The sequence below is a fragment of the Mesocricetus auratus genome, unplaced genomic scaffold, assembly GCF_017639785.1.
Source record: "Mesocricetus auratus isolate SY011 unplaced genomic scaffold, BCM_Maur_2.0 Super-Scaffold_100014, whole genome shotgun sequence".
Taxonomy (NCBI): domain Eukaryota; kingdom Metazoa; phylum Chordata; class Mammalia; order Rodentia; family Cricetidae; genus Mesocricetus; species Mesocricetus auratus.
The window spans coordinates 16,563,159-16,794,871 of NW_024429197.1; the positions used below are offsets into that span (position 1 = coordinate 16,563,159).

Consider the following 231,713-nt stretch of genomic DNA (forward strand, 5'->3'; position numbering starts at 1 on the left):
TCAGCACAGAGGAGACTTATTTGCCTGGGATGGACAAAGGACTGGGAATAAGAGACAAAGGCAGAAGATAGAGGACTAGGGAGAAGGGGAAATGAACGAGAGGTGGAAGGGGTATTTGTCCCTAGGAAGGACAAATGACTGCCTCTGGATAGAGAGGAGACAGATGTGACCCATATATGAATGGTATTTTATAAAGGTAAATGGGAAATACCCTCCTCCCCGTGTTAAATTGAGGTGTTTAATTTTGATTGACAGGTTAATTAGGTAGGCCAAAGGGGGCTTTTGATTGCTGGACTTCAATACCTTGATAACTGGACCTTGGTAGTCAGCCTCAGGAGGAGCAAGTGGCCAAATAAGGGAATGGACTTTGGTGACTAGCTTTAGAAATGTAACCTACTGGATTTTAGCAAGGCATGCCGGAAGCATGTTTGCCATGCTTGGGCTGACTTGAGTCCTTTGGGTCCCTTCACACCCAAAATGAACCAGAGATCACCACCTAAGAGGAAGCTAGAGTAAACAATCAGGACAGGAAGTGAATAAAACTTTTGAACTATTGTAAAGATCCTTGTAAACAAAAGAAAGTATTACATTTCATAAAACAAGTGTATGAAACTGTAAAAGAGCACATGAAAGTTATTGATATGGACTAGGGGGTTGGCTCAGTCAGAAGAGTGCATTCCTGGTATGCATATGGACCTAGAATCAATCCCCAGAACCCATGTAAGATGCTGGGCACAGTGATGAATTTATAATTCCAGAGTTGAGGAGGTGGAGATGGAAGGATCCCTGACCAGCCCATCTAGCTGAACTGAGAGCTTGAGGTCAATGACTCTGTTTCAAAATTATAGATAGATAGATAGATAGATAGATAGATAGATAAATGTAAATTGTTAAAGAAATCCTATCTAACTTGAGACTTCTTTAGGAAAGAGTGAGGTTGCCGTGGACTAGGAGCAGGTGGTGCAGCATTCCATTGAGATGACTCTTGGAGAGCTGGTTTAGTGTTCAGTGCTTGTCCAAGTCTGGTTTCCTGTTGCTTAGATAAACATTGTGACCAAGAGTTACTAGGGGCGGGGATGATAGATGAGCGTACTTGGCTCCTACATCCTGATCACAGTTGATCACTGAGAAAATCAGTACAGGTACAGAGGCAGGAACCATAAGAGGAAAGCTGCTTACTGGCTTGGTCTCCATGGCTTTGTCATACGGTCCAGGATCACCTGCCCATAGGTGGCACTGCCCACAGTGGCTAGGCCCTTCCACATCAATCAATAACTAAGAAAACACCCATGACATGCCCACAGGCCGATCTGTTAGGGGCATTTTCTTAATTGAGGCTCCCTCTTCCCAGGCAACTCGAGTTTGCATCCAATTGACAAAAACTAGCCAGTACAGTGTGGTTCCCTGTCCATTGGAATGGATCCACTTTCATTTCTACTTAAGTTTCTTATGTATTTGTTTGAAAGCAGGACATGGTGGTTCATGTCTACAATCCTATCACTCTGGAGGCTGAAGCCAGGCCAGCCTGGGCAATAGAGAGAGACTTTGTCTCGAAAAACAAACTAAATTAACTTGTTTGAGCTGAGAGGTCCCCCAGCTAAAGAACAGCAAGAGTCCTCCCTTCTGCAGTTTACCAACTGCAAAGAAGTTCCCTCAGGATGTGTAAGCAGTGGGCTTTCAGAGATGCTTGCAGAAGGGATGTTATGGAGTCAGTACCAACAGATCAGAGGCAGACACAAGGGTGGAGAGTCCTCCACTCGTGAGAATCCCTTTGGCGTAGCCTCTGGGATGGCACTGACAAGGTTAAATAGTTCAGTTTCTTTCATTAGCCTTAACTGAGCACTGTACCTAGCTCTCTCCTCCAGATGGGTGAGCCAAGTACCTCTGAGTGGCCCAGGTACAGAATGTGTAAACATGTTTAGTCCCTGAGGGCTCTGTTCTCCTCTCTTACAGTGAGCTGAGATCTTGAGAGTGTTATCTCAAGGGACAATCCCAGCAGCTCAACAGAGAGCCTGCATTATGGGTTTTGGCTGAGGAAGGATGAGGAACAGGAAGTAACAATTATTTGGCACATGCTCACTCAATTCTAGACATACAAGAGCACACACTGGGTTTAGAGGATTCAGCTTGCTCTGTGGTGATATATTACTTATGATTTATTAAAGCTTGCCTGAGGATTCAGAAAGCAAAACCGGCCTCAAGCTATAGAGATCAGGAGGTGATGGTACACACCTTAAGACCCAGAATTCAGGAGAAAGGCAGATGGATCTCTGAGTCCAAGACCATACTGGGCTACCAGAGAGAGCATCACAGCTCACACCTTTAATCCCAGGATTTGAAAGGTATAAAAGGTAGAAGCATTCAATCTCAGGATTACTCCTAGCTACATTGAGGAGAGTATTGCAGTCTGAGTGAATCTGAGGAGTAGTGAAGATGGGAATAGTTTGAGGATGGTCCCTTTGGTCTGTGCATAGGTAGGGGCAAGAGCTAGTGGCTGGCTGCTTTGCTTTTCTTATCTTCAGCTTGAAGCTTGAGCCCCAATATCTGTCTCTGGGTCTTTTATTTATTATGCTACATTGTTCTTTGAGATAGCCTTGCACAGGTGAGGGGACATGCCCAAGGTACTTAAAGTTAGTAAGTTATAGAATGGGAACTAGAGGCCAGACCCATCTGATTTTTTTAAAAAATCTGTACCCAGAGAATCTGGCACTTTGCTCAGAGAGTTTCATCGAGATTCTGACTCCAACACTATGCCATTTCTAGCTCCCACCCTTTATACATTCTCTCTTTCACTCATTCCTTCATCCCATAAGCTCCACTCCTAAAGGCATTTGGTACCTGGAAGGTTAAGAAACAGAGACACAGATCTGAATACCTGAATAAAGTCTAAGGCTGCCCTCAAGAATTTATAGAGCAGTGGGGTGCCCGACCTGGAGATGAGTTGATTGCATCATCAAAGGAGGCCCTAGAGTGGTGATCAGGGGACAGGAGAACTTAATAGGAAAAAAAATTCAAGTGTTGGCAATAGAGGCACATTCTTTACTCATTCCCTTCCTGAAAGTGTGTGAGGTATGGGGTGGGGGTGGGGGTGAGCAGTCACTGGCAGAGAGATCTGAAGGGGAAGTGATATTGAGGCATGGTTTCTCAGCTACAGCAGGAAGCAGAGGGTAGGCTTCCTGAACTGAGGCCCAGGAGTATTTACTGACTACAGAACTTCGGTAGGAAGGTTACTAGGAAGAGGGTAAAGGGTGCCTCAGAGGGAGTGAGTCTGAGGATGGAATGGAGATCATTGAGTAACAGGGTTGGGCTATTTGAGGGGGTGCAATCTGCAGTCCTGACTGGAACTGCACATTTAATGCTCCAGTTTCTGAGTTAATGATAACACTTTTTTTTGTTTGTTTGTTTTTTTCGAGACAGGGTTTCTCTGTGGCTTTGGAGGCTGTCCTGGAACTCACTTGGTAGTCCAGGCTGGTCTCGAACTTACAGAGATCCGCCTGCCTCTGCCTCCCGAGTGCTGGGATTAAAGGCGTGCGCCACCAACGCCTGACAATAACACTATTTTTTAATTGCAGAGAACAAGCTATAGTCAGAGTGCCTAGAGAATGGGAGATTTTGTTAGGAGGTAGGGCTGGGAAAGTCGGCCTCAAACCAGGCCAGCATTGTTTAAATAGTTTTGTTTTGAAACAGGGTCTCATGTAGCTGAGACTAGCCTTTTACTCACTGTGCAGGTGAGGATGAATTTGAATTTCTAATCCTCCTGCCTCCACCTCCTAAGTGCTAGGATTTCAGGCATATTCCACCATGCAGTGCTGGGGATTGAACCCAGGGCTTCTTCCTGCATGCTAGACAAGGACTCTCCAACTAAGCTTCAACCCCAGCTCCACCAAGAGTGCTTAAATTGTATGAGGAAATGTGTGAGGTGGGGGAGGTCAGCTGTCAGGTTTGCTAGAGATGATTCAAGCTTTAAGAGTGCATATTAGCTGGGTGGCTAATATTAGCTCAGGGGACAGAAAAGATGGATCTCCGAGTTTGAGACCAGCCTGATCCACAGAGTGATTTCCAGGATAACCAAAGTTACACAGAGAAACCCTGTCTTGAAAAAGAAAAAAAAAAAGGATACTATTCTTTTGGAGGACCAAGGTTCAGTTCCCAGCACTGGTGTTTATCAATTAACTCTCGTGTAGTTGGAATTTTTTTGGGAGACTTATTATTAATTATGAATACTCGTCCTTAGTGTAGGCTTGTCCCACTAGCTCTTTTAACCTGTTTCTATTCATCTATGTTTTGCCTCCAGGGCTTTTTACCTATCTTTCCTATGTCCTACTACTTTCCTGCTTCTCCAGTGTCTAGCTGACCCTTGTTGTTTCCCTGGCATCTCTTTTTCTTTCTTTCCCTTTTCAAACCTAAACTTCTCCTCCTACTTACTCTCTCTCCCTGGAAGTCCCACTTATACCTCCTCCCTCCCTATTGGCTGATAAGCTTTTTATTAGACCAGCCAGGTACCTTAGGCAGGCAAAGTAAACCAACAATGCATTTTACATAGTTAAACAGATGCAATACATTGTTGCATAGTTAACTAAATATGCCACAACACTCTAGCTCAACAGAACCAGGGGCACTTTTCTGGTCTCTGTATGCCCTACAGTCACATATACAAACCCACACTCAAACACATACACATAATTAAAAACAAAAGTCTTTTTTTAAAAACAATAAAACTTGAGCCAGGTGTTGGTGGCTCACGCCTTAATCCCAGCATTTGGAAGGCAGAGGCAGGCGGATCTCTGTGAGTTCGAGGCCAGCCTGGTCTACAGGGTGAGTTCCAGGACAGCCTCCAAAACAATAACAGAGAAACCCTGTCTCTAAAAACCAAAAAATTAAAATAAAACTTGAGCTTCATGATAGCATGCTGAAAAATGCCTGTAACATCAGCACTTGAGAATTGGAGGCAGAAGGATCAGTAGTTTGAAGTCATCCTCTGTGACACAGCAAGTTCTAGGTCAGCCTATATTTAAAACATTTACTTATCTATCTATCTATCTATCTATCTATCTATCTATCTATCTATATGGGGGTGTATCCATGACGCTCATGTGGAAGTCAAAAGACAACTTTCAAAAGTCAGTTATCTCCTTCCACAATGCCGGCCTTGGGAATCCAACTCAGATTGTCAGGTTCTAAAGTGCCTTTACCCACTGAGTCATCTTCCTCATAAGAAGAGGTTAGGGGTTGTAGAGATAGCTTAGTGGTTCAGGGTGCTTGTTACTCTTGCAGATCCCCCAGGTTCGATTCCTATATCTGTAACTCCAATTCCAGGGGATCCGATGTGACCTTCTAGTTTCCCAAGGCACAAACACACGCAGGCAAAACACATATACACATAAAATAAAAATAAATCTAAAAATAAATGATAAAAAGGGAAGGTCGTGTGATAACACAGGAAGACAAACATCTACAACCAAAGGAGAAAAATCTCAGAAGAAACCCCCCACACCCGGTGCCTTGATCCTATCAGAATTTCAGTCTCCAGAACTGAGAGAAAATGCAATTCCATTGTATTACGCTACAGTCTGTGGTATTCGGTGGCGGTTCTAGCAAACTAGATCAAGGATGTTGTGCCTTTCACACTAGTCGACCTCCGTTGCCCTATTCAATGACTAGACACCCTATGGTCCCGTCTCAACTGGAAGCCCTGACTGGAAAGTTTCAGGACACTGGGGCTACCTGCTGGGGTACAGGCTGCCTAGGAGTGGGCTGCTGAGAAGACTTGGTGACAGGCTGACCAGTCCTGGGACTCAGAACAGAACTGCTTTCCCTGCACAGGTGCCTGGACGTGTATGTGGTGTTGGGTGAAGGAATGAATGAAGGGCGGCTATGCCTGAGGTATCCAGGGGTGAGAGCGAAGAGGCCATCTGTGGTGGAGCGCAGGGAGGTGCCTGAGGTGAGACTCAGGACGAAGAAGAGGAATGTTGCCTGAGGGTCAGCAAGAACTAGCATCCAGTGGCTCTGAGGAACGTCGCAGCCTGAGGAGGATCCGCCGCGCGGCGGGCGGGCGGGCGCGCGCCCGAGGCGTCTTCTGGGCTCGGCTCTCAGGGCGCGCGCCCGTCCCCGCCGCACCCCGCCCCCTGCCCCCGGCCGGCAATCTGGACCCCGTGCGTTGCGGGGCCGCGCACGCCCCCTTCTCCTGCCGGCCGGGACCCCGGGTGCGCGCGCCCGGCGCCCCCTCCCCGCCCGCCCGGCGGGCGCGCGCCGCCTCCCGCTCCCGCTGCAGCTGGCGGCGGCGGCGGCGGGGATTGTTTTTGTTGTCGCTGAGGCCGGAAGAGCCGTGAGAGAGCCGGGTCCCTGTGTCCCCGCCGGGTGCCGCCGCCGCCCCCTGCCCAGCGCCCGCGTCTTCGCGGCGCCGCTTCAGCGCCAATATTCCGGAGAGCAAGCGTTACGCGGCGGCGGCGGCGGCGGCGGGGCCCGGAGCGGGAGGCGCCGGGGACCGGAGCGAGGCGACCCCCGTCGCCGCCATGGAGGCGCTGGGACCCGGTGAGGAGCGCGCTCAGGCCGGGGCCGGCCCCGGGGCTCGGGAGGGCGAACGGACCGGCGGAAGGGACTGTCGCTGTCCCGCCGCCGCTCGCGCGGACCCGGATGCGGGTTGCCAGGCCCCGGGAAGGAAGGGGCCCCGTGCCCTCGTCCCAGGGGGGCGGGGACCGCGCCCCAGCTGAAGACTCTGGGTCTCTTCTAGACCCCTCTCGAGGAGGTCTTAGGGAGGGAGGCTCAGGAGGTGACCCGAGTCCCCTGAGGTAGGGCCGACCCGACCCGACCCGACCCGATCTCAGGAGAGCTCTGTCCACGGTCGCCGTGAGGTTAGCTGGGGCCTCAAAAGGGACCGTGTGTCTGGTGCACGCGGGGGCCTGGCCCAAACCTGGGAGGCCTCCTACCTTCTATCAAGGGTGTTCTTGGTGTGGGGCCGGATCCCCCCCCGGTTTTTTACACTGGCATCTGGTTCCTCGGATGAGGAAGAGAGACCCACTCACCCCCAATCCCTGAAAGCCAAGCCAAAGGGGGAAATGCCCATTATTTTTCCAAGGCCCTGAAGTTTGGTATCTGTCAGTTTGTCAGTGTTGTGGACTAGACCTTGAACGACGACAGGGGAATTGCCAGCCAGGACTCCCCAACACAGACATCAGTGTCCTGCATTCTCTTTTCATTGGGTTATGAGTGTTTTTGAGGATCAAAGGAGAAAGAGGTTTTAAAGCTGTGACTCGTTGCTGGTATGGATGGCCCCTGGTTATCTTCCTTTCTGCCCCAACCCAAGGAAGCATTCCAGACTAGTATGAATGCTATGCAATTGGAGCCTGGTGCGCCTGTCTCAAGCTCCAACAGGTTGCTACTGACTTGGCTAAGTAGGGCAAGGTTTAGGGGCAGTGATGGCATTAATTTTCATATTCAAACTTTGTCCGTATAGTGGGACTTCGTTGTATGCTTTTTAAGGGCATAGAAAATTAGTTTTTTTAATTTGAATTTGGAAACTCTGCAGGCTTGTCTACTTCGAATGTGTTTACAAAACTGAGTAAACTCTATTTTCAGTTGCCGGGTTTTTTTGTTTGTTTTTGTTTGTTTGTTTTTTTGAGACAGGGTTTCTCTGTGGCTTTGGAGGCTGTCCTGGAACTCGCTTGGTAGACCAGGCTGGTCTCAAACTCACAGAGATCCATCTGTCTCTGCCTCCCTAGTGCTGGGATTAAAGTCGTGAGCCACCAATGCCTGGCTTTCAGTTGCTGTTTAAAGTTTAAAAAAATTAAAGGTCTGCATATTCAAATTTCATAGGCCTTTTGAAAATGAATTGATTACCTGGGCATGGTGGCATATAGTCCTAACTGTTGGGAGGTGGAGCAGGAAAATCAGGAGTTCAAGGCTAGCCTCAGTTACACAGTAAGTTTGAGGTTAGCCTTAGCTACTTGAGACCCTGACTATAAACAAACAGATTTGAGCCTGCTGTGGTGTTGCATACTCTTATGTCGGCATTTGGGAGGCTGAGGAAAAGAAGAGCAAGAGTTGGAAGGCAGCTTGGATTGGAAAGAAAATGTGGCATTGGTTAGTTATATTATTATATCTGATAAACCTCAACATGTTATCCTTAGTTACTTCAAATCTGTTCCTCTAGATAAAAGCATGCTCATGACTTTAGGACTATATAAAAATTCCATTCAAATCTAATACAGTAATTTCATACTTGTATTGTCCCCACTGCCCCACAACTTAATTCCATTGAATTTCAATTTCTTCTTCTATAAAACAAAGCTAATGTGTTCTGTAAGACTGATGTGAGAATGAAAGGAGACGTTTGTGGGAAGTCTCCTTGTTAAGACTAGTACAGATGTTCAACAAATGTTTCTCTCTTCCTTCCCATGAGTAACTTATAATAGAAGCAACTGTTGCAGTTATTAGCTGACATAGAGACTATGTAACTATGTGTACAAGCTCAGTGTCATGAAAAGAATCAACATGGTGGATGTAAGGAACTGCCCAGGAAACCAGCTACCCACCCTCTTTGGTTTGATTTTAGTTTTTGCAGGTCCAAGGACTTGGCAGTTTTCTTAGAACTGCTCAGTTTGTAGAGAACAAATGTTCATTAATCCTACGTAAAAGACATCAATGATTAAGTAAAAATTTTAAATAGCTCTTTTTTGCTGAGTAAATTTTCCTGTCTTCTGTATAGCAGACTCTTGTTTTGGTGCCTGACTACCTTGGAAACCTAGTTAATAACGAGTAATAACAATTGCTTGTTGAACATGGACTCAGAAGAGAAGGAGCCAATAGGCATTGTGGGATGCTGCTTCCAGGATGTTCTAGAACTTAATAAGTACTTTTACTTACATTAGAGCATGCCTGGGTCTAGTGTGTTGAATCTGTTTTTTTTGTTTTGTTTTTAAGGGGGCGTTTCGAGACAGGGTTAATCTGTATAACAGCTCTGGCTGTTCTAGAACTCACTCTGTAGACCAGGCTGGCCTGGAATTCACAGAGATCCCCCCTGCCTCTGTCTCCCAAGTGCTGGGATTAAAGGTGTGCACCCCCACCCCCACCCCCACCACCCCCACCACCACCACCACCACCACCACCACCACCCAGCTGTGTGTTTTGATCTTCTACACTTGAACAATCCCTGGAGGCCTCTTAGTCCTGCTTACCTGTCTGTCACTACCCAGATTCATCTTCTGTCAGTAACTTAGAAAATTAAATGACCTTTATCATTCATTTTTGTTATAGTGATTATAGCCTTAATTTTTTGCATATTTTTGTATTTGCTTGCTTGTTTTCTTTTTTATTTGCTTGTTTTTGCTGTGCTTGGGATGGAACCCAGGGCCCTGTGAATGATAGACAACTACCCTACCACTGAACTTCAGTCCCCCAGCCCTTTGAAGTGCTTTATAACTTGTAAAATACTTTTGTTTGGGCTGGGTTAAGGGTACCGGGTACTCTTCCAGAGGACCAGGGTTCTATTCCCAGCACACACATGGTGGCTTGAAAGTGTAACTCCGGTTCCAGGATACCCGACACCCTCTTCTAGCCACTGTGGGCAGTGCAGGTCTGTGGTACAAAGACATACATGCAGGAAAAACACTCACACATAAAAATAAATAATTTTTTTAAAAGAAAATACTTTAGTAATTATGAGTTCATTTGAGCCAGACCAGGTGGCTTATAATTGTAATCCCAGCACTTGGAAGGCTGAAGTAGGGGGATTGCTGTGATTCCAAAACCTAGGCTACTAAGACCCTATAAAAACAAAAATAACAACAACAACAAAAAACCCTCACAACTCAACCAATCAATCAAACAAACAAATAAAGCCTTATTAGCACAGTTGATCCTTTGGGAAGTAGACTAGATAGGAATCTATCCTCATTTTACAGATGAAAAAAATGAGGTTCAAAGAGGGTGAATGACTTCTTCAAGACTCGGAGCTCCTTGGGGAAATGAGGACTAGAGTGTGGGGTGTGTCATTCCTACTTTAATACCTCTTTTTTTAAGGATGGTCTCATCCATACCGAGTTAAATCATGAATGTTTTGTTTTCATAAAATATAATTTTTTGGACTGTCAAAAAGTTGCAGGAATGACACCAATATAATACCAGAATATCTGGGCATTAACTATAACCTTTATGCAGGTGTCATTATAATAGCTAACACTTATTGGATACATAACTGTTACAAAACACTTTGTTAAGCCTTTTGCAGACATCATCATCTGGAATCTTCACTATAGTATCGGGAGACAGATGGTATTGCCATGAACCCGTGTTGTATAGAAGAGGAAGCTGAGATAGAGAGAGAGAGAGGTTAAGCAATATAGTTAGGAAGTGGTAAAACCAGAAACAAACCCAAACCCAGGTATTTTGGTTCCTGATGCTTAGCCACTATGCTTTATTGTTTTACTAAATAGTTTACCCAACTATTATTATATTACCCAATTATATTTAAAGTATAATTTCTGAGTGAATCTAAGCTTATTAAAAGAAGTAGTCACTCATGTAGTGATATGTATGATTTATAAAAGTTTGACTGAGGACTCAGAAAAACAAAGTCAGCTTCAAGCTATAGAGATCAGGCAGTGGCAATACACACATTTAATCCTAGCAGCCAGAAGCTAGGAGGTAGTGGTGCACACCTTTAATCCTAGGACTCGGGAATAAGAGGTAGACAGATCTCTATAAATCCAAGGCTACCCAGATCTACACAACACTGAGTCGGTCTAAAAGAGAATTATAGCTCACACCTTTAATCCTAACATTAGGGAAGTACATAAGACAGAAGCCAGTTCCCAATATGAGACACTCACTCTCCAGTCATATTGAGGAGAGGCAGCAGATTGAGACTTGGTGAAGAGCTCTTGTGTGGATCAGCCCTTTCAGCCTGAGCTAACTCGTGTCTGGCTGCTTTGCTTCCCTGATCTTTAGGTTGAACCCCAATATCAGTCTCGGTTTTTTTTTTATTATTCATGTTACACACTTACCTAACCTTTCTCTTGTCAAAACAAAAAACAAACAGAAAAAAAAAAACAAGTGACATGGGCCAAAGAGATAGCTCAGTGGTGAAGAGCACTGACTACTCTTCCAGAGGATCTGGGTTCAATATCCAGCACCCACATACCCACATGAGAGCTAACAATAGTCTCTAACCCTATTTCCAAGGAGATCTGATGCCCTGTGCTGGAAAAACATTCATATATATATATATATATATATGATAAAAATCTCAAAAAAAGAAAAGGGGGCATAAAATATTTTATTCTTTTTTTTTTTTTTTTGATACTAAGAATCAGGCCAGGGCTCATCTTCTACTACCTGTAGGGACATCCTGAACCAATGAACTTAATCCCTGTCTTTGACTGAATCTCTTTTACTTCAGTCTCTCTGCCTATCCCTTTACCATTAAGTACTTTAGAGAAATACAGATAACCAAAATCCTGTGAAATCTGGAGAAGAAATGGGAGGCCTTGATCCAGTCATTATTAAAAATCAGATTCGGCCGGGCGTTGGTGGCGCATGCCTTTAATCCCAGCACTTGGGAGGCAGAGGCAGGTGGATCTCTGTGAGTTCGAGACCAGCCTGGTCTACAGAGTGAGTTCCAGGACAGCCTCCAAAGCCACAGAGAAACCCTGTCTCAAAAACAAAACAAAACAAAACAAAAATCAGATTCATAGGCAACATATTTGATCAAAGTTTCTGCTTCCAAATTTATCTTATAAAAACAGATTCCTTCTAATTTTATGCTGATTGTATAAGTGTATTTTTTGCAAGGCTGATTTGTCTATATGATTTAATTTGGTTGATTGGTAATTGCCTTATCACACCCAGAATAGACCTATGTGCATCACAATAATACTTGTCATATGTTATGTGCTTTTGCTTTATTGAAAAATAGTTGTCACATTTTGCATATTGAAGTTTAGGTTTCTGTTTTGCTTTTACCTGGAACTAATGATGCTCTTCCATGCTTACTGAATTCATACAGCTTGCTAGGTGATGAGTTAGGTGTTGTGGGAACAGGAATTCTAGTTCTTTTAAGAATTTATGAGTCTACTATAGAAGACAGGACAATTTAACAACTTACTCCTTTTTAAAATTGTGTGTGTGTGTGTGTGTGTGTGCACGCGTGCGCATGTGCTAGCACACACATGAATTAGGTCATCACACTTTTCACCATGTGGTCTTAGGGATCAACTCAAGTCGGGCAGTGCCTTTACCTCCTGTGCCATGTTGCTAGTCCACAAGTGATTTCTTATACTTGAGCTAAGTCCTACCCTGCACACAAGGTCTTGTGTATATAGGGGATGGATATTTCTCAGAAAATTGCATCTTGAAGTTTTGAATTTAAGAGAATGAACAATTAATTGAATAATATGAAGAGATTTTCAGTACTTTATTATATTAGTATATGATGATTTGTCAATACAAATTTCATGAAGATATTTGCTTAAGTGACGTTAGAACAGAGCAGACAAGTATTTCAAAGCTTTTCCTTTTAAGTGAATTGTCTGTTTTCAATGAAATGTCACTTCAGTAAGAGAACTTGTAACTTTCCATTGTAACCACAACCTACTTTGCTCAGTGCCTATTCATAATAGAAAAGATGCTTATTTCTTAGGCCAGTGTCCACTTGATATTCTCATTAGAGGGAGATTGGTTAGATAAGTGTCTGCTGCCAATGTCTACAAAATCCTTTCCCGATGAAGGTTAATAGATGTTCTGTTTTGAGAGGGGGACTAGGACTCAAGAGGGAGAAGGAAGAAAGAAGAAAGGGAGAGAGGAAGGGGAAAGGAGACAGAGTTGTGGCAAAATGAGTTGAGTAAATGATGACTTATTTTGTTTATTCATTCCATAACTTTATAGAGAATTAAGTATGGTAATATATTTTGTGGGGCTGGCGAGATGGTTTAGTGGGCAGTGCAGCTTGAGCCCCTGAGTTTGGGTTCCCAGCACCTATGTGAAAAGCACATGGCAGAGGCTGAAGGAGCAGTACTGTTGGCTATCCAGTAAGTAAGATGGGGGAGCTAGAGAGATGGCTCTGTGGTTAAGAGAACTTGTTGCCATTGTAGAGGACCCAGCTTGGTTTCCAGCACACACATGGTAGCTCACAACTATCTGTAACTCTAGTTCCAAAGGGTCTGATGGCCATTTCTGATGTCCATAGGCATCGGGCAGGCATGTGGTATACATACACACATGCAGGCAAAATACTCATACACATAAAAATTTTTTAAAAAGCCATATCTTTAAAAAGTAAGGTGGAGATTATAGATGAAAATACCTGATGTTGACCTCTGGTCTCCATGCTTGCTCACATGGGCATGTAACATATAACACATGCACATGTGCACACACACACACACACACACGTGTGTGTGTGCGTATGTGTATATATATGTTTATATAATATATATATATGTATATATATAATTTTTTGAGACAGGGTCTTCTACATAGAATAGACTGTCCTCAAATCTTCAACCTTCCTGCTTCTTCCTGAGTAATGGGAATACAGGCATGCAATCTTGTGAGTCATGACTGGAGAGCTTTTCAACCTGGGTACTATTGGTATTTTGAACTGGATGAGTCCTGTTCATAGATGTTAGTAGCACCCCTGGTTGTGGCAGACTACAGTGTCTCTAATAGCTGCCTAATGTTCAGGTCAAGAACCACTGATTTTGAGGGCTGGGGCTCCAATATTGAGTGCATAATGTTGATTAGGTACAGAACAAATGAATCAGATTCTTTTGTTTTTTGTTTTTGTTTTTGTTTTTTTGAGACAGGGTTTCTCCGTTTAGCCCTGACTGTCCCTGAAACTTTCTCTGTAGACCAGGCTGACCTCAAACTCAGAGATCCTCCTGCCTCTGCCTCCTGAGTGCTGGGATTAAAGGTGTGTGCCACCACTGTCTGGCTATCAATCACGTTCTTGTTTGTTTTCACATTTTAGTGATCTATTTATTATTTTATGCGCATTGGTGTTTTGCCTGCATATATGTCTGTGTGAGGGTGCCCGATTCCTTGGAACTGGAGTTACAGACAGTTGTGAGCTGCCATATAGATGTTGAGACTTGAACACGGGTCCTGTCAAAAAGCAGCCAGTGCCCTTAACTACTGAGCTATCTTTCCAGACCTTGTTTCGGTTTTTAATTTTTATTTTGAGAGGCCACTCTGGAGCCCAGACATGGCTGGTACTCACTCTCTACCCTCGAATTTATGACAGTCCTGCCTTATTCTCTTGAGTGTTAGGATTATAGATGTGTGTCCCACACCTAGCTAGGTTGTCATATTTCCAAGAATATCAGATATAAATTAGAAGGTATATCATAGTTGGTATTGTTTCAGTTTGATCCTTTAAAAAAGTGAATTGATAAATGTAGCTGCTGTTTAATCTCCCGATTGTATGGCATATAACAATACAGGGCTATTTGTAGGGAATTAATGACTGTTCTCCAACTTCAAGGACCCTTAATGGTACTAGAGCTTAGAGATTGTTTCTATTTATTTTATGTGGTGGTAGGGGTTGAACTTGAGCCTTCTACAACTAATCAGTACATCACTGAGTTACATCTCTAGTTTTTGTTTGTTTGTTTTGTTTAAACCCAGTGCTCTACCACTGAGCCACATAATGGTTTCCTGTCTATTTTTGTTTAATTTGTTTATTTCTTGAGACAGAGCCTCACTGTGTAGCTCTGGCTGGCCTAGAACTCACTATGTAGACCAGGCTGTCCTGAAACTCACAGAGATCCTTCTGCCTCTAAGTGCTGCCTCTGGCCTGCTAAGTGCCAGAATTAAAGGTGTGCACCATCTCCTGGTTTTATTTTTTTATTATTGTTATTTTTAAAATTTTATTAATTTTATTTTATTTGTATAAGTGTCTTGCCTCCGTGTATGTCTGTGCACCATGTGCATGCCTGGTGCCCACACTGGCCAGAAGAGGGCATCAGATCACCTTGAATTAGAGTTACAGATGTTTGTGAGCTGCCATGTGAATTCTGGGAATCAAATCTAAGTGCCCTAGAAGAGCAGTCAATGCTCTTAATGGCTATGCTATCTCTCCAGCTCCCTAATTGTTTTTTTAAAAGATTTATTTATTATGTATATAGTGTTCTACCTACCTGTATGCCTGCACACCAGAAGAGGGCACCAGATCTCTTTATAGATGGTTGTGAGCCACCATGTGGTTGCTGGAAATTGAATTCAGGACCTCTATTATGCAAATAGAGTTAGTTCCTTCTTTTGACCATGTTGGTCCTAGGTATCAAAACAAAGTTGTCAAGCTTGGCAGCAGAATCTTTATTTACTGAGCTGTCTCACTGGCACCTATGATTATTTTTTGAGACAGGGCTCTGCCTTTGAGCTCTTAATTTTCTTCCTTTAGCATTTTGGGTGCTAGGATTATAGGTGTGTAGCACCATGTGACCATGCCTGGCCACATGTTATTTTTGAAATGTGTATAAGTTTGTAAACCTCTGTATGAGATGAATAAATCATAACTGTTTAACTTTGATGTCACTTTTATTAAAAATAATAGCAATATGGCTAACTACCTAGAATCTAGATAAGTTTAGTATATTCAATACCTTGACTTAAAGAAAATTATGTGTGTGAGTGTTTTACCTGCAGGTTTGTACCATATGTGTGTTTGGTGCCCATGAAGCCCTGAAGAGGGCATTGTATTCTCTATAACTGCAGTTACAAATTGCTGGGAACTGCCATGTAGGTGCTGGGAACTGAACCCAAATCCTCTGGAAGAGCAGCCAGTGCTCTTAACCTCTGAGCCATCTCTCCAGCCCCAGAGATCCCAGATTTTTGTATCAGAACATGTTCAGTGATGAATAGGATCTCAATAATTGTAACTGCCATTATGATGAAGAGAATATTCTCCTCATTACCAAATAACACAGTATATGTCTTTCAATCTCTTAGGACCTCCAGTCAGCCTTTTCCAGCCACCTCGGCGTCCTGGCCTTGGAACTGTTGGGAAGCCAATTCGACTGTTAGCCAATCATTTTCAGGTTCAGATCCCTAAAATTGATGTGTATCACTATGATGTGGATATTAAACCAGAAAAACGGCCTCGTAGAGTCAACAGGTAAGGATTAGGAAGAGTAGATATCTGTTTATTTAAGTATATAAAATTCACATAATTTATCATGTATCATTGCTTTCTGAAATATGTCAGCAGGTAGGCATTATTTTACCCTAGTAGTAAGTGTATGATGGGATCCTCTGGTTGTTTTGGCAACACTGCTGGATATATCATTGATCTATTAATAAGTACATATTGTTTGATAAAGTGAATATGTCATTGGTCATCATCTATCAAAGGCACCACAAGTTTGTAACACTAGATGGTGTTAGTATATGGGAAGCAGAACTATCGAGAGATTCAGATTTTATCCTTTGTACATGAGAGTGTAATGATGTAAGAATTACCTCATACTCAATATTTGTTTGTTCTTTGTGACAGGGTCTTGATATATAGTCCAGACTAGCATTTGTTTACAGTGTCTTTGAATTCAGATCTTCCAACCTTAGCTCTCTGAGGACAAATGTTTTAAATATCTCTGTGTGTGTGTGTGTGTGTGTGTGTGTGTGTGTGTGTGTGTGTGTGTGTGTGTGTGTTTATCCAGGAAGACCAGAAAAAGGTGTCAGATTCCTTTGATGTTAGCTATATGGGGAGTTGTGAGCTGCCCAATATGGGTGCTGGGAACCAAATCTTTACTCTTAACTGCTTAGTCACCTTTTCAGTCCCAGGATATGCTAAACATGCTAAGGTCATGACATTTATTAGATGTAAGAATATGTGAAATTGGATTCAGGGGAGGTGTGAGCTGGAAATAAGCATTTGAGTCATGAGTATTGCTGGTAAAGCTGTGATGCTGAATGAGATCCATATAGTAAGTGAGCATACCACTCCTTGAGGACTGGGGTTGTAGGTGTAGGCCACCATACCTGGTTCAACACAAACTGGTTTGAGTGTTCACTGTGTAACAGGTATTATTCTGTGAGGTTCTGTAGCAGAGAATTCTTGCCTTTCAGCTGGAATTACAATCTTTCAATAACTTAGCAGAATGATGAACACAAAGGGAAAGAGGAATGGCATGCCATTTCTAGGTCTTTTAGAAAACATAGAGTTGTTCCGAGTTGTTCCTTTGGCCATATATGAATGAATACATAGGAAAGGTGAAATTGTTGGCATCAGGGGAATGGGTGCTGTCCAAAAACAAACACAAGTATTACCATCCGTGCAAGTCAAAAAAGTCTCCGCTGTTACCCAGAATGCTCTTGACGTTGCTGGGTAACAGAATGCAAACAAATGAAGGACAAGATTCTTTCCAAGAGAATGAGCTTACTGAACATATTAAGTTCCCGAAAAATCATGAAATAATACAATTAAAAAAAGAAGGAAGTCGGCCGGGTGGTGGTGGCGCATGCCTTTAATCCCAGCACTCAGGTGGCAGAGGCAAGCGGATCTCTGTGAGTTCGAGGCCAGCCTGGTCTACAGAGCGAGTTCCAGGACAGCCTCCAAAGCCACAGAGAAACCCTGTCTCAAAAAACCAAAAAAACAAAACAAAACAAAACAAAACAAAAGGACGTCAAAGAGAAAGTGTCTGTGTTCAGCTGACATTGCACTGCCTCCACACAGAGGTGCACACTGAGAACTGATGCACAGGAGCACACTGCTGGAGTCTTCCCGTGACTTCATAACAAAATAGGTGCAGGAGAGGGAAGGACCCTCTAGACTGGGGAGGAGATGCTTGTGTCTTTGGGACGTTTACATATTCTAATGATCAAAACTTGGTAAGTCAGCAAATAAAACATCATTTATTAGATGGTAATAAGTGCAATGAAAATAAAGCACGGATGGGGGCCAGAACTGTAGCTCAGTAGTAGAATGCCTACCACAATCCACAAAGCCCTAGGATTGATCTCCAAGACTATGTAAACCAGGTATGGTGGTGTAGATTTGTCATCTCCGTACTTAATATCAGGAGTTCAAAACCAGTCTAGCCTACATGAGACCCTGTTTCAAAGAAAATAATAAAAAACAATAATAATAAAAGGAAAAACTTGTCCTTTTCTAATATGGAAATAATATATAATTCTCAAATTAGCTTTGTTTGTTTTTTCTTTTTCAAGATTTATTTATTATGCATATGGTATGCCTTCGGGCCAGAAGAGGGCACCAGATCATTACAGACAGCTGTGAGTCACCAGCATGTGCTTGCTGGGAATTGACCTCAGGACCTCTAGAAGAGCAGCACTTTCAGGACCTCTGGAAGTGCTCTTAACCTCTGAGCCATCTCTCCAGCCCCCGTTTGCTTGTTTTTTCGAGACAGGGTTTCTCTGTTTTGCTTTTGGAGCCTGTCCTGGAACTAGCTTTTGTAGACCAGGCTGGTCTCAAACTCACAGAGATCCGCCTGCCTCTACCTCCCAAGTGCTGGGATTAAAGGTGTGTGCCACCACTGCCCAGCATAGATTATTCTTATAAAGCTATAGTTAATTTATTTCTATATGGTTTTCTTCTGCCATGCAGGTTCTAGGATTGGTAGCAGGCACCTTTAATCTGCTGAACCATTTCATTGGTCCACCTTTATTTTTTTATTTTTTTGGAGACCAGGTATCATGCAGTTCAAGCTGGTCTCAAACACAGTATTTAGCCAAGGATGACTCTGAACTCTGAATCTCCTACCTGCGCCTTCCAGTGTTGGTCACAGTATGTCCTATGTGCTCACTTGTTTTTGCTTACATTATTTTTTTTCATTACTTGAGTCAGCTTTGTGACTTTAACCTTTTTGTAGTGGCCCCTCACAGAGTTTAGATGAAGGAATGGTGACACTTTGCTTTCTGCTGCTGATGACTTCTCAAAGCTAACTGCCACTGTCTCCATTACTATTAAGGGAGGTGGTAGACACTATGGTACGACACTTCAAGATGCAAATATTTGGGGATCGGCAGCCTGGCTATGATGGCAAAAGAAACATGTACACAGCACATCCACTGCCAATTGGACGGGATAGAGTAAGTGTTAACAGCAAGGAACTATAGGTTATGTAATAGTAACTGCAGATGACTGAATACTTTGCTTTCTGGTCACTCATCAGTTCTTTTATTGCTTTAGTAATTGATTGTATGGAAGCATGTGCATGCCACAGTGCGTGTGAGTTGGTTCTTTCCATCTCCCATGTGGCTTTCAAGAGACTGAATTCCAGTTGTCAGGCTTGTCTGAGCCATTTGCCAGCTTCCTCCTCCTCCTGTTCTTCCTCTTCTTCTGAGACCTGAACTGGGGGCTTCACACGCAGCTTGATCTCCAGCTGCTGGGTGGTTGCTCTAACGCTGAGCAACACTCACAGCCTCCTTCACTCAGTTCTTAGAGTTTTTTCATTGTGATGATGGATTGATTGCACTTTCCACATTATTGCCTCTTAGTTAAATTGATTAAAGATGAGAGGAGTACTAGGCTTACACTGATTTTTGTCATCTTTACAGATAGTCCACATTTTTCACATTAACCAAGTACTTTAACAAAGTTCTGCCTAAATATAACAGTGGGATTTTTATGACTTCATTTATGAAAATAATACCACAGTACTTTCTTAAACATTTATTTTAATATTCAAAAAAGTGCCAAATATGGTGTTACATATTTTTTGTTTTGATTTTTGTTTTTACGAGACAGGGTTTCTCTGTATTGTTTTGGAGGCTGTAGGTCCAGCCTGGCCTCGAACTCACAGAGATCCGCCTGCCTCTGCCTCCCGAGTGCTGGGATTAAAGGCGTGCGCCACCACCGCCCGGCTGGTGTTACACATTTTTAATCCTAGCACTCAGGAGACAAAGGCAGGTATAGCTCTGTGAATTCCAAGCTAGTGTGGTCTACCTAGCAAGTTCCAGGCCAGCCAGGGCTGCATAGCGTCTCTTAGTTAAAAACAAACAAACCAAAAATAAAGAGGGGAAAAAAAAGTATTTTTAAAAATGGTATGCTTTTCTAGGTGGTGGCGGCACACACTTTTAATTTCAGCACTTGGGAGACAGAGGCAGGTGAATCTCTGTGAGTTCGAGGCCAGCCTGGTCTATAAAATGAGTTCCAGGACAGCAAGGGCTGTTATACAGAGAAACTCTGTCTCAAATATATATATAATTTTTATTACATTTATGTGCATGGCAGTATGGAAGCTTGTGCACATGTACATGTGGTGTCCACAGAAGTCAGAAGAGGGCATCAACTTTCCTGGAGCTAGAGTTATAGGATATTGTAAGCTCTAGTATTTTAATATTAGAGGTGCTGGAATGGCTTGGTGGGTGTAATTTAAGCCAGATAACCTGGATTCAGTCCCAGGGAACTATAGGGTGGAAGGAGAGAACAGCCTTCCACAGGTTGTCCTCTAACCTCCACACATGTGCCATACCACATACTAACCTACAAACATGTACACACATAAACGAATGAGTAAATAGACATGATAAAACATTTGTAAGAGGTACTGAAGAGATGGCTCAGCAGTTAAGAGCATTTACTGCTATTTCTAAGGTTTAAGGTTGGTTCCCAGGATTAACACCAAGCAGCACAGCTGCTGTTAATTCAGCTCCAGGAAGTCTATCTTTCTTTTTGGCTTCCATGGGAACATGTACTTATACACAAAAATAGACAAGGAAGTAAATATTCTAAAAATTGGCTTTTAAAAGTAGCTTTAAATTTAAAAAGGTAAGGTTGGAGAGCTGGCTCAGTAGTTAAGAACACTTGTTGCTTTTGCAACGAATCCAGGTTCAATTCCAAGCACCTATGTGCTGCTGGCTCATAACCATTTGTAATTCCAGTTCCAGGAAAACCAATACCTTCTTCCTATTTCCTTGGGCATCAGGCATGTATGTGCTACATATACGTATGTCCAGGCAAAACACCATACACATAAAATAAAATTCTAAAAGGTGGAATGACACTCACCTAACATCCACAAGGCTCTGAACTTAATTCTTAGAACCACAAACATTTTCATTTATTTAAGTCAAATTTATAAGTAATATATGAATGCATGTACCTTTTAGACTTATTAGGCAATCCACAAAAACTATGACTTTTTGATGTTCCTGCGGTTTGTACCTTTCAATTCCATTTTCCTTGTTAAGGTCCCATATTGCTATGTGTCACTTTAAATATTTTGTGGGTGTTATCTTCTTACATATATGTTTATGTAAATGCTTATTTTTTGCATATCACCCTGTGATTTCTTTCTTTCTTTTCTTTTTTTAATTTTTTTTGGTTTTTCGAGACAGGGTTTCTCTATATTGCTTTGGAGGCTGTCCTGGAACTCACTCTGTAGACCAGGCTGGCCTCAAACTCCCAGAGATCCACCTGCCTCTGCCTCCCGAGTACTGGGATTAAAGGCGTGCACCACCAACGCCTGACACTTTTTTTTAAACAGTATGTCTAGGTGTTGTTTCCATTTATATACAATTAAATATACCTTACTATATTTTCTAACTCAAGACAAAACTTTTTTGAGATATGGCTCAGTCTTGTCTATAGTCCTCCCACATCAGCCTCCTGAGTGCTGGCTTTATAGGCATGAATAACAACCCATTTTTTAAAGGGCATTTACGTTGTTGTGCATCTGTCACCTTGTCTTTCTATGTCATACTTGTTCTTCCATGTCAAGTTTATTTCACTTAGCATAATGTTTGCAAGTTTCACCCACATTGTAGTATCTTCCTTATTTATTTTTAAATTTTCATTTATTTACTTATTTGTGTGCATGTATGCATGGGTGTATGGTGAGTCCATGCCTGCTGTGGTGTGCATATGGAGGTTAGAAGACAACTTGTAGGAGTTGGGTCTCTCCTTCTACCATATGGGGCCCCAAAATCAAACTCAGGTTTTTAGGCTTGGTGGTAACAGTATTTACCTACTACTCCATCCCTATGGTCCCTTATTTTTAATTATTGTATAATATTTTTTATTACATTATTCTTTTATAGACAATTACATTGCTCCCAATGGTATACAATTATAAAAAGTGTTAAGATATTCATTATGCATAAGCCATAATGGAATATTCCTGGGGTTTTTCCCACAACCTTTATAAACATGTTTCTATGTATTTTTCCCTAGGTTGACATGGAGGTGACCCTCCCAGGTGAGGGTAAAGACCAAACTTTCAAAGTGTCTGTGCAATGGGTGTCAGTTGTGAGCCTTCAGTTGCTTTTAGAAGCTTTAGCTGGGCACCTGAATGAAGTCCCAGATGACTCAGTACAAGCACTTGATGTTATTACAAGGCATCTCCCCTCTATGAGGTTAGTACCTTTCTTTGGATCCCTTTCCACAAATGTCAGGCTTTTTGACAGATTGCACTTAGTTATACAAAGGTTCTGACATAAGTCACAGTTCAAACTTGACTGACCTCAAAATGCTTTGCATGAAGTATTCAAACCCTTGTCTCTTCAGGTATACTCCGGTGGGCCGTTCTTTTTTCTCACCTCCTGAAGGCTATTACCACCCTCTGGGAGGCGGCAGAGAGGTCTGGTTCGGCTTCCATCAGTCTGTGCGACCTGCCATGTGGAATATGATGCTCAACATTGATGGTGAGTTAGAACTCTGTTTGATTGATTTGGACCCTCTTCTTTTCCTTGATGCTAAGTATCCTTTTCTGTGTTGGTTAGTATCCGCAACTGCTTTCTACCGGGCCCAGCCTATCATTGAGTTCATGTGTGAGGTTTTAGACATTCAGAACATCAATGAACAGACGAAACCTCTAACAGACTCCCAGCGTGTCAAGTTTACCAAAGAAATTAGAGGTAGGTATTTATGCTAATGTCATCTTGGAGTGAGTGCAACACAGCGCAAGTGATCTGAGCTTGAGCGAGGCACACCTGGGTTCTCTTCCTAGCTGTGGGTCTTTGGATAAGTTTTTTTTTTTTTTTAATGGTTTTTCAAGACAGGGTTTCTCTGTGTAACATCCCCCTGGCTGTCCTGGAACTTGCTCTGTAGTCCAGGCTGGCCTTGAACTCACAGAGATCCACCTGCCTCTGCCTCCTGAAGGCTGAGATTAAAGACAAGTGCCACTCAGCCCAGTTTTGGGTAAGTTCTTTAGCCATGTTAGCCACAGAATCTCAGTATACATTTAGACTTGAAAAAAGACAGCAGAACATACTGATGCTTATAAATATTTATTGAATGAACTAATAAATCCAGTTATATAGTCAGGCATGGCATTGCATGCCTGTAATCTCAGCAGTCAGGAAACTGTGGCAGTAAGATTACAATTTCAAGGGGCTGGAGAGATGGCTCACCAAAGGTCCTAAGTTCAATTCCCAGCAACCACATGGTGGCTCACAACCATCTGTAATGAGATCTGGTGCCCTCTTCTGTCCTACAGACATGCAGAGCATGCATAATAAATAAATCTTTAAAAAATTACAATTTCAAGACTAATTTGGCTGGGTGTTGGTGGCGCATGCCTTTAATTCCAGCACTCAGGAGGCAGAGGCAGGCGGATCTCTGGGAGTTCCAGGCCAGCTTGGTCTACAGAGCGAGTTCCAGGACAGCCTCCAAAACAATACAGAGAAACCCTTTTTCAAAAAACCAAAAAAAGAAAAAGAAAAAGACTATTCTGAACTATGTAGAGAGACTCTGTCTCAAAAGCAAAAATTGGTTGAATATCATACATCTTTTTGCCTTTATATGATAAAATTGTCTCCACATTCTTGCAGTTTTTACCCTGTATTAAGTTACTGACTTTGTGTGTATGTGGAGAAATCTTTGTTATCTGCAGTAGGTAAAGAGAGAATGAGAATTCTTTCCAAAGTAATGTGCTCCTTGCCTTTTTGTTTGCTTTTTTGAAACAGAGTCTCACTTTGTTGCTCTGCCTGGCCTAGAACTCACTCTATAGATCAGGCTGACCTCTAACTCAGAGATCTGCCAGCCTCTGCCTCCTGACTTTTTGAGGACAAACATTTGAATTTGATTTTGTCACTATGATTTTGATTAAAACTGGTATTCTAGCTATTTTTTTTATTCTTCAGGTCTCAAAGTTGAAGTGACTCATTGTGGACAGATGAAACGAAAATACCGAGTTTGTAATGTGACAAGACGACCAGCCAGCCATCAAACGTATGCTGTTCACATCTAAAATAATATGGTAGCCATAAATGATGGTTTGTACCTGTAATCTCAGTACTTGGGAGATTGAGGCAGGAGAATTGCTGTGAGTTCAAGGCCAGCCTGAGCCATCCCAAGAGACCCTGTCTCAAAAAGTGAAAAATCTCAAAATCACAGAAAAAACATCAGAAGAAATCCAAGATAACAATAAAATATGGTAGCAATTTGATACTTGAGGAAGCTACTGAATGTCACTTGCAAAGACTACACAGTAGTGTGGTTGGGGAATCACAGGAATTGTCACTTACCACAAAAGCCTTAAAATATTTTAGATATTTGTTGAACAGTTGTTTGGTTTACCTTTTGAACCAAGTATATTAAACATAGACCAACCTGCATTTAATCACCAGAGGCTGGGGAGATGGTCAATGCTTACAGTACCTACAGTATAGGTATGAATACCTGAGTTTGGATCTCTATTGCCTACATAAAAGCATGGCATGGTTGTGAACATCTGTCATCCCAGTGCCCGTGGAGAGAGATGGAAGATCTCCAGAACTTTCTGGTCAGTCAGCCTAATCAGTAGGTGCAATTTAGGTTCAGTGAGAGACTCTGTCTCAAAAGAGTAAGAATGATAGAAGATACTTGATGTTGATCCCTGATATCCATGCACACACACATGTACACACACACTGCATACATGTATATACAAACAAAACAGAATTTTTAAAAGAATACAATTGTCATTTATTACAATTAGCATAAATTATTATACTGTTATAATTCTCAGTACTTGATGACTCAGTCTAGCCATCATACAGACTCCTGTGGGAAGACAAATACTGCTTTGCATATTTGTGCAGTTGTCTCTTATTTTATAGCTTGATGTTACTCCCAATTATTGTGTGTCCTGTCTCCAGTCTGTTTGGAAGTGCCTATAAAATTACTATATATGGCAGATTCATTCTTGTAATCAGGATCATTAAACTTGTCTCTCTCTCTCTCTCTCTCTCTCTCTCTCTCTCTCTCTCACACACACACACACACACACCAGTATGCCATAGTATATGTGTGAAAGTTAGAGGAAACTTTTAAGAGTTTGTTCTCTATTTCTACTGTATGATCTCAGGGTTGAACTCATGATATTTGGCTTCTAAAGTGAGGTTTTCATACTGTTTCACCCATCTCCCCAATTTGTATGTGTAGTCTTGTCACCTCCAAACTGCATAATTTGCCCTGGCTTAGGGATCTGAAAACTTGGAGGTCTAAAAATAACTATACTCTGGTCATTTAGAAAAAGTTTGTCTTAGCCAGGCGTTGGTGGTGCATGCCTTTAATCCCAGCACTCAGGAGGCAGAGGCAGGTGGATCTCTGTGAGTTCGAGGCCAGCCTGGTCTACAAAGCAAGTTCCAGGACAGCCTCCAAAACAATACAGAGAAACCTTGTCTCGGAAAAAAAGAAAGAAAAGAAAGAAAAGAAAAAGTTTGTCTTAAGCAAAGAAAAGTATATGGATGACTCCACGTGCTTATTTGAATTTACTCATCTCAGTAGCCAGCAAGATGGGCTGTAGAGTAGGCCCAGTGCTTAGAACTTGTTATTATGGCAGAAGATCTGGATACACTTCCAAGCATACACATGGCAGCTCACAGCTGTCCATAACTCTAGTTCCAAGGGATCAGTGACCCTCTACTGACCTCTGAGGCACCAGGTGTGCACATGGTGGACATATATATATCCAGTCTGGCCTCAAACTTGAAGTGGTTCTCCTTCCTCACACTCTTGAGTACTAGGTTTCAGGTGTGAGCCACTACACCTAGATCTTCTTTTGTGGAAAAATAAATAAATTTTGTATTAGCATTTTTTTTGCTCAGCTTCAACAAACATTGAAATTTCTATGTTTTGGTACATTGCTAAAATGACTTAATTGAAAATAATCAGACCTTTTTTTTTCTTTTTTTTTTTTTTTTTTTTGGTGGTGGTGAGGATTGAATGAAAGGCTTTATGCATTCTGCACATTCACTGTACCCCAGCCCTGACCGTTGTTCCTTTTTTTTTTTTTTCCAAGACAGGGTTTCTCTGTGGCTTTGGAGGCTGTCCTGGAACTCGCTCTTGTAGACCAGGCTGGTCTCAGACTCACAGAGATCCACCTGCCTCTGCCTCCTGAGTGCTAGGATTAAAGGCATGTGCCCCTTGTTCATTTTTTTTTTTTTTTACAGTTTATTTACTGTAAAGGGAAGCCTTCCCGCCAGCCTGGTTCCAGAGCCGCATCAGTCCCAAATAAACATACAGGAGGCTATATTAATTATGAAGCTGTTGGCCTTGCTTGTTTCTTACTGGCTAGCTCTGACTTAAGTAATTACCCCATAATTGTTAATCTAAGTATTTCTCTTACTGGAGAATAGTTCCGGGTTTCCTACCCCATGGCGTTACATCTTGACTTCCTCCGTTTCTCCTTCCCAGAGTCCTCCTGGACTCCTAGTCCCACCTTTCTTGGTTTCCTATTGGCCAACAGTGCTTTATTGACATATACACAGGACTTCCCCCATCAATTTACTTATTCTTGTGTGCATGCATTCTCTCTCTCTCTCTCTCTCTCTCTCTCTCTCTCTCTCTCTCTCTCTCTCTCTCTCTCTGTGTGTGTGTGTGTGTGTGTGTGTGTGTGTGTGTGTCTCCTCATGTGAAAGTCAGGGAACAGTTTACTGGAGTTCTTCCGTCACATAGGTCTCAGGAATTGAACTAGGTTGTCAGACTTGGTAGCAAGTATCTTGACCTAATGAGCCATCCATCTTGCTGCCTCTCCCAACTCCTTTTTGAGAATCTTATATAGCCCAGGCTGGCCTCAAACTTCCTATGTATATGAGGATGACCTTGAACTCCTGATTCTCCTTCCTCCATCTCCTAAATGATGGAATTATTATTATTTTTTTTAATGTAGTACTGGAAATCAGACAAGTTTTCTGCCCACTGAGCTACATCCTCAGCCTTTGTTTCTTAAGTGACTAATCAACACAGAAGATGTTTGCTTGCTTGTTAAAAATAAAGTAAAAGCTCTTAATAAACTTTCTTTCCTCTAGCTTTCCTTTACAGCTAGAAAATGGTCAAGCTATGGAATGTACAGTAGCTCAGTATTTTAAGCAAAAGTACAGTCTGCAGCTGAAGTACCCCCATCTTCCCTGTCTTCAAGTGGGACAAGAGCAAAAGCATACATACTTGCCACTTGAGGTAAGCAAAATGAGCCAATCTCCTGAATTAATTTTTCTTTAAAAAAAAAAGTGTTCATGCCTTTAATCGTAGCACTGGGGAGGCAGAGGCAGGAGTTTGAGATCAACTTGGTCTACAAAGTGAGTTCCAGGATGACTAGGGCTACATAGAACCTGTCTTGAAAAACAAACAAAAAGTGTTTTAAACTAGAGGTAGAATTTAGTCTTTTTGAAGTATTTTGTGTATAGAACTTTATAACTATTTTTCCCCTGGAAATAGGCAAAGACTTCGGGTATAGAAGTCCATTTCTATAAAACCTAGCTTCTCTTTGTCTCCTTGCAGGTCTGTAATATAGTGGCAGGACAGAGATGTATAAAGAAGCTCACAGACAATCAGACATCCACAATGATAAAAGCCACAGCAAGATCTGCTCCTGATAGACAGGAAGAAATCAGTAGACTGGTCAGTAAGATGTGGTCTTCAGAATCAACAATCCTGAGGGCACAGTTCTTGTTTGGTTTTATATGCAGGTTTTCCCATTCCTTAGGTGAAGAGTAACAGCATGGTGGGTGGGCCTGACCCATACCTGAAGGAATTTGGGATTGTTGTCCATAATGAGATGACGGAGCTCACAGGCAGGGTGCTTCCAGCTCCGATGCTGCAGTACGGAGGCCGGGTAAGCTTCTTCCATGCCATTCAAAACAAGGAAAAAGGAAAAAAAAAAAAAGACACAAATCACAAATTTGAATTTACCCGAAGTTGTGCTCATTATAATCTTCTGTATTCTGACTGTACCAAATAAAGTTTTGTTTGTTCCCTCTTCAGTATAAAAATGGTCTTAGATTGTAATATCTTTTCTCTTTTCTTTTGTTTCTTTTTTGTTTTTTTAAAGAATAAAACAGTAGCCACACCCAACCAGGGTGTCTGGGACATGCGAGGAAAGCAGTTTTATGCTGGCATTGAAATTAAAGTTTGGGCAGTGGCTTGTTTTGCGCCTCAGAAACAATGTAGGGAAGATTTACTAAAGTGAGTATCCCATTCTCAGCTCAGTAATAACCCTTCTAGATATAAAATACCATCTCTATGTGAATGTGCTGGGTACCCTGGCACTGACGCCCATGGTGATGCCATCTGACTCTACAGAAGAGACCCTGTGCTCTATGGCAAACTCTAGAATTCTTTGAGAATCTGACTCAGTAGAAATTTGTGTGTGACAAATGGCTGAAGCAATGCTATTTGGAAAATTCTTCAATTCTTAGGAGTTTCCATTGGTATTTCTGGTTAAAAAAAAAAAAAGGCTTGCAGCCGGGCGTTGGTGGCACACGCCTTTAATCCCAGCACTCGGGAGGCAGAGGCAGGCGGATCTCTGTGAGTTCGAGGCCAGCCTGGTCTACACAGTGAGTTCCAGGACAGCCTCCAAAACAATACAGAGAAACCCTGTCTTGAAAAACCAAAAAAAAAAAAAAAAGGCTAGTTCATTTTTGGCAATTATAACTTAGTAGTGAGCTTGTTTTGCTCCAGGAAAACTGTCAAAGAGTATCGTGTCACCTCTTACAGATTCACCTTCTGGGTAATGAAATCAATGAGAAGTGTAAAGAAAACCAAGAAAGTAGAACTGGGGTGAAAAAAAAGGAATCCTGCAAGATTTTGGCAAATATACAAAATAAATTATGTTGCAGCTAGGTATAGTGGCACACATCTTTAATCCTAGCACTGGGAAGGCAGAGGCAGGTGGAACTCTTGAGTTTAAGGCTAACCTGATCTACCCAGCAAATTGCAGACCAGCTAGAGCTAAATTGTGAGACCCTGATTTAGGCATAGATTGAAATACTTTCTTAAATTCAAAATTTAAAACTTCAAAATGAAAAAAAATTAATGTTGATTTCTTGAATCAAACCTGTTACAAGTTTGTTTCTAATTCTAAACTTAAAAACTTGAGGATAGCATATTCACATGTTCTCAGTTGAATACAAGTTCACCTCTTTTCCTTTACCAGCCTTCGCAAAATATGTGTTACCTAAAACTATGACCCTCTGTTTTTTCAGTTCTGAATTACTTTGCGAGGGGAGTGGGCAGGAAAAGGAGTAGGAGGGAGAACTGTGTTGGAATGCAAAATGAAATTTAAAAAATTAACTTAAAAAATAATAAATGCTATTCTAGTCCCTAAGTCTCAGCTGAACCATCATAGACTGCTTGCTTAGCATATTTAAGGCTCTGGGCTTAATTTCCAGTACTACAAAAAATAGTAATAAAAATTCAGATTGATGATTTGGTAGCTTGCTAATACAAATTGTTCTGTTATGATTACAGTGGTCCAACTACCAATCTAATTTTGGCAACTGCTGAAAGATTTTTTTGTTTGCTTGTTTACGTATGAAAATGAAAGCACTGGTTCTATCTTAACAGGAGTTTCACTGACCAACTTCGTAAAATCTCCAAGGATGCCGGAATGCCCATCCAGGGTCAGCCATGTTTCTGCAAGTATGCACAAGGTGCAGACAGTGTGGAGCCCATGTTTAAACATCTGAAAATGACGTATGTGGGCCTGCAGCTAATAGTGGTTATCTTGCCTGGAAAAACACCAGTATATGGTATGAACCTTTTTAATGTTGAATGAGGGATGATTTTAAGTCCTAGGTTTGACAGGATAAGTTAGTGATGCCACAGCCCCAGCTCTCCATTCTCAGTGGTCTAAGCCACAGAGACTGTTGGTGTGTGTGTGGAGGGGACAGCTCAGTGCTAGAGTTCTTTGATCAGGGGGACATGACACGGCAACACTTTCTTCCTTTTCTTCCACCTCTCCCTTCCTGCCCTCTTTCTCTTTCTTGTTGAGCAAGATCTTATGTAGGTTAGGCTGGTCTTGAACTCATTCTGTGGTAGAGAATGACCTTGAACTTTGAACCGTACCTCCACCTCCCAATCCTAGGATTCTAGGAATGAACCTCTACACCTGATTTATGAGGTACTGGTGCTGAACCTAGGGTTTTGTACATGGTAGGGAAGTACTCTATCACCTGAACTACATCCAGGCCAAGATTTATTACCCTTTCCTGTTTTGTGTCTATTCATGATAGACAGTGGGCTCTGCTCCATATAAGGGCATCCTCCCTATTCCAAGACCCAACTTCATAAAGCAGACACTTTACAAGGTTGGTAACCACCATGTTTTTCTCTCTGCAGCTGGATACAACCAGCTTTAAGACCTTACCCAGCCTGCAGGGAGAAGGTGACTAGATAGGAAAAGCTGTGTGGGCCTTCTATAATTCAGGGAACTGGAAGAAGTAGAATATTCTGTCAGAAAGAATACTAGAGTGGGGAGAAGAGAGAGCAGTTGGGGTGGGGGAGGCACTGCTTCTAGAAGAGGATGTGCTTAGCTTGCATCTGCTGCTAAGAGTGGCACTGGGCTCTTCTCTTTGTTACCCTCCGTATAAAGCCTATAAGGACTGCAGGCCAGCCCTTAAGCTTTGTCAAACATCTGTGACCCTCTATTTGCTTCTTTTGTAACCTCCTATTTATCTGTAATGTTTCGAGAAAGAGAAAAGTAAAATTCAAAGGGCTGGTGTGTGCTCTGAGGAAGGAGGAGCCAGGAGATTAATTCTTTTACCAGACCAGTTCTGAGGGAGAAGAAACCTCAAGGGACCAAGCAAGTGGTGGCAGGGAGCACCGGAAGAATAAAGGAAGAGGGCTGGCTTCCAGAGTTGCCCTCAAGGCAGGACAGGGGAGGCTGCTTGGAGGGTGTTAGTAGATAAAGGTGCTGGCACTGAGATCTGCACCTAGCACTGTGTAGTCTGTGAGTGTTAATGTTTAGGACTTTTCCTTTACTCATGTTAGGTGACTAAGCATTTTAAAGGGAATTAATTTATTAACTTATTTTATAGCGGAAGTGAAACGTGTTGGAGATACCCTTTTAGGTATGGCCACACAGTGTGTCCAGGTCAAAAATGTTGTGAAGACCTCACCCCAAACCCTTTCCAACCTTTGCCTGAAGATAAACGCAAAGCTTGGAGGAATTAACAATGTACTTGTACCTCATCAAAGGTAAGGTCATGACTTGTTTTTCCTACTTTTATTTAAAATCTAAATTACGTGATTTATGATAAAGGACACACCTTCTAGCCAGATATGGTGGCACACACTATTACTTGGGGAAAATAAGGCAGGAGGATTGTGAAGTCCATGCCAGTCTAGGCCATATAGTGAGACCTTGTCTCAAAACAAAACAAAAAGGGATTTAGCTGGGTATGGTAGTGCATACTTTAATTCCAGCACTCAGGAGTCTGAAACAGGCCAATTGGTGTCTATGAGTTCCAGGCCAGCCTGATCTACATAGTGAGCTCCAAACCAGCCAAAGCTATACATTGAGACCCTGTCTCAAAAACAAAACAAAACCAAGGTCTGAGATGTACCTGAGTGGTAGAGCACTTGCCTAGTAGTGTATGCAAGGCCCTGGGTTCCATTCCCACCAGTGCAAAACTAATAAACCAAACACCTCAAATATGCATCTCAATGACTGCTTCTTATGAAGTGTGTATAAACCCATGTAGCCAACACCAGTAAGATTCTTCTTAGGTTTTCTCTCCCTACTTCAAATAGGTAACTCCCAGGGCCAGGACTATAGCTTACTGGCATAGTGCTTTCTGTTATGTGAAACCCCTAGTTATCTACAAACAGATAACCTGAAAAGAAACTGCTCTTCTGCCCTGCCAGTATAGATATAAATGGAATCACTGGTACAGTAAACTCTATTCATTCTCTCTCTCTCTCTCTTTCTCACCTACCCCCCCCATCTACCTGCCTCTACCTCCTGAATACTGGATTAAAGGTATGGGTCACTACACCTGGCTTATCTAACTTTTCTTAACATTGTATCTATGCGATTCACTTACATTGTTGCATTTAATTAATTTTTATTGCTATGGATTTTTTTTTGGTTTTTTGAGACAGGGTTTCTCTGTAGCTTTGGAGGCTGTCCTGGAACTCACTTTGTAGACCAGGCTGGCCTCGAACTCACAGAGATCCGCCTGCCTCTGCCTCTGGAGTGCTGGGATTAAAGGCGTGTGCCACCAACGCCCGGCTGCTATGGATTATTTTATTATGTAGATAAAAGCACATAATTCTGTCCTATGGTGGACATTATATATTCATTGTACAGTTCTACAGTATTGATGGATGTAAGCATTGTTTCTCTTGTGTGGGACTCCAGGTGGAATTGCTAGAAAATAGAGTTATAGAGAATACAGAGAATACATACATTTAGCCTTAATAGATGCAGTCAGGTATTTTTCCAACCTGTCTGTACCAATTTATATTTCCTCTGAAAGGTCTAGTCATCCCACATCTTTGCCAATACTTGGCAAGTTTTTTTTTTTTTTTTTTTTTTTTTTGGTTTTTGAGACAGCGTTTCTCTGTGTAGCTTTGGATCGGAGCCTATCCTGGCACTTGTTCTGTAGACCAGGCTGGCCTCGAATTCACAGAGATCTGCCTGCCTCTGCCTCCCAAGTACTGGGATTAAAGGCGTGCACCACTTGACAGTATTTTTAATTTTATACATTTTTATTAGAAGAAATAGTATCTTATTATTATTTCAATTTGCTTTCCTCTGATTGATGATGATAAATGTGTTCTAGCATAATTTGGGGGCATCTTTTGTAAGGAGCCAATTCAGTCCTTTTATCTAAAAGTCTGTCTGTCTTTGTTGTCTGTCTGTCTCTCTGTTGTGGGTCTTTTCTTTTTGTTTTGTTTGGTCTAGAAATAATTATCTGAAGATGACCTTAAGCCTCTACCTCCTGATTTGTTACTTATTTATATATCTATTTAAGACAGGCTCTGTATTGTCTAGATTCATTTTAAAGTGGAGGACTTTGGCTCAGTAGTTTGGAGAGATGGCTCAGTAGTTAAGATCTCTTACTGTTCCTGCAAAGGAATCGAGTTCAGTTCCAGGCACCTACATTAGGAAGCTCAAAACTGTCTGCAGCTCTAGTTCCATGAATCTGAAGCCTCTGAGGTTTAACTACACACATGTGGCACCTGTGAACTTATGCAGACAAACACACATCCAATTAAATGAATCTTGCCAGCCATGGTTGAGCACACCTTTAGTTGGAGGACTTGGGAGGCAGAAGACCTGTATAAATTCAAGGCCAGCCTGGTCTACATAGCGAGTTCCAGGATAGCCAGGGCTACATAGTGAGACCCTGCTTAAGTGATCTTGCTTCATAAGTAGCTGAGATTACAGGCATGCGCTACTATATCTACATCTAGAGAGATGGGGAGTGAGGGGGACTGAGATTCTGTAGCTCAGTGATAAGCACTTGATGCACATACACAAGGACAAGGTCTCCAGCACTCAAAAGGGAAAGGAAAGGGGGAGGGAGGAAGAGAAGGAAGGCAAGAAGGGGCTGGAAGGAGGAGTTTCTGTCTTTTGATCAGACTAATCCTGAATTTCTGGCTTAAGCAGTCCTCACATTTTAACCTCCTGAGTCTAGAACTACAGACACCACTTTACATGACTTCTTTGTCCATTTTTATATTGGGTTGCAAGTACTTTTCATTGAATTGCAGTCACAATTTTATGTGGTTTCTGATTATATAAGTCCTTGATAAATGGATATTGTAGCCCTGTTTTCTATTCTGTGTTTTACTCTGATAAATAATGGCTTTGTTATTTTGTTGTTGTTGTTATTATTATTGAGACAGGGTCTTACTATGTAGCCCTATCTGGTCTGAAACTCACTGCACTGACTCAGGCTGGCCTCAAACTTGTAGTAATTCTCCTGCCTCTGCTTCCGGAGTGCTGGAATCACCATGTAGAGCTCTAAATAGAGGCTTTTGAGGAATATTTTGTTGTGTTGCTACTGTGGGTTATCAAACAAGCTACTTCAGCCCTCTACCCCTGAGCCACATCCCCAGGCCTCAGAGACTCATAATGAGACTGAGTTCCTACTTTTCTCCTTTTCTTCCTTCCTTCCTTCCTTCCTTCCTTCCTTCCTTCCTTCCTTCCCTTTCTTTTTTGTTCTTTTGAGACAGGGTTTCTCTGTGACTTTGGAGCCTATCCTGGAACTCACTCTGTAGACCAGGCTGGTCTTGAACTCACAGAGATCCTCTGGCCTCTGCAGAGATTAAAGGCGTGTGCCATCACTGCCTGTCGAGACTTAGTTCTCTACTCCAACTGATAGGCTTTGTTTAAAATTGGACTTGTCAGATTGGCTCTGGAGTAACCAAACACTAAGAAAATAGTGCTATTGTCAGCAGAGTCCTGATGAGGATTGAAAGATTTGGGTATTGCTGCCCATGTGAAATTTTAAGATATCTAGTCCTCAGTTCCTTGTCAATGAAGATAATAACATATGCCTTTTCAACTCCAAAAAACTGTTTTTACATGGAATGTTAGATGTGAAAGTTATTTGAAAAGTTATACTAAGGGCTATAGTCTGTAGCCTTGGTTATTCGTGTATTGGACAGAAGCTGAATGCCTTCCACACAATTTTCATCTTTGTCTTTGAGTGGAAGTTCTGTCTAGGTAATGAAATTCTTCCTGAAACATTGGTAGTGAGGCATGTAGTTCACAGGTGAATTTAACCTAAAGTCTGGACTCGATTGAAATAATATGATGACCTGGAGACTTAGTACCTGTGATTTGATATCAGCTTATTTTTCTTATATATTTTTAAGTTATGTACACATGTGTGCAGAGGGTGTCATCATATGTACATGAAGGCACCAGTACAGGTGCTCACAGAGGCTAGAGATGTCAGATCCCCTTGGAACTGGGCTTATGGGTGCTGTGAGATGCCCTGTGTGGATGCTAGGAAATAAACTCAGATGCTTTGGAAGAACATCTACTATCTTAACCCCTGAGCCATGCCATCTCTCCAGCCCCTGGGACACATTCTTAGGCTTGGACTTTGACCTTGTACATTCTTTATTCTCATGTCTTTTTAAAACATTTGTTTATGTGTTCAGACAAGGTCTTTTTATGTAGACCAGGTTGGCCTAGAACTCAACATCTGCATGCCTAAGTAAGTATTAGGAACTGTGGGTATATGCCATCATATCTGGATTATGTCCTTTTTTTGTGATTGGGTTTCATGTATCTAGAGCTAAAGATGATCTTCAACTCCTTATCCTCCTGCTTCTACCTCCTGTGTTGAGTGTTGAGTTATAGACACCACCATACAAGGGTTTTGTTTTTCTAGCTTTTACCAGAAAAGCACTTATATTTTTCTTTGATTCCTTAGATAGAGGAATCAATCAGTGACACTGGATGAATTTGTATTTTCAACAAATATTTACCAAGTGCCAAGTATGAGCTAAGGAATGTTCAAGGTACTGATAATGACTAAGATATAACAAAATTCCTACTCTTGTAAGGATTATATTTGTATAGGTCTGTGTGTGCAAATAAAAATAAATAAGCAAAATATATGGTATAAGTGATAGATATTATGTATAAAAACAAACCAGAAGCCAAGTGGTGGTAGTACACACCTTTAACTCCAGCACTTGGGAGGCAGAGGTTGATAAATCCCTGTGAGTTCAAGTCCAGCCTGATCTCCAGAATGAGTTCCAGTCAGCCAGTGCTACACAGAGAAACCCTGTCTCAAAAAACCAAAACAGAAAAATAATAAAATAAAACAAAAAAAATGAACTTGATTCTCTTCTTTAAATTTTACAACTTACAGAGAGTTGGGTTTTGGAAGGTTAGTGTTCTTTCCTAATGGGTGTGGTCCTCTTTTCTAAGGTTGCAGTTATCTTGGTGATATACTTTTCTAAACTCTCAGATTTGTACCCATAAGTTTTGAGTGACACTGTCTTCTTAAATTTGGACAGGCCCTCAGTGTTCCAGCAGCCTGTCATCTTCCTCGGAGCAGATGTCACTCATCCACCTGCTGGGGACGGGAAGAAGCCGTCTATTGCAGCCGTGGTGGGCAGCATGGACGGCCATCCCAGCCGGTACTGTGCCACAGTGCGGGTGCAGACATCTCGGCAAGAGATTGCCCAGGAGCTCCTCTACAGTCAGGAGGTCGTGCAGGACCTGACAAGCATGGCTCGGGAGCTACTGATTCAATTCTACAAGTCCACACGCTTCAAGCCCACTCGAATCATCTACTACCGTGGAGGGGTGTCCGAGGGACAGATGAAACAGGTGCTCCCATCAGTCCATTGCCATCCTCCCAGGACTCTACAAGCACCCTCCAGCCTGCCTCTTGAGAACTGAAACTTCCATGAACAAAATTCCCCTTCTGTCTCCTAGGTAGCTTGGCCGGAGCTAATAGCAATTCGAAAGGCATGCATAAGCTTGGAAGAAGACTATCGGCCAGGAATAACCTACATTGTGGTGCAAAAGAGACATCACACACGACTCTTCTGTGCAGACAAAACAGAAAGGGTAAGAAGTCCTGCTGTAAGCTTCCTCATCTGACTGTGCAACAATGTCGTGGTTTTGAGTAGATGTATACAGTATTCCTCTAAAACTGGCTGTGTAATGATACTCTAATAACTATAGTAACTGCAGTTGAAGTTAGATGGTGACTTCTGGATAACAGGAGTTTGTTTGTTTGTTTGTTTTTTGTTTTGTTTTTGGGTTTTATGAGACAGGGTTTCTCTGTATTGTTTTGGAGGCTGTCGGTCCAGCCCGGCCTCGAACTCACAGAGACCCGCCTGCCTCTGCCTCCTGAGTGCTGGGATTAAAGGCGTGCGCCGCCACCGCCACCACCACCCGGCAATAACAGGAGTTTTAAGAATGAATGTTTCTTTCTGGGTGGGGGTGGTATAATCCTTTGATCCCAGCACTCGGGTGGCAGAGGCAGGCCAATCTCTGAGTTTGAAGCCAGCCTGATCTACAGAGTTCATTTCAGGACAACCAGGGCTACACAGAAAAACTCTGTCTCAAAAACAAAAACATGACAGAGAGAGAGAGAGAGAGAGAGAGAGAGAGAGAGAGAGAGAGAGAGAGAGAGAGAGAGAGAGAGAGAGAGAGAGAATATGTTTCTCTTATGTGACAGAATTGCTGCTGAGTTTTGGAGAGTGGGGCTTAGGAAATTGTATGTTAGTTACTTTTCTTTTTTTTTTTTCCTTTTTTCTTATGACGATAAGAAAATACACGACAGAAACTTCGCTGTGGCTCACACTTGGAAGGTACAGTCTATTATGACAGGAAGTCACAGTGGCAGGAGCTTGAGTCAGCTGTCACATGACATTTGTGGTCAACAATCAAGAAATGCTCAGTTCACTTTCTTTGTTTCAGTCTATTTGGGATCCAGCCAGTGGAATGGTTGCTACCCACAGTCAGGGTGGGTCTTCCCACACCAGTTAACCTGATCTGGAAGCCCAACATGGTGGCACACACCTTTACCAGGACTTGGGAGATAGAGGCTGGTGAATTTCTATGAGTTTGAGACCAGCCTGGTCTATGGAGAGAGTTCCAGGGTAGCCAGGGCTATACGAGAAGACCTTGTCTCAAAAAAACAAAAACAAAAAAGCCAAAATTTAAGCTAATTTAGAGACTCCCACACTCATGCCCAGAGATGTGTCTCCTAGGTGATTCTAGATCCTGTCAGTTGTCAGTTAGCACTGGCCATCACAAGCTGTTTGTGTAGTGTTGAGGGGTGCTGGTCAGAAACGTGTCAGTGTACGTTACACTGGGATGGTGTGTGTGTGTGTCTGTTCCTGGACATCAAACCCAGGGCTTCACAGGTGTTTTTTCTGCTTTTTACTGCTGATGCATAAGTGATAGTTTTAGCGTGTGAAACAGAATGTCCTCAGTGATTTTATATCACTGGGGTATCTATTTGGAATGATTATGAAGTCATACTTATTAACCACAGACAAGAGACTTCACTTTTCAAAGCCACAATGAAAACATATGATGGTTTGACTTATGAATGTGTTTGCTTATTTATCTATTTATTTATTTATGTGTCTGAGTGTATGTGCATGTGAATGTGTGTAGTTGTATGCATGCAGAGGCCAGAAGAGGGCATCGGGTGTTCCCCTGTACTAGTCTCTGCTGACTCTTGTGAAACAGGCAGGGACTGTCCCTGAACCTAGGGCTTGCATTTTCTTGGCTAGAAGTTGGTGAGCCCCAGCATTTTTCCTTTCTCTGGCACCCATCAGACCTGGTGTCACAGGCATTTACTTGTTTGTGATATGGGTGCTGGGATCCAAACTCCAGTCCTCAGGATTGTGAAGCATGTGCTTCACCACTGAGCCATCTCTCAAGCTCCAGATTGTGGAATTGCCGGTTTTATGTTATTGTGAAATCAGTCTGCATTCTGTAGTAACTGTGCTTTAAATTTTGAATTTGGTTATGTCCTGGAGCAGTGATAGGCAGTATTCTCTCATAATGTAGTCACCATCATATGAGTAAACAGTCGATAGTCTACAGTGTGCTATACTGCTGAACTGTAATATTCAGAAGGTTATATGGATTGCATGAATTTTTCTTTCTTTCTTTTTTTTTTTTCGAGACAGGGTTTCTCTGTATTGTTTTGGAGGCTGTCCTGGAGCTTGCTCTGTAGACCAGACTATTCTTGAACTCACCGAGATCCAGCTGCCTCTGCCTCCCGAATCCTGGGATTAAAGGTGTGCACCATCAATGCCAGGCTGCATGAATTTTTTTATTCATGAAAATTTAAATTTACAATGATCTTATTGGATATATAAACTGAAGGACACTTGTATTCTTTTTTTTTTTTTTTTTTTTTTTTTTTTTTTACGAGACAGGGTTTCTCTGTATTGTTTTGGAGGCTGTCGGTCCAGCTCGGCCTTGAACTCACAGAGATCTGCCTGCCTCTGCCTCCCGAGTGCTGGGATTAAAGGCGTGCGCCACCACCGCCTGGCGACACTTGTATTCTTACAAAATGTGATGATGAACAACATCTAGGGATGGTGGTTACACAGCCGTAGTTCCAGCATTTGGGAGGGTGAAGTGGAAGATCATGAGTTGTAGGCTAGCCTGAGTCATCCTGTCCCAAAGAAAAAGCTAGCACACTCAAAGCCCTGCATTCAGTTCCCAGTACATACCCTCAGTGATATAGCATGTCCAAGGTCTATTTAGGCCACATGAGAACCTGTGTAAGAAACCAAACACAACAAAAAAGAATAGAGTAAATTAATAGTGTTAATTTGAGGTATAATTCCCAACACTTGGTAAAAAAACATTTTTCATTTATTTTACTTACGATTGATATTTATGCTTCAAGTGGGTGAGTTACAAGAATATTATATTGGATGAGTGCTTTTTGGATGTTTTTCATGATACTATTTCATTTCATATAGTCCTACTCTGTTCCAGGCCTAGGAAGGACCAGATCTTTTCTGTTGCTTAGTCGTATAAGCTTGCTGCTTCTCCAGTTATTTTCTAGGACAAAACTGTCTCTTTCCAAGGATGAGATGTTTGTTTTTGTTTTGTGAATCACTGGAAACCCTTGTTCTTTTCCCTTGCAGTCCCCAGATCTACTAGTCAATTTGTATTAAATCTTTGTCCTCTGATTGTCATAACTCTGACTCAGTAATAATTCTTAGATTTTGATAATACAGATTATCTGAATGCTTGCCTGCATTGAAGCAGAAAATATCTTGTCACCATCTTTTATTGTCATGATTTCCTCTCCGCTCCACTGTAAACTTGCTATCTGTGCAATTTGCTGTGGAGTGGAAAGGAAATCTAGGACCTGGATTATCTTTCTGCTACCTCCAGTGCTGGGAATGGAACTCGGGGCCTTAAATATGGTAGAAAGTAGATTACCACTGAGCTGTCTCTAGACCCTGAGTTACCTTTCTCTCCTATAGCTCTCTTCTTTTTTTAAATTTAAGTTTCATTTTACATTCCAACCTCTCTTTCTCCCATCTCCCTCTCCCCTCCCCTTTCCTCTCCCCGGCTCCCAATCCAATTAGGAGATCTCTTCCCATAACCCTTCTCTGGGTTACCATGCATATTTCTCTTAGGGTCCTCCCTGCTTCTTAGACTCGCTGGCGGTGGGATTGTAGGCTAGCAATCCCCTGCTCCATGTCTAAAAATCCATATATGAGTGAGTACATACCATGTTTGTCTTTTTGTGACTGGGTTACCTCAGTCAAGATGGTTTCTTCTAATGCCATCCATTTGCCAGCAAATTTCAAGATTCCACTTTTTTTCTGCTGAGTAGTACTCCACTGTGTACCACATTTTCTCTATCCACTCTTCAGCTGAGGGGTACCTAGGTTGCTTCCAGGTTCTGGCTATTACAAATAATGGTGCTATGAACATAGTTAAGCAGATGTCCTTATTGTATGAGTGTACATCATTTGGGTATTTGCCTAAGAGTAGAGTTGCTGAATCTTATGTTATGCTGACTTCCATTTTCCTGAGGAAATCTCCATACCGATCTCCACAGTGGCTGGGCAAGTTGACATTCCTACCACCCTCTCTCCACATCCTCTCCAACATAAACTGTCATTAGTGGTTTTGATTTTAGCCATTCTGACAGGAGAGAGATGGTATCTCAGAATTGTTTTGATTTGCAATTCCCTGATGGCTAAGGATGCTGAGCATTTTCTCAAGTGTCTCTCAGCCATTTTAGACTCCTCTATTGAGAATTCTCTATTTAGTTCTGTACCCCACTTTTTAATTGGATCCTTTGGTATTTTGGAAACTTTCTTCTTGAGTTCTTTGTAAATTTTTTAGATCAGCCCTCTGTCAAATGTGGGGTTGGTGAATATCTTTTCCCATTCTATGGGCTGTCATTTCATCTTATTGACTGTATCCTTTGACTTTCTCAGTTTCAGGAGTTCCCATTTATTAATTGTCAATCTCAGAGTCTGTGCTACTGGTGTTATGTTCAGGAAGCGGTCTCCTGTACTAATTCGTTTAAGGGTACTTCCCACCTTCTCTTCCAAGACGTTCAGTGTGGCTGGATTGATGTTGAGGTCATTGATCTATTTGGACTTAAGTTTTGTGCATGGTGATAGATATGGATCTATCTGCTGTCTTTTTACATGCCAGCATCCAGTTACTCCAGCACCATTTGTTGAAGATGCTTTCTTTTTTCCATTGTATAGTTTTAGCTTCTTTGTCAAAGATCAGGTGTTCAAAGGTGTGTGGGTTGATATCAGTGTCTTTGATTTGATTCCATTGGTCTACCTGTCTGTTTTGTGCCAATACCAAGCTGTTTTCAGGACTATAGCTCTATTATACAGTTTGAAGTCAGGGATGGTGATGCCTCTGGAAGTTCCTTTATTGTACAGGGTTGTTTTGGCTATCCTGGATCTTTTGTTTTTCCATATAAAGTTGAGAATTGTCTGTAGAGTGTTGCCTTCCCTGCCATCCACTTGGGCCCTGCCACAGTTGCAGTCCCCAAATAACACACAGGACACTAGATTAATTATGAAGCTGTTGGCCTGTTTCTTACTAGCTAGCTCTGACTTAAGTATTTAACCCATAATTGTTAATCTAAGTATTTCTCTTATCGGAGAAAAGGGTCTGGACCTCTTACTCCTCTGGTGGGCTACATGGTGTCTCCCTCTCTCTGTCCCAGAATCCTCCTTGACTCCTAGTCCCACCTATCTTGCTTCCCTATTGGCCAACAGTGCTTTATTCAACAACCAATAAGAGACAGATTTACAGAATGACATCTCCCATCATCTCTTCTGTCTAAATAAAAAAAGGTTTTAACTTCAACATAGTCAAATTATATATAACAGAACAAGTTATCAAGCAAGAACTATAGTTACAATAGTTAGTCCATTAACATTTAGTAAGTTTTAATGAAAATATCGTCTAGCCTATCTTTGTGACTCTAAAGTCTTATATTTAGCTTATCTTTTATCAAAACTAAAGAAAACTATAACTACAGCTATCTGTCTTCAACTCAGTCAAAGACCACAGAAGGATAATATATAAACACTAGAATTGACAGAGACATCTCGCTACCTGGACAGTCACCAGAAGTTCCTCTGTAACGTTGGGGCATCCAGGAAGAGCTGTCCATACCATGGGGATCATGACAAAACTCAGAAACCTGGCCAAAGTCCTTGTGTTTGTAGCTCATAAGGCTGCATCATCTCAGCAGTTTTAGATGTCCTTCTTGATTCCTAGTCCCACCTATCTTGCTTCCCTATTGGCCAACAGTGCTTTATTCAAACCATTAAGAGACAGATTTACAGAATGACATCTCCCATCAATTGTCCTTTCGAGGTGTGTGAAAAAGTATGCTGGTATTTTGATAGGGATTGTATTGAATCTGTAGATTGCTTTTGGTAAGATTGCCATTTTTACTATGTTGTTCCTACATATCCAGAGCATGGGATATCTTTCCATTTTCTGGTATCTTCTATAATTTCTTTTTGTTTTGTTTTGTTTTTTGTTTTTTCGAGACAGGGTTTCTCTGTATTGTTTTGGAGCCTGTCCTGGAACTCACTCAGTAGACCAGGCTTGGTCTCAAACTCACAGAGATCCCCTGCCTCTGCCTCCTGAGTGCTGGGACTAAAGGCATGCACCACCACCGCCCGACTATAATTTCTTTCTTAGAGACTCAAAGTTCTTGTTATACAGGTCTTCCACTTGTTTGGTTAGCGTTATTCCCAGATATTTAATGTTGTTTGGGGCTATTGTAAAGGGTGATGTTTCTTTGATTTCTTTCTCCGCCCATTTATCGTCTGTATATAATAGGGCTACTGATTTTTTTTAGTTAACCTTGTATCCTGCCACTTTGCTGAAGGTGTTTATCAGCTGTAGGAGTTTCCTAGTAGAGTTTTTCGGATCACCTATGTAAACTATCATCTGCAAATAGTGAAAGTTTGACTTCTTCCTTTCCAATTTGTATCCCCTTGATCTCCTTTGATGTCTTATTGCTCTAGCTAGAAGAACGTCAAGTACAATATTGAAGAGATATAGAGATTGGACAGCCTTGTCTTGTTCCTGATTTTAGAGTAATTGCGTTGAGTTTCTCTCCATTTAGTTGGACATTAGCTGTTGGTTTACTGTAAATTGCTTGTATTATGTTCAGGTATGTTCCTGTTATCCCTGATCTCTCTAGGACCTTTATCATGAAGGGGTGTTGGATTTTTGTCAAAGGCTTTTTCAGCATCTAGTGAGATGATCATGTGGTTTTTCCTTTGCAGTTTGTTTATATGGTGAATTACATTGATAGATTTTCATATGTTGAACCATTCCTGCATCCCTGGGATGAAGCCTACTTGATCATGGTGGATGATTTTTCGGATGTGTCCTTGGATTCGATTTGCTAGTATTTTATTGAGTATTTTTGAATCAATGTTCATAAGGGAAACTGGTCTGTAATTCTCTTTCTTAGTTGTGTCTTTGTGTGGCTTGGGTACCAAGGAGGCAGAGGCAGGTGGATCTCTGTGAGTTCGAGGCTGGGCTGGACCGACAGCCTCCAAAACAATACAGAGAAACCCTGTCTCGTAAAAACCAAACCAAAAAAAAAAAAAGAGTTTGGCAGTGAACCTCCTGCTTCTATTGTGTGGAACACTTTGAGGAGTATTGGAATTAACTTTTCTTTGAATTTCTGTTAGAATTCTGCACTGAAGCCATCTGGGCCTGGGCTTTTTTTGGTTGGGAGGTTTTTGATGACAGCCTCTATTTCATTAGGGGTTATAGGTATGTTAAGATTGCTTATCAGTTCTTGATTTAATTTTGGCAAGTGATATCCATCCAGAAAATTATCCATTTCCTTTAAATTTTATAATTTTGTGGAGTACAGGTTTTCAAAGGATGTCCTAATGATTCTCTGGATTTCCTCAGTGTCTGTTAGGTCCCCCTTTTCTTTTCTGATTTTGTTAATTAGCATGCTCTCTCTCTGCCTTTTGGTTAGTTTGGATAAAGGTTTGTCTATCTTGTTGATTTTCTCAAAGAACCAACTCTTCGTTTCATTGATTCTTTGAAATGTTTTCCTGGTTTCTACTTTGTTGATTTTCAGCCCTCAATTTGATTATTTCCTTGCATCTACTCCTCCTGGGTGAGTTTGCTTCTGTTTGTTCTAGAGCTTTCAGTTGTGCTATTAATTCTCCAGTGTGACTATTCTCCAGTTTCTTCATGTGGGCACTTAGTGCTATGAACTTTCCTCTCAGCACTGTTTTCAAAGTGTCCCATAAGTTTGGGTAAGTTGTGTCTTCATTCTCATTGAATTCCAGGAAGTCTTTACTTTCTTTTTTTATTTCTTCCTTGACCCAGGGATGGTGCAATTGTGCATTGTTCAGTTTCCATGAATTTTTAGGGTTTCTGTGATTTGTGTTGTTGAATTCTAATTTTAAAGCATGGTGGTCTGATAAGATACAGGGGGTTATTTCGATTTTTTTTGTATCTATGGAGGTTTGCTATGTTTCTGATTATGTGGTCCATTTTAGAGAAGGTTCCATGTGGCGCTGAGAAGAAGGTATATTCTTTTGTGTTTGGATGGAATGTTCTATAGATGTCTGTTAAACCCAATTGGGTCATAACTTCTGTTAGTTCTTTTGTTTCTTTGTTAAGTTTCTGTCCGGAAGTCCTGTTTAGTGGTGAAAGTGGAGTGTTGAAGTCTTTCCTACTACTAGTGTGTGAGATTTTATGTGCGATTTGAGCTTTAGTAATGTTTCTTTCACGAATGTAGGTGCCTTTGTATTTGAGACATAGATGTTCAGAATACAGACTTCATCTTTATGGACTTTTCCTGTGATGAATATGAAATGTCCTTCATCTCTTTTGATTGATTTTAATTTGAAGTCTAATTTTTTTAGATACTAGGATTGTTACACCAGCTTGTTTCTTGGGTCCGTTTGATTGGAAAATCTTTTCCCAACCCTTTACTCTGAAGTAATGTCTGTCTTTGACATTAAGATGTGTTTCCTGTATGCAGCAGAAGGATGGGTTCTGTCTTCATATTCATTGTTAGTCTGTGTTTTTTTTTATGTGCAAGTTGAGATTGAGGGATATTAATGACAACTGATTCTTGTTTGTATTTATTGGTGGTGGTGTTATTGTGTATGGGTTTCTGTTGGGGAAGTCTTATGCTAATAAAGCACTGTCTGGCCAATAGGAATCTAGATAGGTGGGGCTAGGAATCCAGGAGGATTCTGGGTAGGAGAAACACAGGAGAGTCAACATGTAACCGCCATGGGGGTAGGAGCCCAGAACTATTCTCCGGTAAGAGACATACTTAGATTAACAATTATGGGGTAATTACTTAAAGCAGAGCTAGCCAGTAAGAGACAAGCAAGGCCAACAGCTTCATAATGAATATAGCCTCTTGTGTGTTTATTTGGGATTGAAGCGGCTCTGGAACCAGGCTGGCGGGAAGGCTCCTCTCAAGGAAAGCTTCTCTTAACATAATGGTGATCAGGAGTGGGATCATGAATTTCCACGCAGAATGACAAAAGCTTTAAAGGAATTTTAGAAACAGAAGAACGGAGAGAAGCACAGATTTTTGGTAGCAGCATTTTTCTCAGGTGTGCTCTGTTTTGCTAGCGACAAGCCGAGATTCACGCGGCTCACTTACTGGAGTCTTCCTGACTCGGCATAAAAAGAAAAAGAAAAAAAAAAAACCCAACAAGGTTGTTTTAAGAGACTCTGCTAACGATTGAAAGGTGTGTACGTACAGCTGGAAGTGGCAGCTTTTGCTGGATGTCAGCATGGACTGAGGCGGTAAGCTGAAGTCACGCTTACGCCCGCCATCTTGACGGAAAAACCGGCAGTTTAAAACAGCCGCGGTTTTACAGATAAGACACGTGGCCAGAAAAACAAAGATTTACAGTAAAGTCAGACTTGGATGAACAAAACCTCTAAAGGTTTACAGTGTGTTTAAAAATATACGTGAGATTGAGAGAGAAAATGAAATGGCAAAGTGGTAAATAAATGCAAAAGCCGGCTGTGGTGGCGCACGCCGGTAGGAATTGCCCCAGAGGCAGAGGCAGGCAGGTTTCCGAAGAGAAACCCTGTCTCAGAGAAAAATAAACAAAAGTGAAAGAAATAGAGTAATAATAATAATAGATAAATAAATAAGCCACACAAAGATGGAAAATACACAGTCTGGATACTGTACACTATTGTGTTTTTCAGTTTTATAATTGCTCAGGAAGGAACAGCTGCTAAAGTACACTTGATTATAAATGCTGCTAAATTAATTCAACTTATATCTTTTGAATATGCCTTGACTTCAAAATTTAAGTATAAGGATATGTTACTTGGAAAAGGAGATTTTATTTATGTTTCTACAGAAAATGAAAAGCTGAGAATTCCTTCCAGGCTTCTGTGGTTTCACGAACCAAGACCCCCGGAAGCAGTGGACCAGGTGTTTCAACGACTGAGACAGCTAAGATGATACAGCTCTACAGACCATAAAAATAAGGACTTATACAGGCTTCTGGGTTTTGTCATGATCCCCATGGTATAAACAGCGCCCCCTTCCAGCAGGAAGCAGTTTGGAATGAGCGACGTCCCAATTCCCATCTTGTTTATAAATCTTTGTTTTCATTTAAATGGGATTGTTTATAATTGGCTAGTGATCACAGCCAATCTTTTTTAATGGTAAAAAAGGGGAATTATGGTATGGGTATTGTTTTTCATTTATTGATACAAATTCAAGGTCAATTTTGTGATGTGTATATTTCTCCTCTTGATTAAGTATTGTGCTTATACTGATCTTTTAAAACGTAATGCATAATTGAATACAGACTATAGATAGTTACTTATAATAGAATTTATAGTTAGGTAAGTTAGGTTTTCTAGATATACAGAAATATATTTGAGGTAGATAAACAGTCTTCAAACCTCTCAAAGACCTTCAGAAAATGGCATTTAATATGGTTTAGGGTTTTTCTTGACAATGAGAAATGTCTGCTCCTGGCAGCACCAATTACGTCTGAGAGGAAGATGGGCATCGAAGAAACTTGTTATGGAGTTTGCTTTCAACATGGCAAGATTAGGCATTTGGGCAAGAAACTGCTCTTGCCTAGACTGTTTGACTGTTGCTGTATAAACTGGACAGGCAGGACCCACAGGAAAGTGACTACTGAACTCAGTCTTACAGGGTTCCTGCTTCATGAAAGAGTCTACGAGACTTTCTACAGGACAAAGAAAAGTGAATAACAGACTGCCAATGCAGATGGACAGTTTGAAATTTCCTGCTTTGCTGAGAAGTGTTCCAGACACACTGTGGCCTATGGGCTGAGATGGATGCCCAGAGGAACTTCGGGTGACTGTTCAGATAGCAAGATGTCTCTGTCAATCCTAGTGTTTATATATTATCCTTCTGTGGTCTTTGATGGAGTTGAAGACAGATAGTTATAGTTTTCCTTAGTTATGATAAAAGATAAGTTACATATAGAACTTTGAACTCACAAGGATGGTATGGATGATATTTTCTTTAAATCTTGCTAAAATATTGTAACTATGTTCTTATTTGATAACTGTTCTGTTATATACAATTTGACTGTGTTAAAGTTAAGACCTTTCTTTTTGTTTAAACAGAAAAGAGGAGATGTTGGGGAAGTCTTATGCTAATAAAGCACTGTCTGGCCAATAGGAATCTAGATAGGTGGGGCTAGGAATCCAGGAGGATTCTGGGTAGGAGAAACACAGGAGAGTCAACATGTAACCGCCATGGGGGTAGGAGCCCAGAACTATTCTCCGGTAAGAGACATACTTAGATTAACAATTATGGGGTAATTACTTAAAGCAGAGCTAGCCAGTAAGAGACAAGCAAGGCCAACAGCTTCATAATGAATATAGCCTCTTGTGTGTTTATTTGGGATTGAAGCGGCTCTGGAACCAGGCTGGCGGGAAGGCTCCTCTCAAGGAAAGCTTCTCTTAACAGGTTTCCCTCCCTTTTCTTTTGGTGTTTGGTAAAGTGAGATTATCTATTACCTATGTCTTTGTCAGTGTAGTTATCTTCGTTGAAGTTTTCCTTCCAGTAATTTCTGTAGGGTTGGGTTTGTGGATATGTATTGTTTAAATTTGGTTTTGTTGTGGAATATCTTGTTTTCTCCATCTATGGTAAATACAAGCTTTGCTGGGTACGGTAGTCTGGGCTGTCATCCTTGTTCCCTTAGTGTTTTAGGACATCTGACCAGGATCTTCTGGCTTTCATAGTTTCCAGATCAGGTGTAATTCGGATAGGTCTGCCTTTATATGTTACTTGGCCTTTTTCTTTAGCTGCTCTTAATATTTTCTCTTTATTCTGTAGGTTTGATGCTTTGATTATTATGTGATGAGGGTACTTGTTTTTCTGGTCCAGTCTATTTGGTGTTCTGTAAGATTCTTGTATTTTCATAGGCATATCCTTCTTTAGTTTAGGTAAGCTTTCTTCTATGATTTTGTTGAATATGTTTTCTGTACCTTTGAGCTATATTTCTTCACCTTCTTCTATACCTATTATTCTCAGGTTTGGCCTCTTCACAGTGTCCCATATTTCCTGGATATTTTGTGTTAGGGATTTGTTGGACTTGAGATTTTGTTTGGTCGATGACTGTATATCCTCTAATGAGTCTTCAACACCTAAGATTCTTTCTTCCATCTCTTGTATTCTATTGGTTTTACTTATACCTGTAGTTACTGATTGTTTACCCAGCTTTTCTATTTCCAGCATCCCCTCATTCTGTGTTTTCCTTATTGATTCTATTTCAGTTTTTAAGGCTTGGACTGCTTGGGTTGTTTCCTTCACTTGTTTGTTTTTTCTTGACTCTCTTTAGATTCTTTAAGAAATTTGTTTATTTCTTCAATTTTTTGGTTTGTTTTTTCTTCTATTTCTTAAGGGATTTCCTCGTTTCCTCTTTGAGGGTCTCTATCATCTTCATAAAATAATTTTTAAGGTCTGTCTCTTCTGCTTCATCTATGTTGTGCTTTTCAGGTCTTGCTGGTGTGGAGTCTCTTGATTCTAGTGGAGTCATATTGGTCTTTCTATTGCTGAGTGTGTTCTTATACTGTCATCTTCCCATCCCTTCTTTGAGTTGGGTGCAGGTGGGGTCTCTCTTGTCTCCGCTGGTCTCACTGAAGCTGGGTGCACAGGTGTGGGGAGAGCCTGGAGTGGGGTCTGGGTCTTTCCTGTGTGGGCAGGTCCTCTCGATGGCAGGAGTGGCCTGGAAGATGGAGGGAGTGGGTGATGGGTGGGGAGGGGGTCCCTAGGAGGACCCAAGCTCACCTGAAGCCTGGTCACAGGTGTGGGGAGAGCATCCCTGATGTCTTTATGCTAACATAGGTTTTATTTTCTGCACTGTCTGTACAGTGGCAAGCACAGCTGCTTTCTGAATCCTACTTTCTACTTTTTTGGAAGATGGGGCTTAGAAGGCATGGATTTTCTCAGTTACCTACCCTCTTCTTTCAAATGTGAATTTGTGCTTTTGTTTGTTTCTTGTTTTTGTTTTTGTTTTCAAGACAGGGTTTCTCTGTGACTTTGGAGGCTGTCCTGGAATTAGCTCTCATGACCAGACTGGTCTCTGAATCCACAGAGATCCACCTGCCTCTGCCTCCTGTGCCGGGATGAAAGGTGTGTGCAACCACTGCCCAGCTGATTTGTGCTTTTTTAAACCTCTTTCCTCAAATCTCAGACTAATCTCCCCATCTGTACTTTTAGTTCTCTCTGCCTTCTCTAGAGCCTCACTTCATAATGACTTTTTTTTAAGTTTAGATTTCCTTGTTCTTTTACAAATGTAAATTGTATTTAATTAGTTGTGTGTGTGTGTGTGTGTGTGTGTGTGTGTGTGTGTGTGTGTGTGTGTAGGTCAGAGGACAACTTATACCTAGGTTTCAAAGATGGAAAGCAGGTCATCAGCCACTGAGCCAACCCTCATCTTTCTTATTTCATGGCTGCCTTCTCATGTTATAAAGTTGTTCGATTCTTCCTCAATTCCCCCAATAACTCTGCTTCTTCTCCCTCTCCATTGCCACTTTATCCTTTTTTTTGGTTTTTCGAGACAGGGTTTCTCTGTGGCTTTGGAGGCTGTCCTGGAACTCGCTTGGTAGTCCAGGCTGGTCTCGAACTCACAGAGATCCGCCTGCCTCTGCCTCCTGAGTGCTGGGATTAAAGGCGTGTGCCACCAACGCCCGGCTCCTTATTTTCTTTTGCGAATTTCATTTTAGAAGAATAATCACTTGACTTGCTGTCAAGTGTACCCTCACATCAAACTTCATACTTTGATTCTCAGAAAGTAGGGAGTTCAAGAGAGAATGGAAGTTTTACCTCCATGCCTTTATCTCCAACCAGGTTTTATTCCCACATTGACCTCTTAGCCACACTTATGACAACACAGCTTTCTCTGGCCTTAACAATATGACTTCCAAGGCTTCTTACTCACCTCTGCAATCAGATTATCTTTACTTAAGACAATTAGACTTATTTGTCTTATTTTATGTGTATGAGTATTTTGCTTCATTTGTGAATGTGCACCACAGAGGTCAGAAGAGAGGTGAGATTCCTGGGACTGGTGTTATAGATGGGTGTGAGGAGTGTGGTTGCTGGGAAACAAGCCCAGGTCTTCTAAAAGAGCAGCAAGTGCTCTTAACTACTGAGCCATCTCTCCAGTCCCCCATTGACCCTTCTTCCTGTCCTCAATAACTCTGTCTTTAGCATTGTTCACTTTTCTAGGCTCACTTGCTTATCAACCAAATCCATATTTCTACCCTCAATTGCTCTATTAGACTCCTGTTTGTACTTTGAATTATCTACCAGCCATGTTCACTCAGATGCTCTGTGCTCGTTACATCAGTTTCCACAACCCAAGCTGTGTGGTGGTGAGAGCAACAAGAACCCATCCTTGCTGGGCGGTGGTGGTGCACGCCTTTAATCCCAGCACTCGGGAGGCAGAGGCAGGCGGATCTCTGTGAGTTCGAGGCCAGCCTGGTCTACAAAGTGAGTTCCAGGACAGCATCCAAAGCCACAGAGAAACCCTGTCTCGAAAAACCAAAAAAAAAAAAAAAAAAAAAAAAAAAAAAAGAACCCATCCTTGTGGCTGACAAAAGATTCATTTCTTGCTCACAATACACAGTCACTGTAACCCTGCTGCAGCTGTGACCCAGTTGTCCTTTCTTTGGAACCTAGGTTGACAGAGTCCATCTGGAACTTTGCCGGTCACTGTGACAGAAGGGAAAAAAGATACAAGACAGGCCATATGCTGGCCTTAAAGCCTCTGCCCAGAAGTGTCATATATTGTCATCAAAGCAATTCACATGGCCACTCCTGTAATAGCGGGGTGGAACTGTATAATCCTTCCCCAGGGAAGGGCACAGAAATATTTGGCACCAGTGATACAGTCTACATAGGCATGTCAAGCAAAACACGTCCAAACTTCCCACATATTGTTTAATCCCCATCCAAAACCTCGCCTAGTTCTCCTTAGATTCTGTTACTTAGCGTCACTGTGTTTTATGTTAGCCAAGCTGGAAACTTCAGGGTCATTTTTAAATTCTTCTCCTGCCGCCGGGTGTTGGTTGTGCACGCCTTTAATCCCAGCACGTGGGAGGCAGAGGCAGGTGGATCTCTGTGAGTTCGAGGTCAGCCTGGTCTACAAGAGCTAGTTCCAGGACAGCCTCCAAAACCACAGAGAAACCCTGTCTCGAAAAACCAAAAAAAAAAAAAATTCTTCTCCTGCCTTATTTTCCCTGCCATGTCCAGTTTGTCAAATGGTCCCCTGTGTTCTGCCCCCAAATCTCTCTCACCTCAAGTTCATGTGTTTCTACTACCCTAGGCAGAACTTGTCAGTCATGCCAGGATTCCCAAGCAGTCTTTTCATTGCCATTTCTCCTCCATCCTGCTATCAGGGGTTGGCTTCTAAAGCACATCCCACTGCTCAAAAGTCTTCACATTCTCTCCATTGCTTACAAAACACCTTCCTTTGCTCCTTCAAGTTTTCCCAGGGGATCCAGAATAGTATTCATTTCTTCTTCAACTGTAACTTCATTATGTCTCCCATTTCCCACTGCATTCTCCTCTCTGGAATGAGCACATCCACCCCAAGCCTTTTTATTGTTTATAAGGTATACTACAGATATGGTAAAGTTCAACCTTTTTAGAATATAGTTGTACTTGATGATTGAGACAAATGCATGTAATTCTGTTTATACCAAATCTTTGTTGTTGTTGTTGTTTGAGACAGGATTTCTCCATGTAGCTTTGTAGACTAGGTTGACCTCGAACTTACGGTGATCCATCTGCCTCTGCCTCCTGAGTGCTGGGACTAAAGGCATGTGCCACCACCACCCAGCACCAAATCTTTTTTTTTTAAATGATGTTGAACATTGAATCTGGGGCCTCACACATATAAGCAAGTGCTCTGTAACTCAACCATATCCCTTGCCCCGCTTTTACCTTTTATTTTGAGACAGGGTTTCACCAAATTGCCTAGGTTGATCTTAAAGTCACTCTGTAGCCTGGGAAAGCCTTAAATTGGAAATCTCCTGCTTCCATCTCCCGAGAGGGCAGGCTTACAGGTCTGCGTCACTGAAAAGTCTTTTGTACTTAACCTTTGCTCTAACATTTGGCAAAATTGATAGGAATTTCCAGCTTATAATTTTATCTTTTCCAGAGTGTCATATATATATTAATAGAAACATGTAGCTTTTGAGTTTGGCTTCTCTTATTTAGATATTAGAGTATCACCCTTGTCATGTGTATTAGTAACATTTCTTTTTTATTGCTGAGTTCAGATGTGTTAATATGGATGGGCTACAGTTTACTCATATGTTTCTGGATTTAGGGTACTTACAGTGTTTTCAGTCACTATGCCATTTTATTTACTCATTTATTTAGAGACAAAGCTTTCCTGTGACTTAAGATGGCCTCAGACTTGCACCCTTCTCTCATAAGCCTCCTGAGTGCTGAGAGGACTGATGTGTGCCACCATACCAGGCTTCACCTTCCTTTTCAACTCCTACGTAACCTATAAGACATAATGTAATTATCCATCCCTACCAGCTTTTCCAGTGCCTTCCATCTACCTGTATCACATTGCACTAAAATGCTTGCATTGTGGAAAGAAATTCATTCATTCTTTCTGCCTCTGCCTCTTTTTTTTTTTTTTTTTTTTTTTTGGTTTTTTGAGACAGGGTTTCTCTGTGGCTTTGGAGGCTGTCCTGGAACTCGTTTGGTAGTCCAGGCTGGTCTCGAACTCACAGAGATCCGCCTGCCTCTGCCTCCCGAGTGCTGGGATTAAAGGCGTGCGCCACCAACGCCCGGCTTCTGCCTCTGCCTCTTAGACTCAACATTTACTGCAAAGCCTAGCTTGGGTGCTCAAGCAGTAATTGTTGAGTTCAGTGTGTCTGGTTTTTATTTCCTCCAGGCATCATATATAGCTTTAGGCTTTCATCCGTAGAATCCTAGAGTTGGTTTTTTTTCTGGGGGGGGGAGTTGTTGTTTGGTTGGTTTGGTTTTTCAAGACAGGGTTTCTCTGTGTATCCCTGGCTGTCCTGAAACTCACTCTGTAGACCAGGCTGGCCTCAATATCAGAGATCCCCCTGCATTTGCCTCCCAAGTGCTGGGATTAAAGGCGTGCATCACCAGTCAACATCCTTAATGATATTTTAAAAAAGAGGGTTCTGTGGTTACATAAGATTGGAAATGCCCTCTCTTCTTATTATCTTCTTAAAGATTATACTTGATTAAATAGTTGTTTTGAGAAATTACACATTAGAAAAGTGTGTATGTATTTGTATATGTGTGCGTTACTGGACTTTGAACCCACAGTCTCACACAGAGCAGGCAAATGCTATACCATTGAGCTAGATTTCACCCTCTAAAAAAAAGCCGTAAAAACTGGTTTATTGCAGCATTCTTCAAATCTGACAGAAAACATTTAAGCACACTTTAAAAACTAATATTCTTAAATAACATACTTTTAGGAAAGATGCTAGACTATTATGTACTTGTTCCTCTTATTCATGAAGGATCTAAGACTCCCTTTTGGATGCCTGGAAAACACACACACACACACACACACACACACAATTTTTTTTCTAAACGTGTATGCCTGTGATAACATTTAAACTATAACTTAGGAATACTAAGAGGTTAATAATAATAAAAGAGTCATAAGCTATAATAAAAGTTATGTGAACCAGACATGCTGTCTCAAACCTGTAATCTCAGCACTTAGACTGACTACTGTGAGTTGAAGAGTAGCCTGGTCTACAAACTAAGTTGCAGGATATCCTAAGCTACATAACAGATCCTTTCTCAAAAACAAACAAACAAACAAACAAACACAGAGATAACAAAAAGCTATGTGAACATTGTCACTCTCAAAATACCTCCATTTCCCATTGTGCTGTGGTAATATTTTGGACCTTGATTAACTACAAGTAACTGAAGCCAAAACTTGAGATAAACAGGAGCTACTGTGACTTGGTTATACTTTCTCTAGCTTGGCTAGATACCCAAGGTTAATATGAATTTTGAGGAAAAATTCTCCATACTCCAAGTTTTATGGGATCCGTAGCTGGAAGGAATAGTTAGAAAGGAGTCAAATAAGTCTCATGGGAATATATGTCTCTTGCTAATTAAACTTTCTCATATTAAATTCTACTGAACAGCTGAAGACACAGACTGAGTAACAAGATTTGATTCTGTTGCTGTTCAGTGCATTTCCAGAGACCCCCTCTGTGCCTTCCTAAAAGTTTGATTTTAGTGTTTTGGTTGTGGAAGAAATACAAAAATTTATCACCAGATATTATAGATGATTAGACTGAAGCACAAAGATATTCAGCTCTGTTCAAAGTGTGTGGCTGTGAGGACTGGCCTGTGTCTGAGCTTTCTTCTCAGTGTCCATCTCAGTAGGAAATCCTCTGCTGGGAACTTCTGTGACTGACCCCATGAGGGTATGAGCTTTGCAGAGCCTGGTTAACCAGTTAGATTTTCATCTTATCTTCTAGTGAAAGCTGTGTGTGGTGGCTGTGGTTATTTTTTGTCTCAAGTGAGGAATGAAAATCCTTTCTTCTGGGGAAGTTTATCTTGTATTTTTTTCTTTGTTGCAGTGCTGGGGATTGAACCCAGGGTCTTACTCATGTTCATGCTAAGCAAGTACTCTACAACTGAGCTACATTCCCATTCCTTAAGTGTTTTCCCCGTCTCTGCATACAGAGTGTTATCTATAAATATGTGGCAATAATGCTGTACAAAACTATAAATAAAGTCATTATTTGGATTCCTCAAAAGAGGTTCTGGAGACGTGCTTGAGAAAATGCTTTAGGATGGAAGGCTGGGCTTAGGAAAATTAATAATGGGATCCAAGTTGGGTTTTTTTGAGGCAGGGTCTCACAGTCTCAAGCCCAAGCTGACCTTGCAGATCTTGAATTTACAACAATCATGCTGCCTCAACCTCCCAAATGCTGAGGTTACAGGTATGAATCACCATGTCTGACTTAACACCTTGAATTAATCTAGTTTTGAGAGTAGCAGTTTGCTAACTTGTTACTAATTAATGCATCAAAGGAAAAAATGACCTTAAACCATCTTGTTACTCAGATGATTAATTGTATTTTTTTTAAATTACGTATCTTTTTAACAGGTGGGGAAAAGTGGCAATGTCCCAGCAGGCACTACGGTCGATAGTACCATCACACATCCATCCGAGTTTGACTTTTACCTCTGTAGTCATGCAGGAATTCAGGTAATTTGGAAGCTGGTTCAGATCTTTGGCCTGATAGGGAGGTATTTGTCAGTTCAGCAGCTAGCTTGAGGAAGCTTGTCATTAAACAGAATACTTGCTTTGTTAATTGCTTTGCTCCAGAAATCTGCTTTTAAGTGTGTGAGACAGCGATACTGTTGAGCTTAATAATTAGATTTCAGTTCCTCTTTTCTCCTAGCTGGCCAAGTCCTACTTGAAATACATTGATTCTAAAACTCTCCCTTCAGGGAACCAGCCGTCCTTCACATTACCAGGTCTTGTGGGATGACAACTGTTTCACTGCAGATGAACTTCAGCTGCTAACTTACCAGCTCTGTCACACCTACGTGAGGTGCACACGCTCAGTCTCCATTCCTGCCCCTGCTTATTATGCCCGGCTGGTAGCATTTCGGGCAAGGTATCATTTGGTGGATAAAGATCATGACAGGCAAGTTCTTCAATAAAAATATCTTCCTGTTGTGGAAGCATGTTTAAAAAAAAAAGCAAGCTATACAGAAAACTTTAAAAGATTAAAACACCCTTTTACAGTTTAACCTGCAAGGAACAGTCAGAACCGCACAAGAGCTTTTAAATGTGACTTTTGGTCCAAGAAGAGTTCAGGCGTGTTTAAACTTGTATCTCTAATGGAGTCTCATTTGGAGTTGCCTGTGTTTTTCACATAGAGCTAACTGAATTTCAGTTCTGCTGAAGTCCCAGGCAGCCTCAAAAGGTGGCCAGCATAGCACCCTGGCTCAAGTCAGAGTAGTCTTAGCCTATGGATTTCAGTTTATGCATGAGAGAGGCCCACCTAGTTCATTTTGCTTCCAGTACAATCCAGAGATGACCAGAGTGAGCCAGGGCTTATTGGGAAACAGAAAGGGTGACTATCCTCATTCCAAGATAGGGATCTCAAGGAACTCAAACATTTTGACCTGTTAATGAGCTACCAATAAATGGCTAAAGGATCTCTTTCCATTATTTTCTTTCCCAAGTGGCCATCTGTGAAGTGTAGCAGTTTCTGGGCTCTTCCCCAAGTCTCAATTCAGTTGCTAAATAGTAGACATTCCACTACAAGTCTATTTCTATAAGGGATTGAAAAATACACTATTAGCCGGGCATTGGTGGCGCACGCCTTTAATCCCAGCCCTCAGGAGGCAGAGGCAGGCGGATCTCTGTGAGTTTGAGGTCAGCCTGGTCTTCAGAGCTAGTTCCAGGACAGTCTCCAAAGCTCCATAGAGAAACCTTGTCTTGAAAAACCAAAAAAAAAAAAAAAAAGTGATTAGGATAATAGTCAGCATTTAAAAAGTGGTCAGAGGCCAAAGTGTGGCTCAGGGGTGAGTGTTGTGCTTGTCATACATGAAGCCCTAGATTGCATCCTCAGCACTGAAAAGGGGGATGGTTTGCCAAAGCCTATGTTACATGATACCCAAAAATGGATGTTTAGAGTTATGAGCACTCTGCTAGGCCCATAGACTCATTAGTTTAGGAAACTAGTATTGTTAGCAAGTAAAAACAAAGTTAAGCCACACATGGAGGTATATGCAGAGGCAGGTGGATCTCTGTGAGTTTGAGGCCAGTGAAGCCTTCATAATAATAGCCTGTCTCAGAAGAGGAAGAAAAGGAGGAGGAAGAGGGGAAGAGGAGAAGGATGCTCTTTTCTTAGAGATTTCATTCCAGTGGAGAAAAAATACCCAGTAATACCTAGTAGTGTCCCAATTAACAATTTCAGTTGGTTACAGTACTAGTACTATAAAAGGAAACCACAATAGTCTATGAGAACATATTCTAGGTGACCCTGACTTGAACTTGTGAGTCAGGGAAGATTTCTAAGAGGGAAATGACTTGTAATTGAAGCCTGAAGGATGAGTAGGAACTGACCAGACAGAAGGGACAGTAGAAGTCCTAATGTAGGTGCTATCTAACACTTGGTCTTTGTGAATATTATTTTAATTATTGCAGCTGTCTATTACATAAGTTGTACTGTATTTTTCAGTTGACCAAACATGTATAACATAAATTGGTTTGAGCCCAAGATGTTCATGAATCCAGTACTATTTGTCCTACCTGAAACACTGAAGTTGTTTCTTAACACGTTTTTGTTTTGTTTTGTTCTCATTATAGTGCAGAAGGCAGTCATGTGTCAGGACAGAGCAACGGCCGGGACCCTCAGGCCTTGGCTAAGGCTGTGCAGATCCACCATGATACCCAGCACACTATGTATTTTGCCTGAGAGTCTTGGAAAAGAACTCAACCAATTTGGCATCCCACGCATCCTCAAATGTTTCAGATGCCTACTGTCTCTAGATAGTGCCACATTAACTTCAGGTGGTCCCCTACCAGCAGCTCGGAATAGTTAGTTGCACTGAATCTATATTTTGCAGCCCTGACTGATGCATCAACAAAATCGAGCCATTTTAAAAAAAAAGTAGAAACTCATAGATTATGTTTTCTGATGCACTGGACAAAATTTTTACCTCAATGTGCAAAGGCCGATGAGCCTTGACTTTCTAAAGGACTTACTTTCCAAGAAGGATTTCTATGGGCTATTTTGCTAGCTGTGGTATTCACCGCATCTAGTCTTATAAGAGGAGTATTTCCTTTTTCCTGTGTTCATTGAACGAGGTGTATGCAGAAGTGGGAGAGAAGAACCAAACGACCTGTTTCATTTCCATGCAACTTTTTAATTGGATAGGTTCATAGACTTTCTAATGGAGATTTCTGACTTTGCCGCTGTAAATGCCTTTAAGGTGCATTAATTTTTGAAAGTTTTACATATTGCTTTCACTGCTTTATCTTACTGATCTCTTCAGGCCTATGCTGTGGAGTGCAAACTGCCCGGCAATTGCACTATATTTGGCTGCAGATTCAAACAGGGCAGTTCTCTTACGTGGCTGGCTTTTGTGAATATGTGACATAAACAGATGTGATTTGTGTCATAGGGACAAATAACACTGCCATGGTAAAAAGTTCTCCCTATTTGGAAAAAAATTAGCTTTTAGTACTTTTCCAAGTTTTCAAAAGTGCCCATTTTATGCTGCTGTGTGGTTTGTTAAATGTAAATGATTTTTAAACTTCTCTCATAGAAAATTAACTTTGGCAATAAGCATTTTTTAAAGGCCCCTCCCCTTTTTCCCCCAATGAGGTAGTTTTCTAGATGAAATTTTAATATGGTTTTTATCAACTATTTCTTAATATAACATAACCTGGACATTCTGAAACCAGTCGATAAAGACATATATTTCCATGCCCTTTTAAGTAATTGTTTGAGTTTTTTTAAACCTATTTTATGGTCATAGTCAGTGTCCTGTCACTTTTTTTTTCTTTTAAAATAAGCTGGAACCAGGATGTTTCCTGATTGGCCAAGCTTTGCCAATATATAAGGCATATTGAGCGATGCTGCACTTGAAAAAAAAAAGTACCAGCATGTAAAAAGCTTGTTTTCCCTGGGAATCAAGGCTGTACACACAGCTGCTTGCAGTACAGATTTGTTTGCTCTTCTTTTAGCCTGAAATGTGCTTGGTTTTGCCTTCCTCTTTTTCAACTACAACTATGTAGAAGAAGAAGTTGATTTTTTTTTCTTTTCCTGTAGATTCTGGATTCCCTCATAGGAAGGCAGGACTCCTTTTCTTTTCCAACAACGGGAGTTGTCATAAAGCAAGCATCAATTAGAACACAGGGGAAATGTATCCTATATTTACTGTAGATAATACTTTGTAAAGGACAAGCGTTACATATTCTAGGTAGTTCCACCCAGGGTTTCCCAGCCCACATTATACTCTATCCTGGAAGGGCAAGGAGTGAAAGGTAAGAGGCTCTGTGGAGAGCCACACTCCTCATGACTGAGGGGGGAGCTGGGAAAGAGACAGACACAATATTCTAAAAACAGTTTGTCATCTATCTAGAAACCGTTGGTGGAAACACTGGATCAGATGGTGAAGGGTGTTCTCTTGAACTCATTAGTTGGTTCAAGGTCCAAGTCTGTTAAATTAGCCTTCTTTTCAAAGTCCCAGCAATATAAAGCACTGTTCTCCTCAGTCTTTTAAACAAGCTTGTAAATACATTAATGTTTACATTTCCATGTGCTATTTCTCAGTGGTGCCACCAGTGTTGGTTGAGCTGGTCTCCAAGCGAGTTTTATGATGTCCATGAAGTCCTATAGCACATGATGATGAGTGTAGACATCTTCAGTCTCTGCAGACAGTGGGGAAAGCAAGTCCCTTGGCTGAAGCACAGTGTAGGCAGGAGTGAAAAGATGGCAGATACTTGTTCCCTAAGATTCTCCTTTTTCTTGCAAATACCTCACTTGGATATTACAAATCAGGACACGTTGATGAATGGCTGGCTGCCACTTTTAGTCACACTTGTTCAGGAAGAGCACAGAAAATGCTCTTCAGTACGGCCACTCTGGACCGAAGAAGAGGGGGGAAAAACAGGAGCTTTTTAGGAGGAGAACTCATCTGGAGCCTGTGATGTGAAAGAACTCTTGGCTGGCTAGCTGGCTGGATGCTTGGGCAGCTGGTTAACAATGCACAGAAGAAACTCTTGTCATCTTCCTGCATGATGGAACAGGGAGCAAGCTGGGTGCCCAGAAGCCCTGATCCACTTGCCTGCAGTTTGGTTCTATGCTTGACCTGAACAAAATGCCTGAAACACCTCAGTCTCTCCTAGTATGCTGGGACCAATCAGTATGGTGGTTGAAGAAAAGCCAGGAGGTCAATTTTTGTAGGAACACAGTACCATTAAGGATGTGATGTTGTTGGACAAATGGAGAGAAATATGGAAGAATTAGGATTGATGGGGAAAAACTTGCTGAGGGATGAATAGTTAAGAGGTGATCCCTGCAGAATCAGATCTGCAGTAATGCCATCACAAGCAAATCTGAATGCATAGTTTTAATTAGGGTTGACAATTCAAATAGTTATCCCCCTCGAAACTGACTGAATTATTATGCATGTGTCAATCAATGGGAGGTGTGCATTCTCTAGAAGTAGTGTTAGGCTGTTTGGTTTTCTTAAATGCAGCCTATTTAGGCACTATCATGTAGTGTGGAAGATTGCAGTGTAGCAATGCTAAAGAATAACAGTTGGGGGCTAGGGAGCACAGGACATTAAGAATGGGGAAGACTCAAATGTTGAACCAATTATGTTTTGTTGTTAGTTGTTGAATTCTGAGATGTTTATAAAGTGAACCAGCTGGCTTGATGCAGCCAGCTACCTGGACAGGCAAACCATTTTCATTCTTACTGTAAATTCTATATGCTGCTTCCAAAGGTGATGATTTATAAGCAGGCATGTTCTATATTGTCTGTATTTTAAGATCTGGTGCCCAACCTGTATCCTATACCAGAGCTTACCCACCTGGCTCAGTTGCCTATTCCTTCCCATGGGAATAAGCAATCTACTGTTTTAACAAGGCTTACTCGCTCTACCCTGCCCTAGTTGCCCTCTGTGGATATACTGTAAGATTCTCTTGCTCATTAGCAAGGTGGCAGCTCAGCTTTCATTTTAAGAAAGCAGAGGTTAAGGGTATTGTATTAATATTGCTTCAACTCCAAGAATTTTTTCTTGTAAAATTAAAGGAAAGATCTTTATTGGCCAACCATTTTCCTTTTCCCTTGCTATTAACATATTCATATTCTTTCTGTGTCCACTGGCTGAAAATGTTTGTGTTTGTTCATCTGACTAATGGCATGGTTTGTTGTTTCTCTATGGTTAGACTTGTAATGTTTAAAAATGTATTTTATTAATTTAGGCTGGGTGTCTGTCTCTAGCAATACGAGGTACTTTCTAAGCTATTAAGGAAGGGTTTGTATCCCTGTGTGAGATAAGATGATGATGTTTATTTTATTTTTTGCCCTGCAGGGATGTTTTGTGTTCATGTGTCCAAAAAGATGGGTGGGTGAGTGGGGGGATAAATTGGCATTCTTATGCTAAAGGTTGTTTTTCTCATCAGTTGTGTAATAAATATGGAATACACTGTAATGACATCATACATGGCTACTTTAAAAAAAACAGTTTCATCTATTTGAGAAATTGAACAAAGAAGAGAAGTGAAACAATTGTGTATTTAATTTCTGGGTCTCCCTATATTTAGGGATTACCACTTGGGAATTTTTGATGATTCCCAGGATCAGTTCACATATGAGAACTTTGACAAGATTCATCAGGGTTCTAGGTACTGCTCTCAATGGGAAGCTCTGATTAAGTGATGTCTTAAGGAAACTGGTGAGGTATGGTGGCCCACTCCAGTAATCCTGGAAGTTGGGAGACTGAGGCTGGAATATTATTATAATTCTGAATCCTTGTGTATTAGCTACTTTTTTCTTGATTGGATAAAACATGACCCAAAAAAGCCTGTGGGAGAATTGTTTTCCCTTTGCTTATGTTTCTAGAGAGAGAATCCACAATGGTGTAGAAAGCATGGCAGCAGGCAGCCTCAGAAACCACAAACATGAAGCAGAAAGTGATCTGGAAATGAGGCAAGGCTGTAACCTCTCAAAGCCTGCTCCCAATGCTGGACTTCCTCCAGCAACGCTGTACCTTTGCATAGCCTCCTGAAACAGTGCCACCAACTGGGAGCCACACATCTCAGACAGACCACTACACCGTGTCTCAAAGACATGCAAACAAAACAACAACAAAAAAGTCCCAAGAAGACAGTGTGGCCTGATGCTTATGTTTATGACTAGGTTCTCTAGAGATGCTCCCCAAATTCACACAAAGCAGAAGTTTCCAGTCTCTTGTGTTCTTTGGTTTGGGACAAGGTCTCCCTGTGTAGGCCAGGCTGGTCATGAACTCTTACTCCTGCTTCAGTCATCAGGGACATCTTTAATCTTAACAACACTTCTTTGAGGTTGAGGGAGGAATCCTCATTTTCAAAAAAAAAAAAAAAAAGAGCTACTGGGTTGAGGGCATAGTTCATTTGTGCAATGTGTACATATGGCCATGAGTTCAATCCCTAGCATGGCAAAAACAATAAAACCAGCCAATAAACTTCCAAGAGGTTAAATACACGATTACTGAGTGGCAAAGCTGTAATTTGAATCCATGCTTTGTTTAACTTCATTTCATCTACTGTTAGCATAAAATGACAGATGCTCTGAACAGAGAGTTTGCTATGGAGTCAGGAAAGGGTTTACAGTATCTGCAACTGTGGTATAGATTTTAAGCACGAGCAAGCTGATGAAGGAAACAAGGAGATCTAGGCACACTACTCCTTCATTGCAGATTTCAGTAGCTGTAATTGTATGACTATGGTTTTTACTCATCTTTTGGGAGACAGTATCCCTCTTTTCTATGGGAACTCGTTCTGTGTGAGTCAGGAGAGTGGCCTTCCTTACATACGATTTACTTATCTTTCCCTGAATTACAAGGGCCGTAGGGGACAGGTGTTACCATAGCCAGTAGTGACTCATGTCCCTTCAGTTGTGGACAGTAAATAGGGAAGAGTCAGACAGATCAGCACCATTGCAGAGGCCTTCTGTGTCTTTTCCTCTCTTTTGATTCTGATTTCTCCTGTGCTAAAGTTGTTCTCCAGAAGCTAGTGGCAAGTTCTTACACAGAGGGGGATAAAATTAGAGGTTTTTTGGTTTGGAGTTTTTTGTTGTTGTTGTTGTTTGAGACAGGGTTTCTCTGTGGCTTTGAAGGCTGTCCTGGAACTAGCTCTTGTAGAGCAGGCTGGCCTCTAACTCACAGAGATCTACCTCCCGAGTGCTGGGATTAAAGGTGTGCTCCACCAACGCCCGGCTAGAGGTATTTTTAAAAAGGAAAAAGAAAGCAATTATAAATTTACCAAGCAAAAGAAGAAATGACTAGATCTATTCAACAAACATTTCCAGGGCTTCTGTTATAAGCTAAGAATTACAAAGACGAACATTGAGTTTGTTTAGAAAGCTTGGGATGAGGCATACAGGTAAACAGATAGCTTTAATGAGATTTCTGAAAGAGAGCCTTCAAAGAAGCCTTTTTTATTTATTGGGAGTGCCTGTTTGACAAAGGACAACTTGAAGAAGTTGGTTTTTTCCTTCCACCAATATGATTGATTCCTAGGAGTCAAACTCAAGTGCTGGGAGTGAAAGTCAGATCCTATGCAAGAGCTGTGTAGACTCGTAACAGCTGGACCACCCCTCCACCCCTATTTTTCCCACCATCACTTATTTTAGTGCAATGCAAACGATTGAACTCATGGCCTCCCTCATGCTAGGCAAGCACCGTCCCACCTAGCTCTAACCTCAGCCCTGTATTCTTAGATTTTAAGGGCCGAAGCAGGGAGGAGGTGGAGGTGATATGGTTGGCTAAGGGTCAGGCACCAGTCCTTTACAGGACAGGACTTGAATGGCATTCTAAGGAGTTTAGAAATTGTCTTACAGGCATAGATTCTGCCCTGTGCTAGTTTTGCTGGCAAGAATGTTGTGGGAGCTAGAAGCTCAAAGTTTTTGTAATTTTTGCAAGCAAAAATGGGCGAGGCTTCAACTTGTGCAATGAGGTGCAGTCAGACGAATAGAGATAAGAAAGAAAATAGAAAATAGAAAGGACCTTGGTGGCTGAGTGGATACAGAAAGAGAGGGGAGGGAGGTAGACTTATTAGGGATCCCAGCCTCTTGTCGGTAGGTGGGTAAACTATAGTGCCACTAAGAGGAAGAACATAGGGAAACAGCAGGTTTATGGGAAGGAGGAAGATGGTAAATTCAGTTTCAGACAAGTTGGACTGGAAGGCTGTTGCATTTGGACAGAAGAAAGAGACTGGACATATCAGTTTGTCAGTGGTGATGGTGTCCTGCAGATGGGAAAAGTGTGGAGTCCTGGGGAATACAGACAAAGGCAGGAGGTGGGGAGGGGGGTGAAGAGACCGAAAGATAGAACCAGTTGTTCTAGAAAATGAAAGAAAAAAAGGACTCCTTGCCAACCATGGTCCTGCACACCTAAAACCCCAGGACCAAGGAAGCAGCAGCAGGTCACCACAAGTTTAAGGCCAGCCTGGTTTAGTTAGTGAGTTCCAGCCCAGGAACCCAAATAGTGGGAGGAGAGAACCAGTTCTTGCAACTTGTCCTCTTACCTCCACCACACGCACGCACGGAGAGAGGGATAAAAGTTTTGTTTTTGTTTTTTTGGTTTTTATGAGACAAGGTTTCTCTGTATTGTTTTGGAGGCTGTCGGTCCAGCCCGACCTCGAACTCACAGAGATCCACTTGCTCTGCCTTCCGAGTGCTGGGATTAAAGGTGTGCGCCACCACCACCCGGCAGGATAAAAGGGTTTTTTTGTTTTGTTTTGTTTTGTTTTTTGTTTTTGTTTTTTTTTTCGAGACAGGGTTTCTCTGTGGCTTTGGAGGCTGTCCTGGAACTCCCTTGGTAGTCCAGGCTGGTCTCGAACTCACAGAGATCCGCCTGCCTCTGCCTCCCCGAGTGCTGGAATTAAAGGCGTGTGCCACCAAGGCCTGGCAAGGATAAAAGTTTTTTAAGTTAGAAAATGCTGCAAGTAGAGTCTTCTGTTTCTTTCTCGATTTTTTTTTTTGCTTATCTGTTGGATCTTTCCCTCCGCTTCCTTCACAGTCTCCCTCTATCACACACTATATCTGCCCAGTATTTTCAATTATTTCTTCTGTCTTCAACCCATCTCCAGTGTACATATGTACCCAAACCTCCCCCATCCTGCAGATATGAACGACTTCCAACTGCATCCAATACCAGAATTTATTATATCTCCCTTTATATCTGATCCTCTAGCTAGATCTGTCCTAGAGGCTCCTCAGACCTCTTCAGTCATAATCTGCACCCTCTGGCCAGAGGTATTGCTTTCATCACAATTATTCCTAATTCCCTTGGTGCAAATTCTAATGGACATTTTTCAGATTTTGTGTTTATTTTTCATGGTACTGGAGTTTGATAGGCAACTGCTCTATGACTGAACCACACTTTTCCTAGATCTTAAAAAAACTATTGCATATATTCATTTATATGTAAGTACACATACATATAAACTTGTATGTGCACATGTCATGGTGCACATGCAGAGTTTGAGACCAGCCTAAGCTGTAAACAAAATAGCCACTATCTTTAAAAAGTAATAGATGGATGAATCAATTGGGATGTGTGTGTGCCTCATGAGTTTATGTGCATCATGAGCGTGCAGGTGACTGTGGAGGTCAAAAGAAGGCGTCAGATCCTCCTTGGAACTAGAATTGGAGGAGGTTGTGATCCACCATGTGGGTGCTTGGAACAACCGGGCTCTCTGTAAGAGCAGTAAACAGTCCTAACTGCTGAGCCGTCTCTCCAGCCCCCCACAGTCAAGCTGTCTTGACTTGGTAGTACGTACAGGAATTTTGCCTGTTTTGAAGTATATATAAATGGAACCTATTGGTTTTGGTTCATTCCCTCAATGCTATATTCATGAGGCTTGCCTATGTTGTTGCACATAACGAAATGCAGTATGTTATACCACATATGACACTGTGCTAACAAGATTTTAGTAATTTCTATTTTATAGTTATGATGATTAGCTGCTGTGCTGGTTATACACAAGCTAGAGTCATTTGGGAAGAGATAACTTCAATTGATAAATTGTTTCCATCAGATTGGCCTGTTGCCATACTTGTAGGCCATTTCTTGATTAATGGTTGATGGCGAAGGACCCAGCCCACTGTGGGCGGTGCCACCTCTAGGCGGGTGGTCCTGGTCATTTAAGAAAGCAGGATGAGCAAGCTGTGAAAGCAGGTCGTCATTCAGCAGCATCCTCCATGGTCTCTGCTTCAGTTCCTGCTTCCAGGTTCCTGCCCAGCACTTGAGTTTTTGGTCTTTTGGCCTTGCCCTCTCTTATGGTAGATTGTGATCTAGATCTGTTCCCTTCCAAGTTGCTTTTTTTAAAAATTATTTTATTATGTATATAGTTTTTTATCTGTGTACATGCTTGCACTCCAGGAGAAGGCATCAGATCTCATTACAGATGATTGTGGGCCACCATGTGGTTGCTGGGAATTGAACTCAGGACCCCCGGAAGAACCCGCAGTGCTCTTAACCTCTGAGCCATCTCTCCAGCCCCCAAGTTGCTTTTTGTCAAGATCTTCACTACAGCATTGGAAAGCAAACTAAGATGGAAATTGGAATCAGGGTCAGGAAATATTGTTGGGACAGGCTTTTTTTTTTTTGTGGAGGCTCATTTAAGGACTTTGAATGAGGCCAGAAATGTTATTGAGTGCTCAGAACTTGGAAGATAAGAATGCAGAAGGAAATGCAGGTGACAGAGGCCTGGCTTGTGAAGTTTCAGAGGGAAGCAAATACTCCCTCGGGTTGCTTCTATGTTATTTTATATTAAAAATCCCTAGTTTCCAGCCGGGCGTTGGTGGTGCACGCCTTTAATCCCAGCACTTGGGAGGCAGAGGCAGGTGGATCTCTGTGAGTTTGAGGCCGGGCTGGACCGACAGCCTCCAAAACAATACAGAGAAACCCTGTCTCGTTAAAAATAAAAAAATAAAAATAAATAAATAAATAAAAAAGGAAGAGACCAGCATTTTTGTGGGTCTTGGGTTTCATATTTGGGTCCTCATGCTTATTCAGCAAACACTGAGCCATTTTCCTAGCCCCTGATTTTTTTTTCATTAAATTTAAACTATTTAAAACAGATTGTATATTTTAAATACAAGTATGTAAGACTGCCTAATGGCAATTAAACCCCACCCAAGAGAATTCACTGTTAGGAACACTGACTTTTACAGGGCATCCAAGAGCTGAGGTTCGGGAGGGAGGGTGGAGCTAGATTGTGCATGTTCAGTTCCCCCAGCTCGCCAATCACATACCTGGTGTGACCTCTAAGCCAGGCAGGGCCACGTGGTGCTAGCAGGTTCTCCGTGAACCCGCAGAACTTGGTGGCCCTCCACTCAAGGACACAGCCAGGCAAGTTTCAGTTTGAAGTACGGAAACTGTTGAAAAATGGGTTCTTGAGGGTAGGAAAGTGAAAGGGGTAAACTAAACTCAAAGGCTTCACTTCTAATAATTTAGAATAAAGGGACCAGACCCTCACTCAGTCCCCTGCTTTAGTAGCCATGAAGCCATGACATGCTACAGAAAAGACACATAGGCCTCTGACACTAGGAAACTCCAGATCCTCTAGTCTCCCAGAGTATAGGGCCAAAACTGAACACAAAGAAACTCCAGACCGGACTGCCCTGCCCCTATCTTCCTAGATGCTTGGTTCCTGGAAACTGTTTGGCCACAAAAGAAACTCCAGAGGGGACCAAAACCTCCCCTGTAGTCTCCAGGATATAGTTCTGAAAACTATTGGTATCTATGAACAACAGGCCATCTGCAAATAACAAGGCAAAGCCATAGAAACCATAGAATGTTCCCTTTCAGCACTGACCAATGAAAATAATTGGTACACAGGTATTTCATACCAAAATATGACTTTGAGAAATTCTCCTAATTGTTCCCAAATGTCAACCAATCAGAAACCAACCCGTAGCCTGGTGATGGTGGCGCAGCCTTTAATCCCAGCACTCGGGAGGCAGAGGCAGGCGGATCTCTGTGAGTTCGAGGCCGGCCTGGACCGACAGCCTCCAAAACAATACAGAGAAACCCTTTCTCGCAAAACCAAAAAAAAAAAAAGAAAAAGAAAAAGAAAAACCAAAAAGAAAAAAAAAGAAAAGAAAAACCAGAAACCAACCCGTACCTGCTGATGTAATCCTGTAACTTTTGTCTATAAAACCTAGCAGTAGACAGGGAATGACTCAGTCTTCTTTCCTGATTCTTCAACCCTGCCCCAAGCATTCAAAGCTGCTGTGTGGCATAGGGTCAAGGTGTCATCATCAAATCTAAACTGTCTTTGCAAATCAGCATGCTGGTGTTCACCAAGAAGCTGACCTTGGGAAATTTCCATACCTCTTATCTACTTCATTTTCCATTGTAACTGAGGACCAACTTCCAATATTGCTGTAGTTAAATCTTTCCAGTCTTGTGTTCTAGTCTGTTCTGAGTTGTCCATGAGTTAATATCTGCTTCACAAAGGGTGAATGCATACCACACGGAATGACTGCTTCTGTACTTGCTTTGGCAGCTCATATACTAAAAGAAAGGAAGAAAGAAAGAAAGAAAGAAAAAAAGAGAGAAATTGAAACGATATAGAGAAGGTTAGCATGCCCTGCGCAAGCATGACACACAAAATCATGAAGCGTTCCATTAAAAAAAAACGACTGCTTCCTTAAATCTCTTCAAATGTAACATTTCTATGGGATCCCTGTTAACTTCTGCATAGCCTTGGGATTGCAGTCATCTGGTGGTCTTTCTTGAATGGTAACTGAATAAATTAAGATCGGTGTTCGAATAACCTTGTGTCACTCCTCTTCAGTTTCATAATGCAATGGTGTGGTAGGTTCTACTCTAAACTCCTCTGTCTTTTTCTTAGTTTCATTAGTAGATCTTTCCAAGGATTTTGTCATTTCAATCAATTTTTCATATTTGGCACTGATCCCAAACCACTTTTTAAAGGATAAAACATGAATTACCAAACAAACTGAAAATAATTGTAATTAACATTATATCAATCCCAGCTAAGTTGATTATCTCTTCTCTTAATTTTTCCATTTTTCAAGCCATCCATTGTAGAATCATACAGAGTCCTAACTCCTTGCATTGTAGTATTGTTCCCCATTTTTAATGTGGGAAGGACTTTTTTTAAAAAATAAAACCTAATTCCCCCATTAAGAATTCTGCTTTCTTTTTGTCCAGAGCATCCACAGTGGAGCCATGCAGGAGTAGCAAGCTACAGTGGTGGTGCTTGGCTGGGGGGGGAGGGGTGACACAGTACCTAGGCAGCTAGGGTAGGGCAGCAAGCCCTGGGGTCGCAGTGGACTGTCGCTACGATGCTCAGGCTGGCTGAGGGCAACTGCTCCGGGGGTCAGGAGGCTGAGGGCGCGGCAGAGGCGGCAGCAGTAGAAGACTGAGCAGGGTTCAGGTGGGTGTTGTAGCAGCTGGACTGGAGCTACATGGCCCAGGAAGCGGGTTCAGGCAACACCTGAACCCACAGAGAGAGGGAGTGAGCCACTTGAAAGGCAACGTGGACGCATACAGGAGAATCCAGCGTGGTGGACGTGAAGGCGGAGGGCTGTCAGAATGACAGAACCGGCCACAAGTGGCAACTCCGGCTGCTGCAAAACCGGCAGTGAATGACTGCCTCATCATCTCATACCCCGCTCTGGACGCCAGATGAGGTGATTACTTGTACTAGTCTATTATTAAATAAAACGTGGGGGTCAGATATCAGGGTAAAAACCTGATTGATCAGAGAAGTGGTGGAAAAGGGACCAGTGACCTTTCGCTCTCTCCCTCCTGGATCCAAAATGGCCCGTGAAATCTTTCCAAGTCCCTCTTTACTACTTCCTGTGTCTCTCTATATGTCCTCGGTCCTCTAAAAATTAATTCTGGTCAGCTAGTAGCTGGCTCCACCCTCTAATTCAAGGTAAACTTTATTGTGAGGGAAGCCGGCGGCATTAGATCTCCCTGGAGCCGAAGTTGTAGACAGTTGTGAGCTCCTGGGTATGAGTGCTGGAAACCCCGTCCTCTGTAAGAAGGGTGTGTGCTCTTACCCTCTGAGCTGTCTTCCCAGGTTCTCAGTAGTCTTTTTGAATTGTTAGTATCTCTTTGTACTTAGGAATTCTTCACCTCCAGTGTCTTACATGTTTTTTTTTTCACACAATTTTCAAGACTTTATTTTCATAGAAGTTGGTTTTTGTGTGTGGAGTGAGGCAGAGCTCTAATTATTTCTGCATCAATAAACAGTTGCTTGGCTCTGTTATTGGTTAGTCTGTCCCTTGCCAAGCATCTTCATTGCCACTTCAACCATATCAATACTGTTTTTACTCATATTGTTGTGCCCAAATTCTGAACCTCAAAGTCACCAAGAGACCCATTCCAATGCAAAAGCAAAGAACCTTTTATTGTTTAATGAGTTAACTGTTTTAACTTGGGCCCCCTGTCCGTTCATCTCTGCAGGTGGAATGAGAAGGGCCCAGAGAAACCTCCAGAGGGGAATTTATTGGGGTGTGCAAGGGGAATGTCTAGGGGTATGCAACAGTCTCAGGACTGGTGCGCTTTCAGACTTGGGCAACCTGTCCTGTGTTGATTGGTCAGCTGGTTGTTATGGCCTATTGGCCCTCCCAGGGCAGTTGCTATGTTCTGCACTTCACTCTTGTGCCCCCTTTACCATAAAGCACTCTAAAGCACTCCCAGAGCCTGTCAGCTAACTTCTGATAGGTTCCTGGCCACGTGAAGTGTATCCGATCTCCTAGAGATTAGGGCAGGTCAGAAGTTGGGAAACTAAGCTTGAGTGCTGAGTCAGGGGCCTTTGTCGTGCTAGGTCTTTTCTGCAGTCTGTCATGGCTTCTAAAGCAGGGGCCTGGGTGAGGGTCTGGTCCTTCAATGTGAGGTCTGTTTCTCAAGTTTGAACTGTAGTCTCTCTTATGCCTGTGTTATCTTACATGGTTAAGCTGTTATCTTTAGTATGAAAATATTAAATGGAAGTTCTCAAGCTGGGCTTGGTGGCAAAGACCTGTAATCCCAGGTACTGGGGAGGCTGAAGCAGAAAAATTACAACTTTCAGAGTAAGTGCTAGGCTAACCTGGGCAGTTTATTGGAATTCCACATCAGAAAGAAAGAAAAAAAGAACAGAGTTGGCAATATAGCTCAGTGGTAGATCACTCACCTGTCGCGTCACCTGCGCTGCCTGTGTCTGAGAACGTGCGGAGGGTGTCGGGGATTGACAACACAGAGACTCGTTCAACGATGTAAAGAAAACTTTAAGCAGGCTCCAAAAAGGTTCAAGAAAACTTCCCAAGAAAGGCTCCCACCAGAGAAGCTTCTGCTCTCCTCTCTACCCTGGCTGGTTCTGCTCTGACCCCAGAAACTGATCTGGGCGTGGCAGAAGAGGCGGTTAGTCTCTGGACAAGGTCGAGCTCAGGGTGGTTTCTGCGGGCAGGCCTTTTCCAGGAACTTAATGCCCCCAGGCATTGTATTGTTTTTAGTAAACATTGTCTTACAGCTGCCTACTCCCAGGCAGAAGGGGAAGTGGGTCTCTGCTCAAGGTCTGGTGTTCCCACAATTCACCCCTTTTTATTTTTAAATGAGGCACTCCTGGCTTAGGTCAAGTAGGGTCACCCTCCCTTTCCCGTCCTTGGGGGACCTTGAACCCCTGTCTTAGGCGGGAGGGGTCTTCCCCACAGGTGGCCCGTCATCAGAGCACCCCAACTTTAAATCATCTGTAACCAACCTTCATGGCTATCGGGATTGCCATGGGCTAGGCTAAGCAATACTTGGTTACGGATCTCTTGCCTCTGGAACAAGGCACGTTTGAGCCCGGCATAAAGCCAGAATGCCTACCGCCACTGCCACCATTTCCAGGACCCCCATTGACATAGCGCCTCTCCATCACCGTACCCATCACCAGATCTGGGCCATAACATTCTACCAGCCTTCGTCTGTTACAAGGGTAACCCACACGTGATTTACATTCTGTTACAAGGGTAACCTGCATGTGATTTACATTTACAATTTGATGAAGTTTACAATTGTTCCAAGATCTGCTCAGGAAAGCATTTAGAAAGTGCACTTGCACAGATACATTAGGTACAATCATTGATGTTACACATGTAGCATTATAAAAAATATGAACAATAGGCTTGTGCACTATCCACAGAGCACCAATTTGTTCCTGTGGTGATGCAGTTTGTTGATTTAACGTCAGCTGATTATGCGACTTGAGTCAAAGTCTCCTTTTTGTCGCATTAGGACAAGTTGCATCTCTCTAGAAAAATACACTGGCCTAGGCACGATTCCAGAAACAGGAACCACCAAGTCTGATATTTCAAGTGACCATGTCCTGTTCAATTACTGAAAAGAGGCTTTTGCCCCTCATCACAGTCCATACCATGTCCAAATGTTTTAAATGGGTCCTTTTTTCTCTGTTGGCTTCACGATGAAAACTCATCGGTCTGGAAGGTTGATGCAGCAGATCTGTTGAGAAACTGGAAATCTCGAACCGACTGTTTTCTTTCTTTCTTGGGCTCTAGATTCGATGACAGCAAGGGTCAGGAACACTGATTTAGGAGATCTCACTCAAACTGGCTTAGGTAGGCTCCCATGGTCTCAGGTCCAGTTTTGCTCTGCTCCAAGCCGAAGCTTTTATTCTTTTCCTACGAGAAAACACAAACATGCCCTCGACCCCAATTTAGGGTCTTCTCCACTGTCTAGTGTATGGATGTCTCCATTTGACCTGAGCAATGGTTGCTCAAGTTCCATCATGCCAGAATCTGTCTGAAGCTCACTGGCATTCACATTATAAAATTTTAAAATGAGGAGTGTATTATTTGATGAGTCATGTGGGGACTGGGGACATTATTCCCCCTTTTTTATTTTCTAAAAAAAATTTTTTTTGAACTGTTGAAGCTGGACCATAATAGTAGAAGGATTTGTCTACCCTCCTTGGTTGACTATCTAGGTAAATTGGGATTACTACTTAGATTATTTGTAGATGCCCATTAAAAAGGACACATTCATTAAATATTTCCCAAAAACTTCTGAAAATCACTCAAAGATTGTAAACTATAATGTGTCCAAATAACTTGTGAAAATTATTTGAAGTCTGTGAGCAGTCTTTCCCAATCTAACCTGTAGAGCTCTCACTAGCTGACAAGGCCTCATTTGTATCTTAAATTTTTCTGTTAAAACATTAACAGACTGGCTGGATGTTCCTTTTAGCTATATATAAAGCAATCTAGGTAGCTTCTGAACTATTTTTGAAGGGATTTAAGTATCCTTTTAATCATATAAGCAGTTCACACTCACGCAATCACAATCACATTTCATACATACCGGTGTGGCCACACCATACATTCAGAACATACATGCATCTTTCAGTCATCCTTTTTCCCTAGGTCATGATTAGTCTGTTGCAATGAAGCTTCCTTAATTGAAATCTATGTAAAAGAACAACTCCAGCCAATCCTTGAACTAAGAGGTTAAAAAGTCCTATGTTCTTTATCATTCCTCCATTTGAGCTACAGTCATGGGGTACAGCCGTACCTACTCCTAGTAACTCTGTAGGTGCGAGGTGGAGAGGCCTGGCTTTTGGCCAAAAGTTTTTAGAGATGACTCACAAAATAGAACTTAAATGTAAACAAAAATTTCCATTTTATATACCTTTGTCTTTTTCTTTTTGTTTACTTAATACCAGTACCTCTTTACTGTTACAAATTTTTTTTCACCCTTTTTTTTTTAAAGTCAGGGTTTCTCTGTATTGTTTGAGGCTGTCAGTCCAGCCTGGCCTTGAACTCAAGAGATCTGCCTGCCTGTGTCTCCCAAGTGCTGGGATTAAAGGCGTGTGCCACCACCGCCCAGCTTGTTACCAATTTTTTTTTTCTGTATTATTTGGAGGCTGTCTTGGAACTTGCTTTGTAGACCAGGCTGGCCTTGAACTCAAGAGATCTGCCTGCCTGTGTCTCCCGAGTACTGGGATTAAAGGCGTGTGCTGCCAACGCCCGGCTATTCACCCATTTTCAATCCAACTTTCAACCCAGGATATTCCCTCATGCAAAAAGCCTTAAGATTTACACAATCCACCCTCCAATTGAGGGCAATCTCTGGGTTCCCCTTCCCCCCTCCACCTTAATGTCAGGCTAAGGCCTAGAGATTTAATCCAATCCCCCCCATCTGAGGGCAATCTCTCAGGGTCCCCTTACTTTCCTGACCTTTGTCAGGCGAAGGCCTGGAGATTTAATCCGGTACCCCTAGCTTGGTACCCCTTTTTAACACATCCACATAGCCTTACTGGCTAGCCTTTTAGCTCTCTCAGTTCCCCTTTACTTTCCTGACCTCAGTGGATCAGGCGAAAGACTGGAGACTTTTTATTTTATTTCTTATTTTACCTTTTTTTTTTTTCATTTCTTTTTTGAGACTGGGTTTCTCTCTATCCTTTTGGAGGCTGTCTTGGAACTTGCTCTATAGACCAGGATGGCCTCATTCCTTCCTATCTCTGCCTCCCGAGTGTTGGAATTAAAGGCGTATGCCACCAACACCCGGCTCTCTGAATATCATAGCAAACATCCTCCCAATCTGGGACATTTAAGCCTTCCCCACTAATGAACCATGGGCTCCCTCGTTCAATCCATTTTAAAAAGCCTGCCATGGTTGTAGTCCCCTGTTCTTCAAGCAACTTTTTTACGTGATACTGTAATTTAAACTTCCAGGGACTATCTCCCATTGTTTCTTTTCCTATTTTCCTCCATCTGTCCTTAGCTGGCAAAAGGGACGACCTCGTCCACTTACCTCGCTTTCACGATCTCGGTAGGACCTCCAATTGTCGCGTCTGCTGCGCGGCCTGTGTCCGAGAACACGTGCGGAGGGTGTCGGGGATTGACAACACAGAGACTTGTTCAATGATGTAAAGAAAACTTTAAGCAGGCCCCAAAAAGGTTCAAGAAAACTTCCTAAAAAAGGCTCCCACCAGAGAAGCTTCTGCTCTCTCCTCTACCCTGGCTGGTTCTGCTCTGACCCCAGAAACTGATCTGGGCGTGGCAGAAGAGGCGGTTAGTCTCTGGACAAGGTCGAGCTCAGGGTGGTTTCTGCGGGCAGGCCTTTTCCAGGAACTTAATGCCCCCAGGCATTGTATTGTTTTTAGTAAACATTGTCTTACAGCTGCCTACTCCCAGGCAGAAGGGGAAGTGGGTCTCTGCTCAAGGTCTGGTGTTCCCACACTCACCCAGCATGCCTAAGTCCCTGCTTTCTATCCCCAGTGCTGCAAAAATCAGCCAGCCAAGCAAGCAAGCTAGAAACACAATTCATAGGTTTTAAATTACTATTACTATTAAATATTTACACTATTTGGCCGGGTGGTGGCGCCGAACACCTTTTTTTCCCCAAGACAGGGTTTCTCTGTGTAGCTTTGTAAGTAAACCAGGCTGGCCTTGAACTCACAAAGATCCACCCACCTCTGCCTCCCAAGTGCTGGGATTAAAGGCGTGCTGGGCTATCACTGTACACCTTTAATTCCAGCACTTGGGAAATAGAGGCAAGCGACTTGTCTAGAGTGAGTTCTAGGACAGCCACGGCTACAGAGAGAAACCTTGTCTCAGAAAACAAAAGAAAACCAGAAAAAAGGAAAGAAAGGAAGAAAGATCATACACCATTCACATGGAGATTGCTCTGTCTCGTCCTGTCTACCCATGTACGTATACTGTATATGTTATCTACTGGGTAATCACCTGGTGGCTTTCTCTTATTAGACTGACTACTGTGGTGTTGGAATGCTTGTGTTTATTTTACTTAGTAATGTCTAGTGTATAGAGTAGTGATGCTGGCAATTCATATCCGCCACAGGGTAGCCATACAGTGCTTCTTTCTGTAAAAATGTATGTATAATAGGATAATGATGGACAGATGAGAGAGAACACATTTACATAACTTGCTACATCAGACTGTTAAAATCGGTTTGTTATTAGTTGTTCATCCCTTACTGTGACTGAAAGACCCCTACCCAGGACCCCCTAGGAAAAGAAAAGCAAGGCCAGGCCGTTGCCTAATGAAAGAAACCCAGACCAGGTGTCTCACCCTCAAAACAGGATGTCAGAGATAGCAGTCATGGGACCCGGATAATAATTGCTGAAGCGTGCTGGGAACTTTCATATGACAATACCAGGACACCTAGTCCTTGGCAACTACCCTTGCCCCCAGTTGTGTCTATGATCACCATAGTAGTCATGGGACCCGGATAATAATTGCTGAAGCGTGCCGGGGTCTTTCATAAAGTAATACCAGGAAACTTAGTCCGTGGGAACTACCCCTGCCCCCAAGATGAGCCAATGAAATGCCTGTTACTTATGTAACCATTAAAACTCTATAAATATTGTACTCCCTGAAAGCCCGGTATGCTCTGCACCCGAGTTGCAGTAGCATCCGCAGGCACCTGTGTACTCAATAAATCACCTCTTGCATTTGCAGCCAGTGGTCTGGCCCCGGTTCTTGGGCAGAGGGTTCGGTTCAGTGCCCGGCGCTTTGATGCCGAGGTCTTTCATGACTATACATTTTATCAAGGTATATATGTACCGGGGAATGTATAATATGTATAGAGTTCAATTCTATGAGCAGTTTCAGGCATCCATGAATAGAGTGTATCTCATATTAACAAGAGATAATCGATGTAGTTTATTGTACTAGCCATCTTATGTAACTTTAGGCTGTTACCTTCTGCCATTTTTGTTGTTTTTTTGTTTGTTTGTTTGTTTGTTTTTCAAGACAGGGATTCTCTATGGCTTTGGAGGCTGTCCTGGAACTCACTTTGTAGACCAGGCTGGCCTCGAACTCACAGAGATCCGCCTGCCTCTGCCTCCCGAGTGCTGGGATTAAAGGCATGCGCCACCAACGCCCGGCTACCTCATTCTTTTTATGTAGTTACAATTTTCAGTTCATCTATATGAATTATTTTGGGGCTGGTTTGTTTAGTTTCCTGACAGTCTCACTATCTGTAGCCCAGACAGGTCTGGAATTCACTGAAGTAGTTCATGCTGTCCTTGAATGACAGCATGCTTCTTAAGTCTCCTGAGTTGCTGGGATCACAGCCATGACCACCATAGCTGGCTCATTTCTATACATTTCTTTCTTTCTTTCTTTCTTTCTTTCTTTTTTCGAGACAGGATTTCTCTGTGTAGCTTGGAGTCTTTCCTGGGACTCGCTCTGTAGACCAGGCTGGCTTCAGACTCTCGGACATCCACCTGCCTCCGCCTCCCAAGTGCTGGGATTAAAGGTGTTCCGCCACCACTGCCTGGCTGCATTTCTAATCATTTCTAAAGAGATTTAATTTTACTTTTATTTTTGTGTGTGCCCGTGGAAGTTAGAAGAGAGCAATGGGTGCCCCGAAGATGGAGTTATGGGCAACTGTGGACTGCCTGACATGGTGCTGGGAGCCAAATGTTGCCCTGAAAGAGCAGCAAGTGTTCTTAGCCCCTGAGCCACCTCTTCAGCCTCATTTATCCACCGCTTAAAATAAGGTTGTCAGCCGGGCGCAGTAGCAAATGCCTGTGCTCACACCTACTCCATCTCAAAAGAAATAAGAAACGAAAAGCTTGTCATATTATGTATACATAAACACAATGGCGCTTTAATGATTCACTCTCTAAACAAATAGGAACACAGTAATGAGATGTCCTACCTAGGAGAAGAATCTTTCTCAACATTTATTTAGGAACTTAATGTTTCTTAATAAAATTTTTATAGTAATTTCTTATAGTTGTTGTAGACCTTTTGTCAAATTTATCCCTCCTGCTGTTTAAAGACATTTTACTAGCATGTATTAATCGGGTAGAATAAAGCATTTCATAATGAGATTGCATTTATTTATCTTGTGTGTGAGTGTTTTGTCTGCGTGTATGTCTGTACACTATGTGTGCTTGGTATCCTCAGAGATCAGAAGAGGGTGTTGGATCCCCTGGAACTGGAGCTAAGGGTGGTTATGAGCGGCCATCTGGGTGTTGTGAATGGAACCTAGATCCTCTGCAAGAGCAGTAAGTGAGTTTAACCACTTACTCATCTCTCCAGGCCCCATAATGACATTGTCATAGTGCATATTATGTACTTTCACCACATTCACCCCATGTCCCTTTTTATCTGCCTTGTGCTGGTTGGCTTTTGTCAACCTGACACAAACCTAGACATATCTCAGAAGAAAGAATTTTTGTTTGTTTTGTTTTTGGAGACAGGGTTTCTCTGTGGCTTTGGAGGCTGTCCTGGAACTAGCTCTTGTACACCAGGCTGGTCTCTAACTTGTGGAGATCTGCCTGTCTCTGCCTCCCGAGTGCTGGGATTAAAGGCGTGTGCCACCAATGCCCGGCTGAAGAAGGGATTTTAATTGAGAAAATGCCTCTGTGAGATTGGCTTGTAAACCAATTGATAAGATATTGTCTTGACTAACGATTGCTGTGGGGAGGCCCATTTTATGGGTGAGGCTGTGGCATCCCTGGGCAGGTGGTTTTGGCTGGTATAAGCAAGCAGACCATTTAGCCAGGTGGTCGTGGCATGTGCCTTTAATCCCAGCACTCAGGAGGCAGAGGTAGGCTGTATTCTATGAGTTCAATCAAGGCCAGCCGGGTCTGCAAAGGAAGTTCCAGGACAGCCAGGGCTGTTAACACAGAGAAACCCTGTATCATAAAAAAAAAAAGAAAGAAAGAAAGAAACTAAAAGAAAGAAAAGCAGACCATTGGAACAAGCCAGTAAGCAATATTCCCTCATGGTTTCTGTTTCAGTTCAGCCTCATTTCCTGTCTTTGGGTTCCTGCCTCCAGGTTCCTGCCCTGACATCCCTCTGTGATGAAGTGTGACCTGAGAGTTCTAAGATGAAATAGACGTTTCCTCCCTAAGTTTCATTTGGTCATGTGTTTATCACAGTAACAGAGACCTATTTCAAGACACTCCTGCTGGTCCTCCTCTTCCCAAACAACCCTTCTGCTTCCATGGTGTCCCCCTCAAAACATAGGGAAAATAATGAACTGTAGAGCCTGTACCCTCACTCAATTGTTCCGCCACTCTTCCAATCCTCCTGCCTTCTGAAGAGTTTTGAAAAATTTAAGACAAGGTTTCACTAAATTTTCTAGGCTGATCTTGAAATCTTTCCATCCTTGAACTTCTTCTGGTCTTATTGCCTCAGTTTCTCTAGTAATTAAAATTATAGGACTGAGCTACTGGAACTGGTTCATGCCCATTTTATCTTTTATTTTTGAAGACAGGGTCTCATATAGCTTGTGCTGGATTTGAACCCCCCAATTCTTTTGCCTCTACTTCCTGAGTGCTAGGATTGCCAGTTAAGGAATGGATGGGTGTCATGATTAGGGTTTCGTGGTATACCAAGTGAGACACACAGAGCCAGATCCTCATGACATTAGAGAAAATAACTTTCTGCATATCCTTATACCTTGTTGATTATATTGCCATTGCAAATTATCATTACTATTATTGTTTGTTCGTTTGGCTTTTATGTTTGTTTTGGTTTTTCAAGACAGCCCTAGCTGTCCCGGAACAGGCTCTATATACCAAGCTGGCCTTGAACTCACAGAGATCCACCGGCCTCTGCCTCCCAGGTGCTGGGATTAAAGGCATGCGCCACCACTGCCCAAATGTTGTTTGTTTTTCGAGACAGAGTTTCTCTGTATTGTTTTGGAGGCTGTCCTGGAACTCGATCTGTAGACCAGGCTGGCCTCGAACTCACAGAGATCCGCCTGCCTCTGCCTCCCAAGTGCTGGGATTAAAGGCTTGCTCCACCAACGCCCGGCCCAACTGTTTGTTTTTGAAGATAGGTTCTTGTGTATCCCAGATTGGCCTCAAACTCTGTGTGTATTTGAGGATGACTTTGACCTCCTATCTCCTGAGTGCGGTGTTGTAGCCCATCTTTGTGGGGCTTCAGTCAGATCCAGCCAACTTGCCTGGTTCATACCTGAGAGGGGGAATGTGGATTGAGAAATTTCAGGTAAAGCTGCTAAGGAGGAGAGAGAGATACATAGAGCTAGGACAGCACTCCAATGAATACTGGATACCCCAAGTTTATTCTTTAACATTCTTAAATATCCCAACCAAAAAGGGTAACATGGCAAAAGACTTACCATGTACAAGGAACAGTCAATCTTCCTCAATTCTCCAAACATTTGGTAACCACACCCACACCTTAGGCTCAATTTCTCATTATCTGACCTTGAGGGTCAAGAGTAACCACATCTCAGATCAAGTCTGTTATTTAGATAAGGCATACTCTACCAAGATCAAACATCCTACAGTAGCCACGCCTTAGACCTTTAGGCCTTACGATTTTAACCTTGGAAAACTAAGGACAGTTTTGAACTCTCTGACCTCAAGTCAAGATGAAGCAGAGCCACCTCTGTGGGCCCCGACAGTGCTGGGATTATAGATGTGTGTTACCATGCCCAGTTTATGCTGTGCTGGTGATCAAACCCAAGGTTTGTGAATTCTGGGCAGGGCATTCCATCTTCTGAGCTACAGCCCTGGTCCTGATTGTTTATTCATTCTTTTGAGATCTCGGTGAATTTGAAGCCAGTCTTGTCTACAGAGAGAGTTTCAGGACAGCAGGAGCAACTCAGAGAAATCATTACTCGAAAAAAAACAACTAAATTTTTTTTTGGATTTTTTATCAAGGTCTTCCTTTATAGCCCTGGCTGACCTAGAACTTGCTATATAAGCCAAACTTACTGAGCTTGCTGTGATCCTCCTGTCTCTGCCTGCTGAGTGTTGGTGTGATAGACATGTGCCAATACAGGTAGCTATGAGTTTTGTTTTCATTATAGGAGTGGTGGTATACATCTGTAATCCCAGCTGTGGGAGGCTGAGGCAGGAAGATTACAAGTTTGGGGCCCACCTGGCTACCTAGGGGACCCTGTTTTAAAATTAAATCAAAACACAGTACCAGAATGGCTCCTGTTAATTTTGTAACCTTAGTGAGTGAGTGAGATTGTCCTGTGATGTTTCTTTCTTGTGCAGTCCTCATTGGTATTGGTAAGATGGTTTTACAGATTTAGGGATTACTGTTTTTTGACACAGGGTATACCAAAATACATGTACAGAGATCTCTCCAATATTTGGCAGAACTCACCTGAAGCATTGTGTGTGTGTGTGTGGGGGGGTGTGTCTTGCCTACTGACCCTACTTCTTTGGTCATCATATAAATACCTTAGTTAATGGTTTGAAACTTCTGTTGTTTGTTTTTCTACTCTATTTCCATTTTCTCTATTGTATTTTTTTCAATGGCATTTCTTGATATTTGCCAACTGTACAAATTAAAGTTTTTGGTTAAACTATGGCTTTCCTAGGGCCACATATCTGTGTGAGGTAGATCTGAGGTTTTTACCTATATTTGCTTTTAGAAACACCTATATTTATGTTTCAGTATGTACTAGGTGGACTTTTAAATCGAGGAGTAGAAAAAATGTTGACTGAATGTTAGCAAATTGCTTTCTAGAATATTATACTGATATCAATGGCAACATTTTTTAAATTAGTGAATGTATAATTATTCCATACTGAATTTGAATTTCTTTTTCTCTTCTTCTCCTTCTCCTCCTTTTTCTTTTTCTTCTTCCTCTTCTTCTTCTTCTTCTCCTTCTTTTGGTTTTTTTTGAGACAAGAGTTTCGCTGCATGTATTTCTTGCTGTTCTAGAAGTTGCTCTGTAGATCAGACTGGCTTCAAACTCACAGAGATCCACCTGCCTCTGCCTCCCAAGTGCTACCATCTTTGGGATTCATTTGATATAATAGAGCTATACATATTCATCTATTGTAAGGCAGATGTCAGATAGTTTTTCTGATTGTTCCTATAGCTTACTCTTAGAGACTATTTTTTTTGTCTTTTGCCACAACCCATTCTTTGGTATGGTAACTTTGTGCTGGTATCTGACATAACAAACCAGTGGTTTTGATATACTGATCACAGACCTGTGCTGTGAGTCTCTTTATTTTATTTATTTATTTATTGGTTTTTCAAGGCAGGGTTTCTCTGTATTGTTTTGGAGGTTGTCCTGGGACTCGCTCTGTAGACCAGGCTGGCCTCAAACTCACAGAGATCCGCCTGCCTCTGCCTCCCGAGTGCTGGGATTAAAGGAGTGCATCACCAATGCCTGGTCTCTTAGATTGGTGCATTTCAAAGTCAGGGATGCTGAGCCCTGGGGCCATCAGAGTCATCTCAACTTTTGCTGAGAAGTCAGAAATGTGAAGAATGACCCGCAAGTTCAGAGTTATTCTCCATAAATTGAGATGTTCCTGAATTTAACCATTCTGTTCAGAGGCAGCTTGTCCAATGCTCTTAGATTCTCCTATCCAGCCAGGCTGAGTTCAGGGTCTGGGGTCAGGTACTCTACAGAAGCCATGTGTTTTTTTTTTTTGTTCTGAGTCTTTTTATCTCTAGCCTGGGTGTCAGAACCAGGGACAGCTCCTGATGCCTATGCAGCCCCTCCCCTGGCTTGGGCTAGGGAGAGAGTGCCAAGATTTGGATGTGGGGTTCTCTAGCCTCTTTTCGTTTCTGTCTTTTTGTTAGAATACAAATAATCCTCATAGTTGCAATCCTGTGTGCCAGTTCTGACCTTTGCACCCTCTGCTAACATGGCTTCGTCACCTTTCTCTTATCTCTCCTTTTCAGGGTTAATTTCTAGAAATTTACAGCTCTAGGAAATTTACCCTGATTATCCTAGGCTAGATTGAACTCAGCTCCTTATAGTTCTTATGACACACTCACATGTTTTTGTCATAATACTAAAAGCTTCATTGAAATTACCAGCTGTTTTTTTTTTTTTTTTTTTTTTTTTTTGTTTTTTGGTTTTTCGAGACAGGGTTTCTCTGTATTGTTTTGGAGGCTGTCCAGGAACTCTCTGTAGACCAGGCTGGCCTCAAACTCACAGAGATCCACCTGCCTCTGCGGCTCGAGTGCTGGGATTAAAGGCGTGTGCCACCAAGGCCCTGCAAAATGAAGATACGGTTTTGTTTTGTTTTTTTATTGTAGAAGTAGCTCAAATCCTTGTATCTTTGTGTTGTTGGTGAGGGCTGATGATTAGCCTTGACTGGAATATCAAGCCCAGTAGTCCTTATCACTTTGTTTTGTGTTTGCATGGAGGAATTTGGTACCCTTTCCTCAGAGTTGTGTTGCTGTTGTTTTTAGCATGAGACACACTTTTTAATATAAATCACAAACATCTCCCTGTTTATTTCTAGATCAAACTGGATGTTTCATGGTCATTGTTCCTAATGAGTTATTACTAGTCAATGAATTTCCTCCCTCTCTCTCTCCTTGGGGTTTCACTATGTTTCCCAGGCTAGTAGCAAATTCTCCTGTCCTCAGCCTCATGAATGCTGGAAGTATGGGCACATACCACTGTGCCTGTTCTACAATTTAATGCTCAGGAGACGAAAGCACAGATAGGAATAGAGAGGTTTTGTTTTTGTTTTCCCCATTCTTATTGTTGCAGTTCTAAAAAGTTTCAGAGGGCCAAATGGAGGCAGAGGCATGCAGATAGATGTCTGTGACTTAGAGGCCAGCCTGGTCTACAGAGTGAGTTCCAGGGCAGGCTCCAAAGCTACAGAGAAACCCTGTCTCGAAAAACCAAAAAAAAAATTTCTGAGCAGAAAGGTGATTAGACTGATTGGATTACATAGATGGTAGAGCCCCTTCTGTATGTTATCAATGGACTACATAGATGGTGGAGCCCCTTCTGTATGTTAGCAATGGATTGAATTGGAGAGAGTGAGCCAATATATTTCTAGGAATGTATTTTGAGTTACTGAATGGCCAGCAAGATGGCTTAGTGTGGCAACATGCATACACAAAAAACCAAAAATGTAATTTAGTAATTAGAAAAAGAGAGGCCCTGACATTAGTTTATCACCCTGAAAAAAAATGCTGTCTGAATTTCCTTATACCACTTTTCTTAGCTGGGCCAAAGCTTGACTCCACTCTGAGGTCAGTCGGAGTGGTGACCAGTCCTTTTCCTTAAAATTCAGCACAAGGTTGGGTCTTAACAAAAGGAAACTCAGGCTCTTAGGGAATGCTTCCCAGGCAAAGGTCTTGTTAGTCTCTGAAAATTGTTTTTTTTTTTTTTAATGCTCTATTTGGTTCAGCTAAACCCAGATTCACTGATTATAGGCACATATTTGCAAGACACTGAATGATGCAGAAATGCATCTGATATGATCCATCTTCAAGGAGCTTACTGTGTGGGAGGCAGATAAATGACAGTGATAGCAGCTGTTACTATGCTTGCAGCCTTTCAAGCACTGCTCTAAGGCCTTTTTTATTAATTCTTTTCATCTGCACAACAATCCAATGATGTAAGTACTATATTACCACCATTTACCCAAGACAAAAGTGAGATGCAGAGAAGCTAGTGAATGACAGGGCAAGAATTGAAACCAAGACAGCTTTGGAGCTTTCTTCTTAACTACTGGAGAGTGGTAGTCCTTAGTGTGGTCCTCAGAGCAGCTACAGTAGCCTTATCTCGAAAGTTATTGCACACACACACACACACACACACACACACACACACAAACTGTTTTTTGAGGTGGGGTCTCACTATGCAGTTCTGGCTGTCCCAGAACTCATTAAGTAGACCAGTATGTCCTCTCAGTCACAGAGATCCACCTGCCTCTGCCTCCCCAGTGCTGGGATTAAAGGAGTATACCACCCCACCTCGTTGAAACATACATTCTTTTATTCAACATAAGACCTAGGACTCACACTCTGAAGGCAGGGCACAGCAGTGTTTTAACAAGCCCTCCAGGTAATTGTGAGGGTTGCTGTCTGAGAAACTGCTGAAGAGAAGCTAGGCATGCTAAAAATGAGTGTCATAAGTTTACATAACTGGTAAGGTCTGAGCATGGCCTATCTCCCTAAGTCCTAGGCCTTTGCATAGAAAGCATCTGGTGTAAAGCAGACTTTGAAAATATTTAGGACCTGGGTTTGATGGCACACAGTTTTCATCCCAGCACTTGAGAGGCAGAGGAAACAAGATACTGTGATTTGGAGGCCAGCCTGGTTTATATAACATGCCTCAGGCCAGCAAAGGGTACATAGTGAGACTCTGTCTTAAAAAGTGTGTGTGTGTGTGTGTGTGTGTGTTTGAACTGGGTCTTGCTATAATTGTCCTGTCAGTGCAGCAGACCAAATGGGAAGGATATGCCCAATGATATGTGAGATTATCAAGAAAGTAAGTGTGGTGTTTCTGGTATGAAGAGTATCCACACAAGAACTATGGGAATGACAGAATGATTTTTGAGAGTGCTTCAGGAGCAAAGCATGTCAAGACACAGTAAAAATAGGGCAAATGGGCAAGGGAGACAGGAACTGACGACACCTTTGGCAAGAAGATGCAGTCATTGAGGCAGGACATGTACATGTGTTTTGTGGGGGAAAGGACAGGGTTAGGTTTGGACATAAATTTGAACAGTTAGATCCAGCTGGAACTGTCCAGCAGACAGTAGGAAATATGAAGCCGCTACGTGGTAAGATATAGATACTTGGGCTTTCAGAGTGGGTGAAGCCGTAAAGAGGAGAAGGGAGAGTAGAATATAAAACTCGGGTTGGAACTGCAGTGACCAAAACAACAGGAGTCATTAAAGAAAGCGGAACACACGGCAGGCATTAGGAGGCTAAGCAAACTTTAAAAAAAAAAGTGACACATGCTTAATGTCAGATGCTGAAGAAAAATAATGGGCCTTTGGGTTTTGACACAAAACGTCATTTAAATGATTTGGTAAGAGCAAAATTCTGCAGATGAGAAAGTGGAGGCAGGTGCTTCCCGGGTTCTGCAGATAGAGAGCTCTGTTTCTACACTTGAGTTGAAACTGTGACATCTTCCAAAGTAGGCTGGGTCTGTAACACATCTGTGGTCTCAGCGCCCGGCATGAGGCCTGGAAGAGAGGGTGGCGTCAGTGAGATCAGCAACTAGGGACGCAGAAATACTGACTTCGCAGAGGCAGCCAAGACTTAAAGGATGAGGGTGATTGGGAGAGGTGGGAGGCAGGGCCCCGGGGTGAAGGGATGTTGGAGGGGGAGAGGGCCGGGGAATGAGGTGGGAGCCAGGCTCTGTGTCGAGGGCAGGGAGTGCGGGTAAGTTCCCTGGGACCTGTTTAGGGAAAAGACAGGGCCCCAGGCTGCAGCCGGGGAAGGGGTGTCGCCCAGCCCCGCCCCACTTACGCCACTGCGCGGTTCCGCCACCGGAGCCCTCCCGTCAGGCTGCACGGCCACGGGTGGCCGCCAGGGGCCGCTGCATGGGCCTCGCACCCCCGCCCCTCTCCATTGGCCTTTGTTGCCGTCGAGCGCTCCGCTTGACTCGTTCCCGTCCGCCCCCTGGGCCCATCGGTCGCGCCTGCGCACTGGCAGTGCTCGCAGGGGGAGCTGCTGCAGGCTCCGCGGCGGCGGCAACGGAGGCTGCGGGGGCGACGGCGAGAGCGGCCGGGCTTCGGAGGAAAGCCGAGCCCGGCCCGGGAGCCCGAGCAGTGCAAGTGCGAGGCACCTAGGCCCCTCACGCTGGACTCCTCAGTCTCCCGGCCGCCTGTTCTCCGCACGGGTATATGGGATGGAAGCGGGACCCTCGGGAGCAGGTAAGGGCCCTCGGGAGCCGGGAGCGGCGTGTGTTCCAAAGCCCTGGGGGCTCCTGCGGGAAGAGCATGGTTCCAGAGTAAGGAGAGGGGCTCTCAGGAGATGGGGGGCCCATTTTGAAGGGGGCTGTGTGCAGTTCCGGCGGAGAGCCATGTGAAGATCTGAGACCCGGGCTGTTTGTCCTAGGACAGTGTGCAGTCCTGAGGGTGGGAAGTAATCTGAGAGAAGGGCCTGAATGCACCGGAGTCCTTACGTGAGGTTAGGGAGGCCTATGGAGAGGCCCGGCAGGTGGCAGGGGGGCGGGCTCCAGGTGTCCAGGAGAGGAGGGGGGCGACACAGATGGGCCTGGAACTACCGCCTGCCAGGGGCGGGGGCTCGGCCGTGCTGGGCTGGGCTAAGCTAATGTCTCTAGGGAGAAGGCGCCAGAGCTGGGCTCTGTGCTCCGCCTTAACTGGGCCTGAAGTGGGGGTGAGGGTCAGGGGCCGGTGGGTGGGGATCTAGCCCCGGGATTTCCCCTTTAGGCTGGGGACTTGAGTGGTGGCCCGGGAGCATGCGCGGAGGTACCAGCCTAAAAGGCTGCTCTATGTGGTGGGGGCGTGGCTGTTTGAATACCCCTACCCCTCCTCTGCCCTGTTTGGCTTGGGAAAAGGAGCGCACTGATGTGTGCATTCTGTCTTAGATTCTGTTGGCAGAATACAAATGGAAATTGCTTCATCTCTGTCTTGGGGTCTCTGACACTTGGTCCTTAAGCCCCACAGTAGCAGTTTGCCAAAGAATGGGTAGAGGTAAACTGCCAGAGTGCCTTTTTCTGCCACACGAGGAAAGACTGGGACCAAAGCCATGCTTTGGGAGCTGGTTTTCTCTTTTGATAGGCCTTAGAAAAGTGTTGGTCATTGAGAGGCCAGGCCCACATGCTTTGCAAGTTTCTAGACCACTACTGAGGAGAGATGGGTGCTTTTAATCCAAGGATAGCGTCCTTTTCCTTCCACTGACTCATTATGTTACAGTGTAATCTCTATATATTTGTGAGTCCTGTTTCCCAGTGGGTCTTTTCCCAGTCAGGGGCATGTCATTAGACCCAAGGTGGCCAAGCTACTCTGTCTGATAGAAACCAGTTGTTGGAGGTGTGGGCATGATTATTGATCCCAATTGTAGCCCTAACTTACATGTTCCTGTTCATAGGCAGGAGAAAAGTAGATCAGAATAGAGGAGAAACCGAGGCAGGGCTGCCCAGAGAAGGCTGGAGTCCTCAGGATGGGCTGTAGAAAGGACGATCTGGACCCAGAATCCTGTGAGGTAGCTCTCACCACCTCCTTCCGATTGGTGTAGGAATGACAATCCATTTCTCTTTAGATTACTTTTAAAGATTGTGGGAAACATCTTAGTTTTCAGGCCAATAATGGTATTGATCTTAAAACTCTCCCAAGTCTCTGATTCAATGATCAGTGATGTGTTCTTCCAAACACAAAGAGCCTTGTAAGGTAGAGTGTAAATTCTAGTTTTCTAGGTTGAAGACTGCTACCAACAACCTGCGGACTTAGAGTAGGGTGGTGAGGCCACCCACATCTAGACACCCTGAGGGCTTGTTGTCCTAGATTACTAATGATTTTATCTTGATGGGTGTCTAGTGGGGTCTGGAGGGAAGAAATGGATTTGTTTGTTACAAGAAAGAAGCTTCTGGGTGAAGAGCGGGAGTATGGGAGTCAGCTGTGTCACTGGGAAAATGTTAGTGGCATAGGGTTTTCCTCATCAAAAGATGTAATCGAAATTCAGGCTGGGAACTCTGGAGACCCTATAATTGCTTCCTTCTGGGACTGGGCAGTAACACGACTTATTCTCTTGCAAGATGTTGAAGAATTGTTCTGAGAAGGCTCAAAACCAAGGCAGTGTTGCTCATGTGCAGACAGATGTGCAGGTGTGTTCAGGCATGTGGGCTGGCCCGGAAGTGCATTGAGGTACCATCCCACTTATCTGTGGCGGTGGCAGCTGCCTGGTGCATGGAGGCCCTGACACAAGAGTGCATGTTTATTAATTGACTCAGATCACATTCAAGTGTGAACATATGGTTAAACTCATGTGCATATTCTGTAATTTGTCAATGTGTGTGGGTGTTTAATGTTTGTGAACAAATATTTCTGGAGAGACTGGCCTCTTAGTCTTTCCTTACTCACCATCTGACTTACCAAGGGTACATGACCTTTGAGTGGGCAGTCAGGTTCTTTAGGGAGATGTGTGAGCCTTGGAGTCGTTGGAGAGGAATCCTGAGCCTGGGCCTTGAGCTCTGTTACTTTTCCTTCTCAGTGATGGTTGGGGATGGGGGAGGGGGAGTGTCATTTTCAGGGCCCCTCCCTTCTTGCTTTTGTCTGCAGGGAAGGGCCCCGCCCCTTTCCCCCTAGGCTGGAGCTTTGTCCTCTGTGCTGGGGCCCTCATCTGCATCACAAAGTGGCCGTCTGTCCCTGTCTGGGTCTGAGGGGAAGTGTCTTCCTTTCTCAGACTAAAAGCTGGGGGCAGGGCTAGGTTGGGGAATGGAGACTTACAGCTGTGGATGGAGCTTTCCAGGGCTAGAATGGCAAAGAGGTAGCTCTTTCCGCCTGTCTGCTTCTCTAGTTTGGGGATGGCATGGAGATGTGTCCCCCATTTTCCCTGACTCTGGGGAAGAGAGTGCCCTAAGTTCCATTTCTGGGGAAGAGAAAGCTCTGAGGGGAGTGTCTGTCCCACCTTTATCATTTTTGCTCAGCCCCTAGTTCTCAGGGGGGAAGGGTATCTTTTTCTCCCAGGATTTGCCCCCCAGTCTTGGAGGCAAAGATGAATGGAGTCCTAGAATTTGGAAGGAAAAGATATCCCCCAAAGGGGCCAGATGCTTCTCCTGAGTAGGGTTTGTGATTGTCTGGGACAGTGCAAGCATGCTTGTGTGGTTGTGTACTCTGTGGTGTGCCTATGGGTGTGCTTGTTCATTTATTGATATGAGTATGCGGAAGACCTGTGTTTATGCCTGGCATTAGCTTGAGTTTTGACCAAGTCAGGTATGGTTCCTTCTTTTGAAACACTTTTGAGTGTGCATAGAACAGTAGACTTTGAAGGGCTAGGTTGTATGTGTTAGGAATGTTTGTCTGCCAGTCGGCTTGTCTGCAATACCTGTTCAGCTCTTTCTGGGCTAGGTGTGAGTAGTTCAGTTTCCTTGTAGCTGGGTTCTGAAGGCCCTTTGCCTTTGGGTTGGACTTGTGTTTCCCTCTGCAGAAAGGGGCTGGGGCTGCCTTGACAGGTGGTTGGCTGGAGACAAGCACCTCAGCTTTGGGAAGTGTGTGCCTCCTACACTTGGCTCTGGCCTCTTCCTGACACCCTTGATGAAGATGCACTCTATGCCCTCCTACCCCCTTTCCACCCTAGTGTTTGTTTTCTATCTATGAAAGCAGAGCTCTGCTTAAGGGAGGAGGTTCAGGGCTAGTTTATCCCTCTCTCCTTCCACCTGGGCTGGTCCTCTGTTGGCAAGAACAATAGTAACTGGGGACAAAGGCATCACTTAGTCACACACACACCACACACACACACACACACACACACACACACACACACACACACACACAGTGAGTGAGTGTTCTGCTGTCTGGATCCTCTGTGGGAAAATTTGTGAAGCATGGGAAGTGTCTTATACTCTCCTGACTCAGTGTCTTCTTCCTCCTTCCCAGAGCCTCTAGCTCTTACTTCATGTGAGCTTTGTTTTTTTTTTTTTTTTGCTCTTCCTTCATCCTTCATCTAGATAATTCCTTCCCTTCCCCCAGCTATCTAGCCCTACCTGCAGCCCTCACTCCTTATTCTGAGCAGTTCAAGCCATTTTCTCTTGTGACCTCCAGATCTGACCTTTTCTTCCACCCCTGCCAGCCTCTCTTCATTTTCTTAGTCTCCAGATGCTATTTCTCCCTCTAGCCTTGTCTTCTTTTATCTCCCTCCAGCTCCAAGCACTCCATCTTAGCCCTGTCCACAGGGAAGACCTTGGGGTCTTTCTCCTGTCCACAATAACAGAAGATGTCATTACAAAGTCCTGATGCCAGCCAGGCGGCGGTAGTGCACACTTTTAATCCCAGCTCTTAGATGGTGAAGAGTAAAGTGAGCTTATTATAGCAGATCATGGAACATTCTAATCTGCCAGGTACCTGGTAGAGATAGGTGTCTCCCTCTAGTATGAAAGAAGGAAGGACTCTGTACACTGGGACCCAGACCTAGCCCCTTCCCTTCATGTGATAACTCATTACACATTTACTTGATGGAGTTTAAGATGCACATTTTCCTAACTGAAGAAAGGTTTAAAACAAAAATAAAAATGGAGCAAACCATCGGAAAAACTAATGAGCCTGGGAATGTCTGAGTTAGTGGAAGGAAGTCCCCTGCTGGGTTAAGAAACTGGAAAGAGACCCACCCATGCTCCCTGGTCATTCTAGGTCTGAGAGGCCTTGTGCTTTCTCTCATCACAGATATTAGAAGTTTGCCAGAGTCTGTCCTCACTGGCCTCTTTGTCTTAATAGCTGCAGGTGCCTACCTGCCTCCCCTGCAGCAGGTGTTCCAGGCACCTCGCCGGCCCGGCATTGGCACTGTGGGCAAACCAATCAAGCTTCTGGCCAATTACTTTGAGGTGGACATTCCTAAGATTGACGTTTATCATTACGAGGTGGACATCAAGCCGGATAAGTGTCCTCGCAGAGTCAACCGGTAAGTGATGCACATGGATGACACCAAGTTCAATGTATTAAACAGGGAAAGAGGGAACGTGTTGGTTACAGAACACTGTAAGAGTAAAGTGTCATACCTAGCACATTCCAGCATTTGTTAAAATGGATGAGTAGAGACCTTTTTTTTTTTTCCAGATGGGATTTCTCCTGTAGACCAGGCTGGCCTCAAACTGACAGAGATCTACCTGCCTCTGCCCCCTGAGTGCCTGAGTGCTGGGATTAAAGGCGTGCGCCACCAATGCCCTGCTGAGTAGAGAACTTTTAAGAATGAGACTTGGGTAAAGGAGCTAGGAGATAAGGAGAGGTTAAAAGACAAGGTCAGAGATGGTAGGAATAAGAGTAGGCTATTCTTGCTAAGGCAGGAAGATGCTGTGGGATGCATATTTAGAGGGATTAGAAGTCTTAGAAGAAGATGGTGGTACACGCCTTTAATCCCAGCACTTGGGAGGCAGAGGCAGGCGGATCTCTGTGAGTTTGAGGCCAGCCTGATCTACAAGAGCTAGTTGCAGGATATGCTCCAAAGCAATACAGAGAAACCCTGTCTCGAAAAACCAAAAAAAAAAAAAAAAAAAAAAAAAATCTTAGAAGAAGCAGATTAAATTGTTTTATTACTTGAAAACCATATTCACAGGCTGGAGAACTGGCTCAGAGGTTAAGAGCACTGGCTGTTCTTCCAGAGGTTCTGAGTTCAATTCCCACATGGTGGCTCACAACCATCTGTAATGAGATCTAGTGCCCTCTTCTGGTGTACAAGCATACATGCAGGCAGAACACTATAATAAATAAATAAATCTTTAAAAAAAAATCAAAGGTCATTTAAAAAAAAAGAAAGAAAACCATATTCACAGTTTAAAACCTTAAGAATTAAGCCGGGTAGTGGTGGCACAGGCCTTTAATTCCAGGACTGGTGAGGCAGAGGCAGGCAGATTTCTGTGAGTTCAAGGCCAGCCTGCTCTACAGAGCAAGTGCCAGGACAGACTCCAAAGCTACAGAGAAACCCTGTCTCAAAAAACAAAACAAAATAAACAACAAAAAACTCTTAAGAATTGGCAGTGAAAAATTATTGTCCCCATAATAGTTTTTTAAACAATCTTGAGTGTATTTTCAGATACTTTTCTGTGTATGTATAAACTTATGTATATGTAATATTAATGTACAATCCTATATACTTTGCTCTGTATTGTCCATTTTCCTGTTTAGCCACATATTTTGGAAAGTAGTATGTATTAATTTGTGTAGATCTGCCTCATTCTTTCGTGTAACACTATAGATGTTCCATGGACTGGCCATATAACTTACTTGATCTATTAAGGCATATATAGATTGAGTCTAAACTTTTGCTATAAAATTGAAACTATTAAATATTACCTATTTTTCTTTTTCTTTTTCTTTTTCTTTTTCTTTTTTTTTTTTTTTTTTTGGTTTTTTCGAGACAGGGTTTCTCTGTGGCTTTGGAGGCTATCCTGGAACTTGCTTGGTAGTCCAGGCTGGTCTCCAACTCACAGAGATCCACCTGCCTCTGCCTCCCGAGTGCTGGGATTAACCTATTTTTCACTGAGTATGAGTGTATTTGTAAGATTAAATCCTAGGGGTGGATTGCTGGTACAAGACTGTTTAAATTGAGATATTGTTGATTGTTAGAGGCAGTGGCACCTAGGATTTCAGAGTATAGGTTTTCAGGCTACACTATAGACCTGCAAATTAGAATAAAACCAATTTTTATTCTCCTCAACCTGCAAGAATTCAGAGGTTCTATTGCACATACTTACATCAACCTAGTATATCTAATTCTTTTTCTTTTTTGTTTTTGGATAAGTCGATGGTTGTATCTTGATCTAATTTTGAATTGTATTTCTCTAATGAATGAAATTAAACATTCTAAATAATCCATGAAACTTGTATATAATAATCTGTGGAAGGGGTGTTTCAGATGCTAGCAGACAGATGGGTGCTTATGTAATAAATAAGCATCTTTGTGATTATGTCTGAGAACTCTAAAAGTGGCCTTAGCTGCTAGTCAGTGTTCTTTTCATTGCTGTTAGAGCTGTTTTTTTGATAAATGGCAGTTAGAAGTTGGTGGGAAAGGTTTCATACAGTCAGTGAGGGATGTAAGTAATCAAGATGGATTTCTCAGTAGCATTTGGCCTCGTTGGGACTGAAACCACGTGCTTTACCATTGTTTCTAGTGTACATTTTGAGTATGCTTTATGTTATAGCAGTACATAAGAATTTGAGTTCAGAAAGTGGAATGGTCAGATAGTTGGGTGGAACTAAATGGGAGAAATAAGATTGTGGAAGGGATGATAATGGAGAGAAAACAGTGGTAGAACTGCAGAGAGCTGGAGAGATGAATTCATTCTAGTTTATTCTACTTCTAGTCTAGTTCAGATCTTCCCCTTTTTGATTTTGCTTGACAGACTGGGAATCAAAAGTTGTGGAAGGTTCAGGATAGACCTGAGAACAAGCCCTTCTCCCTTCGAAGGTCTGTGAGGGTCTTGGTGATCTGAGGACCAGCAGCATCACCTAGGATGTCAGAATGTGGCTTCTCAAGCTACCCTGTAGACCTGCCAATCAGAAGCTGATTTTAATGAAACTTTCTGGCAATTCATAGGAATGTTGAAGCTTGAGAAGTACTGCTGTAGAGTAGACATTGGGAGTGAGCATAGGAGATGGGACTTTGACTGAACCTTGAACTGTTTCCAGAAGCCTGAAACGAAATTACTCAAGCTTCCACCTGCCACGTCTGTCTTCCACAGGGAAGTGGTGGAATACATGGTCCAGCATTTCAAGCCTCAGATCTTTGGGGATCGCAAGCCTGTATATGATGGAAAGAAGAACATTTACACTGTCACTGCACTGCCCATTGGCAACGAGAGGGTAAGGCTAGGGCTGAGGCCAGGGTTCCCAGTGGGACAGAACTCATGGAAACCCACCTAGAGTGCAATAGTCCAGGGATCCTTATTTTGCCTTTGTGATGAGAAGTATATGGTGGCTCAGGGTTGGCACTCAGTATACTCTGTGCCTGTTCCCAAACAGGCCAAATTAGACTTAAAGATAGACCCAAAGGGTTTCCTTCCGGGTTGAGAGGACCAGAAGTACTGAGGCATCAGCCTTGCAAAGCAGTGTGGGTTTTTTACTTTGCAGTTTTTATTGTGAGCCCTGGTGACTTTAAGGAAGAGTTGTGGCAGGTCTGTGTAGTGAGGGGCAGTGAGTGGGAGCAGGAGGATTAGTCTGTGGGAATGTGACAGTAAATCCTTTCCTTCTTTCTGTCCTGAAGGTTGACTTTGAGGTGACAATCCCCGGGGAAGGGAAAGACAGAATTTTTAAGGTCTCCATCAAGTGGCTAGCCATCGTGAGCTGGCGTATGCTACATGAAGCCCTGGTCAGTGGCCAGATCCCTGTGCCCTTGGAGTCTGTGCAAGCCCTGGATGTGGCCATGAGGCACCTGGCATCCATGAGGTACTGAGTATAGTTATTACCTAGGCTACAGGTGTTGGCAAAACTGCTGTTGCGGGGGGGAGGGAGGGAGTAAGTATTAAGATCCCACAGTATATCATTGGGAAAAAGAAACTGAAGCCCTACCATGTGCCAGGCAAATATATATATATATATATATATGTATATATATATATATATATACACATTTAGATGGTTAGGTCCCTGACCCTGTCCTTAGATACCATTTTGGCCTCACTCCATCTATCCCTGCAAAGCAGAGAAATGGTAGAAACTTGTACAAGGTCAGTCTTACTATTGGCCCAAGAACAGAGCTGGCATTAAAGCCCCGGTGTCCTGCCTTCCAGGCCAGGGCTCCTCCGTGCCCAGGATGCCTCACAGAGTGGGGGCCTGTGCCCGAGGGACCAGTTCTCTGCCTGTCCCTGCCAGGTACACCCCTGTGGGCCGCTCCTTCTTCTCACCGCCTGAGGGCTACTACCACCCGCTGGGGGGTGGGCGCGAGGTCTGGTTCGGCTTTCACCAGTCTGTGCGCCCTGCCATGTGGAAGATGATGCTCAACATTGATGGTGAGTTGGGAAAGCTATGGAGCCAGGGGCACCCTAAATCCAGTGACCACACTCCCAGCCTCCTCCCTCCCAGCTCTGCAGCCACTTGCCTAGTCTAATTCCTGAAGCCCTGGCACACCCTGTCCCTATCCTGGTACCCTGTAAAGCTATCTCTCCCCTGTCCCCACAGTCTCAGCTACTGCCTTCTACAAAGCACAGCCAGTGATTGAGTTTATGTGTGAGGTCCTGGACATCAGGAACATAGATGAACAGCCCAAGCCCCTCACAGATTCCCAGCGTGTTCGCTTTACCAAGGAGATAAAAGGTGAGGACCTACCCAAATGGGGAAGGGAAAGCTCTGCTTCCTCGGACCCTAAGAGGAAATCTCCCTGGGAGAGGCCAAGCAAGGGAGCATAAGCAACCTGTTTCAACCTTGACAAGTAGTGTGTGTATCTCAGGCCTGAAGGTGGAGGTGACCCACTGTGGACAGATGAAGAGGAAATACCGCGTGTGTAATGTTACCCGACGCCCTGCTAGTCATCAGACGTAAGTTGGCAGCATTGCTAAGCACAGACAACTGGTAGCAGAGGGCTAGTCTCTGTAACCCACTCCCTTCTCATGTGGTCCTTCAGAATAAGACTTGGCATTGGCCTGTGCTTGGATATAAGAGATGTGAATTTGGCATCCTCTCCCTGACCTTCCCAGATTGTTTGATTATCCCCATGAGTTTTACCTTCTTGATCTCTTGGTTTCCTCCTTGGACCTTTACTATAATACATGTGTGGATCACCGATTACTACTGGGTCTGTAAATATAGAACATTTCGATGTATTCTTCCTCCCGAAGGAAAGGTACAAAGTCAGGGCCCCTGGGTTAGCTGTAGCAAAATCATCAGATTCCATCCCTTTCTTGATGTTAGGCTGTATGGGGCTCTTATCTTTAGTGTCTGTTCTATTCAGGCATTAGAAACACAGATGAGTCAGGTATGGTTGACTGCTGCAGAACTTATCCATCAAATCTCTGGCTTTTCCAGTGAAGCCTTCTTTGGTTGGGGCTGGGTGCTGAGTTATGATACTTCCTCCCCTTCCTCCAAACAGGTTTCCCTTGCAGCTAGAGAGTGGACAGACTGTGGAGTGTACCGTGGCACAGTATTTCAAGCAGAAATATAACCTTCAGCTCAAGTATCCCCACCTGCCCTGCCTACAAGTTGGGCAAGAACAGAAGCATACCTATTTGCCCCTCGAGGTAAGGCTGCCACAGGACTCCTCTGACACCGATCGATGGGTCTGTTGAGCCAGTCATAGTCTGCCCTCCTCGCTTTGAAGTTTGGAAAGATGATGTTCTAGGAAGATTTAAGATTGTCTTCATGTGAAATATAGGCTTCCCACTTGCTAAGTTCTTTTCTTATGCCTGGTTTTGCTCTCATGTTCTTCCAGGGCTACCAGGCAGAAGGGCAAGCTTCCTCCATTCATTTATTTATTTGAGACAAGTCTCCAACCCTGGCTGGCCTTGTACCCAAATTTACACAGGATGACCTTGAACTTCTGATCCTCCCAGGGGCTAGGATTCTAAACAAAACTTCCACACTCAGTTTGTGGGGGTATTGGGAACTGAACCCAAGGTTTTATGCATGCTAGACAAGCACTGTGCCAATTGGATTATGTCCCTAGCTTTTATTATTTCGTAATTGGTCAAGACAGAGATTTCAGATACTCATACATATGCTATCTTTTAGTTTCTCTTCCTTGCTGTCGGTAGTTAGGGATAATGAGTGACCTAGAAATACACTTATATCTCATTCTGAAGAAAATGGAGACAAATGTTTCCTGTAATGTAAATCCCATTTCCCCAGTGGTTAATGAACTCTCTTCTGGAAAAATTTTAGATCTCCAGACTTTTCCTAATTTTGTACTTCACAGAAATACAGCTGTCAAACAAGAGGCCAGTAATACTGTTAGTCACAGAATACCAGTGAATCTCTAGGCAAAGCCTTGTGAAGAATTTCTTACTGCCTTACTCTCTAGTCCAATGTGTGATCATGAGACATCATCAGTGCCAACAGAATGGACATCACCTGAGCTTGTTTAAAATGCATCTCTGCTATACCTTTAGTAAGTTCTAAAAGGAAAGTCATATATACGTTAGAGTTGGAGATGCACTCTAATAGACGCCCCATTTTTCCAGCAGTGGGGGTTGGGTGCCTTCTGTGAATTTAAAGCTTAAGCATCTTTTGAACTTCTAGGGTTCCAGAGCCTATTCCAAGAAAGTGAGACTAAAGGGAGAAGAGAGCAAAGCAAGACTCTGGCTTGTTTAATAGCAGCTGATACACAGAAAATGGGATGAAGGCAATGTAAACTAAGGTCTTTAGGGAGGTTCCAGCTAAATTGATATGTGTTATAAGCTGAAAATTTGAATAATGTTATTTATGTGAAACAGTAGTTTTCAAGGTGAATTATTTATATAATTATATGCCTTGATTTGTATTGTTGCGTAGCTAACATGTATTTATCAAGTTCCTAATATATGTTATGTATAGTTTTAGTACTAGAAATACAGAAATTAAGTAAACAGAAAGGGTCCTTCCTCTCTTGGAACTTGTATTCTTCTAGAAAGACAAACAACAAATTGATAAACACGTATGTAGTTTCAAACGGTAGTGAGTGCTCTAAAAGTAATAAAACAAGTCAAAGGATAGAAGTAAGGATGAGGGGTCAAGGGACTATTTTCGTTATTGTTGTTAAGGGTGGCGCCTTTTTTTTTTTTTTAAAGATTTATTTATTTACTTATTATGTATACAACATTTTGCCTCCATGCCAGAAGAGGGTAACCAGATCTCATTATAGATGGTTGTGAGCCACCATGTGGTTGCTGGGAATCGAACTCAGGACCTCTGTAAGAGGAGCTAGTGCTGTTAACCTCTGAGCCATCTCTCCAGCCCCCTGTTTTTTGTTTTTTGAGACAGGGTTTCTCTGTGGCTATGGAGGCTGTCCTGGAACTAGCTCTTGTAGACCAGGCCGGGCTCGAACTCACAGAGATCCGCCTGCCTCTGCCTCTGGAGTGCTGGAATTAAAGGTGTGCGCCACCAAGCCCAGCTAGGATAGCGTCTTTTAGGAGACATTTGATCTAAGTCCCAAATTGTGGCTACCATCCTTGTAATAATAGTAGGGACAAGCTTTCCTGGCAGGAGGAACAGCTACTAAAGCCCTAAAGTAAGACAGTCTGGATCTTTCTGAGGACAGAGGCTGTGGTATATGGGGGAGAAAGTAAGTAGTAGGAGATAATGGTGGAAAAGCTGGAGGGTTAGATTATATTGAATGTTGTGGAGGATTTAAGAACATTTTAGTAGCTTTATAAAGATATAATTGACATAAAAATAATGTGATAATGTATAATTCAGTGGTACTTAGTGTATTCAGAGAATTATGTAGACATCATGACTTTAATTTTAGGATGTTTTACCACCCCCAGAAGAAAGCCCATACTTTCCCTAAAGGTCCCTAGTAACCATTAAGCTATCTCTGTGGATTTGCCTGTTTTGGACAAAGTGTATATAAATAGAATCATACAATCTATGTCCTTTTTTGAATGGCTTTTCTTTTTCTCTTTCCTTTTTTTTTTTTTAACCCCTGAGACAGGGTTTCTCTGTAGTTTTTGAAGCCTGTCCTAGAACTTGCTCTGTAGATCAGGCTGGTCTTGAGTTTACAGAGATCCCCCTGCCTCTGCCTCCCAAGTGCTGGGATTAAAGGTGCGTACCACCAAGACTGACTGTGGTTTCTTTAGCCTAGCATAATTTTTCCAAGATTCATCTTCATTGCTATAAAGGTGTTGTTCCATTATGTAGATACATCATTTTGTTTTTTCATCATTGACAGGCATTTGTGTTATGCTTTTTGACTGCTTGGAAAAAATACTCGTGAGCATTCATTTACTTGTTCCTCTGAATTCAATTCCATTTCTCTTGAATACATACATAAGAGTGAACTTGTCTTAACTGTTTCACATCCTAAGTCCTGTCAGCAGTGAATAAGGGTTCCCGTTTCTAGTCAGGAGGGGTTTTATTTTAATTATACTGGGAATCTGTGGAAGGTTTAAATAAGAAAATGTGGATAATTTGAAGCTCCACAGCTAAGAAGTAAAAATAATCAGTGCCACCAACCTAGGTCTTTGTGTTCCTTAAGTTATTCAGGCCACTGAGACCCAGCAAAATCATTTGTTCACATTCATTCCTGCATTAATCTTTTCTTTTTCAAATTGTAGTCAGCTGTGTATAACATAAAAAAGTTACCATTTTAACCATTGAGTGTAGAGTTCTGTGGCATTAAGTACATTCACAGTGTTGTTTGACTCTCATCACTGTCTGTCTCCAGAACTGTACCCATTAAGGACCAACACAACTGCATCCACCCCAACCTTGGCAGCCTCTGTTCTACTTTCTCTTTCTAGGAATTGACTACTTTAGGTTCTTTATCCAGGTATAGGTATATGTTTCTCCTTTTTGGCTGGCTTATTTCACTTAGCACGATGTCCTAGGGCTACCCCTGTTGTGGCGTGTTAGGATTCTCTTCCTTTTTAAGGTGTAATACACTTCTGTGTGTGTAGACCTTATTTGGGTTATATTTTCTAATGCCGATGGCCACTTGAGTAGCAACTATGTAAATGACGATGCCACGAACAAAGGCGTACAAAACACCTATCAACTCTGCTTTCTCTTCTTTTGAGTACATACCAGAAGTGGAGTTGGTGGTTCATATGGTAGTTATAGATTTAATGTTGTGAGGAATCACAATATCGTCTTCCACAGCAACTTCACTGTTTTGTTTTTCTACCAGCAAAGCAGAGTCCAGTTTCGGCTGCAGTCATTGTTTAGTTTTCTGGCAGCGTTAGTTCTGAAGCTGTAACTGCCTGTGGAGGGCAACTCCCTGAAAGCATCTTTAGGAAAGTAAATTTTAACAATTCTGTGTGCTGGGTGCTCGTATGTATTCTTCGAAATGTGGAATTTAAAAGGAGGTACCCTTGGCCTGGCTTTCCTTCCTATTGTTTAGTGTGAACTCTGGGAGCTGGGATTAAAGCCAGTGCATACAGAACATTGGCCACATTTTCTTGACTTCACAGCATCTTGAGATAGTTGAGATGAAAGAAGTAGAGTCTCAGAGCAGTTAAGAGATGAGCCCAAGGCAACCTTATTTAGAAGTACAGAGCTTCACTTCAAACACAAGTCTCCTGAGACCATTTAGTTTTCTACTGTTTGAAGCTTTCCTGTCCCTGTGTCCTGATTAGAAGTCAAAGTCTTTTTTGGGGGGGGTGGGGGAAGGAGCAGGTTGAGACAGGGTTTCTCTGTGGCTATGGAGGCTGTCCTGGAACTAGCTCTTGTAGACCAGGCTAGTCTCAAACTCACAGAGATCCGACTGCCTCTGCCTCCTGTGTGCTGGAATTAAAGGCGTGTGCCACCAACGCCCAGCTTTTTTTTTTTTACTTACTTATTTATTTGATGTGCTATGGGGGGGGGGCATAGAAATAGCTCTGCTTCATCTTGACTTGAGGCCAGAGAATTCAGAACTATCCTTACTCTTTCTTTCAAGGTTAAAGTCATAAGACCTAAAGGTCTAAGGCATGGCTACTGAAGGATGTTTGGTCTAAGGAAACTTCAGATAGTGCCCAACATGGGACATAAACAGATGATTCTCAGCATACAATGTGCACTGGTATTTGCTTGTGTATACTCTGTGTAAGGGTGCTGGATCCCCTGGAACTGGAGCTACAGACAGTGGTGAACTGCCATGTGGGTTCTGGGAATTGAACCCCAGTCCTCTGGAAGAACAGCCAATGCTCTTAACTACTGAGCCATCTCTCCAACTCCTTGGCATTGTTTTTTATCTCCATCTTGTATGTAGGACAGAGGAACCAAGTAGCAGGATGTTCCTTATACTAACAAAGAATACTGCCAGCCAATGGAAATAGGGATTTCTGTGACTGCAGATACAGCTCACTCAGTAGAGTGCTTGCTTAGTATGCATATGGCCCTGGTTTCATTTAGTCTCTAAACATAACACACACACACACACACACACACACACACACACACACACACACACACACACACACACACAAGCAAAAAAGAAATAATGATTCCTGTACTTTCTGTATCTCAGGGACTCAAGAATTTTGAGCTGTCTCTGCTCCTCCTGGTTGGTTACAAATAGGGCAATGTACTTCCTGCCATTATTGAAGAGCTGCCACAGGCATCTGATTTGCTTATATTATATTGGGTTTTTAATATTCAAAAGAACTGTGCACTTAGTCCTTGGGTAAATAATAATGTATGCTATAATTTACAGAAGCAGTGTTCCAGAACTGTGCTCAGCTCTTTCGTGTTTTATTTAATCTCTAGACACCCTATGGGCTTGTAATTATTCTCATTTAATACATGAGACCTTATCATAGACATGGTCACAATGTATTTTTGTATAAACGATTCTGTAGTCCTTTCCCCCATTTTTGATAGCTAAAGTACTGCATAAGGATAGGCTGTGCTCAGACTGTAACTACTTCTCCCCTAATTTCCTCAGGTCTGTAACATTGTGGCTGGGCAGCGGTGCATTAAGAAGTTGACTGACAACCAGACCTCAACCATGATAAAGGCTACAGCTAGGTCGGCCCCAGACAGACAGGAGGAGATCAGTCGCCTGGTCAGTGGGACTGCCCAGCAGTGCATGCTTGTAGCCCTTGGTAGCAAAGATGCCTTAATGGTTGGTCCAGCAAGACCTTCCTTCAGGGAAAGCTGTCTGGATTTATTGTCTGGGACTTTGCAGGCTGCTCTTGCTTCTTGAGCCTTTAGCGCTCTTTCTCTTTTTCCCTCCTTTCTAACTCAACTTCCATTTGCACTTCCACTCCCCTCATTTTCTATTTCTCCCACCCCCTTTTCAGGGCTATTTCTTGGCAGCCTCAGCTTCTCTTCAGGGCTCTGTCCTTGGGACCCAGAACATGAGCAGTATTGCCAAGCTGCTGGTCTCCTGAGATCCCCTTCTTTTGCCCTGCAGATGAAGAATGCCAGCTACAACTTAGATCCCTACATCCAGGAATTTGGAATCAAAGTGAAGGATGACATGACGGAGGTGACCGGGCGAGTGCTGCCGGCGCCCATCTTGCAATATGGCGGCCGGGTGAGCAGGGTCAGGGCCAGACAACGTCTCTGGGGCATGGGGGTAGTTGGGGTACATAGTTTAGGGGTTTTGGCTCCCTCCTCACATGGCTCTACTGAGGCTCACCTGGGCGCCCCCCTCTGCCTGTCCCTAGAACCGGGCCATTGCTACACCCAACCAAGGTGTCTGGGACATGCGTGGGAAGCAATTCTACAATGGCATTGAGATCAAAGTCTGGGCCATCGCCTGCTTCGCACCCCAAAAGCAATGTCGAGAAGAGGTGCTCAAGTAAGGATGGAAGAGAGTTGCCTTTGGGGTTGGGTGGGTGGGAAGGATCCCAGAGCTGTTGATCCTATAACCTCTAGGGGTCAAGATTAATCTGTGATCTGCCTTTCCTCTTTTAACTCTGATTTGTTTTTTTTTCTGACTCACATTTCTGCCTATTCTTTTCTGTGCATATGTGGTCAGAAGACTTCAGGAACCATATCTATATCAGACATGAATTTTAGGGTATGACTCTCCTAAGGGAGGCCTGAGTAATTTTATTGTTCTAATTATCATAATTGGTAATAAGTAGTAGTAGTAATAACCATAGTGTTTATGCTAACATTACACTTAAGTGACTAATTTATGTTCTTTCATCTTAACAGTGAGTATGAGTAGGTGGTTTCTTAGTTGCTCTTCTATTGCTATAATAAACACCATGACCACTTTATTATAAAATAGAGTTTATTGGGCCTTACTGCACCAGGGAATGAGTCCATTACATTGTTGCAGGGAAATGGCAGCAGGCATGGCGCTGGAGCAATAGCGGGGAGTTTACATCTGATCAAACAAGAGGAAAAGAGGGAGTGAACTGGAATGGCAGTGCTTTTGAAACCTCAAAGCCCACCTTCCAGTGACACACCTCCTCTAACAAGGCCACCCCTCCTAATCCTTCAAACCGTTTTACCAGCCGGGGACCAGGCATTCAAATATATGAGCCTATGGGGGGCTGCTCTCATTCAAACCACCGTATGAGGTAGTATTTCAGGAGACTGAGACTGACAGAGGTTAAATAACTTGTCCAAAGTGTACACATCAGGAAAGGTTCACATCTGAGCTTCAAAACTTGTATTTCTAATTCGAAACATTCTTTTCCTATCAAGGACCAGCAGCTGGTCCTCTCTGCTGTACTCATCAGTACATAGTTAAGTGAGACCCAAGTGCCCTGAAATAGATGCACATGAATTGAGAGGCGGGCCCCTCATCATCCTTTAGAAGCTGGGAGTGGATGGCAGCAAGGAAGGAAAAGATAATGTCAAATAGCTTGATAAAACGGGTTAGAGAAGCCTGAATGAGTAAATAAACAAATAGAAAAGTCACTTGACACTTTCCCTATAGTCTTTAGTTTTTAAAGGTTTATTGAGATAGCTTAAAACACCAAAAAGTACACATATAAAACTATGGCTCAGTCTCTGCTGTCTTTTTACGTAGTGGCTCCGTAGATGGGAAGTGGATCATTGTATTCTGGTAATGAGGAAGTCAGTGGAGCTGACCATTTTGGTTGTGACAAAGGCAATAGAGATTTGTGCCCTCTGTGTCTTTGTAAGAATTAATTCTATCAGCTCCTGCTGGATCCAGGCCCTCCATCCCCTTTGTCCTCCCTTCCCCCTGCCACGCACAGACACAGAGCCCCCATCACCACTAGCATCATAATTGTAATTTCTCATCACTGGAAATTTTTTTTTGTTTCCTTATTTATTTTTAGTCTCCTTTCCTAGATTTGTTAGATTTAGGCTAGGCTGTTGTTGCATTTGGTCTGGCATTGTAGCATACTGGAGGGGCTTCCAGCTCTTTGCCTTTATGCTGTAATAATCTCATTGGTAGCTCTATTTGTTTCCTACTTCTTTGTCCTGCCCTTGTCTGTTTGTTTGTTTTTTGTGTTTTTAAATAATCTGTAGTTTTGGCCTTTCGGATTCAGCAGGAACTGATAACCCTAGGATCTCAGGTTTGGAAGGGTCAGTGCATCAGGCACCCTTTTTCTCAGTGACCCTACATGTAGGGCATAAAAAGTAACTTGTGTATGCGGATCAGTGGTACCTGATTTAATGCATGATTCTGGGCCAAAGATAAAGATTTCTGAGTTTCCAGCCATGAAAACTATGGTATGTAGTGGAGACTTCCTTAGACTATGCATAGAAAGTAGAAATTAGAAATAGAATTTAGAAAAACTGGAAAGTAAACGAGGCAAATGCTCCTAAGAAGGACATAGGACTCAGAGTGTAGAGAATAACATCCTTTTCACAAAGACAGTGGGAGAGACAGAGGCTGCTGTGTGGAGTTGGGGAAATTTGTCAGTGATGGATGAACATATTCAATCCTATTTTTTTATCTGGCTGTATCACTGTGGTTGTGTCATGGTCAGGATACAGGCTTCCACCTGCCTCTGCCTCCCAAGTGCTGGGATTAAAGGCATATGCCACTGCTGTCTGGCTGGTAAAAAACAAAAGTTTTGATTAAGGTTTTAGTAGCTATACTACATGTGTATATGAAGCAGATTAAAGAAGAGATACTGTTAGCAGACCATTAAATCCCTATTGTCTTATAGGAGGCAATGATTAGCTTGTATTGAGCTTTTCGTTTATTTGCTTATTCATTCATTCAATTTTTGAGTGGGGTGTTAAGACAGTATTCTTGGGATAGTGTGTCTCAGGTTGGCCTCAAACTCATGGCAGTTCTCCTGACTCAGTTGCAAATGTCAGGATTATGAGTGTATGTTTGCCTTGAGACCTACAGATTTATATGTTTTTTAATGTTATTTATTAGTTTTTATTTATTTAAAATATTTTAAAAATAATGTAGTTAACAGACCTGATACCTCATGCCTGTAATTCCAATATTCAAAACGTACAGTCAGGAAATTGCCTTATGTTTGAGGCCATCTGGGGCTACATACAGTGAATTCCAGGCTAGTCAGGCCTACATAGTGAAACCATATCTCAAAAAACCCGAAACAATTGTCTTAAGGTCTCTGTTGCTGTGATTAAACACCAGGGTACTTGATGAGGAAAGAGCTTATTTTGCTTACAGTTCCACATCACAGTTCGGTCACTGAGGGAACTTGACAGGAACTTAAGTAGAAGCCATGGAGAAATGCTGCTCACTGGCTTGCTCAAACTGTTTTCTTATGCACCAGACACCACCTGCCCAGGGCTAGCACCACCTGCCTGGGCTGGACCCTTCCACATCAATCACTAATGGAGAAAAGGCCTGAAAGGCTTTTCTGCAGGTGAATCTTATGGAGGCATTTTCTCAATTGAGGGTCCCTCTTCAAAGATGGCTCTAGCTTTTTGTTATGAAAAGTTAGCCAGCACAATAATAATAGTAATAATAATGTAGAAATAAAATAGTCAACATAGTCAACATCCATAGTGTTATCATGTTTCAGTCTTTTTAAAAAACACACATTTGACATTATTTGATGTCCTGCATTCTAGCTTCATTCTTCTAATGCAGTTGCTGGTATGGATTATAATCTTCTTACCTAGTTTTTTATGGATGTATATATCATTTTAAGTTTGCATAAAATATGCTGTGTCTATATGTTTTTTATTAAATATGTGAAAAAACACATCCTGAACTGTCATTGATATGTATGCAGTATATATTTTAGAAACATTCATTTCTGTTCTTTTTGTTGATCACTGCTTTTATGAACTAAGTTGATCAGTGCTGAGTGTGAATCCAAGGCCTTGTACAAGCCAGACAAGCACTTCACTGCTGGTTGCTTTTCCTTTAAATGATACGATTTTTACGAATTAAATTGCTTGCCACTCATTTTTGTATATTTATGTAGCTTGATTATTTTATTGTACTATAGCCACCCTCTTTATCAACTCTGTTGCTTTTCTCAGAATAAAACCTAAAGCCAGAAGAAAGAAACTTGCTTACTAATTGGCTCTTTGCCTTAGTGAGCAAGTGGAGGGAGTGCTCTTTTTTTCCCTGAGCATTTATTTTCTGTGGAACCTCATTTACTTTGGGCACAAAGGCCTCACACTCAGGCATCTGTTTGTTGTTTGTTTTCCCCTGTGGACATGTAACGAGTACAGACATCCACAGGTCTCACTCAGACAGAGAAAGATGAGTGCCCTGAGAACCCCACGAGCTTCTTGTCTGTCCTCTTCAGCTCCTTTAGCACTCTCTTTAGTTGAGCAAGCTCTGTCTTGTTTTCCTCTACTGTAAATGTAATTTTTATTTCTGCTGTGATTGGATGTTGGATCTTTCATGTTAGACTCTCACAGTGCTGAGTAGCCAAGATGGAGGCATTTGGTCCACCAGATTCAGTGGGATTTATTACATCCTTCCATGACCATGTTTGTGCTACAGGAACTTCACAGACCAGCTGCGGAAGATTTCCAAGGATGCAGGGATGCCCATCCAGGGTCAGCCTTGTTTCTGCAAATATGCGCAGGGAGCAGATAGTGTGGAGCCCATGTTCCGGCATCTAAAGAATACATATTCAGGACTGCAGCTCATTATCGTCATCCTGCCAGGGAAGACGCCTGTGTATGGTACAGTTCTCCTGGGACAGTGATAATAATGATAGGTTTCGCATCACAGTAGTTCTCTAAGGGCTTCTAGGGAGAAGTCAGTAGAGACTTTTGGCTTTATCCAGATATATTAATGTCAGTTTTTTGTTTGTCTGTTGTTGTTTTTTTGTTGTTGTTGTTTTGTTTTTCGAGACAGGGTTTCTCTGTATTGTTTTGGAGGCTGTCCTGGAACTCGCTCTGTAGACCAGGCTGGCCTCGAACTCACAGAGATCTGCCTGCTTCTGCCTCCCGAGTGCTGGCATTAAAGGTGTGCGCCACCAACGCCCGGCTGTTGTTGTTTTTTTTAAATCAGAGAAATACTGTCTGAACTGTTGAGTCACATTTGGTTTTACTTACTTGTCACACTCCATCGTCACATTTCCTAGGCTCCTCTGTGACAGGTTTTGTGCCAGGCTGAGATAGTGGGGTACAGAGTTGGGTCAGGCCAGATAGCTGTCACTTGGGAATGTTGGATATATTAGGACATTATGAGCTCAAGCTAAATATGGGGTACTTCTGCTATAATTCTGCCTAGTACTAGCTTGGACTTTTTGCAACATTTCTTCTTGTTTCCTCTTTCTTTTTTGGGGAGTTTGGGGTTCCAAGACAGGGTTTCTCTGTGGCTTTAGAGGCTGTCCTGGAACTAGCTCTTGTAGACCAAGCTGCCAGGCTGGTCTCAAACTCACAGAGATTCGCCACCAACACTAGGTATTGTTTCTTCTTTCTTATTTTACAAATGCCTGTTAGTCTCTTACTCTATATTCCTCCCTTGGCCTGCTTCAAAAATTATGCTGTTCCTTTTACTTACTTTACTGTTCCCATCCAGGTTGGGTACCTTTGGGACTTCATACCTCTCAACCTTTAAACATGTTCAGATTAACTGAACAAAGCACATTGCACCGATTTTGCAATGTCTTTAAGCATCTTTTTTCCTGCTGTGTCCCCTCCTATTTTTTTTAAGGTTTATTTGTTACATATACAGTTTTTTAAGGTTTATTTGTTACAGATACAGTGTTCTGTCTGCATGTATTCCTGCAGGCCAGAAGAGGGCACCAGATTTCATTACAGATGGTTGTGAACCACCATGTGGTTGCTGGGAATTGAACTCAGGACCTGGAAGAGCAGCCAGTGCTCTTAACCTCTGAGCCACCTCTCCAGCCCTTGTTTTTCTTTTTGAAGAGTTGTTTTTCTATTCTATATGCATACTTCCTCAACAGCCACTTACTCCTTAGCCTGCTTCCCTCTAGCTCATTCTCCTCAATCAGCTCTGGAACTGGGAACCTTGGTTTTGTTCTCTTCCTTTGACTTCCGGATACATTTCCTGTCTATTTTGTCATTACCAGATGCCTTTCTTCTTCCTTCCATCTGTTTTATTGATATTCTCACTCATTTTGGCTGCATTGGCCATTACCTTAATATAGCACTTTTTGCTTGTTTGTTTTATTTATTTTTTTTAAGATAAGGTTTCTCTGTGTAGCCTTGGCTGTCCTGGAACTCTGTAGACCAACTCAGAGATCTGCCTGCCTCTACCTCCCAAACACTGGGATTTAAAGGCATGCACCACTGCCCAGCTTACTACTATTATAATCCTTTTTTGTTTGTTTAAGATTTATTTATTATGTATACAGTGTTCTGCCTGCATGCATATCTGCTGGCCAGAAGAGGACAGCAGATCGGTGCAGATACCCATCTTTTTTTCTTTTTTTGGTTTTTCGAGACAGGGTTTCTCTGTAGCTTTGGAAGCTGTCCTGGAACTAGTTCTTGTAGACCAGGCTGGTCTCAAACTCACAGAGATCCACCTGCCTCTGCCTCCCGAGTGCTAGGATTAAAGGTTGTATGCCACCACCGCTCGGCTACAGAAACCCATCTTAACCACTGAGCCATCTCTCCAGCCCCTATTATAATCTTAAAACAAGTCCTTGAATTCTGTTTGTCGTCTTCTTCTACAAGTCTACTGATCATCTCTTCTAATCTTACTTCTCAACTTTTAAACATTTATTTATTTAGTGGCATAACTCGAGCCCACTGTGTGTGTACATGTGTCCCTCTGCCACAGTATGTGAATGGATGTTGGAAGATAACTTGAAGAGTTGGTTCTCATCTTTTACAGAGATTGGACTCAGGTCCTCAGGCTTTGTGACAAACACCTTCCCCTATACACACCTACTGGGCCGTCACTAGTCCCTCATATCTTTCATGAATAGGTTAATAAATCGGACTTTTTTTAAAAACAACAACAAAGCCCCAAAACTTCACTGGTTCTCATTCAGTGCTGCATAAAGGGCTTTCAGGGCTTGATGATGTTTAACCTTTCACCTTTTTCCTGTATTATATTCAAATAACAAACTTACTACAAGGTCACTTGTTCTGAAATGAGAACCCAATCTCAGTCTTTCCTTTACCAGTCAACCAATTTAGGCAAATTGCCAAACTCCTCTGAGCTTCCTGAGTCAGTTATATAAAAAGCAGCGTCTAGCAGAGTCTTTGGCAAGAGCCAGCACTCTGAATGCTCATTCTGTGTTTGCGCTTTCCACTCTGCTTGTTTGCTCCCATGGTCTCCCCTTTGCTTGGACTGTATGAATATTCTCTTTGCCTATCTTACCTTTAAAATTTTCTTCACCTTTCAAAACCTTGTTTAAATTAAACTTATTTTCTATTATCATTATATGTCGTCCCCCCCTTTTTTTTTTTGAGAGATAGGGTCTTATTATGTAGCTCTGGATGGGCTGCAATTTATGATGGCCTCTCCAAAAATCCGCCTGCACTCCCAAATGCAGGGAGTGAAGGCATGTGCCATCATGCTCGCCTTTTTTCCACTTTCTTTCTTCTCTTTTTTCGGTTTATTTCATTTAAAACTATGTGATGTGTGCCTGTGTTTTTAACATGAGAGTAAGGAAGAGTATGCCCAGTCCCTGGAGCTGGAGTTACAGGCGGCTGTGAGCTGCCTGACATGGATGCTGGAACCAATCTTAGGTTCTCTTAAATGATCTTAAAACCAGTCCTTGAATCCTCTTCGGTTCCAGCAGGTACTGTAAACTACTGGTCCATCTCTCCAGCCCTACTGTGTCTCTTTTGGATTCCTTTCGTTGATTATATTTGATCAATTGTTGCCTTGATTGATTTTGAGCACGAAGTAAATCTAAGTCTGCTCTCTGACATACACATCCAAAGTAGAATTTTTCACCGATGACATTCAGTAATTCTTTATTGAGGGAAGTTGGCGTAACTTATGTTCCCCTTGAATGGAAGGGAAAAAAGGGGTTTTGTTGTTACTGTTTGTTGTTTTTTTTAGCCAGGTGGTGGTGCTTACCTCTGTAATCCTAGCACTTGGGAGGCAGAGGAAGGCAGATCTCTGAGTTAGCAGCCAGCCTAGTCTAAAAAGCAGTTCCAGGACAGCCAGGGCTACACACAGAAATGTTGTCTTGAAAAACCGAAAAAGTTTTTTTAAAAAGCTGGGGCTTTTTTGTTTTTTGTTTGTTTGTTTTTAATTAGGAGAATTGCCTTGAGTAGGTGTCCATGTTTCTGATTCTTCCATAAAGAGTAGAATGTATTATTTTAGTTTACCCTAAGTAAAGTTACATTTCTCTTCTACTTTAGACCTTTATTGAGACTTTGGATCTCTTTAATTTACATACAATTCCTTGGCTATACCATCTGGATGGTATGACCATCTGTCTAGAATTAAGCCAACAAATAAGAGAAGCAGTTAGATTCTTCTAAACATCCTTTACCTTCCTTCCTGGGAGGCTGGGTAAAATGACACTCTCCCTGTGATGTTCACATCAAGCTCCTATTGGCTTGTGGTTTTGGGGGAAATGTTGGACGTCACATTTACTCAGTTTTGAATCAGTCCTATGCCCATTCCGTCTCTATTATTTTTAACTCCTGTTTGTCAATAGATTGATACTGTTGGCTTTTAAAAATTGTTAACTTACTAATTTTAATGTGTAAATTGATATTTTAAAAAATGAGTCTTTAAATTTTTTTGTTTTTGGGGCTGGAGAGATGGTTCAGCGGCTAAGAACACTGGAATTAAAGGCGTGTGCCACCAACGCGCAGCTGAGTCTTTAAATTTTTTAAAAAATTAATGTGTATTGGTGTTTTGCCTGCATGTGTGTCTGTACACCATGTGCATGCCTGGTGCCCAGGGAATCCAGGATGGTTGTGAGCTGCCATTAGGTGCTGAGAATCAGACTCTCTCCAGCCCCATAAATAGATCTTGAATATTCAGCCTAATGATTTTTTTTCCACCAAGTGTCACAACAGTGTAACAAGTGTGCCTAGTCGAACATTGCTACCCCTGGGGTCTCTCACTACAACCCCCTCCCTCAAGTGGTGACCACTGTTCTCATCACAAACACTACAGGTTAACTTTGCCTATTTTTGTACTTTATGCAGATGATACTGTGTGTATTTTTAAAATGTGTCTGGGTTCTTAACATTCCATTTATGAGATTCACCCATAGTGTGTGATTATAGCATGCTTCATGCTTAGTTTCATTCTGCTGTTGGCGTACATATTTGGATTGTGTCCAGTGTGTGTCCTTTGTGCCTGCCTGTGTAGAGACTAGGTCTAGGAATGGTTTTAAGTGCATCAGTCATTACTTCCACCATCAGAAGTTGATAGTTCTAGATGTTTCTGTCTTTAATCTTGTCTAGCCTGTTTTGTAAAGTACTTATTTATGACTTTTTAAAAATTTACTTAGCTGCCTTTTACTTACTGATTTATAGGTATTCTTTATAATTTCTATATTGAATATACATTTGTATCACACACATTATCTTTGCAATGTGGTTTGTTCTTTTTTTTCCTTCTCTTTTCTTTTTGTTTTGTTTTGTTAACCTCCAACTTGCAGTTCCCCTGCAAGTGTTGGGTATATATTACCGTGTCCAGCTTGAAGATACTCTTGTTTTCTTTAATCTATCTGTGTTAAAGAGAGTAAATGTTCTACCTCTTTGCTGTCTCCTGGCGTTGACCACTGCTGTTACAGAGACTCGAATCTCAGCCTTCTGCTCGCTCACTCCTGGAGTCAGCAAGTGGACATAGGGAGCATTATCCACATAGTGAAGGTAGCTCATGACTGTGGGATTCCCTCCCTCCCTGAGGTTCCATTCTCATGAGTTGTGTTTAGCATTTCTCTGCCATCAAAAAAAGTATTTTATCTGGCTTTTCTGAATGTTGATTTCTAATGATTCACAGCTAACTTCTCACTCTTCTAGAGAAGTAGAAAGGATTTCTTTAGCCTTTTAATGTTATGTTCATGTTGTATATCACTAAAATAGTTCTTGTTTCTACACACTCATTTCTTTTGTTGTCTCAGTATGGCTAAATACAAAACCATCAATGGGTTTCATTTTACCTGATCTCTCAGCTGCATTTGACTTTGTTAATTTCTTGTTTCTTCTTGTCCGTTGGTAGCTATAGTGCTGTACTGCCTTGGTCTTCCTCCCAGCTCGGGGAACTTTCCTCCTTTGCAGCCTCGTCTTTCGCTGTTCTGCAGTGCTAGGTTTCCTTCAAGATTTTTTTTTTTCCCTTTTTAACTGCTGATTTTTTGGCTCCCCATCCCTAGGAGCTTCTAAAACTATCTTCTCTTTTAACTCTGTCTTTGTTAGTGACCCGTCAAGAGCATACCTTCAACTACTGCTTGTACTTCAATATTGTACAAATTTACACTTGTGAAAGGAAAAAAACCACTTCCAACCACCATGCTTGTTTGCCTAGTTATATCCATAGCCTTACTATACTTCAAACTTCAAGAATTTATGATCTATTTCTGTTAAGAAAACTAAAGACTTAAAAGTAATCCATAAACAAGGTATATGTGTAAAAATACCATAATGAAATCCACTGCTCTATACTAGACAGGGTTTCTCTGTAGCTTTGGAGCCTGTCCTGGAAGTCGCTTGATAGAATAGGCTGGTCTTGAACTCACAGAGACCCACCTGCCTCTACCTGGGATTAAAGGTGTGCACCACCACTACCGGGCTAGAAGGAATAATTATTAATAAAATAATCCATAAAGTTTCATTTCCCTATGCATAGAGTCTACAAGCGAGTTCTTAGATAACTCTTGAGCCCATTTGTTTCCATAGAGACAACTCAGATGCCTTTTTATGTGCTAGGAATTGACCCAGGCACTATCCGTATTAAAACACATTCTGTACCACTTCCTATGACCCCAGCCCTCAACTGCCTGTCTGAGTAAGCTATCTCACTCTTCTGTAGCTCAGCCTCATGGTCACAGTCTTTTCTTTTACAACATGCTCTGAATTACTCAAAAGATAACATACTTTTTTCAGATAAACTGTTGCTTGCTCTCTTTTTTCATATTTTAGAGACTCTTACATTACTCAAACTACCATTAACACCATGCTCTTCATGCTTCAGTCTCCAGTTGCTGGGGTTATGGGTGTCAACCAATATATCTGGCTCAGGTTACATTTTTGTAAGTTTTCCCTCTACTTGGACTTTGAAAGCCCTGCTTTCCAGATGTCTGTTCAGTCATTCTCTGCTCTTGATTAGGTTATTATCCTCTTATCCATTTTTTATTGCTCCATTTAACACTGCTACATTCTTTGTGGTTTTTTTTTTTTTTGGTTTTTCAAGACAGGGTTTCTCTGTGGCTTTGGAGGCTGTCCTGGAACTCGCTCGGTAGACCAGGCTGGCCTGGAACTCACAGAGATCCGCCTGCCTCTGCCTCCCGAGTGCTGTGATTAAAGGCGTGCGCCACCAACGCCCGGCTCTTTGTGGTTTTAAAGGTTGGTGTTAGATCCTAAGCACTGTAAGAATAAGAACCAGGAACCCTATGTATGTTTCTAGTCATTGTGTTCCCTAGAATTTCATATACTATATGACATTTGTTAGACTTGGAGTCAATTTGCCAAATGTGCTAATCAGTTTTCTCTCTGCCCATAGCTGAAGTGAAACGTGTTGGAGATACACTCTTGGGAATGGCAACACAGTGTGTACAGGTGAAGAATGTGGTCAAGACCTCACCTCAGACTCTGTCCAATCTCTGTCTCAAGATCAATGTCAAGCTTGGTGGCATTAACAACATCCTAGTGCCACACCAGCGGTATGAACTCTTACTCACTTGCTTTTGTCAAGGTAGCCTGCTGGGGATTGATGAAGAGATAAGAACCCTCTCCAGACAGAGTGACTGAAACAGAAGAGGGAGAAAACTAGAATGGGGATTGGATGGTACCAGTCAGAGAAGACTCAATCCCTCACCATTTTGTTTTTTCTCCTTGCTCAGCTCTGCTGTTTTTCAACAGCCAGTGATTTTCCTGGGCGCAGATGTTACACACCCCCCAGCCGGGGATGGGAAGAAGCCGTCTATCACAGCGGTCAGTGATTCTCCTTAACTCTTGAGTCCTTAAGAGTGCTGGCAAGTTCCATCCCCAAGCCTTGTTCTCAGTGTACCATCCCTGTCACCTGTTAACCTAACACTGAATGGCACCTTTTGGAGGAAGGGGTGGGATGGTGGGGGGAGGTGGGGTAGTGAGAGTATGGCCAGAAACTTTGTCTTTCAATCGCTCTTTCTATACATACACGTTTTTCTTTTTCACTCTAGTTTTGGGGAGAGTAAGGAAGTGACTATGTATGTATCTCAGTCTCTGAAATCTCTTTTAAGGGATTACTTCATTGCAGGATTGGCCTTTCTTTTACTTTTACTTTTACTTTGCTTTGACCATTGATCTGTCTACTAGATTAGCTGCCTCTCTACTTCCTGTGATATCTGGAGGACTTAATTGTTTTTTCTTCCCTTTTTATGGTGGATATCAGACCCAGAACCTTGGTCTGCTGCAAAAACATTTCACCTCTGAACTAGAGAGTCTTGACCTTAGGGCATTTAATTTGACAGGAACGATGAAGAGAGAAAAACAATATAAAATGCAGCACATGAATGTGGATCAGGAATTCAAGGTCATTCTTAGGGCTCATGTCATTCTCTTGGGCATAGGCCATGTACAGGTGTGTTCTGTGTGCTGCAAGGGCACTGAAAGCAAACATTCTTGTTACATATCAAGCAAATTCTGCTCTTGTGACAGAACAGATTGAAACCAGTGTTTATTACATCCTATCCCCTTACTCAATCTTTTTGCATGGAGACCAGATAGAGACGGTCCTCTGAAGCCAAGACTCCTGGTCTAGTGAACTTATCCAGTTATACAGCATTCTTACTCAAAAGTCCTTCTGCAGACCCATTATTTCACAGCAATGGAAGGTGTTAATTCTAGAAGCTGATGCTTTTTCTTTGTTGTCAGGTGGTAGGCAGTATGGATGCACACCCCAGCCGATACTGTGCTACTGTGCGTGTGCAACGCCCACGGCAGGAGATCATTGAAGACTTGTCCTATATGGTGCGTGAGCTGCTCATCCAGTTCTACAAGTCCACCCGCTTCAAGCCTACCCGCATCATCTTCTACCGAGATGGGGTCCCTGAGGGCCAGCTACCCCAGGTATGGTTCCTAGTGGCTGGTACATTTTCTTGTTGAGGCCAGAAGACTACTTTTTCAAGGCTAATGGTGTTGAGAGAGGTCATGGATCACAACTGAGGAGTAGAGTAGTATCTATAGACCTTTGTTTCAACACATATTTCTCAGTGCCCTTTGGTGTAGTTAGTGTTGAAGACCAATTAGACTGGCGGTTTTCCTTTCTTCCTTTCTTTCCTTCCTTCTTTCTTTCTTCCTTTTTTTATTTTTGGTTCTATTTCTTTCTTTTGAGACAGGGTCTCACTATGTAGCTCTGCTGAACCTGGAATTCACTATGTAGATCAGACTGGCCACAACTTTACAGAGGTTCACTGTCTCTTCCTCCTGAATGCAGCCAGACAAGTGTTACCATGCCTGAACATCACCTGGAGCTTATTCACATAACTATGTGTTAAATAAAATTCACTTGTTTTCACTAAGCAATTGGCAGCTATTCAGCTCCACTAAGACTTCTATCCCTTCATTTTGTACTTAATTATCAGTTACTATAGTGACTGTAGGAGATAATTCTTATTAGTAAAAGCAATAGATTTGATAAAAATGAGACAGGAGTGTTAAAAACTTGTTGAAGTCTAGTTTTACCTAATTTCAAAGTTCTTCATTTTATGCCATACAAATAATTCTTTCTCCTTGTAGCCCAGGTTGGTCACACACTTGTGATTCTCCTCCTCCTGCCTCCTCAGTGCTGGGGTTCTAGGCATACACCGTTATGCTCAGTTATGTTCCTTGAGATTGAACCCAATGCTGTGTGCATACAAGGCACATGATTTGCTTTAAGTTATGTTCTAGTTCCTACCTGTTTTGACTTTCTGTATCTATTCCCTATTATATATCTACTTCTCTCTGGCATTTCAACTCTTAGAAATCTTGATCGTAAGTTTGGATTATTTATTTGCTTGGTTTTGCTTTTGTTTTTTTTAGACATGGTTTCTGTGTATAATAGCCCTGGCTATCCTGAAACTCACTGTGTAGACCAGACTGGCCTCAAACTCACAGAGATCTGCCTGCCTCTGTCTCCTAAGCATGGGGATTAAAGCTGTGCACCACCACACTTTTCTACTTCCATGTCTTACTGTAGTTCTATAAGATCTCTTTTTGCATGGAGACCAGATGGGAACATAGGAAATGAATATGAGTATCCTGACCTCTCATTTCTAATTGATGAGTACCAGCTTATGAGGCTTATGTGCAAAAAGCCATATACCAGTTATAATGCTTTTAGTTCAGTGATACCTTTGAATTAAAAAGGAGCTGTGTGTCTTTTTTGCCTAGATCCTTCACTATGAGCTGCTTGCCATTCGAGATGCCTGCATCAAACTGGAAAAAGACTACCAGCCTGGGATCACTTACATTGTGGTGCAAAAACGTCATCATACCCGCCTTTTTTGTGCTGACAAGAATGAGCGAGTGAGTGAAGAAGTGTTGAGGCCACCAGTACCCTCATCCTGTCTCCTTTACCTTGAGAGAGAGGTCTTGAGATAACGTCTGGGAATTTAGTTGTTTTTCCTGTGTGTCCTCCCTGGCTGTTTTCCCCATGACTTTGTGGCCCATCCTCTACCACTTTCCTTCCCTTAGTGCCTCCTCCTCCCCTCCTTCCCTTATACTTCCTCTCCTCCTCCTAGCTCCCTGGCCTAGACCCTATATGTAGACCAGCTCCCAGAGAAGGGAAAGGGAACTACCATTTATTGAACTTCTCCTATGTGCCAGACACTGTGCAAGGAGTCTTCCTCACAGCAACTCTGTGAGGTAGGTACTATTAATGTCTCCGTTTAACCCAGAAAGGTTAAATGACTTGCTAAGATCACACAGCTAGTAAATAGCAAACATTTGGCTTTAGAAGCCTGTTCTTTCAAGGTCTAGTTCCCTGTGAGAATAGCAGCTTCTTTGTGCTTGGAATTCTGAGAAAATAAGAGTAGAATCCAGCTGAGGCCCTAGTCAGGGCCAGGAAGGTCCTGGGATCTTGGTTGTGTTTGTCTCTACAGATTGGGAAGAGTGGTAACATCCCCGCTGGGACCACTGTGGACACCAACATCACTCACCCATTTGAGTTTGACTTCTATCTGTGCAGTCATGCAGGCATCCAGGTAGCTGGACCATGTCCTGGGGTTTTTATTGGGTCAAGGCTTGGTTGGTTATTTCTACTGCATCTAGAATGTCTCTTATAGCTGAGTATATTAAAAGCAGAATTATTATCAGTAAGCCCCAAATACACTTGCAGGTTGTTTATAATACTTAGGATTTTATGTCTGTGTCTTATGAGGACAAGTGGGGTATGGTCGTCCAGCCATATTCTTTTTAATTTTTTTTTTTGGTTTTACGAGACAGGGTTTCTCTGTATTGTTTTGGAGGCTATCAGTCCAGCCCAGCCTCGAACTCACAGAGATCCACCTGCCTCTGCCTCCCGAGTGCTGGGATTAAAGGCGTGCGCCACCACTGCCCAGCCGTCCAGCCATATTCTTAATTAGTATTGTTCTTTTGTCAGCAGCTACACCCTTTGCCCAATCAGGACCCACTTACCACCTTTTTCCCTAGGGTACCAGCCGACCATCCCATTACTATGTCCTTTGGGATGACAACCGTTTCACAGCAGATGAACTCCAGATCTTGACATACCAGCTGTGCCACACTTATGTACGATGCACACGTTCTGTCTCTATCCCAGCACCTGCCTACTATGCCCGATTGGTGGCTTTCCGGGCACGATACCACCTGGTGGACAAGGAGCATGACAGGTAAAGGCTGGCTGTTTCCTTTTTGTTTCAGCCTCTAATACCGGTAGAAGGAAGTGGATGCTATCCTAAACCTGGGTTGGTGTTTTCTCTTTAATTTGGTATGTGAATTGGCACTGTAGAGATGGGTGAGAGAATTAACAGCGGTTCAGTTTACCAGGAAGGATTTTTCATACTTTTCTTTTTCAGTGGAGAGGGAAGCCACATATCGGGGCAGAGCAATGGGCGAGACCCTCAGGCCCTGGCCAAAGCTGTGCAGGTTCACCAGGATACGCTACGCACCATGTACTTCGCTTGAAGGCAGAATGCTGTTACCTCACTGGAGAGAAGAAAGCTTTCCAAGCCCTGGGAGCTGTACCACCCAAATCCAGAGGAACCAAGGAAGAGGGAGGTGGGGTCGGGAGTATAAGAGGCCTTGTTTCTGTCTACAGAGGGGATATAAGGGTGGGAAGAGGGCCAGCAAGACAGACTACCAGCCAGAAATCTCTGATAGAAACCTCATGTCCTCTACCCTCTCCCCATCTTGTCATATCCGACCCCACTGGACCAAAATGGGCAGCACTAGTGCCCACCATACACACAGTTGTCTCATGTGACTCACAGTGCTAAGACTCATGCTTGACAGCTTGCTAGGGTCGGCTCTGCAGTCCTGTGGTCAAACGCTGGTATGTTTGGGTTTGCTAATTCTAGCTGAGAAAGTGAGGGGCTTGAGAAAGTGGGTGGGAGGGGGGGAAGGAATTTTTAGGAGCCTTAATCAGAAAAGGTCTAGATTTGTTTAAGAAGAAAAATGAAAACAGACTCAGATCAATATTTTAGGATACTAGATGTTTTCATGGGTTCAGAATCCAGTTTGTAGGAAGGTTTTTAATGCTAACGGTTTGGGTTGCTCCTCCCCAGCTGCCACTCCCCCCACCCCACCCCCATCATTCCTCTCTGTATTTTCTACCCCACATGCCTCTTCCCTGACAGACATCCAGCCCCTAGTAACGCTTAAGGCACTATGGCACTTAGTTCTGAAGTGACATGCCCTGTCTTCCTTCCGCCTGCTGGTGGGTAACAGTGCCTTCCCTGTGACGGTTATGCTGCAGCACTGCAACCTTCGTACCTTTCTTTGTGGGACGGGGTAGGGGTGGGAGGGGAAGGGGGAGGGAGGGAGGGAGGGAAGAAATAGCCCAGCGCCAGCAAGCCTCCGGCCAGAATGCCAGCTACTTTTCATTTGAAGGAGTTGACTTCCATTTTCATTGAGCTTTTAAAAAAAGATCACAACCTCAAGATCCATTGACATTTGCACTTTCAGACGTGACAAGTCTCCGAGCTGCTGAGATGACTGGCCCTTGGCCTTTCCCCTTTAGCCTCCTCTTTTCCCTGGCCCCACACCCCCCTACTCTTCCAGGTCTAGAGTTACCATGGTAGCATTTCTCATTCTTGGCTTCTTTTTTCCCTGATGGTCAAGTCTCTTTTGTTTCAATATTTCATAACTGGGGTGTCTAATAACAGAAGATCTTTAGGACTAAGAAAACAGAAAACTAAATGTTATTTTTATACCATAACTTGAGTCTATTGCCAAAATCTGGAAATCCCTCTCATACTGGATGAGTTTGCATCCCAGAATCATGGAGCCATCAGAAGGAGCTGTGGCCTTCCCTGGTGTTTTCTGGCCTGGCTAAGTAGGGGGTGTTTGTCTCCCTGAGGTGGGGCTTAGCCTCTGCCCTCTCTGCAGATAGTACCTTTCTCTTGCTACAGCCTCCCTCCCCTGCTCTGTCCTGCACTCTTTCTTGTAAGTGAATCTTCCCTTTTTCCCGACTGGACTGTCCTTTGACCCTTGACTAACGGAGACTCTAGCATGTCCTCTGGGCAGGCTAGAGAATTTTGCTGCTCCCTATTGCTTCTGTTTACACAAATGAATTTTCCTGTATCCCACTAGGGCATGTGAGTGGGTGGCATGGACTTTTCTTTTCTCCCCCTCTCTCAAGATACTGGGGTTCAGCAGTCGTGCAGGACTGGAAGAAGTGGGTTCTAGCTTTGTCCTTGCTGACCTTGAAGCAAGGCGTCCTCTTTCCTTGACTGTTCATTTTTTCTTCCTGCACTACTACTCCAGATGGGGATTTGAATCGTGGTGTACAGAGTCCCCTTCAAGGGAGCCTGAGCTTAGGGTTTGTCTACTCTGGTGATGAAGCCATGATATTTTAGATCTAGCCTGGGCTTAGAGGCCAGCTGGAGAAAGGAAGGTCTGAATCCTGGCGTGTGGAGTCAAAACCTCTCCCTAGTAGCCCTCGTACAGACCCAGATTTGCTATGCAAACAGTCTAGGTTCAGTTGTGGCTGACTATATTGTTTAGTAACTTCCCAAAAGGTAGCACAAACATTCCTTATGGAAAAAACCCAGGACTGTTCAGCAGTTCCTCCTGTACTTTTTTTCTGCTGGCTACAGTATGGAGTGCCCCGTGGGCACAACCCCAGCTGAAGAACAGAACAGAGGTCTCTGGGTAGAGGCAGCTCACTGGAGAGCTTACATTCCTTACACAAGTGCCTAAAGAGAGTGATGCCAACACTCCATCTGCCCTGTCCATCGCCTTCATATATAGTCTACTTCTTGTTCCGTCACCCTTCGGGGAGGGAGCTCTCCACAGACATGTGCTGTCCACTTAGGTACATTTGGAGGTTTGGATAAGGGCACTATTCCTGAGGGGTTCAGTCATTCACCAGCATTTGCAGATGCCCATAGGGAACAGGTGGCTGTCACAACTACAGCGACAGGTTTTTGTTCTCTCCTTTTTTCTTTGCCTCACTCTCTCCAGTTGGGTTTCAAGCTAGGGATTAGACATCAGTTTTAGTCTTTTGGTGTTTATGTGCCATTCAAGAAATGAAAGCAAGGAAATGTTGGGCTTGATGGCCCATGTCTATAATTCTGTAATCAGTACTAAGACTGAAGCAGGAAATTCACAAGTTTAGGGTCAGCCTGGGCTGCTCAGTGAGTTCCAGGCCATGGTGCACTACATAGCAAGACCATATCCCAGAAAACAATAAAAAGGAAGAGCAAGGAAAGTAGCATGGGTGATAAACTTCTTGCTATGAGCTAAAAGCAACAACAGACCCTTGAGATATAACTGCTACTGACCATGTGAGTTCTTCTCACTTAAAGGTGGTACACACCATTAAAAGAGGTGTTGCAGCAAGAGTCAGCTTGTTTGGATTTGGTTTAAGTGGTGCATTGTGCCAAGCTCCAAGGAAGCGCTGGGAAGAGTCCAACTTCATCTTAGATCTTCTTTTCCCTCACCCCCACTGTTCAACTTTCCTTTGCCTCTTCCTGATTTCCTGGCTTTTCCTTTTCCCTCTTCGACTCAGCTTGCTTGCTGGCTGGCCTGCCTGCCTGTGATAATGAATTCTCTGCATGGCTGCAATGATCCCACTGTTAGTTGGCAAGGTCAGGCTTAGCTCATTGACTACAGAAGACCAAAAACCTGTTTCTCGTGCCCAGTGGTGTCAACCCTGGGTTGCGCTGTCCTGGAGCTTTCACTAGGTCAGGTCAGCAGGCTTGTCTAACTAACAGTGTGGTTTCTGGCAGGTTTAACACCTCTCCATTCTGTGGAACTGATTGCTCTTATTTTTAGCTCTGCTTCTTTTTCTCTCTACCTGGGGCCTCTCTTTGCTGAGAATGTCCTAGAGTTGAAGTAGTTGGGTATTAAAGAATAGCCAGCTAGAGGATGGGTGTAGAAAAAAAGAGTAAAAAGGTAATGGAGAGTGATTGGATGAGAGGTGGTAAAGGAGAATGCTGCTTTTATTCTGTCCAGTGTGACCATTGGTTGAGGTGCTATTATTGCCAGCCACTTGGGATAGGCCTGGAGCTACTGTTACTGGGAACTTAATGCTTAGAATATGACTAAAGTTGAACATAACTAACCTAAAAGTTTGAAACTACTCAAAATCTAGTTCTCAACTGCAGCAGAGTTTCTCAATGGCTTCTTCTTTGGCTGAGCAGCAATGTTTTTGGACAGTTTTCTTATTCTACCAGAATTATGTGAATGATGCCAGGGACACAGTTTTCTTTGCTGGCCCATGGAATGTCTATAAGGCTGCTCAGAGTTGTAGATCTGGCATCAGACATCACAAAGGAGGATGAAGTTTCTCCCCTTTCCGGGTAGAAGAGTCACCTTTCACCTAGCCAAAAGGCAGTTTTAGAAACTAATGTCAGGAAAGGTTTTGTTCTGTTTTTTTTTAATTTACTGGGCTTTGGATAACCCAAGATGGTAGTTAAGATGCCTTCCTTGGGCAGGGATCATGGCAGGGACATGCAAGGCAGTCTTTGCTACTTGGCCTTCTAAGCAGACTGGGAAAGGGGGATTCTCTGGTTTTCTCTTTCTCCCCACTTACTAGGACTTGCCTTCTCCCTGAGCCAGGAGAGAGGCTGGGTTGGTGCTCTCCCCTTACTCTGCTCCTACTGACTTAGAACCTCTGGCTGCTGTACGATAGCCCAGGAACGGGAATGGAAAGAATGGGCTCAAAACAAAACAGAATAATGTAAGGAAGGTAGATTTCCTTCCTTAAAAAGGGAAATCAGAAAGTCTCCAAGAATCGTGTAAGTAATGACAATGTGTCTCAATGCACTGAGTCCTCTGGTGTCATAGCAATAAGGAAAAATGAAATGACTTCCTGTGCACATAGTCCAACCTGATTGGTGTATGATGTTGCACTTAGCAGCCATGTGGTGGGCATGTGTGACTACTCTGGGTTTCACTTTATTTTCTAAACTTTTTATTCCTCTCAAGTCCAGCATGGATGGGGAAATGTCCCTGGAGCCCCGCAGCTGTGTACTTGTTTGCATTTGTTTCCCATTGAGACTTGTGTTTGTGTCCTGCTTTGAGCTGTACCTTGTCCTGTCCATTGTGAAATTATCCCAGCAGCTGTAATGTACAGTTCCTTCTCAAGCAAGCAACAGCAGCAGCACAATTCTGTGTTTTATAAAGACAACAGTGGCTTTTGTTTCTAAAGTGCCGTCTCTGTTTTTTTTTTCCCCTACCAGGAAAATAAACTGTTGGGATTAATTACATCTCTGATAGATTTGAGAGAGAATAATAGAATGACATACAATAGTATTTCATGAGGTCTCTGTGTATTCATTTCACAAACATGCAAAACTGTGCTAGAAGTGTTGTGGGAGAAGGTAGGCATAGTTCAAAACTGATAAAGACAGGCAGTTTTAAAAGTTCTTGGGGAGATCATTGATCACAAAGTCTTCCTGAACAGATTACAAGTGGCCGGACCAAAGCTGTAGCAGTGGAGATGGAAAGGAAAGGGCAGATTGTAAAATGAATAGGACACCATGACTGATGGGAGAATGTAGTAGTAGAATCTAGATAGAGCTTATGTCTCTACTTGGATGTGAGTATACTGAGATATTCTTATCAAATGGCATCAGCGAGACTATTGAAGGAATATGGTACATCTCCTGATGGGCGATAATTCGCCTGGTACACAAAGAGTTTTCTTCTAGGATCTTGTTACATGTCCCTGGTGACCCTCAAACTCACAGTTCCCGCTCTACCTCCTGTGTCCTGGAATTCGAAGCCCACAGCACCATGCCAGCCTTCGAGTTTTGAGATCCCAGTTAGGAATAAAGTTAAGGTTTCTAATAAACACACCCTTAGATTGCTTAGGCAAAATAGGAAACTACTGTTGAAAGTACTGGAGTCATGCTGGGTTAAAAAAGCCACAGACATGAGGGAGACAGCCTAGAAAAAGAGAAAGCCCTTGAGGAGAAGAAGCAGGAATGAGGTGACAGCCAGGTCACCACTCTATAAATTGGTAACTTATTTTGGACTGGATTAACAAACTAGGAGAAAAATAGACCAGAAAGGGAGTCCCAGCCACCCTTACTCATGTTACATCATCCTATTTCCCAACTTATCTTGAATCTCACAATATAAGTGGCCATTCTCTAGTACTCAAAAATTTGAGTATTGGGAAAATGATAAAACTGAGATTAGACTTTACACGTCCATCAGATAACACCACCATCACTTTCAAATTCTTGTTCTTAGGAGGAAAAAAAAAGAAATCCTAATTTTGACCCTAACAAGCCTATAGATTGTGTGTGCTGGTACACCAGACAGAACCTAACTAGCTGTACTTAGTGTTAAAACGTGTTTTCTCCAGGGACTGTGAACCCTGAGGAACAGAAACTACATTCTATTCTGTCATCTTTGGGCAATATACCAGGAAAGTTGTATTTGAGAATGAAGTGAGCCAGAGATCATGAGTATGGAGGAGGAAACCAAGAAGTGATTCTGAAATAGGTGTGGTGGTGCAAACTTTTAACCCCAGCATTTGGGAGGCAGAGACAGGTGACCTCTGGCTCAAGGCCAGTGTGGTCTACATGGTGAACTCCAGGTCAGAGCTACATAGTTAAGACTCTGCCTCCAATAAATAAATAAGAAAGTGCACAGGATGTAGTTGGGAATCCTGAACTTTTTAGTAAGCTGATATGTAATGTTCCTCTAGGTAGGCAGAGTTGGAAAGACCTCTTAGTGTTGGGGTATTATCTTTTCAAACACTTTCATTCCCAACTGCGCATGTTCCTTGGTTTTGTACCTTAGGTGGATGGCGTAGTTGTCAAGCTTGTAAGGTCTGGCTTGTACTACTAGAGCATTGTAATGCCTGAACACTGGGGAAGATGGTTCTGGCAGAGAGCCCAGTAAGGAATCATCATTGGCAGACAGTGTACATATAATAGGTCTAACAGTCCTCTGGAGGCCAAGTGTTATGACTTTGCAAATTATAACACTAAGCCTGTGGTTACCACCTGTCAGGGTCCTGTGGGATATAGCCACCTAGACGCCGTGACCATTTCTTCAGCAAAGCTTAAGGTTGGTTGAACATGTTCGTGGTTGAAATAAGATAAACATTGACCATGAGGAAGACACAAGAGTGTTTTAGGGATTTGTTTTGGTTTTTTGTTTTTCTCTTTTGAAAGATTTAAATGGTTTGGGAGTTGGTTGCTTCTCAAACTTTCCATGGACTGGTTGGTCCTGGGGTCCCAAATTTTGATTGAAGGTTTTTTTGTGTCTCTCTAGAGACACTGGTTCAGCAGCTTTCCCTCCACTTTATTAGAAAATGTATGATGTAGCATACACCATGAGACGAAGTAATGGACGTTGTGGATATCTCTTGTCTTAGACCTCAGAGTCTTATGATGGGTGTGGAGGCTAAAGTTACAGCGGAAAACAGTAAACCTCAACCATACTTCCCCAGGCTGCTGTCTTTATTACTTCAATATTTGTGTTTTCATTTGTTTTGAGACAGGGTTTCTCTGTGTAGCCCTAGCTGTCCTGGAACTCATTCTGTAGACCAGGCTGGCCTTGAACTCAAGATCCATTGCCTCTGCCTTCCAGGTGCTAGGATTAAAAGCGACACCACTGCCCAGCTAGCTTACTTCAACAATGTTGAATTAGAATATTAAATTGTGGGCTGGAGAGATGGCTCAGAGGTTAAGAGAACTGCATGTTCTTCCAGAGGTCCTGAGTTCAATTCCCAGCAACCACATGGTGGCTCACAACCATATTTAATGAGGTCTGATGCCTTCTCCTGGGCTACAAGCATGTACACAGATATAAAAAAACTATGCATAATAAATAAAAATTTAAAAATATTAAATTGTTCCTCATTTCCCGGGCATTCTTTTGTCTGTAGCCTGAGGAAGGCTCATAAACTTGGGAAGACACACAGAGGACATGAAAGAAGCAACCCTTGAGCACAGCAATGTCAGGAGGGAGCAGCTGGAAAAGTGGGGGTGCATCTGGAAGTCCTTCATTTATGGCCAGCAACTGCTTCCCCTAGGAAACAACAAGACTTTTCAAACCTTTGTGACTTACCAATTAGGAACGTGCTGTCACCTTGTTCTAAACTACAGCAGCCTCTCTATGATCTGGTAGTATTTTTAAGGGTTGTTCTAGAGAGCCCTCTGGAACTCTTCCAAAGGCAGGCAGCTTTTTTCTTAAGAGAGGAAAATAGAATCAGTGAGGTCTGGAAAAAGGTCTTTGGACTACAAATGGAGGGGCCACTTTGAAGTACTTGACAAACGTTTTATACAGTATTTTATATCTGCATCTTCATAGTAGTCATGTTCATCAGTTGCATATAACAAAATTGTGACTGAATTACTTAGATAAGGAAAATATCTTCACATGACAGGGAGTTCTGATTTAGGTTGGTTAAGTGGCTACCTAACACCAAAGAACATGGTTGCTTCTTATATATTTACTTTTTGCTCTGCTATCCTGTGTGGTGTTGGCTCATATAATGATCTCAGGATAGCTACTGTAATTCCAGGAAGGAAATGACAACAAAACAATTTCTAACAGAAGTTAGAAGGACTTATTTCCACACCCCTGTCGAAGATTCCAGGGAATCTTCCCCTGGATGCCCTAGCAATCAGGCTTCATATATCATTGGCTCATTTTCTCATGCCACTAGCGAAGCACAAATGACCCCTTACAGGAGTTAAATGGGAGTTAGCCTTTGAATTATACGGATTCGGAAGGTTAGTATGTCTAACAAGAAAGAATCAAGTAAGGACTATTGGGTGGATACCTTGGCTTATGGTGATTAGCAAAGAGCCTTCAGTCTAGGCTCTGTGTGTTCCTAAAGACTATTTTATACTGTGTTTGCTGCAAGTGCCACGTCATTATTGCAGAAACTGCTAGTGGAGGCTATCCTTTTCTAGTCTGCTTCATCTAACACAGGAAGTAGAGTATAGACGCACTAGGGGTAGTAGAATAGTGATAGTTGGGAAGAAAGTGAGCATTCTTAGTCCCCGAGTCTCATTGGTAAGCCCTGGGGTCTTTCTACATATTAAAGCGGGTAGTTGGGCACTGTATCCTTTAAGTGCACTGAGTATTTGGTATTTCACTATGCTTTGCTTTGGCTTCTGTCATGTATCCATGTACCTATTTGCTATCCTGATGTCTTTAAGTTGTGTGTGCATGCGTGCGTGCGTGCGTGCGTGTGTGTGTGTGTGTGTGTGTGTGTGTGTGTGTGTGTATTTGTTTTTTCAAGACAGGGTTTCTCTGTGGCTTTGGAGGCTGCCCTGGAACTAGCTCTTGTAGACCAGGCTGGCCTGGAACTCACAGAGATCTGCCTGCCTCTGCCTCCTGAGTGCTGGGATTAAAGGCGTGCACCACCAATACCCAGCGTAAGTTGTTGTCTATTTTACTCATTTTAAATTTGGTTTGTCCTGAGCTATAAAAGCTTATAAAATTCAAGTTCTTTGTTGGATATGTATGTGCATATATATATCATATATGTGTGTATGTATATGTATATATATAAATTAATTTTTCCTAATCCATGGCTTGCCTTTTCACTTTGGATAGGAAAAGTTTTTCGTTTTCATGTCCAATTTATTGATTTAAGGTTAAATTTATTGACTTTTGCCAGGGGTTGGTGGAGCATGTCTTTAATCCCAGCACTCGGGAGGTAGAGGCAGGTGGATCTCTGTGAGTTCGAGGCCAGCTTGGTCTACAGAGTAAGTTCCAGGACAGTCTCCAAAGCAATACAGGGAAACCTTGTCTCAAAAAAATTTTTGTTGCCTTTTTTGTTTTTTTAAAATTATTTGTTTATTATGTGTACAGTGTTCTGCCTACATGTCTATCTGCAGGCTAGAAGAAGAGTGATCAAGATCTCATTATAGACGATTGTGAGTCACTAGATGGTTGCTGGGAATTGGACTCAGGTCCTCTGGAATAGTAATCAGTGCTCTTAACCACTGAATCACCTCTCCAGCCCCCTTTTTTACTTTTCTAGTTAATGCTTTTTGTATAGTATTTAAAGAAAATTTTCATTGTCTGGTGGCTGCTGAGGTGCTCAGGGGACACAGACGTCTCTGCATCTGAGTTTTGTATTTTATAGTTCTCATTCTGAGAACAATCAGTGCCATCAGGAATAAAGCTAGGGTGTTGGACTGCTTCTTGAGCCCTGTCCTTGAAGCCCATCAATCCATCGATCTATCGACCCATCCATCCATTCATCCATCCAATAGTTATTTAATGTACTTTTCTTTTTTAAAAACTTACTGTGCTCTTCTAGGATAGCAGTAATCATTGTTCTAGGCATTGTAGCTGTGGCAGTTAATAAGATACATAAACCTTTGAGACCTTTGGAAGTATGTTACCTCAAAATGGCATTTGGTCAGGGGAAAACCTCATATACATTTGTATTGGCAAGAATCTCCAAGACCTTTTCACCTCCCTGCTTTAAATTTTAATTCATGAACCTTTCACATGGGCTTACTCTAAAGAGGTGAGGTTCTGCATAGCAGAAGGCAGGAACACATCAGAGACATTTGTTAGATTTTATTGAATCTTAGGACCCAGCTCTTGTTTCAGTGTTCAAAAACAACACTACCTTGGGATTGGAGAGTTAGGTCAGTGGTCAAGATCACTGGCTGCTCTTCCAAAAGACCAGGTTCTATTACCAGCACCCACATGGCTGCTCACAACTGACTATAGTCCCAAAGATCTCACACCCTCTTCTGTCCTCCGTGAGCACCAAACACCAGTACACATCCAAAATAAAACAAAACCACTCAGTTTGTGACCACACTGTGTTTTCTAGAAGAAGCTAGGTAAGTTTGCATTCATTTAAGGAAGTAGTCACAGAATCAAGAGATGAGGATATGATAGGTCCTTGTACAAGTTTGGGATTTACTCTTCAGGCTTCGATCATGCCTTCAAGCTCTGGACTGACTTTTAAGACATGCTGATGGATTTGGTGATTTGATATTTTAAACATTAGGTCATTTTCAGTCAACAGGAAGAAGACAGTCAAAATCCTTGTATCAGATGCGACTTGTAGTCCCCTCCATTGCATAGTAAGCATGTCCATTAAGCGCATCAAAATTGTAATCACAGTAAATATTTTTGTTATTAACATTTGGGAAGGTTTCTTCTGAGCTTTCTGTGCATCGTACATGTTGGTCTTTCAGGTCTTCTGATGAGGAAGCTGAAGCCCAAAGAGATAAAGTGGCTAATCCAAAAGTTCATTTAATGGGGAGGGAAAGGATAGTGAAAATAAAGTTTCTTTTAAGAATATTGTACATACATATTTAAAGTTAAAACATCACTGGTTAATGGAGACACAGGGAAAATAATGAATTACTGCTAAGCCTGCATAGAATAGTATCTGGTTTCACTAAGCCAAGCAATTTTGTTCTGCTTGCAGGGTAATGTGCTGGATCTAGTCTCCGGTTTAGAGTACATTCTGATGGGTTGGAGCCAGGTCATAAAGTAGTCCACATCCTACAGATCGGGTAGACCAGTGTCCAGTAAAGGCCGCCGGAGATGACCTAGGTGAAGTTTTGGCATGGGATAGGAAGAGGAAAATTCCTCGCCAAAGGAACCCAAAGGCTCCAATTCAGCAGAAAAGCACCTGTCCAGTTCGGGGAAACAAAGCGGACCAGCTTAATTCTAGAACAATCTTGAGGGGTCCAGAGGGAAAAGGCCTTGGCTGCTTAGCCTGGTGTTTTATCGCCAGAAAGGAGTTTAGGTTCTCAAGGGGATTAGGAGAGTGTTTAAACATAGAAATAATTCCTTCCTCATGTAATGTCCTGTTTCTTAGTCTTCTGTTTTAAAACTACATTGATTTTTTTTTTTTTAGACAGGGTTTCTCTGTGGCTTTGGAGACTGTCCTGGAACCAGGCTGGCCTCAAACTCACAGAGATCCGCCTGCCTCTGCCTCCCAAGTGCAGGAATTAAAGGCATGCGCCACCACCGCCCGGCAAAATTTTCCTTTTAACTATCTCAGAAAAAGGTTGTCAAAGCAACTTTGGGTACTTAGCGAAATCTCTTGTGGCTACCGCCTAGCACTTGTGCTCCGAGTGGGGCGTGGCAGGCGGAGCTAGGAGGGAGGATGTCCTTGGTTGGTCATCTGTCACTCTCAGGTAGACTGTCCCTCAGGTAGGCTCCTCGGGGCTGGCAGCGATGTCGCCTCAGGCAGCGGTCCCCGCCTGGAAGGCTGTCACGGGGGAGGCTGGCCTCTCGCTCGGGATTGTCACCGTCAGGCACAGCGGGTGCAGGGCGGCCGCGCGCTCACGGCTCCGCCCCGGCCGGTCACCCGCTCGCCCGCCCAGAGTCCTCCACGCGTTGACCAAGCCGGGTTGGAGGTTGTCACCGCACAGATCTGGCTCGAGGCGAGTTGCGGACCCTGCGAGCTGGGCACGGTCCGGGGAGCGGAACTGACGCGAGCGGGCTTCCGGGGGCGACCAGGGAGAGCGAGAGCCGGCGGTGGCGGCGGTGGCGGGCGGTTCGGGGAGCGGTGCACGCGTCAGCAGCTGTGAGCGACGCAAGTTCCGGACCGGGCTTCAGCGTCCTCGCCTCACGCCTCTTTCTGTTCTCACCTAGCTGCGGGCTGTCTCCCGACCGGGGCTCTTCTGCCCCGAGCTTTCGGAGGGCGTCCCTTCCTCGCCTCAGTGGCCTCACAGTTCTCTCGTGAAGCACTGCCCCCAGCTCCATGAATGGAAATCGGCTCCGCAGGTAAGTCGGGGCTGCCGCCGGGGCGGGTGGGGTCGTTACCCAACGGTTGTCCCCTGAGCATCCTTGCTCTCCCATTCCAGGTGCTGTCAGTGTGCGTCGTAAGGGAGACGTTGGTTTTCGGGCCCAAAGCGCCACAGCATGGCAGCTACTCTCCTGGGGCCACCGAGTTGGCAAAACTACCAGGAGGGTTTAAGTTTGGGTTTATCTACGCGATATCATCCACCTAGAGTGCTTCTCCCCAGATATAGAGGAGTTTGCCCTTGCTTTTGTAATTCCATTTGGAAACGTAAAGGCTGCACTTGTCTTTTAACCCGGTCGCATGTCCCATGTAGGCTGGACAGTCAGTCCCTTTTCTACCTCTTAAAGTAGTCTGAAGGTATTCTGATGGGCTCAGGTTTGACATTGGTGTCCGGGCACCGTCAGGTGCGGGATGGCATTGCTTGCATCCGCAGACTCTCAGTGTCTGTGGTAGTGTGGTATGTAGTTTCTGAGGAGCTTGGAGAGGTCCTCTAGGTCTGTATCACCACTTATGTGAGACGGTAGATCTTCAGAATGCTGGCACTATTTCCCCCGATTTTCTGTTCCCTACGGCAGCAGCTGTCACATACCTGGAAATCTGGAATGTAGGAAAACAGTTTAGTCTCTGGAAAGAAAAATGGCAGCCTTGAGAAAGGAAGCCAGCCTGGACAGTACTCGTCCTTAAAAAGAAAGGAAAAAAAGTCAGCGGTTCTAAAGTATCTGATAGAGCAACATGAAATAGGTGTTACATAACGGTTTGCTTACCAAGTAATCACCCTTGTTCCCTAAATTTGAAAGTTGTCTTCATCCACAAGATCAGTAATGTATAGTTTCTATAATATTTATGGGATTGTCTTGTTATTATTTTATAACAATCCCTGAATTTCATATCTCCCCTTGCCAATTTGAAAGGTCCCCAAATTAAAAAAAAAACTAATGTAGAAAAAGGAAAACTAATGTAAAAAAATTAGTGACATAATTGTCAAACGTATACAAAAAGGCATTTATTGATTACATGGAATCTCTTTCTGCTCTGCTTCTACCATTTTTCCTTCTATGTTCCATTTTTTTTCTCCTCTCCATATTTTTCTAAAAAGCAAAATTTGTCTATACTGAAGTTTTAGACTCTTATCAATTTATGTATTTCCAGATTGCCTTTTCCTTGTTCTTAAATTTTACATTTTATTTGTACTTTTCTTACTTTATAAGATGTCTATTTCCAGAGATGTGATTTTTACTCAACTACCCTATTGTCAAGTCTGAAAAACCAAATATGAAATTAAATATTTTGTTAATCATCTACCTAAAACTTTTGAAGATATTTCCTCCAAAATGAAGTATTCTCCCTTTAGGTTTTTCACATGAAAATATTGAAAACAACCTAGAAGGTAATTGTTGTATCAGACCACCTAGTCAGCTGCGAAGCCTGATTAAGAAAGTAAATTTTACCTTTTCCTTTTGGATAGAATATAGAACAATTGATGAGTCTCTACATAACGGTAGATATAGTTAAGATTTATCAACAAGCATGGTATAGTGGCTCCCACCTTTGGTTCCAGCACACAGAAGGCAGAGATGGTTCAATCTCTTTGAGTTGGAGGTCAGCCTGGTCTACATAGAGAGTTCCAGGCCAGCCAGGGCTACGTAGTGAAACCCTGTCTCAAACAAACAAACAAAAATTAAAACAAAACAGTTTATCAGCCATGCTTGGTCATCTTGAAACATAAAAGTCATCCTCCAATAAAGGTTATTCATGATTGACTTGTCTGGCATCAGGATCAAGATTGCTATAATCAAAAATGGTTCTTTGGGCCAGGCATTGTGGCACATGCCTTTAACCCCACTGCTTGGGAGGCAGAGGCAGGCGGATCTCTGTGAGTTCAAGATCAGCCTGGTCTACAGAGTGAGTTCCAAGACAGGCTCAAAAGCTACACAGAGAAACACTGTCTCAAAAACAAACAAACAAACAAACAAAAATAAAACAAAACAGATACTCTTTAATAGTCTGTTAGGTTAGTACTGAAATTTGGGGCTCTCAAATTCTGTTTTTCTTTTGTATGAAGATTCTCAGGAATCATTTACTGACAGAATGTTATGTGGATACACAGAAATCTTAAATTTATTTAGTGCAATAGAGGACATTAAATACAAGTATAATTATTTTATGATGGAGCATTCCTCACTAAAAATATTTATCCTTTCTTTCCTATTCACCTGAAATATTACAAGGGTTTTATTTTATTTTTGAGACTAGGTTTCATTATGTAGATTAAAGATGTGTGTCACCATGCCTATCTTTGTAAGAGATTTTTCAGTTTTTTCTTATACAGCCCACTAATTTAGTACCATCTGTTTTAGGGTTTGTATTGGTATAAAGAGACACCATGACCTTTTTGTTTGTTTGTTTGTTTTTGTTTTTTGAGAAAGGGTCTCTATGTAGCTCTGCCTGTCCTAGAACTCACTCTGTATACCAGGCTGGCCTCAAACTCATAGAGATCCACCTGCAAGTGCTGGGATTAAAGGTGTGCCTGTCTGCAACAAATACTCTTAAAAGCTGAATCATTTTCCCATCCCAAAGACTTTAGCAACTCCTAAAAAGGAAAGAGTTGGCTGACCAGGGCAACTCTTACAAACGAAAACATTTAATTGGGGCTGGCTTACAGTGTGAGAGGTTTAGTCCAACTGTTGTTCAGAAAGGAATTACACTTAAATGTAAGTATTCCCTAGTAATCTGTGGGAAGATAGGGAGTTTCAGCTATGGATTGCCTTCCTAGCATACTCTAGCATTGGAGAGGAATATGCCTATGGAGGGAAAACTTTTTTTTTTGATTTTTCGAGACAGGGTTTCTCCGTGGCTTTGGAGGATGTCCTGGAACTAGCTCTTGTAGACCAGGCTAGTCTTGAACTCACAGAGATCCACCTGCCTCTGCCTCCTGATTGTTGGGATTAAAGGCATGTGTCACTACCACCCAGCCCCAAAACATTTATTTTTATCATAAGTTACTAATAGATAAATTGATTTGTCATGGCTGGTAGTTTTATATGATCTTGCAAAAAGGGGGAAATCTTGTTAAACTTCTTTTTAAGAGTTAAATTACTTTTGCCATATGAGTATTGGACTACATATATGTATTTTGTATACCATGTGTTTCAGGTCATCCAGGACTATATATAATGAGACTGTGTGTCAAAAACTTTAAAGACTTCAAATAACAACTGAAAGCAAAGCACAAAAAATTTAACCTTAAAATGTGGTTTTATAAACATAATGAAGATATTTAAAAGTAACCACAAGTCTGTCATTATGATACAACCAATTTTTATTTTAAAAATCAAATTAGAAACTAGTCAGCTATAACAAAGCTGCTGTGAAAAACAGCTAAAATAAATAAAAAGATAATAAATACTATTCTCTTTTATTCTTTGGGCAAATTTTGCCTAAATAGTTGGTATTAAATATATGTTAGCTATATTTTTCATTGGGAGCACTGCATTTGTTTGGTTCTGTGGGCCTGGCCCGTCAGTATACAAAGAGGCCTGGGGCCCTGTAAAGGGCATAAATAGTTTCTGGAAGAGTTCCCACATTGTCTTTTAGTTGTTGGATTCCAGTTGAAAATTATTTTACTTTATAATATAGATCTCTAATTTCATTTGGTTTCTAAATTTTTAAAATATTTATTCTACCTGAAAGACAGACTGAAGTCAGTGTTTTTTTTCTAATCTAACGAAACATACTTTTATAGCACTTATGCCTTAAAAGGTAGTTTGTTTTAAATAGTTAATATACAAGAGAAAAAAGAACAAAGTGATAGTTCTGTTTTCAGGAAAGTAAAACTAAAAAGACAATTTATTTGCAACTGACTCTTTCCTAGACCTGTTTTGTCTAAGAGTGTTGGGATGAACAGCACTTACCAGACATTCCTACTTTCTAATTCAGTTGTCTGGGATAGTCATAGACCCTCATTCTTCACTCATAACAGAACAGATGTGAGAAAGAATATTGTGTGTTTTCCAGCCATAATGATTATGCTGTTAGGATATATGAACAGCCTTTCTGTATTTGGAGTTTCTGTGGTTTTCTTCATTATCTATGTTAATATTAATGACATAGCGATTGCTTAAAAAAAAAGACTATTGAGTCACACAATTCACACAATTAATGCTTTCTCTTATATTATAAATGTGGAGTTTTGTAGTTTGATTAACCAACTGTTAAAATGAATGAAAAGATAAATAGGTGCTGCTTCCTTTTATTCTTTGGGCATAGTTCGCTTAAATAGTTGGTATTGGTATATGATAGTTTATTTTTATATATAATATATTAGTTTATATTTATGTTGATTTTGTGGTTTGGTTCACACCTTTGTGTGGAATATTAGTTTAATGAAATAATCTGGAAGTATTGATTTTATACCAGATACTTACTTTATTCATTTCATAATTTTCAAATTCTTGGGAAATCAGAAGGTATTTATAAAATATAAGCATGAATAAATGAAATATTTTTAGATTTTTCTCATTTTTAGAAGAAAATATGCAAAATATTTCACAATAAATGTATATACTTTTTATTTTTATTTAATACTATTTTTGATACTCTATTCTACTTGATTTCTAAATATTCTAACAGTATAAGTTACACATAATATTTATTTGATTTTTAAAAATAGTTAATGAATAGATTGCAAAATGAGCCACTTAATGTTTGTTCTTAATTTTTTCAAGGGAGAAAATTCCTTAAAAGATTCTCACCTATATTAACATGTGAGGCAGTTAACCCTTAACAGGTTTTATATTATATAAGAGATTATTTAGGTATAGGTAATATGACTATAACTGTTGTCTATTTTGATGAGTTTATGAATAACTAAATAGAACTTGGAATTAGCAAATAAGAGCTTACCAGAAGTTCCATACTAGTTAGTCATGAGCTCAAAGGTATGAAATCATAGGTACTGCATATGTTAAATTTGGAGATGAACTTAATACATTCATATTTCTGAAGCAAAGACATGTTTTTTTACTATAGAATATTAAATATATACTGATTGTTTTTAAAAGTATGAATGAATGTGAAAATAATATTTTATAATAATATCCTAACCTCTACATAAAACTAATAGTCATTTGTGGTGGTGAATGCCTGTAATTTTAACACCTAAGTGGCTAAAGCCGGAGGATCTCCAACTCAAAGCAAATATAGAGAGAGACTCACTTTTCTTTTCTTTTTTGGCTTTTTTCGAGACAGGGTTTCTCTGTGGCTTTTGGAGGTTGTCCTGGTACTAACTCTGTAGACGAGTCTGGTCTCGAACTCACAGAGACCCGCCTGCCTCTGCCTCATGAGCACTGGCATTAAAGGAGTGTACCACGACCGCCTGGCGAGAGACTTACCTTAAAAAAAAAAATCTGAGCCAGGCGTTGGTGGCACACGCCTTTAATCCCAGCACTCGGGAGGCAGAGGCAGGCAGATCTCTGTGAGTTCGAGGCCAGCCTGGTCTACAGAGCGAGTTCCAGGACAGCCTCCAAAGCCACAGAGAAATCCTGTCTCGAAAAAAAAAAAATCTGCCTGTCTGTCTAGCATATTATTTTTTAACCTGCCTTTCCTACTAAAGCATGTATCATTAGTATTCCCATCAAGTCATTATTTTTACATCTGTGTGTCAGTAATGATTTATGGGTATATACATTACCCATAATTTTTTTCTGTATGTTATTTAACCAGTCTTATAGGTGATAGTTTAGTTTTTTATAGTTTTCTTTATTATAAAAGAAACATAGTATACAGATTTATGGATACTAATTCAGTACTGCCTTTTGTATAAATTCCTAAACATAAAACAGGTAAAGCAGGTAGCCTATGAATGCTATAGAAACATTTGAGGGCTAGAAAGATCGCTCAGTGGACAGAGGACCTGTGTTTGATTCCCAGAACCCATGTGAAGGCTCACAATTGTTGCTGGATTTTCTTTGTCCTGCCTGGTCCTGCAGCTGCCTCTACCCCAAATAAAGCACACAGACACTATGATAATTATAAAACTGTTAGCCAAATGGCTAAGGCTTCTTACTGGCTAGCTCTCTCTTAATTATTAACTGGTTTCTATAAATCTGTGAGGTCTTATCTTACCGAAGAAGGGTCCCCAGACCTCTTACTCCTTTGGCAGCTACATGTTGTCTTTTGGCGGGCTTTCTCTGCCTACCTTTCCCTGAATTCTCCTCGTCTCCTAGTCCTGCCTATCTCCCTGCCTCTATTGGCCATAGTGTTTTATTATCAATCATTAAGAGTAACATATATACAGAAGGACATTCCCCATCACACAATAGTCTGTAATTTCAGTCCCATGGGAGCCAACTCCCACTTTTGGTCTTCCCAGTCACTGCATGTACATGGTGCATAGTCAAAAAGCCCAAACACATAAAATAAAAATGAAAAATAATGAATAAAAAATCTATAGATTTATAGTAGATTTAGAGTGGTAAGTCATTAAGAAGTCATAGTTACGGCTGTTGTGGTAGTACACACCTTTAATTCCAGCACTTAAAGGCTTTATTAGAGTAAGGTGTGGGTGATTTCATCCCAGTACTTGGGAGGTAGAGGTAGGCCGATCTCTGTGAGTTTGAGGTCAACCTGATCTACAAAGTGAGTTCTAGGACAGTCAGGACTGTTACATAAAGAAACCTTGTCTTAAGAAAGGAAGGAAGGAAGGGACAGAGGAAGGGAGGGAGGGAGGAAGAAAGGAAGGAAGGAAGGAGAGAAAGAAATGGAAGGAAAGGGAGAGAGAGAGAGAGAGAGAGAGAGAGAGAGAGAGAGAGAGAGAGAGAGAAAGAAAGAAAGAAAGAAAGAAAGGTAAATAAACTGACAGAACTGTTTTATTCATTAATCACTGTAGAATTGTGTTAGTTATGTAATCATGAAACAAAATTTTGGTTTTTGTCAGATTGAATTAAAAGCACAAAGAGAAAATGTTAGGGGGAATGTGTCAAATTATGAAAAGAATGAATTTTAGAGACAAGATTCTGGTTCTTTTTTCTTTTTCTTTTTTCAAGACAGAGTTTCTCTGTGCAGCTCTGGCTGCCCCGGAACTTGCTTTGTAGACCAGGCTGGCCTCAAACTCAAAGATCCTCCTACCTTTGCCTTTAAGTACTGGAATTAAAGATGTGTGTCACCGCACCAGCCCTAACTGACTTCTTAATGACCTACCACTATAGAGTCAATTATAACAAAGGTGCAGGGTGTTAACATTTCAAGGTAGACTTTGAATATGTTGAAAGATGTCATATGGGAAATCTCTAAATTTCCATCAGTTTTGTTATGAGCCTAAAACTGCTTTAAAAAATAAAATCTACTAAAAGAGCTAAACTTTGGGCTCTATGTTTTAATATCCTTATATGAGCAAATAGGATAATAAAAAAATTAAGAATAAAAAGGAGTCAGGTGTTGGTGGCACATGCCTTTAATCCCAGCACTTGGAAGGGAGAGGCAGGGGGATCTCTGTGAGTTCGAGGCCAGCCTGGGCTACAGAATGAGTGCCAGGATAGGCTCCAAAGCTACTCAGAGAAACCCTGTCTCAAACCGCCCCCCCCAAAAAAAGAACTAAAAGGAAATGGCCTTTCTTTTTTTCTGTTCTTTAATACATTTTATCATAGAGAATTTAGGATAAATATAAACTCCCATATATCTACCACCCAAGCCTATATAAACTGTAACCTATGTTTAATTATATCCCTTCTAATTTTCCTGCCTCTGTATGTTTACAAATTACATTTGTTTATTTATTTGCATATGGAGCTTGGCTTATAGGCAGTTGTGAGCAACATACCATGCATGCTGGGAACTGAACTGGAACCCTGTCTTTCTTTTTTTTTAAAACGATTTATTACATATACAGTGTTCAGCCTACATACCAGAAGAGGATGCCATGTTGAATTGTAGATGGTTGTGAGCCATCATGTGGTTGCTGGGAATTGAACTCAAGACCTCTGGAAGAGCAGTCAGTACTCTTAACCTCTGAGCCATCTCTCCAGCCCCTGTCTTTCTGTTGAGTCCAGAAGAGGATGTCAGATCCCCTGGAACAGGAGTTACAGAGGATAGTGCGCTGCCATGTGGATGCTGGGAACCAAACCTGGTTCCCCTGGAAGAGTGACTACCTCTTAACCATTAAGCCACCTCTCCAATGTTTTCAACTATTATTTTCAGAACCACTGCCCTGTTTTTCCAGAGTGACTGTACTGTGTCATTTTATATTTCTACCAGCAGAGAACTGTTGGGATTTGAGATACTGTTGTGTGTGGTGATAGATTGCTGGAAGTATCAGAATGCAAAGCCAGCCACACTAGTTAGCTATAGGCACCTTTATTCCCAGAACTCAGGAGACAATGGTAAATGGATCTCTGTTAGTTCCAGGCTACACTGAGCTACATGAAACTGATCCAGTCTGAAAGAGACAGCTCACACAATGGAGGCGCTTGGGATCCCATGCCTTTAATTCAGGACTTGAGAAGTATAAAGGGAAGAAGCAAAGGGTCTCATGAGAGAATTTGTCTCCAGCCACGCTGAGGAGAGGTAGCAGCCTGAGGCTTGGTGGAGACAGGATCGCCTTTCAGTCTGAGGCAGAGGTAAAAGCTAGTGGCTGGCTGCTTTGCCTTTCTGATCTTCAGCTTGAACCCCAATATCAGTCTCTGAGTTTTTGTTTTCTTTGTTAAAACTATGTGTCAGCAAATTGTGTTTCCCTAGCAATTTACCTGTTTCATCACTCTGTCAGATTTATTGTCATAGTTGTAACATCTTCTAGTGATTCCTTAAAAAAATCTGGCATTGGTCTTTTTCTTCATTTAAAATAAAATCAGTGTTGCTTAGAACTTCCAGTAAGTTAGTGAAATGATTCAGTGAGTAAAAGTGCTTGCTGGCAAGCCAGAAGTGCTCAGTGCAGTCCCTGGGACCCACATAGTGGAAGAAGGCAACTCCTCCAAAGTTGTTCACTGACTTCCACATGCTTGTCCTCACACTTTCTCACACACTAGTAAACTAATGTACACTAAGTAAATGCATATAGTAAATTTAAAAAGAAACTGTCAGTTGATTCATTTTCAAATGATTCACTTTTTGTCATTTTGTTATCTGATCACTATTATTCCTTTCTTTTTCTGTCATTTTTTTTGAGACAAGTTCTTATGTAAGCCAAGATAGCTAGTTTCTTAACTCACTGTGTACTCCAAGCTGACCATGAACTCCTGATCCTTCTGTTTCTACTTCCTAAGTGCTGGAATTTCAGCCATACACCAACCCAACTACCCTGCATTTTAGTGTGTGTGTATTATGCTTATGTGTATATGTGTTTGTGCAAGTTAACATACCTAAGAATATGGAGGCCAATAGTTGATATCAGAAAGTTTTTCTTAGTCTCTTCTCTGCCTTATTAATATTTATTTATTTATTTATTTATTTTGAGACTGAGTTTCTCTATGTAGCCTTGGCTGTCCTGGAACTCGCTCTGTAGACCAGGCTGGCCTCAAACTCACAGAGATCCGCCTGCCTCTGCCTCCTGAATGCTAGGATTAAAGGACATAATATCAACAAGTATTCTTAGCCATCTCTTCAGCCCCTCCACCTTATTTTTTGAGACAGGTTTTCACTGAGCCTGAAGCTCAAGGTTTTAGCTAGATTGTCTGGCACACAGGTCCCAGGAGCCTCCTGCCTCTGCCTTCAACCAAGGACAGCATCTTCTACATGTGGTTTCCCCAAACCAAATCTAGTTCCTCATGCTTACACAGCAAATACTTGATCCACTGAGCCATTTCCCTAGTACAGTGTTTCTCTGTGTAGCTTTGGGGCTCTGTAGACCAGGCTGGCCTTGAACTCACAGCGATCCGCCTGCCTCTGCCTCCCGAGTGCTGGGATTAAAAGCGTGCGCCACCACTACCCACTTCCACTTTACCTTTTATAGTGTTTTGTTCTTCATCTTCCTTTAATCTGTCTTACTGTTGGTCTCATGCTCCCTGAGTCTGATATGTACTTGCTTCCTTGAGCTTGGATGATTGTTCTTCTGTCTGTCTCTTCCACAGCGAAGTTGGTTTTAATAAGAATAAAATGCGATGAAAGAAATAGAAATGCTAAGGATGATGTCACCTTTCAGAACTAAATTTTAACATTTATCAGCTGTACCTAGAGTTCTAACCTGTTCTATTTGACAAGATGTGGCTTTTAACTGTATGACACTTTTTTTTTTCTCTTTTTACAGGACCCATTGGGGCCCAGCCCCTACTCATAGTGCCCAGAAGACCTGGATATGGCACTATGGGCAAACCCATTAAACTGCTGGCTAACTGTTTTCAAGTTGAAATTCCAAAGATTGATGTCTACCTCTATGAGGTAGATATTAAACCAGACAAATGTCCTAGGAGAGTGAACAGGTAAGAATCATGAAGTCTAGCTGCCATTTGCTGTTTGTATTTGCCTTAGTAAATTGTAAGTCTCTCATATAGTTAAATAACAATGATAATATGTAACACTTTGACCAGAAATACATGGTAATTTGTTTTTGAAATGTGTACTTCAGCGGTGGATGATGAGAGAAGTCTTCCTTCAGATTATCCCATTATACATGAGCTTACATGTTATTCATGTGGTAATATTAAAAAGGTCCAAGTCTGGTGAGCATGTCTTTTGTATTGCTGTTAGGTAATTTATGTTTGTGTTCTTTCTCTTCCCCACTTAATCTTAACCATTTTCATAGTGTTCCCTTTAAATGATGGTAGTAGTAGTATACCCCCCCACATTTTTAAATTAAAATTAATAAGTAAATGAAAAAGTAAAAGTGGTAACAAAACATGTAGGAAACATGAATGTTGGATCAATTTTTCTTGGACTTACCATTCTAGTTACTAATATTTCTATTATAACTGAAAGTAAATGAACAGTGAGTCATTTTATGTTGTTAAGACAATAACTATGTGACTGTTGTGATTATGGTGTAATATAGAGCTCTTCTGAGGGCAGGAAAAGTTTTGGAAAGTAATGTTGGAAATAACCTCTTAAGGTTATTTAATAGTTCAGTTAACCCAGTATAGATGAAATCCAGGAAGGTAAAATGACTTAACAACATACTTTAACAGAAAAGGTGAAATTACAATGGCAGAAATCTCACTTAGAAGAAAAAGAATTTAGTTGGTATAAAATAAATAGACCCTTGCCAGGTGGTGGTGGCAGCGGCATTGGTGATGCACGCCTTTAATCCCAGCACTTGGGAGGCAGAGGCAGGTGGATCTCTGTAGGTTCCAGGCCAGCCTGGTCTACAAAGCTACACAGAGAAATCCTGTCTCTAAAAAACAAAACAAAACAAAATAATTATTATTATTAGAACCTATTTGTCCATCTATCCAAACTCTGTGTGTGTGTGTGCGTGTGCGTGCGCGCATGTGTTTATGCCATAGTTGGGCATGGTGGCACACACCTTTAATTTAGGCGGAAGAGGCAGTAAGATAGGCCAGGTAGTCTACATAGTGAGTTCCAGAACAGTCAGAGCTATGTAGAGAGACCCTGTCTCAAACAAAAACCAAAACCCATTATAAAAGTAAATGCAATAGTATTAATAAATGGATGCAGTAGTACGAAAAGAACAGATGTTGTAGGAAATGCTGGTTAATCTTCCTTGTCATCTTGACTAAATCTGGAATCACCCAGGAGACATTTTATGCACAATATGAGTACATTTTTTGAAGAATAATTTTTTATTTAAATTAGAAACAAGCTTGCTTCACATGTCAATTCCAGCTCCCTCTCCCTCCCTTCCTCCCTGCCCTCCCAACCCCCCACCCCATTCCCCTTCCACTCCCCAGGGAGAGTGAGGCCTTCCATGGGGGATCTTCAAAGTCTATCATATCATCCCTGGCAGGGCTTAGGCTCTCCCCCATGTGTCCAGGCTGAGACAGCATCCCTCCATGTGGAGTGGGCTCCCAAAGTCCATTTGTACACCAGGATAAATACTGACCTAGTATCTCAGGTCTCATAGATTGCCAAAGCCTCCTCACTGATACCCACATTTAGGGGGTCTGGATCAGTCCCATGCTGGCCTCTCAGTCAATTTATAGAGGTTTAACTGAGGTGAAAGACCCACCTTGACTGTGGGTGGTACCCCGACTCTGGTTCCAAACTGAATGAAAAAAAAAAAGAGGAAGCCAGCTGAATAGTAACATTATTTTCTTGACTGTGGACATAGTGTGATCAAATGCTTCATGTTCCTGCCACCAAGACTTGTGTGCTCTGGTGGATTGCAACTCTCAATCTGTGAACTGAAACAAACACTTCTTAAATTCCCTTTGGCAGATATTTGTCACAACCACAAGAAAAGTAATTCAGAAAATGAATACTAAGAGTAGGTTTGTTGCTGTGGTAAGTGTACTTGTAGGGAGGGAGGGTGATGGCTCAGTGGGTAAAGGCTCCTGCCACCCGGCATGATTGCTGATGACTCAGGTTTGAGCCCTAGAACTCACACGGCAGAAGGAGAAAACAGACTCATTATGACATGCTTCGCCACACATACAAAAGTAATAAAATAAAACTGTAATTTAAAAATAATAATGATTAAAAAAAACCCAAGCATGTGGTTCTAGGGCCTTGGAATTGGTTTATAGGAAGAATGATGCCTCCCATGCCTCAGATGCTGGACATAGAATGCAGGGTTTGTTTTTGGCCTACTGGGTTTTGGTCTTGTTGTAGTCTAGTATTTCCTGGTTGTTGTCCCAATCTTCTCTTTTGGATTGGGAATGTATAGTATATACTGTATATTGGAAGGTTTTGGCCAGAAAGCTCTAGAATGCCATCAGCAGAACTTATGAGCCATGCTGAAGGGACTTTGGAGGACCAAAATGGAGATACCAGAAACCTAGTTATAAGGCTTCCAAAAAAACACCCAATTAAAAAATGGGCTAAATCTAGCTCATTTGTGTCATTCTGGCAAAAAAAAATGGCCACATTCTGCTTGTGTTTTGAAAATTTGAGTGATATAAAAAATTAAAAAGTAATGGACTATATTGTTTGATGGAGGGAATTTCAAGGCAGGTAACATCCAGGCTGTGACATAATTACCACTGACTGTTCTTAGTTCTACAGTGAGGGAGCAGAAGGATACTTAAAATGGTGAAGAAAGGAGTGTGAGCAAGTTTAAATATACATGCAAGGATGTATTAAGATCAGCTGACATTGTTAAAGAAAGTAATGCCATGAAAGAGAAATCTCAGGGCCTGACAGTGGTGGCACACACCTTTAATCCCAACACTTGGGTGGCACCTCAGAGTTTGAGACCAGCCTTGTCTGCAAAGTGAGTTCCAGGACAGCCAGGGCTACTCAGAGAACCCTAGAGAGGGAGAGAGGGAAAGAGGGAAAGAGAGAGAGACAGAGAGACAGAGAGACAGAGAGAGAGAGAGAGAGAGAGAGAGAGAGAGAGAGAGAGAGAGAGAGAGAAAGAAAGAAAGAAAGAAAGAAAGAAAGAAAGAAAGAAAGAAAGAAAGAAAGGAGAACTACTGCCCATGGAAATGTTTTCTTGTGAAAGGAAAGTCTAAATTTTAATGGAGACCCCTAACGTTAGAGATGCCAGGACCTTGAGAAGTACATCTAGAAACACTGCAAGCATAGGATAGAGTCAGCCTAAGGGGGCTACATGAGCTACAGGCTGTGGAACGGTACAGGTGGGGCTATTTATGACCATTGGAGCTTAGTTTAAGTTACTGTGAGGTATGGATGCTAGCCAAGGAACCACAGGGTTTGGCGTTTTCCCTGCTGGGCTGCAGTCTTTGGCCTGGTCTTTACTTACTGTCATCCTATTCCTCTCTTTTATTAATGTTTACTTTGTAATATTATTTGTTGGAGAAACAGGTCTTGAGTAAAGAGGCCAGCCTTAGCTAAATGATGAGTTTGAAGTTACCCTGGTCTACATATAGCAAGTTCCAGGCCAGCCTGAACTATATAAGGAGATCCTGCTTCAAGGGGTTGGGGTAGGGGTAATAGGAACCTCCTACCTCTTTTGAGATAGTGTCTTCCTCTGTAGTCTAGGCTTTTCTCAATCTTTCAGTGATCCTCCTGCCTCAGTCTTCTAAGTGCAGGGATTGCAGGTGTGGGCACCATACCTCATTTTTCAATTCCTTCTGAACATTACCAAAATAGTTAGGGGTCTAAATGCAGCAGTCTGGATAACTTTTTCAAAATGAATAAAGCTACATCAAATTGTTTCCTGTTAATGTAAAGATTGTATTGCTACCTTCTATAATGCCAAAGTGATCCTCTTTTAAGTGACTGGAGTTTTCCAATACTTTGTGAGTATGAGGCATTTCTTGTGCCAAATGAACAGATATTTAGCACTAAGGCATTAATCATAATACTAGAATAGGTATCCTTTCCAAACAAGTTTCCCCTGTAGTCAGAGGAGTTTTCTTGGAGAAATACCCAGGGAATGCTGAGTCATTCTGTGAGTCAGCTTCTCTGCATACTTACTCTAGACTAATTTTCTGCTTTTGGGTATATGTGTTGTTTGTCTTGTCTCCTTTCTTATTGTTGCTTTGATTAAAAATGATTGCTTTGTGGCTCAGCAGTTAAGAGCACTGACTGCTTTTGGTGGCTCACAATCATCTGTAACTACAGCCCCAGGGGATCTAACATTATCATCTGGCCTCTGTGGGCACCAGGCACACACATAGTGCATAGATACACAGGCAGGCCAACTCTTAACACAGAAATAAAAATTTGACAATAAAAAGAAAGAAAGAGAATGGACATTTGGTAAGAAAGTGGATCTAATAAGTAAATTCAGAATGGTATATATATATATTTTAAAGAGTGGTCATAGGGCTGGAGAGATGACTCAGCGGTTAAGAGCACTGCATGTTCTTCCAGAGGTCCTGAGTTCAATTCCCAGCAACCACATGGTGGCTCACAACCATCTATAATGAGGTCTGATGCCTTCTCCTGGGCTACAAGCATGTACACAGATAAAAAAGTGTATGCATAATAAATAATTTAAAAAAAGAGGGATCACAATAACTAAAATCCATATAGCTTAGAAATATGACCGCAGGTTTGTCCAGCTAAATGTACAGGGAAATAAACTTGAGTAAACTGTTACAAATTTCTTCAAGTTATTTAAATGTTGAAATTAAATACTTGTTTATTAAATTATAATTTACAGTCTGTGCACCACAGCATGATGGCATCAGAAGACTTGGTACTAAGATGTAGGAATTGATAGTTGAGGTAGGATTTGGAAAGTAGGCTGTAGTCCTTTTTAAGACTCAACATACTCAGAGTAATTGACAGATAAATCCTTAATTTTAAACTGTAGTTTGAAGTTCTAGAAAGAAAGAATATTATTTTATGCAAGAATTATCCCTTCCCCAGACTAAGTTTATTAGTGAAAGAAAGTCATTGAATTTTGGCAAAGCCTAGCTCTATTTACTGAAATTTTCTTTGGAAAATTCTTTTCTTTCTTTCTTTCTTTCTTTCTTTCTTTCTTTCTTTCTTTCTTTCTTTCTTTCTCTCTTCTTTTCTTTTTTTTGTTTTTTTGTTTTGTTTTGTTTTGTTTTGTTTTGTTTTTTGAGACAGGGTTTCTCTGTGGCTTTATATACAGGAACTTACTCTGTAGACCAGGCTGGCCTTGAACTCACAGAGATCAGCCTGCCTCTGGCTCCCAAGTGCTGGGATTAAAAGTGTGTGCCACCACTGCCCAACTTCGTAGTTCTTACATTTTAAATTAACCCATATGTCTTCTTTTTAATTTAAACTAGAAACTGATGGGGAAGTCCTGTGTGTATGTCAATAAAGCACTGTTGGCCAATAGGGAAGCAAGATACGTGGGACTAGGAGTCCAGGAGGACTCTGGGTAGGAGGAACACAGGGAATCAAGAAGTGGCTGCCATAGGGGTAAGAAGTTTGGAACTTTTCTCCAGTAAGAAAAATACTAGGGCTGGAGGGATAGCTCAGCCGTTAAAGGCTAGGCTCACAACCAAAAATATAAGAAAAATACTTAGATTAACAATTATGGGGTAAATATTTAAGTCAGAGCTAGCCATTAAGAAACAAGCAAGGCCAACAGCTTCATAATTAATACAGCGTCTTGTGTGTTATTTGGGGACTACAATGCTGCAGGGCCCAGGCGACTGGTGGGGAGAAACCAAAGCGGCTGGCAAGGAAAAGGCTTCTGTCTACAAGAAGCAATCTCATTTTATGTATCAATCCCAGTTCCCTCTCCCTCCCATCCTCCCCACCCCCCATCCCATCCCCCTTCCTCTCCCCAGGGAAGGTAAGGCCTTCCAAGGGTGAATCACCAAAGTCTATCACATCATTTGGGGCAGGGCCTAGGCTCTTCCCTTTGTGTCTAGGCTGAGAGAGTATCCCTCTCTGGGGAATGGGATTTTAATTTAAATTTTTCCAGTACTGTTCAAGTGTACTCTCATTGTGATGTATTGAGAGTGTAAACTACGCAGTTCCTCTCTATACATAAATTGGCATGTATCCTGTTAAGTACCCTTTTACTGTCTTTAAGAATTTGTGAGTAAAGCTAGGCTGTTGTGGCACACACTTTTTTTTAATTTAAATTAGAAACAAGCTTGTTTTACATGTCAATCCCAGGTCCCTCTCCCTCCTCTCCTCCTCTCCTCCCCTGCCCCCCACTGGTCCCCTTTCCCATCCCCTTTCTGCTCTACAGGGAGGGTGAGGCCTTCCATGGGAGACCATCAAAATCTGTCATAACATTTGGAGCAGGGCCTAGGCCCTCCCCATGCGTCTAGGCTGAGAGAATATCCCTCTATGTGGAATGGGATCCCAAAGTCCATTTGTTTTTCTTTTTGGTTTTTGGTTTCTTGAGACAGGGTTTCTCTGTATTGTTTTGGAGGCTGTCCTGGAACTAGCTTTGTAGACCAGGCTAGTCTCAAACTCACAGAGATCCGCCTGCCTCTGCCTCCCGAGTGCTGGCATTAAAGGCGTGCGTCACCAACACCCAGCTTCCCAAAGTCCATTTGTATGCTAGGGATAAATACTGATCCACTACCAGAGGCCCCATAGATTGCCCAGGCCTCCTAACTGGCACCCATGTTCAGAGTGTCTGGATATGTCCTATGCTGGTTTCCCAGCTATCAGTCTGGGAGGCACACACTTTTAGTTCTAGCATTCAGGAGGCAGAAGCAGGCAGATCTCTGTGAGTCGAGGCCAGTGTGGTCTACAGAGTGAGTTCTAGAACCACCAAGGCTACACAGAGAAACTCTCTCAAACAACAAACAAAAACAAAAAAAGGAAGAAGGGAAGGAAGGAAAAAGAATTTGTAAGTAAAATAATGTATTGATTTGTAGGTATTTTGTATAATTCTCTATAGTCTATAATTCTTTAATGTTAGCTCTTAATGCCTTTTCATCTTACTATATATTGGAATCAAAACATTTGCTGAGTGAAAATAGAATTTTCTTTTTGTGGTACTGGGGAGTTGGGAAGGTACTCTGAACACATGCATGTGAGGCAAATACACTATCATTGAGATGTATCCCCAGCTGGGCGTTTCCCAGCACCTCACTGACTGGGTGACGTTGTTAAGAGTGGGCAGTATAAGGAATATGGATGTGTTTGTTGCTCTCAGGAAACTCACTGCAGGAATGAAGAACATAATAATGATACAATAGATGGTTGTTCTAAATAGAGATACAGACAAGATGTATTTTAGCTCTGGGCTACATCCTGGAACTCACTCTGTAGACCAGGTTGGCCTAGAACTCACAGAGATCCACCTGCCTCTGCCTCCTGAGTGCTGGGACTAAAGGTGTACACAACCAACACATAGTTTGCAAAAAGCGTCTTACTGTTTAAGAAAAAAAGGTAAATAGAGAGTGCTTAGAGAAGATGAAAGGGAATTTGAATTAAATTCTAATAATATTTTTGTGGTCAACAGTATCCCAAAATGATAAATTTACTCAATTCATTCTTCTTTTAATTTTTGGAAACTTTGTGTCATCCTTTGCCAGCAGTCAGTCTTCTGCTGTCTTAAGCTATGGTTCTGAAAGCAAAACCTTATTTTGAGGTCATTGAACAGTGCCAGGAACTATTTCAGTTAATACTTTTTTTTTAAGATTTATTTATTACATCTACAGTGTTCTGCCTACATGCCAGCAGAGGGCACCAGGTTGAATTGTAGATGGTTGTGAGCCACCATGTGGTTGCTGGGAACTGAACTCAGGACCCTGGAAGAGCAGTCAGCGCTCTTAACCTGTGAGCCATCTCTCCAGCCCCAGTTAATACTTTTGCATTTCATCTTGCAGAGGATTATATGACTGTATTTTTTCCCTTCCTTAGAGAAGTAGTTGACTCAATGGTTCAGCATTTTAAAGTGACTATATTTGGAGACCGTAGACCAGTTTATGATGGGAAAAGAAGCCTTTACACAGCCAATCCACTTCCTGTGGCAACCACTGGGGTAAGATTTGTTTCTTTATGGTGAATCTATGCTTGTGCTATATCTCCTTTTTTTTAGATTTATTCTTATTTTATGTGATGAGCGTTTTGCCTGCATGTATGACTGTGCATCATGTTTGTGCAGTGCTCAAGAAAGCCAGAAAAGGGTGTCAGAGCCCCTGCAACTGGAATTACAGCTAGTTGTGTGCAGCCATGTGGTTGCTGGGAACCAAACCTAGGTCCTCTGCAAGAACAAGTGCTCTTAACAGCTGGGCTATCTCCCTAGCCCCGTTTTCTCCTTTTAAAGACTCTTATACCATTTTAAGTTGTAATCCATATTAATGTGATCATTTTTTCAACTTCTGTTGAAATAATTTCAGGTTTACAGAAAAGCCTCAAGAACAATGTAGGAAACTCATGTATACTTTACTCAGTTTCACCAATGGCCTGCACTGATTTTAGAATTTTTCTTACTCTCTTTTGCTCTTTCACGAAACATATTTGCATACTTACTTTTTATTAACCCATTCACAGTTGGGTTGCATACATTATACCCCATTAATAATACTTTAATATGATGTATTTCCTAAGAGTAAAAATTAAAAGCTATAGTATATTTAACCATGTTAATTGAGTTTAATATTGGTACAATACTTTTGTCTAACCAACAATCCATATTCTAGTTTTGCCCTTCCTCTGATAAAGAATCTGGTCCAGGATCATGCTAGTAGGCAGCACATATCTTTAGTCTTTCTTATGGAACAATTATCTAGCCTTTTTCTTTTCTTTTAAAATGTAAACATGATTGAAGACCATAGGCAAGTTATTTTTAGACTGCTCCTGAGTTGTATTTGCCATCTCCTTCAACCTGGTTACATTTTTTTTATATATGATTTGGCCAGAATATTGCAGAGTGTTCTTATTTTAGCAGTGCCATTGTATCCAGAGCTATAAAATATATATTTGTTTCACTAATGTTGATGGTACCTTCAACCACTTGGTTAAGTTGATTTCTGCCTGTTTTTCCTACCAAGATATTATTTTTCTCCTTGTAGTTAGTATCTTAAGGGGAAATGTTTTCTGTTTATGTTTTTGGCTTTTTTCTTATAAAGTACAAATAACATTTTAATCATTTTTAAAGTACAATTCAGTAATGTCAAGCACCCGCACAATGTTATATAGTCAGCAGCAGCATCCGGAACTGTCTTTATCTGGTTAAGTTGAAACTCTGTACCCACTAAAACTTTTTTTTTTTTCAATTAAATTTAGTTATTTTACATCTGACTGTAGTTTCCCTTCCCTCCTCTCCTCCCATTCCCTCCTCCCTGCCCCCCCATCCACTCTGCCTCTGCATTAAACACTCTTTATTGCCCTCTCCCATTGACCCTTGGTAACCACTACTCTCCTTTCTGTGTCTTTGAATTTGACACCGCTAGTTACCTCAAGTAAGTGGAATCATGAAGCATTTATCCTCTTGTGGCTTGCCTATTTCACTTAGCATTATGTCCTCAAGTTTTATCCATATTATAGCATATGTTACATTTTCTTTCTTTTTCAAGGCTGAGTAATAAATCTATTACATAATTACAACACATTTTGTTTATCTATTTTTCTGTTGATAAACATCATTTAGATCTCATTGTATAAGCCAGGGCTGACCTTTGACTCTTGGTATAGTACAAGACTGGCATCTTAATCCCCCCCCCTTGCTTTCTGAGGAGCTGGGGTTATGGGTCTGTACAACCAGGCCCAGTTCCATTGTGGTTTGGATTTCCTCCAAGTTAGTGATATTAAACTTATTTTCATGTATTCATTGGCCATCTTTATGTTCATCAAGACATCCATTCAAGCTGGTGGTGGTATACCTTTAATTCCAGCACTTGGGAGGTAGAAGTAGGCAGATCTTTGTGAGTTCTTTTGAGGACAGCCTGGTCTACAGAGTGAGTTTCAGGGTGGCCAAGGCTACATAGAGAAACCCTGTCTTGAAAAACTAAAAATAAAACAAAACAAAAGGTTAATTCAAGCATTTTATCCACTTTTTAAATTGGGTTTTTGTTTTTGCAGTTAATGAGTTACAAGATTTTTTTTTATGTTTTAGATGACAACCTCTTTTATGGTGATATTTTCTTTATGATCTAACAAATAAAGCTTGTCTGAAGAACAGAGAAGCAAAACATCCAGCCACTGGCTCTTACCTCTACCTCAGACTGAAAGGGCCATCCTGTCTCCATGAATCCTCAGACTGAATGCTCAGACTAACTGCCTAGACTCTGCCCCAGTCTGACTGCCTGGACTGCCATGAACTCCTGTCTCCTCCCACTTTATATTCCCCTCTCTACCCAGTCATATCGATTTCTGTCTCTACCTCCTTAGTGCTGGAATTAAAGGTGCGTGACTCTAAGTGCTAGGATTTCCTTTGTGTGAGCTCTGTCTGCTTTAGACTGGATCAATTTTGTGTAGCTCGGGGTGTCCTTGAACTCACAGAAATCCATCTTCCTCTGTCTCCCAAGTGCTGGGATTAAAGGTGTTTACCACCATTATCTGGTCTCTATGACTAGCTAGTGTGACTAGCTTTTCACTCTGATCTTCAGTCAAACTTTATTTGCTAGATCACAAACAAAATGTCACCACATCTTTTCATATATATAATTATAAAGATATTTTCTGGCATTCCATAGATTGTCTTTCCTCCATCAGTTGTGCCATTTGATGCAAAGTTTTTAGTTTTGATGCAAGAAATAACTTTTAAGAATCTTCTTTTTATATTTTTTTTAGCAATTGGTGATTCCTACTTGAGAGAATTATTGCCTCCATAATAAAAGAATACTTTATCTTGTTTATTTATCTGACACAGTTTGTGCCAGATATAGTCAATTGGCACACCTTTAAGCTGATTCTTGTGTTCTTTTGATATAATACACTTTCTTTTTAAATTTTCTTAATTTGAGATCAGGTCTCACTCTAACTGGGGCTGTCCTGGAACTGACTGTATAACCAGGCTGACTTCAAACTTGTGGTAATTCCCCTGTCTTAGCCTCCCCAATACTGGAATTTCATGCATAAACCACTATATCTGGCAAACAGGTTCTTTGTTAATATTTCATTACTTTCTGGTATGGGATATTCTAAACTTACATTTTGCCACTGCAGCCCTGCAAGCAACCATTTCTCAGGAGAACCCTAGTTTCCTGTTTTGGAATACAATTTCAAAACCAAATTCTGAGTACCATATATGCTTACTGATACTGGGGTATGCTCCTTAAGCCTTTTATTAGTGGACAGAGGCAAGATACATGTACATATTCATGTATATATAAATATAACAATATTAAAACTTTAATACTTTAAATTTTTTAAATAATCATTTTATTTTCATTTGTATGTATGCCTGGGTGCCCGTAGAACCCAGAAGAGGGCATTGATCCCATGGAACTAGTGTTAAAAGATGTTGGGAGCTACTTACTGTGGGTGCCGGAAACAACTCTGGTCTCTGCAATAGCAGCAAGTGCTCTTAACTTGAGCTGTCTCTCCAGTCCTAATTTATTTATTTGTTTGTTTACTTATTTATTATGAATGTATGTGAGAGAAAGAGAGTGTGTGTGTCTTTGTGTGTGTGTGTGTGAGAGAGAGAGAGAGAGAGAGAGAGAGAGAGAGAGAGAGAGAGAGAGAGAGAGAGAGAGAGAGAGAGAGAGAGAGAGAGAGAGAGAGAGAGAGAGAGAGAGAGTGAGAGTGTCCTGGGGATCAAACTCTGGTTGTCAGTCACCCTTATGTGCTGAACTATATCACCAGCTTTTGTTGTGGTTGTTGTTGTTGTTAAACCCCTAGTCCCTACCCTCCACTATTGCATTTTTTCCCCTCAATCCTCCAATATATAAAATAGTTTCTACATTTCTGTACTTATACCACTATAGAAAACTTAAGAGTTTAATATTTTATCTTCTATGCAGCTGTTCTTCTAAACCAACTCTTTCCCTGCCTTCACTCCTCAACTGAGGGTATAGTGACTGTGTTACTGTGTTTAAGAGTTACTTGGCCAGTACTTGGGAGGCAGAGGCAGGCTGATCTCTGTGAGTTTGAGGCCAGCCTGGTCTACAGAGTGAGCAAGTGCCAGGATAGGCTCCAAAGCTAGAGAGAAACCCTGTCTCAAAAAAAAAAAAAAGTTACTTGGCATCACTTGATTCTGTTTGTGCTCAGTTTTAATTTTTTTTTCTCCACTTGTCTTAGTTAGGGCTTCTATTGCTATGAAGAGACACCATGACCATGGCAACTCTTATGAAGGAAAACATTTAATTGGGAAACTTACAGTCTCAGTGGTTCACTCCATTATTATCATGGTGGGGACATGGTGGTGTGCAGGCAGACATGGTGCTGGAGAAGGAGCTGAAAAGTCTACATCTTTGATCCACAGGCAACAGGAAGCAAACTGAGACACTGAGTATGACTTGAGCATATACAAGACCTCAAAGCCAGCCTCCACAGTGACACACTTCCTCCAACAAGTCCATACCCACTCCTACAAAGCCACACCTCCTAATAGTGCCACTCCCTAAGAGCTTATGGGGGCCAATTACATTCAAAGTATCACATCACTGTTGGAGACTTTTTAGGTTGAGGTTTCTTGTTTTGTTTTGGTTCTTTTTAGTTGGCCTAGAACTTGGTATATAGACTAGACTAGGCTTGAAGTTGCATTGATCCTGCTTCTGCTTTCTGAGTACTGGAATTACAAACATAAATCACCACATCTGGCTCATCCTTGTTGATCTTGAACTTGTGAGTCAAGTGATTTTCCAGCTTTAGCCTCTCGAGTAGCTGAAATGACACCCTTGACTATTTAGAATTTTAGAATGCTTCCTAACATCAGGACTAGGACTCCACCCCCAAATACACTCAACATTGCCTCTCTCTGTCTCTCTGTCTCTGTCTCTCTTTGTTTCTTTGTTTGTTTGTTTTTTGAGGTAGGGTTTCTCTGTAGCTTTGAAACCTGTCCTGGAACTTGCTCTGTAGACCAGCTGGCCTCGAACTCACAGAGATCCACCTGCCTCTGCCTCCTGAGTGCTGGGATTAAAGTCGTGTCATGACTTTATTTTTTTCAATCCCTTCCCTCTTATGCCTTAAAATTAACCAGTTTCCTTGTTTCTTTTTTGCAAAAGGAAGTAAATACATAAATATTTTCTCATTTTCCCTTCTCATGCAAAAGACAGTTGTCTTCTATAGTCTTTATATTTGGGTTGTTAATTTAATAATATGGCTGGAAAATTATCATATAACAGTTCCAAAAGATCTTCCTTTTTTATAGCTGCCTAAATGTTACTACATTTAAGTAGTTCTCAGTATTTTAGAGTGATGAATAATACTGTCATGAATAAGCTGTGTATTTGAATTTAACTCTACTAATTTGACACTGAGAGCTTTTACTTTTCTTGTTGTCTTTTTATAAGTTAAATTTTAAAATAAAAAACATTTATCTCTTTCAACATTTTACACTTGGGTCTTGTCCCATCAACAGGTAGATTTAGATGTTACATTACCTGGGGAAGGTGGAAAAGATCGACCTTTCAAGGTGTCAGTCAAATTTGTATCTCGGGTGAGTTGGCACCTACTACATGAAGTGCTGTCAGGACGGACTTTGCCTGAGCCACTGGAATTAGACAAGCCAATCAGCACTAACCCGGTCCATGCCGTTGACGTGGTGCTACGACATCTGCCCTCCATGAAGTAGGTGGTTCTGACTTTTTTCTCTTTACATTTTTAAATATGAAGGATTCTTCCTATGAGTAAGTAGTATAGGACTTTCTCGGTTATATGCTTCCTCATATGTTATATGCTTTTTATTACTTCATTTGTACAATAAGAGCATGTAAAATATACATCATTAGTGTAGCTAGTCTAGTTTATTATTTTACAGAGAAATTTCTAACCCTTTTTCTTAGGACCTATAAGTCTTAAATAAATGATATATTTTCAGATGTACTATGAACTTAAATCACCTTGTTTTAAAAATGATTTCATAATTTATACAGTAGTGTCAGTTTATATTGAAATTGCTACTCTTGGGCTGGAGATAGAGTTCAGACTGGAGTATTTGCCCAGCATACGTGAGGTCCTGTATGGGTAAAAGGGAACAAGAGGTACTATTTTTTAAAATCACACTACCATTTCATATTTCTAGACATATATAATATTAAATATATATTAAATATTAAATATCTTTGAAACAATTAGTATGGCTACCTTGAAACATATTTGTAGAAATAACTAACATTTTAAAATTGCAATGCTCTTATTTTTAAGAAATTATTTTAAGGGACATGTGAGGTAGCACACATCTCTAATTCCAGCACTTAGGAGGCAGAGGCAGGCAGATTTCTGTGAGTTTGAGGTCAGTCTGATTTACATAGTGAGCTCTAGGCTGACCAGAGCTACACAGTGAGACTCAGTCTTAAAAAGAATAATAATAAAATAGAAAAAACATTTATAAACTAACAGATTCTGAAAATAGACAATTTCAGAAAGGATGCTGATGAATTTTTTCATTTAGAAAAAAAACTTTTTGCTTTCATGTGTATTTATAATCATAAGTATCATTATAATAAGTTAATTGTCTTTGCTTTCATGTCCCCTGTCCTGCAGTATTAGAAGGAAAGGATTGAACATGCCATCTTATTTTTTGTAGATATACGCCTGTGGGGCGTTCATTTTTCTCAGCTCCAGAAGGATATGACCACCCTCTGGGAGGGGGCAGAGAAGTATGGTTTGGATTCCATCAGTCTGTTCGGCCTGCCATGTGGAAAATGATGCTAAATATTGATGGTAAGGGAACTAAAATCATATTCTGATTGGGTAGTTGATTTCTATATAGCATGCATATGTGGTTTTATTTATACAGTTATATGTACTGGTGTCTTAAAATAATACTTGGATATATATTATGACAGCCCAACAAAACCTTAATATTTTTATTACATTTCATTTGTACATCCTTTATGCAGAACCTGTTTGAGAACACTACTAAACTTAAGACAGGCACATGAAAATTGGAAAGGCCCTGGTGTGTCATTTGAGAATTTTATCTTATCAGTAATTTACTTGTATTCTCTTCAGTCTTAAGTCACTTTAATTAAATAATTACAAAATTCATATGTTAAGAAAAATATATTAGCCATAGTGACCAGTCCCAGGTATTCCTGTTCTTTTTAATGTGTTACTAATTGTAATCTCATTTTTAGGTGCTTTCCTACAAATATTTTCAAGCTAATATACAAGTAAAAAGAATAACATGTTGAACTGCCCTATGTATACAGCTATTATTCATTTTGTCAGGGTTTTTCATTTTGCCTCTGTTAATCTATATTTCTTTCTCTCTGCAAATATTTTAAGTCACATTCTAGGACAGCATGTTATTTTGTCCCTGTTACATACATTTTTTATTCATTAGCAATGTCATTTTTAATGTAAAAAATTCAAAAGAAAATTTGTATTCCCCAATTTCCAACCCCAGATCATATTGACTTCTTACTGAAACTATATTGTAGAATATCCCCGTCTGTGTTTGTCTTTTGTTTTCTTATGAATTCTATCTCTGTTTCCTATATTTTCCGAAAATAAGTTATCCCTAGAAGTTTAATTCACTTTGGGTAGAAAGAGAATTGTGTGTGTGTGTGTGTGTGTGTGTGTGTGTGTGTGTGTATGTGTGTGTGTGTGTTTTATATGTATCCTACTTGGAGTCACAGTACTGGGGGGGGCCCTAATTGTGGTGCAAAAATAAATCCATAGAACAAACAGTCAGTGCGTTCAGAGGTCTCACCTTTATAAACCACAATCAAACTTGAATAGTTACTGATGTTGCAGTCATTGATCATTGCTCCCAAGTCATTTATTGCACTAGGGATTACCAACTGTGACATTTCTCATTCTATTCTTTTTTCATTCAGTGGAATTCTTTTTTTTTTTTTTTTTTTTTTTTTTTGGTTTTTCGAGACAGGGTTTCTCTGTGGCTTTGGAGGCTGCCCTGGAACTAGCTCTTGTAGACCAGGCTGGCCTCGAACTCACAGAGATCTGCCTGCCTCTGCCTCCCGAGTGCTGGGATTAAAGGCGTGCACCACCAACGCCCGGCCCATTCAGTGGAATTCTAAAGCACAATGTCCAGTTGATAATTCACCTCCTTTGCTTCCTGGCTCAGCAATATATTCCAGATTTCTTGCTTAGTATCTAGAATTAGCCATTCCTCCATGGATCCCTGGATCTTTACAAATCAATACAGTTTCCTCATTTTTTCCAGCAGTTTTTTTTTCCATTGTCAAAATAATAAGAGACAATATTTAGCCAGGTCCCTTTATATGTGTATTAGGGAATTTTTTATTACTTGCTATCTCCAAATACTATTTTCCATATATGCAATGTAAGATAAATTTCTAGAGATGAGACTGATAGGTCAAGGGTAAATGTTATTTATAATTTTGATCATATTTCTAGATTCCCCTCTATAAAGCTTGTGTTTTTCATCTGCTAGTTAGAATACTTGTTTCCTTTTCATGTGTGTCATTGAACTGTTAGATTTTTGCCAATCAAACTTGCTGTTTCAAGTGTTTTTTATTTGTTTTGTATTTTGGAAACTGGTTCTTATGTGTGGTATAATCTACCCTTGTACTCCAGTCTCAGCCTCCTAGCTGTAGGATTATAGGCATAAACTACTTACTGTACCTAGATCAAACAAAGCAAACAGTCCTTCACTAATGTGAGGACTACTTACATTCTTTTTTTTTTTTTCTCAAGACAGGGTTTCTCTGTATTGTTTTGGAGGCTGTCCTGGAACTCACTGTATAGACCAGTCTGGCCTCGAACTCACAGAGATCTGCCTGCCTCTGCCTCCTGAGTGCTGGGATTAAAGGTGTGCGCCACCAACACCCAGCTTTATTCATTCTTTTTTTGTTTTGTTTTGTTTTGTTTTGTTTTGTTTTTCGAGACAGGATTTCTCTGTATTGTTTTTTTAGGACCATGTCCTGGAACTCGCTCGGTAGACCAGGCTGGTCTCGAACCAACAGAGATCCGCCTGCCTCTGCCTCCTAAGTGCTGGGATTAAAAGCGTGCGCCACCACCGCCCGGCCATTCATTCTTTTTTACGTTTACATTTATTGTTATTTTTAGGTACTGAGGATGGAGCCCAGGGTCTAGATTTTGGTAGCTATACAACTTAACAGACTGCTGATTTTTCTATTTTTTCTTTCTTTTTCAAAATCTATTTTATGTTTGGGAATTGTATGCATATATAAGATATATTTTGGGGCTGGAGAGATGGCACAGAGGCTAAGAGCACCGACTGCTCTTCTAGAGGCTCTGAGTTTAATTCCCAGTAACCACATGGTGACTCACAACCATGTCTAGTGAGATCTTATACCCTCTTCTGGCAAGCAGTCAAACTTGCAAACAGAACACTGTATATATAATAAATAAAATAAATCATATATATATGAAATAAATAAAATTTAAAATAAATTATTTTTAAATGTATTTTGATTATATCTACTTATTTCCTACTCAAGTTCCCCTGACACTCCATCTCCATCCCATCTCTATGCCTTTTTTTTTTTTTTTAACAACCTACTATTTTCAGTTAGTGCTGCCACTGAGTGCAAGGATGTGGGGCCAGTCTCCGGAGCCACTCTTGCCTCCAATGAAAAATTTCTCTTTCTCTTCCAGCAGCTCTCAACTGCCAGTGACTTCTCAACTAGGGGTGTGGTTTGTACGTCTTGTGAGCCTCTCTCCCATTTGTATCAAAACCTTGACTGACTTGATCTTGTCTGAGTAACCACTATTGCTGTGAGTGCAGTGGCCATGTCATATCTAGATCAGCATTTCACAGCCCTCCTCCCCATCCTTCAGCTCACACAGACCCTCCGTCCCCTCCTCTGTAACAGTCCTTTACCGTTGGGTTGGGGGAGAGTTGACACAGATGTTTCTTTTAAGGCTGAGCACTCAGTCACTTCCTCTCAACACTTCTCAGTCAGTCTTCGCATTAACTTCTGCCCACTGCCAAAAGAAGCTTTTTTGATCAAGGTTTGTAATTAAATTGTTACTTGTCTTTTGATCTTTGGAATGGTGGATGGTTATTTTGTTTTTGTTGACTTGTGTTTTGATACACAGAAGTTTGCTTGGCGACATACACACACACACACACACACACACCCCACTTATTTATGACTTGTAATATGTGATAAGGCTACTCTCATCTTTTCTTTTTTCTTTTTTTTTCTTTTTGTTTTTTCGAGGCAGGGTTTCTCTGTATTGTTTTGGAAGCTTTCCTGGAGCTCCCTTGTAGACCAGGATGGCCTCGAACTCACAGAGATCCACCTGCCTCTGCCTCCCGAGTGCTGGGATTAAAGGCGTGCGCCACCAACGCCCGGCTTGGTTTGGTTTTTTTGAGACAGGGTTTCTCTGTGGCTTTGGAGGCTGTCCTGGAACTCACTCTGTAGACCAGGCTGGTCTTGAACTCACAGAGATCCGCCTGCCTCTGCCTCCTAAGTGCTGGGATTAAAGACGTGTGCCACCAACGCCCGGCTCTACTCTCATATTTTCAAGACCATTCTTACTTGTTTAGAAATACTGTGTCCTCACCCAGTGTGTAAGAAGACAGGTTGCTTTTACTAAGATCTCATTATTTCATCAATTAAATTAAAACAAATTGTCTTCTGTAAGGTGTTGAGTCTAACCTTGAATCCAAAAACATACTATACATACTATATACTTCAATTTTGTTGTAAGGCTTTCCTCACATCCAGCCTGCTTAATCTTGGTGTTCCTGGGTAGTTTCTGCATTTTGTTGCTGTTGAATGGGTTTAACATTTAATAGTACTTTTAAATATTTAATGTAACTGGTTCTTATTTATAAACATGAAGGCTTTTAAGTTTTATATGTAACTTTTTAGTCTTTCTGCCTTATTGAATTCCATACTTCCAGTATATTCTCAAGTGATTTTCTTGATGTTTCTAGGTTACAGTCATATGGTCTGCCTCCTTTTTTTTTTTCTTTGTGGACTAATTTAAATAGGATAGTAGCAAACATCAATGGTTGTCCTCTTTTTATTCCTCATCTTAGGAGAAATGTTTCCAGTGTTTCTCTATTAAGTATTAAGGAGCAATGTTGTTCTATTTTCATAAGTACTTTAATCAAGAATGTATGTTAAGGGACCGGAGAGGTGGCTTAACGGTTAAGAGCACAGCCTCTTCTTTCAGAGGACCCAGGTTCAATTCCTAGCACCCATATGGCAGCTCACACATGTAACTTGAGTTCCATGAGATCTGGCACCCTTAAACAGACACATGCAGGTAAAATACCAATACACATAAAAATGAAAATAAGTAATTTTTGAGTGCTTTCATAAGTCACATTTATTTACTATAAAATTTTTATTTTACCCATATTTTATTTAATGTATAGAATTTTTTTTCTTTTTTTGGTTTTTCGAGACAGGGTTTCTCTGTGGCTTTGGAGGCTGTCCTGGAACTCACTTTGTAAACCAGGCTGGCCTCGAACTCACAGAGATCCGCCTGCCTCTGCCTCCTGAGTGCTGGGAATAAAGGCGTGCACCACCAACGCCCGGCTTAATGTATAGAATTTTATAAAACGGTTTTTACCACTTTTTCTATTTCTGTTGTTTCCCCTATTTTTAATTTTTGTATATTTGTGCTTTGTCCTTTTTTCCTTGATTACTGTCTAGCAGTTTGGTCAACTGATTTTTAAAAACCATTTAGATTTATTTATTTTATTATTTTAAATATATGGGTGGGTTTTTTTTTTTTTTTTTTTTTTGCCTGTATAGATGTCTATGCTCTACTTGCATGTCTGATGCCCTTGGAGGTCAGAAGAAAATGTCAAATCCCCTGGGACTGGAGTTTCAGACAGCTGTGAGACTCCATGTGGGTGCTGGGAATCAAACCCAGGACCTCTGCAGGAGTCACGAGACATCTCTCCAGACCCCACCCCCTGATCTTCATCCCACCATCTACCCCACCTCACTCTGGGCAGAAGACCTAATTTATGTTTAATTATTTTAGTTCTTCTAGCTTTGTTTTCTGTAATTTCTCTTTTATCTTACAAGATTTTTCTTCTTTAGTTAGCTAAAGTTGTTTTCCTACCTTTTTGAACTTTCTTTTTTTTCTTATCAGTAAAAATATTCCAAAAGCAATGAATTTTTTTCTGGTCACTAAGCTCTTCTGCACAACCTCTGTAGTATTGTAGTGTTGTCACTACATCATTTTCTAGGGACTGCAGGCTTCACTTTCATTATCTACCTGTCTGTCTATTTTGATCTTTCAGGACAGGGAAACCTGTGTAGCACTGGATGCTCTGGAACTCGTCCTGTAGGCCAGGCTTGTCTCTGCCTCCCAAATGCTGGGACAAAAGGTGTGCGCCATCCCCGGTATGCCTCCTTCATTGTATTACCCCTGTAATCCATACTGTTTTAGAGACTTTTTGGATTTTTATCAATGTTTTTATTTATTCCACCAAAAGACTTCTTAAATCTTAAGTTAAGATCTAACTGCTTTCTCATTTTGCTATAAATATCTACTTTCAGCATGTTGTTAATCAGAATATGTCTTTTTTGTTGTTCTATAATTTTTAAGACCCAATCTTCAGTTATTTAAAAATATTTTAAACATCTATTTTTATATTTCATGTGTGAGCATATGTGTGGGAGTCTTCCCCCTTTTTTATTTTCCCGAGATAGGATCTCACCTTGTAGCCCTGGCTCTGGCGATCCTAGAACTCCCTCTGTAGACAAGGCTGCCCTTGCATACACAGAGATCCACCTTACCTGCCTCTGCTTCCCAAGTGCTTTGGAATAATGGTGGGCACCCCTATGCCCAGCATGTCTTCTTTTTCCATCATGTGTCCCCTGGAGATTGAACTCAGCAATCTTGCCAACCTTTCTCTCCCTCTCTCTCTTTTTAAAGAAAAAACAAACAAACAATGGTGCTGGAGAGATGGTTCAGAGGTTAAGAGCACTGACTGCTCTTCCAGAGGTCCTGAGTTCAATTCCCAGCAACCACATGGTGGCTCACAGCCATCTATAATGAGATCTGGTTTCCTCTTCTGGAGTACAGACAGACATGGAGGCAGGCTGTTGTGTTCATAATAAATAAATAAATCTTTAAAAAAAAAACACTGTTTGAGACAGTCTTGATAATTTGTCCACGGTGACTTAAACTCCTAATCCTTAGCCTCCAGAACAGCTTGGATTACTGGCTCAGGAACCACCCCTGGTTTTGGGAACTAAGACAGAGTATTCCTGTGTTGCCAGGCCTGTATTGATCTCTTGGGCCCAAGTGAGCCTCCTCCTCTGTCCTACCACAGCTGGGATGCAGGTACATGCCACCACACCTGCCTTGGAGCTCTCTGTTTAGAATTTAAGTAGTTTGTGTAGCCAAATAAGTGGTCAGTACTTCTGATACTTTAATAGTTTCTTCAAAATGAAGTACATGTGTTAGGATAAAATTAAATATCCATCAGAGCTACCATTTTTATTATGCTGTCATTTATTTACTTGCCTACTTACCTTTGTCCTCTCTGACTAGGAGAAATAAAAATTTTAATTTTCTGTTATTTTTTATTTATTTAATTTTTGTTTTGTTTTGTTTTTCAAGACAGGGTTTCACTATGTAACAGTCTGGACTGTCCTGGAGCTCACTTTGTAGACCAGGCTGGCCTTGAACTCACAGAGATCTGCCTACCTCTGCCTCCCAAGTACTGGGATTAAAGGTGTGGGCCACTGCCACCTGCCATGTCTAATAATTTCTGCTTTCCAAATGCTATGACTGTATTGATTAATGTGACTGTCTTCTTATATCTTTTGGGCAAGTTTCACATTTTATTGAAGGATTGCAATCCAGATAAGCAATTATGATAGGTAGGTAGATAGATAGATAGATAGATAGATAGATAGATAGATAGATAGATAGATAGATTTTTTTTAATGTGTTTGAGTCAGGCATTGGTGGCACACACCTTTAATCCCAGCACTTGGGGGCGGAGGCAGAGGCTGGTGGATCCTGTGAGTTCAAGGCCAGCCTGGTTTCCTGAGAGAGTGCCAGGACAGGCTCCAAAGCTACACAGAGAAACCCTGTCTCAGAAAAAACAAGTGTTTGAGTATTTTGCCTCCATGGATGTCTATGCATAACATGCATGCCTGGTACTCAAGGAGGCCAGAAGATGGCATCAGTCTCCATGGAACTGGAGTTACAGATGTTGGGAGCTGCCGTGTGGGTGCTGGAAATCAAACCAGGATCCTCTGTAAGAGCAGCCAGTGATCCTGACTGATGAGCCATCTCTCCAGCCCCATGGATACATCCTGATATAGAATGGTTTTGCTTTGTAGGTCAGTAGTGCTTGTTTTGTTTTGTTGGTTATTTTTTTATTGTTGTTGTTGCTGTTTTTGTTTAGTAGATGAACTGAGCCAGATTGATAGGAAGTTCTTGATTTGTCAAATTATGTTACCCCCCATTGCCTTTTCAACCTTTAAAGAGCATATATTCTGTGGTGTGTTTGTTTTGTTTTGTTTTGTTTTTTGAGACAGGGTTTTGTGTAACTCAGCTTAGCTGTGATCTCTTGATTCTCATGTATCCAATTCTCAGGTGCTAGAATTACAGGCCAAATGCCCAGCTAGCTGTGTTTTATGGTGTTTGCAATACTAGAAAGACCTTTTCCTCCTCCTCCTTTCTTCCATTTTAGTCCTTCTTGTTGTTTATTTATTTATTTGTATTTTATTAGGATATCAATATTTACCCCTGGCTGGCCTGGAACTTGCTATGTAGACCAGGTTAGGCTTGAACTCACAAAGATCTACCTTCCTCTGCCTCCCAAGAGTTAGATCAATGATGTGTTCTGGTTTGGCGGCAAATACCTTCACATACTGAGCTTTTTTACTAGGCCCAATTTTGTACAACACTTTTAACTTGGCTTTTAACTTTGAGTCATACCTGTTAGATATGTGGTACAATTGTTGAGTTTATTCTGCTTCTTATATTTTCTCTTACTATTTGTATAGACTAGTCTTACAGCCTTAGAGTATATAACAGTGTGTTCCATTCTGTCACCTGAGTGTACATTTGTTTTCATCTTATATCTGCCATTAAATATCAGTGCTTACTACCAGTCCTTTCACTGAAGTGTGGCCTGTTATTCATTGACTTCAGTTCATCTTCAAGCTGTTTCTTCCAGAAGGGTTCATCTGGGTGAGAGTTAGTTTGTGCACTATTGTGTTTATTCGTAAAAGAGGCTGGGCCAGGAGGATTGCTGAAGATTTTAGAGCAGACTGAGTTACAGAGTAAGTTCTAGCCATCCGTTACTACCTAGTGAGCCCTTGTCTTGAAAAGCGTAATGAAAAATGATCTTAATGTGCTTCCAGTGTGTGTCTTACTGTACCTTTTGTGGAATGTGTTTACTATAGTGATTAGTTAGATCTGCCTTGAGGTTTTTTGTTTGTTTGTTTTTCTTTACATTTACTTATTTTGTGTGTATGGATCTGTCTGAATGAGTTCATGCCAAGGCACATGTGATGGTCAGAGGAGAATGTGTGGGAGTTGGTTCTCCTTCTACCATTTGGGTCCTGGAGATAGAACTCAGGTCATCAGGCTTGGTGACAAGCACCTTTACCCACTGAGCCATTCTAAAGAGTTTGCTCTTAGATCTTTCCATGATTTCATTAAGATCTTTTTAGCTGGTTGTAGTGACATATGCCTTTAGTCCTAGCCCTAGGGAGGCAGGGGCAGGTAAATCTCTATGAGTTTAAAGCCACCCTGGTCTACATAGTGAGTTCCAGGTCAGCCAAGACTACATGGTGAGACCCTGTCTCAAAAAACAAACAAACAAACAAAAAAAAAAAACCAAGAAAGAAAAGAAGAAAATTTAATATAGTTTCACCTTTAAGATAATAAGGTTTTAATTTTTATCCTTTGTTGTACAGTCTATTTATTTTATTTGTCAGAAATAATGCAATGCTTCTTGGTATTTTTTGTTTGAGCACAGATTCTCACTATAATGCAGCCCAAGTTGTTCTGAAACTGTATCCTCCTGCCTCAGCCTTTGAAGTTCTGGGATTATAAGGTGTGCCACCAGATCTAGCTTTGCAGTTTTTAGATACTATACTATCTTTGTATGGATGCTTATTTTCTTTTTGTAGCTCATATTTGAATGAGATATATTCTCTCAAATCACTGGTAGAAGATGGTAGGAAGAACGGTAATTGCACTTTAGGATCAAGATAAATTTCCAGGTTTCTCAGCTTGAAGACTCCATTCAAAAGGGGGGATGGATTCATTCTTTAAAATATATCTTCATCTCTCATGCTTTCCAGTAACTGCAGTGACCTAAGTGTTGCAAATTCCCAGTTATGAGTTCCTCAGGTTGCTATTCATTTATAGCTTTCCTATACAATTGAAATTATTTCAAAATAAGAAATTATAAAAATATTGTAAAGGCTTCACTTTTAGAAAGGTAGTCCTTCTGAGACTATCAGTTTTTTAAATTTTATTTATTTATTTATTTTGTTTTTGGGGTTTGTTTTTGATTGTTTGTTTTTGGGATTTTTTTGTTTTATTTTTGTTGTTACTGTTTTGAGACTGGGTTTCTCTGTCCTGACTGCCCTGGAACTGTCCTGTAGACCAGGCTGGCCTGGAACTCACAGAGATCCACCTCCCAAGTAATGAGATTAAAGGCATGTGCCACTACCCTGCTAGGCTGAGACTATCAATTTTAAACTACTCTCCTCATTTGGTGATGACACATTTTTTTTATACCTCCTTTCTCTTTTTCCATCTTAGGGTCCCCCATTCCATCTCAATTCCAAACATGACCTTTAAGATATGACTCTTTCTCTCTGGGAATGAAAATATAGCATTTCCCCATAGATTTCTTTACACTTCTTGTCCTTCTGCAATGTTCAGGAGGTATGACTTCTTTTATAGATTTTGATAGTCCTGAATACTTGGGACTATATTTACTTACAATGTGGCATTTTCTGAGTTTTTTAATCACCTGGTTTTATCAAAATGTATTTTACTTGTATTTTTTTAGTTGTAGTTATTATGTATACAGTATTCTGCCTGCATATATGCCTGCATGCCAGTAAAGGGCACCAGATCTCATTATAGATGATTGTGAGCCTTCATATGGTTGCTGGGAATTGAACTCGTGACCTCTGGAAAAGCAGCTAGTGCTCTTAACCACTGAGCCATCTCTCTAGCCCCATACTTTTACTTTTATTAATATTCTCTTTGTTGGTCTGTGCAGTATCTAGAAAAAGGATGAGGGAATTGGGGCTCAATTGCTGTTATGTTTCTACTAGAACTTGAAAGTGTAGCTTTCAAAATTATTAAGAAAGGGTTTCTGCTCCGAAACAATACAGAGAAACCCTGTCTCGTAAAAACAAAAAAAAAAAAGAAAAAGAAAAAAAAAGAAAAAAGAAAGGGTTTCTGAATAACCTATTGGTCAAAAAAATCACAAAGGAAATTAGAATTTTGAACAAAATGATGAGTAATAACATTTATCAAAACTGGTACGATTGATTTAAGCAAAGCTTAGAGAGAATTTAAAACTTTATTGACCTGTTAGAACAGAAGAAAAGCACCAGTAACCAGAGCATTTATCTTAAAATGTTAGAAAATTAAACACAAAGACACTAGAAGGAAATAAATAAAAACAGAAGTTAACAAAATAAAAAGGAAATTTAAACGTATTGGTAGGGAGACTTACCAGGTCCTTAAGAAAGGTAGTGACATGATCATATTTGTTTTCCAGAAAGAGACCTCTGGCAGCAGTTTGGAAAATAGATAGAGGAGAAAAAAACTAATCTGAGAAGCCAGTAGGGGGCTTTTCAATCACTAGTTCAGGTAAGAGATGGTGATGTTTAATGCGGGATGGTGAGGAAGGGACACATTCCAAGGATTCAGCTGGTAAAGAAAAAAAAAAAGGCTTAAGAACCATGTCCAGAAAAGCAGAACTTTGGGTATAGTTACTGGCTCATGGAACTGATTAGAAATAAATAGACCAGAAACTACTAGATTTTTAAAGAAATTATACTTGCAAATAAACTATAAGCCTGGTATATCACATATGTCAAGAGTTCAACCAAAGAAGCAGAGCTGGCAGGAGACACAGCAAATTGGTTTATACAATTGTAGTAAAGTTAATCTGAAATCCTTAGAGAAGGTGACAAGGATAGAAATCTCAGACACAATCTAAACTGTTGTCTGTAGATGGAAAGTCTTCTTTCCTTCTCTCTTGGGGAAGCCTCAGCCTTGATTTTTAGGCCTTTCAACTAATTGAATCAGGCTAATCACATTATCCTAGATAATGCCCCTTGTGCTCAGTCACCTAATTACGAACTTTTATTACACCGATGAAATAAATTCTCAGCAACACCTATATTAGTGTTTGATTGAACAAATAAAAATGAATAGCCTAGCTGAGTTGACACACTAAGTAAAAAAAAAAAATAAGCTGAGTATGGTAGACTTAAACCTGTAAGCCTAGTACTCAAGAGGCTGGGGCAAAATTATATATTCTCGTTAAGTTTAAAGCCAACCCGGGCTACACAGTGAGTCTGAGGGCATGTTGGGCTACAGAGTAAGACTCTGTCTTTTTATTATTTATTTATTTTTAAGCACCGATCAATAGTTGGTTTATTTTTTTCTATGATTTTTTCATCATTGAAACAAGTTTAGTTGCAGTACTAGGTATGTTCTAAACTAGTTTTTTGTTTTGCATTTGGAGGAGGGGGTGTCTAAAAGTCTTTAGTGGTGGGTGCTAAAAGTTAAAATGCTAAATTAAGCATGGTAACTCACCTGTAATCCCAGGACTCAAGAGTGAACAGGGTGTGGAGTTTAAGGTTATCCCAAGCTACATGGAAAGTTTAAAATCAGCTTGGGATAAATAATGAGACCTTGTCTTTGAAAGCAAACAAGGCCTCGTGTGGTGTTGCTTGCCTGTAATACTAGCACTTGGAAGACCCAGGAAGGAAGGGAGACCTCAAGGCCAGCTGGGCTACATAATGAATTCCAAGCCAACCTGGGAGTAATAATGCAGATAGAAAACAGAGATGGATAAAATCATGAGGACATATAACATTAAGGAAACAAGAAAACAAGAGAGCCAAGAGTGATTGTTACAGCAGTATGGGAGCAAAGAGAAAAATAATAAGTAAAAACCAGTTCGAAGTTGGAGCCAACAGAAGTATATCCAAATATGAAATAATTTCAATTAAACAAGAACATTTGCAGTAAAATCAAGAGCAAGAAAGAATATCAGTACTATGGTTTTTAGTCACTGTTGTGTTTTCTAACTTCTGTTCTTCTTACAGGTTTCAATCTACATGTTACTTCCTTAAGAAGCAGTGTTTGACACCCTTCTCCCCCAGTCCAGCCATCCCCCAAGTCTGAGTTAGGTATTTGTCTTATATATCCCCACAGCACAGTGTACTCCCCTATAATGGCATGTACTACCCTGAGATGTAACTGTCTGTTGTTCTGTGTCTCTATGTTGTGGACATAGAAAGTGTTGTTATTCACCAGTGTACTTCTCCTTGCCTAGCATAACTCACATTAAGCCAGAATTATTTATAGGGCTAAAGTGATATCCAAGCTGAATAAACAATATAACATAGGAAAAAGACTAGTAGTTTGGGTTGAAAAGCAGATACCTAGGAATAAGTTTTCTGAAGTCTGTAAAATCCAAAATTGTACTGAAAGATATGAAACAAAGCTTCGAAACAAAAAAAGAAAAGAAAAAAATATGTTGTATTTATTTAGAAATCCTAAAATGTCAGTTATCCTAAAATCAACCTATAAGTACAACACTAAGTAAAATCCAAATGGAATATGTTAAGGTACTTCATAAGTCTGTTTGGTTTTGTCTTTTATTTTTGAAATAGTGTTTCACTATGTAGCCCAGGCTGTCCTAGACCCTTTACATAAACCAGAGTGGCCTCTGTCTCTCAAATACTGAGATTAAAGATTTCACCATCACACCAAGCTTGATAAGTCGTGTTTGTATGGAAGGATAAATGATCACAAGAAACCAATACAATTTTAAGAAAAAAGAATTGCCCTACTAATGAAGCAGTAACAGTTATACTCAGTGCTGTGTCGGGACAGGCAGATTAATGACTCAGACAGCCTAGAAACAAAGGAGCTATGTATTTATAGAAATTTTGTAAATGTCTGAGGTAGCATTTCAAGTTAATGAGGAAGAAGTAAAATAACAAGTCGTATTTAAACAGTTATAAACATTAGGAAAAATAATTGGATCCAGCTGGGTGGTGGCAGAGGCACGCAGATCTCTGAGTTTGAGGCCAGCCTGGTTTACAGAGTGAGTTCCATCTCTGAGTTTGAGGCCAGCCTGGTTTACAGAGTGAGTTCCAGGATGGCATTTGTTCCACTGTCCAGCATTTGTAATCCCATTGTTGAGGTGCCAGAGAGGGAAGGATACCTGGGGCTTGCTGGCCAGACATTCTACTGCATCAGTAGACACCAAAATGCTGGAGAGAGCCTGTCTAAAAGCTAAAGAGTGATTGAGGAAGAGACACCTGACATTGATCCCTGCTCTCCACTCTCTCTCTCTCTCTCTCTCTCTCTCTCTCTCTCTCTCTCTCTCTCTCTCTCTCTCTCACACACACACACACACACACACACACACACACACACACACCTGCACACACACTTAAGGGAAGAAACCAAACAGAAAATAGACTGCATCAAAAGTTGGAGTTAGTCCCAGCACTCGGGAGGCAGAGGCAGGAGGATCTCTGTGAGTTTGAGACCAGCCTGGTCTACAAGAGCTAGTTTCCAGGACAGCCTCCAAAGCCACAGAGAAACACTGTCTCAAAAAAAAAAAAAGTTGGAGTTTATATAAATCCACAAAGTTAAAAAAATGGGAGAATGTTTGCAGTTCTTAGAACAGAGCTTTATAGACTATAAAGACAAATTATTAGAAAATGAGTAGTTCCCAAAGGAGAACCAATGACTAATACATAGACAGATTCTCAAATCCACTAGTAATCAAAAAATTACAAATAAAGGGGGAGCTCTTGGACTCCAGACCGACAGCTGGAAGGCCAGTATGGGACTGATCCATACCCTCTGACTGTGAGAGTCAATGAGGAGGCCTGGGCAACCTGTGGGGCTCTGGATACCCCTATGTGGAAGGAAGTGAGGATAGGGTGGGAGGCTGGGGGGGTTGCGGGAGGATGGGAGGGAGAGGGAACTGGGATTGACATGTGAAGCAAGATATTTAAAATTAAAGTAATAAAAAAAGTTAAAAAATAAATTACAAGTAAAATCAATAAAAGTATCATTTCACACCTCAGATTTATACAATTTTTAAAGTCTTATGAAAGCATCACATGCCTATAGTCCAACCACTTGGGCCATCAGAGAGATCTCAAGTTCAAGACTAGCTTGTGCATCAAGTAAGACTCAACCTCAAAAAAAAAAAAAAGTAAGACAGCAAATGCTGGTGAGGAACTCATATGGTGTAGAAATGTGCTTTAGCATAACTTTTTTAGAGAATAATTTTTGTGGGGTTGGTTGGTTGGGGGACTTTTCGTTTGTTTGGTATTTGGTTTGGGTTTTGGTTGGTTGTTTTAAATTTAGAAGCAGGGTCTACAGAGAATGAAGCAATAGGATCTCTTGAGACCAGTGAAGTAGGACTGGCCAACATAGCAAGAAAAGCAAGCGTCTGTGTCAGAATTTCTCCTTCAGGAATTGGAAGCATTTCTCCATTTGCAATTGTATTCTTTTTGTCTGCTCTGGCTAGGGTATTGTGCATGCTGAGCCCTATTCTATTTTTACAGTTTATATACTATAAAGTCCACCCATTTATTTTTCTTTTTAATCACAGTTTTGAGTTACTTTGTGAAATTTTTCTCAGTCTTCTAGCCCTTTGTTCACTTTTTAATTTCTATTTTTTAGCAGTCCTTTTCTGTTTCCTGGATACTGATTTTTTTATAGCATTCTTTTTTTTTTTTTTTTTTTGGTTTTTTTATGAGACAGGGTTTCTCTGTATTGTTTTGGAGGCTGTCGGTCCACTCACAGAGATCCGCCTGCCTCTGCCTCCCGAGTGTTGGGATTAAAGGCGTGTGCCACCACTGCCAGGCTCTATTCTTGTTTTACAAGTGCAGTAACCTCTTTTAGCTCTCTGAGCATAATGATTTACATTGGATTTCTTCCTATATATACTTACATTTACCTTAAATTTATGTTTTGGGTTTTTTTATGTTTCATTTTGTTATCTGGACATGCCCTTTTTATCTATGTGTGGCTCACTGGGAGTCTAAAACCCTGAGTGGAATCCCTGCATGCACAAATGGGGCTTGTTAGCCTGGACTGTCATCACAGGGTGAATTTAGTGGTTGAAGCTAGGTGTTGTAACCTTAGGTCTCTTCTGAGCAGGTCAGGTTAGCCAGATGCACCTGTCTAAAGACTAGGTCTGGTCACCTATGCTCTGAAAACCACATTGGAGATTGGAGCCAGAGGAATTTCTCTATCAGCAGTTCATGTTTTCAGTCATTTAATCCCTGTTTGAGGTACAGCCTCGTGCCTTCAGCTATGCCTGGCATCCTCCTTCCAGGGAGTTTTTGTTTTGATTTACCCTTTTCAGAAATGAGCCTCCAAACCTCTGCAAGGACACAGGGCAGCTGTTCACAATGTGGCCCCAGGCCAGGAGCCTGGAGTCTGCCTGCCTCTCAGACTGCTTTTCTCCTTATATTTTTGCACCATCTCGATAGCCTCTTGGATTTTTTAAAAATCACTGTGTATGAATCAGAGTGGCTAAGCCTAAATATAACACCTTGGTTTTTTGTTTGTTTTGCATTGTTTTTTTGTTTGTTGTTTTTTTCAAGACAAGGTTTCTCTGTATTGCTTTGGAGGTTGTCCTGGAACTCACTCTGTAAACCAGCTGTCCTCAAACTCACAGAGATTCTCCTGCCTCTGCTTCCCGAGTGCTGGGATTAAAGGCGCGCACCACCACCACCTGGTGAAATCTAACAGTATTAATAGTTGTGAATTATACCCAGTGTGACTTTGGTTTTGAAGTTTTAATTATATATATTTATTGTGTGGTGGGGATGTGGTGCCACGGCACACGTGTGAAAGTCAGAAGACAGCTGTGGATGTCAGTTCTCCTTCCACCATGTGGGTCCCTGGGATGGAACATGGATGGTCAAGCTTGGCAGCAAGGGATTTTACCTGTAGAGATGGTTATCTCACAGTAGCTCATATACTGCTTAAGAGCGGTCAGGGATTGAAATCATTGTGAATCTAAGTTACTCTAAAAAAGGTATCTAAGAGAGAAATGTACATTCCTCAAGACCCAGCACTTTCACTCAGACAGTCTGTCCTAAAGGTGTGTGTGTAAAAGACAATATGCCCAACATGCAGCATGGCCCACATCTATAATCTCAATACTTGGAAGCCTGAGGTAGGAGATCTGTAATTTTGAGACCAGTCTGTCCTATGACACCCTGTTTCAAAAGAGTGAAAGGGATTTAAAACAGACAAACAAAAAGAAAAAACAAGCCAGGCATGGTAGCCCATTTTTATAATCCTAGCAAGCAAAGGGAAAGGCAGAATTACAAGGACAGCCTTGAATACAAGGTGAATTCCAGGCCAGCCTAGGTTACTTAGCAAGACCATGTCTTTAAGAACAAAACAAAACCAAAAAGAAAAAAAAGAAAGAAAAAGACCAAAAAAAGAAAGAAAAGACCAAGACAGTGGTGGCACACACCTTTAGTTCCAGTACTCGGGAGACTGAGGCAGGAGGATCTCTGTGAGTGCGAGGCCAATCTGAACTATAGAGCAAGTTACAGGACAGTTAGGGCTACACAGAAACCCTGTCCCCAGAAAAAAAGGAAAGAGAGAGAGAGGAGAGAGAGAGAGAGAGAGAGAGAGAGAGAGAGAGAGAGAAGCCATTAAGCCATTGATGGCATTTTTAATATCCTAGGAAAAGTATCAAGACAATTATTAACCACAAATAGAGTAGTTGTATACATCTCAAAAATAATCACATGGATGAAAATGAAGAATTTAATTATATTTAATTGATTATAGTTGAGTTAGAAACAAGCTTTAACTATCATAGTTTATGTTTCCAGTTCCATAAAATTCAAGAACTGGGAAATTAAACTAGACCTAGCAATATGTATTCATATTGTAAATCCATAAAGAAAGAAGGCATTAATACAGAAGTAAGAATTTTGGCCGGGTGGTGGTGGCACATGTGTTTAATCCCAGTGTTTGGGAGGCAGAGGCAGGTGGATCTCAGTGAGTTCAAGGACGCCCCGGTCTACAAAGCAAGTTCCAGGACAGCCAGAGATACACAGAACCCTGTTTCGGGGAGGAAAAAAAATGGAGAGAAAGTAAGAATTTTGTTTCCTTTGGAGCACTGTTAGGTTTGGGAAAGATAATAGAAAAAGAGGCTTCTGGGGTACTAGCAAGATGGGTTTTTTATTTTATTTTTTAGGTTATTTTTATGTGGATGAGTGTTTTGTTTGTATTTATGTATGTGCACAACGTGTATGCTTGGTGCTTCTGGGGGCCAGAAGATGTTGGGTTCCCTGGAACTGGAATTACAGTTGGTTGTATGCCACAATATGAGCGCTGGAAATCAAACACTGGTTCTCTGGAAAAGCAGTCAGTACTCCAACCCCTAATGGTTAATTTTTAAGTGACTCAATTGGGGTAAGGATAGTTGTAACATGTGACCATTCAGTATCCCTCCCAGCAATATCTGCCTTTATTTTATTTCTGAGTATGTGTTTATGTCTGTGTATATACACAGAATGTATGTACATCATGATATGTTGTGAGTGTCCAAAGATACCAGACAAGGTCGTCAGATCTCTTAGACATTGAGTTATGTCTTGATGTGAGTTCTGGGTACCACACTCAAGTCCTCTGGAATAGTTGTAAGCATTCTTAACTACTGAGCCCTCTCTCCAGCTCCAGGAATTTTATTGTTTGTTTTTGTTTCTTTTTAACAGATAAATAATTAGAAGCTCAAAGGTCTGGTAATGAGGGTCAGTGGTATAACACTTGCTCAGCATGCATGAGGCTAAGGTTCAATTCCAAGTACCATAATAAATAAATAAATATGTAAATAACAATCATAAAACTAGTGAGTATTGGGTTAAAATCAAACTCCATTAAATCCATTTGGTTTCCAACCCTTATTTTATTCTGTTTGTATTGATTTTTCAAAGTCGATATGATGCCCCCCCCCCCCAGACAGTTTCTTTGTGGCTTTGGAGTCTGTCCTGGAACTAGCTCTTGTAGACCAGGCTGGTCTCGAGCTCACAGAGATCCGCCTGCCTCTGCCTCCCGAGTGCTGGGGCTAAAGGCGTGTGCCACCACGTCTGGCATGATCTTTTTTTTAACTGAGCTTTTTGAAAAGTGTTTCCTGGTAAAGCACTTGTTTAGCCCAAGGCCCTGAGTTAATCCCTGGTACAATCAGTTTAGCTAATTAATCAATTAATTAAATAAACGTGCAATAAGAAATGTAAAGGAGAGCATTTGCCTAGCATATATAGGCTCTAACTTAGTTCACAGCACTAGGAAAAACTAAACAAAACATTTTTATCTGCTATCAATGAGTAAATCTAGCAAAAGATACAGGAATTTTAGGATATTTTGTAAAATTTTAATGAAATTAACTTAATAAACTCAGCAATGCATTATGTTCACAAATTGAACTCACTCATAATCTCATTGCCTAATTTGACCTTTTTTTCTCTCCAGTTGTCTGTCTAGATACAATCTTCACAAACTTCCTTAACTTCGTTGTTTCTCAGTTTAACTGAATCCTGGTGCATTCTCATTTATTTTAATTTGTACTATATATGTGTTTATAATGGTTCTTTGTTTGTTTTGTTATTTCAAGACAGGATCTCACTGTGTATCCTTGGCTGTCCTGGAACTTCACTGTGAAGACCAGGCTGGCCTCAAACTCAGAGATCCACCTGCCTCTGCCTCTGCCTTCTGAGTGCTGAGGTCAAAGGAATGCACTACCACTGCCCAGCATGTGTTTATAATATAATTTATCTCATTCTGTTGATTGATGTTTAGGTGGATCCCATTATCTTTTTAATTATATTTTTATTTATGGTGGCAGGGGGCACATCCAGAGGACAACTTGAAGAAGTAAGTTCTCTCCTTCCACTTTAGTCTTGGAGTAGAATTCAGACCCTTAGGCTTGGTGGCAAGCACCTTTACCCACTGAACTATCTTGCTGGTCTTTGTCTACTCTCACAAATCATGCTATACTAAGAATTCTGATTAATGACTCAAAGAGAGAGCCTAGAAACAAAGGAGCTGTATATTTATGGAATTTTTTGTAAATGTCTGAAGTGGCATTTCAAGTTAACAGGAAAGAGATTAAATAATAAAGTTATATTTAAACAGTTATAAAGATTTTGAAACAAATTGGATCCAGCTGGGCAGCAATGGCAAATGCCTTTAATCCTAGCACTCAGGAGGCAGAGGCAGGCGGATCTCTGAGTTTGAGGTCAGCCTGGTCTACAGATTGAGTTCCAGGACACCCAGGGCTACACAGAGAAACCCTGTCTCAAAACCCAAAAGCAAACAAACAAAAATATTTAGTTATTTTATTTATGTGTATGACAGTTTGCATGTATGTATGTATGTGCACCATGTGTGCCTGGTACCTGTGGAAATCAACAGAGTATCTGATCCCTGGAATTGGAGTTTCAGATGGCTGTGAGCCATCATATGGGTGCTGGGAATTAAACCTGGGTGCTCTGCCTGAGTAACAAGTGCTTTTTTTTTAAACCTATGTGGAAAGTTTATTGAGAAAGGGAATGGAGTAAGTAAGGGAAGAGAAGGGAGAGTGTGGAGAGAAAAGAGAGAAAGATGAGAGAGGTGGGGGAGAGAGAGAGAGAGAGAGAGAGAAACAAGTGTTCTTAACCATTGAGCCATCTCTCCAGCTCCATACCTTATCCTTAAGAATGGTCATGACTATTGTTTCATTCTTTTATTGTCTTTCATTGTTTTATCCTTTTATGTTAACTGTAGTATTAGTTTCTTAATTCCCATGGATAGCACTTGCACCCTATTTGATACATGTTCAGTTGTATTGGTTGAAGTTGTTTTGAATATGCAGATAAATCTTAGAAAAAATGTGCATGGATAGGTTATTTTACTCCGTTATTTAGAGTAAATACAATCTTTCTATATTAAATATACCAATTACTTCTATAATTCTTACACATTTTTTGTTTAGACTTCAGTCCAAGTACTTTCAAGTTTTTGGCATGGGCCAGCAAGAGGATTCATTGTGTAAAGACCCGTGTTCCCAAACCTACTGACTTGAGTTTGATCCCCAGAACCCACACGGTGGAAGAAGGGAACCAACTTTTACAAGTTGTCCTCTGACTGCCCCGTGTGCACCATGGCATGCACACACTTCCTGCACATCATACATGCACACGTTCAATAAGTAATTTTTAAAAAAATTAATTTGTTGACTGCAAGGAACATCTTTTGAATTAAATTTTGAGTTGAGGGCTGGAGAGATAACTCAGTGGTTAAGAGCACTGACTGCTCTTCCACAGGTCCTGAGTTCAGTTCCCAGCAACCACATGGTTGCTCACAACCACCCATAATGAGATCTGGTGCCCTGTTCTGGTGCACAGGCATACATGCCTGCAGAACACTGTATATGAAGAATAAGTAAATCTTTAAGAAAAAAATTTGAGCCAGGCGTTGGTGGCACACGCCTTTAATCCCAGCACTTGGGAGGCAGAGGCAGGCGGATCTCTGTGAGTTCGAGGCCAGCCTGGTCTACAGAGCGAGTTCCAGGCCAGCCTCCAAAGCCACAGAGAAAAAAAAATGAAAAACATGTAATAAATTTTTTATAGATAAAGATCCACAAAAAACTAGCATGCTAGCATAGGAAGCTTGTTTAGGAAATAATCCATTCAGGCATTCTTTGACTTCACAAGTTCTCATAGAACACTTCTGTGAAAATAGTTACTCATGGTGAAAGAGACAGATTATAAAAACTATAGTATTTGACCTTTCTCTTCTTATACCTCAGAAATCAAATTGCTTCATTTTGAAAAATACACACGTGTGGGAGTATTGGGGGGGTATAATATATATATATACATATATATACATACCATATATGTATAAATTATACACTCTCATAAGGGATCATTTTAACTGTACACAGTTAACTATGGAAACTTACAATGGATGTTCTGGGTTTTTAAATATTAATTTATACTATTTGGTTTTTTTTTTCTTAGTTTCTGCCACTGCCTTCTACAAAGCACAACCTGTAATTCAGTTCATGTGTGAAGTTCTTGACATTCATAACATTGATGAGCAACCCAGACCTCTGACTGATTCTCATCGTGTAAAATTCACTAAGGAGATAAAAGGTGAGTTCATTAGCATTTAGAAGACTATACTTTCAGACATCATTTCTATAGTTTGCTACTAATTAGCATTTAAAACAGCTTCACTATAAAATGCATGGATAACTTTCTATGAAAGTGTTTTCATAATTAAGATCAATCTGTGTAATATGCCCAATAGAACATAGATTAAATATAAAATGTTACATCAGATCCATTCCTGTAGCTTCTTAAGTAGTGGTTGAATGAAGAATATGCTAAGGAATCCAGCTGCATTTTTGTTTTTGTGACTACTGTCCCGTACTTGCTAGAGAGATGAGTGTGTCTCATTGGGAAATGTTTCTCTAATACTATCTTTTTAAAATAAGAATTTTACCTTAAGAACTGTGGTTGGAATGTAAAATGAAATTAAAAAATAAAAAATGGCAAAATGAATCTTACCTTTAAAATATTGTTACTTTAGAATTTGACTCAATCTTTGAATATATTCTGATTAATGATCTCATTATTTTTCTAAAATTACAGTTTTTAAAAATCTTACTTCTTTGTAATTTTAGAATATAGAATTCACTGGTTTCATGTGTTATTCTAAATTTGTACCTTAGCTATATAATGTACATTACTAGAGGTGCCTATCTTACTTAGTTGAAATTTTTACAGTGGTGTTGCATCATATGTTCATTTAACTAAAAAAGTTATATCCATGGTCCCTCAAATTAAAATTACTTTAACAGTGTTCTGATATTATATTCTGTGAATATTTGCTCTTTCTGTATATTTTTAAGTACATTTACAGTTTTGTGTTCAAACAATTTCAGGGGTTTTAAAAAAGCAATTGAATTGTGTACAGTTCTTTCCTTATTTATGACTTTAGTATCTAATCTTCCTGTAAGATGTAACTCCACTGTATGTAGTCATGAAGAAACCAGATAATATCTAGTAAGGAGTAATAAACTTTGTTTATATTAAATGTTACATCTTAAATAGATAGAAATAATTATGTTGTTTTTATTTTAAGATTTTACCTATTTGTTGCAGATAATTTTCAGCTTGTGGTTTGAAGGAAGCATTCAAGTTTGTTCACTGAACATCTTTCAGTCCCCCAAACCAATTAGAGTAGGTACATACATCCTGCCTGTTCCAGTTATCATTCATCCTTTGCCATTCAGTGACAACAAAAGAGAAATGGCCATTGTAATAAAGCATTCAAAGGAAAACCTTTTCTGTTTTGTTAATAAGCATCCATCTATCTCAAGTTATATAAGTGCCAAAACAAGAAACTGCTCAAGATGACTGTTTTGCAACCATATCATTGTCCGTTCATAATCTGTTTTAACTGCAGTTAGCATTGTCAGGAGGTTAGCACATTACCTGCCATTATGTATGTGATCATCGAAATGCCATGGTTTCTAGTGGAGTTGCTGCTTAGTTACCACCTCGGTATCATGCAATCACTTACATTATTTTTCGGTAACTATGCAATCAACTCATATCACCACTCTATCACAGAAAATACAAGATGTACAGAACAAGGATCCAACTGCTGCCCGAAGAGCATGGACTCGATCTTAACTTCAACTGCTCAGGGGCCCAAAGAAATGACTGAAAATTTGACTAGAAAGCATTATAAAGTTGATGTTAGAGTGAAGGTAAAGCCAAGTTTATAGGTTAAATATTTATTAAAGCCAAACGTTTTGGTTGGATGGAGGGTTTGGGGAGGGACCTGGGCAGAGAATTATCTATTCCATTCTTTATAATTTTGACTTTTTGCTAGCCCCTGGATTTGCTCTAATTGTTAAGTACCTATGATCTTAAATTTGGGGTAGAAAATCTGGGATGTATCGAATTAATAAACTGGTATTTTTTTTCCTCCAAAGTCAAGAAGACTTTTTTGAAAAAGGGGAGTCTTTAAAGTACATCATGTATCCCAATCACAGGAACTCAAAAGAACAAAACAAAACAGAATTTTGTGTTCAGTGATGTTTGGGTTAAGATTTAACTTACTTAAGGAGTTTGATGATACTGTTAAATAGTACCATAAATTATGTTATAATTAATATAAATTTTAGTATATTGATAATATCTTAGTTAAATTTACTTACAACTAGTTAGTAATAACTTTTGAGTGAGTTTTTTTTTTTAGCAATAATTCTTGGAACTTACACAGCAGGAATATTGGGGAAATGTATGATAATTTTATGTATATAAAAGCACTATTTTACTTTTAGTAAAATTTTGTTTTATAAGCATGTACAACCTTATTTATATAAAAATATTTTTATATAAAATATATTTTTTAAGCTGGGCAGTGGTGGTGCACGCCTTTAATCCCAGCCCTTGGGTGGCAGAGGCAGAAAGATCTCTGTAAGTTCAAGGCCAGCCTGGTCTACAGAGTGAGTTCCAGGACAGCCTCCAAAGCTACACAGAGGAAACCCTGTTTGGAAAAAAAAAACTATATATATATTTTTTTAAATACAGGGAAAACTTTAAAGTAAATAGTTAACTGGATCATTTATTGTTTTCCCCTAAACATAATATTTTTATGTTGCTTGCTTTGTGTTTTCTGGCTTCTTTTATAATAACATACTAAATATTTGAAATTTTAATTTTAGAAACAGTTAAAATGAAAAATTACTTCTCAGTGATTTAATTTTTATTAAGAATACTTTTAAAGGGAAACCATTTGCTATCCTAATTTGTGCTGATATATCAAAAGAAAATATCATTTACTGTGAGTGTACTTTATGTTGCTAGTATAGTTAATAATTAGGTAAGAAAACAAGTTACACTGTGGTAGCGTTTCTCTTGACATTTTGTACTGGATAATTTGCTGAGTTTGGAGGTACAATTCTAGACTTCTAGAATATTTGGAAGTGTCCAGCCTCTACTCACCACCTGCCAGGCATATCACCTAGTTTTAAGAGTCACAGAAGTCTCCCTTAAGCTGGGAGTGTTCCTCGTGGTGAAGCACTTGTCTAATGTGTTCCACAGCCCTGGATTTGCTCACTGCAACACACACACACAATTTCTCTAGGCACTACCCTCATGTCCCAGGGTCAGAGATGGGCAAAATCACATTCAGATGAGAATTACTGCACTATAGGAACTTCAGATATAAAAGTGAAATTACTTAAAGTAAGAGCCATAATTTCTGGTCAGAAACTAAAACTCCTCCATTTGTACCCTTCTAGACTCACTCTTCAGAGGTAGGCCAAACTTTAAAAATGGACCTGTTTTTCTGTGAAGAGGAGCTATTATATGATAACTCCTTTTTTATTATATTATATTATTAACTCCTGGGTTACTACACTGGCCAATATGGCAGCTAAGAGTTTGCATAACTAAATTAAAATTAAACTTTCACTTTACCAGGCACATTAGTTGCATTTTCTGTAATCAGTAACATGTTCCTAATGATTTAACATCATCTCAGGACATTCTGTTTCTTTGCAATACTTAAGAAAATCCCTGCTGGGAATGGTGGTGCACACCTTTAATCCCAGCACAAGGAAGGCATTGAGTTCAAGTGCAGCCTGATCTACATAGAGAGTTCCAGAACAGTCAGGACTACATAGAGACTGATGTTTCCACCAACCCCAAATAAAAATAGAAACAAGAAACTTCCTGAAGATTGTCAGCTGATATGCCTGCCAGGCATGGAGAGATACCCCCTGTAATCCCACGAATTTGGGAAGCTAAGAAAGGAAGATAAATTCAAGGCTAGTGTGGACAATTTAGCAAAACCCTGTCTTAAAATGAAAAGGATAAAGCATATAACTCAGTGGTAGAACACTTGCCTGCTAGGCACAAGGCCCTCAGTACCAAAAAAAAAAAAGTTTATCTTCTTCAGCTGAGATTTAAAGCCCATGTCTTTACTTTCTAGAATTGGCCTGGAATCCTTAAATCACTAAAATTCATAAATGAACTAATGAACTACAGACACCTAAAAATATTTAAAATTTCAGACTGGAGCCCGGCAGTGGCTTTAATCCCAGCACTTGGGAGGCAGAGGCAGGTGGATCTCTGAGTTTGAGGCCAGGCTGGACCGACAGCCTCCAAAACAATACAGAGAAACCCTGTCTCGTAAAAACCAAAAAAATAAAAAAATAAAAATAAAAAATTTCAGACTGGGGAGGTGCCTCAGTGGTTAAAAACAATGGTTGCTCTTCCAGAGGACCCGGGTTCAATTCTCAGCACCCACATGGTAGTTCACAATTGTCTATAACTCCAGTTCCAGAGGATCCAACACCCTCACACAGACATACATGCAGGCAAAACACAAGTGCATGTAAAATAAATAAATCTTTTTTAATTACTTGCTAAATTATATGTATGTGTTTTCCTGAGAGTTTATTTCTTTCATCAGATTCTCATAGGGGTTGATGACTCCATAAGAAGGTAGACATCACCTGCTTTAAGAATTTTTTGGGAGCTGGAGAGATTGCTCAGTAGGTAAGAGCCCTGGCTGCTCTTCCAGAGGACTTGGGTTCAATTCTCAGCACTCGAATGGCAGCTCACAACCATCTGTAACTCCAGTTCCAGGGAATCTGACACCTTCACACCAATGCACATAAAATTACATAGTTTTTTTTAGAAAGAATCATTTGCAGTAGCCCCAGGGCGTACACCTTTAATCCCAGAACTTGTGAGGCAAAGTCAGGTGGGTCTTCCTGAGTTCTAGGCCAGCCTGGTCTACATAGCAAGTTCTAGCATAGCCAGGGATGCATAAAGAGATCCTGTTACAAAAAAATACAAAAGAATTATTTGGAGGACTGACAAGATGGCTCAGTTGGCAAATTCACTTGCCACCAAGCTTGGCAACTTGAGTTTGATCCCTAGAACACACATGGTGTAAGAAAAGAACCAATTCCTGCAAGTGGTCCTCCGACCTATATATCATTTGTGCAAAAGCACACACACACACACAAGCAAAATAAATATTTTTAAGAATTAATAATTATTTAGCTTCCATTCTAGTAGCCACTGTTAAGGAAAAATTAATAAATTAAGAAAAATACTTAATAAAGCTGTCAGTCTAGTTCTGATTAAGAGGACCAGATTTTTTTTTTTCTGCCTGCTTCATAGATCTGTGAAGGACTTCCTTCTTGAACTTCATGAAACTCTTGTCTTCAGTCATTGTGTGATGAGGGGCTATTTAAATCCTTGTGCTCTCGTTCATGAGTTTATTATAAACTCTTTTTTTTTTTTTTTTGAGACAGGGTTTCTCTGTATTGTTTTGGAGGATGTCCTGGAACTTGCTCTGCTCTGTAGACCAGGCTGGCCTCAAACTCACAAAGTTCCACCTGCCTCTGCCTCCTGAGTGCTGGGATTAAAGGTGTGCACCACCAACGCCCAGCCTATAAACTTTTTTTTTATTACAAATGCTTTTTTTTCTAGTGGAGAACTTTGTCCCTTCTTTGGGCTTAGCAAATTATAGCATTTTCCTTTTTTAACATAAAGAGCTTGATAGAGTAAGAAAAATATTTGGTATTAAAAGGTCTGGCATTATTACAACAATTATTAGCAATATTATATATAAAACTTCCTGATACCACATTGCTTGTGTCACAGATTTTCTGCCTGCTTGCTCAGAACTGAGGTTTTATAGTAGTGAACAGATACGGTAAGTATTTTTCATGGAATTTCTGTAACCTTCACTTTTCTTGTTGGGAACAGGTCTGAAGGTTGAAGTGACTCATTGTGGAACAATGAGACGGAAATACCGTGTTTGTAATGTAACAAGAAGGCCTGCCAGCCATCAAACGTAAGAAAAGCTGGTGTTACCCACAGCAGTGCTACCTATGAAGCAGCTTGCTCTAAGTAAGGGGTTGGTCGTTTGCTGGCTCCTAACAGGATGAGATCTGCTCATGCATCGCTTCTGTCTTCCAGCTTTCCTTTACAGTTAGAAAATGGCCAGACTGTGGAGAGAACAGTAGCCCAGTATTTCAGAGAAAAGTACGGCCTTCAGCTGAAGTACCCTCACCTTCCCTGTCTGCAAGTGGGGCAGGAGCAGAAGCATACGTACCTGCCGCTAGAAGTAATGTCTTTCTACTGCTTCTGACTAGCTTCTGTTCCTCTTTCTGTGTGTGTGCGCGCGCGCGCGCGTGTGTGTGTGTGTGTGTGTGTGTGTGTGTGTGTGTGTGTGTGTGTATGTGAGAGAGAGAGAGAGAGAGAGAGAGAGTGTGCATGCCTGTGTAGGCCAGAGGAGGACTTCAAGAGTCTTCCTCTGTTGCTATCTATCTGTATCATTGAATCTAGAACTTACTGTTTGAGCTGGACTAGCTGACCATCGAGCTCCAGGATCTGTTTCTCCACCTCCTGTTCCTCTTCCTCTCCCCCCCCAGCACTGAGATTACAGCATCACCACTCTGCCTAGCTTTTTACATTAGTGCTAGGGATATGAACTCAGGTCTCTGTGCAGCCAGTACTTGATCCGCAGAGTCATCTCCCTGGCCCTGTTCATCATCATTCTTTTAGGATCTTTTATGACCTGTGATTTATCTGAGTCTCATGTTTATTTTGGAATATGAACCGTTTTTCAGTTCTAATTTTTTCTAAAATTTCATTAGATGAAATAAATAGTATGTGTCTCAGTGAGAGTGTCTTTTGCTGTGATCAGCACCATGACCAGCATCAACTTGGGGAGGAAAAGGTTTATTTGGCTTACACTTCCACCTCACAGTTCATCATCAAAGGAAGTCAGGACAGGCACTCAAGCAGGACAGGAACCTGGAGGCAGGAGCTGAAGCAGAAATGGAGTGTGCTGCTGGTTACTGGCTTGCTCTCCATGGTTTGCTCAGCCTGCTTTCTTATAGAACCCAGGACCACCAGCCCAGGGATGGAACCACCCACTCTGGGCTGGGCCCTCCTCCCTCCCTCATCAATGAGGCCCTCCAGCTGGATCTTATGGAGGCATTTTCTTAATTGAGGTTCCCTCCCCTGAAATGACTCTAGCTTGTGTAAAGTTACATAAAACCAGCCAAACAGAATGAAAACCGTTCACTCATAGTTCTACCATTGTTAGCATTGTGACTGTGCTTCTTTCAGTCTTTTTATCCTGTTTACTTTTTACCTAATTATATTAATCATGTGATCATGTATAGTTTGTTCTCTATTTTTTTTTACTTAACATGATAGTAAAAATGGTTAGATTTTAAAATTACATTTAATATGTGATTGGCATTAAGTGAGTGAATTCTAACAAAAATATATACATTGTATAACTTGTTTTATTTCTAGGTCTGTAATATTGTGGCTGGGCAACGGTGTATCAAGAAACTAACGGACAATCAGACTTCTACTATGATTAAGGCAACAGCAAGATCTGCACCAGATAGACAAGAAGAGATTAGCAGATTGGTTAGTACATAACTCTAGAAATAGTAAAGTGTATTAGAGTGAGCTGATGCCATATTACCATTTCATGAATTGTCAGAATTAAGAGATTTTGAAGACAGGTGTAATAGTGCACACCGTTAATCCCAGCACTTGGGAGGCAGATCTTCATGAGTTCATGGCCACTCGGTCTACAGAGGACAGCCATAACTACACAGTGAGGCCTTGTCTCAAGAAGAAGAAGAGAGACATGTATCGCGGAATAATGTATGGTGTGGGAGAGGGGTAAACATTAGTAAATTATATGGGAAGGGTTTGGTTCTTCTAACTTAACTCTAGACCATTTAAATCTAGGGAACAGACTCATCAAAAGTTAACTGAACCCCCACCTAAAAGAAGGGCAAAGGGGAAACATCAAAGTATTATAATGAGAAAAACTAAAAATATAATGTTAACAGTCAATCTAGAATTTCTTAGCTACTAGTGTCAGGCTGAAACTGTATACCTCATGCCTATAATCCCAGCTCTCTGGAGGACAAGGCAGGGGGATCTTCCTAAATTCAGGGCCTTTATGGGCTACATAGACAACCTTAACTACAAACAAACAAACTGGGCCTTGAAATCCCAGCACTTGGGAGGCTGAGGCAGGAGGATTGCCATGAATCGGAGGCCAACTCAGCCCAGACCACAGCAAACCAGTTTCAATAATGCAGGGCTCCCGAAGTCTTATAGAAGTGAGGGGCAGGATGCTAGTATTACTTGATAAAATTCACATTACTACTCCACAGTGTATATATACTTCAAAACATCATGTTGTACCCATTAAAAAATACACAGTGGATTTTACAAGGCTCCTGGCAAAATAAAACAAACAAACAAAAACTGTGTGCTGCTCCAGACCCCTCAACTGGTGTCCAGGAAGGGAAGCCATCTTGCTGATATACCATGGCTAGAACAACCTCCTGAACAATGTCACATTCTACCTGAATGGAAAATGCAAGTTTTTCCATACATTGGCAAAAGAAATGGAGAGAAGGCTGGGAGTGGTAGAGCAGCCTTTAATCTCAGCCCTCAGGAGGCAGAAGCAAGAGGATCTCTTGAATTAAAGACCAGCCTGACCGGGTGGTGGTGGCACACGCCTTTAATCCCAGCACTTGGGAGGCTGAGGCAGGTGGATCTCTGTGAGTTCGAGGCTGGACCGATAGCCTCCAAAATAATACAGAGAAACCCTGTCTCATAAAAACAAAAACAAAAACAAAAAAAACAAAAAACAAAGACCAGCCTGCTCTGCATAGTTTCAAGCTCCAGGATTGCCGGGACTACATAGAGAGAGACCTATCTCTATGTCTTAGTTAGCTTTTCTATTGCTGTGAAGAGACACCATGACCATAGTTGTTTGTTTGTTTGTTTGTTTGCTTGTTTGTTTGTTTGTTTGTTTGTTTGAGACAGGGTTCTCTGTGGCTTTGGAGCCTGTCCTGGAACTTACTCTGTAGTCCAGGGCTGGTCTCAAACTCACAGAGATCTGCCTATCTCTGCCTCCCAAGTGCTGGTATTAAAAGCGTGCACCACCACTGCCCAACTGACCACAGCAACTCATAAAGGAAAAGCATTTAGATCGAGTGACTTACATTTTCAGAGGTGTAGTCACTTATCAGCATGGTGCAGCATGGTGGCATGCAGGCAGACATGGTGCTAGAGCTGAAATAACTACATCTTGATAGGCAGGCAACAGGAAGTGATCTGTCTCACTGGCATGGCTTGAACATATATAAGACCTCAAAGCTTGCCTCTACAGTACACACTTCTTCCAACAACACCACACCTACTCCAACAAGGTTTCACCTCCTAATGGTGTCATTCCCTATGGGTGCCATTTTCTTTCAAACCACCATACTCCAAAAATAAGGGAAGAAGGAAAAAGAAATACAGAGAAGACATCCTACTCACCAGCCTGACCATTGCTGTCTAAGTCCTCCCAGGAAATCCTGAGCTCAGGGAAATGGGAGAGACACTCCCTGAGGAACTGAGTATAGCATACCCTCTGGGAGCTCAGTGACATGACACTTCAGGCCTTCCTGTGGACTGCAGTCAGCAACCAGCAGCTTGTCCAATCTCAGTGATGCTGAGGAAACTGTCAAAATCAAGGCTGGGGGTACAGTCACCCACTTCATATTTCAAGCCCCTAGGAGCTCTGGGGAAAGAGACAGAACTCATCACCAGCACCATATTTAGTCTCCCTTGTCTTACCATTGAATTGGGGATACTCAGAAAGGTATAGATCTAGTGTCTCCTGGGCATGTTACCTTTGATGTGGCCACGGGGATGCTGTAGACCCTAAGGAGGACTTCCAAAGTTAGCTGTATGAGTCCTGAAGCCAACAGACAACACATACTAATTCATTCTGGGACTTACCACTTCCCAGCTCCAGACACTTCTGTTATATAGTCACAAAGCAGATAAAATTAATAAAATTACTGTCATTAAGAGATTGTAGCAATATAGGAAATGCTTATGTTATACATTACATGAAAACAATTATATTAATAAACAAGACCTCAGAAATGATAAGGTAGACTTGTATCAACATGTTAAAAATTATGTTTCGGGATAATCGAATTATAAGTGACTATTGTTTTCATTCTTCCAATGTTGTTTTTCCTGAGAAGGGGCTTTTCTGTATACCCCTGGCTGTTCTGGAACTCACTCTGTAGACCAGGCTGGTCTTGAACTCAGAGATCCACCTGTCTCTGCCTCCTGAATGCTGGAATTAAAGGCATGTGCCGCCACCACCTGGATTATTTTCTTTCTTTAATTGTGATTTATTATTTTTGTATTGGGGGGCATGCGTGTGCCTGCAAAGGTCTTTGCTAGAGTCAGTTCTCTTCTTCCTCCATGAGGGTCTCAGTGGTCAAGGGGCTGAACTGAGGTCATTGAGCTTGGAGGCAGGAGTTTTATTCACCAAGCCATCAACCCTTCTTTCCCATTTTCCTGTGAAGATCATTCATCACGTTCATGATAAAGTATTTTAAAGTTAAAAAACACAATATTATCTGTTCATTTCTAAAACCTTGATATAAGAAGATAAATAGATTGAGGCTGGAGAGATGGTTAAGAACATCAGCTGCTTTAGGAGAGGACATACATCAGGAGGCTCACAAATGCCTGTGATTCTAGCATAGGGGATCTAACACTATCTCCTGGACTCCACAGGTACCTGGATACACATTGGGTGCGCACACACACACATGCACACACATACATACATGCACACACACATACATGTACTTGCACATAAATTTTTTAATTATAGAATATTTATTTATTCTTATTTGTTATTAATAGAATACTCAAAGTGGGGTGAGCTTTTTGTTTTGTTTTTTAAGGAATACCTGAATCTTGTGTCACTCTCCCCTAAGCAAACAAGGGGGGGGGTAGAATCAATAAATATGAATATATTCCCCAAAACAGTTTACTAGCACTTTCAGAATTTTTGTTGTTTTTTTGTTTTGTTTTGTTTGCTTTGTTTTGTTTTTTTGGTTTGGTTTGGTTTTTCAAGACAGGGTTTCCCTATGCAACAGTCCTGGCTGCCCTGGAAATCGCTTTGTAGACCAGGCTAGCCTCGAACTCACAGAGATCCCAACTGCCTCTGTCTCCCAAGTGCTGAGATTAAAGCTGTGCACCACCACACCCAGCATTTATTCAGGCTTTAATACTACTTTACATGTTTTTTGAAACAGTTTCTGTTGTCTTGTTAAAAAAAATTTAAAGTAGTTTGATAATCATTTGTCAAATGCACAACTGAGGTACTAAATGTTGCCTAGCACAGATAAGGTTTCAATCCCCAGCATTATATAAAATCATTGTGGTAGCACATACCTACAGCCCCAATACTCGGGAAGCAGAAACTGGAAGATTAGTTCAAGATCAGCTTCACCCATACAACAAGTTTGAGTTTGAAGAGTAGCCTTAGCTACATAAGAGTGAAAAGCAAACACTATCTTAGAGTTGTTTTTGCTGTAATAGAACACCATGACCAAAGCAACTTGAGGGGAAGAAAAGGGTTCATTTGGCTTTTACTTCTACCTCACTGTTTGTCATCAAAAGAAATCAGGACAGGGACTCAAGCAGGGCAAGAACCTAGAGGCAGGAGCTGGTATAGAGGCCATGGAGGAGTGCTGCTTACTGGCTTGCTCCCCATGGCTTATTCAGCCTCTTTTTTTTTTTTTTTTTTTTTTTTGCTTTTCAAGACAGGGTTTCTCTGTATTATTTTGGAGGCTGTCCTGGAACTTGCTCTGTAGACCAGGCTGGCCTCGAACTCACAGAGATCCATCTGCCTCTGCCTCCCGAGTGCTGGGATCAAAGGCGTGCGCCACCAACGCCCAGCTCATCAGCCTCCTTTCTTATAGAACTCAGGACCACTATAGGCTGGTGCCTTCCTTCATCAATCACTAATTAAGAAAATGCCCTCCAGCCCAATCTTATAGAAGTAATTGTGGTTCCCTCCTTTTAGATAACACTAGCTTGTGTCAAGTTGGCAGAAACCTATCCAGCACACAATGTCCTGAGAGACCTTACAGATATCTGTTCCATGTACTTAAGTTGATGGCAGAGAGGAGAGAGACTATGTCTGTGCTCAGTGTTCTGAACAATGAACATTTGAGGGACTGTAGCTTGACATTCTGTGGTGCCTATCAACTCCCTGAACACTAGCTGTGGGACCACCGCTGTCCTAGTTGTTGGCTGGCCCAAGCCTCTGATGGCCTTGCACTTGCTCACTGTGAGGTAGAAGAGAGGTTTCAGGAAGATGAGTGACTAAAGCTGATTGTCATGTGGCCTTGGGAAGAATGCCCAGCCATGCCAGGAGGAAACATGGCCCAGTTCAGTGCCCCAAGGCTGGCCTGAACAGGTGCAGATACAGCTCTGTCTAGATCATAGGCCTCACAGGTGTGCCCACTGTTACCTGACCAAGAACCTGCTGAACCGCCTACACAGGCTTCTGTTGGGTAGTCCAGAGTCTGGGCTGTTGCACATTTCTTATTCTAGAAGCCCAAGGCTTACATTGTGAGCTATATTTTTTTTTCCAAAACTAGTATAGTAAGTCTGTGATTGCCTACAGAACTGACTATTAGTTAGGTCAGTGGTCATGGTACTAGGGGCATGGAAGACCCTTCCAAGATTCCATTCAACACTCCCATCTGCCCAACTGCATGTGGTCTTAGCTGTAATGATTACATAAGAGGAGAAATACTGGCTGCAGATGCTGTAGCAAATGTCCCAAATAAATTTTCACTTTCTCAAAAACCAAACAAAAAACAAATCAGAAATTCTCTCTGGACTGGAGAGATGGCCCAGCCAGTTAAGTACTTGCTGATACTGCAGAGGAGCCAGGTTTGGTTCCCAGTACCTACATGGTGGCTCATAATTGCTTGTAATTCCAGTTTCAGGAATCCAAAACTTTTCTGATCTCTGCAGACACCAAGCAGGCACAGAATGCTCATATATACATACAGACAGTCACACAGACACAAAAAAGTGTCTATTTTGTAAGCTAATAACTATTACCCCTTTGCCTTATAATTCTATAAAGAGAGAATGGTAGTTATTACATCTTGCCTAATTAGGAAAATAAATGTTGATTCTCACTCTAGATTTTTGTCTAATTGTATTATAATACAGTTTTAAAAGTTCCCTAAAACCTGTAAGAAACAGCGACACCTCAAACTCAGAGAGATCTACTTGCCTCTGCCTCCCAAGTGCTGGGATTAAAGGTATGCACCACCGCTTTCCAATCAATCAGAAGATTCTTATCCCATTTTATATAAGTATTCCTCTCTTCTAAAATTACTTAATTATTTAAAATTATCATTTTCACTGATCACAAATAATTAAAGTGTATTATTCAACCTAATGTCTACATTTAAGTTTTGAATAAATTACCAAGGTATTGATAGACTTCCCAGTCCCTGACTTCACAATTTGCATGATAATATTCTTTGCTTTATAGTCAGCGCAGCAATGATTCTTCTTATTACAAAATATATGGTTAGCATAGTGAAAGGTAAAGAAGAGGTTCTAGCAAGTAAAGCAAGTGGTTCAGAGAAAGTCTGAGAATAATGACAAATCTTTTCTGTCGCTAGGTAAGAAGTGCAAACTATGAAACAGATCCATTCGTTCAGGAGTTTCAGTTTAAAGTGCGGGATGAAATGGCTCATGTAACCGGACGTGTGCTTCCAGCGCCTTTGCTCCAGTATGGAGGACGGGTAAAGCCTGTCAGCAATGTTTTAATCAGACACACATGTATAATTTTCTAAGCATGGACAGAATGGTATTCCGAGCCTTCAACTTACTGTTTTATAGTTCCATCAATACATCAGGTGTTTCATTTGTTTCAAGGTGGATTTTCTTGTTTGAGTTTAACATAATTTTTTCACATTTATTTATTGTTGAGGGTGCATGTGTGGAAGTCAGGGGGTAACTTGAGGAAGTTGAGTCCTTTCCTGCCATATGAGTTCATGTGTGTGGTGGGTGTGTCAAACTCAGGTTATCAGGCTTGGGGACATCAACTGCCTTTATTTGCTGAATCATCTTGCTGACCTCTTAGGTTTTAACAGTATAAACAACATTGATTTAGAACAGTCAATTCCATATAGAGATTTGATACATTAAGATACTGATACATTAATAATGTATCAGTTCAGCAATTTGAAATACTTGCTAGAGCTCACCAAAATGTGTTGTCTGGTAAAGTGTTTGTTTTTCTGTGCTGTTATTTCTCTTACAGAACCGGACAGTGGCAACACCAAGCCACGGTGTGTGGGACATGCGAGGAAAACAGTTCCACACAGGAGTTGAAATCAAAATGTGGGCCATAGCCTGTTTTGCCACACAGAGGCAGTGCAGAGAAGAAATACTGAAGTAAGCTGCTGCACTGGTTTGCTTTGGGGACCTTTTGTGTTTGGAATTTACAAATATATATATATATATATATTTGGTGGAACTAGGGGTGAGCCCAGAACCTTGTATAGCCAATAAGCTGTACCGCTGAACTACATCCCTAGCCCTGAATTCCAATTTTAAATTATTCATCTCATATTCTAATAAATGTTGCCTTTTTATGGAGTATATTTAACCAATGAACCTTTAAAATTGTTTCTTCCATCTGCCTGGGATCACCTATCATTACAGTCACGTGGGATGCTGTTTGTGCATATGTAGGCCAGAGGTTAGCCTACAATGTCATCATTCATCACGCACTATCCACTTCCTTTTTTGCCTAGAACTCATTGAATTATTTAAGCAAAAAGGCAAAAGTTGTCAACTTGATAAGAAAAGAAAAAAATTCATACTACAGTTTCAGAGATAAGCATTAAGAATGAGTATTTTATTCTTGAAATTATAAAGCCTGGTGTTGTAGTACACACCTTTAATCCTAGCACTCAGGAGGCAGAGTCAGGTGAATATCTGAACTCAAGGGCCAGCCTGGTCTACAGAGTGAGTTCCAGGATAGATAGCTAGAACTACACAGAGAAACCCTGTCTCAAAAAAGAAAAAAAAAAAAAACAAGAAAGGAAAGTAATTATAAAGAAAAATAAGTGTGTAAATTTATTTGTTATACCTGAGACTTCAAAAATTATAGCCATTGGTTAAAATCAAAAAAATTATTAAATTATAGAGTCTAGTAACACCCTCAGTTTCAAACATCCAGTGGGGGTCTTGTATGCGAATACATATGTGAATACATGTATGTATGTGTTCATATGCATATATGTGCGTACATGTTGAAGCCTGAAGTTGATTTCAGAAGGCTTCCTCAGTTGCCTCCACCTTGCTTTCCTGAATCTGGAATTCATTAATTCAATTAGACTGACTGACCAGCAAACCACAGGGAGCCTCCAATCTTTGCCCTCAGTACCTACGGTACAGACATGTACAGCAAACCTTTTACCAACCAAGCTATCTCCCCAACCCCGCTAGGGACTCTTTGTGCATAGCCCCAAAGGAATAAGGGAGATTACTGTAGGTGACTGATCCCTCTGCTGCCTTTAATATTAGTAATCAGGTAACCTTTGTATATGGAGCAAGCACACAAAACAATCTTTGCTTCATCCTCCCTCCCTTTCTCTTTCTTTCCTTCCTTCTTTCTTCCTTTCTTCTTTCTCCTCCCCCCTCCCTCTTTCTTTCCTGGTTTTTGCAGACAGGGTTTCTCCTAGATTTGCTTTGCAGAGCAGGCTGGCCTCAAACTCACTGCCTCTGCCTTCCAAGTGCTGAAATGAAAGGTGTATGCCACCATGCCCAGCTTCCATTTCTTTCTTAAACTTTTCATTACTGTGTGGTAGGTTTGGAGCTGGAGATATAGCTCAGTGTAGAGTAAACACACAAGACCATGTGTTCAATATTTAATACTACACATACAAAAGATAAAGTATTTTCTACATTTTGATGTCTAGACAATGGTTTTCTATTTAGTGGTTTCACCTTCTTTAGAGGTTTCACAGACCAGCTTCGAAAGATTTCCAAGGATGCAGGGATGCCTATCCAAGGCCAGCCATGCTTCTGCAAATATGCACAAGGAGCAGACAGTGTGGAGCCCATGTTCCGACATCTCAAGAATACATATTCAGGACTGCAGCTCATTATCGTCATCCTGCCAGGAAAGACGCCCGTGTATGGTAAGGACATTTTACAACTGCATTTTTCAGGAGTGAGAGTTTAGCTCTGTAACATGAAAAATAAAAACCCAGAGACTGATATTAGGGTTCAAGCTTGGAGCTGAGGATCAGAGAAGCAAAGCAGCCAGCCACTAGCTCTAAACTCTAACTCTGACAGAAAGGTTTGATCCTGTCTCCATGAGCTCTCCACCAAGCCTCAGACTGCTGCCTCTCCTCAGTGTGGCTGAGACTAAATCTCAGAATGCAGCCCAAGACCCTGAGCTCCTGTCATGTATATACCTCTCTAGGACTGGGGTTAAAGACATGTGATGCCAAGTACTGAGCTCTCCTTTGTGTGAGCTGTTTCTCTTTAGGACTGGTTCAAGTTCATGTAGCTCAGAATGGCCTTGAACTAACAGATCTGTCTGCCTCTTTCTCCTGAGTCCTGGGATTAAAGGTGTGTACCACCACTACCTAGCTTCAATAGCTAACTAGTGTGGCTGGCTTTGCATTTTGATCCTCAGTGATTTTATTAGATTATAAGCAATATACCACCACATAGCTCATTGCTAGAGCACTGGCCTAAGATGCACACAGACCTGGGTTTTATCTCCAGCACTGCAACAACAGAAATACTGCACTTTTTTCCTTTCCCCTGCTTAACATTGTTTTTAGAATTAGATTGCCTAAAATTGCAAATACTAAAATATATTTATACCATTGTATTTAAAACCACATATTAGGCTGGGCTTTGGTGGTGCACTCCTTTAATCCCAGCACCTGGGAGGCAGAGGCAGGTGGATCTCTGTGAGTTCGAGACCAGCCTGGTCTACAGAGTGAGTTCCAGAACAGCCTCCAAAGTCACAGAGAACCCTGTCTCAAAAAAACCAAGCAAACAAATGAACAAATAAATAAAAATTAAAAATAAAGCCACATATTATTACTTTAAGGCAAAGTCTGTAAGATAAGTGATAGGAAAGGGAACCCTGGGAAATGAATTTTAATACCTAAAAGAGACATCACAAGCAATGGTTAAGGAAAAATTGTGTAATGAAATGGCCTTGGAGTAACTTGAGTAGTAGGATAAGGTAGTTATATTCTGGAGATAGGACTGTGTTGCTCATTGTTCAGATAGTGCCGTTGTACTACCTGTGTGATGTGGCTGAATTACCTTTGGTGACATTTTGTTTACGCTATAACAAATAAAACTTGCCTGAATGCATGCTATAATTATCTAACTGTAGTAAGCTTTACTTTCTTCACCTGTGGAACTGAGAGATACTATAATAACCTTATATGACTGTATACAGAGCAAAGTTTTGAGAGATTAATAAAATAAATGTATTTCCTTGATTCATGGAAAAATTGAGAAAAACAACTTGTAAGCCATTGATTGTAATAAAATAATTTCACCTTAGAAATGACAGAAATGAGGGTAGATAGTTCCATCAGTGTGAATTGCTTGCTGTGCAAGTATGAGGATCTGATTTGATCCCCAAGAACCCACATAAAAAAGTCAGACACAGCAGCATGTACCTACAATCCCTGCATAGGAATTTCTGGGCTTGCTGGTCAGCCTGTGTAGCCAATGGTGAGCTCCACATTCAGTGAGAGACCCTGTCTCATAAAACAAAGGGAAGAGTGATTGAAGAAGACACCTTATATCAACTTCTGGCCTCCACGTTCCAGTGTATACATGCATACACATGAGCACACAGATGCATATATACATGAACACTTACACATACCCCTCCCCCCCAAAAAAAGAAAAAGGAAGGAGGGAGGGTGGGAACAATGGTTTGGTGGTGAAGGGCACTTCCAGAGGACCAAGTTTCAATTCCCAGCACCCACATGGCAGCTCACAACTATAACTCCATTACCAGGGGATCTAATACCTTCTCTGATCTCTATGGGCATCAGGTGTACATGTGGTGCAAAGACATCCATGTAGCCAAAACACTCACAGATATAAAATAAAAATAATTTTTAAAAAAGGAAAAAAATAACAGAAGGGCCCGAAGCTCAATGATCAAGTGCTTGGTTATGAGTTTGTTCCAACCATCACAAAAAGCAAAAAATAGAAGCAATAACAAAGAAAAATTTTGGCTACATAAAAATTAAGTTTTTGTGTATCACTAATATACTAAGATTAAAATAAGATGGTGGTGGTGACACACACTTAATGCCAGCCTGATCTACAGAGAGAGTTCCAGGACAGGCTCCAAAGCAATACAGAGAAACCCTGTCTAGAAAAAAAAACAAAAAAATAAATTAAATTAAAATAAGCAGAACACAGAAAATGGAAACAGTAAATACTAGCTTATCATTAGAAAAAAATGAACATATTAGTTTAAGGAAGGCAATTTTTTTCTAGTCTTTTGTTTTAATTAATTAACTTATGAGCTTTGTTTAAAGGCAGGGATTCTAGCCCAGGTTGGCCTTGAACTCCCTAGGTAGCTGAAAATGACCTGGAACTTCTGATCTCCCTGTTTTTACCTTGTGAGTACTGGGATTAGAGGAGATACACACTGTCATGTTCAGAGGTTTATGTGACACTATATTACATCATCTCCCTCCAGGCCAGTCTGCTTCCAATAGAAACAAGGTCAACAGCTGCTAAGGAATTTCACACAAGGTTGACCTTCTCACACATGTACGTGCACACACATGTGCACACACACGAACATGTGAACACATACACAACACATGCATAAACTTTCTTAGCTTTAAATAGACAAAAAAATGGAGCGCAGCCGGGCATTGGTGGCACACGCCTTTAATCCCAGCACTCGGGAGGCAGAGGCAGGCGGATCTCTGTGAGTTCGAGGCCAGCCTGGTCTACAGAGCGAGTTCCAGGACAGCCTCCAAAGCCACAGAGAAACCCTGTCTCGAAAAACCAAAAAAAAAAAAAAAAAAAATGGAGTGCAGTCTAGGGAGTTCCCATATGCCATCTGCCCTTTGCATAGTTTTTTCCTGCACAGATACTAACCTTTTTCCTTAAAGCAGTGCATTTTCTGAATCAATAGCATTCATGTTGTTAAAATTGTTAATTATAAATATTATGAATGCATTATCCGCAGTTTACATTAAAGTCCACTATTTGTGTTGAACAGCATAGGTCTGACAAATATGTATCCATTGCTACAGCACCATACAGAATAGTTTCCCTGTTCTTATATTCCTCTGTTCATTCTCCCTCTCCCTCCCTCAATCCTTGAAACCACTGATTTTTGTACTATCACTCTAGTTTTTCTTTTTCTATATTGTCACAAAGTGGAGTAATTTTGTATGTAGCTGTATGTAGTAGTCTTTCTTTAGTTCTTTTTGTTTTGTTGAACCAAGGTTTCCTCTGTGTAGCCTTGGCTGTCCTGGAACTTGCTCTGTTAGACCAGGCTTGTCTTAACTCAAGAGAGATCTACTTGCTTCTGCCTCTCCAAGTGATGAAAGGCATGTGCCACCATTGCTCACCAGCCTATGCAGTTTTTCTAATAGGCTTCTTTCACTTATCAATGTACATTTAAGGTTCCTTCACATTCTGTCAGGGAACTGATAGGTCATTTATTTCTTGAACTAATATTTCCTGATATGAATGTACTATTTTGTTGCAGGATTCCTGCCTGGGTCCTGTTGCCGCTTTAGCCCCCAAATGACACACAAGACACTATATTAATTATGAAACTGTTGGCTGTTTGCTATGGTTTCTTAATGGCTAGCTCTGACTTAATTATTAACCCATAATTGCTAATATACCAGACTGCCAGACTTGCTTTCTCTCCACCACATGGCGATTCTCTACTCTTGACTACAATTCACAGAATCCTCCTTAACTCCTAGTCCCACCTATCTTGCTTCCCTATTGACCAACAGTGCTTTATTTATCAACCAATCAGACAAACATATACACAGAAGGACTTCCCCCATCACTATTTACTTGCATATTGAAAGATGTCTTCTTGCTTGCAGACCAATAGGAAAGAATGTAGAAACTGAATGGAAATGACCCTAGCACAAATTTTTTTTTTTTGGTTTTTACGAGGCAGGGTTTCTCTGTATTGTTTTGGAGGCTGTCGGTCCAGCCCGACCTCGAACTCACAGAAATCTGCCTGCCTCTGCCTCCCGAGTGCTGGGATTAAAGGCGTGCACCACCACCACCCGGCCCCTAGCACAAATTTGATAACTCTGTGATATGTATCTAGAACCTCTAGGCAGAATGTAACCTTCTGGTTATTTAAGTAATTCAGATGTCTGTGATCACAGGTGATTGTGAGCAAGGGCACGTGTCAGAAAGCAGCAGAAGCTATGAATCCTGCATCAATAATGACTCCCTACCCCAGTTTGAAAAGCTCTTTCAGTGTTGTTTTCATTGTAATTTCCCTTTTATCTCAGATCTCTACAGGGACTCCATTCATTTTCTTCCTTCTACTTGTATTGCTTTTCATACTCCACTTTCCATATTTCACCAAGGGCAAATGCAAATTATTTGCTTGAATTTTAACAAAAGCTTTTTCTGACCTTCCTAACAAATATCATTTTGGGGTGGTAGCGACAGGGTTTCTCTGTGTAGCCCTGGCTGTCCTGGAACTCATGCTGTAGACCAGACTGGCCTCAAACTCATAGAGATTTGCCTGAGTTCCAGGACAACCAGGGCTGTTACACAGAGAAATTCTGTCTTGAAAAACCAAAAAAATAAAATAAAATTAATAATAATAAACTAAACTGTAGGCAAGCCCCAATTAAATGTTTTCTTTTATGAGAGTTGCTATGGTCATGGTGTCTTTCGCCACCGTAGAGTACTTACCAAGACACAAGTTGAGTATTGCTGTGACAGCCTGATCATGCTGCTTGTTGGTGGAATACAGGCTTCAGGTTTTGGATTAGGAAAATGATGGGAGTACTTTAAGTAGAGTTTAATGGGCTATTCGAGCAGGAGGACAGTGCTAGGAGTGATTTGAATTGTGGGGGGCAAGCTCAAGGACTTTCAGAGGGGAAGAATTTTTGTTGTTGTTGTTTTTTGTTTTTCGAGACAGGGTTTCTCTGTATTGTTTTGGAGGCTGTCCTGGAACTCGCTCGGTAGACCAGGCTTGGTCTTGAACTCATAGAGATCCACCTGCCTCTGCCTCCTGAGTGCTGGGATTAAAGGTGTATGCCACCAATGCCCGTCGTCAGAGGGGAAGAATATTAGTAAGTGGCCTAGAGACCACTCTGATATTTTGGTAAAGAATGTGGCTGCATTTTGTCCTTGTCCAAAAAAATCTGCCTGAGGCTAAACTGAAGAGTTTTGAATTAATGGCATTGGCAGAGGAGATTTCAAAACAGCCTAGTATTGACTGTATCACGTGGTTATTAGTGGTCATTCTTATGCAGATTGATCAAGCTAGGAAAATAAAACACAAAATACACAATCTGAGGAGGAAAGGAGCACCAGAAAATGTATTATTGGAGCTGAGTTCAGTGTTCAAGGTGATAAAAAGTTTTAAGAGAAACCTGATGTTAAATGGAATAAAGGGTATGGTGATCTCAGGGCAAGACCTCACCTAGCTAAGCTTCCAAACTGTGAAAAGGAATTAAAGAAAAACTTAAGCAGGATAGAAAACCATTGAAAAAGAAAGCTGATGGAAATTTATTTGAAGGAGGCGGCCAACCTCAGCCCCAACAAGCAGCAGAACTTGGCAGCTTTTGCCATGTGGTTCTGGCTTTAGAGTCAAGGATACCAGAAAGGAGTTATAGAATCTCCCTGTCTGCAGCTAAGGAAAGCTGCTGAGGCCAGACGTGTGTCAGCAGTGTGAAGCTGTGAAGTTGAAACATGGATTGTATTGGAGACCCCTAGATATTGGAGATTCCAGAGTCATGGGATGCCTGCAAAGGAGAGCTCCTAACAGGGTGTGGAACCAGCCCAAGAGAGAGAAATATCTTACAGTCAAAGCTGAAGGAGTTGGGGATCTGAAGAGCACTTTAACATCAGACTTGGATGAGAGACCCAGGCTCCAGCATATCTGTAATCCGTAGACCTAGCCCAATCCCTGAACATCCCGACTCTGGGCCCAGAGCCAGTGAAAGAAACACTTTATCCCTGAACCCAAAGCCAGAGAAAAACACCCTGATTCCAAAGCCAGAGACAAAAGAACACACTTTGCCCCTAGAATCACAGCCTGTTAAAGAAATTCTCCCTGAACCTAAAAGCTAAAAAGGATCAGAGAAAGAAACACAGTTTGACCCTGAAATCAGAGCTATCTCTGCCCCAACGCAAAACCAACCAAAAGTAGTAACCCCTACTCTAGAGGCATGACCTTTCCAGACCAAAGAAATAGTAAAGTGGTAACCTCTAGTCTTTAGTACTAGTTCTTAGCTACAGAGTTCCTCTGCATCTCTTTTTGTTTGTTTGTTTGTTTGTTTGTTTGTTTGTTTGAGACAGGGTTTCTCTGTGGTTTTGGAGCCTGTCCTGGAACTAGCTCTTGCAGACCAGGTTGTGGTCTCAAACTCACAGAGATCCACCTACCTCTGCCTCCTGAGTGCTGGGATTAAAGGCCTGCGCCACCAACGCCCAACTTTCCTTCAGTTTTAAAATGTACTTTTCTGGGTTGTCAAGGTATCTCAGCAGGTAAAGGCATTTGCCATGCAAGCCTGATGACCTGAGTATGATCTCTGGAGCCTATGTAAAGTTGGAAGAGGAGAACCAACCCTCAACGTTGTCTTCTGACCTCTAAATGTGCACACATCATACACATTATACTCACACACACACACACACACACACAGAGAGAGAGAGAGAGAGAGAGAGAGAGAGAGAGAGAGAGAGGGAGGGAGGGAGGGAGGGAGGGAGAGGGGGAGAGAGGGAGAGAAAAAGAAGAGGAGAGAGAGAAACATGAATTTTTATTATTTTTTTTCTTTTTTCAAAACAGTGTCTCTGGTTATCCCTGACTGTCCTGGAACTCACTCTGTAGACCAAGCTGGCCTCGAACCCAGAGATCCACTTATCTCTGCCTCTTCAGTGCTGTGATTACAGGCATGTGCCACCATGCCTGGCTAAAAGTATAGATTTTTAGATATACTTTTCATGTACAAAAATAAGCTGGTAGAAAAAAATATAAGTTAATGCTTTAAATTTCCATGCATTTTAATAGTACTGTTTTAGTATTGGTATAATTTCAGGTACCCTGTAATATACCTTGGTATATTTCAGGGTATCCTGCATAGTTCTATTGTCAGTGAGTGAATTCCCGTTTCAGGTGTCTTCTTTTCTGACTGTCATTTGCATTTGCTCCATAGCGGAGGTGAAGCGTGTAGGAGATACACTTTTGGGTATGGCCACACAGTGTGTGCAAGTCAAGAATGTAATAAAAACATCTCCTCAGACTCTATCAAATTTGTGCCTAAAGATCAATGTTAAACTTGGAGGAATCAATAATATTCTTGTACCTCATCAAAGGTAAGCTATTCTATTTCACTGTTTGTTTTCCTACATAAGCCTAACTAACTACTACCAGATATTAGCAACAACCTTACTGATTCTTCCTGTGAACTGCATAGATGATTTAACAAGGTTAAGAGATTGTTGGAGCTGGAGACTTAACTCAAAGGTTAAATACACGCCTTTAATCCCAGCACTCAGGAGGCAGAGACAGGTGGATCTCTGTGAGTTCGAGACTAGCCTGGTCTGCAGAGCGAATTCCGGGACAGCTATAGTGAGACTCTGTCTTGCTAAACAGGAGATGGGTTTCATAAATGAGGTAGAAAATCTAGCCAACACATTCAGGAACTAAGAAATATTCGATATTCTTTTAAAATGTTTTTAACCTTTATTTTATATGTATCTCTATGGGGGCCAGAGAGAGGTGTTGGCTTCCCCAGGACTGAAATTACAGAGAGCTGTGAGCCACCATGTGGGATGCTGAACATTTACACAGTTCTCTCTGGGTAAACAAGTAGTGAGCCATCTCTCAGCCCAGACCTTTCAGTTTTAAAGGATGAAGTTTTAAGACATAAGGAATTGCTAGGACCTTATGGTTATAAATATGTACTCAAATTTTATTCTTTGGTCCAGAGAATAGTAGACACCTATACTCCCTGCCTAAAAGTGTAAAATAGACTAAAACTAAAAGTCAAAGACTTGCTGATTCTTTTTGTCCTTAAGTCTCATAGACTTAAAATGTAAGTAGATTTTTTTAGATGAATAAAATTTAATGACCTACTATAAAGAAACATATCATTTTTGTCCCCATTACATAAAATATTAGAATCAGTTGTCTTTTGCAACCAGGGTACCACTGTTTAAAATATTCTTACAATATGTCAGAGAGGTGTCGATTCATGAATTAACAGTTTGTCCGGCCAGATGTGGTGGCACATGCCAGAACTCAGGAGGCAGAGACAGGCAGATCTGAGTTTAGGGCCAGCCTGGTCTACATGGTGAATTCTAGGACAGCCAGAACTACACAGAGAAGCCCTGCCTTGAAAAACAAACAAAAAATCGAGTTCGTCAGAAGTTCAGGTCTTTGAAGCTGTCTGTTGTCTGTAGGGGGCATCCTCTGGACTGTCAGTGGCTTGCAGTTATATTGCAATCATGTGAAACAGATGAAACAGATGAACTGTCTAACCCTTTAAAAAAATGTGTTTAAGACCTTCTGTGTTCCAGCAACCAGTGATCTTCTTGGGCGCAGATGTCACTCACCCACCTGCTGGGGATGGGAAGAAACCCTCCATCGCTGCTGTGAGTGTTGTTAGACAAGTCGGCCTCATCTAAAGTTCACACTAAAAGAAACACTTTGTTTCCACAGTTCAAATTTTGATATTTGATATTTTCTTTTTATTAAACTTTTGCATTAGCATACCAAGAATTTCATTATGGCTTCTTCATACATATGTTCTCAGTCACTTTCCTTCTCCATTGCTCTCTCCAGCCCCCCTCCCTTCTCTAGCTAGGCCTTGTATTCTCCCAGTTAGTCCCATATATATATATATATATATATGAGATATATATAAAATAAAACTTAAAACTTAGGTTCCATGTATGAAAGAGAACATGTGGTATCTGTCTTTCTAAGATAGGCTTATTTTACTTAACATTAATAATGATTTTCATTGTATCCATTTTTCTGAACATCATGATTTCATTTTTCTTTATATCTGCATAAAATTCCATTGTGTATGTATGTACCATATTTTCTTTTTTATTACATTTATTTGTTTGTTTGTGGGACATGAATGTGGAGGTCAGAGGTCTCCTTCCTCCAAGCCTAACCCAGATTACTGGCCCTGCACCCCATTTTCTGTATCCATTCATCTGATAATGGACATCTAAGCTGGTGTGGTTTCCTAGCTATTATGAATAGTCATCCATAAACATGGAAGCACAAGTGTAATGGTGGTCTGCGTTGACTTTAAGTTAGTTCTTCAGGCCGGGCGTTGGTGGCGCACGCCTTTAATCCCAGCACTCGGGAGGCAGAGGCAGGCGGATCTCTGTGAGTTCGAGACCAGCCTGGTCTACAGAGCTAGTTCCAGGACAGCCTCCAAAGCCACAGAGAAACCCTGTCTCGAAAAACAAAACAAAAACAAAAACAAAAAAAAAAGTTAGTTCTTCAGGTGTGTACCCAAGAGTGGTATAACTAAATCATATGGTAGTTCTGTTTCTAGTTTTTGAAACTCATTTCAGTTGTGGCTGCTCAAGTGTACATTCCCACCAATGATGAGTAAGGTTCCTCCTTCAACATTCTAGCCAGCATTTATTGTCGTTTGTTTGTTGGTGTTAACTGTTCTGACTGAGTGAGATGGAATCACAGCATTTTTCATTCCCCTTAAGGTTAAGGATGTTGACCCCTTTTTCAAGTTTGTTTATTGGCTATTATTACATTTATTTGTGGGGAGAGGTACACATTGGTCCTATGTTAGGCATGTGAAGATAGAGGATAACTTGCAGGAGATAATTCTCCTTCTATCATGTGGATCCCAAAGATCAAATTCAACTGTTAGGTTTGGCTGCAGGTGCCTTTACCTTATGAGCAATCTCTGACCCTGTGTTTCTTCTCTTCAGAACTGTGTGTTCACTTCACTGGCCCATTTATTGCTTGGATGATTTGGTTTTCCTCTTTATTTGGTTGTGAGCCTAGCCTTTAACAGTCGAGCCATCTCCCCAGCCCTGAATTTTCTCTTTTAATATTTAATTTTTATTTTAGGTATATGAGTATTTTACCTGCATGTGTGTCTGTACACTACATGTGGGCAGTCCCCATGGAGGCCAGAGGGCATAGGATTCCCTGAAATGAGTTAACAGTCAATTGTGAGCCACTATGTGGGGGCTTGGAACTGAACGGCGTCTTCTACAAGAGCAGCCAATGCTCTTAATTGCTGAGCCATCTCTCCAGCCACTGATTTGTATTTTGCTTTGGGGACTGGGAGGGTTAGTGTTTAATCTTTGCAGTTCTTTAATGATTTTTCTTGTAGCCCACTTTCATTACTGCTCTTTGGGTTTGAGAGTTTTTGCCACGATAGATTATTCTGGTTTTGGGGGTACTAGTTCTATATAATATACCTATTTAACTTCCTTAAGTCTCCTATAATTATTGTAATTTGCCTGCTTGTTCTTTCTGTAACTGTGCAACCTCTTTCTCTCCTACATGTACGCACACTCTCATGTAGGGGCAGCATATACATGTGCCCAAACATATGCAAAATATGAATATGCACATAAGCATACCATACACACATGACAATGGAAAAAGAAAAAATGCTGCCTAATTGTTTTTGACACTATTCTAGTCTTTTATTCTGTTCTTTACTGAGAATTGATTTTTGTTACTTTCGAAGTAAATTATGATAAACAGTAAGGCTACATTAAAATACGTGTGTAAATGAAGACAGTTTAGTTTTCACTATTTTTTTCTATTTTAATTTTTTTCTGACTTCCAACCTAGGTTGTAGGTAGTATGGATGCCCATCCAAGCAGATACTGTGCCACAGTAAGAGTTCAGAGACCCCGGCAGGAAATCATCCAGGATTTGGCCTCCATGGTCCGGGAACTGCTCATCCAATTTTATAAGTCAACCCGATTCAAACCTACACGCATTATCTTTTATCGGGATGGTGTTTCAGAAGGACAATTTAGACAGGTTGGTTGCCTGGAATATATTTAGACAATAAGTAAATCAAATGCTATGTTTTAGTTCTGAAGGTGAACACCTGCAATTAAAAATCCACAAACATCCAAGCTGATGTCTCAGTAAATTTGCCCTTTTAAAATGTTCCTATGGATGTGTAAGCCTTCATTGCTTTACTCATAGTTAAAATGAAATGGAGAAGCATATTGAGCTGTAAAATAGGTCATGGTAAGAAGTCCTGAGGCAGGTCTGGAGAGGTAGCTTAGCAGTTAAGAGTGCTTACTGCTCTTGCAGAGGACCTTAATTCAGGTCCTAGCACTCACATCAGATGTAGAGTTAGTACAACCTGTAACTCCAGGGGATCTGATGCCCTCTTTGGCATTCAGGGCACCTGTAGTCATATGAATAAAGTCACACCCACACACAGACACATGACTTAATAAAATGAATCTAACCAGGTGATGATGGCACATACCTTTAATTCCAGCCCTCAGGAGGCAGAGATAGGCAGATCTCTGTGTTTAGGGCCAGCCTGGTCTACAGAGTAAGTTCCAGAACACCCAGGGCTACACAGAGAAAACTTGTCTCGAAAGAACAAAGCTCAGCCTAGATATGGGGGGGGGCCTTGGTCCTGCCTCAAAGTGATGACAGACTTTGTTGACTCCCCATGGGAGTTCTCACCCTCTCTGAGGAGTGGATGGGGGATCAAGAGGGGAGGGAATGGGAACTGGAAAAAAATGAAAAAATAAAATAAGTCATAGGGAGTGGTGTCACACACCTTTAGACCCAGCACTCAGGAGGCAGAGGCTAGCAGATCTCAGAGTTCAAGAACAGACTGGTGGCCAGGCGTTGGTGCACACCTTTAATCCTAGCACTCAGGAGGCAAAGGCAGGTGGATCTCTGGGAGTTCGAGGCCAGCCTGGTCTACAGAGTGAGTTCCAGGACAGCTTCCCAAAACAATACAGAGAAACCCTGTCTCCAAAAACCAAAAAAAAAAAAAAAAAAAAAAAAAAGACCAGACTGGTCTACAAAGCCAGTTCCAGGACAACCAGAGCTATTACACAGAGAAACCCTGTCTCAAAAAACAATACATAGATAGATAGATAGATAGATAGATAGATAGATAGATAGATGAGTCATGAAGCTACATCATTATCGTATTTTGGAATATGTAAAAGAAACAACTGACTGTATCCAATCTTTCTGTTGTATCTTCTCTAGGTATTATACTATGAGCTACTAGCAATTCGAGAAGCCTGTATCAGTTTGGAGAAAGACTATCAACCTGGAATAACCTACATTGTAGTTCAGAAGAGACATCATACACGATTGTTTTGTGCTGACAGAACAGAAAGGGTAATTTACATCTGTCATAATATTGTTATAAGCCAAGCTCCTGTCCCACCATCAGGTTTCCCAAGTCTATCTCTCCCTTCCCCTTTCTCACTTTTCTCCCTGTCCCTCCTTCCCTCTCTCTTTTCCTATCTCTATCCCTTCTTCCTTCTTTCATCCTCTCCTCCCTTTTTGTGGTACTGGAAATCATATACAGACAGGGCCTTGTGTATGCTAGGCTGTATACACTGAGCTGTATACCCAACCTAAGTACATTTTTGTTTAACTAATTTAATCTTCCCAAACACTATTCAATTATTATTATATATAATAGTACATATTATATATAATGTCTGTTATTAGTATTATTATCCCCAACTTGCAAATGAAGAATATATAACCTTAAATAACTTCTCAAGATGATTATAGAGCTAGCAACAGTAGAGGTAGTACTCAATCCAAGCTATGTAACTATAGCATGTTCTTTGGTTTTTCAAGACAGAGTTCTCTGTGGCCTGGAACTCACAGAGATCTGTCTGCCTCTGCTTCCCAAGTGCTAGGATCAAAGGTGTGCACCCCCACTGCCCAGCCACAAACACACTGTGATTTGAGGTCAGTCTAGTCTCCATAACAAGTTCTGGGCCAACATGAACTACATAATGAGACCCTGACTCAAAAAAAAAAAACTTTTCATTGTTAAACATCTTAGTCCAGCTGAACAGTGGTGGCACACGCCTTTAATCCCAGCACTCGGGAGGCAGAGGCAGGCGGATCTCTGTGAGTTCGAGGCCAGCCTGGTCTACAGAGCGAGTTCCAGGACAGCCTCCAAAGCCACAGAGAAACCCTGTCTCAAAAACCAAAAAAAAAAAAAAAAAAAGAAATATTTGAAGCCAGTTGATGATGGTCCATGCCTTTAATCCCAGTACTCAGGAGGCAGAGGCAGGTGGATCTCTGAGTTCAAGGCCAACCTGGTCTACAGAGTGAGTTCCTGGATAGCCAGGGCTGTAACACAGAGAAACCCTGTTGAAAGAGAGAGGGAGAAAGAGGAGGGGAGGAGGAGAGAGGAAGGAAGAGGAGGGGAGGGGGAGAGGAAGGAAGGAAGGGAGAGGAAAGGAAAGGAAAGGAAAGGTAATATTTGGGGCTGGAGAGACGGCTCAGTGGTTAAGAGCATGGCTGCCCTTGCAGAGGACCTGAATTTGACTCCCAGCACCTACATGGTGGCTCACAACCTTCCACTATCAGTTTCAGGGGATCCAATGTCCTCTTCTGACCACTGTGGGCACCAGACACATGCACAGACATACATGTAGGCAAAACACTCAAATACACAAAGGAAAGGAAAGGAGAGGAAAGGGGGAGGGAGGGAGGGAGGGAGAGAGGGAGGGGGGAGGGAGGGAGGGAGGGAGGGAGGGAGGAAGGAAGGAAGGAAGGAAGGAAGGAAGGAAGGAAGGAAGGAAGGAAGGAAGGAAGGAAGCTACAAGAATAGGAATGGGAGAAACTAGGGCTATAGCTCAGCTGGTAGAGCACTTGCCAACCATGCAGGAAGTCCAGGGTTCAATCCCCCAGGTGTATATAAACCTATTCATCCTTAGCTACATGGTGAGTTTGAGGCCAGCTTGGGCTATGTGCAACTTTCTCTAAAAACAATAATAAAAAAGAATAGAGGTCAGGGCTTAAGATCATTGGCTACTCTTAAAGATAACTTGGGTTCAATTCCCAGCATCCACGTTGTAGCTCACAACCATTTGTAAATTCAGTCCCAGAGAATCCAATACCCTCTCTGGTCTTCATGGGCACTGCATACACAATGTACATGCAATCAAAACACCCATACACACAAAATAATAAAGTTTTTTAAAGACTAGGAACTAAGATTATGTGAGGGCTGTGCTTAATAGTTGCTTAAGTAATATGTAGTGCGAATAATAAAATCCCAGAGACAGATATTGGGGTTCAAGCTGAAGATCAGAGAAGCAAAGCAGCCAGCCACTAGAGAGTTCACCTCTACCAAGGCTGAGGCTGGAGACTGAATGCCACATGAGACCCTAAGCTCTTGTTTTATATACCTCTCTCATACTGGGATTAATGCAGTGTACCACCACTGCCCAACCTCTATAGCGAACTAGTGTGGCTGCTGGGATTAAAGGTGTGTATACCACATCCTGGCCCCTATGACTGTGGCTAGCTTTACATTCTGATCTTCAGGCAAGCTTTATTGGATCATAAACAAAATACCACCACAGTAATAATTCAGGCTGGAAGTAGTAAAATATGAGGGTCAGTGTATGTATTTGAACATTTTGTTTTGTTTTTTGTTTTTTGAGACAGGGTTTTTCAGTGGAACTAGCTCTTGTAGACCAGGCTGGTTTCGAACTCACAGAGAACCGCCTGCCTCTGCCTCCAGAGTGCTGGGATTAAAGGTGTGCCCTACCCCCGCTCAGAGTATTTGAACATTTTTAATGTACTTCCTGATACATCTTTTTAACTTTTGTCTTGTTGATTTCAAATCTGATCCAAAAATCATCTAGGTTGGAAGAAGTGGCAACATCCCAGCTGGAACCACAGTTGACACCGACATTACTCACCCGTACGAGTTTGACTTCTATCTCTGTAGCCATGCTGGGATACAGGTAAGCCTGCTCCTAGGTCAAATGTTTTCATTTAGAACTTCGGAGCCTCAGCAAGAAGAGAAATAATAGTTTCTCTGCATTCCTAGTTATTTCCACATGGAACTTTTAGTAAGCGATTTTTTTTTTCTTTTCCTTACTTTGAAAGGGAATTTTGTTGTTGTGGATGTTTTGTTTTTGTTTGTATTTTGACACAGGGTTTCTCTGTGTAGCTTTGGAGCCTGTCCTGGAACTCTCTTTATAGACCAGGTTGACCTCACACTCAAAGATCTGCCTGTCTCTGCCTCCTGAGTTCTGGGATTAGAGGCATGCACCACCACTGCCCCGCTGAAAGGGAAATATTTTTATGAAAATAACAGGAATATCTTAATAGAATGAGTGTCCCTACATTTGACCCTTAATTTAATGCAAAACTTAAAATGTTTATTTGTATTAGTTTTAATATTACTATACAAAACAATAGGTCTTATTACGGCATTCTCCTACATGTGTGTTATTCTGCTTTGCTATCAGTCAGTCCCTCCTCTACCATCCCCTCTGCCTTGCCTTCTGCCTGTCTCCCACCCACAACCACTTTCAGGTCATGTGTTCTCTGTTACCCTCTCTCCCCACCCTTGAGAGCTCTTCCTCCCTTCTCATTGTCTGCTTTCCAGTTTTATGACCTACACATGACACGTGTTAGTAGACACATTTACATATATATATATATACACATAAATCATTTTAAATCTCCATTTCACACGTAAAAGAAAATATGTTTTTTGAATCTGGCTTATTTTGTGTAACAATGACTTCCAACGTCATTATCTCACTTTGCTTTATGACTGCATACAGTTCCACTGCATGCTTGGATATGGCGGCACAAGCTTGTAATCTCAGCACTTAGAAGGTGAAGGCAGGAGGATCAGGAGTTCAGATCCAGTCTTGACTACACAGTTGGCTTGAGGACAGACAGCTCAAGCTTTGTGAAATCCAAAAATAAAAATAAAAAAAAGGTGTATGTGCCACATTTTCTTTATCTATTCATCTGTCCATGGACATCTAGGCTCGTACTATTTCCTAGGTGTGCTCACTCACCCAAAACCAAGTTCTCAGCACAAAGGAGATTTGCCCCAAAGGGACAATGAGCAGAGGATAAGAGGCAAAGACAGGAGATAGAGAATGAAGGAGACGGGGAGGGGAACAAGGGAGAGGGTCAGGGATATTTGTTAATAGAAGTTGAAAAGGGAAATCCCATGCTAGGATGAGGTATTTAATTTTTATTGGACATTTTAATTAGGTGAGTCAAAAAGGGCTTTTGATTACTTGATTTCAATATTTTGATAGCTGGTCCTTGGTAGTCAGCCTCAGGAGGAGGAAGTGGCCAAATAAGGGAATGGACCTTTGTGGCTAGCTTTAGGAATGTCACCTGTTTTTAGCAAGGCAGAAGGAAGTGGGGAGAAAGGCAAGGCTTGCCAGATCCATGCTAGCTATGCTTGGGTGGGTCAGAGTCCCTTTACCTGGCATGTGGACATCCTGTTTCCCAGTGTCATTTGTTTAAAACCCATTTTTCCAAAGTGTTTTTTTAACACCTTTGTCAAAAATTAAGTGGCTATATCCATTTTAGGTTTCTTTCTGGTTGTCTATTCTAGTCCATTGATCTACATGTCCACCTTTGTGCCAGCATCATGCTGGTTTTGCTACTGTGGTTCTGTGATATAATTTGAGATCAGATATTGGGGTACCTCCAGCACTGCTCTTTCTGCTAAGGGTTGCTTTGGCTATTAGGGACCTTTTGTACTTCAGTGAACTTTAGGCTTGTTTCTTCTAATTCTGTAAAGAATGCCATTGACATTTTGATGGGAATTTTATTAAGTGTATACATTGCTTTCAGTGAGATAGTCATTTTTACAATTGGATTCTGCCATACTGTGAGCATGAAGGTTCTATCATCTTCTAGTGTATGCAGTTTCTTTCTTCTGTGTCATAATGTTTTCACGGGCTTTAACGTAAGCCCGTAGCTATAAACATTTCCTCTAGCAGTGCCTTAGTGGATCCCAAAGGTTCTGGTAATATATGCTTTCATTTACATTTGATTCTAGGAGTTTAAATTTTTCTGGAACTGGACAGATGGCTCAGCAGTTAAGAGTACTGGCTGTCACTCGGGAGGCAGAGGCAGGCAGATCTCTGTGAGTTCGAGGCCAGGCTGGACCGACAGCCTCCAAAACAATACAGAGACACCCTGTCTCGTAAAACCAAAAAAAAAAAGAGTACTGGCTGCTCTTCCAGAGGATTCAGGTTCAATTCCCAACACCCATGTGTCAGCTCACAACTGTCTGTGACTCCAGTTCGAGGGGATCTGGCACCCTCACACCAATGCACATAAAATTAAAAAATTGAATAATTTTTAAAAATTTCTGCCCTCAGCCGGGCGTTGGTGGTGTACACCTTTAATCCCTCGGGAGGCAGAGGCAAGTGGATCTTCGTGAGTTCGAGGCCAGCTTGGTCTACAGAGCTAGTTCCAGGACAGCCTCCAAAACAATACAGAGAAACCCTGTCTCGAAAAACAAAAAACAAAAAACATTTCTGCCCTGGGGGCTGGAAAGATGGCTCAGTAGTTAAGAGCACTTGCTGTTCTTGCAGAGGACGCAGGTTCAGTTCCCAGCACCCACATGGTAGTTCATAACCATCCATGATTCCAGTTCTGATCTCTGAGGGCACCAGGTATACACACAGTACACATACATACTTATAGGCAAAACATTCATGCATGTAAGATAAAGTAAGTAAACTAAGATATCTGCCCTGACTTTCTCAGTGTTCTACTGATCATTCAAGTGTGGATTGTTCAGTCCCGTGCATTTGTGTAGTGTCTGTGGTTTTCTTTTCTTGTCTTTTTTTTTTTTTTTTTTTTGGCTGGCCTCGAACTCACAGAGATCCGCCTGCCCCTGCCTCCCAAGTGCTGGGATTAAAGATGTGCGCCACCAACGCCTGGCTCCTTTTTTTTTTCGAGACAGGGTTTCTCTGTATTGTTTTGGAGGCTGTCCTGGAACTCATTCTGTAGACCAGGCTGGTCTTGAACTCACAGAGATCCACCTTCCTCTGCCTCCTGTGGTTTTCTTGCTATGAATTTCTAGTTTTGTTGCTCTGTGATCTGGAAAAGACAGTGGAAATTATTTCAAGTTTCGTGTTAGTTAAGACTGGGTTGATGACCTAGAATGTGGTCTGTTTCAGAGAATGTTCTATGGCTACTTGGAAGAATATGTTCTGTATATTTGGGTGGAATATTCAGTGTATACCTAGTAAGTCTTCTGATCTATAGTACACTTCAACTCTGAGACTTTCATGGATTTGTGTGTGGTTTGGTTGACCTGTCTGGAGGAGAGAGAAGCACAGAGTCACTCACTGTTATTTTATCAAACCTACTGACATCTTATGTCCATTTATTTGTGCTTGTTTTATGGACTTGGGAACTCTAATGTTTGGTGCATACATATTTGCAATTTTTATATTTTCTTGATGAATTAGTTCCTTTTTAACATGTTATGCCTTTTTCAAAACTCTTTAAAGTTCATTTAGCTTGATATGACACACACCTTTAATCCCAGCACTCAGGAGACAGAAGCAGGTGGATCTCTGAGAGTTAGGGCAGCCAGGGCTGCATAGTAACATCCTATTGCAAACAGATAAATAATAAATAAAAACAAGAATTCACTTAAAGTCTAATTTATTAGTCATCAAAATCACTGTCAGTTTCTTTGGCTTGCGTTGACTAGTTTTCCATCTTTTTTTTTTTTTTTTTTTTTGGTTTTTTGAGACAGGGTTTCTCTGTGGCTTTGGAGGCTGTCCTGGAACTAGCTCTTATAGACCAGGCTGGTCTCGAACTCACAAAGATCCGCCTGCCTCTGCCTCCCGAGTGCTGGGATTAAAGGCGTGCGCCACCAACGCCCAGCTAGTTTTCCATCTTTTGACATTGAACTCTGTTAGTATCTTTACCAGTGAGGTATGTCTCTTGGAGACAACAGAGAGATCTAGTTTCAGGTTGATTTTTTTCTCATTTTTATTTATTTATTACATATATGACTTACATGCCATTGTATGTATGTAGTAGTATGGAATTGAGGAATCAGTCTCTCCTTCCACCATGTGCGTTCTGGGGATTAAACTCAGGTCACCCTGAGGCAGCAAGCGCCTTTACCTGCTGAGCCATTTTGCTAGCCCTAGATCTAGTTTTTTTAATCTAGCCATCCAGTCTATGTCTCTCTTTTTTTTTAATTATCATTTGTGTGTGTGTGTGTGTGTGTGTGTGTGTGTGTGTGTGTGTGTGTGTGTGTGTGTGTGTGTGTGTGTAGTGGAGAGAGAGAGAGTGTGTGTGTGTGTTTGTGTGTGTGTGTAAGGGAGGGGCACATGTGAAGATCAGAGAACAACTTTTGGAAGTTGGTTTCAGGAGTTGAACTCAGGTCATCAAGCTTACTCATTAAGCCATCGAAGTCCCCATTGTAACTTCTTAATATCACAGAGGAAAACAAAGATTCTCTGTTGATAAGTTTTAGAAATACTGGTTTAACAGTTTTTTTTATTTTAGAACTTTAGGAGACCATTGTTATGCAAATAGTCATTATGAATCTTCAACCCAGAAATGCTTTATCCAGAACCCTTTGGGACATCAGTTTGAAACTTATAGTTCACACTGACTAAATGTTATCCTTTCCATATCTTCCCAGTTTTATAAGGTTTTTTGTTATGTTTTGCTGATACTAGGGATTGCACCTAGGGTCTGTTACCAGTGCTCTACCTGGCAGCTATAATCCTACTTTTACTTTTGACTTGAAGGCAAAAGATCAGTAACTTGTTCAGTCTGGCCTTAAACTTGTTGTATCATCATCCATTTAGGCCTGTATCAGCAAGTCCAACGGAAGAATTTTCAAACTAATCTGAAATTTAAAAAAAAAGTCTTGATGGGCTTAGCAGGTAAAAACCCTTGCCAATAAACTGAATTTGATCTCTGACACCCAAGAGGTGGAAGGAGAAGACTGACTCTCAGAAGTTGCACACGCAAATAAATGTAATTTAAAATTTTCAGTGAGGAGGCTGGAGAGGTGGCTTGGTGGCTAAGAGCTCTGATTACTCTTCCATGAGACCACAGTTAATTCCCAGCACCCGCACGGAAGCTTAGAACTGTGCTGCACAGACACACCCGCAAGCAAAACAATTACACATAAAATAAAAATAAATCTTCCTCAAAAGTTTCATAAAAATGAATCTCAGTTCTTACTAGCTAAAACTGAAACCCAATAGTTTCTAACTATGTAATGTAAACATTATAAAAGCTAAAAACCAAGTGTGGTACTGCACACTCACAGCCCTAGTACATGAAGGCTAAGGCAGGAGGATCATCTGAATTCAAGGCCAACGCAAGCTGCATAGCATGACCTTGCTCAAAAATAAGTAAAATCTAGGCAGGGATGTAGCTTAGTTCTGTGCTGACACATTCAAGACCTTGGGTTTAATCCCTAGCATTGTGAAAAGAGAGGAAAGGGAGAGGAGCAGAGGGCAAATGACAAAACTTCTAAAAGATGAAATACAAATGCCCAATAATCATGACAAAAGCATTTAATCTCACTAGCCACCAGAAAAAATGCAAATTTAACCTACATTGAGATTCCCCCTCACCCCAGCCAGAATGGCTGTCATTAAGAAAATAATAAACATGCTGGAAATAGTGTTCAGATGGTAGAATGTTCACCTGGCGTGTAGGAAGCCCTGGGTTTAATCCCAAGCATTCCATAAGTCATGAGCCCGTTCGTGTCTGTGTCACCAATGCTCTGAAAGTGGAGGCAGAAGAACAAGAAGCTCAGGTCAAGGACAGGCTAGTGGGGAAGAGGGAGAGATACCACAGCAACAGAAACTGGCAGAGAGACACAAAGGAGCCACACACTGCTGGTATACACCACTGTGCACTGCTGCTATGGGTGTGAAGTAGTGTAGCCATCATGGAAATCAGGTTATGGAGGATCCTCAAAAAATTAAAAACAGAACTGTCACCCAACTCTACCACTCCTGGGTATTTACCCACAGGACTCCAAGTCAATGTACCAGAGACAGTTAGATCCCAGTGTTTACTGTAGCTCCATTCACAATAGCTAAGTTACAGAACTAACCTAGGTGTCCATCAACAATGAACTGGAAAGAAAATCTGGAGTATACACACAATGGATTTTTTTTCTCAGTCTTAAAGAAAATGTTATATTACTTACATGAAAATAGATGCAACTGGAAATATTCATGTTAACCAAATTAAATTTCAGAGAAAAAGCTATTGCATGCCTTTTCTCATCTATAAGTCCTAGATTTTATATGGGGTGGTCGGAAAGATGGCTTATATGTTATGAGCACTGACTGCTCTTCCAGAGGACCTGTATTCAATTCCCAGCACCCACATGGTGACTTACACCCAACTGTAACTCCAGCTCTACGAGGACCTAATGCTTTCTCCAGGCCTCTACAAGTACCCATCATGCATGTTGGTGCACAGACATACAAGCAGGCAAAACACCCATACACATAAAATAAAATGATAATAATACATAAAAAGCATTTAGATTTCATATGTAAAATCATGAATGCATATGTGACATGACAGTAAACGTGAAACTGTCTAGGAGAACAGAGGAGAGAAATAGGTGGGGGTAAAACAGGAGAAAGGGAAGGGGTACAAAGGGTAGCATGCTCCAACTAAGTTATATACTTGTGTGACAATGTTCCTAAGTAACTAAGTACATGTACAATGAATAACTTAACCAATGAAAGTGTGTGTTATTACTGTGTGTGTATGTGAGTGTTAACAAGGCGTACATGCCATTGTACAGATGGGGAAGTTGGAAGACAGTTTTGTGGACTCTGGTCTCTCTGCCCCCTTTACATGGGTCTAAGAATCACACTCAGGTCACCAGGTTTGTGCAGCAAACTTAGCCACTAAGCCACATTGCCAGCCCACCAATGAAAAGTTTTTAAAAAGAAAAGGGAGTTTGGAAATGAACAGAATATACCGTGTCTTCTCCACAGGGAACCAGCCGCCCTTCACACTATCATGTCTTGTGGGATGACAACTGTTTCACTGCAGATGAACTTCAGCTGCTAACTTACCAGCTCTGTCACACCTACGTGAGGTGCACACGCTCAGTCTCCATTCCTGCCCCTGCTTATTATGCCCACCTGGTGGCATTCAGAGCCAGATATCACCTTGTGGACAAGGAACATGACAGGTAATATAAAAGCATAAAGAGTGGGGATGCTCAAACCAAATCAAATACAGTCTGATTTCTTAGGCCATTTCTGTAAGCATTTCTGTGAATGTGTATACCTCTGTCTGCCTACAGTCTTGCCATTCGGAATTAAAGTCCCACAGACTGCCAGACAGCCAGTGCACTCTGTAAAAACTGATAACCCAAAACTGATGGCCCAAAATAAGGTTTTCTAATAAATATACTGTGTGGGCTTACTAATAATAGGATGATTAAATAAACCTTTTTTTGGAGGCTGTCCTGGAACTCACTTTGTAGACCAGGCTGGCCTCGAACTCACAGAGATCCGCCTGCCTCTGCCTCCCGAGTGCTGGGATTAAAGGCGTGCGCCACCAACGCCCGGCTTTAAATAAACCTTTTTTTAAAAAGTAGAATGATCTAGTGACTTAGCTGCTTCCCCAAATAGTCTGGAATTTGTTTCTAACTAATCCTGAGAAAATGAAAGAGCCAAAGTAGGATTGGCCATATGGAAACTAAAAAATAGATACAAAGTTGACTACACCAGTTCCTCTTTTCTAGTATTTTTTGAATTTTCTATATACAGCATTCTTCAGGATTTTTACATTAAAACAGAGGTTTATGCTTGTGTTCACTAACCTTTCTCTTACAGTGCTGAAGGAAGCCACGTTTCAGGACAGAGCAATGGGCGAGATCCACAGGCTCTTGCCAAGGCTGTACAAATTCACCAAGATACCTTACGCACAATGTACTTTGCTTAACAAGTCCAAGTACATTCTCTGAGAGGAAGAGCTGAAAGACAGATCAACATAAGTGTGTTTCCAGTGGAGTCAGCTCACTGGGCATGCTCCAGAAGCCAGCAATGTAAGGGTCTGGTCCTTGTTGATCCATGGAAAACTGTTTACTTTGTCAAGGAACGCAGTACCATTATGCACTAGGACACCAGCCAGCTGCTTTTTTGCAGTCTTCTGTATGAAGCATTGCAGTTGTTTATTTTCCCTTCTTACAGTCTAATCCTTTTAATGCCTTTACCTCAAGTTGCTTGGCAGCACAAATACCTTTGCAAAAAAGAAAAAGTGAATGATGGTTTAAAAACACACACCTATATGAATAATGATTGTTCAGTTATATATGCAGAAAACTAATGTGCATTCATGTATTCTTATAAAGGAGTCTGTATTTTAAATACACACATGTATACTTCACATGCATATATGTCTAAATCTAGATTAATACATGTGTCTGTGAACATATCTTACAGTTCATTCCACTGGGGAACTTTCTTTTCCTTGTATCCTTCCTTATGCCATTGTCATTTCACTTCTACTTGCCTTCAGCATCTACACTTATGTCCCTATTGCTACAAATGGCACTCATATGTTCCTATATATGATTCATTTGATGTAAGCATGGCACACTAGGTTTCTGTTTTTAGTTTATGTACGCTACTCCTAGCTCCTATCTCATACACAGCTCTGGGTCCTTGCCTCCTAAGCCATGTTTGCAAGTGTCTGCTTCTTGCTCTGGACTTCCCTTTGCCATGTGTGCTCTGTGTATAGAAAGAGTGGCAACCCGAGTATCCCTTCCTGTAGTGTGCGTGTTAAAGCTGCTATAAGTACAAGATCTTGTCAGAAGTCTTTCTGATCAGTGACAAATATTCTGAAGCCTCTGTTTGTATGAGTTATACCTGGAAATCCGTTAAAGCTTTTGTAAAGGGTAAATATTTTAAAAATCTGGAACTCTAGTAGGGAAAGAAAAAGAATTAGGAGTTCTTGTTTTTTGCTAGTTTACTGACTACCCTCATACCTTAATGTGACTTTCATATATATATATATATTTATATGTGTGTATGTATATATAAACATATATGTATGTTGAAGTATATATAGCTCCTTTGGCTTTTATATTCATTAGAATAGTGCTTTAATAATTATAAACTGTATTGGCTACATCTTTTATGGAAATGTAATCATGTTTAAGAGCAGACTAGTTTTGCTTTTAGTGCAATAAGCAGCTATAAAGGAAAGTTGTTTCTGTCATCTTCCCCACAAACAGGAAGAACACACACCTGTCGTTTAAAAGGGTGCAAAGTAATACAGCCTTAACTTCAGAAGGAGAGCTTCATAATGCTCAGTTTTAGAGCATGTCCTTACATGACCACTATCAAGGAAGTGAAGCCAACAAGACGGGTCTCACTAGAGGTCAGGAACACAGCTGTGCTTCAGTTTTAAAAATGACAGTGATAGCCGGGAAGTGATGGCTCACACCTTTAATCCCAGCACTCAGAAGGCAGAGGCAGGCAAATCTCTGAGTTCTGAGTTCAAGGCCGGCCTGATCTACAAAGCAAGTTACAGCCAGAGCTACACAGAGAAACCCTGTCTCAAAAAAAAAAAAAAAAAGACAGTAAACAGCCTAAGATTTGAAGATTTTTAATTATTTGAAAATAGGTCTTGCTAGTTGAAGAATTGTGCTTCTTTGACCAAAAGGAATCAAGAAAATACTGGATATTTTTTTCTCTATCATTTTACCAGTGTAACTTTCTCTTTAAAATTAAGATGATAGTGACAAAGGAATTTAATTTTGATCATTTAAAGTTAATTAAATTTCTGCAATATGGAGAAATCTTTTAAAAAATTACTTTTCTCTTCTTTAGTCAATAACTTTAGTTGATAATTTTAAGGTTGTCAAAACTGAGCTTCTCAGTAACGTCGGGGTCAGGGAACTTTGTACTTTGTAAGTCATGGAAGTTGCATTGAGTTCCTCTGTCCTTGTTCCTTTTCTGGTTCCGAGGACAGACACTACAGATGTTTGCAACATCACCGGCAGCCTTCAGGGCCCCATCTGCACCTGACAAGCAATGCCTTTAGGGTCTCCTTTGCTCTCTTACTTTTAATCCACTGTTGTTGCCAATTTACTGTACTTTGAGCCTAAAATCTGAGCCCGTTGTCCCTCTGACAGAAAACTAAGAAAGCACTGTATTTTTTTATGCTTTTTGCTTTGAGTTATCAAAACTGCATTTCTCAGAACTATTTCAAAGCACTTTACAAAGGATATTTGTGTAGTTTGTACTTTGTTTTCCATCTCCTCCCTGGAAAAAGAAAAATTCCTTAAAACATATTTGGGGTTGGTTTGTTTGCTTCCTTGTTTTGGAGACAAAGTCCCCCTATGTTGCCCATGCTGGCCTCCGGCACCTGGACTCCAGCAGTCTTCTCCCCTCGGCCTGCCTGGTAGCTGGGACCATAGGGTTCCTTCCACCATGCCCAGCTGTTTGGGGAGATAGGCAAGAGAAGAGAGTAGTACAGCCGATGTTTGCCCAGTGTATGTAATATGTTTTTCCAGTGTATGTAATATGTTTATCCAGTGTATGTAAGATATCTTCCTTCGTCTGTGGCCCCTGCACATGTTCACACTAAGAACATTAGGGAGCAACATAGACACCTGTCTTTTTTCCTGACCTTTGATCTCATACTTGCCAGAGTAAAGCCCTTACTTTTTTTTTTTTTTTTTTTTTTTTTTTTTGGTTTTTCGAGACAGGGTTTCTCTGTATTGTTTTGGGGGCTGTCCTGGAACTAGCTCTGTAGACCAGGTTGGTCTCGAACTCACAGAGATCCGCCTGCCTCTGCCTCCCGAGTGCTGGGATTAAAGGCATGCGCCACCAACGCTCGGCTTAAAGCCCTTACTTTTAACTCTTATTTGGAAGGAATTTTTTAAGGGGAAGAATATTTTTCCTAAAATATAAGGTTTTATCTTTAAATGGTTTCATTTTTAGAATGCTCTTACATTATTGTCCTGCTTAGAATAGTATGTGTAGTATATTTGTATTTTGCCTACTAATACCTTGGTATACCAAACTTAATGCCAACAAACTTTGTGTTTAGAATTTTAAGGTAAAAGGCTTATGGAAAATACTTCTTAAAATTTATAGTAATTATTTTTGTGCTTCTGGATAACATTTTTAATCTTTTTCTTAAGTTCCTTTTTTAATTTAAATATCATGAAACTGTAGTAACTTTTCTTTTCTACCCCGACTCTTGCTCTAGTTGATGAATGTTGTCCTGAAGGTCTTTATGGTATGTCTCATAAGACTGACTACAATGTCAGTCTAAACAACTTGTGTAATTGGTTTCCATGTGAAGAAGAGTATGGAGTTTAATGTATGTTCTTGATGGCAAATGTATCAAAGTACTGGCATTGAAACCATGCATTGATAATTCTGTAGCTGCTATATTTATTTAGGTAGAGTCTGGCATTTAGTACACTACATAATAAGGAGATGTGCAAGATGCCAGGCTAATGTCAGACCCTTTGGGTTCTTCAGATAAGTTTAGGGACAGAAACTATGAAGGTATCAGCAGGTCTTGAAACAGTTCTAGTTTCTGTTTAATAACCAAATACCTTTGCTTTATAAATGTAGTGGGTTTTTCATTTGTTTTTTACATTGACAGTTTGCAGGGGGTACATTTAACAGAAACGTGGATACCTTTCGCTTTATTAATAATTACCTGTTAACAAGTTTTCCAGGAAAAAAAGTCCAGAAATATCTCTTCTCTACTTATGAGCTATTAATTTACTTTCTTCCTGAAGAGAATTCAGAAGGGATTCCAGTAGGAATGCTCTGTGTGTTTTAGAAGGCACTTGATAAAGACTCATTTCTGCCTTCTAGTAGAGAGACTCCTTGTCTTCTAAAGACCTATACAAGTTCTCAAGCCAGGCTGTCTGTGGTCCCCACAGCCTGATATTTACTGGCATGTTTTCCTGTGGATCTTTGGGTGGCAGACTTGAATTGTGTCTTGGGAAATAAGAAACCAGTTGCTGTTGAGTAGAAATGGCTCCAAGATCTCTCTCATTCAGGGGCAATGTAAGCACTTGGAGGCCAGCAATAGACATGAAACCCAGAGAGACATCTATCTGAAGCACAAAGTGGGGCTTTTCCTATGCTTAATATTTTATGAAATTCAAGGACCTGGCCACTTGGACACTAGTAGAATAGTTTGATCCCTTTCTGTTTCAAGCCTTGCCAGTAATGTTTTGCCAAGTTGTTTAACTGATATCTCTGTATAATTTCCACTGGGTGTCATTAAACTGAGTTATATGTTCAATTGAGCCAGGCATAAGGAATATCTATAATCCCAGCTCTAGGGAGCATCAAGAGTTCAAGGCCAGTCTACATGAGACCATGTCTCAAAACAAGAGCAAAAGTCCATTTACCAGCCGGGCGTTGATGGCACATGCCTTTAATCCCAGCACTCGGGAGGCAGAGGCAGGCGGATCTCTGGGAGTTTGAGACTAGCCTGGTCTACAAAGCTAGTTCCAGGAAAGCCTCCAAAACAATACAGAGAAACCCTGTCTCGAAAAACAAACAACATTTGGGCAGTGGTGGCCCATGCCTTTAATCCCAGCATCTGGGAGGCAGAGGCCAGTGGATCTCTGTGAGTTCAAGGCCAGCTTGGTATACAGAGCCTGTTCCGGGATAGCCTCCAAAACAATACAGAGAAACCCTGTCTCAAAAAACCAAAAAAAAAAAAAAAAAAAAAAAGTCCATTTACCTTATCCCTGTAGGTTCTCTCCTGTCGCAGAGAAAGGCTACTCTTAATAGTTCCTGAGTCTGTGAAAGAAAGACAGTTCACTTGTTCAATGTTCTTGATTTAGCTGCTCTATCCATATGAAGTATGAGGCCTTCTCATCCTTTTGGGGAACTGTAGATATTTTTGAAGCTTTAATAAAAATAATTGAAGAGCTTCACATCAAGTGAGGTCTTTCCGAGTGATGTTATACCCCTGACTTAGAGGGTCTTTGTTTTCCTATTTTCCTTTCCACCTAACACATAAGCATTTCTGTGGTTCTATAAGAGCCAAAAACTGGGGGCTGGAGAAATGGTTCAGCAATTAAAAGCCCTAGCTGTTCTTGCAGAGGACTAAGGTTCAATTCCCAACACCCACATGGCAGCTCACAACTGTCTGTGAGTCCATTTCCTAGGGATCTGACACCCTTACACAGACATGCAGGCAAAACACCAATACACATGAAACAAAAATAAGTTATCTTTTTGAAAGTGTGAAAACTAAGTCACAGACAAGTATGTAAAAGCCAATGTAGAGCGTGGGAGATGACTCAGCAGGGAAAGGCACTTACCACCAAGTCTGACAACCTGAGATCAATCCTTGTTACCCAAATCGTAGAAAGAGAACCAGCTCCCATAAATTGTCCTCTGACCATGCCCCCATACACGTGCCGTGGCACCACTCATGTGTGCACGCACGCACACATGCACGCACACGCACAAATGTCTATTTTTAACTTTTTAATTTTTAAGTCAGTATAGAAATCAGAAAGACAGCTGGGCTTAGCATATGCCTGTGATCCTCACACTCCAGAGGCTAAGGCCAGAGGATTTTGAGCTCAAGACTAACCTGTGCTACATAGAGCTTGAGGCCAGCCTACACTACATAGCAATACTTTGTCCCCAACTCTGCCAAACCAAAAAGAACAGGGTGAAAAAAAGACAAAAGAAATCAGAAAGAGAATTGTCTCTGAAAATCCTTGACAATCATCGATATGATGCTGTGATTAATTGATCACAAGCCGAGTCCCAAGGGAAGAAGGTGCTCTATATAGAGATAAAATATATCACAAAAGGAAAAAATAGTTTTTACTTTTTTTCTTAGTTCTAAAAATGTTACATTTGAGTTTATAATTTTCCATATAAGTCAGTAATTTTTCAATGGACAAGGCTTCTGTTGATTATCCATGGCCAGTTGAAATTTACCTTACCCATCAAAAGGAGTGCCCTAGATTTAATTCTCAATTAAATCTTAAGAATCTTTTGCTCTCAAAGCATGGGAGTTAATGACTTTAACTTGAATATAAAAGGATGATAAACTTCAACATGGAAGGTTGGATTAAAGTTACAGGTAACAAACAGTGTGATGAAATTAGGATCGTCCAGTCAGCCAGTGAGCTCCCTTCCTTTTGCGAAGTCAATGTCTAAGGTCACCAGAGTCTGCTGTTGTTCTACAGTAGGGTCTCAGTGAAGCGGTTTTTCAGGGCAGACACTGAACTTGGTTTTTAAATCAAGGTGGCTCTTAGAAAGTGCCTTTTCTGAAGATGGTGCTGTAGATTTTTATTTTTAAATGGCATAAAGCTAAAAAAAATTAAAATAATTTAGAATACCAAGAGTATGACAGTTTCATATAAATAGTTATTTGTTGTCCTGAATTTGGTCTCGAGAACCAAGGGGCTATTAAATAGTAGTGTCTAAGTTAATGTTCACCGAATTGATTTTGTAAATTTGAAAATACAATTTTTAATTCTAGGCTACGTTTGAAGTAATCTGTAATGTACATAAGATAACAGATACAGTAGCAGTACCCCAAGGCAAAGGTAAGGTGCCAGGAACTGTATTATGAGCTACTTTTCCTTTTTCAGCACAGTTACCTCCTGACCTAAACTTTTCTAATGACTGTCATTAAGGAAGAGTACTTTCAGAGGAAGAGCTACATCACTGACACCAGTTTAAAAGAGAAAGCAAAATGATTACAGCTCAGTATTTAGGAAAAATTTGTTTCTGAAACACTAGTAACTATTCCTGTTTTTCCAGGGTGGGAGGACAGGAAAATGACAGGAAGAGGGGAAGGTCGCTAATTTTACGACAGAATACAGCCTAAGGGTATGTAACTAATTAGTAGAGTATGCTTAATTAGCATATACAAAGCCTTCCCCCCCCCCATTTCATCCCTAGCACTCTGGGAAGAAAAAAAATGCAAATTTGGGCTGTGGTGGGGGATAAGCGAATGGAGACCCATTGCTGTAAGAAAGCAGCTTGTCCTTATACCAAGAAGCAGTAAACAGTGTAAATGGTCTGCTTAAGTAGACTAAAGCAGAAAACACCACACCTCAGTAACCTTGTATTGCTACATTGTGTAATGACGACAGTAAAATTATACTGATTGTCTGGTATGTACTGTGCCTGTTTGCACATTAAACTTACTCATTTTTGTAATGTCCTAGTAGCAATTATTAGTTTATTTTTAAGATTAATTTTTCTATTGTGATGTTTATATTTATTGGCAACTTTCGTATTTTGCCCTAGATGTTGGATTTAAGGATTTTATTTTTATAGCTATTTCTAGTTTTTCTCTTTCTTTGTAATATTAGCAGAAATTAAGATGGTGTGTTAATATATAAACCAAACTACTAATTCCATAGAGTTTGGATTTTTACCAATAACCCATTAATACTATTTTCTAATTTAGAATATTTAATATTTTATATAACGGGCATTAAGGACAGGTTTTTTGTTGTTGTTGTTTTGGTTTGGTTTTTGGTTTTTCGAGACAGGGTTTCTCTGTATTGTTTTGGAGGCTATCCTGGAACTAGCTCTGTAGACCAGGCTGGTCTCAAACTCCCAGAGATCCGCCTGCCTCTGCCTCTCAAGTGCTGGGATTAAAGGCGTGCGCCACCAACGCCCGGCTAAGGACAGTTTTTAAGTGGCTTTCTGCATGTAGATAGGAGGGACTTCTCTGTAAATTAGGTTTATTTTTCTCCTTCATTTGAAGCAAACTAACACTAACAAACTGGACTCATTTCACCTGATTGTAGTTTGGGGCAGTTGTCAGAAAATGCTTGTTGACTTTCTTTTCCAGCTTCAGGCACATTATTCAAGATTGTGATTCATTTTTATAGTCAGGAAGACAAACAAAAAAGATATACAAGTCATTGATAATTGACTTTGAAATGAGATTTTCCTTCCTATAATTTTTTGGAAGATTTGCTATCCTGAACTTTCCTAGAGCAGTTTAAAGTTAATTCAACCCTGAGTATCAGTGAAGAAAGAGTGTCGGTGTCTGGAAGGAGCAGACATAGAACAATAGAGTATTTCAGCTCATTAAAATTTACCTGTGTAAACCAGGAGTGGTGGTGCATGGCTTTAATTCCAGTATACTCAAGAGGCAGAGGCAAGCAGATCTCTGTAAATTCCAGGCCAGCCAGGGCTACACAGTGAGACCTTATCTCCAAAAATAAAAACTCAACAACAGAATTTTAGCTAAATAGTAACATGAACTAATTGGAAAGTAGTGAAGAATATAGGTATAGAATATTAATTTCAAGTGTATATAATCACTGTAGATTTTTAGTGGATCAATATCATATTGGCACATTAAATTCCTTTAAAATATTTCCATTTTATTTTTGCACTCTGAATTTGCTTGGTAAGGGATTTTCTTTCCTGGAGAAATGGAAAGATAATTTTTATCCCTTCTTGAATTTTTAAATGTCAAGTTATTAAGGCTGAATGCATTTTACTTCTCTCATTATATTCTGTTCTTCCACTGAGAGGAAGAAAAATGGGGCAGGTTTAAGTACTTGCAAATAGGATATATATATATTTTTTTTTTTTTGGTTTTTCGAGACAGGGTTTCTCTGTGGCTTTGGAGGCTGTCCTGGAACTCGCTTGGTAGTCCAGGCTGGTCTCGAACTCACAGAGATCCGCCTGCCTCTGCCTCCCAAGTGCTGGGATTAAAGGCGTGCGCCACCAACGCCCGGCTTTGAATAATATTTTTTATAATATGTAAAAACTTATACTGTAAAATGATTCAGCATGTGATTTCATGTAGACATTAGCTAAGTCATCTCTCTGAATTTTTCTAGTCCCGTACTTTGCTCTGAATTCCTTCTTTCACCCCCATATTAAGTACTCATTGACTACAGTGGAAACGGTTTTGAGTGGGTGGGGTTTGTTTTGTTTTGTTTTGTTTCTGCAAGTATAGATAGATCCCTTTTGAGGACGCTTGCTACTTGTAACTTCCGTTTTACTGTATGTCAACGTTCCTTTTGTAGACGGGCATACACTTCTTTTAGACTAGTGTTTTTAGGGCTGTCTGTCATACAGTTTTCTTTTTCCTTCTGAAAACTTTTGGGTACCTGGCATCAGTGCTACATTAACAATGAAATTCTGGCTGACTTGTTTTTACAGGTCACCTCTTCAGACCCAAGTGTCTGTGCAGTGAGGTGTAAGTCATCTTATAAATGAACCTTCAAGAACAGTAAAAAAAAAAAAAAGTAAAAAAGATGAGCAAGTTGGTCAGTAGCTGTTTCTGAGTTTGTTTATTCTTCCCAGTCACGGGCTGTGTGCTGTGTGCAAGTCTGTGGTTTTGTGGCTGGGGCTGCAGCTCACGCAGAAGAGTACTTGGCTAGCATGTGTGAAGCCCTGAGATCACAAACTGGACTTGTGGGCTAGGCAATATACTCCTGAAGTTCCAGCATGCAGGAGCAATAGTTCAAGGTTATCTTTGATTGCACATTAAGTTGGAGGTCATCCTAGGATAGTCATGACTGTCTGCATCAGAGACTAGAGATGGAAGTTACTCTGGTATTTCATACATAAGTCTTTTATCTTCCTGACTTTTGTTTGGAGAAACAAACAAAACTCCCTGGAATTAGACACTTGATAATCTTCAGGTCAAAGAAGGAATGTCTCAAATGTGCTGTGTATGGATCTGTGAAAATGGGACGTTTTTAAAGACTAAGCAGTGAGGCTGTGAGAGTACGCAGTGGGCAGAAATGGGGACATGTTTTCTTTGCTGGGATCCTCGAAACTGCGTAATTAATATTTTCCAAGTTCTCAAAACCACAGATAATGGAGCAGTTGTTGTTTTTTGACACAGATGTCAAGGAAGGGTCCATAATGGAGACCTGTGTTAACTGCTTGTCCCAAACCCAGAGCTGTGCCTGTTCTTGGCAAGTTTGTCTTAGAAGTCACCTCTGCATTATAGTGAGGGATTACTGGCCTTGCTGTAGGTTTGGTGGCTCTCTCCTTAGAAAACGCCAAGCTGGGCCTTTCCAGACTTTTCTGTAAGAACTTGGAAAAACACTGGTGGCTTGGAATGAAGGAAGAATCTTGGCATAAATGGTTCTATTTGGTTAATGCATTCATCTGGTCCTGGGGAGTAACAGGAAGCCTTGGTCTTTGCAGCAATAGACTTGATCTAGTTGTAAATACCACCCTTTTCAGTCTGGGAATGATCTCATTGTTGATGAGGACCTTGCAAACCTTCATGTGTCTTCTCACATTCAGAAACTAGGAACATACAGGGCTGTCAGTACACTTAGGTGGTAAAGCACACGCATCGCAAGCCTAGCCTGCCCCTGCCTTGCCCCCTCCAAAAAACCACCTCCAAGAACAGCATTCATGGACTAGTGGGATCCTCTAGAATAGAGACCGAAAGTTTCTGGGAGCCTTCTTAGCCCAGGGCACAGCTCCATCTCCTCTTTAAACAGCAGAACAGAATCACAGGTAGTCTACTTAGAGCTCTACTGTGAGCAGGACCATTTGCCAGAAGGCCTGCTTGACCAAAAGACTATTTTAGCCAGGAATGGTGGCACACACCTTTTATCCCTGCACGCCAGGAGGCGGGGCCATCTCTGAGTTTGAGATCAGCCTGGTTTGTATCACAAGCTCCCCTACAAAGAAAAAAAGTTCTGACTTATTTTGATACATGACTTCTTAAATACATTTTAATAGGTTGAATGGATTAATACTTCAACTCATTCCTCTTAACTTACATATTTATTTATTTGACTGAAGTTGTTATGTAGATATATTTATCACATTTGCCCTCTTGGTATGTAACAATTCTATAAAAATATTTTTTTAGGAACTAGAGAAAGATGCTCAGCTGTTAAAGAGCACTTACTGTTCTGTCAGAGAACCACAGATCGGTGCCCAGAACCCACAGCTCACCTATGCCTGAGGGATCTGATGGCCCCTCCTGGCCTCAGTAGGCACATACACACATAAATAAAATAACATATACTATATATATACACACATACCAGGCATATATGAAGGCCAACCAGGGCAATATAAGACCCTGTCTCTAAAAAGAGAGAGAGAGAGTGAGAGAAAATTCAACCTGTCTCTAGTCAGGCCTGAGTTATAAGGGAGACTAAGGTGTTTTCAAGCATGACTTTTAAAAGATTGCAACTAGAAGAGGACTGCTAAGAAGTTGTGTGTGCCTTTGAGAGTTGAAAGGGCTGCGGAACATGAGCCAGAGACTTGGGTGTCAGCCTCACTAGCTCTGCCTCAGACATTTCTTCCCTGGCTTGGGTCTCCCTGTAGTGATGCTACCTACTGCCCTCACCTACCTCACCAAGCTTTCTTGAGAATCAGTGTGTTTGTGAGTGAGGCTTGGCTTCCACAAAGGAAAAGCTATCCAGAATTCAGAGTGTAGAGAAGGTTCTTAAGGTTCTTTCCTGTCTTCATTGTGGCAGGTCATTCCTGCCAACATCCCACACATGGGCACATTTTTTCTTTGTAATAACCCCTAGCAAAAACATAGTTTTCAAAGACCGAATTCCTTTCGGTGGTCTAAAGCAGCGGCAGCTGCCTTTTGAGTTAATGGTGAAGCCATCGGGCACTCAGATTCTAACCTGCCCTGTCCAGGCGCCCGTGCCTCCTGTCTGCCTCAGCTGCTGCTCTCCAGGCTCGCCCCGCCCCTCGGAGAAGTGGGTAGGCTCTGAGAAGCAAAGAGCGTCGATTTCACTTGTCACTTTCATCATTTATCTATAAAAGTTAAAACAAGCCAGGCAAGGTGGACACCCCTACTCCCAGCATGCAGGAGGCTGCCACAGGCAGATCACAAGTTTGAGATAAGCCAAGGTTACTTAGTGAGACCCTTTCCCAGATATCAGAGAGAGACTAGCTACAGTGATATTGTATATGACCTGGTACACTATACAGTGCAAGCAGGATTCTATATTTCAACAGATTTCAACAGGAAACCTATTCATTTCCTTCTAAGATGGAAGTTACAAAGGGCATATCGCCACAACTATAAACAATTCCGTTTTGCAACAGATAAGTTTGTTGCTTTTGTTTTTGTTTGTAAAGAAAAATGGATATATGTTAATTATACAGGGTATGGATAAATTCAGTGTTTATTCTTATCTCTACTATTACTGACTTCCCAGTCTTGCAAGCATTTGGGCCTTCCCAACTTCTCAGTAACAAAGCTGGTATCTGTGGTTAGTTTAATAGAACAATTAGAAGCCGGGCGTAGGTGGCGCATGCCTTTAATCCCAGCACTCGAGAGGCAGAGGCAGGCGGATCTCTGTGAGTTCGAGGCCAGCCTGGTCTACAGAGTGAGTTCCAGGACAGCCTCCAAAACAATACAGAGAAACCCTGTCTCGAAAAACCAAAAACAAACAAACAAAAAAAATAGAACAATTAGAATTACAAGGTGAGATGGGGAGCTTTATACTGAAAAATAAAACAGCTGGGTGTGGTGACTCACACCGGTAATCCCAGCACTTGGAGGGCAGGGGCAGGAGGATCGTCCCAAATTCCAGGCCAGTCATGGCTATGAAGCAAGACCTTGTCTCAAAAGTAAATAAAAATGCCTACAGTGTGCTGGGTGATAGCTAACACTGATGTATCAGAACACTGTTAAACAGTTTTTTACTGTAATGTGTGACTTTAATGTCTCTCCGTTATGGACCCATAAAAGTATTACTGTACCTTGTAAGTAAATATCATTTATGTGAATTAATATGTGGTGCATTTGTAGGCTGTGGGAAGCAGTGGTGTGTGTGTGTAAATATGTTACAACACTACATGGACAATGTGTTGTTTCTTTCATGTTGGGAAGAGTAAAATGGCAGCATGACTGTTCTGTCAGAACCCTGCCGGTCTCTCAAAATTCCCAAAACACACGGCAAGCATTCCTAATGGCTCTTGCTTTAGACAATTGCTGCTGCTTTTAAACCAAGAGTAAAGGAGGAAGCGCTAACCTTTTTCTTAAAGGGACCTTTCCGGGGGGGTGAAAGGTCAATTATAAGGCATGTTGGGAGGGTGGAACCACCCACAAAATGTCCTCCATGTGGATAGCCTTTTAAATTTTACCTTTTAGTCACCTAGACCATGTGTGCCTATTTGTACTGCAGATGTGAACTTCTGTTTTGGAGTTAATAACAGAATGTGTTGAAACTGAGCTATTACATAAATTCAGAGTAATCTCCCCCACCCTCTTCTCATACTCCCTGCTCTTGCCAAATATGTCTACTGACACCAGGGCACAAGGACAGGGCTCTGACCTCCTTCTTCATCCCTTCCCGAAGTACCTGTCACACGCCTGAGCTCGCCTCCTACTCTTTGTTGGCTTTTCATAAGAAATAACAGTTTACTGTAGTATTTAGAGACCACAGCATTTCATAATGTTTGCCTACCTGCCGCCTTTTTACATACCAGGCTACATGCTAACATCCGTTAATATGGTGTGTGTCTGATCTGTAAGTTACTATGGGACCAGAAAAGATACAAGATGATGAACTTGGCTGCCATATGTATGAGGACTTGTAACTGTTAGGAGTGATGTGTGTGCTCGATGTGCCATTTGATTCACCAAATGCTGAACTATCACTGTGTCCTGGGGGCCAGGCTCTGACTTGTCATGTTACCTGCTAAAGATGATGTATGGATTATAAGCAGAAAGCAAATAAAGTTTTTAATCAAAAGTGTTTGCCTTCACTATTTCTAATTTAGCATTATTTTTTCTACTTGGGACTAAACCATCTAACCCTAAAAAAAGTTATTTCACCTCCTGTGTGAAGCTGAGCTTGAAGAAGCTAGTTTAAACAGTTTGGTCCTATGGAACACATAAGTTAAAAAAGTGCTCCTGATCCTTCCTGAATCACACTGTCATCAAAATGTCCTGTGACCAAACCATCTTGTCTCCTGCAAACAAGAAGCACTCTGTGTTGTTTGTTTTTACTTCCTCATTTAAAAAAGTAATGGTCTTATTGTTCCTTATCCTCAGTTTTAAAGTCTAACTTCCACTGACGCCTGCAATAAAATCATAACTTTAAAAAGCCATTTTGAAGCCGGGCGTTGGTGGTGCACGCCTTTAATCCCAGCACTCGGGAGGCAGAATCAGGCGGATCTCTGTGAGTTCGAGGCCAGCCTGGTCTACAAAGTGAGTTCCAGGACAGCCTCCAAAGCCACAGAGAAACCCTGTCTCGAAAAACCAAAAAAAAAAAAAAAAAAAAAGCCATTTTTAGGGGCTGAAGAGATGGCTTGGAGGTTAAGAGCAGAGACTGTTCTTCCAGAGGTCCTGAGTTCAATTCCCAGCAACCACATGGTCTCACAACCATCTGTAATGAGATTTGGTGCCCTCTTCTGGCCTGCAGGCATACATGGAGGCAGAATGTTGTATACATAATAAATAAATAAATCTTTAAAAAAAAAAGCCATTTAGCTAGGCATTGGTGGTGCACACCTTTAATCCCAATACTCAGGAGGCAGAGGCAGGCGGATCTCTGTGAGTTGGAGGTCAGCCTGGTGTACAGAGTGAATTCCAGGACAGCCTCCAAAACAAAACAGAGAAACCCTGTCTCGAAAAACCAAAAAAAA

General features: G+C 41.3%; 3 protein-coding genes, 1 non-coding gene and 1 pseudogene across 13 annotated transcripts; all 5 read left to right on the plus strand.

The window, feature by feature from the left end:
• Positions 1-6,267: 6,267 nt before the first annotated feature.
• Positions 6,268-62,891, plus strand: Ago4 (argonaute RISC component 4). 2 transcript variants are annotated; one of them, XM_040756627.1, is made up of 19 exons: positions 6,268-6,531; positions 15,943-16,108; positions 18,921-19,041; positions 22,127-22,308; positions 22,460-22,596; positions 22,675-22,809; positions 24,037-24,124; positions 27,187-27,334; positions 27,656-27,775; positions 27,861-27,989; positions 28,206-28,339; positions 29,720-29,904; positions 31,192-31,351; positions 36,143-36,458; positions 36,567-36,701; positions 37,409-37,450; positions 55,781-55,882; positions 56,128-56,327; positions 58,001-62,891. In XM_040756627.1, exons 1-19 carry the CDS (start codon positions 6,513-6,515, stop codon positions 58,107-58,109), a joined length of 2,628 nt encoding a protein of 875 aa, XP_040612561.1. In that variant the 5' UTR covers positions 6,268-6,512; the 3' UTR covers positions 58,110-62,891. The 2 variants fall into 2 exon arrangements, with proteins under 2 accessions (XP_040612561.1, XP_040612562.1); XM_040756628.1 differs by lacking the exon at positions 37,409-37,450 and having other exon boundaries at positions 6,270-6,531.
• Positions 62,892-68,966: 6,075 nt separating this feature from the next.
• Positions 68,967-69,052, plus strand: LOC121144238 (annotated as a pseudogene).
• A 17,748-nt stretch (positions 69,053-86,800) lies between these two features.
• Positions 86,801-119,245, plus strand: LOC101838170 (protein argonaute-1). 6 transcript variants are annotated; one of them, XM_040756629.1, is made up of 19 exons: positions 86,805-86,993; positions 91,512-91,695; positions 94,472-94,592; positions 94,993-95,174; positions 95,601-95,737; positions 95,907-96,041; positions 96,175-96,262; positions 96,814-96,961; positions 102,283-102,402; positions 102,754-102,885; positions 103,010-103,143; positions 107,224-107,408; positions 114,343-114,502; positions 114,683-114,773; positions 115,695-115,889; positions 117,195-117,329; positions 117,905-118,006; positions 118,455-118,654; positions 118,841-119,245. In XM_040756629.1, the coding sequence occupies exons 1-19, from the start codon at positions 86,969-86,971 to the stop codon at positions 118,947-118,949; spliced, it is 2,583 nt and encodes an 860-aa protein (XP_040612563.1). In that variant the 5' UTR covers positions 86,805-86,968; the 3' UTR covers positions 118,950-119,245. The 6 variants fall into 6 exon arrangements, with proteins under 6 accessions (XP_040612566.1, XP_040612563.1, XP_005084439.1 ...); XM_005084382.4 differs by having other exon boundaries at positions 86,806-86,993; positions 102,754-102,876; XM_040756632.1 differs by lacking the exons at positions 118,455-118,654; positions 118,841-119,245 and adding an exon at positions 117,545-117,668 and having other exon boundaries at positions 86,801-86,993.
• Positions 119,246-130,820: 11,575 nt separating this feature from the next.
• On the plus strand, positions 130,821-218,653 carry Ago3 (argonaute RISC catalytic component 3). 4 transcript variants are annotated; one of them, XM_040756634.1, is made up of 19 exons: positions 130,821-131,174; positions 141,428-141,599; positions 149,512-149,632; positions 155,117-155,325; positions 156,284-156,420; positions 177,924-178,058; positions 183,711-183,798; positions 183,924-184,071; positions 185,274-185,393; positions 191,507-191,629; positions 192,151-192,284; positions 193,854-194,038; positions 201,284-201,443; positions 202,634-202,724; positions 204,925-205,119; positions 206,329-206,463; positions 208,968-209,069; positions 216,111-216,310; positions 216,960-218,653. In XM_040756634.1, exons 1-19 carry the CDS (start codon positions 131,156-131,158, stop codon positions 217,066-217,068), a joined length of 2,583 nt encoding a protein of 860 aa, XP_040612568.1. In that variant the 5' UTR covers positions 130,821-131,155; the 3' UTR covers positions 217,069-218,653. The 4 variants fall into 4 exon arrangements, with proteins under 4 accessions (XP_040612568.1, XP_040612569.1, XP_040612571.1 ...); XM_040756635.1 differs by lacking the exons at positions 130,821-131,174; positions 149,512-149,632 and having other exon boundaries at positions 141,466-141,599; XM_040756637.1 differs by lacking the exons at positions 130,821-131,174; positions 141,428-141,599; positions 149,512-149,632; positions 155,117-155,325; positions 156,284-156,420 and adding exons at positions 166,769-167,493; positions 168,963-169,046.
• LOC121144198 lies at positions 189,950-190,048 on the plus strand. Its single transcript, XR_005881522.1, has one exon. It is a non-coding gene; the product is annotated as a small nucleolar RNA SNORA17 (small nucleolar RNA).
• Positions 218,654-231,713: the final 13,060 nt, after the last annotated feature.

Excerpts from the sequence above, each read along its gene's own strand:
- Ago4 (XM_040756627.1), top strand. Across the intron at positions 27,335-27,655 it reads ATACATACTTGCCACTTGAG|GTCTGTAATATAGTGGCAGG; the intron begins GTAAGCAAAATG and ends GTCTCCTTGCAG. Across the intron at positions 56,328-58,000 it reads GTGGATAAAGATCATGACAG|TGCAGAAGGCAGTCATGTGT; the intron begins GCAAGTTCTTCA and ends TTCTCATTATAG.
- Ago3 (XM_040756634.1), top strand. Across the intron at positions 194,039-201,283 it reads AGGAAAGACGCCCGTGTATG|CGGAGGTGAAGCGTGTAGGA; the intron begins GTAAGGACATTT and ends TTTGCTCCATAG. Across the intron at positions 205,120-206,328 it reads CAGAAGGACAATTTAGACAG|GTATTATACTATGAGCTACT; the intron begins GTTGGTTGCCTG and ends TATCTTCTCTAG.
- LOC101838170 (XM_040756629.1), top strand. The coding sequence starts at position 86,969 with ATGGAAGCGGGACCCTCGGGAGCAG. Across the intron at positions 95,738-95,906 it reads GATGATGCTCAACATTGATG|TCTCAGCTACTGCCTTCTAC; the intron begins GTGAGTTGGGAA and ends CTGTCCCCACAG. Across the intron at positions 102,403-102,753 it reads AGGAGGAGATCAGTCGCCTG|ATGAAGAATGCCAGCTACAA; the intron begins GTCAGTGGGACT and ends TTTGCCCTGCAG.